The sequence below is a fragment of the Lepidochelys olivacea genome (genome assembly GCF_965140295.1).
Source record: "Lepidochelys olivacea isolate rLepOli2 genome assembly, chromosome: 1".
In the NCBI taxonomy this organism is placed as follows: domain Eukaryota; kingdom Metazoa; phylum Chordata; order Testudines; family Cheloniidae; genus Lepidochelys; species Lepidochelys olivacea.
This window is the reverse complement of record NC_140411.1, coordinates 153,925,108-154,213,465: the sequence shown is the minus strand read 5'-3', so window position 1 is coordinate 154,213,465 and position 288,358 is coordinate 153,925,108. Positions and strand designations below refer to the sequence as shown.

Genomic DNA, 288,358 nt, shown 5'->3' with positions numbered 1-288,358 from the left:
ATCCCATAATCTCCCTCACGTAGGAGAGGACATGATTTGTCTGTGTTAAAGTCAATGTGAAGATTACAATTGATCTCATTGGGAGCTGGATCAGACCCTTCAGAGAAGAGAGAGGTTGAAAGAGGGCATAAGAAGAGAGACATATGTGGGGAAAGGTTCATAACTGGGCATGGGGAGAATACAGAGAAAAGAGAAAGGTTAAAAGAAGACCACACTCCCTGAGAGATCACCTCTCTCTCTCTCTCTCTGCAATCATGTCCTCCCAGGAAAGCTACATTTCTCCAGAATAATGGACCAGCTACCAGAAGGTTGTGGGTAGAAACTGACCCAGGGAATAGGAAGAAGGAGGATTCACCATTTGTGATCTCATCTTCGTCCTCCCCCAGCTCTCATCTGCTGCTTCTCCCAAACACCTGCACTAGGCAGGAAAACAGGAGGTGCAAACCTGAGGATTCTGCCTCATCTAGCCCAAACCCTGGAAGATGCCTCCATTCACAGGCTCCAAAAGGAGCCATTAGTCCAGGGAGGGGCCTGGTGGATGAATCCTCCCCAAACCTTCCACAAAGACAGGAGAAGGGGATAGGAAGGAACATGTTCTGAGGGTCTCCCCTGATCTTTCCACAGGACCTAGAGGGAGGAGGCAATAGAAATCAGTGAGGTGAGGGCAGTTGGTGTAGTGCCATGGACTTCTCCCAACCCTTCCACAGAACTAGAAGATGAGGAGAGGAGCAGTCTTGTCCCTGGGGTTGAGGTCCTCTTCCAAACCTTTCCATAGGGCTGGGAGATGAGAAGTACTTGAAGTGGGGCCTGGGTGGGGGAAGCAGTAAGAACCTGGTGAGGGCAGGGTGGGAGGCAGCTGAGCTTTCCACAGGGTTAGGAGGCACTTCACTTCCTTTGGGGGAGGAAATAGTGCTCAGGAGTACTTGTTGCACCACCAAAGGCTATGTGCAAAACCCTTGTGTTAAGGCAAGACTTTGCAAATTAAATCTTTCAATCTTTTCATTTTGCCAAAATTCAAATCAGTAATGCCCCTTTAAATAAATAACATGGATCAGTAAGTTAAAACTCCCTGAGTCTTGTTGTATTTAGTCACCATGTTTTTTCAACCCATCAGCAGTAAATCTGTACTTGCCATGATGCTCCTGTAATCAGAATTAGAGTTCCTGTAGGTTTCATTTTCTCTTCCTTTCCCTCTGCTAGGAAAACATGGGGCGGGGGAAGTGGTAAAACTCTACTTTAATACCACCCACCATTTCCCCTCTCCTGAACATAACTCTCAACTCCTTCTTTGGCTGCTTAGTGACTCTCCCTTGGTGTTTAAGACTTTGCAGCACATACAGTGTGACAGCAATTCAATGGCCTAGTCTCAGACCCTTAGAATACCAATATCAGGGGAAATGTCCTGTTCAAGGGCCAGAGACGACCTGTACCTGCTGATAGCAGAGTGAGGGCTTCGGCAGTGTTACAAGTAGCAGGGGGGGGAAGATGATCCCCAATATTCCACCACACATTGCTTCTGTCAGGGGCCTGTACTGTTACTTCTCTGTCCACTGCCAGCAGCTCTATGGGGCTGATGTAACCTCCATATGTCATGTACTGGGGGTGAGGAGGAAAAGAAACCACAGAGGGTTTGGGGGGTGGATGTCTGGTGAGCTAAATTGTATTATGGGTAGTTCCTTGGCCCACTGAACATTTTGGTGGAGGAGTAGGCATAGAGCCCACTGCAACTCCCTCCATGATCTGACCATTCTCAGGCATTATGTGTGGTCCCCAGTGGTCTGATCATTCTCAGGACTGGTCAGACTTGTATAAACCCTCATAGGTATATTATCTCCTTATTCCCATAGAAGGGGGGCCTTAGGATATGGCCTTAAACCAATTCTTGTAACAACACTGCAAGGATAGAAAATACACGTGTGCATAGATGCCAAATTATGATTGCTGTGGAAACCACAGCGTTGAATTTTTTGACTTGTGTGTGATTTAAATGTCAGCCTGTAATATTAACATAGTGGGGTATTGCACTGAATATGTTATAATTTTAAAGAAACATCTGCAGGGAGGAAAAGACAATAACACTGTGTCCTTTCAAATTAAATATAACCCAATGATAATAGCTTGAAATGTGTGTAAAAATTGCGAGACTTCAAAAGCAGTGATTTACAGGTTGGATAGAAAGCTAATCATGTTAACATGCAGAAGAAGAGAAAGGACTGGAGTGTAAATGAAGCAAGAGGAGAAATACCATCATCTGGGAGAAGGAAGAACAGACATGCAAAATGAGCATATTATTGGTATAAAACAATAAAGATCATCATGCTATATTGAACTATAGTTTGAGTACTTAATTCCACTGTATATGTGAACATATAGTCTCATCTCCGAAACAGAATCAGTAGCCTAACGAACTAGAAGGTTGCAAAGCAGATCAAGTTCTTTGTGCCACTTATTAAATCAAATGTAACATTTTTGCAAAATTCTTGTATTTCAGAGTACCTAAGACGAGCATGTCTGATGGTGAGGTGGCAAGGTACTAGGCTGTCATATACATTTGAGGAAACCTCAAGACTCTCACTTCAGAGAATAGTAAAGAACTGCTGTAGCTCAGACATGATTAACTTTGGTCCAATGAGGGATGAGAGCCATCTTTCTCTAAGAACACCATCTATTTGATAATCCATTGAGTGACAAGGAGGGCAGCTAAAAAATAGTGCATGCCCCATGTGCTGAAGAACACTGTATGCTAATAGTGCAGTGAACTGAAGGGACCCCAAAATAAGTGATAAGCCCTGCACATAGTCTTGGAAGACACCCTCTCCCTTCCAAAAGAACATATAGATTCTGTTGATGGAAACACAAGGGGGTTTACAGACTCGTGTGTCCTAATCACTTACAAATAATGGGAAAGACTTCAAAAGTGCATCTTTATTTCTTTTGCAAGGAAAACTAAAAGTGGATTGAAGTCATGAAAAATGCAGAGTTGGGGCATTCCTCTCAGTGTATTACATCTGTATTAACTTTGCTCTGCCTTCTTTGGCATTGTTGCTCATGACCACCTATCTTTATTACCTTAAGGCCTGGGCAAAGGTAGTCAGTCCACTCTTGCTCCTTATAACACCACCCAAAAGAGGGTTGTAAAGGAAAGTGGAGATAAGGCCTTATGTGCATGAATAGAAGACAAGTAAAATGAAAAGCTCTGTGTAAGCTCAGAGGCTTGTCTCTCTCACCAGCAGAAATTGGTCCAATAAAAGATATTACCGCATCACTTACCTTAGGCATTTAAAAAACGTTTACTCTGAGTTCCTAACTCAGTTTTGAAACTGAGACGTAGGCACCTATGTCTCTTAAGGACTTCTGAAATTTTTAGCCCCTCTACTAAGGTGTGGTCCACATTATGGAAACATTTGAGAGAGCCTTTTATACGTTATTAAATATTGTACTAATGATGCTAGTGAGAGCTGAAAAGACTACACATTCTTCTTTGTTAAAACCTGATTTCTTACTGTTTTCAAATTCACATTTGTTTTCAGTATTCTGCACTCAAATGCAATTTACTACCTTTTTGTAAGTGCATGCAGACCATTCTAACAACCACCTTGTTCCTCCTCCTCCCCATACATGCTCACTGCTGGTATATTTTCGTGTGTGTGTGTGTGTGTGTGTGTGTGTGTGTGTGTGTGTGTGTGTGTGTGTGTGTGTGTGTGTGTGTGTGTGTGTGTGTGAAGGGAGATGTTTGAGAGAGAGAGAGAGAGAGCGAAACACTCCCCTTAATGCTAACGGCAATTAGATGGCACATCAAAAGAAGAATATAATGTACTTTAGCAACATACACTAGCTTCCTGCATTGATGGCTCTGCTTTCAGCAGGGCTAATTATACACGCTGACATTTTTCAAAGTATTGATTGGTGATCAGCTATCATCTTTAAATTAAAAATCAGCCTGCCCGTATAACAATAGTAAGTTAATAAAAGTAGTAGTATTCAAACAAGGAAGCACCATGGAATCACATCACATAACATTATTATCCATTCAATTCAAAACTCAAAGATGGCCAGATAATGAAATCAGGTCCGGAGCTGGTCTGGAGTTTTGGGGGAGGAGGGGTGGTGTGAATGGGTTTGAAGAGAAAGGGGAGTGAACTGGGAAGGAAACAGTCCAGGGGGAAAATGGCCTCATGGGGGTGCAGAGGGAGAACATTAATGAAAATCATGGTAGCCCAAGTGGGAAGGCAGCTGTTGAGGCAGGTGGTATAAGCCACCTTGTATGTGATCCTGTGATCATTACTCAGGCAAAACTCTCATTGAAGCCAATTGAAGTTTAATCTAAATAAAGACAGTGGTATTAGTCTCACCCTGTGTAGACTGTATATAGCTGTAGGACCTAGTGGTGAGTAAGTGCCTTTGTTGGCCTTTTTTAGCTAGAGCATTCTAAACATCCACTTTTGTTACTAACATGTGAAAAGCCCAGAATGATATTGTACCTGCCAACATCCTTCAACAAAAAAGCAGTAGATTGTCCATTTTCTTAATTGTTCATATATTTGCATAAATTCAGGCAGAACCCATTATAAGCATGTGCATTCCCATTTTAAAGTTATACAATAATAAGGTGCCAGTGTGGGGAGATAACTACATGCATTTGGGGGGTATCTAGATTGCTTATCCTAGGTGCCATACATGCGAGTTGAGGAAATAAATACATTTCCAATAATATTTCTATTCCCCTTTTCATGAAGACAAGTCTTCAGAGGCCGATTTCAAACTTGACTAGGATGAAATAGGAAATCTGAGAAACATGGATATTAAAAATAGAAAAAAGAAAATGTTTTCTTAGGATAAATGCCTTGTTAGAGTCTCTTGGGAATCTGGATTTGGATAATCTACATTATGAGAAAAGCAAGGGGAACAGAAGATTACTTTTAAATAATTTAGAGCCAGAGCTATAGTTCTGCACATGCAAAAACCACTCTCAGCTTTCAGATAATAGCCTTCTTCCCCACTGAGCCAAGAACCAACAAAAGCAGTAGACTGGTCAGGTTTCCCCGTAGATCAGAAAGAAGGGCTAAAAGGTAGTATTTTATCTAAGGTACCTAATCTTTGTTTTTACACAGTCCCCACCAGTGCAGTGCCCGGAAAAGCAGCAGATTTGGCAGGTCTTATCATTCTCCAGACACTTAGCTAAAACAGCAATCAGCGGCATGCCAACAACTCGGGCCAAGAGTGTTTCGTCCATATCTGAGTAATGTGGGGATCTTTCATGCATGGATCTCAACCCCTTCTGCGTGGGGGACGAAAGGGAGAGGAGGTCGTGCACTGTCATATCACCTTCTCTCTTCATTTCTTGGACCCCAGTTAAGATTCTTTTCAGGGCTGGGATTAGGGTGGGAGGAACTGGGCAGGCCTGGCCAGCAACGGGCAGTCTATGACTGGGTGGGGACAGGCCCTAACTTGTATTACCTTTTCTGCCGGACCCTTTCACTTTAAGGAGCATCCTTAAACAGCAGTGCCGGGGGAGGAGTTAGGGCCTCTGCATAGTCAGCCCCAGCCTCCTGTGAGTCCAGGGGCAGAACTCAGCATTCCAGGGCAAAGGCTGGGGGAAGGGTTAAATTCCTCCCTATCCACCCCTCCCCCCACAGAATGATGTGGAAGAAATTCAAGGAGGAAGTCTTCACACAGCATTCCTCCTCACAGACTCCCTCCCCTGCAGCAGCAGGTAGGTCCGCAAGAGGGGTGGACCTGATGACATGCAAAACTGTGGATTACTGTGAATTATTACATTAGATACATTGCCCGTTTTCTCAACCTAAATACAATGTATAAGTGGGAAACTTTTAATAAACAGGCTGGTCTGCTCAAATAGTCATAGGTACCAGTTCTAGGACCGTAGGGCATAAGCAATGTGCAATATACCCAGCTTTTAACATGAAGATGCTACTGCAAAATAGCCCTGAGCAATTACAGAGGGGGTGGGGGGCGGAAAGGAAGAATTATTTTAGAATTATTTGTATGTAGATAATCCTAATAAAAAGATCCAACACTGTTTAATTAATACTATGACAGATCCTACAGACTTCACTAGACAAGCTCATTTAATGGCTGGTGATTTTAATACAGAGGCACCACCTGCTTTTTCTCTAATCTCTCGAAGGTTTTTATATACCATCTATTCTGCGAGCAAGCACGACACAAAAGCCCAGAACTAAAAGGTGTTTTTCTCACTCCATTACACTCGGGCAGATAAGTATGAACTTGTGTGAGGGGGGACTTTCTTTTTAAAGAGCATGGATTCTCGCAGACAGGTAGTAACAACAAACTGAGTAATTGCAAAGCAAAGTCATTTTTGCAAATGCCTTTTCTAAAGGGGTTTGTAACTTGATTAATACAATTAATTTGGACCTAAACTTGGCATGCCAGGCCTCAGTCCGAAAATGAATTACTTTACAAATTTGACACTAGTATTTTTGGACATTTCTAATTTTTCAAAGTGACAAACAAATGACCAAAAACCTCCGCAAAAATCCATGTGACCAATTGTGATTAATTTTGCCGTATTGAACTCTTTACTTGCACTCTGCCCAGATTTATGGTCTGTTATATCTCACCTCCTATTTTTTGTCTATATGTTATCTTCTTAGATAAATAAGTCCTTTGCGACATGGGCTGTATGCTTTGGCTAAGTCGCTAAGCTTTAGAGCACCAACCATGCTGCTGGCCAAATATAAATGATGTAATGTTAAAATCTGTAGGAAAGGGCTCTATGGGAGGAAATCTCTGCAAGGATCTTCTCACAGGATCATTTCCCACTAGCCCAAATTATCTCATCAGTGGGGAGGAAGATAGGTTTTTACTGTCCCTCTTTGCCTATGGAATAGGGTGCAGAGCCCTTCCTCAAACCTACCAGATACCCACTTGAGTGGCCAGGCCCATTTCAATGGAAGCCTTGTGTCTTGGCACCAGCTGTGGCCCATGGTGGAGATCCAGTTTCCATTGAAGCCAAGCTACCAGGGATTCACCTGGCTGCAGCAGGAGTGGGGCCTATGTAGAAGAGGTAATACCACCTCAAGCTATATTTGCTTTCACAAGCTAGGTCTATTGGGAAGGAGATGAGCCAATGATAGTCCTGCCCAGCTCTACCTAATCTCCATCCTTTGACCCTGCATGGACCTCGTACAGCATGGAGCACCCTCTGCAGGGTGTGGAAGGCATGAGGGTGCCATTGAGATGAGCCCTTCATTCGACACAGCAATGGCGAGAGCCACATCTGGCCCAACAGATGTCAGATTTTCCTGTGGGATGCCTCAGTGTTTCTAATCAAGGTTAGTGTCAAGATATTGGTTTCAGGTCATTAATCTGTCTCTATGTCAGAACTGGACATAGAAAGTATAATGTTTAGGCCCTTCTTTCCTTGATCGGTATTAGGGAGGGAAGAAGAAAACCTTATTGTACCATGTTCTTCTTATAAAGACAGGCAGCTGTTGAAGGCTTCTCTGGAGTTGGGGATGTTAGAAGTAGTCCCAGTGGAAATGGAGTGGTGGGCAGAGTGCCGGCAAAGAGATCAAAGCTGTGAAATAAATACACAGTTTATTCAATGGTTACGGAAATACAATTGACCCGTAGCTGCCATGAACATAAGTGGTATTTAGATTTTGCCTGTATCTTTAAAAGCAGGGAGAAAAATCAGATGGAAATTAACTACAAAAAACCTGTGCTAATGTAAAATGAATGCTGCAAATGTAAACACATAAAAAGTTAAATCTCCCATAGCAACATCAACTCTTTCACATCGCACATATTATATAGGAAGGTAAACACCTGACATCCAAAGTAATAATCAGAAGTAATATGTATGCAGCAGCTGATACTGTAAGAACCTTAACTGGGCTACTTCTTGACTTCTGTGTTGTTGCATTTGCAACCTTAGGCCCAAATTATGGCTATGTTGTGCAGGTGCACCAGATCGGGGAGAGGGCCCAAGAAGCCCTTTTCCCCATGCACACCCAACAAAGAAGGTAGCCATTATATAACTGCAGGGAAATGAGAGGCAGGGACCAGCTAGCAATGCAGGCAGAGCTAATGGCTTTATCGAGGGATTCGTCTGCATGGGGCAGGACATAACAGCAGAGCAGTTTTTCAAAGGCACAGAAAAAAACAGTTCTCAAAATGTTTCCACCGCTGCTAGTAAAGGCATATAATGCCACCAGCCACCACCACTTGGGTAGTGTGCTGCCTCCTCCAGTGTACCTCTGCCTCCCAGGAAGCATAGTTTTGCTCTTCACATTGTATTAACCTAAGTACTTGCACTCAGCATTTTATGAGAGTCCTACACTCTTCCATTCCCAATTACTTTCCTGTGTGCAGACTGGCATGCACCTTTGCCATCCCAACAGTTTACCAGCCAGGGGCTCATTGTGCACACTTGACAGAACTATACAATATGCTTTGTGAAATGTACATTTAATCCAACACAAAATTTCATCCATCCAGGACTGCAGCCCATGGCCGTAATGCCCTTTGGCCACCATATCCCCAGTATCCTCCAAGGATGTTAAACCAGCCCCCTGCTAAGATGAAGCCATGACTTCTCCAGCTAACTTTTGCCCTTTTGTGGCTTTATATGCAGAAAGGTATGATTTAGCACTTAAACCACAGTGGTGTACATACAACTCTCTCATACAACTGACATATTCCATGAACAATGCCTTGTAGTAGTTGGTAGACAGCATATATAGAGAGTTGCAACCAGTTTGTAAAGTATGCAAAGCGCTTTAAGACTTAATTATTACTCTACCAATATCTGAAATAGTTTACTTGGTTTATTTTCTTATCATCAGAGGTGAGTTAAAAAATACTACTACTTCACAAATTGTACCTCTTCTGGTTAAATAACAATTTTGTAGTTTTTTTTTTAAGCCTTTTCTTGTAAGTCATATCCTTGGAGAACGCTCCATTCACTACGTTGTTAGACTGCAGCTTTGAGGGAGAAACTTCTTAAAGGCAGATCCTGTCTGTAAGCATGATTTAATCTGAAATCAGAATTGCTTTATTGGCCCAAACTAATGGTTTATCTAGTCCAGTATCTAATCTCCGGTTTCAGAGTGACAGCCGTGTTAGTCTGTATTCGCAAAAAGAAAAGGAGGACTTGTGGCACCTTAGAGACTAACCAATTTATTTGAGCATATGCTGTAGCTCACGAAAGCTCATGCTCAAATAAATTGGTTAGTCTCTAAGGTGCCACAAGTCCTCCTTTTCTTTTATCTAATCTCTAGCATTTACAAATGCTTAATGCTTCAAAGGGTGATACAATGCCCAGTAATACAGCTAATTGTGCAACACGGTACCATTAAGGGAGATTTCTTCCCAATCAATTTATGGCATGAAGACTCAGAGTGGTGGACTTTGTAATTGTATCCTTGCTACTGAAATTTCAGATGTTATGATTTATATGTCATTTTAAAACATATTTTTAAACTAAGTTGTTTTCTTCAATAACATGACAACAACGAATTCCATACTTTGGACTTTGCATTGGAAAAATATTCATTTTTATCTATTTTTAAATTCAAAGACTTTTTATTTCATCAAGGGTGCTCTTTTACTTAAATCATATGAATAAGTAAACAGAAGAACTTGAATGGCTTCTCTACAGTCCTTTATATTATATACTCGTATATCACCTTAAGCTTTAAGGTTTTCTCATATGGAAACTTTCTACTCCCAAATACCTCTAATAATTTTCATTGTTCTCCCTCTGAACCTTTTCTATTTCTGTTATATTTTTTAGATGTGTCCAAAATTGAATGTAATATTCAAGATGAGAATATACTATCAATTTACTAATGGGTATTTTCTATTATTGTATTTGTAGTTTTGATCAGCACTATAAATTGAGTATACACTAAATCTTTACTGTGAGAGATTACAACTAATTCGGAATTAGATAGTTAAACTTAAAATAACAGGGCCTGTCTTTTTAATAAGCAATTTTAAACACAGATAGTGTTGTAGCCTTAAGATGGTTTATCTGGCAAGACTCTGATACAAAACTAGATAATAAAGCAGAACAAGTTCTTCCTCCAAAACTTCCAGGAGTACAAAATTTAAAACAATCCCAAGGCAAGGCATCGTTTACCTCATGTTTATCGGGCTTTGTTCACTAATAGAGAGCCTTACCACCTGAGAAGTTAGGAATCCCTTATATACTTCTCATTACCCCTGATATTTTTCCATGCACAACCCTATTGAGAAGGAGATACACTAGACTAGTAAAACAGACTGATTAGCAATGTTACTACTAAAGAGAGAGTTAGGTTAAAAAGCCAGTTATGTTTTCCAAGGTCTCCTCAGTTATGTCATTAATAAATACTTTGATTTATTAGGAACATAGGACCGGAAGGGACCTTCTAGTGCCCTGCTATACCAGTCATATAAGCTTGTTCATAAACTTATCAAACTCCATCTTTCAAACAAATTGGGTTGTCTGCCCTGGTCCCCAACTGCTCCTATTGGAAGGCTGTTCCAGAATCTCACTCCTTTCATGGTTAGAAACCTTCTAATTTCCAGTTTAAATTAGCACTGGAAGCACTGATGAACTTTAAAATACATTTTAACATTTAAACTGTTTACTTTCTTCACTTTACTCAACTTGGACAATGAAAACTGACCCGCTGGTATCAGTGTCTGGTTCTCATGCACTAGTACAATGTCACAGTGAGACGTTGAAAAGAGTGTTGGGGAATTTTTAAATCTAAGCAAAGGCGGTTTTTGTTTGTTTGTGCACATGCTGCATGGCAGTGTCGTTTTAAGTACATTTAAGATATATACAAACTATTAGCCTTTCTGAGCAAGAAAAAATTGAAAGTGATATTGTGCCTGAAGATTAAGTGTATATTATCACTGAACATAAGTATTTCATGACGTGAAAAGCAAAGCTGTTAACCCTATCTGTTTGTCATATGCACACGTATATTGTAATCGTAAGTATACTGTAATGTTACTTAGGACTTATTCAAGGGCAAGCCTTTACCAAACAATAAAATGTACTATGTGCTACACCACCTAATATTACATATATATGTAGAGAGAAAGAGAGAACTAATTACAGGGCCTATTACTTCAGCAAATGGGAAAAAATGCACAGAGAATAAAATCTATACCATTCTGGTAACATAGAGCTGGTTGCTAGTAACCATTAATGTATATTGTCAAATACTTTAGTTTAAACAGGGATTGACCTTTATATTGGTATACATACATCTTGACAGACTATTCTCACTCTGTTTAACAGTTGAAGTAACTTAAAACATATTGCGTAAGGTATATTTACTAGACCCATTTTTAGCAGTTTTGCATATGTTGGCTAGTCCTCACTAACAAATTACCCCTTTATATCCAGCGCCTTGTAACATAGCACTGGAAATACAATTTTAAATTCATTTAGAGATGCAATTAACATATTTAGGTTGTGTATGTGAATAATTAGTATTTAATGCAAGTAGGGAACAGGGAGTATAACAAAAAAAGTTAAGCCAATCTTAGTCAATACATTTGCTTCTTTATTTAGAATATACTCTACATCTGGATTAAAAAAAAGTTTTAAATAAGCTTCAGTACATGTACACTAATGGAACCCATCATCCGTCCAGTGATACAGGGATGTAGTTTAGTAAACTGGCTCTGTCCTGGGTAATAAATGGAATTTTTACAACAGTTTTATTATTTTCATTGGCTTATTTTCAGCCTCATATCAGCCAGCTATACAGCCAGCACATACAGGTACAAGTCATCAGTCTCCTTACTTAGAGGGGAACAATAATTCCTCACCCTGGACAGAACAAAAATTCGAATAAACTAATATTGATTAATGTACACCTTTCTCTGTTTGTGCGTTGGTAAAAAATAAGAGGCCTGCAATTCTACGATCATGCAAAGAAATCTTACACATTATATACACGTCTTTTATTGTTATAAAAGTAGTGCAAAACAGGAAAGAAAGAAGTGATGCAGTCTCCACTAGGAGGACGGCCGCCTCCGCCACCACACGCTCTCAGCAACTACTGGCCTCGGTCACCCTCCGTCATTCATTCTAAGCTCCCAGACTAGGAAACTGGATACACCCACGCCGCTTCGCTGCCGCCGCTGCGCAGGCAAAGATCCCCGCCGCCGTGCAGCGCATAGCTGCTCGCACACCCGGGCAGGATGTGCCCGCCATGCGTCACGGTCCCCTCCCCCTCCCGCTTGAACGTCCACCCGCCCCATGCACACGCACACACACACACACACACACGTCTGCCCCCCTCTCCCTGCCCCCCTCCTCCACGCTCGCAGTCCTTCATTCCCCCTCTGGCACGCGCCCCCACCCGCTTCCACTGTCACACACTCGCTCCCCGTCCATGCCCGTCCCATGCTCATCCCCCTCCATCTGCACGCGCGCGCACACACACACACACGCTCCTCGTCCCCTGGGCGCGCTCCCCTGAGCCCCTCCCTCCCTCTCTTCCCCCCCGCCCCCCGGCAGATAGGGATCCCTTGCTCGGAAGCACCCCCACCCACCCACCCACCCAGCCCATGCCAAGCCCTGCCCTGGCTCAGTGCCCCCAGTTGCTGAAGCCGATCTCCTGCTTGTATCTGTTGGTGAGCACGTTGGCCTTGCGGGTGAGTTTGGAGAGCACCGTGTGGAGTCCGCTCAGGTGATAATGGAATTGCTTCTCCAGATCCTCCTCCTCCACCGCGGGCTCCGGCAGGCCCCGGACAATGTCCCCGCTCAGCTTGTCCTTCTTCCGGCTGGCCTCCTCGGCGCCCTGCTGCAGCACCCCCCACTCGATGTCGTTGCGGATGGACTTGAGCAGCAGGTAATGGCTGTACATGTCCCTGCGGGAGAAGAAGGCGCCGGCGTCCCCCGGTGAGAGCTGGGGATCCCCCTCCCCGCAGCCGCCCCCCGAGTCCAGCTCCTCCAGCAGCAGCGGCACGTCCCGCAGCAGGCTGGGCACCATCACCGTCTGGTCCATGTTGTTGACGGCCCCGATGAAGCGGTTCATGGCGTTAAAGAGGGAGTGTTTCTGGCTGTAGGAGTCGCAGATCTGCATCATGTTGGCAGATGGGTGGGGTGCAATGCCAGTGATCACCGGGTGCCTGGGGAGCACGGACACAGCAGCTGGTTCCTTCTTCTGCCCCACCAAATCTCCTTGCAAGGGCCACCAGGAGCCAGGCCTTGTATCTCCAAAGCCTTCCCCCCGCTTGCTCGCTGCAACGCTCAAGGGCGGTTTGCTGGAATAGAGAAGAATAGATGCTGTTTAGATGGAAGGCATTTTGCGCCATGCGCCAACCCCCAGTTATCAGTACTTCCTCTTCCTACCCATAACCCTCTCTCAGAGCTTCACCTTTTTCTCCCCCTATCCTTCTGCAAACTCCTTCTTCACCCCCGTCCCCTTCAGCTCCCCGTTTTAATCCTAACCCCGCTCTGGGCTTTGCCTCCGATCTTTCCTCCTAACTCCGTGTACCTTCCAAGGCCGAGCCCTCCGTTCCTCCGCCCCCAAGGCTCCCTACCTCTCTGTGCAAATCTCCTCTGGCCTCAACCCTCTCCCGGTGGCCCCCTGCCCAATATCTCGCGGCATCCTTTATCAGCGCATCATCACCAAAGCCAGCAGCTAAGGGAGGCAACCGAGCTGCGTTTCGATTTCTCATTCAGAAGATGCAAGAGCAACTTCTTCCAGTCCACGCCCCACGGTTCAAAGAATGAGACTGGGGGATGGGGACGGCAAAGGGAGCGCCTCTGATGGCAGAAACACAATTCCTTGCAGCGGGAATAAATTAAAAGAGCCCCCTGTGAGCGTGACACGGCCACAGATCCATGCAAGCCGCCTCGGGAGCTCCCACGGCCATTCACCCCATCACCCGCTCAGATCAGGGGGACGCCGCAGGCAGCCCACACCCACCAAATGTCCTGTAGAGTCGAGCCTCACTGCCGGTTCTCTGGGTCTGGCTGCTGGTGTCCGGGTGTCCGTGCGCCACTGTGTCCCGCTGCGGCCGGTAGCCCTGCTCCCATTCCAGGAGGTGTATTTATAGCGTGTATGGTAAAATAAGGTGTTCCCAAGTGCCACCCCCTTGCAGTGCAGCAAGATAAAGGCGGCTCTGAGTGACCGCGAGTAATACCGGCTCCTGCTACAAGGGACGGGAAGGCGGCTCCGCCTCTCGCCTGACACCCATAAGGGGAGGGCGCAGCGCGCACCCGGAGGCAGATCCTGCCAGAGCTAGTGGCTGCGGGAGGGAAGCCGGGTGGGCGAGGTACCAGCTCCTGCTACAGCGCATCCCACCCATCACTCTACACCCCGGCCGGTGACGGGAAAGGAGCCAGCTACACAGCGGCGCGCAAACCCCTGTTTGCCTCAGGGCCGAATTTGGTCCTGTTTCCTCCGGATTGGATTGGTTTGTTATCTATAGCCACATCCATCCATGCCTATGTATAGGGACCAGCCGCTCCTGACTCAGTCCCGTAGGAGTCAGTGGGCAGAGCAGGACACAGCGCGGAGTGGAATGTTGACTCTCGCGCTGAATCAGTTCCGTATCGGCCGGATAAGCCATGCAAACAGTGGCAATGTGAGCCCAGGAGACAGACACCTCGGGCAACTGTCAGAGAGGCAGTTCGAGTAAGTACCCCAAGCATCCCAGCAGGATAGGTCTGGGCATTCGAAAAAGAAAACTCCCTCTGGTTCCCAGAGGGAACCAATTTAATAGAACACAATCTTCCTCCTCCTCCTTGCTCACACGAGGGATAGAGTGCAACATACCTTACGCCAGCTGCACCCAACCCCCAGGAGGAAAACCCCTAACACACTCAGCCTGGAATTCCACGCCTAGTCAACGAGCACACAGCATTCCCCAAACCATCCTAATCCTCCTGCTCTAACACAAAGCAATCTTACTTCTCCTCCCCAGACCCCGAAAGGAAAATCCACCCACCCCAATCTTCAAATTCCCGCCCCCCAACTCCAGAGAGAGAGTAACCCACCCATCTTTTTTTACGTACACCACTTAGCTACTCTGCAGATAAGCACTTTATACATGCCGTGTGGCTGGATAGACAGCCCCTCTCTCGAGACAATACCGACTTCAGACAGACGTGCTACCGTGCTTCAGCGATACTTGTGTACCTTGGTCCAAGAAAGAACTGGATTGTGTAACACACGCAAATCCTCCCCATGCCCAGAGAGACAGACTGTTACACCCAGCTTTAAATCTGTTTCCTAAACCTCAGAGAAGGGAGACTGTAAAACACCCAGTTTAAACTGCCTTTCGCTCCGCGGACCGTAATCCAAAAACAGGGAGTCTGGAACACACCCAGTTTTAAACCTCTTTCCCCACTGCCCAATATGTATGTTTGCACCTCAGTATGTGTCTGTAGCAGCAGGTTGTAACATGCCTGGTGGGAATGTATTTGGCACGGGTGATGATGTGGCTCGGCTCTGCTGCATTGTGGGGGAAGGGGATCGCAACGGGTCGGTCTCATATAGCGTAGCGAGCAAATCGGTGGTTTCGCACGCCCTAGCTGCATAGCCAGGCACGCCCCCAAGTGACACGCCGGCCCCGCATGCTGCTGCCTTTGAAGGGACTTTACAGCGAATGCGATTCCTCATATCGCGCTCTAAAGGGAGGGAGATGGAATCAGTAGCCCCACGGCGTGCACACGCTAACTCCTCTCCGCTGCTGATGCGCAGCCGGCGCTCTGGCCCCCGCATACGGAGGGGGTAATTAGCCGGGGAGGACACGGTTTACTCATCCGACTGGGATCCAGGAATGTAGTCCTTGTTAAACCGGTCTCTCTCGACCTGCTGTCGGCCTTCGCCCAACGGAGGAGATGGGAAGCGCTCCGCTCTCCCCAGCTGTGCCCTGAGCGGACTGGCTGACATTGGCATGCCGGTCACTGCCCCCAGCAGCGAGGGCAGAGCATTACAAAGCGCCGCTGTGCACCCCGAGACGAGGCGTTCCCTCCCGCCTGCTACTGCACGTTGCCCGGCTCCTGTCTACCTGCCTCCCTTCCCCCATCAAGCCCCTTGCTCTAGCAGCAGCGCTGCGCATTTGCAGCCAATCTGTCCAGCAACAGCCCGGCTTCCCTGCGTTGTCTTCTCCCAGCTGGGCAGCCCAGCCGCGGCTGCAACCGGAGCAGGCTGCACCGCGACCACGTGCACCGCCCTTCCCCCAGCCGGGCTGCAGCAGGCGCCGCGAGAGGAAGGGCATCTTAGGCCAGGCGCGCGACACGCCGCTCATTCCCCCCCCTCCCCGCGGGAAGGAGGCAAAACCAGAACGCGCGAAGGGAGGGGGCGGGCAACAGGCGCGCGCTCGACCCCGCCCTATCTGGCTCGCTGCCCGCGCCCGGCGACTTAGCGGGCTGCGCCGGGGCCGGGATCACCCCACAGCCTCACCTCCAACCTCAGCCAATCGGCTCGCGTTCCAGTAGCCGGGCTCCGCCGACATACCCTCGTAAGCAAGATTCGGCGGCAGCCAATCAGAAACAACACTCACCTCCCCCCCTCTCTCTGGCGACCCTGGTAACAGAGGCGGCCGCTGCAGGGACACGTGGGACGGAGGGAGATGGCCGTGCCGCGTTACCTAGACAACCGATCAACCACAACACCGGGCGGGGGCCACGAATGGGCGTCGATCCCGGCCCGGCGCAGGCAGGTCGCGGCGCCCCCGCCGCTGTGTCGCAGTCGCCCCGCCGTGGGAGAGTTCAGTGCCCTGGGTCGCAGGGAGACTTTGGTCCCATCCTTGTACTGCAGGCACCCCCTACATTTCTGCAAAGTCAGGAGCACGCCTAAGGCCCGCACGCAGCCCATGCACGCCTGGCCACAGGCAGAAAAGACACACAGCTCAGCAGAGCACTTGCGGAGAATGCACACACCCAGAAAAACAGCGGCCAAATTAAACGAAGACGTTGTCCTCTCTGACTCCTAGCCAACGTACAAAAGCCACCCTGAACTTTCCGGTGCCATCTCAACCGCAGGGACAAACGATCTGTCCGCTGCCAGGAAGCACTAGCAAGTCAAAAACTAATTTTTCTGGATGTGAGCCCACGGCTTGCAATATTCAAATTCAAGTTATTGGGAAGAACAGATGAGAAACGACAAGCTGGCATACTGCCATACTGGCAGATTACCCGTAGGCCACTGTGAAATGCACAAAGGTAAGGCAGAGTTATCAAACACAGAATGAGTGACCATAGACTACAGTGGAAATAGAGAGACACAAAGCACAGTGCAAACTCAGGGCAGAATGACTGTGCAACCTGTGAGACAGAGGAGAGCCTGAAATTCAACCTACATATGCATATATACATTTGGGATTTGGGATTGAAGATCATGGGAGAGACAGAAAAACCAGTCAGTCAGAAAGAACATGATTTCAACAGTACAATAAAATATATCTGATCAGCATGAGTAGCAGCAAGGCTCCCACACCCATCGTTCCAGCTGACCCTGCTGCTATTCCCTGTGCTGCTGGTGGTTGCCTGCATCAGAACTTCCATACTGAGTCGGACTAATGGTCCATCTCGTCCAGTATCCTGTCTTCTGACAGTGTACAAAACAGGGCAGTTGGAGTGATCCACCTTTGTCTCCCCCTCCTACCTTTTGGCAGTCAGCGGTTTAGGGTCACCCCCAAGCATAGGGTTGTATCCCTGACCATCCTGGCTAATAGCCACTGCTACTCTGAAACCTATCCTCCATGAAGTTCTCTACTTCTTTTTTGAACCCAGTTATACTTATGGACATCACAATAGCCCATAGCAATGAGTTCCAGAGGTTAATTGTGCACTGGGTGAAAAAGTACATCCTCTTGTTTGTTTTAAATAAATGGTCAGTTTTCACAACGGAGAGAGGTAAATACTACTGTTCAATATATTCATTAATGATCTGGAAAAGGGAGTGAACAGTGAAGTGGCAAAGTTTGTAGATGATATACAATTCAAGATAGTTAAGTCCAAAGCTGACTGCGAAGAGTTACAGAGGGATCTCACAAAATTGGGTGACTGGGCAACAAAATGGAAGATGAAATGCAACATAATGAATTTATATATATCTTGTATAGTCTGCCTGAAACTTAAATATGGTCAGCTAATTTTATATTTCTTCAGAATGTGTAGGCATGTGTCCAAGCCCTTGACTTTGGATAAATCTATAAAGAGGCCAAACTTCATTGGATAAAACACACAGTGCTTCATTTTTTTCTACTTCCTTATATTCTGATCGTTTTAATAGACAGTATAAACAGTCTCTTGCAGATATGCTATCATTTGATTATTGCAGCACTCCTGCATCAGAATGAAATAAGGAAGCATATGTTTATGACTTTAATAACATGCAATTATGAAGTACCTATAGGTACAGATATTGTATGTGTGTGCAATTCCTTCTTTCCTGCTGTTGGCAGAAGGTGATCCCATGCATTTGTGGCACAAAGTTTAATCCTCAGTATCATTTGTTTTAAATATTTATTCTTTAGGGTGAGACCAGTGTGATAGCTATGCGCTGCATTGAAATCTGGGAAACCCAGCTTGTTCCTGTCTTTATCTGACTCCTCAGTCCAGCAAGGGCTGGGAGCAATGAGGAAGCTCATGCATCCAGTATCTGGTGGTGCAGGTGTGCCTAACATCGCTGTACAGCAAAGACTCTTGGGTAGATAAGGAACATACTGATAGGGAGGGTGCAAAGGAAATCCTGTCCAAACCTCCTCAACTAGAAGGAGAATTCCTGTCATATAAGGTCTTGGTGGTGGGCATTAAAATGAAGGTATCTCAAGATTCCATGAAGATGCAAAGGATGCCAGAAGACAGAATAAATTCAATGTCTTGGTCATATCACCTTGTACTCTGAGCTAAAAAAAATTCTGAAGTTAAGCTTAGTGCGGTTTGTTAGTACTACAAGTTGCACAGCATCACATGTAAGGTGCCAAGAAAGTCTCTTAATTCCCAATGAAGTCAATGGGAGGTGAGGGTGCTCAGCACCTTGCAGGATCAGGGTCTTTCATTGGAGACGTCTAAGAAACAGCAGGATCTACTGGAGGTGGTGATATGCATAGTGCTAAAGATAACTATATGAGGCATGCTTCTGATGTCCTCTGCTCTCGTGACATTAATAGTTACATAACATTTTTCAATAATAGGCTGATAAGCTTGGTGTCTTGCTTGAATTTCAGTATAGACCACACACTAAGGCCAGTCTTAATTCCCTCTTCAATGGTAATCAAAGAAACAATCTTCATTAACAGTTTTGCCATATGCATGCCGGCACAAAATAGCAGTTATTGGCCCATTCCAACCCATGGCTACACTTCATCAGTCTTGAAGTAGTTCTGCTGCACAATGTTTGTAAAATAACATGAGGTTTTGTGGGAGAAAAGTGATTAAATATGTGCATGTACTGTATTCAAGTGTTGTATTTTTAGCCCTGGGAGTACCGCTTGGATTGGTTCTTCAATAGCAATATCTCATATGGCTTAGGCAATTGACTTTTTCTTGTAATCGGTTGTATATATTATGGATTATAGTTCAGTATAGCCAGGACCAGATTTAGGGGAAGGTGACCCAGGCCACCACCTAGATGCTGAGAGTGGAGAGTGCCAGGGTTGGGGTGTTGTTTTCGTTGGTAGCGACAAAAGGGAAAATAGATTGTTTGAAGTAAAATGTTTCTCTAACTAATTTTTCACTAACTTCCTAGAATGTTCTGGACCTTTGTAGAATCTCATGGAACCTTCCAGACTTTCTGAAAACTACGTTTTCCTTGAACCTCCTACAATGTTGTCAGCCATGCCCTCATGGGTATATCAGGAGCAGGGCATCGTCGCTCAGTCAGTGAGATATAAGAACGAAGTGAGAGGCCAGCTGCGATATGTGAACCTTGTTTTATTTTATAATTGTAAAAGGGTACTTGTGTTTCAAGACTTGAAGAGTGTACGTAGTGACTAATAAAAGACATATTTAATGAGTCACCAGAGATACCGAACTCCTATCTATGCAACATATAAAAGCAATACTGTTACTTCTTTTGCCATGCTTAACATGTAATGTTTGATGACTTTCTAAGACTGTGGAACATAGACTTTTGCTCTCCCTTATACTGTCTGTTTTTCCCCCTGTAGAAAATAAAAGATGCCCCTGAAGAAGCCTTCAGGAGCTCAGTATGGGAAGCGAAAAGTTCAACTGCAATCTAGCAAGGGGCAAATTTGACGGGAAAATATCTGAAACAGAACAACATAGACTGGGCCTTGGGCAGTAGCGATTGTCCCAGTGCAGAAGAAATTGAGGAGCAGAGCATAAATGATATAAATCCTATTACTAAGGAATTAGCAGATTTACCTGAAGATAAGGAGTGGAAATGCGAGGAAAGTGATGGAGAATCATCCAGTTTTCCTGGCGGCGTAAAAGAGATCAGGGTTGGAAGGGACCTCAGGAAGTCATCTAGTTCAACCCCCTGCTCAAAGCAGGACCAATCCCCAATTTTTGCCCCAGATCCCTAAATGGCCCCCTCAAGGATTGAACTCACAACCCTGGGCTTAGCAGGCCAATGCTCAAACCACTGAGCTATCTGAGTGATGATAAAGAAAAATCTGGCTCACATGAAAAGGAGAGAAGCAGCAAAGAAGAATCAGCATCACACAATGACAGAAACAGCAGTGAGAAAAATTGCACACCACAAATCGATACATCAGATCCCACTTTATGGCCTGCAATCCTAAATTCTGCCGATATTCATTGTACAATTTTGAACGGGCTGGGCAAAATCAAGGAGATGATATTTCCAGTAAATAATCAGATCAGAAGTGACACTTTTCAAAGTCACACTGTGAAAGAGTGCTCGAGAATGGTGAGAAACTGAATCAGCATTGGCTAGTTTCCTCAAAATCAACTGACAAAGTGTTCTGGTTTTGTTTCAAAATATTTTATAAGAATGTCAAATCATTGCCTGAGCTTTCCAGGTACAATTACTGGCATAACTTAGCTGATACTCTGAAGCAACATGAAAAGTCACCCAGCCATTTTACGGCCCACTCCAAATGGATGGAGGTTGAATCCAGGCTCAAGCTGAATAAATGCCTAGATGCAGAAAACCAGCACATTATTAATGTAGAAACCCAGCACTTGAGGAACGTGCTCGAGCATCTGATCTCAACTACCCTCTTCCTTGCAAAGAATAATTTGGCTTTCTGGTGCTTGTTGGATAAGTTGTTCACTGAACATAACAATAATTTCCTTGGTTTGGTAGAACTTCTTGGGAAATACAGTGATATCATGTGTGAGCACTTATGTTGAGTAATTTGTAAAGAAGCTATGGATCATTACTGCAGCAAAACAATTCAAAATTAATTGATTGACCTTATGGCAAGGAAGGTATTCGATAAGATGTTAATGTGGCTTGGCAAAGAGAATTACTATGCCATAATAATGGACTGCACTTCCAACATTAGTCACAGTGAGAAGATATCATTTACAGTAAGATTCGTTGACTATTAGGATGGCTGTATCCAAATAAAGGAACGTTTTATCTGTTTCCAGTCTGTGGACAATTCTACTGGAAAAGACCTAACAGAACTGTTTAAGAACATTTTGAATGAGAATAAAATAAAGTTCAGGAGTGCCATGGTCCAGACTACAACAACGGTGCGAACATGAAGGGAAGAAACAGCGACATCCAGGCAAGGATCCTTGTGCTGAATCCAAGAGCTTCCTTCGTGCCTTGTGGTAAATCATGCATGCAGATCGTGCATCAAAGTCATGAAATGGGCTACAAATGCCATAAAAATAAGGTATTCAAAAGTTCAACAAATGGGGGGTGAGGGGGTGGGGAAAAACATTTCTCGCCTGGAGCGCCATTTGATCTAGGGCTGGCCCTGAATATAGTCAGCTGGTGCAGGTGAGGGGCTACTAAGTTTCATTCTGTTCCTATTTAATCTATATTTTTGGTCTCTGTGTACAGTTGTGGAATGATTACTTCACTTAGGGTGGCAGTGCAAATGTATACAGTTAACATGTCCATCTCATCCCGTCCCTTTGTAACCTGTTGTCAAGGTATACTAAACTCGGACCCAAGAAAGTTTGTTGCTTCAAATCCAAAATGACCATAAGGAAATTTAACATTATAAATGATGTCTCTTGGTGAGTTTCAGATCATCAGTACTGTAGTTTCAGGCACCGATGACCAAGGTCATGAGAAATCAGTTTAAAACGTGAAAGAAATTTGTGGACCAATTTGTCTGAGTCCTGCTGAAATCCAGGGGATAATTTGTATCTGTTCTACAGAGATTTAGCTACATCTCTTCTAGTTTTCACATAACTGTTTTTTATGCCTAATCCTTCAAGCTCTTTGTAAGGGGACTAGTTCGTATGCCAAGGCCTTATAGTATTATGCCCAAATTTGGAGAAAAAAAAGTGAGAATATTGCAATGCCTCTGTAACATAAAATAACTAATGCAGAGAAAACAAACAACAATAATTTAGCAACAAAGCACAATTAAATAACAATACTACAGTGTTTTCCTCAGGCAAAAATAATAAAAAATGTACTAGAATGTCCTTGGAGTTAGAAGCAGCATTAGGTACGCACACAACCCAAGGAGGTGGGGGCGTGGGAGTGGCCTCAAAAGTATGGGTCAGTGAGCAACATTTCACTTGTGTTGGTGGAGAGGAACAGAAGCTAAAGGTAACAGAGTGCAGAGTGTGGATGCACGGGGAGAAGTGACTCTGAAGAACGATCCTCCCAAGCTGATGGAAACCTCCATGTAAGATTCTGAGCAGGCTGGGGCTCCATAGCTCAGAAAAGAATTGGGAATAGGGAACAGCTGTTCTCTGTGGCATGTCCCCCTTCCAAATCTCAACTGGAATGCATGCTGCTAGGAGAAGAATTAACATCAGCTCCATGATGTCCCTTCTCCATTGAAAACAACTGTAATGAGCACCAATAAAAATAAAAATATTTAGTTACATTGCAAAAGGTTTGTATGAAGAGCATTCCCTTTTGGTCTAATAAAGCATAGGCTGAGAGTCACTTGATTTTTGCATTCCTTGAGGAATTCTCAAATTAAATCTTGCAAGGGCGTCTTAACATTAAGATAGTGACGTGCTATCGTCATTTTGGATGTGCAATCAGCAAGTGGGAGCATTTTTGTAGCATCTCCTCCTAAAGAGGAAGCCAACTTTGTGGAGTGAAGGCAAAATCTCCTTCTGTTTTTATCCCAAATAGCCTTTAGTTAGTCATCATTTATTTTCAGGTACTGGAATCAATCTTAAACAGTGCTCAACCAGCATTACAAGGACAAAAAAATAAAAATAATAATAAACATATTGCAGAACCAACATGCCATTTGCTGCCATCATATTGTTCACTGTTTGTGTGTTATAGCCCTTCTCCCACTTTGTGTCTTGTCTTGTCTATGTAGACTGCTCTTTAGGGCAGGGATTGGGGCTTAGTCTATATTTGTACAGTACCTGGCACTATGGGGCTTAGTTCTCAGATTGCCCTTAGGCACTGCCATAATAAGCATGATAATTAATAGTATGGATTGAGCCGGAGAGCGCAGAATTGCCCAGAGATTTTTCTCTTTTTCATACTAATATGAGTTTACAAACAAAAAATCCCTTGGGAAGAACAGACCCCAGTATTGAGCATGATCTACTCTTAGTTACACCAGCATAAATCAGGAGTAAATCCACAACATCAATGTTATTTCACTAGTATAAAATTAGTGCCGGGGAGAGGAGAACAAAGACCCTTGTTTTTAATTAGCAAAACCCTTATTTGCAGGGATTTGTTTCATTCTGGACCAAAACATGGCTTGCAAACTCGTAGCTCAAGGTTTAAGGCATTTTTTTGAAGAAGGAAAAAAAATCAATTTGGCTGTTTTCAAGTCTCCCAAAGCAGGGATTCAGGAATCTGAGTTAATCTGAACGGGGTTTGTGGAGATTTCATCCAGCCTTTCCTTCCGGCCATCATTTAAATCCCCTCCTACCATCCTCCATGCAAGCTGCAACGGCATCATCATAATAACCCTATGACCGAGAGGGATGAGAGTCTCCACCGAGACTGTAATCTCACTCTAAACAGCTCTCTAGCGGATGCTCATGAGTGGTGATACATCATGCAATTTTCTCCTTTAGAGACTCAGAGTGTCACCTCCACTGTGATCCCTGCCCTGCCTGGCAGATGCCAGTAAGTGAGAGCCCAAAGTTAGCCTCAGACCAGCATTTCTTATGTGACTGTGCACTGATGCTGCATGGCAAAGCAATGCTGAGTCTGCAGGCCAGTGATTAATATTTCCATATTGGCTATTATGCATTTGCTGGAAGCATTTTCCATAACATTATTTTAATATCTTTATTATTTCCAATATAGATAACAACATACATTTGAGTCAGAACTGCACATTGTAATCACGCAAACATATGAAACAGGTAGTGTCATGCAGAGCTCTGTATTACCACCTATGCAGACTTGTATTTGTAATAATGTACACATGCTAACAAAAAAGCTATACATTTGACTTGATAAGGAACGTTATTGGCATAATAAGGAACGTTATTGGCATAATAGAATAATCCCCAATAGACCTGTGTATTTCCATAATGCTATTTAATATGCACAGATGCAAACTAATGCCCTGATGATGGTTTTTAGTGGGCAGATCTATCAAGTTCTCACACATTCAAATGCAATACTGTGGCTCTAAGAGAGGAACTAGCATGCAGCCTTGAATAGTGTGTAACTCCACACTAAAATGGTAACCCAAACACAGTTTACCCCACAGAATTTTTCCTTCATATAAAAATAAATGCAAACTATTGTATTTATATATTATTAACAGTTTGATACAAACCCATAGGCATCCGGAACTTAGAGCTGAGCCTCCCAAACTCATATATCATTGTGTCTTCTCTCCCTCTGTCTAAAAGCATGATAAGAATGGAATGTCAACCTCAGCTTTTAAGTGCCTGAACCACATGCTGCCCTCAGTCCTGCTCCCACGTTCCCCCTCCTCTTCCATTCATTTGATTTCATTGACATTATGTGGATGCCACCAGGGACAGCATTTGCACCCTCCCTTTCGTCAGTTTGTGTAATAACCTGAGCATTGTCTACACACAGGGTTTTGTATTTAATAATCTTCCCAGCTTAACTGTTTTCATCTGACTCTCCCTCCTGAACTGATAAATCTAAATTGCACATTTTTTGAACAGCTTAGCTTATATCTTGCAGGTATCCTTAAATGACTGCCTAGTCTCTTTTGTACTTGTCTAGCACCATCTACTGTAACTATATTATACTGTCTTCCCTTTCTTTCGAGACTGCACGTTTATGATTCCTTCAGGAGTGTGCACTGGGGCTAAGGTGTTCACGGCAAATCATGAAGTCTGAATCCATTTCAAAGGCCACATGCTCTTATGGTAGAGAAGCAAATGCAACATGCACCCATCCTGTATATAAAATGACCTGTATTTGTCAATTTAAAATCAGTTTAGGTGAGAAGAGCTTCTTAGATCTGCCAGTTTTCTAATGGCAAGTTCTGCTCCCTCCTCAGCAGCTAGAGAGGATAGCAGAACAAGAGGAGGGGAGCATCCCAATCAAGAGGTCAGCACCCTTTGTGCACCACACAGCCCAGATTCACTGAAAGCCACTGAGGCAGCCTGCACAAAAAGCTTTAAGAGCGGGGCAGGCAAGGCAGGGCACCACACAACAACAGATCTTCTGGCCACTGCCATCTACAATGGGGATGCTAGTTCAGCTGGGATTTATGCAATCTGGGAGCCTCAAAAGGAGCTGTAGAATGGGCCTGGAGGTGGGAGGAGTTTCCCCGCAAAAAATCCTGTCCACTGCTGTTCTGTAGGGTGTGGGACGGGGAGGAACTCCCCATAGAATCCTCCTTCGTGCCCAGCCCTACAATGCAGCATTGACACAGGGGACAAAATGTAGCTTTACATATTCTTATTACATTGTATTTTTGTAGGTGGATTTTGCACAGCAAAGGACTAGTACAGGTAGAAAGAGAACCGAAACCTCCTAGCTACTATGACTTTTATGGATTTGTATTATTATTATTTAGTGGCATCACAGTAACACCCAAAGGTCCCATCGTCCTAGGAGCTGTATGTTATGCAGCTTTCTTTTTAAAAATCTGATTAGCTAAAGAGTATCATTTCTTTGGATGGCAGATTTAAACTCATAATACCATTCAGTCTATTCCAGATATGGGAACTCCTGCATTATTAGTGGGATTTGTATAACAGCCAGAGCATAATATATGTCATATATGCCTGGTGTGTGCACTTTTCATGGTGAATACCATAAACATGCCTTACAGAACTCCATTCCCAAATCACCAGGGTAAATTATTTGTTTTGATGGTGAGTGAAATATTTAGTTTTCTATGATTATGATAATTGTAAAGGGTAGAAACTGAGGAGATTTAGTGATTCATCTGGTAAAATATCATGACAATTTTGCAAGGCTGCCATAAAGGTAGCTTATTAACCTGATAGTGTTTCTTGATGGTGTTCTAAAAAGAGCTAAACTATGCATGCATTCCAGCCAAATGTATGCATTTGTTCTGCTGCAATGTTTTATCGCTGTTAGTGAATTTATCCTACCGTCCCAGCATTCTGTAAGGGAATGATGCAAGAGACTGAAGACTACTCTCTCCAGGATTACCTTGCATTTGCTAGTCAAAAATTATTACAACAGCATTTTTATTTGCATGTGTGAAGCATCTCTGGATTTTCAGTAAATTTGTCTTTCAAAGCTGATTTCTTTGTCCGTCATCACTGGCAGTTTACAAGTGTTTTTTTCAGTTGGGGATGCTGGAGCAAATGAAATAAACCCACAATAAAAATAATTTTGTCCAGGTGGTGCATAAATCAGATGAAGAACTCTCGTTCTACGTGGCAAATGTAAAACATATGCCATGTTATTTAAAGCTTAGCCTCTTTATTTGCCTGCATGACAAAAATCTACATATGTGGTAAAACTGATGTAGGCAAGCAATAAAAATATTAGGAATAAAATATGATGTAGGGAGTGACTCAAACAGAGCCACTTACAGGGTCATGGCCATTCTCCATTTCAAGTGGGCATGGAAATACAGTGAAGGTTATTCTTCTCTAGAGATGTGCAGATAATAAACACCTGCTACCCAGATCTATTCTTTCCTTTTAACTGTTGATGTATTGAATATTTCTGGAAATTGTGGACAAGCTAGTGTCAGGTGATGAGGACAAGGGTGGTCTAGCCTAGTGGGCAGAGCAGGTGTAGTGAACCAAGCGTCGGAACCAAGGACTAGGATCAGAGCCAGAGTCAGTAGTCAAAGGGTCATGATGGAGGGCAGGAACTGGATACCCGAGCCAACGGACAAGCCAGAGTTGGTAGTCAGATGCTGGAGCCAAGGGACAAACCGGAGGGCAGGAACTGGATACCAGAACTGAGTGTCAAGCTGGAGTCAGGAATCAGTCACAGGTCAAGCCGGAGGTCAGGAACTGGAGCAAGCAGCATAGCTGTCAAGGAAGGGTTCAAGGCAGGCGCAGGACAGAGGAAAGGCTGGGTGCAAAGCAGGAGCAGCAGGAACATGGTAACGCAGGAGAGCTGGCCTGCTGACCCCTCCAGCCAGTCAAGTTGCGTGGCCAGTCAGGCAACCTCCTGCAGGCCAGCTGTACTGATGAGACTGTCTGGAGACTAGATCTGCTGCAGGCCCTGATTCCTGACAGCCAGTGAGGAATACAAGGTGGTACCTAATGGTAAAAAGTGGGGCAGATAGAAAAATGTTGACAGATTACATGGGAGTCCTTCAGTAGGGTGTTCCAGTGTAGCTCTTCTTTCCCCCCTTCCTTTGTGTATGTGTAAGTTATTGTTCCAAAGCCAGGGCAGTCAGGGAAAATCTGAAAGTACATTCCCCACCACCACCACTGGCACTGAAGTAGATGCTTCTGAAGAAATGTTTTCAACAAGAAACATCTGAGTTCTCAAAGTATTGGGGAAACCAAAATCTGGGATTTTTTTTACATTGTATTTTTAAAATCATTTTCAGATTATATGTTATAAATCTACACTTTTAAATCCTTGTTTACATTCCACTGGTGACTGTCCAAACTGTGAATTTCTGGTCCTGATCCAAATTCTCCCAAGGCTCAGTGCGGTTTTGGACCATTCCCATTTCTAAGCAGAAGACAGAAATAGCTTCAGTTCTGAGGCTCTTTCTTGACTGAAAATAAATTAGTGTTGAACGTCATAGTCGTTGGAGAACTTTGAGTCTGTGTCATCGCAAAGAGACTGAATTGATGAGATTTTCCCATGTAATTTAATAAAAATAATTGTCCAGAGCACTTGTCCAGTGTAAATTATGCTCCTTTTCTAGTCTCTCATACTTTCCTCCCTAATGTATGGGTGGAGCTTCATAGTTATGGGCTCTTGAGACACGCAAGGCATGAAGGAAATGGGGTTAGCACGAATCAAACCACACTGGTTGGAATGAGACACGTATTTATTTAGAAAAAGAGGAAATAAATTTTTTTAAAAATTAAAAGGTGAATTCATAAGGTAGAGCTGCCTGGGAACTGTGCTCTTTACATGTATGGTTTTAAATAAAAAAATGAGTGCTCACCCTAGCAACTGGAGCAACACACGGTTCAGTACTTCCATGACGCTGAACAGCTTATTAACCTAGAACCATAAAATCACTCACAATGACATTTAGTAACATGAAATGTCTGACATAAATCCACCAGTGTATGGAAACTCACAGCCAGGGAGCCTGTCGCTTACCCTCTTGTGTCTACAAACAGCAGGACACACAACATGGAAAGTGAGCAAGAGGCAAGGGGGCATCTAAAGGCTCCAAGAGAAGGCTGGGAGTTTGGAACGCAGGAGTTCTAATCCCAGCTCTGCCACCGACTCCCACTGGGGCCTTGTACAAGTCACTTTGGACCAGATTTTCAGGAGTTCAGCAACCCCAACAGGGGCTAGGTTTTCAAAAGAGCGCCACTTGTTGGGTGCTGAGTGCTTTGGAAATCTGGCTCTCATTGAGGTGTCTAACAGGGAGCTGACTTCTTTTAGAAATCCTGCTCCAATTGTGGGTTCTGAGCACGTGACAATATGCCCCTGAGCGCTTTTGAAAACAGGTATCTTAAGGTCTGATCCTGCAGCTTCGAGGGGGAGTTGTGGGTGCTCCCAGGATCAGACCCATGGAGAAAATAATACGGTGGGTGTGGGAGAGGCCTGATTAGTTAAACCCTGATCCTGCAAGCAAGCAGCTCCCATATAGAACCCCACTGGCTTCAGTTGCCCACAGGGAGCTTCTTGCAGGGCCTAGGCTTGACCAGTGCTTTGAAAATGTTAAGGCAATACTGTCCATGTGAAGTCTAGTCACGTTTCAAAACTCAGTTACAAAGGAGTTTCAGGTACTACACCTGGCCCTGAGTCCTCCTGGGAATTCTTGCAGTTTTACAATCTAATTTTTCATGCTTGAAGGAATACTTCTCTCTTCCTTGTTGCTGTGTGAAAGCCCCACACAAAAATCAGAGAAAAGGACTCAGGCGCCAATCTCCTGTGACCACACGTACACTTAACTTTAAGCATAGGGTGACCATATTTCCCAAAGGAAAAATGGGATACCGTGTGGGGCTGGCCCGAGCCCTCCCCGCACTGTGGGGTTGGCCTGAGCCACTCATCGGAGCCCCCCCACATGGGGCTGGCCCAAGCAGCTCGCTGGAGCCCACCTCCCCGCACAGGGCGGGGCAGGCAAGGCTCGGGTGAGCAGTGATGCACATCTTAGACAGGGTAACCATATTTCCCAAAGGCTGGGACTGGTATTGCAGCTCACCCAAGCCCTGCCTGCCTCCCCGTGCAAGGCTGGGACTGGCATCACTCCTCGCGCAAGCAAGCCGTGCCTGCCCCCTGCCAGAACTTGCCTCTTGCCCTCCACTCCGCCACATGGGGCTGGCAATGCCGCTGCCCGCTGCCTCCTTCACCCCCGCACCCGCATGTTCCTCTGCATCCCACTTTTTTTTGCCAAAAAAAAGGTCAGGACGGCCAGGACAGGGCTTAAAAGGGACTGTCCTGGCCAAAACGGAACATATGGTCACCCTGTTTAAGCATGTGAGTAGTCCCATGGAAATCAGTGAGATTACTCATGTGGAGAGCTGGCTAGAGGCAGGTAATTCCACTGTACAGAGGATTTTGCTAGTTCAAAATTGGGTTTCGTTCCAAATAAGAACAAACCCCCAGATTTTTGAAATTCTCCCTGAAAGAGGATGAAGCCATGGTAGTCCACACGGTGAGGTGTCCCAGAGCCACAGACCCTAGAAGTGCTGGGGTCCCCGGCCCTGGAACAATCTGTGTGCAGGCAGTCCCAGAGCTGTGGATATTAGAAGCTCTGTCTCTCCAACACCCTGCCAGGCATGTTGCTGAGGAGCCACGCAGGCAGGCTGGCAGGAAACCAGACAGGTTTTGAGGCCCACCCAGCCAGCAAGATTCCCTCAGAATCCTCCTGGCTTCCAGAGGAACTTCTCTGAAATCAAACTGTCTTCACAAAGGTTTTTGATTTTGACAAATCTACTAATTCCAATGAAAAAACTCTTTTGTCTGAGTTTTTCCAACCAGTCCTATTCAATTGCTTAAAATTAAAAGCTTGAAACTGCAAGATTGGTGCATTAGCAACTGTATGGAAAGGGGGAAATAGCAAAACTGACCATGCAGAAAGCACTACCAAAATACACAAAGTAAACTAACTGAAAAAATAGGGGAAAGTAAATGTACTTTCTAATGTCTTTCAGTTCTAGTAATCTTAGTTGTTATTGGTATAAATAAAAGGAGTACTTGTGGCACCTTAGAGACTAACAAATTTATTTGAGCATAAGCTTTCGTGAGCTACAGCTCACTTCATCGGATGCGTTCAGTGAAGGTGCCACAAGTACTCCTTTTCTTTTTGCAAATACAGACTAACACAGCTGCTACTCTGAAACCATTGGTAAAAATGACACTTAATGCATTTTCCGACAGATGTCTTATCTTTTAGTTGATGGTCTCTCTCTTTAAGTGCTAAAGCATTGTTATGTGGCAGTTTTAATGTAGCCAAATGGGGACTTGATTGAAATCAGTAGCCCCAATTTGCTTGTCGCTTATTTAAGCTTGATTTGAACCCAGGTTTTTAAAGGCTCCTGCACTACATCATTAGCACATCTCCTATAGCCAGCACACCTTTCTGTATTTCACATGCCTGAATTTTAAAAAAAAAAGTGCAATGTAAGATTTTTTGTTTTAAAGTGTTTAGCTCTCCACTCCTTCCATTATTAGACTGAACTAAAATATGACAGCTAAAAGGAGATTAAACACATAGGCACATCTACCTTGAGCAGAGGAAGCCTTTCATAACTCATACAGAGTTATTGGGCTTACCCACAATATTAGTGATAAAAATTGATTAGCCATTCCCACTTGTTTCATGGTCCATAGCTATTTTTTCATTGGTGCTATAAGTTGGTTTATACAGAGGGAAATAGTATTATTAAATAGCAGAGTATACACATAATATATTGTACTTACTAAGGGCCCCAAAACAGCTGAAAGCAGCATCTGTGTGCCTCCTGGCCCACAAAAGCAATCTGAATGCTCTGGACTTTGCATCTGCTAAGGTTACGCCTTGCTCTGAAGAGGAAGTCTCTCTTTAGTGAATGTGCACTGCCCAGTGAGGCTTTCTGCTGCCTCTCTATTCCCAGGGGGGAAGGTTTGTGACTCTGCCAGCCTGATCATCATATATACCATCACACTGAGCTCCAGGAATGGCACGTGCGGACACGCTGAGCAATGTCATGGTTCAGAGTGGTGAGAGGAAAAGGATTGACTAGTATATAACTAGGAAAAAATTTAAAGGAGCCACAGTCTGAAGTGATTGGGAATCTCCCTGGCTGAAATCTGTGTTTTGAAGGTACAGATGGGGCCAGAAGCTCACCTGCTTTCAAGGAAGCAAACTTCTTATTAGTCATCAAAGGAAGCAACTTGATGGCCATTAGAGGCCAGAGCCCTCCAAGATGCTCTTGTAATTGGAGGCGTGGGAAGGGGAGCCCCTCTCCCCCACATCCTGACTCTGAGCCTAGACTATTTTAAAAAGATCATGCTGTCTTTCCAAGAACAGCTCATTTTAAAGACTGAACTGGAATTTTTCTGTCTCCCCATCTGAACCTGCACAGGGGACGTTCTCAAGCACCACAACTGCAGGTGAAGTAGGGACATAGACTGTCCCAAGAACTAGGCATACTGGAGTGCCAAGTAGTGATTAGAAGCTTATTGGTATGTACTCTTCTCACCTTGACCCAAACAGCCCGCCAACTCCCTTCTAAGGAACGGATAGGATAAGGTATTGGCTCTTCACAGGCCAGTGTTTTCCTTGGTTAGACTTGTTCTAATTTAGACTTTGGCTAGTTTATTCAGGATGAGGTCTCAAAGACTCAGTTTTCTACATGTGTAACTCCTATTAGTGGAAAGGGTCATTCTGTGCACATAGGAAAGAGGGGAACAGGCTCCTAAAAGAAATTCCTAACTACTTGGCTCCATAGCTGATATCTTTTCTCACACAATAAACAAACACATCGATAGATGTAAAAGAAAAAGAGAAGGAATTTCATAACTCCCAAACCAAAATCTCTTCTTTATGTGAGGGAAGAAGAAAAGGCATGTCTTTATATACAGGCATTGATGTAAACTCTTTAGGGCACGGACTGTCTTTTTGTTCCATGTTTGTACAGGACTCTAGCACCGTGGGGCACTAATCCATGACTGGGGCTGCTAGGTGCTACCACAGTACAAATACATAATGATACTATCTATGTATACCTACATATTCAGCTTCATTGTTTTCTCATCTGAGTTGTGTAATCACAAGAGAACTTTGGATCTGAACTCTGCAGCTTGGCCCAATCTCAAATTAACACATGTAATCATTTCCCTGCCATTACAGGAGCTTTCAGCATTGGTGGACCTCAGTTCCTCCTCTTTTCTGCCCGTAGCACCTAATGGCCTAGTCTCCTGTAGGTCTCATTTACTTGGTCTCATTTCGGTTGTTGGGTTTAGCGTGCTGGTGGTGCCCTGTGATTTACAGGAGGTCAGACTAGATGATCTGGTGGTCCCTTCTGGCCTTAAACTCTGTGACTAACACTCTATACCTAGGTGTTACTGGTTCAGCAGAATCCATCTGATATATGGGAAGTAAAAGGGATGGCAGTTGAAGAGGTGAGTGTTACAATACCTGGAGAAAACAGACAGCTGGAAAAGATCATTTTAGCAAAATTAAGACTTCATATATATATAAAACTATGTTTTATGGCCCCATGTATTTGTAAAGCGGGTATAAACTAGACTCCTGAAATAGATCAAGTTCAGACACAGATGTGAAAAATAACACTAGTTTGCCATCTAGTGTTGTAGGCTCATATTACAGTTAGTTAACCAATGTGTACCTCTATCAGACCAATCTGTTCTAAAACCAGTAATTCCCGACTACTACCTGCTACTCATTTTTAATGATTAAGGTTTAAAAGAAATCAAGGAGTTTTATAATATAGCAAGGATTATAGGGTCTTCATCTTTTTTACATTAATTTTCTTCAAATTTTATGTATCAGACATAGGTACCGGAACTAGGGGTGCTGGAGATGCGACCACACCCCCTGGCTTGAAGTGGTTTCTATCGTATACAGGGTTTCGAGTTTGGTTCAATGGCACTCAGCACCCCCACTATAAAAATTGTTCCAGCACCCCGGGTATTGTAATGGCTGGAAAACTCTACAAAAAGGAGCTGTATATTCTACTTGTCAATAGTGATGGGGAGGGAGTAAATCAGCAGTGGACACAAGCCATCTGTAGTTCATTTCAAAACCTTTCTCTAGCTGATTAGCTATCTCCGAAAAGTAGATATTTAGTGTCACTCAGCAATAGGGGGTGGTCTGATTTAGTGCTAAAATTTTGATGGAACAGTAGCCATTAGCTCAGCACCATTGCTTCCACGCAACATGGTTGGCAAATAAGTCTCCTATTTGTGAATGACAACATCACTTAAATATTGTCTTGGGAGTAAAGCTAGGTGACTAATTTTCAGTGACAGTGAGTAACATATTTGATCAGTTTTGACTTTTTTTTCTCCTTGACAATTGTCTCTGGGCAGATCATGGTTTTCTCATATTTATTCATTATTCTAAATTATTCACTGAATAATGTCACCGAATCACTCTTGGTCTCTAGATTGTGAATGAGCAATTTATTTATTGTATCTGATATTCCAGATTCAAAGTAGGTTGGCTAGTTTGGATTCAATGCGTAGATCACATGGCACTGATTCTCTTCTTCAAGTGAATGAGTATAACCCTGTAGTCAGTTTCTCTTTGTGAACAATCAAGTTTATGAATTCACAATTCACTTTCCACAAATATTCTCCAGTATTCACTTAGAATTTGCCGTTTCCACAGCCATTTGGGCTATAACATTTGTTTGCTAGAATATATCTGGATAGCAAATATACCCTGGAACCAGGGGTGTGGGCACAGCCAAAGCTAATTCGTTACAAAATAGGAATGAATATTTGATTATCACCCCACCCCAAATTCACCCTGCCCTACTTACCCAATCTCAGAAGCAGAAAGGGAGGAGACAAATGAATTTGACTACACCATGCAGAAATCCCTGTTTGCAGAGTTAAGAAGTCTTGTGATATGCAAACTGAAATTAACAGGAAAAAAAGGAGACAGATTTGGATTTGGAACCCCATTTACTGGGTTAGTGGAAATCTCTGACCTGGCATCCAGCCAGATGAGCTTTGCAAGTAATTTTTGGCTACATATGCAGGCCTTGACTCTTCAGTTAGATCCATGCACACCCTGCAGAATCTTACTGAAGTTGCTGGGGTTCAGCATGAGCAGTGCACAAGAATCTGCCTGCATGGGTATAGTTGTGGTATTGGGGTCGTTGTCATTCAGAATAAAATACAAAAGCGTAAGACAAGTGCAGAGAATGCTTAAGATAGAAGATAATTGGGCAAGTGTTATGTTTATGGCATACAAAGAGAGAATTTCAATTAACAAATATAAAATTCTCTTTCTGGAAGATCGCAATGTAACAGTACTTTATTTCTTAAAATCCAGAACCTTAACACAGAAGAACCAGAAAAGAGAGAGAGAGAGAAAGCAGGCTGCTCCCTAGAGCAGACAGGTACAACTCACCCCAACTTACTCTAGGCTGGCTCTTTGCAGAATGACTACTGAAAGACTCAAATTGCAGGCTTCCCTACAGAGCACTCTAGCCTGCAAGCAGGACCAGGAAAACTCCTGAAATTTATAGTGACTGATTACCATTTTAACTCGGTTTTAAATATGGCACAGTAAGCAAAAAGAAAATGTTTATGGCTTGAATAATGTGCTGAGGTATAGCCAAGGAAAAATGAAGAAGATGATTAAAAAAAATGGTGAAATGTATTCAAACCAGCTGCACCACCAAATCTCACCCAGTAGGGTAGCTAGAGGAGTAAATACCATGAATAGTAGGGTGGGTTAGCATAGGTTAAGTTACAATCCAGCATCATAACCTTTACTTAGTGGCTTAATGGTTCCGTGACTGAGGGGGAAAAAAACAGGGTTAGAGCAATGCGGTGCTCAGGGTTCTAAGCTCCATTATGCAGCAGCAGAAAGGGTAATGTCTTTGTGACGCTGTCTGCGTATTTTGACACCTGCATGACTATGGGGATAATACCAATAATAAAGTAATGATAATAACACGTTAACATTTTGCATAGCAGCTTTCATCTCAAAGGATCCCAAGGTTCTTTGCTAAAAGTATACACACTCTGTAGTTTTGCACACTTACAACACCTTTCATCCAAGGATCTCAGTGTGCATTGCCAGCTATATCCCTTCAGCGTAACGTAGTCCCCTGTAGGACAGGATAACAGCAACTGCATGGGTAAACAACAGTGGAGGACAGGGAATAGTGAGCTCCGGAATGTCCTTTGTCAGGTAAGCTCCTACTATTACAGAAAATGCCATGGTATCTTTAATATTCACACAGATAAGCAAGGACTTCATTTTTAAAGGTCTTATTCAAGAGGATTTGGTTAGACTAGAAAACCTAAGAACACTGTGTCGGCTAACGCACCCCAACTCTGGTCTCTTGTCATTGGCTATTTTAGTAATGCAGGGAGCTGAATTGGGATCACAGTTGTGCTGTACGTGCATAAATGCAGCAGTTGTTTTGATCAGCTGTGCAGTGAAGTGCAATCACATTGATTCTAGAAGATACAGCTCACACAAAACACTTGCGATCAAAACCAGACTCTGAACTGCCATTGAATCCTGACTGTGGCATTCAAAAGCAGAGAAAGTTGCCCTCAGAATGCTTTTAGAGGAATTACTGCTCTGCTGATTTTTAGGACAGGACCAGTTACCTTTTTAAATGTGTGTTTATACAAGTGTTTAGGTATGGGCCCGTGTGAAAGCATGCCTACAGAGAGAGTGAGAAAGATCCATGCCTTTTGCTTTATTTTTTATCATTACAGAGTCTAAATTTGTTGGGTCATTATCTGTTTTAAGGAGGTCGAGCCTCCGTTCATTACTCATCTGCCATCAGCATGTAGAGCTGCGCATTCCCTCTGCAGTGTGGTAAACATGCATAAGGAGCACCATAACACTTACTAATTAGTTTCCCTATACAGTATCTCATCAGGATTTTTTATTATTATTATTCTGACAGTGAGTATGTACAGAGAATGACTAACTACGCTGAGTTTGAGAAACATGATTAGGAAAGAAAAAATGCTTCCAAAAATTTCATTCTTCTTTATTTTTATTTTTATTTTTTTTTGGCAGAGATTAACTGCAAGAATAACCACCCACAATTTTCTTGCATAACCTTGTGCAGGGGATGGGCTGCAGGCAATTAACCATGTATTTCCCACACTCCAGTTTTGGCCTTGTCTAACTTGGAAATAGTTAGACCAGTTCAATAATCGGTGGAGCATCATGATGTGTCAGCCTCGTAGACAAGGCCAGCGTGTGGGTCAGCATCAGGGCAGCCAAACAGATCATTGACATGGCTCTACTTCCCAAGCAAAGGCAACACATGGAGGGGTGTATGTGTGTGTGACGTGGTGTCACGTGCCTTACCAGATTTCTGCCAGGGTTTATGTGCTTTGCCCTGAACCCCGCAGCATATCACCAGAATCTTTAAATTGTGCACCCCCTCGCCCTGACTATCAACAGTTACGCGTTGTCTCTGCTTCCAGGGATTTCCCTACTCCCCCCGCTTCCCCCCCCCCCGAGTTACATGCAGTGTTGCCAATTTAGTGATTGTTTGGAAATTTGAATTGAAATTGAAACATTAATACACACTTTAAAAGCATATAAAGTGTATGATAAAATACGTGTATCTGAAAAAGTATAATAGATTTGAAAAGTATGAACATAGACTAGCTTCCTTGTACAGCTGTTGTTTTTTAAGACGTCAGTGCATTCATTTACATGATGTTGGCCAACCTAATAATTTCAAATTATGATTTGTAAGCAGTGTCTAAATGAGCTGTCCTTGACAGCTAGTGATGAGCTAGGGGCTGGGGGGAAAGGCTTCAGGACCAGATTGTATTTACATTCACACCTAATCTACCTAGGTATCCAGCAAACAGAGCTGTGTTGCTCAAGTGATAGATTTTGGCTGGGGTTCAAATCACTTGAATGCGTGTGTGTGTTGGGGGGGGTAAAGAAATGTTGTTATTCTTATTGTAGGAGTAAAGGGCAGTAGAACTGTACTTAGCCTGTGCTGATTGAGGGCATGAAGAGAGAGGGTGGCGACAGGTGTTTTGCTTGATGGTCTGCCTGAGTCACAAGTACTGTCTGACCTGCCCCTTTCCACTGTTTAAAGACAGAGCTGATTAGGCTCCGTAGATAGTCTTTTGTTGCGTTAAGTGACCACTACAGTGAAATCACTGATAATGAGGTCTAAGTGCTTAGACCTGCTGTGGAACAGTGTTTCTGTGGAAGAGACGGCCCAGTCTGCTCTAGCAGCGAGGTTCCCCCACTGAGAGCTCAGCTGAAATCACTGGGTGGAACGTCAAGAGACCAACTCGCAGAGGTCATAGTGGCAGCTGGCAGCAGAAGGTGACGGCGCAGGGCCATTGGCAACAGAGCGATGGAGTGAACAGTGGCACACTGAACAACAGTGGCCAGAGCAAACAGTGAACAGCTGGAGGAACGAGCAAGGTGCCTTCTTGCCCCGCACCTGGGAGGTGAACTCATGTGAAAGCAGCTCTGAACTCTGAGTCTCCACTGACCAAGGACAACACTGATGAGTGTTAATGAGGCTGTTAAGAATGCTGGAGACACAACACAGTTCATGGGAACAAACATGGCCATGGCATCATACTTTCTATTTAAGCAAAAGATACCCCAACACTACAAACTGGAGGCCAATGTTAAGTGCATTGTCACTTGTTCATCCTGAAGTTGAACACTGGTTCCGAACAAGACCAGCAAATGCTCACTATCTTTCTGCAAGAAACTCAACTGACTGGTTAGACGCATGTGGTGCAACAGTGAAAGACTCATCAGTTGAAAAAGTGAAGAACTCTCTCACCACATTCAAAAAATTTGCATACATGGCTGATGAATGCACCAGTGCAAATGGGCATCAAGTATTAAGTCATTGTGTACGTTATCTTGATGTCAGTGGTAGGCCAGTAGATGCATTTCTAGATGTTCAAGTTATAGACGACATATCGGCTGCATCTGTGACAATCCACATCTTAGAAGAGTTAAATGCTTGTCAGTGGGACCCCAAACAGATGGCTGCTTGTGCATTTGATGGAGCTGCAAACTTCTCTGGAAGACATGGTGGAGCACAAGCTTTGCTCAGAGAAAAGTGTAACCCTAATCTCCTACACACACTGCAGAAGCCATCTACTCCAGCTAGTACGAGCAGCAGACTCTTCCAAAGACATTTAAAAAGCTATAAATTTAATGTCTTCATTATCTTCTTTTTTCAGCAAGAGTCCAAAAAGATGGAATATCTTGGAAAATATAGAAGATACACTGGGACTGAAGTTCAAATTAGTCCAACCTGGGAAAAGCCTCTGGCTTTCTCCTGAGCGATACTTGGCTGTTGTCTTAAAATTACTCCAGCTATTATTACTGGCTTTGGAAAGTCTCTACCAAGATGGGATGGATCTAAGTAGTGAGGCTGGTGGATTACTTTTGCTACTACATTCAGAGAAGACTATTCTCGCTCTTGTAAGTCTACTATTGAAACCACTTGGGTGATTAAACAATGCCATCCAGGCATCTGCTACAACAGTAGTAGATCTTTGTCCAGCAATAGAAGCTACATTTGGATCAATCAGAGAGCTATCCATTGAAAAAGTACTGGAAGAAGCAAAGACTTCAGTCCAGAATTTGACTAATGAAGGCATTTATATTGAATCCTTCAGTGAAGAGGACAAGAAGTGTTTGTTAAGACACCTGAAAAAGTACACAGACTTGATTCTTAAAAATCGACAACAGCGATTTCTAGATTGTAGCTTTTACAGATCCTTGTCTTATAAAACACCGACAGTTGAGTGGAGTGAGGCACTACCAGCAATGGGGCTGCCATGTGCTCAGGACAGAATAGAGAATTTGAACACAGAGTGGAATATCATATGACGAATGAATGAAGGTTTGACTTCAACTTCTTTTTTATCATCACTAGTGGCTCGACCCGATCTTTATGCTATGTTTCCTGGGCTGAAAGAACTAGGAATTCATCTCTTGCTACTCCCAGCCACAACAGCTACAGCTGAGCGTTCTTTTTCATCATTGAATAGAATTTTGTGTTTTGAAAGAAGGCACCTGCTGCTTGATCAAGTGAATGAACTAATGAGCATATCAATTGAAGGAATGGAAGTACTGGACACATGAGAAGCCACCAAAGATGAACGCGTTGCGTTCAAGAAGTTAATTAACAGAGTTGTGCAAAATTATATCAAGAAACCAAGAAGGATGTAGATGTAGTGCTTCATAGAAGGCTTGAGTAGCCAACTTTAATTTGTGTGATGATTTTAAAACATGAGTTAAATCTAATAAAATGGTCATGAAACATTTTTCAGTTTTTCCTATGGTGCCATACAGCCCACCTTCACCCTCACAGTCCCACCCCTCATCAGCCCTGACGCCCCCCACCCCCTTAAATTCGAACACCCCCCCCATTTCAATTCCTGGGAAAAACACTGTCTGCTTCCAAGTATAGTTAAGATCTTAAAGATAGATCTTATCATGTGAATAGCGAAGAGTAGGTGAGTTTGTATAGAGGCCAAAAATTGAAAGCAACCTATAAAAACATTAAAGGGAGAAAATAGTGGCACATCGTAGCAGGGTGGTCTGTCCCTTCAAGGGTCTGAGGAGCCAGGGAGCAGCAAGCTCTGGCATAAGGAGAAGCCCAGCAGGTATGTGTTGAGAACCAACTGATCTAGCTAAGCAGCAGCTAATGCCTGGCTCTGATTCCCAGCTGGAAGATGTAAGTAAGGACCCAGCTCTGTAAGAGAGGGAGGAGCAGGACAGAGAAACACCTTTCTGAGAAGCAGGAGGGAAGGCTGCAACAGGGCGGGTAGGGCCTGTAGTTCCCCTGAGGCTAAAGGAGGGCTGTGACCTTTGAGCTACTGTGGGGTGGAGGACCCTGCAGTCTAGGTAAAGATGGTTACTTTCCCGCATTTCTTGTGACTGTGCGGCAGAGGAATAACAGAGCCTGCACTGCAGGCTAAAACAGAGTTGGGTGTGGCTGCCTATTTCCTCCCCAAGCTGGTTGACAGGCCCACCAGACTACACACAGCTTTAGCCTTCACCGCATCTATAAAGAAACAATAAAAGTTACAACCCCCCCTCCCCACATACACTATATACCAACACCAGTCTCCCTAAACGACCCCCAAGTCTGTCTGAGTATTCTTGGGCCGGGCCCTTGCTACACCACTAAGGACTGCTCCAAGTTAAACCAGCTGCAGTGGCCTCAGAGGGGCTGGTGAGCCAGCCAAGTAGCTGGTAGAGCACTCCTGACTGTGTCAGCTCTCTGACACTCAAAGATTCCCCTCTGATGGGTGGGCGGGGAGAAAGCATAGGTACAGGAACTAGGGTTGCGGGGGGTGCTACTGCACCCCCAGTTTTTGTGGTGGGTCCTGCCCACCACCCCACTCCCAGGGTCCCAGTGCTGCCCGGGGCTCCACACCTGGACCCACACCCGGGGTCCCGATTCCCGGCTGCAGGATCTGCACCTGGGGCTCTGTTCCCAGTGCCGCACACAGGGTCCTGGCTGTCGCTGGACCCACGTCCAGGGCTCTGCTCCCAGCCCCAAACATGGGGTCCCAGCTGCCACCAGACCCGCACCCTGGGGCTCTGCACATAGGATCCTGGCTTCCACCAGCCCTGTGCCCAGGACTCTGTTCCTGGCCCCACACCTGGGGGCTTAGCTCCTGGCTGTCACTAGCCCCATGCCCAGAGCTGTGTTCATGGCCCCGCACCTGGAGTCCTCATGCGGGGTCCTGGCTACTGCTGGCCCCGCACTGGGGGCTCTGCTCCCAGCCCTGCACGCTGGGTCCCAGCCTTGGCCCCCTTACCCGTGTCCACATTCCCCCCCAGGAGCCACAGTCCCACTCCTGGCCCCAGCTTTGGAGGAATGGGGGGGCACAGACAGGAGTAGGGTGGGTGAGGTAAAAAGTTTGGGGTGGGGACCACCGGCATTCAGCACCACCACTGTAGAAATTGTTCCAGCACCACTGGGGGTAGGGGGGCTGCTTTGGCTGTTTCTCTTCTCAGCTCAGCCCATATTGCTGGTGATAAAGCACATGATGCTTTATCAAGTTCACATGTGCTGCTTCTGCTTGTTCCAAATCATCTGATTGTGTCTCATCAAGCCAAACATACAATTTTGACAGGGCATCTGCAATTACTGGGTGACAGCCTAGCTGGAACTCCAGAGTTATTTCATGCTACTGTACTTTCGAAAGCAATCACTGTATCCCCGGTGGTGCTACTCCATGTCTTTTCTTGTTTATTGCAATCAGTGATTTATGGTCAGTTTCAGCTTTGCAGCTATGACTTTAAGAGAAAATCAAGAAACTTTCTGCAGCCACATGCATGGCCTAGCATCTCTTTCTCAGTTAGCAAAAATACATTCTCTATCATTGTTGTCACCCTCACAGCATACATTACAGGCAGCCACTCAATACTTATCTTTATAGCAATATGGCTCCCAACCTTCCTTTTGTTCCATCTGTGGAAAACTTGGTCTCTTTCAATGCATTGAAGAATTGCTGCACTGGCACTGATGTCAATACATGCTTCAAATCCTTGTAGGCGCGCTCATGCTCAGGCTTCTGTGCCTGTTACATATCTGTGCCAAGGGACTTTCTTAGGTGAGTTGTTTGAGCTGCATAGTTGGGTGTGAACTTACTGACCTATTTCAACATGCCTTGCAATCTCTAGATTCCTTTGTTCACCTTTTTGGGTCTCTGCATGTTCAGTATTGCAGGAATCTTAGAGGCATCAGGCATCATTCCCTTTGTGGTCACTTTCTCTCCTCTCTGACTATTTAAGTTGTTTGGGATTGACATTTGACTCTGCTGGGTATAAGGTTATGGCCTCTTGCATGTGCCAATGCTCTCCATAGTTTGTGATGTTCAATAGCAGTGCTGTGCCTGTGTATTATGTCATCAGTGTGTACTTTCAAATCCTGTGAGACCTACTTGCACCTGGGACATTGTGCCATTAAATATTTTTAGGGCTGACATGTAAGCTGAAAGGGAATCTTAAGGAGCCATGTGGTGTATGGAAAGTGCACATCTGGGAGTTTTCCCTGACCAAAGGAACATGCCAAGTGCCTGTCATTGCACCTAATTTCCTGAAGAATATGACCTCTGCCTTTTTAGCAAACATTTCATTACTTACAGCCAAGTGGAAATGTTCCCTTTTAATGTTTTTGTGACACTCCTGGGGGTCAATGCAAGATATGATTCCATTCCTTTTTTCCCCTACAGTTCTAAGGCATGAACCCTGCCTTTTGGCTCTTAAAGTCTATGGACAAAGCCATCCGTTTTCACGTTTTGAACCTCTTCCTTTGGTCTATTTATTTAAGGCTTGTGGAACATTTCAGGTGGCACATAGAATGGGCGCTGTGTCCTCTTGTAACTGTATCTTGTATTTCACAAGGGGACACCTCTTTCCTGTAAACAAGTCTTCAAAAAGATGCAGTTAGTCCACTTGTGTCGGTTACTGACTTGTCACCACTTATTATTCTGACTGTTAATGGCCAAGCACCTCATAGAATCATAGAACCATAGAACTGGAAGGGGCCTCGAGAGGTCATCAAGTCTAGTCCCCTGCACCCATGGCAGGACTAAGTATTATCTAGACCATCCCTGACAGGTGTTTGTCCAACCTGCTCTTAAAAATCCCCAATGATGCAGAATCCACAACCTCCCTAGGCAATTTATTCCAGCGCTTAACCACTCTGACGGTTAGGAAGTTTTTCCTAATATCCAACCTAAACTGCCTTTGTGGCAATTTAAGCCCATTTCTTCTTGTCCTATCTTCAGAGGTTACGAAAAACAGTTTTTCCCCCTCCTCCTTCTAACAACCTTTGATGTATTTGAAAACTGTTATCATGTCCCCTCTCAGTCTTCTCTTCTCCACACTAAACAAACCCATTTTTTTTCAATCTTCCCTCATAGGTCACGTTTTCTAGACCTTTCATCATTTTTATTGCTCTTCTCTGGACTTTCTCCAATGTGTCCACATCTTTCCTGAAATATGGCTCCGAGAACGGGACACAATACTCCAGTTGAGGCCTAATCAGCATAGATTAGAGTGGAAGAATTACTTCTTGTGTCTTGCTTACAACACTCCTGCTAATATATCCCAGAATGGTGTTCACTTTTTTTGCAACAGTGTTACACTGTTGACTCATATTTAGCTTGTGGTCCACAATGACCCCCAGATCCCTTTCCTCAGTACTCCTTCCTAGGCAGTCATTTCCCATTTTATATGTGTGCAACTGATTGTTCCTTCCTAAGTGGAGTACTTTGCATTTGTCCTTATTGAATTTCATCATCATGTGTAAGCCCAAGACTGGTTGCTTTCCTGTGTGCACCACAACTCCTCCTCTTGTACTGGTTTGCCTTTATAGTTCAGTGACAGTTCAGACTTAGCCATGGCTGGAATTGTCCCCCACTGTTAACTCTTCACGTTTTATACTTTGAACCAAACCTCCTGTTTTGCACTATTACATTCTCTTGTGCGCCTGTGTCACTCTAGTCCTACATCACACAAAGACTATTTGTGCATTAGCCATATTGGAAAAGTTTGCAGTTTCTTTCTTCTTTGTGTTTATAACTGGTTCATCCCTTTCATTTGAGGAATCCCCACGTTCTGTCTTTAGTGTCTGCACATTGTTGCAAAGTAGCTGCGCTTACTATGACTAAATGGTGGACATTTTCTACATGCACGCCAGCTGCCATATTGCTGACATTATTCCTTGTTCCTTTTCTGTTTTGATTTTCAGTGTGCTTTTTCCTTACTTGCTTAACTCTGGTGCTTACAGTTATGTGCTCTCTGCAACTCACTGGGGCCTTAATGTGCATTTCTGGTTGTTCTGTTTCTTGGCATAGGTATATTCCTTTTTTTCAGGCCCTTGTCCCTGAGTAGACTTTCCTAGACCTCTTTATTTTTGCAGCTCCAACTTATTTAGTCTTGAATGATGGAGCCTGAATACTCCAAATTAACAAGACTAGCTTTTTAATTTTAAGTTTATAAAAATACCCTCAATTATTTCTCCATTTTTCCCAGGTCCTTATCCAGAAAATATCTTTCGTAGGTAATTTCTTTAGGGACACATTGATCCTCAGACCTTCTCATGACTTCTTTAAAGCTTTCTTCCCTTCCTCATCGTCATTCACACTCTGGAATGCAGTATTTCGACACCCAGCCCCCGTAAAAAAAAAGTCATTTATTTTGTTGTTTTTCATCTTACTAGCTCTCTTATACACTTCAGATTGCTGTCTTAGTCTTTCCCCAGTCTCTTCAGCATTTCCTGTGATTTTTAAGGCAGGTGGAGAATTTGTGTGTTGTGGTTCCAGGGGTTTTGCGGCAGCCATTTTTCATTCACCCTGTCACCTTGCTGTGGTCAGTATCCCTTTTATCAGACAGTTGCAGTCTGGTTGCCCTTTTCCCAGATTCACCAGCAATCTGTGCCTCGCATTCCTGGTACCAAGTTATATTTCGATGATGCTGAAGACAGGCTTTAGAATAAGTCGTTCACTTAACTAACAACAAATAACTTCTAATGTAAATGGAGCACTGTTGCTGCCAGGGCCGGCTCTAGGCACCAGCAAAACAAGCAGGTGCTTGGGGCGGCACAGTTCTAGGGGCAGCGTTCCGGCGCCGGCCATGCCGCCCCTAGAAATGTGCCCCCCCCCCGCAGCCCCAGCTGGCCTCTGCTCCACCTCCGCCTGCTCCCCTGAGAACGCCGCCGCCGCCGCTCCCCTTCTCCCCCCTCCCTCCCAGGCTTGCCGCGCACCAAACAGCTGTTTGGCGCAGCCAGCCTGGGAGGGAGGGAGGACAAGCCACTCAGCAGCGCACGACCAAACCAGTTTTTTCTATTTAAAGGGCTCTTTACTCCGATTTCTGTACTCCATCTCGGCAAGTGGAGTAGCGCTCAAATCGAAATCGCACTTCTGCGTTACAGGTACTGTGGACGCAATTCGACATTATTGGACTCCGGGAGCTATGCCAGAATGCTCCCTTGTGACCGCTGGACAACACTCTGAACTCTGATGCACTAGCCAGGTAGGCAGTAAAAGCCCCAGGAATTTTTGAATTTCCTGTTTGGTCACCATCACCACTGGTGACCATCAGCACAGTCCACCATCACAGACGACCATGCAGAGTCCACCATCACAGGCGACTACGCAGTCCCGGATTCGCAGATGAGCTCCAGCATGGTCCAAACAGGAGGTACTGGATCTCATTGCATGTTGCGGAGACGAATCTGTTATGGCAAAACTACATTCCAAAAAAAAGGAACGCAAATATGTACGCTAAAAGTCTCCAGGGCCATGACGGAAAGAGGCTACTCCAGGGACACAGAACAGTGTCGTACAAAAATCAAGGCGCTCAGGCAAGCGTACCAAAAAGCCAGGGAGGCGAACGGGCGCTCTGGGTCACAGCCCCATACATGCCGCTTCTACCGCATGCAATTATGGGGAGTGACTACAATATTACTTCCCCACTGTCCGTGGACACCTGCAAGGAGGGAGTAGCACAGAGCGAGGAGGAGGAGTTTTTGGAGGAGGAGGAGGAGGAGGACAGTGCACAGGCGGCAAGTGGGGAATCTGTTTTTCCCCCCTAGCCAGGAACTATTCTTAACGCTGGAGCCAATAGCCTCCCCCTACTCCCAAAGCATGCTCCTGGACCATGACCCTGGAGAGGGCACTTCTGGTGAGTGAGAGCTTGATCGGAGCCATGTGGTGGGGGGAAACCCAGCCGCGCTGGGCTGTTAGCGTTTAGTTTAAAGGGCACATCCCTTCTCAGAGCCTCATCGGAGCCCCGCGGTGGGTGGGAAGCGGGGGAGGGTGTTGTGTGAAGCGATCCTTCCAGATAGCTCGCAGGCTGCCTGCAAGCTGAATTCTGTTGCCTGGCCGCATGCGATGGCTTACTCACACCAAAGCGGCAGGCACTTCAGTATAAGAGGCAAAATGAGACCTTGTACAGAAAGAACATGTGCTGTGTACTGTGAATTGCCAGTTTCACTGAGAAACAGCATCCCCTTTGTTCTCTAAAATGTATCTTTTAAAATACTACCCTCCCTTTTTCTCCTCCTGCAGCAGGTGCAAATGTTTCAATGCAGCCCCTATCTACTCCGTCCCAGAGGCTGGTCCAGATTAGAAGGCAGAAAAAATGAACTCAGGATGACATGTTTGCCGAACTCATGCAGTCCTCCCGCACTGATAGGGCCCAGTTGAATGCGTGGAGACAAACAATTGCAGAATCGCGTAAAGCATTACATGAATGCGAAGAGAGGAGGGACGTGCGCGATGAGAGCAGGCAGGATGCTATGGTCAAGCTCATGGGGGAGCAAACTGACATGCTCCGCTGTATGGTGGATCTAATGCGGGAAAGGCAGCAAGACCACAGACTACCACTACAGCCCCTGAATAACCACCCTCCCTCCTCCCCAAATTCCATAGCCTCCTCACCCAGACGCCCAAGAACACGGGGGGGGAGGCTACGGGGACCCACGCAGTCAACCCCAGAGGATTGCACAAGCAGCAGAAAGCTGACATAGCCTAAATTTTGATTTGGTTTCTGGACTTGTCCTTCCCTCCTCCTCCACCCCCCTAACCCAATACCCCCCTCTGCCGTCTAGCTTCTGATTTCTCTCAATGTTTTGTGCAACAAATAATAAAGAACAGTTTTTAAACAATTGTGACTTTATTTCCTTTCATATATATATAGGGGGTGGATAACTTTAAGAGAAACAAACACAACTCTCACACCGTACCCTGGCCAGTCATGAAACTGGTTTTCAAAACTTCTCTGATGTGCAGCACGCCCTGCTGTGATCTTCTAATTGCCCTGCTGTCTGGCTGTGTGAAACTGGCAGCCAGGTGAGTTGCCTCAACCTCCCACCCTGCCATAAATGTCTCCCCTTACTCTTACAGATACTGTGGAGCACACAACAAGCAGCAATTACAATTGGAATATTGGTTGTGCTGAGATCTAACTGAGTCAGTAAACTGCGCCAGTGCGCTTTCAAACGTCCAAATGCATATTCTACCACCATTCTGCACTTCGCTCAGCCTATAGTTGAACGTTCTCTGTCCAGGGTGCCTGCGTACGGCTTCATGAGCCAGGGCATTAAGGGGTAGGCTGGGTCCCCGAGGATAACTATAGGCATTTCAACATCCCCAACAGTAATTTTCTGGTCTGGGAAGTAAGTTCCTTCCTCCAGCTGTTCAAACAGACCAGAGTTCCTGAAGATGCGAGCGTCATGCACCTTTCCCAGCCATCCCACGCTGATGTCGGTGAAATGTCCCTTGTGATCCACCAGTGCTTGCAGCACCATGGAAAAGTACCCTTTGCGGTTTATGTACTGGCCTCCCCGCTGTTCCGGAGCCAAGATAGGGATATGCGTTCCGTCTATCGCCCCGCCGCAGTTAGGGAACCCCAGCGCATTGAAGCCATCCACAATGGTCTGCACATTTCCCAAAGTCACTACCCTTGATAGCGGCTGCTCAATGATTCCGTTGGCTACTTGCAGCACAGCAGCCCGCACAGTAGATTTTCCCACTCCAAACTGATTCCCAACTGACCAGTAGCTGTCGGGCGCTGCAAGCCTCCACAGGGCTATGGCCACTTGCTTCTCAACTGTGAGGGCTCCTCTCATTTTGGTGTCTTTGCACTTCAGGGCAGGGGACAGCAAGTCACAAAGTTCCATGAAAGTTTCTCAGCCACTGGGAATCATCCCATACCTGCAACACTATGCTGTCCCACAAGTCTGTGCTTGTTTCCTGGGCCCAGAATCGGTGTTCCACTGCACGAACCTGGCCCAACAGCACCATAATCTCCCAATCGCCACATGCTGTACCGTCTGTGTCCATGTCCTCCTCAGTATAGTAATCGCGCTGTCGTCACTTCCTCGCCCGGTTTTGCAGGTACTGCACATACTGCTGGATAATGTGCGAGGTATTTACAATGGTCAAAACTGCAGCGGAGATCTGATCGGGCTCCATGGCTGTGGCGCCTGCACGGGTAATCCTGGAAAAAGGGCGCGAAACGTAGGAGAGCAGAGTGGCAGCGGAAGCTGTGCTGTTTGGTTCACAGTAGCCAAACAAAGGCTGAAAATGGTTGTCTTCTGTGGCTTTCACAGAGGTGGGAGCCCAGGACAGACAACATGGAGAAGCTCGGAAGCGTGGCAATAGCGGGAGAGCAGACTTGGCGGTGGAAGCTGTGCTGCTCGGTTCATGATGCTGAGCAGAGTTGAGTTGGAGAGGTGGATTCATAGTAGCAGGAGAGCAGCGGTGCACCGTCTGCTGAAAGCAGTATGGCGTCTGCACACCAAAAAGGCACAAAACAATTGTCTGCCTTAGCTTTCTGATGACACACACCCAGGAACACCCGCGAGAATGTTTTTGCCCCATCATGCACTGGGAGCTTAACCCAGAATTCCAACGGGCGGCGGGGACTGCGGGAACTGTGGGGTAGCTACCCACAGTGCACCGCTCCGACATTCAATGCTAGCCTTGGTACTGTGGATGCAATCCACCGAATTCACACACTTTAGTGGGGACACAGAAGACCGAATGTATAAAATAGCTTCCGAAAATTCAAATAGAATAATTTTGAAATAATTTCATACCGTAGACATACCCTTAGACAATTTTATCCCAGGTATCTGAGGTGCACACACAGGAGTTCAAGTCCGATAGCCAGTGCCCTTTTAATGAACTGGAGATGCAATACACTTTCAGACAGCATGGTCACTGGGTAGGACTTATGCTGCTGTGGACTTCAGACACTTGGGATGTGCTTGTCTAACAGCAAGAAGATCCAAGACCCTGGGCTAGCGCATGTGCTCATTCCTAGCTGCTGAGAATTCTTCTTTAGCTCAAGCTGTAGAAACCTTTGGTTTTGGTGCTGAAGTCTCAGGGTTGAATCCTCACTGATGATAACAGAATCTACATGTGCATTTAATCATGACTCATTTACACATAGGCTCATTAGTCAGAACAAGATTTATACAGATGCCAGGTACAGCAAGAGGGAATGCTCTGTTCCCCCCATGGACTTTACTCTCTACAGGTGCCATTTAGATGAGAGGAGTACACCCACAAATGTTTAGCATCTAGTACAACTTGTTTTCTGTCATGGATTTGGCAAACCAATCAACAGGAATCAAAGTGGGATCAATTTCAGGTGATTGCACTTGTTTCCCATGGATTTCAGGGCTGACTTCATGACAGAATAATGAGGTATGACTGATGCCAATCACCACCTGTGAATGCCATTGCACATCCTTCCATGTGATTGAGCAGGCCCCGCAGCCCAAGGGAGCGAGAACAACTTTGATAAACTCAGGAGGTGAAACTGCAAGTACAACTGAGAAGCTTGAAAGGGAAGTGCCAGAAAGCAGAGTACATGCCACTACTTGTCACTTAGCAGAGACAAAAGTGTGTGCAACAAAGGCAACAACATTATCAGATTAGCAACACCTGCAACAAACAGAAATATATCTGTGAAGACAGGGGATCTGTCAGCTGTCAGTATGACAGCATTGTGAGTACCACGATACATTAAGTGGGATAAAGAGGTGGAGTTCTAACAGACGTAATTATAATGGTGTTGAAAGGGACACTATCAAAGCTAACAGACCTGAAATTAGATCTAACAGTCTTGTGTGTGGGCGAGCACCTAATGCAACACCACACTGGGCCTCAGCTCTGCCTGATGGCTCCATCCTTAAATCCCAGAGTGCCATTGAAACTGACAGACACCCTGCTCTTGAGTGCAGAACTCTGATATAGCTCACTATTCCACTTGCTCACAAGCAGGGAGTTGGCAAGATAAGAAGATGGTCATTGTGACAGGGAATATATCGGGGAGTGCCTAGCACAATGGGGCCATGATCCACCACGGAGTCACTTGTGTGAGTGGGACCCCAAAACAAGTAAAAAATATGCTTGACGCATATCTCCTATTACTTCTGCTGCTTTCCTCTGTGGGTGAGTGCCTCTCAGAAACACTTTATCTAATGTTTCAGCTGTGACTTCGACCTTAAGCTCTGAAGGTTAGACTACATTCATCACACAAAGCAAAGCATTGAAGTAATATGAATTGAACCTCCATCAAACACAGAGCATAACATGTAAAGGTGTGTGTGGTGCCACCTAAGTGTTGTGATGACACATGGTACATTAACACACACACACACACACACTTTCCTAGCAATACAGAACATCCAATACATAAAATGTCACATACGCATAGTTTAATCAAAGCATAGCATTTTATTTCTCTTTTTGACGTACACGTGGTAAAAATAAAATATAATATACAGAGTATTGACTTGTTGGGAAATCAGGGTAGTTCCACCAATCCACTCAAAAGAGAAAAGATACAAGCCACATGAGGGGCTGTTGTGTCTTACGCATCTCCTGCTTTAAAGACTTTACAGGCCAGTTCGTTAAACTGTTACTAATATACTCAGGTTCGTCAAGCACCTGCAAGCTGTTGTGCTGGCTGGGGAGCGTGCATTAGAAGCAGAGATGTGTAACCCAAATAATACACTTCCCAGGTGGCCCAAAGTTTGGCCCTTATTGAGGAATCAAAATATTTTGAACGTTAATTGGAAAAAAATTGGGGCCTGAGCATTTGGAATTTCATTGTGCATATGAACATGGGGCTAAATGGGTCTTGCCCATAGCTCTGAAGAACATTCTGGTCAGTCAGTAGCTGCATTTAGGCTCTCAGGGTCCAAATCTCCTCTAACTGGTGTAAATCAGAGAAATTCTACTGAAGTCAATGGAATTACACAGTGTAAAGCCAGGGGGACAGAATAAGGCCCTCTGCCATCTGACCAACACCACAGGACTCAGTCATTTTGGAATCAGTGCTCCCGCTTTCACTGTTCTAGGTATTAGTTGAGAGGGAGAGCACTTTCCTGCTACCACGCACGAGGCCAGATTCCACCGTGGCACCAGAAGGCACAGCTTCTGTGATCTGCTTATGGAAGGGCTGAAACTGAAAGCCTTTCATTAATGATTGTTGTGCATGCTTCACATTGTCAACCACACAGCAAAACCCCTATATTAACAAAGTAACAACCCAGAAATCCACTTACAGAAGCCTACTTATTTACTTGGGGAGTGGTGGAGAATCGTGGCTAGACAGAGAGGGAGGGCACTGTACTAGTTTCTCCATAGCTGGCTGCAGGACCAGTGCATGGGGTCAGTAACACCAGACGGATTCCGGCTAGAACTCATATCAAACCTCAGAATATAGCTGGGCTCTTTGGCACGCTCAGACAGTCAGGGCTGGCCTAGACAACACAAGGAAACTCCAACAGGGATATGGGTTGTATGAAATCATAGGACTGGAGGGTACCTCAAGAGGTCATTTAGTCCAGTCCCCTGCACTCATGGCAGCACTAAGTATTATCTAGACCATCCCTGACAGGTGTTTGTCTAACCTACTCTTAAAAATCTCCAGTGATGGAGATTCCACAACCTCTCTAGGCAATTTATTCCAGTGCTTAACCACCCTGACAGTGAGGAAGTTTTTCCTAATGTCCAACATAAGCCTCCCTTGCTGCAATTTAAGCCCATTGCTTCTTGTCCTATCCTCAGAGGTTAAGAAGAACAATTTTTCTCCCTCCTCCTTCTAACAACCGTTTACGTAATTGAAAACTGTTCTCTTGTCCCCTCTCAGTCTTCTGTTTTCCAGAGCAAACAAACCCAATTTTTTCAGTCTTCTCATAGGTCATGTTTTCTAGACCTTTCATCATTTTTGTTGCTCTTCTCTGGACTTTCTCCAATGTGTCCACATCTTTCCTGAAATGTGGCGCCGAGAACGGGACACAATACTCCAGTTGAGGCCTAATCAGCATAGAGTAGAGTGGAAGAATCACTTCTCGTGTCTTGCTTACAACACTCCTGCTAATACATCCCAGAATGATGTTCACTTTTTTTACAACAGCGTTACACTGTTGACTCATATTTAGCTTGTGGTCCACTATGACTCTCATGGCCCTTTCCGCAGTACTCCTTCCTAGACAGTCATTTCCCATTTTGTATGTGTATCACTGATTGTTCCTTCCTAAGTGGAGTACTTTGCATTTGTCCTTATTGAATTTCATCCTGTTTACTTCAGACCATTTCTCCAGTTTGTCCACATCATTTTGAATTTTAATCCTGTCCTCCAAATCCCTTGCAACCTCGCCCAGCTTGGTATCAACCGCAGACTTTATAAGTGTCCTCTCTGTGCCAGTATCTAAATCACTGATGAAGATATTGAACAGAACCAGACCCAGAACTGATCCCTGTGGGACCCCACTCGTTATGCCCCTCCAGCATGACTGTGAACCACTGATAACTATTCTCTAGGAATGGTTTTCCAGTCAGTTCTGCACCCACCTTATAGTAGCTCCGCTAGGTTTCTTGCATTACTTGTCCTGAGAGTGGGTTAGATTAGAGTTTCCCCCCAGCCAATATTGGGTTTGCCTGACTCTTCTGAAATGTGCATGCACAACATGCCTTGCCCACCTAGTCGGAGGATTTTCAGGCACTTGAAGCACTTATCCCTGTGTCTAGCAATGATCTCAGGAATAGGGGCTCCTGGTTCTTCCCAAAGAGGAAGGGACTGCGTTAGGAGATGGAGCCAGGGGGAACAAAGTGACATCTGCAGTCATCACCTGTCCACACTGGGAATAGGCCAGTGCAAAATGTACAGTTTCATCTGAAGCTGAGCTAAAGACTCTTTTGCAGCTATTGCAGCTACCCATCATGCCCAACCTCTGGAAGGCTCCTGGGATGGCTGATGCGTGTAGATGGCATGATGCAAGCTTAAGGTGTTTCCAAGCACTTTGACAAGTCTAAGCTCAGTTACTTGCTGGACTAGCCTAGTTTGGGGTTTATTGCAGAGGAATGGCCACGCTGCTATCTTAGTTTAGTCCAAGAGAAAGAATTAATGTGGTTCCCGTCAGGCAGAGTTTTAAACTACCCTTCTGAGTACCACGTCAACAGGTTGCACACAGTGACAGCAGCAGCTGTTTGCTTTGGGGATGGTGACCAAAGCCCAGTGTCGGCAGCTCTGCTGCTACAGCCAACGCTGGTGCTTGCTGGGCCTGAAGTTGCAGTACACGTATAGCAACAACCCTTAGCCCAGAGAAGGACTGTTATTGAGCGTGGCATTGTTCCAGAGAGAGCTGCATGCTCCATTCTTTAAACAAACTTCAGTCAACCCAGCAGAGGACCAGCACAGTAAATAAATAAAATCTGAGCTACAGCTCAGGATCCTGGAGTTAGTCTGGCTTCTTTTGAGAGGCAGAGAGCAGCTCCTGTTGCTGCTGGGAGCTGGGCTTGAATTTCAGAGCAGTTCCTACCTTTTTATGCAGCCTTGTGCTACGTACGGTCCCTCCCCCTTGCCTTCTTCTGGCGGGCAAACTGAGGCACATGGAAATTACATGATTTGCCTAAAGATATGCTGGTAGCCATTAACAGCATCAGGCAAAAAGAACAAAGGCAGCCTCCTGCCTGCTCCTCTGGTCCTTGCTGTCAAGGCCTCCCTTGGAGATGCAGATGGAGCAATTCAAATTAAGCCAGGAGGAGCAGAGGAGGCATTAAGCGAATTGCTTATCAGCAGTCACACCCACGCTGGAAAGGCAGACAGCTGCTCCACTGGGCTATCGGCACAGCTAGGCATAACACCTGCATGTGCATAGAAGTTGTCTGAGTGCAGCTCTCAGCAGTGCAGTGACTGACATGCCTGCTGCGGGGATACATTTCTAACAGGCATTGTCTACCCTGGGATTGTGTTCAAGCATGATTTTTAATACTCCTGCTAGCTCACATGGTGCTGACCACAACTTTGTGGTCAGTGTAGACCAGGGGTGTCAGACAGGTATGGTTAAAACCTGCTCTAAGTAGGGTTAAACCGTCACTCGTTGACTCGAAGGTGAAACCCTGTTTAAACACAGCACCATTTCCTGATGTACATACGGCCTTCTAGAAGCTGGATGCGCTGTGATAAATATCCACCAGGCAGCACTGTTCTGGAGCAGGGGAGTCTCATCTTACCAGTTGCCTAAAGTCAGTCAGTGTCCTCTGCTATTGAAAACACATGACAATCTACTGCCATTCTCTCTCCCGTCAGCCTTCTGACCAGCTGGGCAATGATGTGCGAGGAACTGCACTGTTTATATGCATGGATCCTCTTTGTATCTGAAGTTATGGATATTGGCTATGTACTTTTATCTCAAACATGTGTTCTGATGCCTGGGTGATACCGCTTCAGACAGATTTACATCAGGACTGGCCAACTATGTGTGATGGCCCGTTAAGGATACACAATTCTCACAGTGGGCCATTGAAGAGACTAAAACACACCCAATGACCCTTTGCTGGAGACATTTCAGAAAGCACTGACGAAATGGCTGCCCAGTGACTCATCATGTCATGTGACCCAAGGCTCCATCTTTGCCAGTAATTTTCCATGCACCTGGGCTGAAGGTATAAATGGGAGCCTGAGACATCATTTCTTTGGGTTCATTTCCTGCTTCACATCTCTGGACTGGATTTCTAACAAGGAAGCTTTGAACAAAGGGACTGAATGGCCTCTAACCAGTTTAGGTGATCTAGAGAGAGACTTTTTTACAAGATAGCAGATTTACCATCCCTGCTATGGTCCTGACCTGCAATCTCTGAAAATCAATTGTAATGTATATGATTCTTCAACCATTTGTTTATTCTAATCTTTCCTTTCCTTTTTACATGAATAAACCTTTAGCTTTGCATTATTAAAGGGTTGGCTACCAGCATGATTTTTGGGTAAGAGCTAAGTTATATATTGACCTGGTTAAAGGTCTGATCCCTTGGGATTGGAAGAACCAAATAGCTGATTAATCTGGTTTTCAGTAATCTCTCATAATAAAGTCCAGTTGTCTGAGTGGTGAGCCAAGGGCTGGACTCGGGTTTTAGCTCTTTGTTAACCAGTATGGTGATACAGAAGCTCACTCTTGTTACCGGCTTGGTAAACTCTAATGATAGAATAACCACCGGTTTGGGATGTGTTCCCTGTTTAATACAGCCTGTCCTATTTGGAATTCTTATCTATATCCCACACCAGGAAACGGTCACACCATCTGTAGAACAAATTATGTTTTCAGCTGTTGTCATTTATTTCAAAATTTTCTGACTGTAATAGAATATAAGTATATCCCTCTCTGTTAGGTGGGTGATAGGCAGGTTGTGGAACCATCACTGTAAATATCCACACCTTCAAATGCTTGTCATTCATAAAGACTCAGGCTCTGCAGCACAGTGGATTAGTTTCTGAAAGGAATAGGAAAGGGACCATTCCCTCACGCTCGTGCTGCCTGGTCACATCCCTATGCGCTGGCGCATTCTTCTCCTCAGGCTCCAAACTAGGAGCGCTGCTAATTGTGTCTGTCACTCTCCTCCTCCGTGCCAGTTTCTGCCATACTGTGGAGCACTTCATAGTAAGCACTGGAGAAAGGACACCGTCATGAGTTCTGTTTTGTACCTGTATTTTAATTTCCAGTCTGGGGGATATCATTTTCCCGGGGCCTGTAGATGTTTTATATTGTCATGACTGGTGTTTGTTACATGAATTGCATGTCTTGCTACTACTTAGCGCTCTTCCTCTTTCTTTGTTGTGCCCACCTGTTGTCCCCCATCTTATATTTATACTGCACTGTCTTTGGGACAGAGAGCATCTTTTAATTACGTGTGTGTACAGTATCTATCAGGATGGTGCCCTGAGGCCTAGTTGTCCATCACCTCTAGGCACTATTGCAATCCAAGTGAAGTAATAACATTTATCACTTGTTTGGCTGATTTACTCTGCTGGATGTCGCTTTGGAAGGTGGTGGCAGTGACTATTCGGTGCTTTAGTCTAGCTCGCTGATTCCTAACGAAAAACAAAACAAATTTTTAAAAAATGGCACCAAGCCGCCATCAACAACAGCAAGGGTTTAACTTAACTTTCAGCAGCCCATGCAGAGGACTTGGAGCTTTGGCTGAGTCATGACTCCTGGAGCAGGTCTGTGTGTATGTAACAGAGGCTGACTCTGAATGTCACTGAGTGGGAGGGGATGCGCTCTGGGAGGGAAATGCTTTTGATCTGTTCTTTCTTTTCTAGAGCTTTACTCTGACAAGGAACACTTGTTTATCCTGCGTCTTACACTGCCAAGGAGAAAGACGACAATCATGCTAAACATGAATGGGTTGTCAGAGAATACAGAACGTTCACCATACATAACGACTCTCAGCACGTGTGGAGTATCTTCCTGAGGCTGTTTCCCATCCCCCTTCTCAGCCCCATGAAAATAGAACTTTGCTGGAGAGAAACCTTTACAGGAACTGTGCTGTAAATTAGGGGATGTGATTTTTGTATGTACTTACATATAATAAAAAATGTCAAGCACCGTGTGATGGGGAAAACCCCATTGTCTCCTGTTGCTTTCCTGTCATTTAAATGAGCTGCATGCTCTGAGGGGTTTTCAGGGATTCCCATGTGTTATATAGAACCCCTTTGACCATGGCAGTTGAATGCACCCAAGTCAGGGGCAATTGACATGCCTGGGAGTTAGTCGCCTCACAGGCGTGTTTTACCGTACACATTTCACAGGTGAGAACATGGGCAACTGCACTGACTTCAGGGCTATTACATCCACTGACATCAGGGATGAATTAGGCTTTGCGACTTTTTGTGTGTGTTTTACTCCACCCACTTTTGAATTCACACTTAATGAATGAACAGTTCCTTTTATTACACTTAACCCATCTGAAATTATTAATGGCCCTTCATTCTGGAAGCAATTTCAGCCCATGTTCATTGCTGCAAGATTGCCTGTTTGTGATCATTTTGGAGCCTGCATTTTCACAATGCAGTTTTAGAATCACATTAATCTCAAATGGATTATTAGTGGGTTGACAATCCCTTAGGGTGCAATGAAAAGTATTCATTCATTCTCAGGGCAAGAGGGCTAATTACTTTTTTTTAAAAAAAATCTGTGCTAATTGCCAATAACTTTTTTTTTTTAAACTGAATTGGTCCCGTAAAGCTATTTTTGATTTCCTTTTCATGCAGTAATGTCTGTAATTCTTAGTCAGAACAAGAAAAGGAATATCTAGGTGATTCAGTTTAGCAACAGGAACAAATCACAAATGGGGGAAAGCCAAGGAGGCTAAACTAATCTTCTTCTTAGGAAAGAGGGTTAGATATTGATCTGGTGCTAGACTTGACTTTCAAAATCACATCCCTTCAAGTTGCCTCAAATATAAATGGGCCAAATACTGCTCTCTCTATTCATGCCAGTTATTCGTAGACTTCAGTAGAACTCCATGCAACTAGGACTTAAGTGGTTTATAGGGCTTATATTGGCTCCCTGCACAGAGGTGACTTTGACCCCAGGTGAGTGATGGAAGACAGGTTTGGCCCTGTCGTTGCTGAAAGTTGTATCCAGGTAAATTGAGAAGGATGTGATGAAGTCAGGACTCACAGCTCAGATGACATACAGATGGATTCAATATATACTATTTGGAATAAGATGCGTATGGAGTATTTAAAGAGTAAGTTTGGCTACAATTAAAAAAAGATTCACAAAGAATTTTGGGCCTAGAAATACTAATAATCAATGAGAGCACGAATCAGTTTTCCTGATCAGATGATGATTTATTTACAAATTGGATTACAAAACGAATAATGGCGTACAATGGCCAGTCCAATCAAAGCATATGAACATCTGTGGTAGGACCTTGAAGAGTGGAAAACAGCAAGACTGTATGGGTTAGGTGACCATAAGTGGTGCAAAGGTCTTGTGCTGCCCCCCCTGCACAATGCTGATTTTCACTCTAGCTGAGCTGGGGTACTTTTGGGGATTAGCTTTTCACTGTGACAGCCAGTGACAGTCTATATCCTTATGTTCACCCCGTTACAGGATTATGATACATTTTGTACAAAGTATGCTAGCTGGGCCTTTGGTTTGACCTAGTATGGCCATTCTTCTCTTCTTATGTTCTCAACATATATGTCGACATATACACATCCAAGAGCTCCAAAATAGCAAGGAGTGTTCAGTGTCATTTAGGTGTATGAATAGCTGTGGCTGAAAGCAGAGCAACAGCTTTACTGCTGCTAATGCAGAGCAGAGCCCAAAGCTTAAAGCTTTTCCCCAGTTCCTACCTTTTCACGGCACGGATTGAATCAGTTTGCAGGAACCAAACATCTAAAACGACAATAGGACAATGAAAGCTGATCACCATAACACATTGGCTGTTTGTGGCAAAAATCAGCGCAATGTGATGTGCCAAAGGAGGAGCCAACATATTTGTCTTCCAAATTTAGTCCAGCAGGTAGGAAGAGCCTGCAGAGACTTCACCGGATACTGCACATCTGTAGGAGGGAGCACGTTCTCTCCGTAAAAGGCAGCGTTGTAATCTATACATCCACGCATCAAGATCTAATTTTTATGATATATTTCCATATTGCAATAACTCTAAATCAGTGATGGTATAATTACAGTGTCCAGGTGAATCCTGAACTTCAAATGTGAAGTCATTCATTTACCACAGTGCTGACTACGTATTACACAACTCTGTGTGCATGGTACCGTGATTTGCTGTCTTTCAATTATTTTTAACTTGGTAATAAGCCAGCACAATCAGTGTCAAAATCACAGCCAGTATAATTATGGATTTCTCATTTTAGGAGTAACTGGCTGAAATAGGGAAAATTATCCACCTTGCTGCGGAACACAAACACTCAGAAGTGGCAACTGCTGTTGTTGAGAATTGTTAATGCCAATAATTCAAACATTACTCAGAGTGGTAGCCGTGTCAGTTTGTATCAGCAAAGACAACGAGGAGTCAGTCCTTGGGGCACCTTAAAGACTAACAAATTTATTTGGTCATAAGCTTTCATGGGCTAAAACCCACTTCATCAGATGCAGTGGGTTTTAGCCCATGAAAACTTATGCCCAAATACAGTTGTTAGACTCTAAGGTGCCACAAGGACTCCTCGTTGTTTTTGTCAAATATTACTGACTCTCCAGCTTAGCGATCTTGGGACACTGACCCCCAAAGAGAGGCAGGTGGGCTTTGGCTCACTGGCAGATCTCACCATCCTTCCCCCGCAGCTGGCAGAGACTAGACGCAGAGGTTGGGAAGCCCTGCCACAGCTCATTAGCATACTGTTGTATCACCCCATTGTGCTAGGCACAGGACATATGCATAGTATGACCGTGTCTGCCCTGAAAAGCTACAGTGTAAACAGACACGGGGTCAGGGGAAACAGAGACACAGAAGTGAAGTGACTTGCCCAAGGTGTCACAGCTAGTTAGTGACCAAGCCAGAAGTAGAACCCCTGTTGCTGGTTCCCAGTCCAGTGTCTTGTCCCCTAGAGCAGTGATTCTCAACCCGTCCAGACTACTGTACCCCTTTCGGTTTCAATTCACCTCACTTAAAAATGACTTGCTTACAAAATCAGACATAAAAATACAGAAGTGCCACAGCGCACTATTACTGAAAAATTGCTTCCTTTCTCATTTTACCATATAATTATACAATAAATCAACTGGAATATAAATATTGTATTCACATTTCAGTGTATGGTATTTTGAGCAGCATAAGCAAGTCATTGTATGAAATTTTAGTTTGTACTGACGTCGCTAGAGCTTTTTATGTAGCCTGCTGTAAAACTAGGCAAATAGCTAGACGAGCTGATGCACCCCCTGGAAGATCTCTGCGTACTCCCAGGGGTACACGTACCTCTGCTTGAGAACCACAGTACTAATGGGCTGCAAACAGGTTCCATCCAGGCTTCCCCCCTGCCCTGATGATAGAGCTCCACTTTGACGCTGGTGTGAAGAAATGGTGGGCTAAACGGTGCGGAGAACCAATTCTTTCTGGCTAGACGTTGTGGGCCTGATCCTGCACTCCCGAGCCAGGCAGGACTGATTGCAATGGGAGCTTTGCCTGAATAAGGCCTGCAGGATTGGATCAAATGTTAAGCAATGCCGCTGGCAAAACCTATACATACAGGCTGTGTTCATCTGCACAGTCCAGCACTCACCCCAGGTCCCAGACAGTATCTCACTGCCTACAGTGAATGTAACTTGTTAAGATCAGCTGCTTTTCTGTAGCTGAAAATGTTTACACTAATATTAACCTCTGTAAAATACTCCAAGGCTTTCCCTTGAGGTGAAATTCACCCCTGTGCAGAGGGCCAGAGCAAGGTCCCTGCACTATTTAAGGCCCACGGGATCTCTCAAAGTAGGGTGCAAGTGGTGCATAGGGCTTGTGTTGGCCCTTTGCAGAGGCGTGTATTTCACACCCAAAGAGCAGCATGTAGGATCGGTGGACTCCTGCCTCGAGTCAGATTAGATTTGTTTTAGTCTGTTATTTTTGAAGGAACAGCTTCTCATTATCTCCTTGATCCATCTGAAAATGGCACAGCTATTTTTATCATAGTTGCTCCGCTTGCAAAATAATTAATGGCCCTTTCATTTCCCCAGACTTTGCAGCTACGTTAAACTACAGCGAGATTATTGTAGCCTGGGAGGGACCTGCATTTACAAAATCATTTGGTTTTACTTTTACATTAATCAGAAATTGATTATTTCTCTGTTTCCTGCACTTTGCTCATCTGTGAAAAGGTTAGAGGCTGGGGCAGCATGTAGAATAAGCCCAGTACCAGATTTTGGAAAGAGAAGATATGTGCTGAAAGAACTCCGCCCACCGCCAGTAACAGGTTCCCCCAAGGAGGCCATAGACAGCCCAGTATGACACCTCCTCACCCAGACAAGCAGGATCTCTGGAGAGGCTGATGGTAGCCCAGCAACGCCCTCTTCCTCTTCGGAAAAAAAGCTTTGACTTAGCAAAGAGCTTAAGTGCTTATTTGAAGTGCGCTGTTAGCGAGGGATGGGATTACGCACAGGGTTAAAGTTAAGCGAATGCTTTGCTGAATTGGGATCAGAATTCAGATCCAGTTCGGTGGCCTGGCACCCCATCAGTCAGCTTCAGCATCTTGGCCCAAACAGCCCTTGATTGGTAGGAAATTTGAGAGGAGGCTGGTGAGACCCACTTCCTCCCCTAAGCAGGTGAATCACAGGGAAGATGTTTGCAGTCCAACCTCCCTTCTCCTTTGGGCAGACGAATCCTATTGCGGAGGGAGTGGTGGGGAGAGACTGGGACTGCTGGTGGGCCAAATCCCCTCTGGGATTCCTTCACTGCAAGCTGCGATGCCAGGCAGAGATGACCCTTAATTCAGCATCACCCTTCAATCAGAGCAAGAGAGGAAGACACAACTTGGACTGAAATGAACTTAAAAGGCCACCTGATGTGATTCTTTGTTGGTTCAAATTTCCTGCTTGATTAAAATACCCAATTGAGTGGGGGAGGGGTGTTGTAGAGAGACAGCCCATATTATTAGAGCTGTCTGAAGAAGAGCTTGTACTACTTACTTTCTTACAGCTGCTGTCCTGACTTCCATGGGAGTTTGCCTAGGATAAAAACAGCAGGGTCTGGCCTGATTCTCTAATCCTCTGTCTACCCAAAGTCCCATTGAATTCTAAGGGATGAGGTATGGAGGAGCTGTCCCCATAAATCATATGGTTGACAGACAAGGTAAAAAGTGCACTTCCTACTACATACATGAAGCAAAGCCACTAATATAACACCAGGCTTACTGCAAATTGGAAACAAATCAAGCATACACTACTGGGGCAGAGAGAAGGGAGAGGGGGCACAGAGGAAACCGTGCTTGTAAACAGCATTTCCATAGCCTGAAAAAAAATTCTCCCTCGAGGAGTTACATGAAAGCTGCCCAGCATTTATGCAGAAATTGTATTGGCATTCTTCACATTAATTAAACTGTGAACATTGTTCTGCTGCATAGCAGAGCAGAGAAGCAGTGGGCTGCTTTGGCAGAAAAGGAGCAGACTTCAGCATGCCAAACTCAGAGCTGTCAAAAGCCAAGGGAAGGCTCCAGCAAGGAAACTACTGTTCCTGCCAGAGAGAGACAGCTCCCCACAGACTGAGCCGAAGAATGACCTGTTCTCTGAAGGCAGCTGTTCATTTGCCCTTTTAGCTGGAGGTTCGGCAATACAGAACGGCACGGGCAATATAAATAAAAGGTGTTTTTTTAAAAAAAGGCATACCAATCAAAGATGGGGCCAAGCTGCAACGTTTGGATCTTGCGCTGAACTGTTTCAGGTTTGAATTTGGAGCACATAGCATTTATAATAGAAAAATCAATACAGGGAAACAAACGAGACAGCAAATATACAGCAGTCTAGTGACAGGGCCCAAACAAAAACGAGGACACCGATTCATCTTCCATGTACTGTGGAGTGTACAAGGAAAAGCAGACATCAATAACAAAGGAAAGTTGGTCTGCTTGCTGTTCCGGTCTTTATGCAAAATCCAGCTTTTAATTGATTGCCCTCAATTTGACCAAATGCACAGTCAGTCATTTCCAGTGTTTGATTTCCTACAGCTATGGCCAGGCCTGCCTGATGGGTCGTGAAGCTGCAAAGCACAGAATCCACGTACTGTTCTGGAGGAGAACAATGCATAGGCCCTTTCTCCTGAACCAGCACAGACCACAGACATCCAGCAAAACTGAGCAGAAGGCAACTTCACTGCAGGACAAATGTTAATGGTTAACCTGTTTAAATATACAGGTTTCTTCTCTCTCAATATTATATACACACATTTTAAATACCACAGTACAGAACATCAAGAATACATCACATTTGTATTTAATTTTCTGTTTTTGGGGGTTGGAAGCCAGAAAACCCCCATTCTGGAAGCTCTTTCCTGGCTCTAGAGATGCAGTAATTTGCCAGCTAGGAAAGTGAACGGAACTACCTGTGTGAATGAGCCAAGCAGGATTTAGTCCTTAGCATAGTACTTAGTTTTATAGCCTCCAACATTAGCCAAGGTTACTAATGTCCATGCACATTGATGGATGTGAAAATGCTTATAACTCCTTCCCCCATGACTAATGCAAGTTTTCAGCTCTTCTGAGAAACGACTCGTCAATCTGACATTTCTCTGAAAGGTCTGAGCATATGAAAACAGAGGGCTACATTGAAAGTCTAAATGTAATCATAGCTATGGTGGACCCTTGTAATAACCAGTACCCCCATCTCAACACACACACACACACACACAGTTCCACCTACCTTAAAAAATAAAAATAAGACCAGAACCGAGCAGTAGCAGGGAAAGCAGCTGTTACTAGGGAAAGCGGCACATAACATCAGCTGGTGACAAATAAATCTTAACTTAGAAATTCTATTGTTTAGTGAGAGGTGTCAAATAAAGCAGGGCTGCAGCTGAGCACAACAGACTCTGCCGCCAGAAAGTGCAGACTGAGACTCAAGGCCAAGGCGTAGCTATTGGAGTTACACGCATCAGTCAAATACAGCAGGAGGGAGAGAGTGAAGATCAGCTTTATTCTCAGCAATGGATCGCATCAGTCAAAATAATGATCTGTGGCTGGAGACTGACACCAAGTTCTGCCCCGACCCTGCCACAAAGTGCAAGATCCCACCCCAATAAAGCTGAAGGTGCCAGTGGGCATTTAAGGTCTTTTCGGGTTTTGTTTCCTTTATGTATTCCTTCAGGCCTGTTCATTCGTCAGCACCACTGCTGTTGCCTTTAATTTTGGAGGAGAGAGCAGGGATCGCTGCAGCCAACATCAATACCCCTCAATGGATTTATTGGCAGCGGATGCTGAAAAGCAGCGCATGCTGCCAGAGACCATGTATGCATGCACACACCCGAGCCGTCCTCGGGCTCCTCTGTCACCACTGGCTTGGAACCTGGTATCAGGGTCTGATCCCCAGGGCAGGCACCAGGGAAGGCAGTGTAATGAGCAGGAGTCTACAGGATTCTCCTGGAGATCTCACTAAAAACCTGCTTCGAATGGTGTATTCCATACTAATTAGAGAGTCTAGTGTCCCTGATGCTAAGGGGAAAGAAAACACAAGCAAGAGGCAGAAGGAGGGTCTGTATTCTGCCAAGGAGTCCTGGTGGTTGTGTTTATAGCAGCACCAGCGCTTTCATGAACTGTCAGAGCATACGTTTTACACATATGTCTCTTTAATCTAAGATCTGACCAGATGTTTCCTTATTCTTTCAGCTGAGGGGACGTGAAAACCAAAAATAATCCTCTGCACATGGACTTCAGTTTGTGGCATTTTGCAACTTGTTTGAGTAAAGCCGAATGTGTGTTATCTAGGTTCAAACTCAGCCCTTAACCGGCCTGCATGGCAGCTTTGAGACAAAAACCAGCTATATTTTTGCACTACCTGCAAGTCACTCAGTGGTGTTTTGTCTTACTGGAATTTAGTCGGAGCAAAAATGTTTTCATACCTGGGTGCATATGCAAGGTGCAGACAGCAAAGGCACGTGCAATTATGGGGCGTTGTGTATGCACACACAATACTGAATGGCTCTGCAGTTATTAAGCTTTACAGAAAGACAGGCCTTTATAGTTTAGAGAGACTGCTGTTCATTGCCGGGTATACAATGTAGGGTTGAGGCACTGTACAATTACTTCTTGTCTTTGATCGTACTTTTCAGAAAGGCTTGAAAGTTTATGCCCACATATTCTACAGGAGGGGTGGGCAAACTATGGCCCGGGGGCTGCATCTGGCCCTTCAGATGTTTTAATCTGGCCCTTGAGCTCCCGCCAGGGAGCAGGGTCCGAGGCTTGCCCCACTCCAGAGCTCCAGCCGGAGAGCGGGGTTGGGGGCTTGCCCCGCCCCGCATGTGCTGTGGCTCCACACAGCTCCCAGAAGCAGCGGCATGTCCCCCCCAAGTGCCCCCCCACAGCTCCCATTGGCCAGGAACCATGGCCAATGGGAGCTGCAGAGTTGGTGCCTGGGGACAGGGCAGCACACAGAGCCACCTGGCCGTGCCTCCACATAGGAGATGGAGGGGGACATGCTGCTGCTTCTGGGAGCTGCTTGAGGGAAATGCTGCCCGGAGCCTGGACCCATGACCCCCTCCCGCGCCCCAACCCCCTGCCCCAGCCCTGATTCTTCTTCTACCCTCCGAACCCTTCGGTCCCAGCCTGGAGCACCCTCCTGCACCCCCACCGCTCATCCCCACTCCAGAGCCTGCACCCCCAGCCAGAGCCCACCCCCCCACACACACCCCAACCCCTTGCCCCAGCCTAGAGCCCCTTGCCACACCCTGATCTCCTCATTTCTGGCCCAACCCCAGAGCCCGCACTCCCAGTCAGAACCCTCACCCCCCTCCTGCACCCCAACCTCCAGTTTTGTGAGCATTCATGGCCCCCCCCATACAATTTCCATACCCAGATGTGTCCCTCAGGCCAAAAAATTTGCCCACCCCTGTTCTATAGCTTTCCTCCTTCATTTTTCTTTTTTATCCAAGTAACAAAGGGGGCTAAATTCTCTTCTCAACTTACAGGTAAATTACTGACTTAGGGCCTGAACAAAAGCCTAGTGAAGTGAATGGGAGTCTTCCTATTGATTTCAGTAGGTTTTAGATTAACAGGGTTTAGTGCCCAATCCAAAGCACATTGTAATCAATGGAAAACTACCATTGACATATTCACATGGAGAGAGACCCTTCCAAGGCCGAGAGACAAGTGCATGTCTTTCCACAAATGCCGCAGAGTCCGTGCTATGCAAAAACAAATGTAAGGGAATACTTAACATCATAATACCGTGCAATACAAAGGACCGGGATAATTGATCACTGTAGATTTTGTTACCAGCCACAAAAGGAGTAATTGTAAAGCAGAGGGTATGTATTCAGACCATAGAAAAACCTTCCACTTATTCCACAATTTGTTTCACCAAGAGTTTGAAACAATTCCAGCAACTACCTCTCTTCCAAGGCAATATCATTTTTGCCTCATAAGCAAATCACAAATTAAAATAAACATAATTCTAAATAATGATGCACTTTGTGTTTCACTTACACTTCTCCCTGAGAGTCGTGTTAGGACTGAAGAACAAAAGTGAAGCAGACAGAAATCTGTAATAGTTCCATTTATTAATACATATTTCACAAATACAATATCGACGCATTCTTGTTGGCATGCTAGACAGAGGCATTATTAAAAAAATCCCATTTTTTTAAAAAGGTTTTACACTTTTGCTCCCCCCCCCCCCAAAATATTCTGTATGCTTGTTTATGTTTTGTTTTGATAGATCTGATAATATATTTGGTGGCTGCAACGTCAATGGGAAAAAAAAGAAAGAATAAAAAAAAGGATGAAGGCCGCATTACAGCACAATTTGATTAGTTCATAGTTATCTAATAAAAAAATAAAAGAAGCAAAATTACTGCCTTCACAGTAAGCAACAACACAGCTTAATAACAGTATTACACAGGTTCAGAGGCAAACTGCACTAGACAAAGTCTACTGGCATACGCACTAGGCATACAACATTGAATAAGAATCAAAGATGTACTAGAACATCAGAAATAATAGTTCCCTTCAAGCACAACATTATAACATTATTTTTCAAGTATCTTTATGTTATGTTACTGATTTCTTGTGTTTTGGGGGAAGGGGGCATTTGTGGTGAGAAGATGGAAACCTTAGTAAAGCAGTAAACAAAACAAGAAACTAAGATTTAGTAAAGCAAAAGAATATATATTGAATATACTGGTTTAAATGAATGTGTGCAACACTTATTAACCATGGTGAAAGGCTAATTTTGCCCTCCAGTCACTACATGCACAGCCTGATCGATGCTGTTAATGGATTACCATTGTTCACTTACAATGCAACTACTGTATGACCAAGAACATACATATAGTGCCATCATATGCAGAGCCTTTAAGATGGAGTGTACAGTACTGGATGCTGAATGGTTCAAGCTACTCTTGGTGGTGCAATAGTACTTGACGGAATGGTACTTCACCTGGTACGGAGTTTAGAAGATGGGGTGTGTGTGTGTACGCGCGTGTGTGTGAGCGAGCGAGAGTGTGTGCTCTAACATTCTTTAAAGTCTTCCTAGATGTCTGCAGTTCCTGATTTTGAGACAGGCTCTGTATTTCACACCTCTGAAAGACTAGGGAAGGAGAGAGAAAAAGAGATGAATTGTTTTAGCTGCTAACAAACTTCTCAACAGAACTTTCTCTTTTTTTAAAAATATATTTAGAGGTAACAAAATATTCATACATTATATGTTCAAGTGATGCTGCAATTCCCCTCTTTCCACCTGGCAAAATACTGGGGCGGAGGAAGGCAGAACCCACAACTATAGGCCCCGTTCTTGATAAAAACATAAAATACCCAAAATCTACTATAATGAACAAATGTACAGTAGCGCATGGCTACTGAAATACCTTGTGGACAGCACACTGTATACAAAGAGATCAAGGCTCACCTTGTTACACCATCTCATACTGATTGGCAGTGATAAATCGGGACAGACAGCATGCCAGCAGCATTCCAATCAACTATTCAAGGGAAGAAAAAAAACAGACAAGGAGTTAAGAGTCATTGTGATACATAGTGACTTTGCCAAATGGAATCTTTGGTAACTTCTTTAGAAAACTGAAATGTGCTGTTACGTTATAGGAAAGCAAATGTTTACATTCCTAAGCTATTATGAGCCTCCAGAATTACTACCACATTTTAAGTGCAGCTCTAATCTGAAAAGTGGTGTAAAAATGGCACCTCCATGTTCATCAGATCTTCCTCCTGTTTGTAATCAGAGTCCTATCTGCTTACTTTGGCAACAAAGTATGTTTTCACTACCTTTTACTCCTATTTTCACTCCCCGGCCAGCAAAGCTGAGGGAGAGTGAGCTGAATCTTATTCTGGCATATGCATCAAGTTATTGACTGAATTCTAATGTCAGGGTCTCACTTGGTTATAGAATCATAGAACCATAGGTTAGAAAGGACCGCAAGGGTCATCTTGTCTAACCTCCTGCCAAGATGCAGGATTTGTTGTGTCTAATCATCCAAGACAGATGGCTATCAGCATCCTTTTGAAAACCACTAGTGACAGAGATTCCACAAGCTTCAAAAGCAGTCTGTTCCATTGTCTTACTGTTCTTACAGTTAGGAAGCTATTCCTGAGATTTAATCTAAATCTGCTATACTGTAGTTTGAACTCATTGTCTCTTGTCCTGCCCACTGTGGCAAGAGAGAACAACTTTTCTCCATCTATTTTATGGCAGCCTTTCAAGTATATGAAGCAATCATATCCCCCTCCCCTTAATCTCCTCTTTTCCAAATGAAACATACCCAGTTTCTTCAGCCTTTGCTCATATGGCTTGAGTTCCAACTCTTGGATCATCTTTGTCACTTGCTTCTGGATCCTTTCCAGTTTCTCTACATCCTTTCTATACATTGGTGACTGGAGTACTGGACACAAAATTCCAGCTGAGGCCTAACTAGCACCGAGTAGAGCAGTACTATCCGCTCCCGTGACTTGCATGATATGCTTTTTTGCAACAGCATCACATTGCTGATGTATGTTGAAGTTGTCAACCACCACAACTCCCAGATCCTTCTCAGCAGTGCTGCTGACAAGCCAGTTATCCCCCATTCTGTACTCGTGCATTTGGTTCTTCTTCCTTGGGTACAGCACCTTACCTTTGTCTTTGTCGATTTTCATTTTGTCGTCTATAGCCCAGTTCTTCAATTTCTCAAGATCCTTTTGAATTTAAGTTCTATCCCCTAAAGTGTTTGCAACCCCCTCCCCCCCACAGCTTTGTCATCTGCAGACTTGATCAGTTATGCTCCCTATACCTACGTCCAGGCCATTAATAAAGATGATAAATAACACTGGACCCAGAACAGATCCCTGTGCTTGTTACTGCTAATGAGCAACACCACTGAAAGATATGGGGGATTGGCATAGGGATAATGAAAGGCAGAATTTGGATGGCAGTATCTTTATTACTGATGATTCTGAGTAACCGGGACAGCAAGTAACTTGACTTCTAGATCCCACAGCGAGTACGTACAGCCGACACATTTTAATTAAACACACATTCTTAAACATGCATCTTTATTAAATAAGAGTCAGAGTTAAATGTGCGTTGAAGTGTGGTCCATCTAATGGCCCAAACCGACATTTCCCTTTCTTTACAAAAGTTATACAATTTGTGACTATACTCTGTCCTTGCCTCCGTGGGTCCCGCGTTTCCTGGCAGATTTTGCTAGCCTCAGAGGCTCACTGTAACCCTCCACGTAACCCTTCTCTCTCTAGAGACAAGGGTCATAGTCTACTGAGCCATTTTCATCATAAGCCAGTGAGGGAGGTGAGGAGAAGTTATCCTTCCTTGCACAGTCTCTGTTGTCTCCCAGTCTCAGTGATTAATCAGGGGGCAAAGGTGGGGGGGGGGGGGGAAGCCCAGGCTGATCCTCTACTCCGGGCTCAAGCCCAGGGACTCTACTGGTATCAGCTATGGTAGCTGACCTTTTAGAAACATGACATGTACAATTCCCTGGGCTACTTCCCCCACAGCAGCCCTCATTCCTCAAGCTCCACTTCACCCTTACCTCAGGGCCTCCTTCCTTGTGCCTGATATGGTGTGTACTACTCAGTCTCTCCAACAGCGCAACTTCCTCCCACAGCTCCTGACATCCACACCCACCTGACTAACTGGGAGGCTTTTAACTAGTTTCAGCCAGCCCCTGATTGGCTTCAGGTGTCCCAATCAACCTAGCCTTCTCCCTGCCTTCTGGAAAGTTCTTAATTGGCCCCAGGTGTCTTAATTGACCTGGAGCAGCTGCCATTTCACTTATCCTGGTACCAGGGATTTGTTTAGCCTGGAGATAATATATCTATCTCCCGCTACTTTTCTATAGTCATCTGGCCTTGCCCCGTCACAAATTTCAAAAATAAATGTTAAGACATTTGGAAATGAAGAGCTGAAGATCTAGGTGCTTCTCACTGCCATGTAGTTCTTCAGCCACTCAGACTTTACTCAACGCAACAGTAAGTAACAAATTAGTAGGAGATTATTGGAAATGGATCCCTTGAATAGGAGTATTTTCCTGCATACACCAATCACATTAATAACCACACTTTTCACAGCTGTGGTGGTGGTCAATCAACTCTGAGCATATAAAGATTGTTACAGTTCATAACCACCTACAGAGGCAAAGAGACATAACTGCCTCTGCCGAAACATCAACCTTTTTACTTTGTTTCCAATAATTACAGACACACTTTTGCCAAAGAGTAGTGTCTCAAAACTGATCAATCTCATTCATTTGTGCCTGTTGGGGTATCCTGTAAGTTAGGGGCTCCATGAAGTTCCCTGTGCACATTTCCACCTACTGCATGTGAAGGATATCAGTGTAATGGATTTCAGAATGTGAACAAAACTTATTAGCAATGAAAGCCTTCCCTTCTTCCTTGAACCACATGGAGTGCACCCAGCTATCCCCTGGCTGGTTACCCTTCCAAACTAGCTCATTATTCTGTTTAAAAACTTACACTCAGGATTCTTAATTAGTTTACTACATAATTAATGCTCCCTGTATAGTGATCATTGCAACAACATTAATCTGTCCCACCAAGCTGATTGTTTAGTCCCTACACTACCCCAAACCTGTGTTACTTCCCACAGTGAGTATTTATAACCCCGGAGAATGAATGTATACACATATGCTTAAGAGCACTACCCCTCCCTAAATGTTGAAAATCTTGGGACGTCACTGTAAAAAGGACAACTCAGCAACGCATCCCTTACTTCATAGTGATGTCTGCTAATTTGGAATGTAAAACGTAGCAATATCAGCTTTCAGTCCAGTCATACTGTTCTAGTTGTCACAACATTTCATACTATTGGCATAAGCACATTTGGGTCGGCGAAAAACAGAAGCACATCAATCTGTACGCATGGCTAGATGAAATTCCCACCATCACCACCTTTTCCTATTTAAATGCTGGAGATATCGGAATCATATCCTATCAGGGCTCTAAGGAAATGCTGATTAGGACAGGTTGTGTCACAAACATGTGCTCTCTTATTAAGCAGAAAGACGTTTGGGCAAGACCCAGCAATCAGCAGTGCTGCTCGAGGAGTGTCTCACATTGTCGGGATTCGTTTTATAAAATGGCCTTAACTCCCATGAACTCCAACTAGTATAATGCATTTTTAGCATTAAGTGACCGTATCAATCTTAGCTCAGGTATAAACTAGACTGAATGCAGGTCATGGATAACACACCCAACATGGTCCTGATACAACCTCCAGTACTTGGTCTTTTTGGGTGGGATTTTGAAAATTAATGGGACTTGGCCATCCAAATCCCCTACTCAGCTTTGGAAATCCCACCCTACATCAACAACTCACCTTACTGACGCCATAACTATTAACTAGTATTTTTAGGCCCGTGTTAAAAGAGGGAGTTTAGGCTGTAGCTTGACCACTCAGTCAGGAGCCTTCCTTCCTTTGGGCAAATAGCGAGGTTGGCGTTATCTGGCTGTGCATTGTAGCTCAATACTCCAGTCACTATAGGGGTGATATTATCAACACAGCAGTTTGTAAAATCCTATTGGGAGTCCATCACGTGCTGCAGCTTTACCACTCCAAGGGCTGCTGAAGGTGGCCATTACTATTTCCTGCTGTGATTTTTGTTTTAACTCAGTCTCACTTTTTGGGAGTTGTACATGTGTTTCCCACAGGGTTATAGAAACGTTGACATAAAGAAGAGAACAAGATGTTCCCAGTGGGCTCTGGGTCATGGCTGTCCCTCCCATTACTTTTTAATGCCTGTGGTATTTCTGGGTTTATTTCTTTTTCCTCAGTTGACACACTAGTTCCTTCTGTGCTTTATTATCTTTTTCATTGTAATAACAATAAGTAACTCTGATCGTGTGTTCAGACCTATTTATTTTCACTAAACTAATTCCTCCCCAGACCCTAATCAGCTGCTCACTGATCTTTTAATGGCTAATTTTGCATGCACATCCAATTTTGCTATATTTTCCTGGTACCATGAGATGGATGTCATTCCCCCCCCCCAGAGTTAGCTGTATCCAGAGTAAGCAAGAGTTGCTCTTTGAGAAATGGTTAAATTGCACATATTCATCAAATGCTTTTACAAGGTCTTAGACTACCACTGTGAGATCCTGCAATCGTCAGTGTGACTCTGGCACACCAGCTGCCAGCTTAGGCCAATGGGCTTACGTCTCAAATGAACGCTGACAAACGTATAGCTGGGATCAGCCTCCCTCACCTGTGTTGCTAAAATAGTTGTTAGAATTATAAGAATGTGTTTAGACTTTATGAAATGCTTGTAAGTGGCTGGATGCATTAATCTCATGTATATCATCTGCATCCCATGTTATCAGGTAATATTTAAGGGTTTGCTCTGTAACTGTAAATCACCAGACAGGGGAGGAGTATTAACCAGTGAGATGATGCAGATGATATAAGCATTAACCAGTGTGAAATACTAGTCTGCAACAGGAGGTGTTACCTTCTTCCCAACAGATAAGGCCCATCACCACTAGACGCACTATTGTGGATCATCAGAGGACAAAAGACTTTGTTGACTCTCCTCCCCCAATGCAGAGTTGTTCCTCCCATCAGCTGAACTGGCAGCTCAGAGAATTGGAATGGGATAAAAACCCTTAACAAGACGAAACTGCATCGCTATGCTGCTTGGACTCAAGGGCAAAGTTTTCTAGGCATAAGCAGGAGATCACCAGGGTTTAGCTTGGGTTAGCGCTAAGGGACAGCTTATTATAGAAGTCTATCTTACTTTTGAAACTTAAGACGGTAACTCATTGGGGTGTGTGTGGATGTGGATGTGTGTATCTGCGTTAACCTTGTGAATAACTTTTCCTTTTCCTAGTTAATAAATCTTTAGATAGTTTGTTATAGGATTGGTTACAAGCATTGTCTTTGGTGTGAGATCTAGGATGCAACTGATCTGGGGTAAGTGACTGGTCCTTTGGGACTGGGAGTAACCTGAATATTACTGTGATTCTTGGCATAAGGGACCATCTATCACAAAGGCTGTCCTGCAGTGGCTCAATAGTGAGAGTACCAACCTCAGGGCAGACTGTTAAGAAGCAGGGATGTCCTATACTTAGTTTTCACCAATTAATTATTAGGTGTAAAGTCCTCAGGCACCAGAATAGCCTTAACATGGAGTCACAGACAGTCCCCTTGAATACGCTGATCTATCTCACCACCCAAGTGAGCCTACCTTTGAGATAGATGGTCCTTTAGACCAAGAATCACAGCAATATTCAGGTTACTCCCAAACCCAAAGGACCAGTCAATTGCACCTCAGATCTCACAACAAACACAATGCTTGTAGCCAATCCTATTATAAGCTATATAGAGATTTATTAAAAAGGAAACAAGACTTATTTACAAAGTTAAAGCAGGTAAACATACATACACAAATGAGTTACGATCTTAGGTTTCAAAAGGTAATAGAAGGTTCTATAATAAGCAAGATCTACATGTCCTTTAGGGATACTCCAAGCAAAGCAGCTGGAAATCCCTGGCTTATGCTTAGAAAACCTTGCCCCCAGAGTCCAAGCAGCAGCCCAACCCTCCTTGCAAGGGTTTCCCCCCCCCCCTTCCCTTCTGTGTGCTCTGAGCTGTGAACTTAACTGGTGGGAGGAATTCACTTGCATGACTCCTTCATGGTGGGGAAGACCAGAACAAATTCCTTTGTTCGCTTTAATGTTCCACAATAGTCCATGTGGTGTCAATGGGCCACATTGACTAGGATGGCTAGGATGTAACACATTGTTGTTGGCTAGGATGTAACACATTCTGTTGGAGACCAACACTGTACACTAGTTGATCTCTCTCTGCTGCCTGGTGATTTGCACAGTCACAAAGGCGCACAATACAAATACTTAAATATTACCTTACAATATGGGATACAGGTGCTATAAGTGAATTTAATGCATGCAGCAACTCACAAGCATTCAGTAAAGTGTAAACACAAAACACATTCTTATATCATCTTAATGCCAATTTTAACAATACTAAACATTTAGGTGAGCCAGACTGATTGCAACTATGTGATTGTCAGTGTTCAGCTGAGACATGGGGACCTTGGCATGAGTGCTGGCACCTGGTCTTCCAGAGTCACAAACCCCATGTCAAGTTGCTGAGTAGGTTCGATATTTGCTATTGTCATTTGCTATTGCCTCGGGATCAATGAAGAACAGGCCTCCATTGTGTGTAGCACTGTACATGCAGGGTGGTACACAGTTTCTGCCTCAAAGAGCTGACGATAGTAGATTTTATACCAGACTTGTGCATATCATCAAAAACAGGAGAGCCCCTTTATTGAATGAGGGAAGATTGGTGAGGTGTAATATCTTTTATCGAACCAACTTCTGTTGGTGGAAAAGACAAGCTTTTGAGCTCCACAGAGCTATTCTTCAGATCTTCTTTGTTTTATTGAATGGCAGTGGAAATACACAGATGTCACAAAGTCACCAACAGACCATTTTTCCTGTAGGCGATGGTGGTATATTGGTACCTGCTCCAGAATGCTGCTGATTGGCCAGGAACCCCCAAGCCATAATAATGAGAGTTCTAGCTGAACGGGGAGAGTAGGTAGTATATAATCTCTATTTAAAAACCTGTCTGATACTGAATTTGGGCCACAGATCACTATTGTAATCATCCCCCACCACAACCTTCTTCCTGCATTAGATTTCTGGGACGAAAGGGAGGGCAGGAGGAGGAGATGTCATTTTAAAGCAGAACGCTGACAAATAATATGCCATTAAACGTAGTAGACATCTCCAGGTCATCGATGAAGTTTGTTGTGTTTCAGAGATGGCATATGGACTTCCAGTAATGACAACGTTCAGCTTTACAATACTTCCCAGGATATGGTAATGTGTTTATACGAGATGAACATTTAAAGAGACAAATTTACTCAAATCCATCCTCCATAAAGCAACAGGTTGGCTTTCCACTGAAATTCAGATTACAAGTGTGTGCACCTTCTGACCTTCAGGCTATTGATTTCTCTTTGGCACTGCCTAAATGCTGTTTCATACCTTTAAGGGGTAATGTTACCATCACATAAACTCATGTATTTCACAGAGCATAGCATAAAAGGGGCAAGCCATTATATAAATGGACTTTGTACAGTGTCTCTGGATATTACTAAGATTTGTCCATACAAATGTCTCCACCTTTTCCATGATAACAAGTGTTATATTAACAAGTGTTAATGAGGAGAGGGCAGGAAAAAACAGAGAGAGACTAGAAAAAAAGAATTAAGGATTTTGAGTAAACAGTACAAAGAACATATGTGCTGGTATGGGATGCTAGAAAGATTTAATTGTCACTTACTTGGTCAATCATGGTTGTGCCATTTGGGAGCAATTTGGTTATCATAAACCAGCTAGTCAAAAAATCTTTATAAACCTCCACATCTTTACAGTCTACTTACACACTCTTTACCCACAGTACAACAAATAATAAACTAACTCAAACAGCAAACAAAAAACCAACAACCACCACAAAAAAACTCTTCCCCTTCTCACTGCATCTCCACACAAACCCTTTCCTCCACAAGAAACAGTCACATTTATCCACCTTAGGGTTGGTCTTCACTACGGAGCTAAATCTGCACTGCTGCCATCGATGTAGCGGCATTGATTTAGCAGGCCTAGTGAAGACCTGGGGGGTGGGATAGCTCAGTGGTTTGAGCATTGGCCTGCTAAACCCAGGGTTGTGAGTTCAATCCTTGAGGGGGCCATTTAGGGATTGGGGGCAAAAATTGGGGATTGGTCCTGCTTTGGGCAGGGGGTTGGACTAGATGACCTCCTGAAGTTCCTTCCAACCCTGATATTCTATGATTCTATGATTCTAAGACACACGCAATTGATGTGAGAGTGCTCTATCCTATCGATTTCTGTACTCCACTTCAACGAGAGGCGGAAGCAATGTCGGCGGGAGAGCGTCTCCCATTGACATAACAGCGTGGTCCCCACAGTAAAGTAGATCTAAGCTAGGTTGACTTGAGTTACGCTACTAACATAACTCAAATTGTGTCGCTTAGATTGGGAGGAGTGGTAGATACACTGGAGTGGAGGGATAGGATACAGAAGGACCTAGACAAATTGGAGGATTGGGCCAAAAGAAATCTGATGAGGTTCAATAAGGATAAGTGCAGGGTCCTGCACTTAGGACGGAAGAACCCAATGCACAGCTACAGACTAGGGACCGAATGGCTAGGCAGCAGTTCTGCGGAAAAGGACCTAGGGGTGACAGTGGATGAGAAGCTGGATATGAGTCAGCAGTGTGCCCTTGTTGCCAAGAAGGCCAATGGCATTTTGGGATGTATAAGTAGGGGCATAGCGAGCAGATCGAGGGATGTGATCGTTCCCCTCTATTCGACGTTGGTGAGGCCTCATCTGGAGTACTGTGTCCAGTTTTGGGCCCCACACTTCAAGAAGGATGTGGATAAATTGGAGAGAGTCCAGCGAAGGGCAACAAAAATGATTAGGGGACTGGAACACATGACTTATGAGGAGAGGCTGAGGGAGCTGGGCTTGTTTAGCCTGCAGAAGAGAAGAATGAGGGGGGATTTGATAGCTGCTTTCAACTACCTGAAAGGGGGTTCCAAAGAGGATGGCTCTAGACTGTTCTCGATGGTAGCAGATGACAGAACGAGGAGTAATGGTCTCAAGTTGCAGTGGGGGAGGTTTAGATTGGATATTAGGAAAAACTTTTTCACTAAGAGGGTGGTGAAACACTGGAATGCGTTACCTAGGGAGGTGGTAGAATCTCCTTCCTTAGAGGTTTTTAAGGTCAGGCTTGACAAAGCCCTGGCTGGGATGATTTAACTGGGAATTGGTCCTGCTTTGAGCAGGGGGTTGGACTAGATGACCTTCTGGGGTCCCTTCCAACCCTGATATTCTATGATTCTATGACCGGCAGCTGTAGTGTAGACCAGGCCTTAGCTCCCACTGTTTCCCATCTTCTCCATAGTAATATGCTGTAGCTCTTAACTACTTCTTACTTACTTATTTATTACTTCTCTTTATACTCCCAGTTCTATGGTATTCAGCATTTTGAATAAGAATGTTCAAACAACACATAAATGTGCAAGTCCCAGGCTCCCATCTGAATTTGAATTTTACCCTATTCTTTATCTCCTTTTCTCCAGATTTTCTCCTGGCAGTGCCAAACATTTGCCCGGGATAAACCTCTGGTCTGGCCAAGGATAATCTGAAAAAGTTTGCAAATTGTTGGGAAACACTGAAAAATTTAAATCCTTCATGATGAAGAACGATCATTCTAGTGGTCAAAAAATCATCTGAACATGTGCAATTCAATGTGTGGTGTGTTCACATCTCTGCCATGTGGTTTCTAGTCTCATGTCCAAATCTATGTATAATCTGACCATTCAAGCCCAAGTGTAGCAACTTCCTAACAGTCTTGGTTACAAGGAATACACGATGACTTGTCTTATGTACTAGATCACAGGAGTGTTGTAAGGATTAATGGTCATAAAGTGATTTGAAGATGTAAAATGCTATAGCCTGTAAGTGTTTCCTGTTATTACAAAGTACAGAAACGGAACAATGATTTCACCTCTACTTGCAGGTTGGGTCTCTCTAGGTCATTTGTGCTGTTTCAGCCTCACAATGTGTCCCTATTTACGGCCATAAATACAAATTCAGTCCTGCGTTTGACTAGCCAGGGACTCAGCTGCTGGAGCTGATACTCCAGTTTTCTCCATGTGGAATGACACTTCACCTTTTAGCTCCTTGATTTCTCTTGCTGTGTTCTCAGTCCTCAGTGTTCTGGGCACACAGCTCTCCATGCTCTTCTGGAAAGGACTGAGTTTACCAATCATTGTGGCATTAGTTCTTCTGATTTCACTGGCTTCATCTAAGAATGTCTATGAAGTTTTCATGTCCTGGAGTGTTTCTGCCAAAAAACCTGTTCCTCTTCCTGACCAGCATCCATTCACAGCTGTTTCTACTCAGCCATTCTGTTCTTCTCAGACAGAGGAAGCTGTACACTCAAATCAGAATCAGGGTAATAGCTTTTACAGATTGTCCCTTTAAAAAGGGGTATTTTTATGAATGTACTTTTTAGAGCATTTAGGAATATTTTTTCAATATTTTCAAATCCAACAGAAACTCTGCTTTGAGTCTGACACATTGGCACTGAGCAAATTGACATTTCAAACATTTCTTATTCTCCTTAATGTATTTTCAGCCAGGCTGTGGCCCAGCTTTCTTGTCGGTGGGTGCAACTTCTGTCCCAAACATGAGCTATGGGCACAGATCTGAAGAGTTATGCCTCCACCTGAATTGTGCTCCCAGTCAGGTGCAACTACTCAACTTTCTGCTAGAAATTAAATTGCAAGTGCTAAAATATACGCACAAAGTGGATGCTGCACTGGATTAGAGGGAAACCAACCACAGACCCTTAAATGAATCGGTATTGTGCACTCTGAAGGATTGATTTTTAGTACGTGGACTGTACGCTGTCTCTGCATCCTGCAGAGAAGCTGGAACAATATGGCTCTAAAGCTGCACTACAATCCCCTCCTACTTAATGAGTAACTCAATGGTAATTCCAACCTGAAAAGGCTATCCCATGTCCTTTAAACCAACATCTGCACTGTAGTTTTCCACAGGCAAAAATCACTCCTCTTAAAGGCGACTTGGACAGTTTTTATTTTATGTTGTCCAGTGTATGGGGATCATTTTCATGAAGAGCACCTGCTAAACACAAGTTATTCCAGCTGAAAATCAACGTCAGACTTCGATTCCAAAAACAATTTGCTTTTTTAAAAATTATTATTTAAACCTCAACAAGCAAAGTCTGGGCTTCCCAATTGTGCAGACATCATCAGTCCCAAAGCAGCTTTTCAGACACTAATTGTGATTGAGAAATCATGCCAGAGTAATAAGACACATCATACCATTACATCAACTTTTTCCATTTCTGAGAACTGGTACATTCCTTATACTAGTCAACACCTAACAAATTATGCAAGGGAAAGGCCAGCACAACATGCTCTACTGCAGAAGAACAAAACAGTGCAACTTGCCTTTTACTTGATTAAAACTATTCTAAATAGAAACAGTGAAACCTCACCTAAAGCTGTATCTCTGCCTGCTACATTTCTGTTAGCCCTTCTTATCTGAAATCAGTCCAAGGATTCCCTTCTTATGTGGATCAAGCAAGACAGATTAATAAGTAAATGGTAACCAACTTTATTGTATTCTTCACATATTAGGCTACATTCAGCTGTCTGCTCCACCAGGCGTAGGGGCTAAGTGAGGTAGGGAGTCACTTCACACACACAAACAGGCCAGATAGACTCTACAGTGCACAAGTGTGGGCTGGGAAGTATGCCTGCCTGAATGTCATGCCCCCACCTCCTTAATGGTGTAGGGGTGACGGCATGCTGGAAGTGAAGAATGTCTAGCCCCCCCAGTTGGCTGGAGTGGAGACTGCCATCAGCAACAAATACTTGCCAGCAACACATCAGGGTGCACTTTACACTTGCTTGGAGCAGCAGCAAAGTGCATTTCACATTGTGTTGCCTGCAGCCTGTCATGATAAATCCAGCCAGTGCTAGCATGATTCTCATTGCAGAGGATGCATTGGTCTGCATCTCTGTTCTTCTTTGCTGCCCTGTCCGATTCCATCAAAGACAGAATTTAGCCCATAAATTATGGATTGCCTATAGTAAATATCCAGACAGGTCAAAATTCTGACAAACAATCCCAGTTTGGCTTCTTTCTATATTGTCCTCCTAGCTGCAAACAACTTCCAGCCAAGTTAAAATGCTACATGTAAAAATACAGCACGCACTACAGATTCATTAAAGATGTGACTAGGCTAAAGCAAATTTGGTGATTTATACTTGGTCCAGATCCTTATCTATAAAATATCCTGCAATTTGCCTCAATCCTGTAGGGCTGAATAATCCAACATGTTACCTCCCGAGTCCTCAAACTCTTTTGGATGGATTTTTTAAAGATATCAGCACTGAACACAATTCTGACTACCTAAAACCAGATTCAGATAGAGTACAGAGAGCACTTTATAATGGTGCCATCAAGGTTAGGAACAAGAACAAGTTGACTACTACTGGTTGTCAAGAAGTGAAATACAGTAGTAACAAGTTAGTGTTATCACATCTTCTGGCTTCTTAAAGTTCTAATATCTGAGGGTTTGCTGTATGTCTGTTTGAAGGATGAGTCAATGCTTTGAGATGGTTCAGGTACAACTGACCATCAGCACAGAATGCAGAACCAAAGCATGAGGTTTCCTCACAATCAAGACTCAGACAAGAAAATGTTAGTGTGGTTCTTTAGCAAAGACATCATGGTCTTCTGGTGACAAAGAACAGACAGTAACATCCAAGAGAGAGTAGTCAGTCAGAAGTCTTAATCCAACTAACCCAATTCAGGCTACCTGAGCCTGGGTTTCTGTGGATAATGGATCTGCTAAAAGCTTTCCTCAATACTTGGAAGCAATTATACTAAAGAATTTAGAGATAGGCTCGATTCAGCAAAGCAATGAAACTTGTTAATAGGGATTTGACTAAAATAAAATCATAGAAACATTGCCCAATACGACAATATTCTAAACTAAATAATGCTCAAAAATACTGAAGCTTACAACCATGGCACAGTACAGAGAATTCTTTTTCTTGAACCAAAACATGTAGCCATGCATAAGTCACTCCTAACTTCACTCCCCCAGTTTTAACAAAGTCTGTTCACACTGTTGAACCTCTATAACGGACAGTCATACTCCCTGTTACAATTTGCCACAGAATGACAGGATGTGCAAGTCAAGCAAAGAAAAGAGAAAGGGGCTACACTGTAGTAAACTACAGTCAAAAGAGGAGAGTGTTGCTGGTCTTTTAGCAGATGAGAGCACGGTCTTCACCTGCAGCACATTGACTGAATTCATGTGTTTTAAGGTGAAGCAGAATAAACTCATATGGCACTTCCCATTTTCAAAGCAGTGCACAAATATTTTAAAATGTGGTGCCTCATGCCATCAAAAAGGTTTACACTTCTAAAAAGCCTGATGCTGGATTTTTCACATTAAATGACCAAAGCAAATGCCAGGTGTAATGATAACTTTCAAGTGTAGTGTTTACAGTCAACCTGCTCCTGGTCTAGAAGAGAGAAGGCAAATACTCGCTCAGATGGAAGTAGTTTAATCCCATGAATGTGCATGCACCTCACTGTCCTGTTTTGGAAATGGTTTGGCACTGGGCTTCTAAATGTGGTTTTCTTTCTCCTATTTCTGCACATTTTGAGGGGATTCTCACGATTCGAGGCAAGTGATTACTACAAAGAAGGATCAAGATTTTGTGGAAGATGCAGGTAGTATTCCTGGTTTTCACTGGTGTAAGCACCATAAGCAGCTTTCATAATTTAGAGCGGTCCCTAGGCTTCTTTTAACTAGTCTTTGCTCCTTTTCGACCCAAATAGCTAGTCAGAGTTTGGGCTCTGGGGATGTTCCAGCTGAAAGTAGAAACTGATGGAGTCTGGTATTTTCTTTGATGGAATCTTGTTTATTTACAAGGAATGCATAAAATCCTGCTTCTCTGAGTGCAGAAGGAACTGAGAACAAAATGAGCAGTTTCTTAGGGCATGGCTACACCTGCAGATGTAGAGCACTTTGAGTTAAACCAGACTTCGTAGAGCGCAGTAGGGAAAGCACTGCAGTCTGTCCACACTGACAGCTTCAAGCGCACTGGCATGGCCACATTTGCAGTGCTTGCAGCGGCATTGGGAGCAGTGCATTATGGGCAGCTGTCCCAGCATGCAAGTGACTGCAACGTGCTTTTCAAATGGGGGTTGGGGGTGGGGTGGAGTGTGACAGGGAGTGTGTTGTGTGTATGTGGGGGGAGAGAGAGAGTGGGTTTGGGGGGGCTGAGAGCATGTCAGCATGCTGTCTTGTAAATTCGGACAGCAGCAGACTCCCCTTCCCCCTGCCTCTCTCTCTGTCTCACATACAGCATTCCACACTGATGGCTTGCTTTGTCTCAGAGTAGATAAGCAGCCGGCTGTCAGAAACGGAGCTTTGAAAGGGCATATCTGCATTCCTGCAGCGATTCCAAAACAATGACAAGAGCGGCCACTTGACTTAAGGGGATTATGGGATGTTTCTGGAGGCCGATCAGAGCGAAGTAATGCAACACCTCGTTCATACTGACGCCCGGGCGTTGCAGCCGAGGCACATCAAATGTTATTCCACTTGCCGAGGTGGAGTACCAGAGTGCTCTAGCCGCAGAGTCAGAGCCCTCTATGTGCCTTGCCAGTGTGGATGGGTAGTGAGCGAGGGCACCCGGGGCTACTTTAATGCGCTGTAACTCGCAAGTGTAGCCAACCCCTTAGCTTACAGCCCCCAACCCTCTCGTCAACATCAGACTCAAAAGCTCTCTAGCTTTTTCCAGGGTCACACTGTACTTAGAGGACACTGCTTGGCTTTCTTGCCTCCCCCTCCCTCCCTCTCTGTACTTTTGTCCTCTCTTTCTGTGTGATCTCGACATGCAAATACCCTACCCAAAACAATATTCAGTCAAAAACTCCTGGGCAGGTTCACACGTACCTTTTGTTTTACATTGGAGCTTATGCTTACAGTAATGTTAATTGAAGGGTAAATTCATACCTATCAATCTCACTGGGGTTTTAACTCAACCCAAAATTTCACCCAGCTCACAACAATAAGTTAGAACTGTCACTAGGCTTCTTTAACCAATGTCAGGGCCAGGGCAGTTTGAAAGTCAGGGAGCCGTAGCCAGCTTCCTAGTGTTCCCTGAATCCTCCGCATGCCAAAATGTATCATGAAAAGTGTGGCTTTTAGACTGTGGTTTTGGCATCTTTCTCCTTACAGCTGTGCTGTTGTTTTGTAGCTAGGGAAACTGAACTCCTACGTTGATTTAAGGGGTCTCTCCTCACAAAAATCAAAAGGTTTTGTTTTTGTTTTTTTTAGACAAGTTAGCAGAATGAACAGAGTTTTAACAAAAAGAAAAGGAGTACTTGTGGCACCTTAGAGACTAACACGTTTGACAGTTACTTCTCTTCCACCCTGAACTTTTTTCTTTTTACAGTGAAGCTGAAATAAGCAAATAGTTTGGGTCACCACATAAAAACCAAACCAAACCAAACGAATTTAGCCTGGCTCATTCAAAAACTATGTTCTTATTTTAAAGATCTTTGAATTTTATAACAAGATCTTTAAAAAAGAAAGCCTGAAGAGTGAAAAGCCTATCCAACATAAGGATCAGCTATTTAGCTTTTGAGTTTTTTATGCTCCATTTAAAACAATGCTTTATTGGGTTAACCTCTGTTTGACCCAACAGAGGGACAAGTGATTTTCCTTGAGCTAGTCATTAGTTGAATCATAACTGCATATTCCCAAGGAGAAACTGCATTTAAGTTGAAAAAAGAAAATCAATGAACAGATGACCAAAGGACTAATAAGCATTCTAAGCTCTGTCCCTTATTATAATCCTTCCCTGAAGTCAGGGGAAGAAGAAAAGAGAGAAAAAACCCACCTAGTTCATGTAGTATAATTGTATACCTGTGAGAATGCAATTCCAAAAGCCACTCCAGCTATGATTCCCATATTTGTCTCCATAAAACTGGTTACCAGATCATAACAGCCCTGTAAAACAAAGACAAACATAATCAGCCTTTAAGCGTGTGTGCCCCTTCCCCCATTTCATTTGGCTTCAGTCAGAAATTGGGTATTTTTATCATGACTTCCAACAACATTTTAACTTATTTAATAACTATTCCTGTTAAGTGATGAGTGTACCCAACAATCGTGAAGACAGAAGCAGTACGTTTTAGAAACAAATTTTCTCAAATGGGAAAGACATCTAATGTGATGCTGTAATAAATAAGACACTGCTGTATTAAGGAAAATCTTTTTGATACTAAAAAAAAAAAAAAGGCGGCCTCAATAGAGTTGATCTGAAAACAAAGCAGAACCTGACAAGTTACAGGCAGTAGAAATGAATCATGATTGCTGTGACAATTTGGGAATATATCTGTACAATTTATGAATTGTGTGAGAGATTACGAACCCTTATGAGTACGTCTATACTGCAATCAAAGACTCACGGCATGGCCATAGTTGGCCCGTGCCAGCTGACTTGGGCTCACAGGACTTGGTTTGCAGGGCTAAAAATGGCAGTGTAGACATTTGGGCTCCACCTGGAGTCTAGGCTCCAAAAAGCTGCAAGGGGGGTGGGGGGGGTCTCTGAGCCTGGGCTCAAGCCCGACCTGGAACATCTACATTGCTATTTTTAGCCTCACAGCCCAAGTTCCGCAAGCCTGAGTCAATTGACCCAGGTTCTGACATTTGGCACTGCAGGTTTTTAACAATATTGCACTGTAGACGTATCTTATGTGCCTGTGTCAAGCTGCAAACTCCATTCTGAATGCCCAGCCTTTTGCCTTCGCTATGGTCTATTTGTCTCCACATTGATTAAGATGCCAAAGGCTGGTGGCAAAAGAACAATAGAGGATAGTTTACTCTAAGACCCTAAACTGCTGGAAATCTATTCACTCTTCTAGACAACAGACGGTCCCTACGCAGCAGAACTGGTTTAGTAGGGGGAAGTCACCTTGGCAATGAAATCACCTGGTAGGGATTTGTGTCCACAGGGGGAAGCTGGCATGGGTGTCACCTGGGCCAAAGGTTTCAAAAGGGCAGGGGCTGGTCTTCTGGGTGGGGAAGGGGCATTTTCTTCAGTTCAGTAGGGAGAAGCAACCCAGCACATACCACCTCCTGAAGCAGTGGACTCCCTACCTGCCTGGACCTAGATGGCCCCCCAAGGACTCACAAGAGAAGGGTGAACTAGTGAGGGACATTGCAGTTTAAGATGCTTATTGTTTGATACGAGCTGTTCTCTCCTCTGCTTTTATATGATTAAGTAAAAGCATACATGTGTTAGACTCTGTGCAGAGAGTGCCTCTCTGTGCTAACTACTCCACAACCGTTACATGCCCCTGAGAGTTACACAGTAACCAGAAGCTTCACACCTTTGAGGGGAGTTCTGGGAGAAGGGTGTGTTTAAGTAACTGGGGCATCCTGGGGGTCAGCGCTGGTGCTGGGGGTCAAGGGCATGTGGGCCGAAGAGCCCCATATCTGGGAAAGGGATGACAGACTGAGTTAGGGCTAGGAAATGTGCCAGACAGGCCAAGGGAGAAACTGGTGCTGCAACCTGATGAGGCTCCAGAAGCTTGAAACACCCATGGGATCCAGAGCAAACGAGGCCTTGATTCTGCTCATTGCAGTTCTAGTGCCTGGCCAGGAGGGGGCGCTTTAGCACCTGTAACACTAGCCTATTTCGGAACATGCTGCTGTTTAAAATAAGCATGGCTTGGATGTGTAGGGAGGTGTCCTGCCTGGCAGTGTCCCTCTAAAGGTACCAGGCATGGTCTGGAATGGTTTATTACTTTTAATATATGACAGTACTGAAGGTTTGGGGTTTTTTGGGGGGGCGGGGGGCGGTTCGACTGTTTCCTTGAGTTTTTTGTTTTTTGTTTTTTTTTGAGAGGAAAAGAACAAACAAGCCCTCTCCCCCTTCAAATACACATTTCTGGTCTACAGTCCAGACCTCGATCCCATCAGAGCCACTCTCCCCCCACCTCAATACGTGGCCTTTAGAAGTTAGGGTAGGAGGCAGAGAATTTGCATGCATAGGATGTCCTTCTCCTGGACATGCTTTTGAGATCCGTCTCTCTTTCTCAATACATATATTTTCTTAAATTATTTTTTTCCAAAATGTGCTTGCAATTAGCTTTTCCAGTTTCAGGTATTTAAAGGAATCCAAGTCACTAACTGAAAACCACAGGAACAAAGAGTCCGTCTTTTCCCCCTGATACAAACCCCACCAAGCCACACACAAAACAATCCATCTTTTCTCCCCAAACCCAGCAAGAACTTACTCTCAAACTGAGGCCACTCGAAGCGGTATTTTAGGGTAGATGTTAGATCTGTGTCAGTTCTATAGGAAGCTGAGACAAGAGTGAAATTCTACTTGGCTCCCCTTTCTCAGTCTTGACTCCAGCACTGCCAGTGTGACATAGGCACAGACTCTGTGGGTGCTCCGCGGCTCAAGCACCCACAGGAAAAAAAAATAGGGGGTGCTTAGCACCCACCGGCCACAGTGGCTCCAGCCCGGGGTCTGGCTGCTGATCAGCTGTTGGGCAGTGGGGCCCCTGGGGCTGGCCGAGGATCAGAGGAGCTGGCAGGAGGTGCTCGGGAGGGGCCTTAAGAGCAGAAAGGACCTGGGTGGGTGGACCTCGGGGGAGGAGGTGGGGCGGAGCACCCACCAGGAAAAAATAAAAAGTCAGTGCCTATGCGGTGTGATGAGTCTATTCATCATACAGATGCAAGTGAATAAACAGGCTCCAACCCTGCAAACTCTTAAGCATGTTCTTAGAGGATATCAGGGCCTTATACTGCACACTAGTGGTCAGAAGAAGAAGAAAATGCCCTTTGTTAAATGTAGGCCATTCATGACCTAGATTACATGATTTCTTGAACCTCTTTTGTAATATGAAATACATTTTTTTTTAAATCCTCAGAGTAATGAAGTGGTAGATAAAGTTAAGAGTAACTCAAGAGCAGGGCAGCCATAAATCAGTTATGAGATGTTTCAACATACATATTAATCCCTAATTACATCTTGCAGCATTATACTATACATCATTTCAAGGTTACTCGTTTAACATATCAAGCAACTATGGTTGTATGTCCTAAATATTATGAAACGAGGCTAGATATTTCAAACAATTCTTTCATTCTGCCAAATGTGGCTTCATATTTTTCCAGGCTTTCCCAAAGGTTCACAAATCTATTCTGTTCAATAGCCAGCACAAGATGTAACAGCTAACAGTTATGGTAATTTGAGAGAGACTTTAAGTCTTACTTGTTAAAAAATTCATGCTAGTAAGATATCTTTACTCATTCTCCTTGTTTGTAGAATGGTTTTCCAGGACAGCATACTTTACTGTTTCTGGCAATTTATTGTATGATTATGATTTAAGTGCTCAGTCCTTGTTGTTCACACTCAGAACTGGTGCACCCTCAAGAGCGGTGCAGACATTACCAAACAAACCTGAAAAATTCGGTATATCATAATCATGCAGCTATTGTGCGTGTGTGTATGTGGGGGGGGGAGAGAGAGCGCCACAGGGGAATCCTATTTAGCAACTATCACTTCATTTGCATCCCTATTCTTGTTCCTTTATTTTAGAGAAAAATAATGCTCAGCATTTGTTTGTAATGCACTTTGGTTAGCGAATCCTAATGACATCTCAGAGTTAGCCTCATTTAATAGATGAGGAACCAGACACAGAGATTTAGGGCTAAATTCATTCAGCATCACCATACCTAACTTTTAGGTGCCTAGGAAAAAAACACTGGGATTCCAAAGCCTGGGTTAGGCATGCAGGTTCCCTATAAAATGAATGGGGAGAGATACGTGCTTCAGAATGGTATTACAAAAGCCAGCGTGCTAGGTGGGGAGCAGCCTAAATTAGCCAATGGAAGAGAGGTGTCCCAAGCCCCGCCCTTCTTAGGAAGTTTAGTGCTTAAATCAGATTGCAGGGAGGCGCCTCCCTCTGTTTCGGATTTACAGCTGCCTTTCTTGGCATCAGGTGCCCATGCCTTTTTTTTCTTTTTTTTAAATATACAAGACGCTGTGGGGTGGGGGTGGAGACCTCTCTCATAACTTTTAGCCCAGTGGTAAGGGTAGTCACCTGAGATGTGGGAAACCCTTGGTTCAAGTCCCCCCTTTATCTCAGGGGGAGCAGGGATCTGCCACCTGTCAGGTGAGTATCCTGGCCACTGGGCTACAGGGTATTCTAAGGTGGGGCTCCCTCAGCTGTTCCACTGTGAATAAATCCTGAAGAAGTCATTTGGGTCAGAGAGAGAGAGAGAGAGAGAGAGAGAGCACAAGAAAGCACACACATGAGGATGATGCTGTAGCCTGGCAGAGCACTCACCTGGGAGGTGGGAGACCCAGGGTCCTGTCACCCTGCTCCAATGAATTTTTTAATGATTTATTCACAATGGAACAGGAGACGGGGAGACTGAGGGGGACCAACATCTAGAGAGCCTCAAGTACTCCTTTTCTTATATCCCAATGGCGAGGGCACTCACCTGACAAATGGCAGATCCCTGTTCAAATGCCTTCTTCCCCTCTGAGGTGGAGGTAGCAATTGAACCAGGGGTCTTCCCCACCTCAGGTAGGTACTCTAAACCCCTGGGCTAACAGTTGTGAGGGAGGCTGTCCTCTCCCTTCCCCTGCTGTTCTGTGCATGTCAGCATACAGGGCCCAATCCAGCAAGCGAGCTCTGAGCACACTTAACAGATAGGGCCCCACAGGCCAATCAGGTGGAGGAAGACATATCTTCTTTTCACGAATCGCTCTGTGACTTAAACGTCCGGACACCTACAGTGAGGCTGCATCGATGTGTTCGGATGGAGTAAAATAAGTGTCTAAAGAACTTTTCCTGGAAAAAGTCAGGCATTGAGAGAGTTTAGGCACCTACACGCAGATTTCAAACAGCTGGATGGGGGCTTTGTGAATTCCAGCAGAGTCTGATTCTGGAATCTAGGCACCTAAAGCGACAGTTACATGCCTAGGTCCTTTTGTGACTCTAGCCCTCAATGACTTCCCAAAGTCACTTAGCTAATCAGTAGCAGAGGTGGTAAACACAGTCCAGGAGTTTCTGACCTCCAGCCGCGTGGTCAGACCACTAGAATAGGCCTCCATTGGTAATTCATTTGTACTCTTTGTGATCTTTTAGTAACTTATTTTACTTAACCTTTTTTGAAGCCTGTTCCTATTACTGTTTTTTGAAGATGAGGGAAAAGACTGCATTTCAAATGTATTTAATCTGTGTGTGTGAGAGTATGAGAGAGAGGGAGAGAGACCTCTACAACAAAGGGACCTGTATGTCCCCAGTCCTGCAAAAAAAAAAAAAAAAAAAAAAAATACACAGACGAGTATCATAAATAAGGTTAAGATTTTATCACAGTTATTTTTAGTAAATGTCAGGTCACAGGCAATAACCAAAAATTCACGAAGCCTGCGACCTGTCTGTTCAGAGACCATCAAAGCTGTTCCTTCCCTGTAAGCTACAGTACTCGACCAGTCACAACTCCTTTTGCTTTGCTTTTGTTCCTATTCCCCTACCATCTCTCAGAAATAGCCCACCTTGTTCAAGTTTCTTTGAGCAACTCAAAGATCTGGGACAGCTCCCAAGCAGAGAGAGTTCTTTAAGTCTTTGATTTAAATGGCAACTGAAACCGATTTCTCAAATGTGGACAAGACCTTCAAACTATCTGTGGACAATTCTGTCAAAATAATCAAGTCAGCTACTTCAGAAATAGAGACTCTATGGGTAAGGGCTGGTTGAAAATAATAAAATTAAAGATAAAACAAAGACTGGACCTCTGTGAAGTGAGAGTGAATGCTGGTCTACATAGGGGGGCAGGTTAGGTCGGTATAACTACGTCACTCAGGGGTGAGGAGTTTTCATACCCCTGAGCGATGTAGTTATACCCAAGTAAGTATGTAGTGTAGACCAGGTCTCAGTCAGAATTCCTCCTGGTGCAGCTCAGCCCCACTGCACTTTCCCCTCCTCCCTGTCTACAAAACACAGAATCTGGCACTAATTAATGAGTGTAAATTAATGTCTCTGCAAATCATTTAAACTCAGCCAACACAGCAACATTACATTGATGGCAATTATTTCAAGTTTCACAATAGACTGACATCATCCCTGTTCCAAATCCATTAGCACTGATTGGCTCACATTAGGCTATTATGACTGAAGGATAGGTTAGTGGAAGCTAATCCAGTATTATCCTTCTTCTTGGTATGGACTGGAAAAACACTCTATTTGACTGTTTTACAAAGGCAGAGTCGTAAATGTGACTTCAGTCCCCATCTCCAAGTCCCTGATGGACATGCAGTTGAGTTACAGTACCAGCTGAAAAAGATTAAAATAGAACACAACCAACCATTTCTGCATTTTTCTGTTACATACAAATAATTTCTTGTGTTAACAGTTACACTGGAAATACACGAGAAATGACAAGAGAAATAAATCATGAAACGTACTGGGGCGAATTCATCTCTGCTGTAACCACCGAAGTCAATGGGGTTATATCAAGATTTAATTTTGCATCAGGATTATTCCCTTTATGAACAATTTATTACCTCTCTTGAAAATCTTATGCAAAAAGTCAACAGGAAAGAAATTCTGTGCCAGCAATGAATGTCCCCTTGCACAACACAGTAGTAGGGGTGTATTTTCTATATGTTGCATTGTTTCCCTTTTTCCCTCTTTTCTTCACATTTTCTGCATTTTTATTCTATTATTAATTTATTTGTTTTGCTTTCTCACTCACTCTCTCTCGATACTACTCTCCCAATCGTCTTTTTGAAGGTGAGGAGGGGGGGTCAATGTTAGCTCTGTTCTGCCTGCAGCAGTATAAATCCAATGAGATTAGAAGGGGCACAGCAAACATATCTCACTACCCCACAACGCTTCATGTCAATCATCCCTATTTTCTCTGTTTGGGCTAACTGTTAGCATCCAATGCCTGAAATTTCTGACAGAACACAAGTTTGGGGGGGGGAGAGGGGGAAGTCAGTGAGAATGAGTACGGCTGATTGACATAAGTATCGAGGTCAGCTGCATCACTTCTGTGTATTTAAACAGTTTTGCCAGCTTTGCCTCTGTGCAAGATGCTGTACCTGACCAAATGTGATGGGAACGGGAAGTGAGTTCACATCCCACCGGTTGGGTTTCTGTGTCTGCTTGTTTCAGAAATGTCAATTTAAGCGTTTGGTGGCAAGCAGTGGGCAATCTTATTCACCTCTCCATTCCCAGTTTCAACACTCTTCATATCGCTAGGCAGAAACCGCACTTCAATGACACTATATGTAGTAATGTGCAAACTAATTCACCAGATGGTTGCATCTCAGTTGCCTTTGGCACACAGTGGCCTGTACCTTCTGGTTCACTTTAGTGGCAGCAACAGTCATATTGCGCAGATCCTGGGGATTGCAGTCACTGGCGTTCATGCAGCAGCTTGGGGGAATACCGTGTTCAAAGAAGTAAGGGCTCGTGCTCCAGTTGGTGTAGTTCTGAATGCCACAGCATCTTAGCTACAAAGAAAAAGTAGATAATAAAAGAAGCCAGTGTTAAAAGAAGCATAGGAATAATTTCAGATCTTACCTCTCACAGTGACGTCAGACCAAGGGTTCTCACTGAGACTTATTTTCCAAATAAGCCTGGGTCTGATTCTGCTCACACAGAAGTCAGTAGCTTAATTCCCACTTACTTCAGTGGGAACAGGATGGGGCTCTCTGCTTATACTGAAGAATGGAGTAGTTGAACTACTGACAAAAATAGGTAAGTTACCATCAGCAAACACTACTATACTGGAGGACGGGGAGAAGGCCAACAATGTACCTATCTTTTAAAAAAGGTGCTAAGCATGATCCTGAGAAATCTAAATTGAAAAGCCTTCCCTTGGTAATAGGAAAAACATCTGAGAAAAATGAGAGAGTTATAAAGCATGTAGGGGGACCACAAAGAGAGACAAAGCAGTACAGGTTTAAAAGGGTGAATCAAGCCTCTCTAACTCATAAGACTTCGTTAAAAGAGTTAACAAAATAGCAAATAAAAGCAGAACTGTTGCGTTTATATTTTCAAAATGCTTTTGGAAGGGTGGGAGGTGTGTCCTATTCTAGTTTAAAAACTGGTAAAGCCTGTCAAAGATGAGGAATAATTGACAAATTCTCAGCGTGGCAAGATATTATAAGTGGGTGCCCTGTAGGACCAGTGCTACAGATGGAATGAACATTTTTCCATGATGGAAGAACTGACTGATGACGCAAAAGTATCTAGGTTAGTCAATAATGGGTAGGACCGGAAGTAACATTTAAACAGTATAACTCTGCATTCTGGTCACTTGATTTGGCTGCATTTATGTGGTATCCAGTATTAGTTTCAATTGTTTATCTCGCCCTGTTGTGATGTTTCCTCATGCAGAGCACTCTGGCTGGAAGGCTGTGGCAGTCTCCCACTTAACTGCCATAGAACCTTCTGTGGACCATGTAGTACATCCTGCTGCATTGTGACAGAATGGATTTCATGATTCCTGGGTGTCTAGTCTAGCCCCAAATATCTCAAGTGAGAGAAAAAGCACTGTCCTTTTGGTAATCTTGTTCCACTGCCAAATTCTTCTTATAATTAAAGCCTCACTTCCATTTTTAAAACCTGCTGCATCTTTTCCTCCACTATTGTTTATTCCATCTTTGTTTTGGAAGGACAATAACCTGTTTGAAAACATCTCGTGGAGCAACTGTAGGCAGTCATATCTGTCCTTCACCGTCTTTTCTCCCAATGGAACATGCTCAGTTCTCTTAACCTTTCTTGATAGGTTTTATTTTCCAGGCCTTTCATTGTCTTTGTAAAGAGAACTGCTATAGGTTATCAGCTAAACAGGATGCTAGATTACCAAATCCTGATTAATCATGTTTGAATTTGTAAATCTTTATAATGCTACTGGCAGAGCCCCTTTAGAATAAGAACTGCTCACACTTTATGATCCCAACTAAACACCAAACAACTAAAGACTAGCACAAGGGCTTGTCTGCATTATAAAACTTGCATTGTGTTTAACTAAATAAATGTAAAATGAAGTTTCTACATTAAACTAGATCATCTTAAGTGTAATTTAGACTAGCTTAAATGAGTCCATATTAAGGGTTTGCCCCAGGATAACTAGATTGATTTTAAACTGATTATGTTACAAGGCTGTAAGTTTTCTAATACTGACCAAGCCCAAGATTCGGGGTGAACTAAACTGGTTTTACAAAGTAGCAGTTGTCAGCAGATGCCTGCTAGATGCCATGGCAATATAGTGTGTGAAATACTGTCTTCTGGTGGTGACTCTTTCTTCCAGGATACTGACAGTATGGTGTCCCAAACAAGAACAGAGCACCCTTGGATAGACTGGTTATTCTGTGGCTAGTAAATACCAAAGAGGCGATCCAGGCACCATTGAGGTCACCGGCAAAACTCCCACCCACTTGGAGCCAGCATTTCACCCCAGGTGTTCAGAATCCTGTCTCTCCATTCTAGGTATTGAATACTGGAACCAACACCCCGAAGGGCTAATCAGTAGCAGCTGTGGGTGTGGAAGGAATGCAGGCTGAAAATCGATGTAATCAGTTTAGCCCCTAAAACATAACTTACTACCACAGATGTTTGAGCCATTGGCAATTCATGTTTCGTGAGCAAACAAGAATAGATTTTGTTTACACCTTTTTACAAATAGCTATTTTAAACTTACACTCTGTTGTACGTCATCCACTGCGCGGCTTCGCTCATCATTGCCGTTGTAATTCTGGATAGCTTCAGTGTATGTCCTAAGGAAAGTGTCCTTGATCTAAGAGGAAGAAGCCAGAGAATGTGATATTTTATAATTGACCAGCATATGGAATGGGCATTTACATACACAAGCTTTCAGTCCGAGTCTTTCCAAAAAATTTACCCATTTCCAACCTTAGCAGGATAGCCAAATCAGAGCGAGTGTATGTTCCTTTTGCCACTCTTTCTGGAGTGTATATTCAGAGTCTAAAAAGCTCTCCTTTAACATTCACAAGTCCTTTTGATGGCATTTTAAGATTGCCACTTGCAACCATGGACTCTTTAAATAGATCACCAAATTGCTATATCTTTGAAAACAGCTGGGATGGATTGGGAGCTGTCCTGTGACAATTTATGAATACTATATGATAGTCTGGTTATTGGGGTGTTTACTGTATGAATATATTAGTTTAGCTCAGTCAGAAGGCTGACTTGAAAAACAAGCAGGATGGAAAAGCACAGCTCAAGACAGCCAACTCTCAGGAAAAACTTGAGTTGTTAAGGGACAATGTCAAAACTATTAGCTCTGATGATTTCATCTGTCTTGAGCCAACCTGCAAACAGGGGGCACCATTTAGGAGGGGCAGAGGGGAGCTTCATAAAGGAGCTCTGGCTCCTGGTTCATGTCCTAGCCCCAGGCAGAGCTCTTAACTGCCCTGCAGCCTGAGTGTGCAATGTGAGTTCATCAGGGGAGAGGGGCTGGTCTCAGCTCCTGCCCAGGGGCAGGGAGTCAGTATTTTGTTTACAAACAGAGGCAGGGTGATTTTAAGATAAGAAAGGGCTGGTAATTAAATTACGGATCTGGAAGTCCTTAGATGAGCTGGTAAAACAGGGATTCCTCTAGGGGAAGGGGGCCAGGGGAGAAGGAGGGTGTTGAAGAGAGAACGCAGGGGACTCAGACAGTGTTCCTTCTAATTTTTTATGTCCATGTGTGGAATGAATTTTATTATGTGCACCAATATGGAGGTGATGTGTGACACATGACCTTCATATTGGTGCACATAACAAAATTCATGTGGGGGGGCCGAGGGGTTTGGAGTGTGGGAGGGGGCTCAGGGCTGGAGCAGAGCGTAGAGGTGTGGGGGGGAAGGGTGAGGGCTCTGTGGTAGGGCCGGGGATGAGGGGTTTGGGGTGTGGGAGGGGGCTCTAGGCTGGGGCAGAGGGTTGGGATGTGGGGGGATGAGGGCTCTGGCTGGGGGTGCAGGCTCTGGGGTGGGGCTGGGGATGAGGGGTTCAGAGTGCAGGAGGGGGCGGAGGCTGGGGATGCGGGTGCGGGCTTTGGGGTGGGGCTGGGGACAAGGGATTTGGGGTGCAGGCTGCCCCGGGGCTGCGATGCCGTGAGAGGACTCCCCCCAGCCCACTCTCACTGCAGCAGCTCGGGCCGGGGAGGGGCTCATCTCTCCGGCAGCTCCGGTGGGCCTGGGCCAGGCCAAGCCAAGGGAGGGACTCCTCTCCCCTGGCTGCAGCAAGTCCGGGGCAGGTCCATGCTGGGCCCGGAGAGGAGGGGCACCTCTCCCTGACGCAGCAGGTCCATGCTGGGGGAGAGGCATCAGGGCTTAATAGTCAGCTGTGCAGCTTAGAGGGAACTTAGGACTCAGAAGAAATACAGCCAAGCCCTCTGAGCCAAAGTCACATCAGAAAAGAGGGAAATGTGAGGGGGAGGAGTGAAAAGAAGGGGCCAAAACCCAGGGAAGGGATAGCAGTGGTATAGAGAAGTTCCCCCTCTGCCTGTGGTACCTATGTGGCCCCATCACCGTAGTATCTGAGCACCCCACAATGTTGAATTTCTCCTCACAACCCCTCGGTGAGGTAGAGCAGTGCTGTTATCCCCATTGTACAGATGGGGCACTGAGGCACATAGACTAAAGGCCAGATTTTCAAAGGTATTTAGGCACCTAGTGGGATTTTCAAAAGCACCTAGAAGTTTAGGTTCTTTGTAAATCCCACTAGCTGCCTCGCTGCATCTTTGGGTGCCTAAAACCTTTGAAACTCTGTTCCTAAGGCAGGGGCCTGAAATCATACAGGAAGTACATGGGGGGCGTAGAATCCAGGTCTCTAAGGGCCGACACCCTATTCACTGGACCAGCCGCTCTCTTTGCTGCATGCTGAGGATGGAGGGTAGGGGGGAAAAGAGGACTGATAGCTGGGAGCAAAACCAAGGCAGCCAGTTCTCTGAGACTCCAGGAAATGGTCCCAGGCAACTGGGAAGGATGTCATGTTGACAGCATGAAAAGCAGCACAGAGGTCAAGAAGGATGAAGAGAGAGAATGAGACTCAGATGAGAGATCACTTAACTGCAAAGGAGTGGCAGGTTCTGCCCCATGCTGGGCCATAGAGCAACAACTGCTGCGCAATTTTATATTGTAACTGAAAACCATTTTGTTCTGTCTTTTTTTTTCTGAGTTCGAGAAAAAGAAGGAATGAGAAAGCATCGTATAAATATCAGATATGATACATCAAATTCTGAGGGTTTCAGCTGTATTCAGGTCAATTCCAGAACAAAGAACAGTAAGTGCGTCCATAAAGTCGACTATTATTGTCATGATTTGTATTGTCCATAATATTGTATTATCGAGTCCCGAGCCTCTGTTTGCCAGAAGCTGGAAATGGGCGACAGGGGATGGGTCACTCGATTATTACTTGTTCTGTTCATTCCCTCTGGGGCACCTGGCATTGGCTGCTGTTGGAAGACAGAATACTGGGCTAGATGGACCATTGGTCTGACCCAGTATGGCCGTTCTTATGTTCTTATTCACTGACACCATCTGTGTGCGCAGCGTTGTTCAGAATATGCCAGAAAGCAAAGTCCCTGAGCCAATGCATATAAAATGTGTAGCCCTGGATAAGATGGCTCAGATATTTATGTATGAAGTGTATAATTAATGAGCACGTGTTATTATATATGAGTGGATTAGAAGTATTACCTGATTAAGGACTGGAAGATTTGACCCTCCAATTTTTTTCAAGAGAAAGAGCTGCCCAGAGCCCTTGTGCCTGTTTACTTTCCTTTCCTGTTTGCAGTGTGCTGATATACCTCAGAAGACTCCATTTTTTTCTCAGCTTTAAAATATGGAATTTTCTTGGTGTTTGGTTTTAAACATTCTCCTGTGAGAACTGCAACTCAAATCACTGTAGTGTTGTTCTTAAGAGCTTTCTGGAAAGTAACTAGTTTTTAAAACAGAAGTGAAAGCAGTGTTGCCAACTCATGATTTTGTCATGAGTCTAATGATAATTATTGTTTTCCTTAAAGCCCCAGCTCCTGAAGTCAAGTGGAGATGTGATGATTTCAACCTTCATTCTTAAAGAAAAAGTAAGTTTCTAGCCCTCATGGCTGTGGAGAAAGCTTCAAAATGTGACCCCAGTGCACCCTAAAGGCTCAAAAAGCAGAAGGCAAATTAAAAAAAATAAATCTATTATTTTTACATAATCTTGTGATTTTTAAGACAGTCTCATGATTTTTGGTGAGCCTGACTCATAATATTTAAACATTTGGGGTTAGCAATAATGTGAAAGTGACTTAAAAGCGTCAGTTTCATTCCTGTTTAAAGTCAGTTTCTAGTTTATTATTTGTGGTATGATAACACCCCTAAAGTCCCACATAGGTGCAGTATAAACTCATGGGACTTATTCTAGTAGAATGTTTCCAAAAGTTAAATGATCTATTCCAAGCTTAGTGAATAGCAAAAAGTAAGTAGCCTAAATTATATAAAATAAGCTAGATTTTTCTACAATTGTTTCAATTGTTATAGTCAAGAGTAAGAATATACTTTAACATTTTAAACCTAACTAGTGTCCCTTAAGTGATTTGACACAAGATGTCAGAACATGTTAGTATTAGCACTAACTGGGTCTAATATTTATTTAATTTTCTTTTTTATATAGAAATTCGTGTTCCTGTCAGCTAATTTCTAAATTACTGTCTGCAAAAAACCCTACAGTTTTCAGGTGCCTATGTAGCCCCTGGGATCATGGTTAAAGTTGCCTTCCCCCCAATCTGAAATGACGCCCCACCCACAAAACCAGTTTGGACCAGGAAGGATCAAAGCTCGGAAGACAGAAGAACAAAAGAACTATAGCAGATTTTAAAAGGGACATTCTCTTTTAAGCAGCATGGACGGGGGGCGGTGGGGGAGGCTGTGTGAAGGGAGGGAGGAAAGTTATTCAAAGAGAAGAAGAGGGAAACTCAGGGAGCTGCTGGGAGAAGCTAGGCTTACTTAGGTTATCATCAGAGGATGGGGAGACTTTAGGTAAGATGTATATATGTGTACTCCTTGTTATTTTAAAACCCTGTCCTTCCAAAAGCCTTGTTTCTGCTGCTAAAATAAGCAATACTTTGCTTTCAGAAGGCTGTCTGATCACTGTACACCACTGGTCACCAACTCCCTAGAGGGAAGAACTGCAGTTGGATCATAGTTGGATCTGTTTAGTAAGCATGGTTGATACATACGTCCTGTAGCCCAGGGAGAGGTCTAAGAGTGGGAGAATTGCAGACTTCCATCTGGGACAGGTAAAGGCATGAGGTCTGACAGCGGCAGGGATGCATTCATAGAATCAGTGAGAGGACAGAGGTGCAGCTAGCTCTGCAACCAGGAGAAGATCACACTGTGCAAATGAGTTCATCTGCTAAACAGAGGAACGTGTCAAACAGCTGGAAGTGTGATGTGAGAAGCAAAAGCAAAAATGGAAGTGGAAATAGGGAGAGTACAGAGTATTAACTAGCTTTCAATTTTCTGCTTTATTTCCCCAAATTAATTACATGTTTAGGTTTGCAAGGGGATACTTTGAGGAGTAAGGGCCCATGGTATGAAAACCTAAAGGAGCGATTTGTGCCAATGTACAGGAGGGAAGGTGAAGTATAACCTGCCAGTTCTCTATTAGATAAAAATAGCTAGAGAGAAGAGGAATTCCACCTTCAATTTGCCTTTTGTGTGCCGGCAATATGAGGGAGGTGAGCTTTGTGCAGAAGTAGGGGGCATTAAAAGGCAATGCCAATCCCATTGCTTGGCAGCAGCACTGATTCATTGCAGCACTGGAGCCCTCTGGATAAGGAACTACTGCTCCCCAGGCTAGAGAAGTTCAGGAATGTCGCAGAGAACATGTGAACTGGGAGGCAAGCAGAGCCTGGTGGCAGATTCAGGAGGTTGCCTTTTTTTGATCTTGACAAAAGATTGCCCATCCTTCCCAGCAAAAAAGAACAGGCATTTCAAAATCAAATCGGGAACCATCTACAACTGGTGAAGGTAGACACAAGAAACATACGGGGGAAATATCACAGCCAAAAAGGACACTCTTTCAGCAGAACAGGGTACTAGAGGACTACATATGGCAAAGGGAAAAGAGACAGAAGGACAGAAATTACTCCTGGGGGAATTCTGCACCACTGCGCAAGCGCAGAATTAATGTCCCCCACATATTTCACCCCCCTCGCCCCCCAATAATTGATTCTGACAGGGTGGCAAAGGAAAATTGTAATTATACCTTTCACCCACCAGGTGCTGATGTGGCACCAGGAGAGAGGGCAGCTGGCTCATGGGCTGGAGCAGCCAGCCATGGAGAGGAAGGGGTCAGAGGCTGCCTTCCTCACAGCTTCCTGCCTATGGAGCCAGGTGAGGAGGCAAGGGATATGGGGACACACACACACACACAGACAGAATGGGGCACACTGCTTCTGGGGGGTCACAGGAGCTAGTAGAGTGATTACATTGAGTCTAGGGATTCAAATAATGTTTTAAAAAAGTAAACGTTTAAACTATTAAAATTGTACTGGTTAAACATTTAACCGTTAGGCTCCGCTGCAGCTCTGCGCGCCCGGGATCCTGCTGCTGGCCCCATGCCGGGGACTCCGTTCGCTGCCGACTCCGTGCCTGGGGCTCTGCTGCTGCCCTGCGCAGACCTGAGGGCATGGGGCCAGCAGCTGGGACCCTGGGCTGGCAGCCCGGACCCCAGGGGTGCGGGGGTGGGGTGGAGTGGTGCAGGACCCAACAACCCTCCAGGTTCACTCCCAGGCTCCTTCCCAGCAATTACTTCCCTCTCCCTCAGCTCCTCCATTATCCCTGGTTTCAGAGTAACAGCCGTGTTAGTCTGTATTTGCAAAAAGAAAAGGAGGACTTGTGGCACCTTAGAGACTAACCAATTTATTTGAGCATAAGGTTTTGTGAGCTACAGCTCACTTCATCGGATGCAAGACTAACACAGCTGTTACTCTGAAACCTGTCATTATGCAAGGCACTGCATTTAGCCGTATGGAGTGGAAATCTATCAACTGCATCCGATGAAGTGAGTTGTAGCTCACGAAACCTTATGCTCAAATAAATTGGTTAGTCTCTAAGGTGCCACAAGTACTCCTTTTCTTTTTCCATTATCCCTGACTCCCCCAAGCCTTTGAACTGCTTTTGAGGGGTGCGGGAAATATGTTTGTGTACTGTAGTTTAAATGAATTATTACTCAAAGTTCTGTGTTAATATGCCTAGTAAGGAATCTATTTTTCAACAAACATTTCCTGGATCTTTTTTGTTGTCTGCATTGTTACGGACATACTTGCTGACAGGTATTTTGAAATAAACTACCAAAATAAATGAAACTGGTGTGATTATAGTGTATCATTTTGACAAATAAAAGATGCAGAATTTTAAAATATTGTGCATAGAATATTAATTTTTTTTGGTGCAGAATTTTTAATTTTTTGGCTCAGAATTCTCCTACGAGTAAGACGTGAGGAAGAGATACTATAAAGTTACTGTCCTGGTTCAGTTTAAAAGATGCATGAGATCCTGGGCTTAAAACAAAGACAGTTCTAGGTAAAATGGACAAAGTAACAATGCCGCCACAAATTCAGACTGTATTGTTCTCACAAGGCATCTTTCTAACTAGTTTCCTATCTCTAGCTATTTCTAGCCTCACTCTACTCTCAGGACAGTGGCACACTGGAAAAGAAAAAAACGTTTTACACAACATCAAGGAAACTAGTTTGGTTTGGCTTTGCAGTCTCAGAAATCCTCTCTGCATTACACAACCAAATGCCTCCCTGGCTGAAGTAGCTGTATCTAAGCAAAGTATTTAACCTATTTTGCAAACCTCAGCATATGTAACAGGGTAAAGAAGATCTTACAAGATGGACATATAAAGAAAGATAGCTCCAGAGTAAATATCAGACAGCTAAGACTCAAAGCTTTGGCTAAATCCCTTCATTTGGAATCATATCAATTTTTAGAGGGCTGCACGTATTACTGCCGAAAAATAGCTACATCACTCATGATGCATATGGAATTGCTGAAGTCAACAACCAGTATATTGTACATGTTCTGAGAGGCTTCAGCAAATCCTGCTTAGAGAGGCAGCGCCATTTATAACCTAAATTCATTTCCACTCACCTCATGGCGAAATACAAATCCTGAAATGCCAGCCACTAGCTCTGCCAGAAACACCAGGGACAAGAACATGGCATACTGAAAGCAAAGAAACAAGATAAAACACAAGTCAGAGTGAGGGGCAGAGTTGTGTCTGAACCTTTTAGTTCTTATGCAAACAATTCCGAGTTTAAGCTTCTGCCTCCAGATTTCCTCTAAAGACAGGAAAAAACTAATGTTTTTAGAGGGCGAGATATAGGACACCTTGCATGTGGTGTAACTACCAATAACTGCAGGACATTCTCCCATTATTAGGTTGTTTGATGTGCATAAAATGACATTTCTTGACAGTTGCACATTATATATATATATATATATATATATATATATATATATATATATATAGTTTAGTTAGTTAGTTAGTTAGTTAAACATACATTCACACTGCAGAGAGGTGGTTCCCATGTTGTTAAGGCCCTGATACTGCAGTGAGATGAATGCAGGCAGACTCTCTGTATGTGTGTGGAACTCCAGTGAAGTCAACAGGACTCTGCAAAGGTACCAGGGTTCACTTGCATACATTTCACTGCAGGATTGGGGTATATGGCCTGATTCAGCAAGATACATAAGTGCATGAGTAGTCCCATTGATTTCACTGGCAATAATCATAGGTACCAAGTGAATCAGGGCTGAAGTCTGGATTTAGAACCAAACTTTACAAAAGCGAGGGAGCAAAAGAGAGGTTTCAGTTTAGGTCTGATTTTTTTCTACACATGAATAAATAACTGAGAAGACAAACAATGCAAAACAGGCTGTTCTAACAGGAAATTGCATCTTAATCTTCCGAACATCTCATCTCAACTGTCATGCAGAAAAGTTTGAAAAGTTGTTCAATGCTTGGGGTGGGGGAAGAAGAAGGGAGAACTGTTTTTAATGGAGGGCAAAGCAGCTAGGACTAGTAAGATAGGTCCTACAAACAATGCAGAACTCAAATATTTGCCTGTTTTCTTTTGAGGGGAGAAAGATGATTTAAAAATTTTTATACAGGTGTTCAAAATAAAGCTTCATGTTCAGAACAGTGACTGCCACAGTTAGCCCTGACAGTCAGAGGACGTATCTTTAGGGAAAAACACTAGCAGAAGATGCCGTCCTGTTATTCCCCCTGCCGCACTTCACTTTCACCACATATTAACCTGACCGTTACTATTTCCCGCCCCCCCGCCAATTACCACATATATTTTGTCCCTGAATGCTCTTATATAAGCGTAATGTCTAACTCACCTGTGCATTTTTTCCCTCCACCTACAGTTTCCTTACATTTTGAGATGCATTGGAAAGCTTATTGGAGTGAGGAAAACCCTGTGCTGCTTTTGAAATATGGACAGACATACTGCTGGGAGTTTACTTTTCTGGTGTCTACCTATTTTTATAGAGGTGAATACAGGATGCCAGAAATGAAAAGTTAGTGTGCATTAGACATCGAGGTATTCCCTACATTCCATGTTGTATTATTAAAAAGCACCCTGGGAAAAATCTGTTTCAAATTAGCTACAGAGCTGTGCCATTTTTGATGTTAATAAGTCTGTAATGATACATCTGGTTCCCTGGTAGCACTATTGCCATCACAGAGTCCTGTATACTGCAGAGAAGTCAGTGTGATTCATTGACTGGTTTCAGTGAAGCGATTTTTTTTTTTTTTTTAAAGCACGAGAGACACTTAGTGAACATTAAGGTCATTACAACCTTTCTGTTTGCCTCTGGTACAGTTAACATCTGTTTAAGCTTAATAAAAGCACATTGATTAAGCAATTTCCACGTATGCCACATGACAGTTCTTTTGATTTACTTACCAGTTTCAGCATCCATGGGCTGCCACGACAAGTGGCGAAACAGCCAAACAGGCCAAAGACAATAATTGTGGTACCAGTCCCAATAAGCACATAGGGGGCATTGGTAGAGTTTTCGGCAATGAGAGAGATATATGTGCCTAAAGTGAGCTTCCCCCAGACTCCAACGGCGAGAAGAATAACGCCTGTGATCTGCAAAACAAGAAGAGAAATATAGTCAGAGCCTATTAGAAAAAAACACCCAGGATCAGTGCAGGGCCATTTTGAACTGACTGACTTTCCACAGTGACAATTATTTTTTAGTATCTGGATATGTTCCATTAAGCCACCATTGCAGGTCAAAGGACTAAGCACCATCATGCTGACCATTGTCACAAGCAAAGAATACATCACGTCTACAAGGCCTTAGGTCGAAAGCTCAGCCATTTGAAATGTACAATATATTCCAAAACGTGCCCGAAGGAGAAGGTGAAACACCACTGCCACCAGAAATCAACATGAACCATTTCTACTGAACGTACTACATGCTTTGTGTACAAAGTTCTTTGAACAACTGAAATCAGCTATTTTTTGCCTCACTATGTGGATGTACACCTTTCAGTATTAGTCTTCCCAGCCTCAGAGACATGATGTCACTTTAGAGGAAGTGTGGAGGATTAGGGATAAGAAAATCAGGTAATCTTTCCTATTCAAGAAACTTTGCCACTGTGCTCTATGTTAGATGAAGTAAACAGTTTGACAGCAATTGGACACACAACTCTTCACCCACCACTTGCATTTGGAAACTCCCCACCCATCATGATCTTGACATAGTTTCAGAATCACCACATTATATAAAAAGAAAAGGAGTACTTGTGGCACCTTAGAGACTAACCAATTTATTTGAGCATAAGCTTTCATGAGCTACAGCTCACTGTATGCATCCAATGAAGTGAGCTGTAGCTCACGAAAGCTCATGCTCAAATAAATTGGTTAGTCTCTAAGGTGCCACAAGTCCTCCTTTTCTTTTTGCGAATACAGACTAACACGGCTGTTACTCTGAAACCACATTATATAATATTTCTAATACTGAAATGGATGCTAGAAGCAGGAGGCAGATATTGCATGTTCTCTGCTGACATCTAGTGGACAGTAAGGAAAATTGATGGCTTTCTACACCCTTCCCCCTCAACATCAACACAGTTTTTTTTTCTGAGTGGACTAAACTGAATCGCAAACACGTAAGGCAATGAGTTTGTTTTATAAATAAGGCAAACATCACTTTTTCAGAAAACTTGGGAAAAAAGGCATTAAACCAGACACATCTATTATCTGCATTTTACAGGAATCACTCAAATATTAGCTTAACGCGAACATATAATGTACATCAGAACTGATATCACAATGCTTGAAGTCTGCATGTGTGTCATCATCTTAACTGTGTGGCCCAAAGGCAGACTGTGAGAACCTGCTATGTGGGCTTTAGCTCTGCAAACCCTTTCTCCTAGATCTACCAGAGTTACTCTAGCATTCCCTAAACCACTGTGTGAGGATCCAACCCTTTCAGCTATCGCCACTCTAGACACCATCTCTAGGGACTAGGAAAGTTAGCACAGAGACTGGGGTGGATATTAAGAAGGTTCTGGAATCAGGTTCTCCCTCTTCCCCCTTCAGTGTTCTCTGTCTTAGAAGATTTGTTAGGTTACTCTGGCATTTGCTTAGAAGCTTTTAGGCCAGTACAGTCATGCCCTATTTCCCCAAAGAGACTTCCATTCATTTTTTTGCTGCACCAAAAAACAAGTCAGCCATTTTGAGAGAGATCCCTCCCCACTACCATGTGACGGGGCAATACTGAAGAGAAAAGTGAGGCAGCTTCTTGATGTGTCATTTAGGCTGACTGAAAGCAGACCGCCTAGGGCACATTATTCTCATTTCCTGTCCCAGTCGTTTTGCTAGTCCTACTACAGTCTAGCAGCAGGACAAAGAAGTGTTCTTTGGTTCTACCTGCAGCTGAGGAAGCAAAGATGTAGCAATGCAGAATCAGGAAGCTATCCAGATACAGCACTTCCTGTCCTGGAGGTTGAGCTATGCTGGGCGAAGCTGTTCAGTAATAAGAAGCACATCTGAGGAACATCAGTGGGAAGGACTGTGTACAAACTGGGTGGAGGGTAAGGGGAAAGGAAAAGAATAGAAGAGGGGGAAGAGACAATAAAGGGTGATGAGGAGGAAAGACCACAGGAAAAACAGAAGACAACAAAAATAAAACAGAGAAACAAAAATAAGAGGGAGGAAAGGTGGTGGCAGAGATAAACAAACAAAGCATCCTGAGCACCTCTGGTATGTCACAGAGCAATCCCATTTTAAACTTCCTCCTCTTGGCATCTCTCCTTCCACTCCCTTCCTGTTACCCAGTGTTTCACAACCATTTGACAGCTGAGCCTCTTTAGGAAAATGAAAACAATGGTGTTTCCCCACCCCCTGCTTTGCCGTATGCTATTAAAGACCTACCCATCTTAATGTAAACATCTCCCATGCCCCTTCCTCTCTCCAGCAGCTATGCCTTTGCACCCCCGCACACTCTGGGAAACAAACAACTCCTCTCCTGTCTTACACATTTTGAGTAAGTCAGTTGTTAACCATGTTGACATTGAAAGTATCCTCATGGACATCCAACTCAGCATCCACTGAAATTACCAGGGCAAGTTCACACTTCACAGTTTTTGTTTCAGGCTGCCTGCCATCTCAGGCAGGTGCCTTTGCATTTGCTGCATGTGCTTCACGGCTGGAGGGTTTGCTTTCTGACCACAACAGCGAGGGACCTCCTTTTTTTCCTTTTCCAGTGAAAGCAGAGATTCTGAAGAACAAGAAGGGCTTGTCTGTGCCCATCTGGTTAATTCTACATATCCCCCTTCCCTTAAGGAGGTGCGGTGGAGGGGCTGAGTGGGGAAGGGTGTGGGGATGCAGTGTGGGTAGGGCTGCAGGCAGAAGAGGCAGGACAGGGAGTTAGCCTCCCCCCAGAGGAAGCTTCCTCCGCTGCCCATGCCTCACACATTTGGAAACACTGTCTCTGCCCACCCAGAGAGATTCCCTGTGCTATGCCTTAGGTGGTTAAGCACACTCCACCTTGTGTTATAGCTTCCCTTGCTCCCCCTCAATCTACCTCACCAAATAACCCAGCCCTCTCCTGTACACGCCACAAACCTGACTCAAGCGTTCGATGGAAACTGGGCCTGGCAGAATCCACTGCTGCAAGCACACAGTGTGCAGGAACAACAGGTACTGGCTAAATCACACACATGCAACATTTGGAAGATGGTAAGCTGTGCGGGGAAAGCCTGTCTTTGTATGTGCTGGAACAGCACTCAGCACAAATGCACCCCGGCTTCTGACTGGGACCTCTAGTTGCTACTATAATATAAATATGAAATAACTATACAACTTTCAAACTTCTGCTGCAAAAAAATCCACAGGAATTATTCATTCAGAAGTATCTCTGTAGCTGCCTTTTGCCTACAATGGCCCCTGGTTGCCTTGGGCACATGGGTCTTTGCCATTATTACCTAGCTGGGGCTACAAAATTTGCTTCACAGAAACACCTCCAATCTGCTTCTGCACTGGAGCTCATCAGTGTCAAGGAAACACATCAATCTCCTCTTGTTTTTCATGACCCCCACCCAAATCTCTCTTCTGAGTCACCACCATGGGTTTTGAAATGTCTCTTATCCCTTTCAAAGACAGATACCAGCAGAGATGTACCCTCTCCTGCCCACTCTGAAGGTAAAAGCACACTTCTGTTCATCTTTCACATGGCTCGTTAAAAAAGTATTGATTATCTAATCTTGTACCAGATCAATCGACAATTTAACGTCAAACAATTACCATCTGGTGGTGTAAATTACTGCAGACAACTAATATCAATTTAAGTTTCTCCCCTCCCTCACCTATTTTTCCACCCATTTCTAGGGAAGAAAAAATCTCTCCCCCCACTTCTGTCCATAGGTTTTTTCCAGTCAGCTCAAATTAAGAAGTTAAATGCCAGAAAAGGGTTGGGGAGCATGGAAACTGAAAGAATGGACTCTGCCATCCAGCTAGGCAACAGGACTGTTCTTGCTCCCACTGATGTCAATGGGAGCGTTGCCATTGTCCTTAAGAGGAGCAGGATTGGGCCTCCCTGCCAAGGATGCTTTCTGTTTGAGAGAGACCACGAGACTTATGATACAGAGAAGTTTTAACTACATTTTTATTCAGCTATTTGAAGACAATTAACAACCCTTTAGTACTGCTCGTTTATAGTCTAAGTCTGTTTATACCTTAGAGAGGCATGCTACATTAGGGCTTACTACATTACAGTATATTCAGAGTTAGAAACAAAAGAGCCATGATGACTACTAATGCTTTGTTCTGCTTATTACTTATTAGTAAAATATTGCTTGACATGGGTTTCAAAAACACACCCCAGAACAGGCAGGGAGACATAGAATCCTATAAACCACCATTATCAATTTCACACTGAGAGGGAAAGAGTGAAGGATGTTTCACACCAATGTGCCCATGGTATACCTGGAGTTTCATCACTAGGAGCAAATTATAAACTATTAAGGGAAAAAGAAGGAAGCTCTCTCTGCAGATACTTCAATGATCAATATTCAATTGAACAGGAGTGAAAGTATGACTGACTCCTAATTCTACCCACAAACAATCTCAAGGTTTATTCTTATTTCTAGCCCTCTGTTCTAGCTTGTAACGTTCCATCCTGTAATTAGGTCCAAATGTCTTTTCTTTTTTTCCTTTTTTTTCTTTTTTGAGGAAAGGGGGATGCAGGGGGATCAGGACATTGCTAAGCTTCTGGCTTGAAATGCAACAATGCTGTGGGACCTTGCTATTGATTGTAATTGTGCATGCAAGATGTCTGTACTTTCAATCTTCATTCTGTTTACACACTGCACTTAGCCAGGCAGATATGTATTGTCCTACACCTTCCTCTCCATATTTCCTCCTCCCAGCAGGGTCAGAAACAGGCATGGCACCACAGACGTCGACCTGATTAATGAAGCAGTTCCCTCGTCTGATCTGAAACCGCCCCATCAGCCTAATTCTATATCCAGCTTGACCTATGTGTCAGGCTCAATAGACTAGAGCACGGTGATGTGTGTCCATCCGTAAAGGCTGAAAAATAAACATTTTGTTGAAAATACATAATCTGTTAGTTTGGCCCTTTGGTTTTTCCCAGGTCTGTGACCCCTGCCTTACTATGGGCATTCTGCTTAATCCAAGCCCTTCTCAGTAAACTTCAGGGTAACATCAGAGGCTAAATATACCTTAATCAAGACTTACTATGAAACAATTTTATATGAACCATGTAAGTTTACCTCCTACCAATTTCCTGAATCTTTTCCAGGGGGTGAGGTTGGTAGATGCTAAGTCTGGCAGAATATAGCTCACAACTCTGATTCTGTTGCTTTAGTTTTAGAAGCAGAGTTGCCCCGTAGTGAATTAATCTAGGTTAGCAAAGCTACTTAACAAGAGATTAGCTGATCTGAATGCAATACCACTTTGCAATAATTTTAAAGGACAGATGTCTCCTTTGTGTATTTCAATTTTAAACTGAGAGCAGTGCAGTTCAAGGTGGTCTGCTTTGTTCAGTTCATTCCATTTTTTCATGAGAAAACCTCAACTTTGCTATCCAGATTCTGCCAGCGTGATAGCGTTATGATGAAATTACCTTTTTATTACTAAGGGCTTTCTTAGACTACAAGTTCCTTCGAGGAGGGGCCATGTCTAACGGTGTACAACAATGATATGAGCCTGAATGCAGTCCCTGGGCTTTGCCATAAACATTAATACAAAAGGCTATGCAATAAGCGCCTTAAAGCAATGGTCTGTCTTTTCATCTATTTGTAAAATGCCATGCACACCTACCATATGGCACTGTATAAATAATTTAAAGGCACAGTCAGGATGTTTTCTGAGACCAGGGGTGCAAGTATAGCTTTCACAACAAGTGTCACTGACCTCGTTCTTTACTACTATAGTTATAGCATACAAGAGCCTTAGAAACATGAAGGCATTTAAAAGTGACCTCAGAGAGGAAACAGCACAAATATGTACATTAGGAAATAATCTAAATGGTTGAAATTCTTTTATTAATACCCGTAGATCGTGCAATTCATGTCCCCTCTTTCTTGCTTTTCTCTATTGAGCATTAGCTGATATTATGGGAGCTCCAAGCAAACCTTCACTGTCCGGGGGCTGTGAATCACAGATTAGAAAATGTGTTTGAAATTGATCTGTGCATTCCTCTGTAGCACACAGCCTTCCCTGGAACCTGGGTCTCCCTGGTTTGCAGATCAACAGAGACAGAGAAGGACAGACTGTGCAACCAGACAGGCTTTACAGAAGAATCTCAGAGCCAGCCCTGTGAATGGTACAGCTATAGAAAACGGATGTTGTGCTATAGGGGACAATGAGTTCCTGTAGATATTGTCTCTTACATTTGGGCAAATTGGTTAACCTCCCTGTGCCTGGTTCCTTGATAACACCATCTACCAGATGGGTTTTATTTGGCTTACATGTCTGTAAATGCTTTGAAATCCTCAGCTGAAAGGTCCTGTACAAGTAGAATTCTTCTCTCCTGTCATTCAAAAGCTACCACAGCATTAAGGATCTTCTGTGTATCCTCAGCAAATACAAGCAACTCTTACTGTGACCTAACATTCTTTAAATTTCAAACCCCTCTGCTATTTTATGCAGGAAAATTTAAAAATTATCTGATAATCATAAACACAAGTGCTTATTGACTCATCTCTTTACTCCTTGATGTGCTGAAGGGTTGAACTGTGTTCACAGCTACCTGTGAACTTTGCAGGGTTCTGCTCATTACGAAAGGAGGGGCTATGAGTAGCTATACTTTACATTTAAAGATAAACAAACATAGTTCATGAGGGGAACAAGTACATCTGGTCACTTGAGACACCCACCCTTCCTCTGTATATTCTTCTCCCAGAGTAGCTCAGGTCACGATCAAGTCAATCGTCATGATAAACCGTGGCAGAGGTACAGATCTGATCAATATGTCTTCCATTCAAGGCTGTCATGGGGCCAGTGACCTTTCAGGAAGGATCAAGGCCTAACTGGCCCCATGACGACCCTGTGGACTACACCTGGGAGCAATCAGGTGTTCCAGGTGGCACCCGTTAGCTCACAGTAATGGAGCAGCTGAGCTAGAAAGCAGTTGCTAGAACAGTACAAAGGAGGAAGTTGAGTAGAGGAAGGAAGAGAAAGGGAAGGCTCTCTGGAGATGGTCTGCAATTGTTGCAAGCTGGGAGGAACCCACCAGATGTACAGTAGGCCTCTGTGGGGGCAAACCCTGAACAAGTACTTGCAGTTGACAGTAAGAGCTCCAAAAAGCTGGCAGGGTCCTCGGGGAAGGGAGACAATGGGTAGCACCTGCGATTAGGCACGGGGAAGAGAGCTGACAGGGGTCTCCAGACCAGAAAGTCCTACAGTTTTGAAACTGGCTCCTGAGAAGGGAGTAGGAAGGTGAAGATCACTGAAGGAGAGATTCCACATGAGAGGAAGGAGAAGAGTTCTCTCCCTGGGGGAACCCAGGCAAAGCAGTGCAGACTCCTATGGGGGGAAGCCCTGAGTTAGGGCATAGTGATAACTGGGGGAGTTGTAAACTAGAGCCTACAGCAGACTGGGAAAAACTCATAGGGAGCAGATTAAGCTCCAGTGGGGGGGAGGTGGTATTGAGAAATGAGAGTAGGGAGACCCCAGAGGTAAGCCGCTAGCGTCCTAGGCGAAGGGAGGCAGTGTGGAGAATGCTGCTTGAGAAAAAGCTATTAGTTTGTCCCAAGAGGGGCAGAAGCAGATATCATTTGGATCTCTTTGGGTTGGACTTACAGCTGGACATTTCATTATCCCAGAAGGGGTTTGGGCTTTGTGACCTGGCCAGACGGCTGACCCACAGAAGAGCCAGCAAGAGGCAGACGGCCATCAGGAGGTGCTGGAGCAGAAGATAATGGCAAAACCATGCCCTGATGCAAGGGGCGCACTAAGGGCTAGTGTGCCCCCATCACAGAGACAAATGTTTTAGGACTGATGTGTCAGGACAGATACAGGGCAAGTAGTACTAACCTTTCAGGTTTTAGAATCCACCTCCTACTAACTTTCAAGATGAGCCAAGATCTGCTTCCCAGAATAGTTATATTTAAACATCTTTAAAAAGTCTATATACACAGAGCAACAAAGCTACACTCACTTTATCAGCTAACTACTAAAAGCATAACTTGGCTTCCTCACGGGCCTGCTAAGAGTTTCAAGATTTTCCCTGGAGATAGCATGATGACTACAGCCCCAGTATTAATAAGGTGACATAATTAGCAGTAGGATGATAAAAACCAGGTCTGTGCCTTTCATCCATGTAATAAAGAATTCAGGTGGCCGGAACCAAAAAAAGCTTCTGTCAATTTGTATTTACTGTGGCAGCTTTGCTTAAACAAATAAAGCATCATCCATCACCCCTGCCTTCAGAACACAAACAAATCGACTATTTTGAATGGCTGCAGAAGACACTAGCAGGAAAGGAAAGATCCGGTCTTGCTCTCTATCTGCCGAACCTGAAATTATTCAGAACCCAAGAGTTTGCTTGAGACTGCCTTTTAAAAGAGGACAACAGGGAAAGTGGTCCCTGGATCATTTGCGGGTAGTCTGCAGAGAGCTAGCTGGTTCAATAGGTCTGATCAACAGCCCACTGAAGTAAATGCAAAGATTCCCTCTGTCTTCATTGAGTTTTGGATTAGGCCAACGGTGCTAAACCTTGTTTCCAGTTGCTAAGTCACAGTATAAAGTTAAAAGTACATTTTAATATTTTCCTAAAATTACTTTTCCATGTAAGCAATTGCTGTTATTGCCAGAGACTGTAAGCTCTTTAGGGCACGCAGTGTTTTTTGTTAGCTGTTTGTACAGCGCCTAGCACAACGGGGGTCTTGGTCAATGACAAGGGCTCCTCGGTGCTACAGTAATACAAATAATAAATAATACAGTCAAAGGAAGAGGCGGTAGTTCATGTGATCATGAATGGGAGAGAAAAAATCCACAGGGCAATCTTTCTGTTAAAGTGTAGTCCACTCTAATAAAGAGTCTGAGAACCCCTAACTTGACCTACGTAAAGTGTTGCCTTCAGTTTTGGAAAGAAGCTCTGATCACTGTTTGACCAGTAAGATGAGGGATTTCCTTATGCTAATGACTAGAGCTCTGGGAACACTGCAACTACATGGGGAAAAAAATTACCCCAGCTTTTGCAGTTTCATTTCTTTTGATCTAAGAACCAAGTGATAAAATGTATAATTAATCTTCAGACTATAGAGTAAAGGAAATACAGGTTTAGCTTATCCAAGTCATGACTCAGATGAGAAGCATATTTTTAAAAGACTGTATATATGAGGGTGAGTGGGGGAGGATGTATACATAAAGTGTGGCTCTTGAAGGAATTTTTGCTCATTATTTATGACTATACTTTCATTTTCTTTTGGCAAAATTCTAACATGTCAGAACTAGAAAGAGGTATTCATAGTTAAAGTTTGCAGAGTTAAGAACAACTTGAGAAATTCAAACTATTGTCGTGGGCAATTTTAAGACTTAGAAATATTCAGCCAACTACTGAGATTAGCTGGATCTTATAAACCACAGTTGGAAGTTTTCAAGAGGAAAGCAGGGAGAATCCCTTTTGACCACATCAGATAACTTTAACTAGGCCAGCCACATACATATAGCAATTCCTAAAGCAATGTGGAAACCCGTATCTTTTATGGCAGCGATAGCTTGGATTTATGGCACTCTATGGATCACGACTGTTCATTAGAGTGCTACAGATGCCCTAGAATCCTTATTGCATCAATAACAGCTACTGATGTCAATACACATTTCCGGTTGACCAGTGAAAGCACAACCTTTCAGAGCGCAGTTCATCAAAGCGAAGAGAAAAGACAATGTCAATTAACATGAGAGGAAAGGGCTAGTTTAGAAGATACAAAACACTATTAACTGCATAAGTAGAACAAACTAGGTAGTCACCTATCCTCTTTCACATGTCTATGGTCACCCTCCACAGAAATGGTTTGGGAAGACAATTCTTCCCTGGAACATTGGAAGTTACAATTCCTCCAGTAGATCCTTTGATTCTCCCTCCTGGTCACTGCTCACACATCACAATGAATGAAAGCTTCTTGTTCTCTCAACGAATCCTGTATACTCCACAGTACCAAGAAAACCACATTAGTGTCAAGAAAAGGAGTACTTGTACTGAATGCATCCGATGAAGTGAGCTGTAGCTCACGAAAACTTATGCTCAAATAAATTTGTTAGTCTCCTAGGTGCCACAAGTCCTCCTTTTCTTTTTGCGGATACAGACTAACATGGCTGCTACTCTGAAACCTAGAAATTGACTGATAGCCAAGTTTCATTTGTAGTCCTGTGATTCCTCACAAGGCTCCTGGGCATTCACACAGATGTTCAATCAGCCTGTTAAGTCCAGGGGAAAACTACAGTTTGCTGTTGTGACAACCACAGCATTCCTATATTATTATTATTTACTATTTGTATTATCATAGCACGTAGGAGCCCTAGTCATGGACCAGGACCCTATTGTGCTAGGTGCTGTACAAACACAGAATAAAAAGACAGTGCTTGCACCAGACAGCTTACGTTCTAGGCAAGAGACAACAAACAGCTGGATAGACAGACCGACCGATGAGGGAGTACAACAATGAGACAATACGGGGCAGCATAATAACGTGCTGGTCCCAGCATACCAACAGCCTAACTGCTGTCAAGTTTTTTTTTAGGCTTCAGGGCCACAGAGAGTTTTAAGGAGAGATTTAAAGGAGGATAATGCTTTAACTTTTGTAGAGATCAGGACCAGCATAATCCAGCCCCTTTGACCCTTCTTCCATGCAACTAGCATCAACTTTCTGAAATGTGGACGTGTAATATTGATCCGGGCATCCATTTACTATGCAATAACTTATAATGCCTAATGAAGTCCATTCGCACCCTCCTCATGGGTGGCATGTATATAACTACTGGGGAAACCTGGCCAAATCTCAGTCACTCATGCCTTCTATTTCAGGGTACTCTGACATTAGCTACGAAGTCCATGCTCCCAAGCGAAGTGTGTTTTTTGGTTCACTCCCTACCACATATTTCCATCTAGACCACAATCAGTTTCCAGTTCTGTTTTGTCATCTCCTCACACACCACTCTAACAAATCTGTTGTGTGAACAGTAGCATACCTACTTCCTACTGACAAATATGAACCATTAACATTACCAACATCTTTCTAAAGACCTCTGAGGCTGATGCTAGGCAACAGGATAGCGCAACACATTAGCAGTGAATAGATGTCACTGCAAAGCAAAGAACTTGATTGCATGTTAATTTTACCAGAAGGTTGAATACACACATCCTGTAGGTTGATTGCTGTGAAGAACTACTCTGGGATGAACAACTGTTCTCCCCCTCAGAAGATGGTGGACCTGAAAAATGACCAGAGTTCCTGGGCAGCTGTGTATTTGATTCACTGGCAGCAGCAAGCTTGGCTGAGATAAATCAGCGGCACTGCTATGGGTACCTGCACGGCCCCACAGTATGCCAACATTTTTATGGCTGACTTAGAACAATGCTTCCTCAGCTCTCGTCCCCTAATGCCCCTACTCTAATTGCGCTACATTGATGATATCTTCATCATCTGGACCCATGGAAAAGAAGCCCTTGAGGAATTCCACCATGATTTCAACAATTTCCATCCCACCATCACCCTCAGCCTGGACCAGTCCACACAAGAGATCCACTTCCTGGACACTGTGGTGCTAATAAGCGATGATCAAATAAACACCACCCTATACCGGAAACTTACTGACCGCTATGCCTACCTACATGCCTCCAGCTTTCATCCAGACCACACCACAAGACCCATTGTCTACAGCCAAGCTCTATGATACAACCACATTTGCTCCAACCCCTCAGACAGAGACAAACACCTATAAAATCTCTACCAAGCATTCTTACAACTACAAGACCCACCTGCTGAAGTGAAGAAACAGACTGACAGAGCCAGAAGAGTACCCAGAAGTCACCTACTACAGGACAGGCCCAACAAAGAAAATAACAGAACGCCACTAGCCATCACCTTCAGCCCCCAACTAAAACCTCTCCAACGCATCATCAAGGATCTACAACCTATCCTGAAGGACGATCCCTCACACTCTCAGATCCTGGGAGACAGGCCAGTCCTTGCTTACAGACAGCCCCCCAACCTGAAGCAAATACTCACCAGCAACCACACACCACACAACAGAACCACTAACCCAGGAACCTATCCTTGCAACATAGCCCGTTGCCAACTGTGCCCACATATCTATTCAGGGGACACCATCACAGGGCCTAATAACATCAGCCACACTATCAGAGGCTCGTTCACCTGCACATCTACCAATGTGATATATGCCATCATGTGCCAGCAATGCCCCTCTGCCACGTACATTGGCCTAACTGGACAGTCTCTACATAAAAGAATAAATGGACACAAATCAGACGTCCAGAATTATAACATTCAAAAACCAGTCGGAGGACACTTCACTCTCTTTGGTCACTCAATTTGAGCAGGGGGTTGGACTAGATGACCTCCTGAGGTCCCTTCCAACCCTGATATTCTATGATTACAGACCTAAAAGTGGCAATTCTTCAACAAAAAAACTTCAAAAACAGACTCCAATGAGAGACTGCTGAATTGGAATTAATTTGCACCTTAAGTGATCACTCTTGTTACAGTCTGTATGGTAACACCCATTGTTTCATGTTCTCTGTGTATATAAAATCTCCCCACTGTATTTTCCACTACATGCATCCGATGAAGTGAGCTGTAGCTCACGAAAGCTTATGCTCGAATAAATTTGTTAGTCTCTAAGGTGCCACAAGTACTCCTTTTCTTTTTATGGATACAGACTAACACAGCTGCTACTCTGAAACCTGAGATAAATATTGAAATTCCACGTGGTCCTGAATTAGTACTGTGATTGTTTCAGAATAAAACTATTTGTACCTGCCACAACGATCTCCTATCTATAGTTAAAATAGAGGAATAAGAATTAGACAGAAACCATGTTTATACCCAATATATGCGAGAAAAATATAATCTGTGTCGTTACTGGTATAACTTTCACAACGTGTCAGGGGAAGTCTGATTCATCTGTGTTCAGAGCTAGGCTAGTTTATATAGCCAACCTTTCAGAATGATAGGATTTTTTTTTTAGTGCTAATTGTTTGTTTGTTACAAGCTCTTTCCAATGCTCGAAAATTGCCCTGCTCTCACCACACAGAGTTCCATGTAATCTATTTTGATGAATAGGCTTTCTGGATGTATTTCCAGGAAGAGGTGCTTTATTTGGCCTCTTAAATGTACAACACTCTATTTACCCCCCTGCCCTTAAATGTAGCTGCTGTGAAAGGTGCTTGTAAAACAAGCATTAAGAGCTTGAATAAAACCAGAGATAAAGTTTAACTCTTACCTAAAACAACCTACACTATCTTGTCTTGGGTGTGAAATCTGTGGCAGCTCAAAGTACAGCAACAGCCAATGAAACATTGGGACAGTAAAAGCATTTTTCATCTTCATGCTAGGTGAAGATTTTTTGAAGCAGTCGTAACAGTTTATTTTAAATAATTGCTCAATAGGGAAGATATCAAACCTATTGAGATATACACAGAGGGAAAGCCTGTGAGCTGCTACCTTTGTGATGCTGTGTTCCACACTAACAACTGTGAGGCCCAAATACTTTCTCCTCCTCAGAAAAGGTAACCATTGATGCTAATTAACAGAGGAGAAAGAAGAAAAGGAGTTAAAGATTTATTAAAAATAAGGGCAAAGACCACTAATTCCCACAAAAAGCATTGCAGCAAGAGAAGGTAGTTGTTAGTTTTTATACACTTTTTTTGGCAGCTGCCCAGCAACAATCATTCCTTCAATCTTGCTTTAACACAAGGGTAGCAGGGTAACAACCACCATTTTGGATACATGGGTCACACAGTGCTTACCGATTGAGACCCTGGGCTGCAGCTCTCCCAAGGCTGCTCCTTTTTGCCTGCCAACATAACATGTTGCTTCAAGCACTGACCCCTTTGCTGGCCTGCTCATTGAAGTTCTTATCTCACACTCCTTTGTGGGCTGATACACTCCATTATTCCTGCTGGGCCCTCGGCCTGTCTTTTTTTGCCCAGAGCTCCATATGTGAAAATTTAGACTTCAAGGACTGTGCCAGGCTTCATTACAAGTGTGGGAGGCCCCCCAGTCCCTTAATCAACAATCTGTCAAAACTGGCATCGCTTTCACCAACAATCCATTAAAGCACATAAACTGCATGAAAACAATCTAAAGCGAGAAAGTTTCTCCGTACCTAAAATTTCATCGTAAATAAAATAAGCTTGATGCCTTTTGAAGGAATCAGTTAGATGGTTTTAAATTGAAAAGCAATTGCTTCCCTCTCTAACCTGCTCACCACCAGAAAACCCCCCAATGCATCACAAAGTGCAGAGTTGATGAGATTTGTCCAACGTTCTGTGGTAGTCTATATTACAGACACAGCACCTGAATAAACTATTTATTAGAAAGGAACTTGTGTAACCAAATGCATCAGTGGTGCTTAACCAGCCTGTGACTCACCTCTCCCATGTAGCTGGGACCTATCTAGGACTCTTCCCATGTAGCTACATGGGAAGGGCACGATAGTTGCAATCCCCTGACACCCTTTCACAAGCCCCAGGTTGAGATCTATGGAACAGAGAGTCACACAAATATTAAAAGCCTTTGTTTCTGCAGCAGTATAGCATAGGAAGTCTCTACCTCTTAAACAGTCCAGTATCCAAAAGTACCACAGAAGCACTGAACAGTCTCTTTCAGGATCCAAAGGAACTCCATTAGCAAATTGTTTTCTTGAGTATTGTTTCACTGGGCTTATTATCATTATTAATGGATTTTTATTCTGGATTTCTAGTACAAGACAAGTCACAGGGCCATATTCAATGTAAATACTGGTGTCCCCTTTCCATACCATGGAAGTTTGTTAACATCTGTGGACACCCCAAGACTTCCTCAACATAGAAACCAGATATTAGATCTGGCCCTCATTTTGAGGTAGCCTTTTTCCTGGGGGAAAAACATTCATAATCTATGTTCGTCAAGAATTTAAAACAATATACACGAATGGGTATTTATTAATAACTACAAGGTCGCAATTTCATTGCTCCTGTTGCTGAGTTCACTGCACACACCAGGGGCTCCTGGTTGGCTGGCTGGCAGGAAATCAGACAGACAAGCCAGCCAGCTGGCCTGCCTGGCTTTCAATGAAAATTTTGTCTAAATTGACACGTTCATGCAGAACGCTTCATGACATGTCACGTGGTACATTGAGATTCTGACCAATCAGAGCTGTCCCATGGAAAACATTCCATTGGAAAATATCCAGCCATTCTACCCTTAACTATGTGTCTCTCACCACTCCAAAGGCTCTGCATGCCTCCCATTGCTCCCTCCTCAGCATACAGAAGCTTCTCAATGGGATTGTGACATAAGAGGAAAATCACCCAGTCTTGCCCTGCCTCCCTAATTCCCCGCCTCCCTAATGTGATTGTGACCTAAGAGGTAAATCAGCCAAATACCTGATTTTAGTGGAAATCAGGCTTTTCCAACTTTCTGATTGTCATCAAAATCAACAGAGTTCTTCCCATTGATACCTAGAACATTACCTGAAATTTTGAATTGATCAAATGCAGTCTTTGAAAGTTATCACATTACAGACAGACAAACAGAGAAATGCCAGAGAGCGTTGAGTAAAACTATTTAGATTTTTTAAAGACACACACAAAGAATAGCAATAACTAACAAAAAGGCATTGTGCTTTAGCTTTATAGGAGCCAGACAGAATTGTATTCCAGCACCTGTAAGGAGAAACTTTCAACTAGGCTTTGAATTCTAATCAATTGAAACCAATATGCACTGAAATATGCAAGATACTCAGTTTCCAAATGGATGAAAAGAGAAAGATGCCTGAGCAATATCTATTTATTTTAAAAGCACCACAAACCACCAGTTATTAATGATCAGAATCCCTCATTTCTGGGCTGATACAGAGGAACTCCATTAGTAAAAATAAATGTGAAAGAAGAAGGAAGGGGTAAATTTTGAAAGTGTGTGTGATTGTTAGCTATAAGACTCACTGGTGCTATCACTGGAAAGCAAAACAGTATACACTGCTTTAAAAATAAAATATAACCCTAAATAAGATCATTTTTTGTATCTAAAAAGTCGTGGGCAGAACATTTGTTGCTCAGGAGAAAAGGAATTACTGCCTTAAACTGGTCAAGAGAAATAAAAGCTTGATGCATCTCCTATCCACTGAGATTTAATTTGGGGCAAATGCAAAATAATGGATATAGGAGGTCTTATATATGGAAGACTTAAAGTTGATCATTTACAATGGCGAAGACAGAAGTACAACAGTAACTGCTAGTTTATTTCCCTACATAATTCATGTCCTCCTGTTTGTTAGAGATGAGAGTGACTTAATTCTGCTCCATTTCTCCCCAAGCCCTGGCAAAAAGCCTGTACCTGAGAGGTGCTGAGTGCATACGACACACTGACTTCAACAGCAGTTGCGAGTGCTCAGCATCGCTCAGGAACAGGCCCTTCATCTGCAGGACCTAGGAGTGAGAGAGGTCAAATTAATCAATCAGAATCTCATTCTACCATTAATTTTTCTGTTTGATTTCATATTGTCAAACTTTGTGCCTCTTTTACATTGTGGAATGGACACAAAACACATTAGTTTCAAAAGAGATCTACAGTTGTGGATAAGGGCTACAGCAAGAAAAAGGTGTCTGTTTCTGGCCCCTTTAGCTCACTGCTTACTGCACTTCTCCTCAATTCTGGTGTCTTGTAGGCTTTTAGGTTTGTGGTCTCAGCACAGTTCACTTGAATTTTTCCTCATCAAAACAGAACAGAGAAAGTCAGGAGAATGACGCTTGAACTAATACAATCCATCTTTGCTCAATTTCAACTGTATAGCGATGTCATCATACGGGTTTAGTAGCTGGGGGAAGTTGAAGAAAAGATGACACAGATAATTAGATGTACCATTCATTTCTCAGAGGGGGGAAACTTTATTTGAAAATGTCATTGTCAAGCATGACAGTCCCACAAATGTAAACCATCTTAAAAATATAGAGACACAATTAAAAATAACTGTCTTCCTGCTCCTGAAAAGTTTATCCTCCTCCCAAAATAACAATGATCAAATTCCAAATGTCTCTGCTGTGCAATCTGCCAAACAACTGAAGGTGCTGGCTCTATACACTCCACTGTTAGCCTGTCGGCTCCACTCTTGAGCGTGAGCAAAGTACTGAAATTAACAAAAATCCTCTCCCTCTGAACTTCAATGCCCATGCCTATTCGCATGTAGAAAGAAAGCAGATGGGTAGGAGAGGGATCTTGCAACCTGGAGACACATGCAAACCAAAACACAGCTGTTGGTTCTAATTTTAAGTCTAGTGGACTTCCCTAGATCTAAAGTATGACCCTGGTCACCCTTCCTTAAGCATTAACAGCTGCTGGAATTAATTAGCAGACTAGTGAGAAAACAAAAGTGGCATTCATTCTTCATTTGGAAGAGGGCACCATTTTCACGCCTTTCCTTTTCCTTACGACAAAGATTCCTCACCTGAAGACCATTCCCCTCCTCTGCCAAGTAGAAGTGGTAAGGTCACTATTACAGTAAGTGTGGAAGGGCCCAAAATTAAAATGAAGAGTAACAATGCAGAATTCTGAATAAAGCCATGCCAATAGCTGCAGCTCCATGTCAGAATGCCTATTATGCTTCTGGTTTTGAAGAGACTTTATTTAGAATGTTGGTTTTGAAGAAAATGACTGCAGAACATAAACTAAAGACAGACAATGCACATTGCAGAAACCTGTCTTTGCCTTCAGAAAGGGTTAAACACTGTTAATATGAAGTGAAAGTAAAGTTTTTCTTACATAAGCCAGCACCTTTTTTCTCACCATAATCATACCAAGAACTGGTCAGAAAATCTTGACAAAAGCAAACTTGCAATGAAAAACAAACAAATGCTTTTGCAAACATCCTTCCCATCCTTTTTCCACTCACTGTAATCATACTGTACCTAACTCAGATGCTAAGACAGAAGTTGAAAGTTGACCTTTATGAGTTATTACACATTTCCGGATGCTGTCAATATATCAGGCCTGTCTGGCCCTTACACTTTTGACACCAGAACAGCACTTAGTATATCTACTTAGCTGTAATTGGTCACAAGAAGGCTAAAGATGTGGGAAATGTATTGATGTACTGAGTATAATATGTTCAACACATAGAGTGCAGATGACCACCTTTTAGCTGTCAGCAGATTACGTCAACTTCCATTCAGTTGTAGATCTCACCAAAGTTATCCATGCCTTTCTCATATCCAGATAGATTACTCTATTTGAGACTACAGCTGAAACTTCAGCTACTGCAGAATGTGTCATCCCAATCCATTTCTAGATGGAAGTCAATGAGTCAGGAAAAACTCCTCCATAAGCACAGTATTACCTAGTTGTTCCATTCCCCTCCATCTCCTACCCACACAATCTCTTAACCTCAGCCTCACTCCACCTCCCCTACATGCTCCCTTCCTTGCTTCCCTCCTTTTTCTCCCTGCTCCCCTTACTCCCCGCCCTACAATAGCCCCTCTTCCTTTGTGTTTCTAACTAATCTCCTCCTACATAAACCCTACCCAAAAGGCTTAAATAACAAAAGCAAGTTTGTGACACTAACACGATGATTGCAAGACATCACATTGTTCACTCTGCGTGAATGTTATATCTTATTCCCCTACACTTTGTCTGTCGTGTCTTTTAGACTGTGATCTCTTATTTGATATTTGTACAGTGCCAAAGCACAATGGGGCACAGTTCTTGGTTTGTCCCTAGAGACTTCTGTAATAGGAAGTGTATTTGGCTTATCTTGCACATTCCTCGGCATCATCTGGTACTGGCCCCATCAGAGACTGGATTACGGGCTAAATGGACCACTGGTCTCATTCAACATGGCAGTTGTGCACCTCTATCCTTGGATTTTAGCCTTGCAACAAGGATGTCAACTAGTGCAAACTGTGATCGGGATTTTAGTTATGTGGTCATATGTCCACAAGGAAAGAGACTGAGACCATCAATTCATTTAATCTATGTCAGCAAACATCTATCAGATAGGATGGCTTTTGGACACTAGTGATCAAGTCTGGAATAGAAAGAGTGATTTAGAGGGGAAACAACATCTTCCATTTCTGCTCCTCTTAGCTGTCCGGTTCTCCATTAATTGTTTAAACATTATGTTTTGTAATATGCTATTCTCTCTTACTAGTATTCTATTCAGCAATTAACAAGATCTGTAATATGTCACTTAGAATAATATTAGTATTTTCTGGGGTTAAAATGTGGTTCTGGTTAAAAATATGAAAAGGAAACAAAACTAATACAGTCTTCTAATGAATATTAGAAAAACTGTCATTGATAAAACAAACTGCTAGACTACACAACTGTGACGCTCTGTACCTCGGGGGAACACCCAGCACCACCATGTTCATCCTTGTAAAATGATTGTGTGGTATCCAATGCAAAGTTTGTCATGTTGGGCGTCTTCATAAGGCTCATGATGCACTGAGCACTGTTGTTATAGTAATTGTTACAGGCTATAATTCCATGTATATAGTTATGAGGCTGAAAATGTACCCCAATGGCTTAAAATAAGCCCAGGCAAAAACTCTAAGAGCAGAGAGGCAGTTCACACCTCCACAGGGCATGGACGGAACAAACCCAGCTCAGCCTCACAGAACAAAGGACACTGGCCTAGGCAGCATCAAAAGAATCTGTTCGAATGAGTCACCGCCTTTCCTTTGGTCAGTATGGGACTGCGATGAGGTAATACTTACCTGACTCTGAAGGGGGGAAGGCAAAGCCAAGAGGGAAGAAAGGACATGATAAAAAGGAGAGACATTTGCCATGCTTTTCCTCTCTTTTCCACCTTCATCTACAGACACCACACCAAGCAACTGAAGTGCTGATCAAAGCGCAGAGCCTGGCTGAAGAGCAACCAGCCAGCCTGTGGTGAGAAGCATCTAAATTTGTAAGGGCACTGAAAGTGTTAAGAGCAGCTTAGAATGCATTTTGTTTTTATTTCATAAAACAGTGATTTAGAGGGAAAACAACATCTGACCAAATCTGACTTGTTATGCTTTGACTTATAATCACTTAAAATGTATCTCTGTAGATAATAAATCTGTTTGTTTATTCTACCTGAAGCAGTGCATTTGGTTTGAAGTGTGTCAGAGACTTCCCTTGGGATAACAAACCTGGTACATATCAATTTATTTATTAAATCGACAAACTTATATAAGCTTGCAGAGGATAACTGGACACTGCAAGACGGAGGTTCCTAGGGTTGTGTTTGGGACTGGAGATATTGGCTAGTGTCATTAGGTTGCACAATCCAAGGAGCAGCTTACATGCCAGAGGCGGTGCGTGAACAGCCCAGGAGTGGGGGCTCTCACAACAGAGCAGGGTAAGGCTGGCTCCCAGAGTCAAGGATCAGAGTGACCTAGCAGATCATTGGTCTGGATAACACCAGTAGGGAATGTCACAACACTACCTACTGTAGGTCTGATCTTTGCACTCAGGGTGAGTGCAGCACCAGTGAGAATATAGTAACTTGGACAGGACTTGGCAGAGCGGCTGCTCACAGCTGGGGTAGGCTAAACTGGGTGCTCAAATCCAGGTGCTGATCACCCAAGCTAATCGTGCAGTGAAGACATACTGTAATTGTAGATCTGGTGAAATAAGATTCTTCTACAGGGAATCAAAATACATTAATTAAATACATTACTCTTAAAGAGAGATTCATATAGAAGAGAGATTCAGCCTTTGATCTCACTTGGGCCTCTAGGCACCAACATAATACAAAGTATAACAGTAAATGGTAATTTTCATATGACAAAAATCAGTTTCAGGCTATTTCAACCAGCATTCTGAAGACAAATCACTGGAAATCTTTGTAAAATTAAGTTCTTCATATTGAGGTTTACACAAACTATTCCATTAAATTTGAGAAAGTGTATTGTTGTATGGTCTAGTCACCACTTTTAAAGTCAGCTGAAAACAAAAATAGGAGCACTTTAGTTACAAATGATATGCAAAAATATATTTCTTGTGGGGATTTTCATTACTAATTTCATGAAACTTTTTAGCTTTAATATGTATAAACAAATGTCTAAGGAAAAGAACTCTCAGATTGGAAATATCAAAGGGCATATTCCAGATCTGCAAACAAAAATGGGTAATTAGAGAGATAAGATGCCTTCAGCATCATTAGTTTGTGAAGCACAAATTAGAACCCTGAAGTCACTAGTGCTTTCTGAATACTGATCCACCACATAAAACACCAGTGTGCATGTAAATTACAGTCTAATAGCTATTTGTGAAGAAGTTGTACAGTAGCATGCAGCTACCTGAATTAAAACCAGAGCAGTCAACAGCCAGTCAGCTTCAGATTGTGTTTGTGGGGATGGATGCTTGCTTCCAACTGGCAGTTAAGCCATTTATGATTAAATCTGGTCAGCAGACACAGTGTCCCTACTATGCTTAAATCCATGACAACCAAGAACACATACTTCAAACCAGCTGTTAGCCACACGTCACCTGTTTGTCTAAACAACAATAAAATTGGAACCTGGCCCCACCTTCCCCCTGCCCATAACTCATTTGCCCAGCTATACTTAGAGGCAGCACATGATTGTATTGTTCCGTTGTAGGAATCAGATATCATATCCATGTAACTCCTGCATTCAAATAATACAGGGCTTGTGGAGTGGTTTATGGCACAAAAGCAACTTTGTCATCACAGGCTGTTTATGTATTTTTCAGACTTCAAGCTATTTTAAAAAAAGTTCATCTTTCTCCTGCCTTCATCTGATATTCTTCTTTGCTTGAAATATAATAAAACAACTCAGTGGAACAGATGTACACTGATAGCACAGAGTAATCTTCTGATGCTTGGAACTGCCTCTTTCTAGTGCCATCACTGAGGCCCCTCAAGGAAGAGTAAGACAGAAAACACCTGCTGCCTTTTCTTTTCACAGTCCTTGTCATTGTTGTTTCCATTCCTGCTCCACTATTTTAAAGTAGAGGCTGGATATTTTCATTCATGTTACAACATGAACATTTTAGATATTGGAAGGCACATACAAATATAAACATGATTAAAGAAAATAATTACATGCTTCTGAACATATCAAATGCAAATCCTAGCAAATCTTTATAGATTAAAGACTAATTCAGCGAAGTATTTAAGCACATGCTTAAATCCATCCTCAAATAGCAAAGCACTTAAGCATATGCTTAACGGCAAGCACATTAAGTCCCATTGACTTCAATAGGACATAAGCACATGCCTAATGCTTTGTTGAATACAGATGGTCTGCCGAATGAAAGCCTAAAGGAAGGAATCACGTCCTAAACACCTCTTCCCCCTCGCTCAGCCCATTCAACACAGACACTTATGTAGTCTCTGTGGAAAAACGATACACCGGACTGAATGCACACTCAGCACAGTACAAGATTAATGCTAATGGGGTCCTGATGAAGCAAACCATAAAAACAAAGCCAAAGAGCTTTGATAAGCTTATCAGAACCCCACATGAGAATTACGGTCCACAACAAACGAGTTCAGTAGTGACTTCCTTGGCAAACATCCAGCCCAACTCCTGATCACAGAGGGGTATCTGAAACATTGCCAGAGGTCCAGTTGCTGTCCAGTGCTTTTTTCAATAACTCTGCTGGAGCATCGTTGCTCTGTTGTGGCACTGAGACTTGTAAGTTGCTTAGCTATACAGTCAGATATCTTGGCATTCTTGTGGCTGCTGTTAAGGCAGGACTGGATCGACTCCTCTCCCCAGATCTCAAGGAAATCCATAAGCTCTGCCTGGATCGACATGGATGTACAAAGCATGGCTGCTGTAATGCTGAGAAGGGCATGCAACTCTACGAGTGTATCAACACAAATGGGGGTACTCCTGGTTGTGTGCCATCACTTAAATGGGGGAAGTGACATCTAATCAACATGACCCCAGAGCAGTTGAGGGCACACAGGTAAACAGGCAGGTCAATCCAGGTGCCAAGCAATGCAAAAGTAATGCTAGCAGCAGCAAAGTTAATCTGAAATACAAATGCATCCATACAAACCTTCTTCCATACAGATTCATCCTGAAATGAACATAATACATTTTGAAGGTGGGTTATCCAATTTGCAAGAAGTGGCCAGTTAATTTGGAGTAAGAATTTTGTCATGTGGACACAGGGTATTTTAATTCAAACCTCCCCTGCCAAAAGTTAGCATGAACCCTCTTCGTCTCCTCTGTAGACAAGCCCTCAAACTCCCTAAGAGGCGGTCTGGTTAAAAACAAACATTTTAAACAGATTTAATTGCATTTGCTATAAACTTCATTTTATATTATTAAAATAAACCATTGTAACAGTCTAGCTTACTTTTAATCTCTCATACCATTTATGTTTTGCATTTCTCTGCTGGGACAAAGAAAAGAAGAAGTCACTTTCAGTTTTGTTTATTGTCTATTTGTAATCAATTTCAAATTCTGGTTCTCACACTCTAACATTATCCTTCAATTTTTGGATTGCAGACATTCAGGGGGATGTTAGTTTGGGTAACAAAACCTGTTCACTGGAATTTTTTAAAATGAACTTGTATATGTTTTTTGTAAAAAAATATTTTTACCAAATCTGAATAGCAACTCAAATTTGATCGGACATTATCCCTTTAAGCGTCACTTATAGGGAAGGCCCTGCTGTTTTAAATCTCTTGGATTCAGAGATTAATTAGTGAGGAAAATGTGCTATAAAATGGCAGTGATATTAAGTGGTTCAATTTAGCCAAGTATATTAATGCACAGCATTAGTGAGGAGAATGTAAAAGATGTGGGTTAGGTGTAAGTCTTTAAGGCTGTTAAGAATTTACCATGCACAGCCCTCAATATCATCTTCCTGATAGTTACTTTTTTCCCCTCCCCTCTTCTTTTTTTGTATTCTTTATATTTCTAGCCACTGGCACTGTCAAGTTGCCCAAGAATACTCTGTGCTCCCATATCCCTCAAAGGGCCCATATTGCGGTGATCTTCTCTCCATTAGGAAGCTGCTCTCCAGCCAGGCAACATCCATTCGCCAGAGGTCACTGGAGTGACTGAGTTCTCCACCACCCCTCAAAGCAGAGTGCACTGTTCTCCAAACAGGGTGAAACTCTGGCCCCCATGTGTGGTTCTGCCATTAGCTCCCTGGGGCAGATCTAGAGATTTAACATTTTAACGTAGCAATAAGCAGCATCTTTGTACCACCATGCTTTCTGCTGCTAGTTGCTCCGGGATAGCTATTAACCAAAGGAGTTGTACTCCTTGTGGTCTGTCAGGTTGTGATCGGCTGTAATTACTGCGGCCGCTCAGTGCTGGAGTACATAACACCTAAGGGCCAAGTAGTGTACCAAGGGTACTGCTACTTGGAGGCAACCCCTGTCAGTGCTTCAGCAGCTAGGCTTCGTAGGTGCTGTCCTGGATGAGTTCCAGTAACCACTCAGATGCATGGCTCGGGGAAAGGGTATTTTACTAGGCCTAGCAGGAAAGGGAAAGGTTGCAGATACAGGAGGCACAGAGCCTTAAACAGTTACATTTCAAAGTGAGCAATAGTGGCAAATGTTTGTTGGGCCCCAGGGGCAGACCAATCAAGAGTCAGGGCTCTTCAGGCCTAGTGCGTGGGATGCCCTCTCCAGTCCAGTCTCTATTCTAGCATATAGGAGCTTGCAGGGTTCCAGGTCAGGCTATGTGTCTCTCCTTGGGACTCCTCTGCATTGGCTCCCTGACCAGTCATAGCTGGTCCCATGCAGACCTGCACCTGGCTGTAGAATCCAGCACCCTCAGAGGCCTGTTCTACAGGTGGCTTTGTGTACGGTTCCTGGGGATTCCTCTCTGCATCCACCTTCTCTGCAGTTCCTGGCTAGCCATGCTACTCCCCAACATAGCGTGGTAGACAGCCACGTCCAGGTGCAGGAGCTTTTCCCTTTCCTGGCCAAGAGGAAGGGGATATCCAGTGGGGGAGAAAGCTGATGAGAGTCTGCTTAGCAGATCCATCATACTACCTTGTGAATGATACTGGCTGCACTGTTCTATACAAATGAAACCTTAGGGGGTATATTGCCTGACGTATGTTAAAGTTGTCCTCTCCTCCACTACTCTCTTGAGTATTTTTCTCCCTCTTCACCACCATAGCCCCTCCAGTAGTAGCCACTAGTTTCACCTTCAGACCTCCATGAAACTTTACAAGCACTTGCCTAAATTGCAAATACTGAAAGAAGGCAGAAAGAAACCCCAGTTCTGCACTACATTGTGCAAAGGAGCCCATGTTGCTGTCAAAGCCAGGACAGACTTATTGTCCATAATCAGCATCAACACTATTAGTATTCAGCGAATGTTCATTAAAGCCAGCACAATATATTATCCCTCACACACTCAGCATAGCAACAGATTGGTGAGCATGAGAAGTGCAGAACCAGAACTTCCATAAGCAACAAAAGGAGGGGGAAACCCCCCCAACATTCTGGTGCTTAGCCTAAATGTAATTATAACAGACTTAACAGCTCATCTGCCATTTGGGGGACTAGCTAACCATGGAATGCCGGAAGTCACCTGTTATAAGTTTGAAAGACAAATTGCGATACAAATCAAAGCGCCATGTGTGTGCACAACATTACAAAGATTCCAGCTACCATATTTTAGAGAAAGATAGAACGAACACGCAAGTTATATAGGCACAGAAAAACAAAAGAACATCTAAGTCAGTAATTCACCACTGTGAGTCAGCCTCACTGCCTGTTTCACAGGATAAGATTGCAAGCTGCTTGCAGGAAAATAGATGAGACACAAACTACCATCTTAAACAATTCAGTGCTTCATTTTGTGCAAGCATGCCTAGAAAGAGAAACAGAGTTATTGCTCTTCTCAGACTCTTTCCTCCTGCTGTTTAATGCAGGGCTTCAGTCAGGAGATAGGCACGGGTGAAATGGTGCTCTCTCAGGCTCAGTACCTAATTTGTGGCAGGACACAGAATGTTTGGGGGCAGCGCAGAGCCCTAATACCTTGTATAGATTTGGTGTTTATACTTGTTACTGATCTTCATATACTCAAGAAAGAAGCTCCATAAGAAACTGTTCCTTAAATAAAAAACAGGCAGAGAATAAACTTTGCTTGCTGGTATGTCAATCATATGTCCATAGACTATATCTGGTTCATCAACAGCGGTGTGTATTTCCCATAGCACACGGATGTTGACCAGAGAGTTTTAAGAACCTACTGTGGCACCTGCAACTCCTCAGTGTATTGTACTGTATGCCACATTCAGTATTTGTAACTCATTCCACCCTATAAAAGCTGATGGCTCTGGAAGGATGACACTGCCTGGTCCATATTTCCTAAGGATGTCACGGACTGCAGCTTATCAAGTTGTCGACAGCCACAACTCAAAGACAAACAAATCTCTGTCTTTCGGACAGGTTTAATCTCTGGATTTATTGACGACAAAACACCAAAGACTTTCCTTGAGGAGGAAGATTAAATTTAATTTTACTTTTTTGGTTTTTTTAAACAAATATTTAGGCGAGCCTAGACATACCATGTCCAGCTGTTCAACTCACCTATATTCATCCTTCCCTCCTCTTCCTAACTTCCCTACAGTGTTTTTTTTAAAATTAAAAAATGGAATTTGTAGTTGCTTAATAAGGAACTGAAAGTTATACTAGACCTTACACTAGTGTAACTTTCCACATATGTGTATTCAGTTCAAGACCAGTATGAAAGCAGCGCTGCTACACCAAAGGAGCAGTGATCATTCTGAAGGTCTAATACTGTATCACATGAAACAACAGGAATAGAGACCAATTCTGTATACCGTTTGTAAACGGATATTGCCATGGCATGAAAAGCTTCTCTCTTCTCACCCTAGCAAGTTACAAGTCATCAGGCCTTAAATTAACATTCTTGCAGTCATGCTGCACCTCTTTCAAACACACCCTTTGAATTCCCACAATTATAGCAGTATGGTGTCATGGATCCACAGGATCGGTGGTAGAGACCCAGCTTTGGAACAGTCTCTAGAAGGAACCCCTTCACTGTCCCTGAGCAGCTCCGGGTCTCACTCTTCGTCGATGGTAAGCCCTGGGACTTAACTACCTCCTTAGACTGGACCTCTGGACCTTCAGCACTCCTGCTTCACACCATGAGCTCCGTCCAGCAAGTTCAACTGAGACAGACTCCTGATGGAGAATTATACACTCTTCAGGGGTTAATGCACTAACCAAGCATTTGCAATGACACTCGCACAGCACTGTCAAAACAGTTGGTTTGTTAGTTCACTGGAACACAGCATAGGAAGTCCTTAGGGTAGTACAGAGAATGGACCATACAAAGCATGGCCCATTTTGGTTAGCCCAGAGCCCAGCCATGCTGTAGCGAACCCCTTGGTTCAAGCTCTGTCTGTCTCTCCATCTGACTTCCTTTGTCAGACTCCAGGTGAGAGCCCTGACTTCTTCCAGCAGCCATCTCTTATCCCCCACCTCACACAGTCTAGTCCTTTCTTCTCCACTGGGGAATGCTGCTAAGTTTCCCTGCTGAGAGGTGGGGAAATCCAAATCCCTCTGGGTCATTGGTTGCTAGTTGGCAATGTCCTGGTAACTGGATTTGCTACTCTCTTTTCAAATACTCCATTGATATGGGGACCAAGCCCAAAACAGACAGGCGACACCTGCACACATTTCTCTTAGGGCATGGCTACACTTGCAGATGTAGAGCACTTTGAGTTAAACCAGCCTTCATAGAGCGCAGAAGGGAAAGCGCTGCAGTCTGTCCACACTGACAGCTTCAAGCGCACTGGCATGGCCACATTTGCGGCATTTGCAGTGACATTGGGAGCGGTGCATTATGGGCAGCTGTCCCAGCATGCAAGTGACTGCAATGTGCTTTTCAAATGGGGAAGGGGTGGGGTGGAGTGTGACAGGGAGTGTGTTGTGTATATGTGGGGGGAGAGAGAGTGGGTTTTGCGGGGCTGAGAGCATGTCAGCATGCTGTCTTGTAAGTTCAGACAGCAGCAGACCCCCTCATCCCCCTGCCTCTCTCTCTCTCACACACAGCATTCCACACTAATGGCTTGCTTTGTCTCAGAGCAGATAAGCAGCCGGCTGTCAGAAACGGAGCTCTCAAAGGGCCTTTCCACATTCCTACAGTGATTCAAAAACAATGAGAAGAGTGGCCACTTGACTTAAGGGGATTATGGGACATTTCCAGAGGCTGATCAGAGCGCAGTAAAGCAACACCTTGTTCACACTGGCGCTGTGGTGCTCCAGCGGGGGCGCAGCAAATGTTATTCCACTCGCCGAGGTGGAGTACCAATAGTGCTGTAGCTGCGGAGTCAGAGCCCTCTATGTGCCTAGCCAGTGTGGACAAGTAGTGAGCTAGTGGATCCGGGGCTCCTTTATTGCGCTGTAACTCGCAAGTGTAGCCAAGCCCTTAGCCTACCCTGAAAGCAGACAGTTCCTTTCCACCCACACAGGGTAATAATGCAGCACAGAGGCACAAACAGGACTCCAAAATATTCCCACTTTGTCACACATGGTTTATACCATAAAGAAACCTTTGAATCCAAACTTTCAAATAGTTTAAAGAAGTACACTTCTAATTCTAGTGAGATATCAGCCACTATAAAATCACATGGGAATTCAAATAGAAAAAAATGCAAGACAATCAGAATAATATGATTTGAAAAAAGGGGTGCCATATTCATTTTTGAAGTATTTTTGCTGATTCAGTATTTGCTTTGGTAAAGCATCTTGATACTTCCACACAAAAGCTAAATAAAATTTATTAACATTTGTACTTCCTTTATGGAGGAAGGAGTGAAAAACACCCAAGGGAAAAAAAAAGTATATATCCATCCAGCATCTGAGTAGGATCACAAGCCCTGGTGTCAGCAAATGCAACTCTATGGACTGCTGTGGTGTTATACTCACACTGGGGCTGAATTTGGAGGGGAGAGACAGTCTAGTCCAGTGCTGAGGCTTTTGATAGATTCAACACATTATTCAGGGTGGGGGGAAACCTGAAGTGTGTGTGTGGGGGGGTGGGGGGGTGGTGACAAAGTGGGTAACTATTCAGATGTAATTCTGTTTCTCTAAAGATAACATGTTTCCAGAGTTCCTATGCTGGGGTCTCAGCTCTCCAGCATGAGACAGGTGAGAACTCACCTGGCTTTCAAATATTATTGCCCCTTTAAAGGCACAAGCAGGTAAGTCTGTTTAGCAATCAATAGGTCTGTACCCTAGTACTGTCCTTCCATCTCCTCATTCCAGTTTATTTCTTTAATGAGCAGGAAGCTAAGCGCTCCCCAAATTCTAAGTATAACAAATGCCCAGAGAATATTCACATGATACGACAAGGCCATCAGGAAAAAAAGACATTAAAAATGTTGATTCCCCTCCCCACCCCCCAACTCCCATCCCTTTCAATGCTGAGAGGAGAATTAGTCGGGTCCCAATCAAATGATATCTACAGAGAAGCAAAACAATACACCAGCAATGATCCCTTCTGTAAAGATATCATATTGACAGGATTCTAGCTCTTGGAAATTAAAAAGCTTCACAAACACAAAGATTCTTCAATCATGGAAGAACAAACAACAGAACAGTAGGAGACAGTTTCTTACACCCAGGAGAACTGTACACATTTCTCGAACTGCCACCCACAATAACAGGTGATAGAAATCTTGAATACGTTTCTATTCAACCAGAAGCAGGGGCCCCTGTGGTATTTAAGGTGAGGGAAACATAAGGTTTGTATTTCCAGTCAAATATTCAGAAGGAAACGAATTTGTGCATTAGCACAAATTCAGACCTTGAAGCATTTGCTTGTCAAGTGGTCTGCAAGACTTGACAACAGCATACACTGTAAAAATCATCAGGGAAGAGCCAATTTAATAAAAAGTCTGCAAGAACAACTTCCCTGGGGAAAAAAGGTTCAGGAGAGGAAGATCCCCCAGGAGAACAATACCCTCTCCACCTAATATTTAGGCTAAGCCCCCACACAAATAAAAAAAAAGATGGCTTCCACTGTAAAAAAATATTCTCAATAACTCCCTGTAACAGGGTGGCACCCACCTCTCGCGAGCACCCTGTGACTGAGTGTGTATGCCTGCACTCTCTCAGTTTGCGGTGACCCCACCAGTGGTTTCTCAGGCAGGTTTCCAATGACTCAGCCCTCCGGCTGAGTCTCTCACACAGACTGTATGTGAAACAAACAGACCCCTTCTGGGGTATACAGTCCACCATGGGCCTAACCCAGTACCCCTCTGTTGGCATATCTGTAGCCCTCCCTAGGCTCAGTCTTTAAATAGTTCTGGCCCTGGTATGGGGCCATACTCCCAGGTCTTACTCCCTGGAGATACTGTCTTCCTGCAGCCCTCCCTGAGCTCAGTCCTAATTCAGTCCCGCAACCCCTTTTGAGCTAGGCTTCAAATAGTCCTTCAAACCTAGAATGGGGCCATGCCCCCAGGGCTTCCTCTCTGGAGACTCTTCACCCTTTCTGGCTTCAGCTTTTCTTTTCAGTGCCAGCAGCCAGCCAGGAGCTCCCTCTTGCTCTCCTGGTCCCTGACAGCAACTGATCTGTCCATGGTCCTGCTACTCCTTCAGCCAGCCAGGAACACAGTCCTCACTTCTCCAGCTACAGGCAACTGATTGTCTCTAGCTCTGCAGCTCCTTTTAAAGGGCCCTCCTGGGCCCTGATTGGCTTCTCCCTGCAGGCTCTCTCATTGGTTGCTTCCCCCCAACCAGTTAAAGGTCTGTTCTGGCTGTTAGCTGTGTGCCCACGGCTGAACAGGGGGCAGATTCTGCTCTAAAGAACACAGGGGTATATGCCTTAGAGGGGGTCCAGGAGAAAGACGTTAAGAAGGAATGTGGGGGAGTACAGGAGTGTCTCCCCACTTATTACAGGGAAGGGTTTGCACAGGAGAAATTTGCTGGATCTGCATCTGCACGCCCAGGCACCATACCTGTGGCTCAGGTTTTAAGAGGGAACTGTGTAACTGACCTCCCAGAGGGGAGCAACCACACAGATGACCTCTGGGAAACAAAGAGGGTGTGACCGAGAGTACCCCAATCCAGGTTCCACTACTGCAAAATGGTTTTCCTGTTGTACTTGTGAAAATTAACTCTGTCCCTTTAAGGGAGGGTGGGGGGTGTCTTCCAAGCATTCCAGTGTCAGTGAATATGCTAATGAACCATCTGACAAAAGGGCGGAGACAACCACCTCCCGGGCACGTAACCCCTCCCAACAGCTATGCATCAAACACCGGGTGATGGGGGTGGGTAACTCAAAGGAATCCCGGGGTGGGGGGTTCACCTGGGATTAACTCTGGAGAGAAAATGCAAATCCACAGGGGGTAGGCCAGTGACATACAAGGTCCCCACACACCCTTTCCTTGCCAGAACCCCAAAGACATTCCTGAAGTAAGAACCTTTACTGAGGGGATAAGAAATACAATAAATGCTGGACAAACTGATCTGTTTAGACTGAAGACGTGGTATGATAATTATACTTGGAAGCACCTCTCTGTCATGAATTTGCTCGTAATTTTACGTCTCTTACTATACTCTCTTTGGGTTAAGGCAAAAAATTTGATACTGGTGGTATATACTTTAAAAATATGTAACATGCATGGTTTTTGGAAAAATATTTGGTACAGACTAGGAGTGGTAACAAGAAAGTCCTATAAGAATACTGCTTCTCAGCTAGTATTTGTAAACAGGCTTAGATCTTGGCACAGCAGAAAATGCATGACCAATCTAGACTACTGGGTGGAAGGGGAAACTGAGGCACATCGCCTCATGGCATTGGTGGCTAAATGCCAAGACACTTCCACTTTAAAAGATAGTGATATCTCCATTGTGTTCACAATGCTACACACCAAAATGTTTTCAGATAACCTGGGAACAGAAACCCAGAACTTTGCAAAAGCACCTATGGATGAAATTACAGTGCTTGGTAACACTTGGAGATTGTGAACATTAAAAGGAAGGAAAAAATGGTAGCAGATGCCCTGTCTAGAAAAGAGGAAATTGGGCATACTGCCTCTGCATTGGTCAGTGACCAATCTTCTGTCAGTAATCTCAGAGAGGAGGTGTGACGTTACACTCCATATTCTTTATGGAAATATGCTTATGATATGGATATGACGTAAGTAAGATGTACTTTATGCAAGATGGTTCAGGTAAGATATCATTAGAAAGATTATGATTTACTGAATGTGATTATCCAGTTTGTATGCCTGGATCACGTCTGTTTCTGACTATGTATCTGTATTTCAAATGCGTTACTTTGGGTGTCACCCCCAACTAGCCCTTCAGGTTAAACAGTGAGAAAGCCGGACAGTGCTAATGGCCCATTAGCAAAGACAATGGACTATAAAAGAGTTTAGGCTTCCTATGGACACTGGAGACAGCCTAAGAACAATGGCGGCCACAGCCCTGCCGAGACATGGGTTCGAGTCACCTGGTACTGGACACCCCTCCTCCCCTTTTGGAATGCCAGTGTTTTTCCACTAGAAGACAAAGGGTTCCCGCCTTACACAAGAGCTATATAAGGCAGGGGAGTGACATCATTGTGGTTCTCCTCTTCCTCCCCACCCAAAGAGACACTGAGAAACACCTGGAAGCAAGAACTGAACTGGGGGCAGAAGGGTTGAGCCCAAGCTGGAAGGGCATCTAGCTTGTGAGTAATACTAACTGAGGTCTCAAGCTGCAGACCAGGTGAGCTGCCTTTCAAGACTTTCTGTAATCTACCTGTGATGATATTTAGGGTGAGAAATCACATTTTGTAACCTACTTCTTCAGGGAATCAAGCTTAGTTTGCGTGATTTGTTTTATTTGCTTAGTAAATTTGCTCAGTGCTTTGTTCTGTTTGCTATCCCTTTAACCACTTAAAATTCACCTTTTTAGTGAATAAACTTATTTCTTGTTTACAATATAACACTGTTTGTACATTTCATAATTGGGGGGAGGGATAAGAGGCTGTGCATACCTTCCTCCACACTGAGGGAGGAGGCTGATTTCATAATATACCTTTTGATCTGCACTCCAAGGGAGGTGAACACCTCAGTGCTGGGGCAAGTCCTTTAAGCGGAGTCTTCCCAGAGCGGATCTCAGTGTCTTGTGTCGTTCTGCAGTTGCGTGTGGCCCTGCTTGTGTGTGTGCTGGAGGAGGCTCGATCGCCTGGCTCAGCAAGACAGGTAAAAAGGGTGCCCAGGCTGGTAGAACAGGCAGGCTCAGTGGTATCCCAGCACATCAGGCGGCATCTTAACGGGGGGGCAACCCATCACAATAATAATGATAATGATGTCGGGAGGAGGGGTGGGCAGGGGTTCTAAGAAAACAGTCCCTTATTTTTGAAATACAATGTTGGCAACCCTACATTCTTGCTATCTTTCCTTCACATCGAAACAGTGTGCAGTTGTGCACTTAATACTATCTTCTGCCAGCTGACACTGCCAGCTGTCCTGTACTCCTCCTTTTTTCCTTACATTTTCTTCCCATGAGACCTTATCTATCAGTTCTCAGAGTTTGTTAAAATCTGCTTTTTTGAAGTCCATTGTCCTTATTCTGCTGCTCTCACTCCTTCCTTTCCTTTGAATCATGAAATCCATCTTTTCATGATCACTTTCACCCACATTGCCCTCCACCTTCAGTGTCACCAGAATCAAATTACAGCATGACGGCACTGTGTGCGCCGTTAACCGTAATACAGAATAAAAATGTATATTTCAACATTCCCTTATAGTCTTTTTTAGGGAAGTTTCATGGGACCCTTTTCACTCCAAAAGTTATATCAACATGGCAGCTTCATACTCGCCTCCCTCCCCCCGCAACATGTCTCTCTTTTAAGAGAGCAAAATGAAGGAACTACAGTGAGTACAAATACTAGCTCAAACCTCATGTGGCAGAAAAGGTACTTGACCACTCCAGCAGATTTATGTGATTCTGTAAGGTGCCTAAACTCCATGGTGATGGGTGCAATCCAAGTTCTTAAATGGTTACAGCTGATGCAGTTTCGTCTATGTTTTCTCCTTTCCTCTTAAGGATTTCATTTTATTCGTCCTGTCCTACTTTGATTTTTCTCTCCACCATTATGCCCATGGCTAGAGGTTGTTTTTCAAAACATGTAACACACTTTAAGAAAAGGAGGACTTGTGGCACCTTAGAGACTAACCCATTTATTTGAGCATGAGCTTTCGTGAGCTACAGCTCACTTCATCGGATGCATGCCGTGGAAACTGCAGCAGACTTTATATATACACAGAGAATATGAAACAATACCTCCTCCCACCCCATTGTCCAGCTGGTAATAGCTTATCTAAAGTGATCACCAGGTGGGCCATTTCCAGCACAAATCCAGGTTTTCTCACCCTCCGCCCCCCCACACAAATTCACTCTCCTGCTGGTGATAGCCCATCCAAAGTGACAACTCTTTACACAATGTGCATGATAATAAAGTTGGGCCATTTCCTGCACAAATCCAGGTTCTCTCACCCCCTCACCCCCCTCCCAAAAACCACACACACAAACTCACTATCCTGTTGGTAATAGCTCATCCAAAGTGACCATTCTCCCTACAATGTGCATAATTAAGGTGGGCCATTTCCAGCACAAATCCAGGTTTTCTCACATCCCCAACACCCCCATACACACACAAACTCACTCTCCTGCTGGTAAAACCCCTTCAAAACTGACCACTCTCCAAGTTTAAATCCAAGTTAAACCAGAACATCTGGGGGGGGGGGGGTAGGAAAAAACAAGAGGAAATAGGCTACCTTGCATAATGACTTAGCCACTCCCAGTCTCTATTTAAGCCTAAATTAATAGTATCCAATTTGCAAATGAATTCCAATTCAGCAGTTTCTCGCTGGAGTCTGGATTTGAAGTTTTTTTTGTTTTAAGATAGCGACCTTCATGTCTGTGATTGCGTGACCAGAGAGATTGAAGTGTTCTCCGACTGGTTTATGAATGTTATAATTCTTGACATCTGATTGTATGGGGGTGGGGGGTATGTGAGAAAACCTGGATTTGTGCTGGAAATGGCCCACCTTAATTATGCACATTGTAGGGAGAATGGTCACTTTGGATGAGCTATTACCAACAGGATAGTGAGTTTGTGTGTGTGGTTTTTGGGAGGGGGGTGAGGGGGTGAGAGAACCTGGATTTGTGCAGGAAATGGCCCAACTTTATTATCATGCACATTGTGTAAAGAGTTGTCACTTTGGATGGGCTATCACCAGCAGGAGAGTGAATCTGTGTGGGGGGGGTGGAGGGTGAGAAAACCTGGATTTGTGCTGGAAATGGCCCACCTGGTGATCACTTTAGATAAGCTATTGCCAGCTGGAAAGTGGGGTGGGAGGAGGTATTTTTTCATATTCTCTGTGTATATATAAAGTCTGCTACAGTTTCCACGGCATGCATCCGATGAAGTGAGCTGTAGCTCACGAAAGCTCATGCTCAAATAAATTGGTTAGTCTCTAAGGTGCCACAAGTCCTCCTTTTCTTTTTGCAAATACAGACTAACACTGCTGTTACTCTGAAACCTAACACACTTTAAAACACCTCTTAGCACCTACTGCAGACAAAGTGATGTTTCAAAATGCATGGTCTCACCTAGGGTTAGCAATGACCCGCTAACACATTTTTAAATGCCACTGTTTTGTTTCCATTAGCTGCTAAAGGAGTTTTTTAAATGTCTTAGTAAGCACATTAGCTAACATGTTTGCTAAACAAACCTCCTTTTCCTACGGCAATGTTTGCCCATAGAGCAACCACAGAATGAACCCACTTTTTACATCACATTTATTGCAAAAGGCCATCAGTCCCAGAGCAAAGACATTATTTTATGGTTTTCAGAATTATTTTAATTTAGGTTTTAAGAATGTTCAGTCTTTTAATCTGTCTGTTTTATTGCTTTGTGCGTCTCGGTGTTTTGTTGAAGTGGCTAAGGCCATTATCAGACAGGTGCTATAAAATGAAAATGTAGTTCTGTTTTATGACTTTAATAAAACAGTGACAGCATTACTACAGTACAATCTATCACTTTACACCAGGACCCCAGATAGGGTCCTTCCAAAAGGATGCAAGTCCATGAGCTCCTGTCCAGCTCGTTTTATTTTATTTTTTTTATTTTTGGTGTTTTATTTTTGGTGTGTGAATTCACAGCTCATGAAAGGTGACAGATTGCCCGCCCTGGAGACTACGAAGCCTTCCATTAATCCACAGAACAGGTACAGCCGCCTGGGCAGCAGCAGTAGTGCAAGGCAGTTAGGGCCTTGGGAACTAGCTCCATCCTGATTGGTTGAGATCATCTTTAGGAAAGAGAAGACAGCTCAGATTCTCCATCCATTCCATATTTGTCCTTTTCTGCTGAGACTGACAACAAAGCTGTGCCAATGGCAGTGGGCATTTCTGTGATCGCTACCGGGAAATGGAGTGAGACCACATGCTAATTTTATTACACTTGAGCCCCAATTTTATTAACTCCATTTTATCTGAAATGTCTGTGTGCCCCCTTGAGGATTGGTTGTGCACAATAGGTTCTATTATACTGGGCTTTTCTTTTGGAAAGGTCACATTTCTTTCCTGCCTAAACTCCTCGTTTTTTTTTTCCTCCCCATTTATTTTGCACACCGTGCTGTAGTGAGCTACATCTGCTTTGCATTATGGATTGGACTCTATACATTAAGTCCAGCATATCTGATTTCTTCTGATGAATCGTTTCAGTTGAACAATTTGTTCCCCTCACTGCAAACACATATACCACCTCCACAACTACAACTTCCAAACACTGGCAGCAAAGCGTTTGAGGAAGAAAACCGAATTCACAAATCAAATGCTGAGGAGGAGGTTTGGACTGACTCATTATTTGTTCCCACGTCACAAGAAACCATATCTGTCCCACAAAGATTCTGTCACTGTGGCTTTGCAGAAATAGCTGCCTGACATGTTGCTCTTTTTCCACAGACAATCCCTACTGCCCTTGAGATTACAGAGGTCAGCCAGACGCTGCTCTTTTTAATACCCACTTGTATATCGACAGAGCTAACACCTGCCCAGAATCTCAGAAAGGCAGGCACCGCCAGGAATTAAAGGGAGGGGGAAGAAAGCAGTCCAAACTCAGATTCTCTGGTTTTATGACCTCTTCCACCAGTTTGCTCCTGGAGGGCACCAGTGCATGCCCTGTATGTAGCCATTTAACATTTTAAGAATTTGATTACTCCTATTATACGTATACCTTTTTAATTGTTCTTTAAAAACTGCAACTAAACACAACTCAAACAGATGCAAACACCTACAAAGTAAGTATTCTAGGAATTGAGGGTTAACTCAAATAAGTAAGGAACTGGTTTTGGGGAGGCAGGGGTAGGACTAGAGAAAAGGTGAGGAGAGCAGTGAGACTAAGACTACGGCGACACTGGAGAGCTTACAGCAGCAGAGCTGCAGCTGTGCCTCTATAAGCTCTCTAATGTAGCTGCTTCTAAGCCAATGGGAGTTCTCTCATCGGCTTAACTCAGTACACCTCTACCCCGACATAACGCGGGTTCGCATACAACGCGGTAAAGCTCCGACACGCTGCTCTGAGCAGCGTGTTAAGGGTGTCGGGCCGGGGTGAGGGGTTGGATAAGGGGCAGAGGGTCTTGGGGGCGGTCAGGAGCTCCCCCTGCAGGGTCTGGGAGGCAGGAGCTGTGGGGGGGCACTTTTGGGGGCCCCACAGTCCCAGAGTGGCCTGGAGGATTAGCGGAGGGCCGGGAGCAGCCTGCTCCACTGCCCTCGCCCCAGCCGTGTTGCTTAGGGGAGGGGGTTTGGGGGAAGGGATCCCCCCTGCACTCACCAGCAGTGGCGGAAATGGAGCAGCCCAGCCCCAGCCCGCTCCACTCCACCAGCTCCCAGCCATGGCGCTTCGCTTCCCGCCGCCGGTGAGAGCGGGGGGTGTCCTTTTCCAAACCTCCCCGCACTCACCAGCGGCGGGAAGTGGAGCGCCGTGGCTGGGAGGTGGTGGAGCAGAGCGGGCTGGGGCTGTGTTGCTCTGCTTTCCGCCGCTGCCAGTGAGTGCCTGTCAGGGGGCAGGGGGTGTGGATAGGGGTCGGAGCAGTCAGGAGACAGGGAGCAGGGAAGTTGGGTAGGGGGTGGGGTCCTGGAGGCTGATTAGGGATGGGGGTCTCTGGAGGGGGCAGTCAGGGAACAAGGGGGGGGGCAAAGCAAGTTTGATATAACACGGTCTCACCTATAACATGGTGAGATTTTTTTGTCTCCCGAGAACTGCATTATATTGGGGTAGAGGCGTAGTTCTCAAACTTTTGTACTGCTGACCCCTTTTACATACAAAGCCTTTGAGTGAGACCTCCCTTATAAATTAAAAACACTTTTTATGTATTTAACACTATTATAAATGTTGGAGGCAAAGCAGGGTTTGGGGTGGAGATTGACAGCTCACGACCCCCCATGTAATACCCTTGAGACCCCTTGGGGGTCATGACCCCCAGTTTGAGATCCCCTAGCTTAACTACTCCAGCCCCAGTGTCAGGGTTCCTTGCCCACTCTGAACTCTAGGATACAGATGTGGGGACCTACATGAAAGACCCCCTAAGCTTATTCTTATCAGCTTAGGTTAAGAACTTCCCCAAGGTAAAAACTTTGCCTTGTCCTTGAACAGTATGCTGCCACCACCAAGCGTTTTAAACAAAGAAAAGGGAAAGAGCCCACTTGGAGACGTCTTCCCCCAAAATATCCCCCCAACCCTACACACACCCTTTCCTGGGGAGGCTTGAGAATAATATTCTAACCAATTGGTTCCAAAATCATCAAAGACCCAAACCCCTGGATCTTGGAACAATGGAAAAATCAGTCAGGTTCTTAAAAGGATTTTATAAAGGTAAAAATCATCTCTGTAAAATCAGGATGGAAAATACTTTACAGGGTATTCAGATTCAAAACATGGAGGATCCCCCTCTGAGCAAAACCTTAAAGTTACAGAAAACAGGAATAAACCTCCCTTTTAGGACAGGGAAAATTCACATAAAACAAAAGATAAACTAATCTGCCTTGCCTGGCTTACCTATCCTGGTTGCAGTATTGGAGACTTGGATTAGGATGGGTTGGAGAAGATGGATTTCTGTCTGGCCTCTCTCAGTCCCAAGAGAGAACAACCATGTAAACAAAGAGCACAAACAAAAGCCTTTCCCCCGCAAGATTTGAAAGTATCTTGTCCCCTTATTGGTCCTTTGGGTCAGGTGCCGGCCAGGTTAGCTGAGCTTCTTAACGCTTTACAGGTAACAGGATGTTGCCTCTGGCCAGGAGGGATTTTATAACACTGTATACAGAAAGGTGGTTACCCTTCCCTTTATATTTATGACACCCCGTGAGCAGCAGTAGCTATGTTAGCGGGAAAAGCTCTCTACTGGCGCTTAGCTTGGTGTAACTTAAGTCGCTTGGGGAGGCGTGGCGTTTTCATACCCCCGAGTGACAAATTATACCACAATAAGTGCTAGTGTAGACTGGGCCTAGGAGGACCTGCCAGCAGGGAAGTTCCTTTTCAGTAGTTTAGCTGAATTGCTATGTATTAAAGTCCCAGAAATGTTAATGGGATTTGCAAACATGTCAGTGAGAGAACAGACCCATACACGGTTAAGTATTTCAGACCCATACACGGTTAAGTATTTCACACTGTCAGCCATTCTATACAGAAGCACTGAAACGCTCCTTCCTCTTCTTGCGAGTCTAAGAGAAAAACATTGGCAACTGTCCACATCTGCAAACCAATAGCTGTATTTGGATATGAAGCAACCCTATCAGCAGGCAGTTACTCTCAGGGTGAAAAGGTGACTGCACTCCAAGTTAGAGGGGTAGAAAGGTAATGGTGGGGCAGCTACAAACAAGGGATCACATTAGGAGGAAAACTTCTCTCTCAACATGCTCCTAGCCCTGCAAAGTTTGGTATGGTATCACAGTGCTATTGTGATAATGGCCCAATAGCATCCCATTTTGTTTTAAAATCCCTCTCCAAAAGGACAAGCCATCTCAACATCTGACCTTCCCCATCTACAAATATTATTTCAGACAGTTTATAATCTGTATTTAAAAGAGCAATTTTCTGTTGCAGCCACAGAAAAAAATAAGTGTGTGCTCTCTCTCTCTCTCTAAATCCCTGGCACCTGATGGAAAATTTCAAGTCCCTGCTTCAAAGCATGGAGCTGCTAGAATTTCTTGAAGAAAAGGTTGCTGTGTGTGTGTGTGTGTGTGTGTGTGTGATAGTTAGCATGGAAAATGTCAGCCTAAATGGTTAAAGTTTGGCAAAGTTATTAGCAACTGTAAACGAGGTGTTATAATGGAAAGTGTTGGGCAACCATAACAGGCTGCCCTACAAGTTCCACTAATAATACACAAAATATACAACTCAAACTCCCTTTAAAGAAGAGTCAGGTACGCTTGGACAGCTGTAAACAGCCACCTATAAGCTTTATATCTATCTCAGGTTATCAGAGAGACCAATTCACACCTTATAGCTCATCAGAGGCGCCAACTCCATGGGTGCTCCAGGGCTGGAGCCCCCCTGAAAGAAAATAGTGGATGCTCAGCACCCACCAGCTTTTCGGCAGCAGGTGCTGGGGGGAGGGGTGGAGCAGGGGCAGAGCAGGGGTGGACCGAGGGTGGGGCCTTGGAGGAAGGGGTAGAGCATCCACCCAGAAAAATGAAAGTCAGAGCTGTGTAGCTCATTGTAACAAATTCATCTGGGATGCTAGTTACATAGGTTCCCAGGTTAGACCTCTAAGAATCAATACCAACTTTAAAACCCACACTTTCAAATTAACAGCTATGCAAAATATTCTGCTTTAATTTTAGACATAGTTCAATCAAGTAAGTGTTATGTGCAGGTATAGAAAAAGCTGTCCAGTTACATAGTATTTAAGATTTTTCTAATAATAGAATAGAAATTTCTTAGGACAAAGGAAAGATGGGGGACAGAAGTAATACTGACTCTGTAAAATTACACTAATTTATCAGAAATAATTATGACAACAGCCATTACTCTATGTCATTTGAAAAGCCCTTAGGAAAAGTCCATGAATAAAAACATTACATTACCAAGTAAAGGGGATTATTATGGAAATCCTTAATGGTGTTGGGAAAAAGGTAGGAAGGATCATTCGCTTAGCATTAAAAGACAAAACAGGAAACATGGTATGCATTACAAGGGCAAAGTTAAGGCTGTCTGTGTGTTGCATTTCTATCTGATCATGTCACTTATTAAAAGGTTTGAATAAACATTGTGTATTCCATATATTGTTGGCTGTCAGTTGTATATTCAGCAGGACTTAACTGTTGATTCCTGGATTTTTATGTTTGTGATCTTGGCTGCTTATCTTGAGCAGCTTTAACTGTTACACAGCCTACTCGTTTTGGCTTTACGAATTATGGGTAAAAATTTTTGAAGTTCACAAGCGACTTTTGTGCCTAAACTTTTATGGGACTTAGATGCCCAAATCACTTGGTTCTTTTGAAAGTTTCATCCTATACACACAGAATATGGCTGCATTAAAAAGTCAACATTTCACAACACTTGCCACATAATCGTCTCCAATATTCCACAAGGTATTTCCTATTCTAAGCAAAGGGAATGCTGCAATATCTCAGACAGGCTGTGCATCAACAGTCTGCTGATGTATACTTGGGTGTGTTGTCAGGTATTAGACTAAAAAGCAAGGGTTGAGATTTTGCAATCCTGCTCCAGGATTTAGTCATACAGCTCCCCTTGAAATTAATTAAATCACCTAGTCAGTTTTGAAAATCTCAGCCCAGCTGCTTTCCACGACCTGAAAAGTGCTCCACCAGTCTATGGATGCAGCAGTTTTCACTATCACCTGTGGACCACTAATATTCCCCAAAGAACCATCAAAAGGTCCAGGAAGCTGCTTCTGTCACAGCACTGAAGGATTTATCACCTTTCAAGCAATAATACTTCCTGCTAGTTGTAGCCCAGGCCAGGATCTGCCCTCTACAAACTCTCGTGTGCAGTCCTCCTGGCTGAATTGTCCTACTTTCATTCAAGGTATATTTGCTATAAGTTCTTTAACAGCTGACACATTAAAAATGGATTGTGGGTATGAGGATCATCTTCAAACAACCTTACCAAACTTATTTTCAATTTGCCTCCTTAGTATTGTCCTCTTCCATGGAACCAAGCACTGTACATTGCTGTAGGCAAGACGTGGGACTGAAAAGGGTGACTCAGAAAGAGTGATCAATCCAAAAGAGTAATTCACTCTTTGCACTGAAGGTTTGAGAATCATTGCACTTGTACTAGGCCTGGCATGTCATGATATCAGACGATGACTCATTTAATTTTTTTTATTACCTCATTAGAATCAACCAGTTCTTAAAATAAAATTGGCATACGAGTTAACCAAATACATTTTCAATCAAAACAAACAATGCTGTTTATTTTTATTTATTTATTTTAGGAGGAGGACAAAACAGTGTTTTATTTTAGTCAAATCACATCACTTTTCTTTTTTAAACTGTTGTCAAAGTGTACCTACAATTTTCAATTACAGATCCTCTTTTTTGAAGGTTTGCTGGGAACATTACAACCTGCCTCCTTCGAACAACTGAAATAATCCCGCACTAGTATTCCAATTTAAAAAAAAAAAAATCCATTCCAGCAAATAGTAAGAATACATGAAGTTACAGTCAACCAGACAGTTAAAAGGACAGCCATGGAGTCTTCAACAGTTTATTAGAAAGAATGTAGACATTTTTAAAAAAATCCCCTCTGCTCTTAACACAGATTGAGGTTTTTTCAGTCTTGTAATAAACTGGTCAACCAAATGCAATTTTGGGTTGCATTAACAGAGGCATAGCATGCAAGTCCCAGGAGGTGATCGTACAGCTCTACTCAGCGTCGGTTAGGCCTCAGCTGAAGTACTGTGTCCAATTTGGTCACCACTGTATAGAAAGAATGTAGAGAACATGGAAAGGAGGCGAGCGACAAAGATGATCAAAAGCATGGAATGAAAGCCATATGAGCAAAGGCTGAAGGAATTGGGTATGTTTCGTTTGGAAAAGAGGAGATTAAGTGGGGACGTATAGTGGTCTTCAAATACTTGAAAGGCTGCCATTAAAAAGATGGAGAAAAGTAGTTCTCTCTTGCCACAGAGGGCAGGACAAGAGGCAGTGGGTTCAAACTACAGCATAGCAGATTTAGATTGAATCACAGGAAAAATTTCCTAATTGTAAGAACAGTAGGACACTGGAACAGACTATCTAGGAAGGTTGTGGAATCTGCTTCACTGTTGGTTTTCAAGAGGAGGCTCGATCACCATCTGTCCTGGACGGGCGGCGGGTATCGTAGGCACAGGAAGGTGTTGCCTTCCCAAACAACCTGACGCTCCTTCTTCCCCCCACCCATGCTCCATCCCCAGGCCCCAGCCTGCCTGCTGTTCCCTGGGCAGGCAGGCTGGGGGCCATGATGCGCCCTGGAGCCACACCGCACCAGGCCACCCATCCTCCTGGCGCTGGGGCCGGGGCCGCGCCACCTGCCTAGTGCTGGGACATTGGGGTCAGGCCCAGTGGTGTGGCCCGGGGAGGCTGGGGCATGCCAGCCAGGGGTCAGGCCAGGCGGCGTGACCCGGGGCCACACTGCCCGGCTCCCTGGTGCTCCGGGGTCTGGGGGCGCTAGCCTGGGGCATTAGCCAGCGGCCACAATATGTGGGGGGGGCAGGGCTGGGGGCGCTGGGCAGGGACCAGCAGCCACAGTGGGGGCTGGGGGCTAGCGTCCCCAAGCCAGGGGTTCACCCACTGCCCATGGTCCTGGATGGTTTAGGCACAACGAATCCTGCATCTTGGCAGGGGGTTAGACTAGATGATCCTTGTGCTCCCTTCTAACCCTATGATTCTAACAAAAAAAGCAGACAAACCATCAGATGGATTTCCTTCTTTTTTAAACTAGAACTAAGAATGAACTATAGTTCTGCTAGGGTACACCACACTTTTTGTTCCAATTTAGATTTTTCTTCAAGTTTAAATTCACCAATATTTTTTCTTCTTACAATTCTTTAATACAAACTAATATAATACATCTCTAAAATAGATCACATTTTCCCAAAAGGTTTTCAGTTATTTAGCAAATATAGCACAGTATGTAAAAAAAAAATGTAAAAAAAAAATACTTTAAAAGGATGAACAAGTAGGCAAAAAAACCCCAGTGCTCCTACAAGGAAGACAATGTTTATAATATCACATCTTCTACAAAATAACCTGAAGACTTTAGTAATTGCTCCCACATGTGTACATGTATGCTAGAATGTATGCAGAATAGGTAGTCTGTACACTGCTGAAACCCGAAGGGTATTTACACAACTAAAAGCAAGCTGTCAAGTCATGCAGTTTATACCAATTAAGATGGACATATTTTGGAATTCATCTGCTGGAGAATGCCCTCTCAATGCTGAGTATCCTTACTTTTGCAACAACAGTGCTAAAATGAATTAAAAAAACAAAGATACACCCAAAAAATCAGCTATAGCTTTCACAGGACCCTCCTTAATGAACTGAGACAAATTCAGCCTTTATTTACACCTATTCTACACAACGAGATTGAAGACAAGTACAACTACACTAGTAGTCAACCTGATAGGATCTAAAACATTCTTCACAGTCCTCTCCGAGATCATCATTAGAAATGACAGTGCCCTGACGTGTGGGTGTGTGTCACACAATAAACGACTTTTCAAATAGGTACGAGAGGGCCATCCTGGTCTACTTCATACCTAAACCCCTGCTCTTCTGCAACTGGAAATCCGCAACTGGGTAGTCACCATGTTGGTGCTTGGCTACGTTGACCATCCTTACCCTACAGCTGTGAAATCTGTTAAAAACAGAGCAGTATGAGGCTGACGATTTCAAAGCCCCAATCCTGCAAAGACTTACATACACACTTGAAGTTAAACACCCAAGTAGATGCCACCCAACCAAAGGGAACTACCATGTGCTTAAAGATAAGTACTGTACGTGCATGGAGTCTTTGCAGGATCAAGGCCCAAATATCTGATGCAGCTCTCCTCAACTAGAAAAAAGGAGACCAGGGAACAGGCTGTACCTTGCAACACTTGGTAAATCCAATTAGGGATGGCCTACATGGCAGCTCTATAACTAACATGACTAAGGCAAAATCCCGGCACGCAGTGCTAGTACACAAAGGAAGTAAACTAAGCACTATGTTACAGTACTTTCAGCTTCACTGGAAACAGGAATAATAAAAAGCCCATATTTGCACTACTGCAGAAGAGAAATATGCCAAGGAAGCAATTTTGTTTTCAAGCTTCCACCGAAATGCTGCAATTAATGAAGAGCAAAAGATAAATATAACAAGTAGGCATTAAAAAGCCATGCAATGTATTTTAGAACAGCAATGAATACTAATGCTTTAAACCATGTCTCCTGTTTAAAGATCAAAGAAAAAAATCACCTCTCCCTCAAAAAACAAGATTCAATTTTGAAGGGGAGACTGCTCAGTGGATAATCCAATATTAGTCTATTTACTGGCATTCAAAGATTTACCTTACTACCCTTCACGTTCACTTTAAGGCAATGTAATATTGGAAGCATTATACAAATAAAGTTTTACTCAGTTTGATATATGTCGTGAAATTCAAGTTTCTAGTATTGTTGCCTGTTATTCTTGCTGAAAGCTCCATCTATGATCTTAAGAGAGACTAGTTTTGTGCACCATCTTTCTTGGTCAATGCAAGAAAATGTATGACTGCATCAAATGAATGTATTAAAAGTTGTGCATAAGCAACATTCATTCCTGGGGATTGTCACTTTCAGACCACACTTATAATACACTATGTTACCTCATCAGCTTTTATCACACGGCAGTGATGGGTTGCACAAAGAGCAAGAGCACTAAGTCTAGTTCAAGTTGGACTTAGGCCTGGCTCCCAAAGCTGCCATCACAGCTGGTACTAGCTGATACTCATTGTTAGTCTTGGAAGACACACCAGAGACTGAATAGCAGGAACAGAGAATGAACTATTCAAGACTGTGGTACAATGGCATGGAAGCCTGGGGAATGTACAGAATATTATTTGCAAACAAAACCTATGTTTAGTGGCAGTTAAAGCTGCAGCACAACACATCCCATCCACCTAAAACCTTTCAGCCATGGGAAAAAAATTAAGGAAACAGACTTGTGCATTTCTTTCCACCTTCATACTGCCTTCAACACAGTCATTAACACAGAGCCGTGCTCTGTATGACTTTCACTTCCATCTCCAAAAAGAAAAGGAGTACTTGAGGCACCTTAGCGACTAACAAATTTATTGAATGCATCCGATGAAGTGAGCTGTAGCTCACGAAAGCTCATGCTCAAATAAATTGGTTAGTCTCTAAGGTGCCATAAGTCCTCCTTTTCTTTTTGCGAATGCAGACTAACACGGCTGCTACTCTGAAACTTCCATCTCCAGTAGATACTCAGAAGCGATACATACCTCAATGAATCAAATTGCTAATACAAAACCTCAACAGTGACCTCATGCTTTTATATCAACTATATCAATAGATCCACAAATCTGACTCTCATCTTCCATGCATTTGGCATGTTATTCTGCATTAACGCTGGTGAGGTCAGTCAGGGAGAAGAGGCGTTGCACCTTCCTGCGGATTATGGGGAGAAACTGCACCTAATGAGCAAGAGAGGCCTGACATGCCTCAGTAAATTCTTGGGTCAGTAACATTTTATCTCCATTTAAAAGTTACTAAAGGAGATCAACCCTTTACATGTAGAAGAGATGACATAACCTGTCAGCTGGAGGGTGCTTCTGTGAAGGAGTCTGTCATCACGCCCTTCTTGAAACTGCTCTTTAGTCTCATGGACTTTCAGATACTGGATACAACCTGAAGAAGCTGCGGCAGTAGAGTGCACATAACGCATTACACCAGTGTGACATCCCCCGAGGTATAATCTGGACTGTTGAACTGCAGTGTCCCTTTAACTCTCCAGCCCAGGGTGCCTTTTACATAGCTTTGCTAATGACAAGGAGCCACTCCAGGCTCTGCTCACACACAGCCATTAGTACGTAAAGTGCTTCTGAGCAAAGTTAAATGAATGCTTGCCCAGTTGCTCATGAACTACATACAAGGTGATACCAGCAAATTCTTAGCCCAGCCTTGCACTGCAAGAAATGTACGTATTGTGCTGTCAATGCAAGCTCATTAATGGTTTGTCATTTCGTCAAAGGAAATGATTATGCACCAGTCTTTGTTAATCTGAGTAGAGAGTCTCCAAACACTTCAACCCAAAACAGTAAAACAAGTGTATTAACTAGAGAAAGACAGATTTTCAAGTGATTAAAAGTGATAAGTCATAAAGATCAGAATTGGTTACAAAACAAATAGAAGATAAACATGGAAGCTATTTCCTAAGTTTTACCAAGGCTAATAGTTCTAAAAGCAAAACAAGTTGTTGTAGAACTGATAAATGAAATTGTTTTTAATTGTTCACTTTGTATAAGTTCATAAGCAAAGTTTTATGAATGAAACAACATTCATTCATAAAACTGGTTACCCCAATAACTGGCTAATTGAGTTTCACTTTCAATTGCTGCTTAATTCACTGAAACTTACACTGTTTCAACATTGTAACTTCTGTTCACTGTTTGCCATTCCGTACACTTGTCCATATTGTAACTCAAACTCCATTTTAACTTGTCCCAAACTCCATTTTAAAATGCTCACTCCATTTTTTAAAAGCTTGCTGCAACCTTCATTTTTGCAAAACCCTGCTGTAATCTTATTAGTTTAGTTTAGATGCATGAATGAGGTATGAATGGATGATGGAATCAACCTCCACCCCACCTGTCCTGATGAAATAAAGTGTAAACACCAACAGCTGAAGATGCAGACAACAGCCCTGACAAAGCAAGAAGAGTCCACCCTAAAAAGAAAGAACAAAAGTACAATTGAAGAAACATCAAAGCCAGGTCCCAGGCTGAAAGTCATGTCTGCAATTAACAGGTGATCAATCACACCGAACCCAGAGGCAGCGTGACACAGGAAGACCTATCGACTCTGGATTCAAACTAAAGCCTACAAAAAGGATGGGTGAGACGGAAGACTTTGGAGGGTAACATTCTGCTGCCAACATGGAAGGGCATTGGTGTATGCCCAACAGAGACCTGGCTCTTCCCTGTGCCCAGCTTTCCTGGCCAGTTAGCCGCGACAAGCTACGAACCCAAGCCACAGACTCAAGCTACATTCAGGACTGGTAACTATGATAACAACCTTGCAGAACCTGTGTGTATGAATGAATGTGTGAATAAATATGAAATTGAATGGAATGTTATAGCTATAACTAACTACTTACAATGATTCTTTCTGTATTCACAATAAATGTGGCATTTTGCTTTATCCCCTTTAATAAGATCCTGCTGGTTTTTATTTTATTGGTATAACATTGTCTCACTCAAAAGTTTTCAACAGTCTGTACAGGCTGAAAAATCCTCCAGGTCAGGACCACTCCCCTCCCCCCCAGTTCCAAAAGCTTCCTTTTTAGTTTCAAGTGAACTTGCTGCCATGAGTAGAGATGGGGGAGAAAAGGGGTGACCAGGGGCCTTCCCCCCCAATTCTTTTATCCTGACCCTTTTCACTGGAAAAGTCCTTGCTGGGTCATGAAGTCAGGTAGTTCCATGGTGTGCATGAGCTGCCAACTATTCTTCAGGTGAATTGTAAATTTCTTGTTTGCAGCTCCCCTATTGGTGAATCTCCGATTAAACAGGAAATGACCTTTTAACACCTAGCTGGCATGCCAGTGTGTCTTTGTCTTTGAGAAAATGGTCTGAGCGCATTACCTAGTACTACAGTACATTTCAGTAACAAACAGCAATGAGGTTCAGTAGATTATATGTTTTCAAGTGATATCTCACAAGGCATACTTTGTACAAAATATATGCTCATCATATAAAAGTGGTGAACATGGGGTACAGGGTGTCACAGCCAGCAGATGTGCCTATTGCTCTCTCCCTTCACTGGCAATATGAAGCATACCTTTCAACCTACAAACATGCCACTTGGGAAACCTCCAACCATGACTGCTATCACCTTGGCCAACCCCAAGGACTGAACCAATGACTTAATGAGCTAAGAGCATGAGTTTTAACGGCTTGTGCTAAAGAGCCAGGCTCACAACCTTACAGCTGTCACAAACACACAGACTCAGATCCTTTGTGAATCAGGCACAGAGGGGGAAGCATAACTCACTGCTCAGTGGGTTACATAAGCACAATGTGACATGACTGAAAGTAAAGTACAAAATCTGTTTGAAGAAGTATTTCTAATTTATGAATCACATGTTACCACACCACTCCCCACACGCATGAGGAGGAGGGTTTGAGAACCCCTTGATCTTCAGCTTCCTAGCTGAGGTTTTTACTATTGGAGCTACGGGAACAATTACTAACTCCCTGCTATACCAGCCACTGAAGGAGGGATTGTATTACACAACTGGGGTGGAGCGGAGGTTGAGCACCCCCCCTGGGAACAGAGGAAGTCGGCACCTATGCTTCCCCCGCTTCCCCTAAGGAGTAAATGAAGACATTCTCACCACAGCTCATCAGCTCTCAACTTAAAATTCAGTGGCTTCACCTTGGTACGCAAAATTACCCTTATGTCTGAAAAGTTATAAAACACTTTCTAGATGAACACTCCTGGTGTATAACCGATATGGTAGGAATCAGCACACCGGGAGCAATAATGAGGCCAAAGAACAGGTCTCAGAATGTTTCCGATTTCTTGCAAAAGGGTTACAAAGAAGAGTCAGACAATCCAGTGAAAAACTACCGAAACGGGGTGATTTTTGAACTCTTGTTCCTCTCTCTGTATCAACACATTTTTCATCAAACCACCATAAAAATTCAAATAGTGCTCAGGGTTTATTTTCCAGTAGTGATGACCTGCAGCTTTGCCACTCAAGTTTATGATTGTATGCAAGGTCTGAGTGAGGGTGGGTGAGCATGTGTGTGTTGTGCAGATAGATTTTTGTCAGTTTGTGCACGTGGCAGATGAGAGTTGTGTGCTGCGGAGAGGGGCTGTGTGTGTTTGGGGTTATTGTGGATGCTGGTTGTGGTGTTGTGTGGATGACTGTGTTGTGCTGGGGGATTTTGTGTTGATTTGTGCAGGTGGTGAATGAGAGGCTGTGCTGCAGTGAGGGGCTGTATGTGTTTGGGGTTACTTTGGGTGCTGGTTGGGTTGTTATGTGGGTGGTTTGAAGAACTGTGGCAGTTGGGCCAAATAATCCACCATCTGTGCAGGCTCCTGCATACAACCAATGAAATTGTTGGATGCAAATTAGCTGCAGAGTAAGAGTGGTGATTGGTTGAGTTATCTCTGACAGCCCAATGATCCAGGACTCTTGGCATGACATAGATACATGCCTTAGTGTCACACGGGTGTAATCTGTAATATCAAAATGGCTGAGAGCTGAAACATTGGACAGTAACAGACTGTGAATCCCAGTGGTGACTGAACCTGGTGATATTCTGAACAAAGAGAGACCTCAACCATGTTTATAGTTGTTTCCATCGCTTCACTTGGACTCAGATATTCTAAGCGCTTCAGAGTGACACACAGAGTGACATTCCTGAAATCACATATATTTTGTTTCTTTCCATTTCAATGAGATTATTACAAAATGAAGGTTTAAAGCACCTGCTAAAACTGAACTCTGTAACATGACCTTAACAATGGTGCATTTATCGCAGTAGAATGATTTTACATTTTTATAGCATTTCATGTTTACAGCACTGTACAGACATTAACACATTAGTCAGTGCATCACCTCTGGGAGGTATCCCCATTTAATAAACAGATAAACTGATACAGAAAGGTGCAACGACTCACCTGAGGCCACAGAGCGAGCCAGCGACAGACCTGAGATCACAACTCAGGATCTCCTGATTCCCAGCTCAGTGCTCATTCCTCTAGGCTACCCTTCCACATTGCCAATGCTTGTGCTAAACCTGTTCTGTGTCAAAGGAGAAGACTTCAGTCTTCACATCTGTCAGCACAGTACCTTTCACAAGGATTAATTTCACGATATATAATTTTTAAAAAAGTTTCTCCCCTTCCCCCCCAAAAAAAGAAATTATTTTTGGAAGTGTGATTTCCTTCTACTCTCAGCCATATTACCCTCTATACATCTTCCCGCCTCCTCTCCCACACACGTGTCTGATTCAATCACATTAGTTCTAAAGTTTTGCACTCAATTCTTCTCATTGCATCCATGACAAATTTAAACTAGAGTAAAGAGACTGTTCAATGCCCTGCTCTTCCCACTAACAAAAAGAAAAACTATGGATGGGAGCTAGATCCAGATGAACAACCAAATGCCAGGGTAAGAAAATTTGTCCCACAGCTCCACCATTTTGGACAGATGGAGCCATTAAAAAACGTCATCTGTGAAAACTGGCGTCTAAGTGGCATAAACACACACACGAAAATCAACACTGTAAAATGCTACTAACACAGTAACTGAGTTTTTGGCCTGCTACACTCAGAAGCTTGGGCTCAAAACAGTCTCAGAGGAGGCACAAGCCTCAATTCTGAGGCGGCCAGCAAAAGTTGGATGAGTTTAATGTAGCAGGTTTGTTAACTTCTCCCACAGAAGATGTGTCGACTTTCATCACAGAATAGTTTCTCTGGGCTCAGTGAGAGCCAATCATAAAGGGTCACAAAAAACATTCAGGTTTGAAAACCTAGAAGAGGTCCAGGAAACCAAAATGATTTGTCATCACTAAAACCTTCTAGCACAGCCTAAATGTGACAAAATGGGAACTGGTCCTAGCTAGGACAGTCATTCCTTTTCTGTAAAAGGGACGAGTGCAGAAACTCAGCAGTATGCCTTCAGTAAAGCCAAGCTGAATGACCCATGTGGTTATATAATGTTATGTGTTTAGATTATACAACACATATAATAGGCAGTGGGATCCAAAAATACCATACGTTAATCGTAACATCCCATGAAGAATTTAAATGCACATAAACTGGGAAATGAGAAAGTTAAGAGTTCCCATAGTCAATTTAAACTGCACACATTGTACGAATACATTGGGCTACTAGCTACAGGTAAATGCAGACCAAAATTGAATGTGCACTATGGGCTTTTACAGAAACGTGGGCTTTTGCACATGCAAATACTGAAAGAATGGGCATGTGAAGGACAGAAAGGCTGAATGAAGGAGGGACATGGAAAAGAATTTTAAACGAGCAAAAAAAAGGGGTTGGAGAAAAAGGGGCAAGAAAAAATCAGAAAAAAATGTTTTACCGAAGACCAATGGCTAAAATGTATCATTTTCTGGGAGTAACTTTTTGGTGTTTTTTTTAACACTCAGAGAGATAAAGGGAAGCATTTTAGACAATCCCTGCCATCTTTCTGTCTCTCATCTCCGGGCTGGGCTGCTGCGCCTCTCCATTCCCGTATTCTCCTCTTTGCAGGTCATTAGGATGTAATCTTCAGGGCATGTCTGCTGGACATTTGGGACCTTTGGCTAAAAGTTCAGCTGCTAATGCTGGCCCATAATACAGGGGTAGTCTATGGATATTGATGGAGAGGCCCTCATGCCTTCCAAGGAGGAAAACTACCCCCTCTGTTAGCCCTACTTCCACTAAAAAGCTCCTAGGAATTGGGGGTCCCAGTACAGTCCCCCACAGTTCAACCCTGCCTGACAAGTTAATGCCAGAGTTCTCTGCTCGGTTTTTAAATGCTGTTACACTCTTCCGCCACCGATTATTACTCCGTGAAATAGGGAGAAGGTGTTCCAACAGCAGGAAGCCAATTCAATTAGCAGTTTAGATGACTGGAAAATGATTTGGCATCATTTGGAAAGCCATCTCACAGCACTGCATTGTTTTAGAATTTGCTTACAAAGTAATTGCTTCCTCAGGCCTCTGAGATTTGGATACCTTCCTCATTTCATAGAAAAGATTGCTCACATTTTTCCTTATTAAAACATATTTTCCTAAATATTCTTCGTGCCCTTCCTCCAGTCTTCCTCACCATCACCAAAAGGGTTCATATTTAAAACACATTGATTGAGAACCAACTAGGGACAGAGCTCTTCTTGATCTGCTGCTCACAAACAGGGAAGAATTCGTAGGGGAAGCAAAAGTAGATGGGAACCTGGGAGGCAGCGAGCATGAGATGGTCAAGTTCAGGATCCTGACACAAGGAAGAAAGGAGAGCAGCAGAATATGGACCCTGAACTTCAGAAAAACAGATTTTGACTCCCTTAGGGAACTGATGGGTAGGATCCCCTGGGAGAATAACATGAGAGGGAAAGGAGTCCAGGAGAGCTGGCTGTATTTTAAAGAATCCTTACTGAGGTTACAGGAACAAATCATCCAGATAAGTAAAAAGAATAGTAAATATGGCAGGTGACCAGCTTGGCTTAACAGTAAAGTCCTTGCTGATCTTAAACACAAAAGAGAAGCTTACAAGAAGTGGAAGATTGGACAAATGACCAGGGAGGAGTATAAAAATATTGCTCAGGCATGCAGGAGGGAAATCAGGAAGGCCAAATCACACTTGGAGTTGCAGCTAGCAAGAGATGTTAAGAGTTACAAGAAGGGTTTCTTCAGGTATGTTAGCAACAAGAAGAAAGTCAAGGAAAGTGTGGGCCCCTTACTGAATGAGGGAGGCAACCTAGTGACAGAGGATGTGGAAAAAGCTAATATACTCAATGCTTTTTTTGCCTCTGTCTTCATGAACAAGGTCAGCTCCCAGACTGGGCTGACTGGGCAGCACAGTATGGGGAGGAGGTGACCAGCCCTCTGTGGGGAAAGAAGTGGTTCAGGACTATCTAGAAAAGCTGGAAGAGCACAAGTCTATGGGGCCAGATGTGCTGCATCCGAGAGCGCTGAAGGAGTTGGCGGATGCGATTGCAGAGCTATTGGCCATTATCTTTGAAAACTCATGGCAATCAGGGGAGGTCCCGGACGACTGGAAAAAGGCTCATGTAGTGCCCATCTTTAAAAAAGGGATGGAGGATGATCCGGGGAACTACAGGCCAGTCAGCCTCACCTCAGTCCCTAGAAAAATCATGGAGCAGGTCCTCAAGGAATCAATTCTGAAGCACTTCGAGGAGAGGAAAGTGATCAGGAACAGTCAGCATGGATTCACCAAGAGCAAGTCATGCCTGACTAATCTAATTGCCTTCTATGATGAGATAACTGGCTCTGTGGATGAGGGGAAAGCGGTGGACATGTTGTTCCTTGACTTTAGCAAAGCTTTTGGTACGGTCTCCCACAGTATTCTTGCCAGCAAGTTAAAGAAGCATGGGCTGGATGAATGGACTAGAAGGTGGATAGAAAGCTGGCTAGATCATCGGGCTCAACAGATAGTGATCAATGGCTCCATGTCTAGTTGGCAGCTGGTAACAAGTGTCGGTCCTGGGGCCGGTTTTGTTCAATATCTTCATTAATGATCTGGAGGATGGCGTGGACTGCACTCTCAGCAAGTCTGCAGATGACACTAAACTGTGAGGAGTGGTAGATACACTGGAGGGCAGGGATAGGATACAGAGGGACCTAGACAAATTAGAGGATTGGGCCAAAAGAAATCTGATGAGGTTCAACAAAGACAAGTGCAGAGTCCTACACTTAGGAAGGAAGAATCCCATGTACTGCTACAGACTAGTGACCGAGTGGCTAGGCAGCATTCTGCAAAAAAAGAGGTTACAGTGGACAAGAAGCTGGATATGAGTGAACAGTGTGCCCTTGTTGCCAAGAAGGCCAATGGCATTTTGGACTGTATAAGTAGGGGCATTGCCAGCAGATCAAGGGACTGTGATCATTCCCCTCTATTTGACATTGGTGAGGCCTCATCTGGGGTACTGTGTCCAGTTTTGGGCCCCACATTACAAGAAGGATGTGGAAAAATTGGAAAGCATCCAGCATAGGACAACAAAAATGATTAGGGGTCTGGAACACATGACTTATGAGGAGAGGCTGAGGGAACTGGAACTGTTTAGTATGCAGAAGAGAAGAATGAGGGGGAATTTGATAGCTGCTTTCAACTACCTGAAAGGGGGTTCCAAAGAGGATGGCTCTAGACTGTTCTCAGTGGTAGCAGATGACAGAACAAGGAGTAATGGTCTCAAGTTGCAGTGGGGGAGGTTTAGGTTGGATATTAGGAAAAACTTTTTCACTAGGAGGGTGGTGAAGCACTGGAGTGAAACCTTCCCTTGAGGTTTTTAATGTCAGGCTTGACAAAGCCCTGGCTGGGATGATTTAGTTGGGGATTGGTCCTGCTTTGAGCAGGGGGTTGGACTAGATGACCTCCTGAGGTCCCATCCAACCCTCATATTCTATGATTCTATAAGACAGTTTAATTTTCTTTAAAATAAAAGAGCCATTACATGTGCTTTATTGAAGAATCACTGTATTTAGCATATTGATTTCATAGGGATGCACTGGTGTGGTATTAAAATACCACTTTAGAGGTATTAAAATGATCTGAAGCCATGCTCCAGCTTAGCCCTCCACTGAAATATTGTCCCTCTCACAGGAATATTGTTAAGGCTCTCTTTCTCATATGCTGTAGGGACTGCACATGTAGGGCCAAATTATACCCGGATACATTCTGTCCTGTGCAAATCCACTGCAGTCAATGGAACTATAGAGTGTGTTAAGTCAGAACAAAATGTGGCTGATGGTTTGAAAGAATACTGCCTGGTCAATTTTGCCCCAAAATTTAGGTTTTTAAGGGTTTTAAGAAACAAATTCTCACAGATGCCAAGATCAATTTTTTCTAATTCAAATAAATTTAAATAAAACACATTTCCCTGCAGTGTCAGCAACCCAAACATTACAGTTTTTGCATTATTAGCAGAACAAAGCTGAAAGTGTAACTGATTAGGAACTGACAAGCCTATTTTCATTGTCAATGCTGACAAAATGCAGACAAAGTGAATTAGATTCTTAAAGTTGGTTCAGTCTTAATCTAGAGTGCTACCAGCTATGTGAAAAGAATCGAGGAGTACTTGTGGCACCTTAGAGACTAACAAATTTATTTGGGCATAAGCTTTCGTGGGCTAAACCCACTTCATCAGATGCATGCAGTGGAAAATACAGTAGATAGATAGATAGACAGATAGATAAACATGAAAAAATGGGGGTTGCCATACCAACTCTATCGAGACTGATCAATTAAGGTGGGCTATCATCACCAGGAGAAAAAAAACTTTCGTAGTGATAATCAGGATGGCCCATTTCAAACAGCTGACAAGAAGGTGTGAGTAACAGTAGGGGAAAAATTAGCATGGGGAAATAGTTTTTACTTTGTGTAGTGACCCATCCACTCCCAGTCTTTACTCAAGCCTTATTTAATGGCATCCAGTTTGCAAATTAATTCCAGTTCTGCAGTTTCTTGTTGGAGTCAGTTTTTGAAGGTTTTTTGTTGAAAAATTGCAACTTTTAGGTCTCCAATTGAGTGTCCAGGGAGGTTGAAGTATTCTCTGACTGGTTTTTGAATGTTATAATTCTTGATGTCTGATTTGTGTCCATTTATTCTTTTGCATAGAGACTGTCCGGTTTGGCCAATGTAAATGGCAGAGGGGCATTGCTGGCACATATCACATTGGTAGATGTGCAGGTGAATGAGCCCCTGATGGTGTGGCTGATGTGATTAGGTCCTATGATGATGTCCCTTGAATAGATATGTGGACACAGCTGGCAACAAGCTTTGTTGCAAGGACAGGTTCCTGGGTTAGTGTTTTTGCTGTGTGGTGTGTGGTTGCTGGTGAGTATTTGCTTAGGTTGGGGGATGTCTGTAAGCGAGGACTGGCCTGTCTCCCAAGATGCTTTCATGTTCTCTCCACAGGTATCGTTGCGGAGAGTGGACCAGATGATATGTCTGGGGCGAGAAAGCAGAAGGAGACTCCGCTGGTTGGAAGGCATGAGATGCGCTGTCCTGAGGTTGGGGGTTCCACGACCACCACCCCCAAGAGGAGAAGGCGGGTGGTGGTGGTCGGGGACTCTCTCCTCCGGGGGACTGAGTCATCTATCTGCCGCCCTGACCGGGAAAACCGAGAAGTCTGCTGCTTGCCAGGGGCTAAGATTCGTGATGTGACGGAGAGACTGCCGAGACTCATCAAGCCCTTGGATCGCTACCCCTTCCTGCTTCTCCACGTGGGCACCAATGATACTGCCAAGAATGACCTTGAGCGGATCACTGCGGACTATGTGGCTCTAGGAAGAAGAATAAAGGAGTTGGAGGCGCAAGTGGTGTTCTCGTCCATCCTCCCCGTGGAAGGAAAAGGCCTAGGTAGGGAGCGTCGAATCGTGGAAGTCAACGAATGGCTACGCAGATGGTGTCGGAGAGAAGGCTTTGGTTTCTTTGACCATGGGATGGTGTTCCATGAAGGAGGAGTGCTGGGTAGAGACGGGCTCCATCTTACGAAGAGAGGGAAGAGCATCTTTGCCAGCAGGCTGGCTAACCTAGTGAGGAGGGCTTTAAACTAGGTTCACCGGGGGAAGGAGACCAAAGCCCTGAGGTAAGTGGGAAAGCGGGATACCGGGAGGAAGCACAGGCAGGAATGTCTGTGAGGGGAGGGCTCCTGCCTCATACTGGCAATGAGGGGCGATCAACAGGTTATCTCAAGTGCTTATATACAAATGCACAAAGCCTTGGAAACAAGCAGGGAGAACTGGAGGTCCTGGTGATGTCAAGGAACTATGACGTGATCGGAATAACAGAGACTTGGTGGGATAACTCATATGACTGGAGTACTGTCATGGATGGTTATAAACTGTTCAGGAAGGACAGGCAGGGCAGAAAAGGTGGGGGAGTAGCACTGTATGTAAGGGAGCAGTATGACTGCTCAGAGCTCCGGTACGAAACTGCAGAAAAACCTGAGTGTCTCTGGATTAAGTTTAGAAGTGTGTGCAACAAGAGTGATGTAGTGGTGGGAGTCTGCTATAGACCACCGGACCAGGGGGATGAGGTGGATGAGGCTTTCTTCCGGCAGCTCACGGAAGCTACTAGATCGCATGCCCTGATTCTCATGGGTGACTTTAATTTTCCTGATATCTGCTGGGAGAGCAATACAGCGGTGCATAGACAATCCAGGAAGTTTTTGGAAAGCGTAGGGGACAATTTCCTGGCGCAAGTGCTAGAGGAGCCAACTAGGGGGGGTGCTTTTCTTGACCTGCTGCTCACAAACCGGGTAGAATTAGTGGGGGAAGCAAAAGTGGATGGGAATCTGGGAGGCAGTGACCATGAGTTGGTTGAGTTCAGGATCCTGACGCAGGGAACAAAGGTAAGCAGCAGGATACGGACCCTGGACTTCAGGAAAGCAGACTTCGACTCCCTCAGGGAACGGATGGCCAGGATCCCCTGGGGGACTAACTTGAAGGGGAAAGGAGTCCAGGAGAGCTGGCTGTATTTCAAGGAATCCCTGTTGAGGTTACAGGGACAAACCATCCCGATGAGTCGAAAGAATAGTAAATATGGCAGGCGACCAACTTGGCTTAATGGTGAAATCCTAGCGGATCTTAAACATAAAAAAGAAGCTTACAAGAAGTGGAAGGTTGGACATATGACCAGGGAAGAGTATAAAAATATTGCTCGGGCATGTAGGAATGTTATCAGGAGGGCCAAATCGCACCTGGAGCTGCAGCTAGCCAGAGATGTCAAGAGTAACAAGAAGGGTTTCTTCAGGTATGTTGGCAACAAGAAGAAAGCCAAGGAATGTGTGGGCCCCTTACTGAACGAGGGAGGCAACCTAGTGACAGAGGATGTGGAAAAAGCTAATGTACTCAATGCTTTTTTTGCCTCTGTTTTCACTAACAAGGTCAGCTCCCAGACTGCTGCGCTGGGCATCACAAAATGCGGAAGAGATGGCCAGCCCTCTGTGGAGATAGAGGCGGTTAGGGACTATTTAGAAAAGCTGGACGTGCACAAGTCCATGGGGCCGGACGAGTTGCATCCGAGAGTGCTGAAGGAATTGGCGGCTGTGATTGCAGAGCCACTGGCCATTATCTTTGAAAACTCGTGGCGAACCGGGGAAGTCCCGGATGACTGGAAAAAGGCTAATGTAGCGCCAATCTTTAAAAAAGGGAAGAAGGAAGATCCTGGGAACTACAGGCCAGTCAGCCTCACCTCAGTCCCTGGAAAAATCATGGAGCAGGTCCTCAAAGAATCAATCCTGAAGCACTTGCATGAGAGGAAAGTGATCAGGAACAGCCAGCATGGATTCACCAAGGGAAGGTCATGCCTGACTAATCTAATCGCCTTTTATGATGAGATTACTGGTTCTGTGGATGAAGGGAAAGCAGTGGATGTATTGTTTCTTGACTTTAGCAAAGCTTTTGACACGGTCTCCCATAGTATTCTTGTCAGCAAGTTAAGGAAGTATGGGCTGGATGAATGCACTATAAGGTGGGTAGAAAGCTGGCTAAATTGTCGGGCTCAACGGGTAGTGATCAATGGCTCCATGTCTAGTTGGCAGCCGGTATCAAGTGGAGTGCCCCAGGGGTCGGTCCTGGGGCCGGTTTTATTCAATATCTTCATAAATGATCTGGAGGATGGTGTGGATTGCACTCTCAGCAAATTTGCGGATGATACTAAACTGGGAGGAGTGGTAGATACGCTGGAGGGGAGGGATAGGATACAGAAGGACCTAGACAAATTGGAGGATTGGGCCAAAAGGAATCTGATGAGGTTCAATAAGGATAAGTGCAGGGTCCTGCACTTAGGACGGAAGAACCCAATGCACAGCTACAGACTAGGGACCGAATGGCTAGGCAGCAGTTCTGCAGAAAAGGACCTAGGGGTGACAGTGGACGAGAAGCTGGATATGAGTCAGCAGTGTGCCCTTGTTGCCAAGAAGGCCAATGGCATTTTGGGATGTATAAGTAGGGGCACAGCGAGCAGATCGAGGGACGTGATCGTTCCCCTCTATTCGACATTGGTGAGGCCTCATCTGGAGTACTGTGTCCAGTTTTGGGCCCCACACTTCAAGAAGGATGTGGATAAATTGGAGAGAGTCCAGCGAAGGGCAACAAAAATGATTAGGGGACTGGAACACATGAGTTATGAGGAGAGGCTGAGGGAGCTGGGATTGTTTAGCCTGCAGAAGAGAAGAATGAGGGGGGATTTGATAGCTGCTTTCAACTACCTGAAAGGGGGTTCCAAAGAGGATGGCTCTAGACTGTTCTCAATGGTAGCAGATGACAGAACGAGGAGTAATGGTCTCAAGTTGCAGTGGGGGAGGTTTAGATTGGATATTAGGAAAAACTTTTTCACTAAGAGGGTGGTGAAACAGTGGAATGCGTTACCTAGGGAGGTGGTAGAATCTCCTTCCTTAGAGGTTTTTAAGGTCAGGCTTGACAAAGCCCTGGCTGGGATGATTTAACTGGGAATTGGTCCTGCTTTGAGCAGGGGGTTGGACTAGATGACCTTCTGGGGTCCCTTCCAACCCTGATATTCTATGATTCTATGATCTATGAGAGTGAGGGATCATCCTTTAGAACACGAATGGCAAAAATCAGACCCTTAGCAAGAAACTCTCTTTAATGTGTCATTTTTAATCTGATGATGTCCCATTAAAAATAATCAATAGTAAAATTTTTCCCGTCAAAATTACAAGCCAAATATTTTAAAACAAATACTCAAGATGATGAGCATTAACTTTCAGGGAATGGTCAACTGTGTGCATCTGTAGCTACATCACCTATTACCTTTCAATGGTGACAAAACAGTGTTTATTAGTTGAAACAGAAGTAGGTTTTTTTAAACAGAAACTATTTTTCAGTTTAGCTTAAATTACTATCAATTTTCATATGTGAGTTCAACAAAAGGAACATGCAATAAGGATTTGATATACACAGATTCAGGCATTACTAACTATTGGCCACCAAGTTTAGTACTCTTGTAAACTGTGCTCAGATTACACAGCTTTGAGTATCTATGACAACTTTTAGACATCAAAGTTGTAGAAGAAGGATTCCCATGCTATGGTGCAAGAGTTAGCTGTCACAAACAGGACATGGGCACGTTGACCTAGGAGGTAGGATCAGGAGTCAGGCCTGCAGGTAGGAGCAGGAATAGGACCTGGTGGTTGGAGGAGGAGTCAGAGTTGAGAGTCAGGCCAGGTGTCCGAGCCAGAGCCAGAGCTAGAAACCAAAAGTTGAGCCTAAAACTGGAACCACAATCAGGAATCAGAGATGGAGTCTGAAGGAGGGAACAAAAGCGGTGTCTGTTGTAGCACCAGGCCAAATTCTGCCAAGTTGCTCATACAGCTTCCTGGAACTCCCTCCATGCTCAAATAGCATGCCTAGACCAATCAGAAGCCACAGGAGTTGATGCCAATCAGGTTTTCACTTCCTGTGTTGCTTAGTCCCCCCATGGTTTATATTGCATTGATCACAGCTCTGCCAAGTGGCAGTGTGGACAAATTATTCACCTAGAGCCCTGCAAACTCATGTTCTAGTCCTCTGAATCCTTGCAGTCAAAAATGCTATTGAATATGGATTAAGACAGCAAGTTCTAACCTTTTCAGTTTTGTCCCTGGGAGACCTGTGTAGAGTTGCCAGGTGTCTGGTTTTCAACTGGAACGTCCAGTTGAAAAGGGACCCTGCTGACCGGGCTGTTAAAAGTCTAGTCGGCGGCACAGTGGGGCTAAGTCAGGCTCCCTGGCTCCACGTGCCTCCCAGAGGCAGCCGGTATGTCCCTGCGGCCCCTAGGCAGAGGGCGAGGCCAGGGAGGCTTCACACATTGCCCCCACCTTGAGTGCTGGCTCCGCAGCTCCCACTGGCTGAGAACCTTGGCCAGTGGGAGCTGTGGGGACGGTGCCTGTGGATGGGGGTGGCACATGGAACCTCCCTCTCCTGCACCACAACCCCCTCATCCTTGGCCCCACCTCAGAGCCTGCATCCCCAGCTGGAGCCCTCCCCCCCCACCACAGTACCTGCACCCCAACCCCCTGTCCCAGTCCTGAGCCCCGCTAGACACTCCAACCCCTCATCCTTGGCCCCACCTCAGAGCCTGCATCCCTAGCCCAGAGCCCCCTCCCTCATCCTGAACCCCTCATTTCTGGCCCCACCTCAGAGCCTCCACCTCCAGCTGGAGCCCTCACCCCGGCCTTGCAGCCCAACTCCCTGCCCCAGCCCGGAGCCCCCTCCCACATCCCAAAACCCTCATCCATGGCTTCACCCCAGAGCTCGCACCCAGCTTGAGCCTTCATCTCCTCTTGCACCCCAAATGAATGAGTGAGCGAGGGTGGGGGAGAGCAAATGATGGAGGGGTGTGTGTGGAGTGAGTGGGGGCAGGGCTCAGGGGCGGGGCAAGGTTGTTTGGTTTTCTGCAATCAGAAAGTTGGCAACCCTAGACTTGTGGCCCTCACCAGACAGTACCGCTCAGACTAGACCAAGGACCTCCTGAGGCCAAACGTGTCAGGAGCAACTCCACTCTATTTTGCTTGCAGCCATGGTCAAAGAGACACCGCACAAATCCTTTTGATGACCTCCTCAGTTGAAATCACAGACTTTTTTGTTTAGAGTCATGGTGGCCTACACTAGGCCTCCCCTAGCCTCAAAATGGTTCATACAAACACCGGAGCAAGGAAGGTCAAAGGTTATTTACCAGTCCTGCTCCAACTCCTCTTTCCTAATCTTGGGTTCTTATGTGGCTCTGAGGAATAACCAGGATGAAAATTAGAGCTAGCAGGAAAATGAAATTTTGCCATCAGGAAATAATTGTTTTCCTATAAGAAAATTTTAAAAATTAAGGAAGTGTAAAAAGTGGGGGTTTCCATCAGAAAAAGTCAAAGTGTTACTTTTACTCACCTAAACAGAGAGAGTGCTAAAAACTGAAAGTATTACATCCCCTTTCTCCCCACCCACATTTTTGGAGAAAAAAATTTAAATCAGAAAAGGAGGGCATTTTCCCACAATTTTGAAACTAAACATTTTGAAAATACAAAAATATCTCAAAAGTTTTTCTCTGAATTATTTGTTTTGAAATATTTTTGAAAAAACAAAACACAAAAACCCCCATTTTTTCATGCAACTACATTTTTCAACCAAAAAAATACCTCTATTATCAAAAAATGTTGTCCAGGTCTAGTTAAAATATATTTACTGGCAGAGTTCAAGAGGATCACATGCTATCATGAAACAATACTCTCAAAATATTGTTGCAACTTATTACACTGGTATCTAAGTTGCATGCTTACTTTGCTTAAGGCATCTGTAGAATAAGTGAAGCTGAATACTTTTTAAAAATACAGAATAACTATTTGATGTTAAAGGACAATACCAAGGTATTCCATTATAGGTTTTTTTCACTACAGTTTAGCAAACAAAAATTTATTTTCATATAACAGTACCATTCAAGTATATGGTGAGTGGAAAGCACTTTGTGGAAAGACATGAATTTCTGCCAAACTTAAACTTTTATACTTAAAAAAAAAAATTGAGTTTCTAGCCCTTTTGTCTGGAAGGAAAACCCACCAAATGTGGATTAAATATAAACCAACTTCCTGTTTATTATATACTTATTAGCAATAATCAAATACGGAAGATGGAGCCCCCAATCTTGATTCAAAGACGGCACCTTGGTAGAAATCCCAGCACCCTCCTTCATGCTCAGCACCTGGGGAATGCTAGGAAGCAGAGTTTTCTATCCAATTTTGCACTGGACCTCAACTAATGCCTTGCCTTCCCTCCCCACTTCATCATCTTTTCAGCCTACTTCTGGCTTATAAAAGTTTAGTATTCTACCTAGTAGATGTCTGGTAAATTTCCAACTTCTGGCTCAGGGATCCAAAAGCATACAGCCCACGGACTGAATCCAATGTGTATGACATGAACAGATTCTTCAGAATCTAATTTTTTTTTCTAAAGTAAGTTTCTAGCCCCTAGCTGCAGATATAATCTTCCAAATTTAATCAGTGTAACCCTATGTTATGATGTCTCTCTGAGCTTGCAGACAGACTGAAACAATGATTCAGAAATGTGAATTCCTATGTCCCCTATAAAGAAAAGGAGTACTTGTGGCACCTTAGAGACTAACCAATTTATTTGAGCATGAGCTTTCGTGAGCTACAGCTCACTTCATCGGCATGCATCCGATGAAGTGAGCTGTAGCTCAAGAAAGCTCATGCTCAAATAAATTGGTTAGTCTCTAAGGTGCCACAAGTACTCCTTTTCTTTTTGCGAATACAGACTAACACGGCTGTTACTCTGAAATATGTCCCCTATTAATCTCACTCGAGGAGGATGGGGAAGGAAGAGAAACAAAGAGCAGAAATAGTGGTGGGCCTCAGAGGGAAAATCCACTTCCTTTGAGTAGGCCATGCAACACTGAGGCACTGAACAAATAATAACTAGATGTTTAGTTACTGCATAAAGGTCATATTCTCCCTTTAAACTCCTACTGAGTTCAGCAGGCCTACCTCAAACAGACTTCTGCTTCTCACTTCAGAACTCCCAGAATGCCATGCATACTGCAAATATGCATTTACCAAATATTAGCCACCAGGTGACACTTTAATAATCTTATCACGGTGGTTATGTAAACGTGATTATATATCTAAGGGGATTTTCAAAAGTACCTAGGTGTCTAAATATCTTTAAAAATCTGGTCCCACAGCAACATTACACATTTCTGAAAATTCTCAAACTTATATTAGTTTGTATGTTTTCTTTCATTTGGAAAATATTAGCAATCCCTTTCCTCACATCCACCGGCCTGTATTCATATTTCATTTAATTAGTTTAGGATACTATGCCCAAATAGTCAATCTTTCAAGCCTCCATTCTTGTAACATATAGACAATTAACTTAAGATGAATTTTTAGCACAGATGTATTATGGGAAACACCAGAGTGGACTTTTACTGGACCAAATATACCCATTAAAAACACACTGCAAAGAACATAAGATCAGCGACATTTTGACCCCCAGGCCTTCAGGAATAATCTGTACTTCCTGCTCACAAAACACTGGGTGGGTGTTGAGCAGATTTTGACCAGATGGCTGGGGAGCATCCTTTTTGGCACTGAGCCATCATATTGTTTTCTAACAGTTGTTTTTAAAATTTTTACAGACTTATAATCCATGCTTGCTGGAAACTCAAATATATAAATAAAAATAAGATGACATTATAGTCATGAGAGGTTATTCTGTATCACAGTTTTGTCTTGTCATTGTTCCATTACCACCCATGAGCCAATGCAACATTCCCCTTTGTCCCCCCAGATTACTACTGTGAACGAGAGGCTTGACATATGGTTTTCCATGATGTAATATCAAAAAAATACATGTTGCGTGTTTCTATGAGAGCTAATATTAACATATCTTTTCTAGCTGTGGAGCTATAAAATTGCTGTGTAGATGTTTGGGTTCGGGCTGGAGCCCAGGCTCTGGGACCCTGCAAGCGGGGAGGGCTCCAGAGCTCAGGCTCCAGCCCTCACCCGAAATGTCTACACTGCAATTGTATAGCCCTGCAGCCCGAGGCCCACAAGCCCAAGGCAGTGGCGGGTGTTTTGTTGCAGTGTAGGCATACCCTAAGAGAGTCGATTATTGTAAGTTAACACATATATTTTTATAAATCTAATTCTATATATAAGGTCTATACAGACATTAGAGCAGCCAGACGTCCAGAAATGTATATTTAATCTCTAAATCTGGCTAAACCATTGCTACTGTATATAGTATTCTATTATCTAGTCCCCTTGCCTCATTTTTAAAGCCATTATTCACTCCATAGCTTTTCATTATCTTCCTCTTAACTCAGTGTGATCAGTTAAGTTCCAGTACATGAACACATTCTCCATAAGAATGGAAAATCCAAAATAGCCAAATCACTGGCTGGTATTTACATGTAAAGCAGTAAATCTTAGAAGAAGAAAATTAAAACTACATCAATTCATACTTTGCATTAACTGGATCAGACATCTCCCTTCCCCCAAAAGCTTAACTGATGGCAGTAACATTTAATCTCTTTTGCTGATGAATGCTTATTTCATTGGGCTCAGTGTACTGTTCCTCGAAGTTTCTCAATTATTAAATATCTTTTGCCTGGTTGGTTTTAGGCTTAAATTCAAGTCAATAATAATTGAATACAATGCAATTATTACATGCAAGTCTGAACCAAGTTTAACTATTTAACATACATACTACAGCAAATAAAGTTTATATTTGAGCAAAAGTAATTGGGATAGAATTTTCCTCCATTACTTCAGTGCAAAAGTAAAAGACAGACCATATAGCATTTCTAAAGTTCTATTGGCATCAGACACCCACAGCAGCCCCACAAAAACTCAGGAGTACAACATCCCACCTAATATATTTAAAAGCTGAGAAACAGTTTTACCCAAAATAAAAATAAAAAGCCCACTAAATCTAAACGTTTTGTCCAGTTGTTTTTACCAAATGATAATCAAGTCTAGCTCTTAATGTATTAAGAGGGCTTAAATTCCTGCCTGGTCTCTGCCTCCTGCTTTGAAAATGTGCACATTTTCATCCTTCACTCCTGCCTTAGCTTTCAAGTAGATTGATTTGTTCTACAAGCACCTTCGGGTTGCAATAGGAAACAGCCAAAAGGGTTTGCACAGCAACGTACAAGTTCTGAAAATAGATTACTAAGGAGCCACTGAGTCTGTTCTCTCCATTCTCTGCCTCCTCTTTCTTCTCTCCCACCACCTGTTAAAAACACGTCAATTCTAAAAACAAAACAAACAAACAAGTTTTATAACATCTAAGTCTAGCATCCTGCCCAGTCCTCTTGGAGTTCTTCACTTTGATAAATGGGCCAGAGGAGGAATGGGGTGGTGGGAGAGGGGTGTGGGCTGGTTCCACACAGGGCAATGGCTGCAGAAGAGGGGCCTGCCTACAGTTCCAGCAGATCTCTTGACCTCTGCTTCCAATCGCCAAAATTAGAGAACAACAGAGAGCCCCAAAGTGCAGGTGCCACATCAGTGACGTCCATGTTTTTGCTGTGGATGCTGGCTCCCAAAAATCTGAAGAAAAAAAATGGAAAACCCCAACTTTCCCCATCATTAAAGTGAAAAAATATTTCACAATAGCAGTAAATTCTGGCCTTATGAGTTGAGTTAGAACACAAGTAGGCCATCAGATGCCTTCAGTTTCCCCTCAAGGACATGGTACTATCCCTACTCATCCTTACTGGACTGACAAAGGTCAATGTTTTGGGCCTCGTCTCTTAAAAACTGAATAGGGTCCTGCGGAATGAGGTCCTATAGCAATATTCTGTGAGCTAGTTGGGCACTTGGTGGTGGCCCGCAGCTACTCAATCTCAGAGACGACCCATGCCTGCCGATAGTGCGGGGGCAGAGTGAGGGCAGCCAGCTTCAACAGTGTTACCTAGCATGCTCAGTCTGTGTCAGCATGCTCAGTAAAAGCCAAGCAGCAAATCGGGGGGTGGGGGGAGGCGTGACCCTGCCTGCACCCCCTACTCCCCCACATGTCTCCTCTGCCCAAGCTACACTGGAACATTATGGGGAGTAAATCCGCATCATCTGCATTTCCATCAGGTCTCAAAGTCAGTTTACATAAAGGAGAGAGGTGCCCGCATGCAGAATCTTCCCTCCCTGAGGAGGGGAAAGAGATTCCAACCCTTCTCTCCCCACCAACCCAGGTCAGGTCAGCAGAAAGGGTGGAAAAACTGGACAAAGAAAATTACCTCCTCCCGCCCCAACACGCACGCACAGTCCCGTAGCAGTGGTGATGCAATTCACAAGGTTGAAAGGAGCGAGAGTGCAGGAAGGAAAAGCTCCCTCCTTCTCCCAACAGCCAAAGGAAGAAGGAAAGACAAAACCCTCTCACCAGCTTGGGGGAGGGTGGGCGGGGAGGAGTGTCCATGGTTAGCAGGGAATGCTAGAACAGTGGCTCTGGAACAGGATCCTTTCTCAGGCACCATTCCATCCCCCTGCCTCACTCAAGCTGCTGGGACTTGCTGGATCCTTACAGAAGAGAGCAATATGATTTGTATACCACTGAATAAATTCCTCATTTCCCTTTCCAGACATCCTAAGTGACAGTCTTTCCTCTTATCACAGCAAAGCACATTAGCCGAATGAACATCACCCAAGGCAACTGTATCTTTTAAGAGGAGTCTGCATCAGAGTAACTAGCTTTGGGGGCACAGTCAAGCAGTTATAAAATAGCTCTGGGCTGACGGAAAGCAACCAGAATGCTCAGGCCCTGCCCCACTGCGGACTGCAGGCCTTACTGGGAAACAGCACCTGATGGCAGAGTAGAGCAAGAAAGTTTCCTCTCTAGCTGTACAGGTAAGAGAGCAGCTCAGTGCATGTTAAAATGACATGTAACCATACAATCATTTGCATCACTAATCAATCAGTCTCCTTGATCCTTTTATATCAGATGGCCTAGGGGCCATTTTACATTGTGGCAAAGTGTTTGGAGAAAACAATATACCAATTCATCTAGCACATAATGTTGTTATTCCAAACAACAGGTTCTGTCTGACTTTGTCAGATCTCAATTCTACCTTTCCACTAAGAGTTCAGTTCTAAGATCACAGTATTAGGGCCCTGAATTAAATCAAATCTGTAGTTTAACAAGCATGCTTAACACAGTACACCTCTTGTCAAGCTAAAACCTGATGCAGAAATCCAATGGCTTTGAGATCAGAATGTATCTTTGCAGGCAAAAGAGCTGCCGGGGTAGCAAGATCAGCTGCCAGGGTGGGATTCATGTCAGAAACATGTACAAGCAGGACACAGTGTCTAACCAATGAAAAAAAGAATTATGTTTTTGTTGTTGTTTAGGGTTGTGGGTTTTTTTTGTTTTTGTTTTTTTTTTTTTTAAGATCCAGTCCTATTTTTAAGCCCTTAACCTAGGTGAAGCAATTCAACCCTCCCCTATGGCTTGAGCTCTTCCTGCTGTCTGAACTGGTATTTTTAGAGGCTACATTTCTTCCATGACCAAAATCACTTCAGTTTCTGATCAAATACATTTTGTACTCTTACTCCCAGAGCCAGAGTCAGAGAGTTGGAAAATGATGAGTCAAGCCTGAAACTCCTGCTTCGAAGGGTTTACTTTTGGGAGCAAGGTCAGTCCAGCTCTTCCCTTACTTCTGAGCTCTTCCCATGGCAAGAAAACGTGCTGTGATTCTGCTCCTAGCAGGGTGCGGCTGCTGGACCCACCTCCCCATTGCGCATAGTCTCAGCTGTGACCCTAAATTCGTTCCTTGGCACTGGAGCACCGGCTTGAATACTCCTGCAGCACTTTCCTCTCTGTAGTTTCTTATACTGCCTTGAACACACCCTGTGACGAGACTGCGGTAAGTCAACCTAGGCTACGTCGACTCCAGTTATGTTATTCACATAGGTGGAGTAGCGTAACTGAGGTCGACTTACCCCTGGAGTGAAGGCAAGCCCTAAGATCTGGTCTACACTAGTGGGGGGGAATCGATCTAAGATACACAACTTCAGCTACGAGAATAGCGTAGCTGAAGTCGACGTATCTTAGATCGACTTAGAATCACTTATTTTGCATCCTCGCGGCACGGGATCGACAGCCGCCACTTCCCCGTCGACTCCGCTTCCACCTCGCACCGTGGTGGAGTTCCGGAGTCGACGGCAGAGTGATCGGGGATCGATTTATCACATCTACACTAGACGCGATAGATCGATCACTACCCGCTGATCCGGCAGGTAGTGTAGACGTCTCCTAAGTGTCCACACCAGGAGTTAATCAGGAAGAGTGATTTCTGAATACTCCCCATGGAGACAAGCCTTATATTTCTTCAGCCAGTTCTCCAATCCTCATCCACCACCGAGAGATGTTGTAGAGAGGCCTCTCTAAAGCCAAGTCTCCTGAAGCTACCCCACTGCCACCCAACCAAAAGAAGTGTTGACAGCAGCAAAGAGGAAGAAGCATAGTAAACTAGACAAGTTAGAATAACTACAGAATGAGAAAGTGCAACTGCTCAGTCCTCATCCATTCTGTCTGCAGCCAGTTCCACTTGGGAAGAACTTCTGCATTAGCAAGGGAAAAAGGCAGAGAGAGAAAAAAGAGGCACAAGAGCACAGAAAATGAAGAGTGATAAAGTAACAAAGATAGATAGGAAGACAGAAGGGATAGGAAACAACAGCTGAAAATCCTAACAAAATACCCTACAATTTTTCTAGCCAAATTTTCATAGCCTCTCGCTAAAGCTCTAAATTTAGTTATTTACTTCTACTTTTTTTTTTAATAGAGAGAGTTATAGAAAGAAAAATATTGGCACAGAGATTATATTTACCTCTACCCTTCCTTAAAATCTCAAAGCAGAGAGAAATGGTCTTGCGAATTTATAACAAATACAATCAAGAGTTACATACTATTAAATATTTTTTCTTTCAAGACCTATAGTTGTTTCTGCAGTTACTGTGTAAATGTCTAGACAATCTTTACTTTATGGCACTGGACTACAAAATTTCAACCATATCTGCACTCCCACCCCCTGTGCGCGTGCTCTCTCTCTCACACACACACTCTCACAAATAAGTTGATGTACCTATTATTAAGTAGTCCTCAATTACTACTGTCATAATACAAACTGAAGCCTAAGGGACGTTTACAACCTTTTAAATTATTGAACCGTACAAAATTCAAGGAGGCGAGAGCATGAATGGACAAGGTAACCTTTCCATTTCAAACAATAAACCAAAGATCAGACTTTTGTAAAAAACAAAAAACAACACCCTTCCCCCCGAAAAAACCCACCTATATTCATGCATAAAAAACCTGCTGCCTGTAAAGACAAGGGTCTGGTTTACAGGCCATGAAAGCCTGGAAGATTAGCGATAAGATCGATAATCTACCTTTAAACCACTATGTCACCATTTTGTCTTCTGAACTCTCTGTATGTATTGTAGGACACGAGCCACCCATTGGTCTGACATCCTCTGATTGAAAGCTAGCTCCACTGTGGTGTGTAAGCACAAAGGGTGATTTAACATAATAATAAGACCACTTGCATTTAGGTTTAGATTCTCCAGTCTGCTATATTGCACAAAATAGCCTTAAAGCAGCCAGAGATGGTGAATAGCAAATTTCTCCTCTTCAGGGGAGCTCTATATTAACATAGCCAGCTCCCTGCACCAGCCACCTTCCCCCAGAAAAAGGAGACCCACTGGAGGGAGCATAAGGTGTTCCAGTGGTGGGTCAAGGACCTCTAACAAACCCTTTACCAAACAGAATTTCAATAAATCAAAAAGGGAGAAGAGCCAGAGACTCCATGAGGTCCACTAAGAAGTCCACAATGCCAACCTGTTTTACATAGAAGGCACTCAGAGACTATGGTTAGGGGAGGCAGTACAAAACCCTAAATTAGGTGATAGTGTGTAGTGTTTACATATTGAAAGCTCTGTACAACATTGATTAATCCTCACAACGCCTTTGTGAGTGAAGTATTGTCAGCCCCATTCTCCAGATGGGGAAACTGGCAGAGAAACAAAGTTCACATAGCAAGTCAACAGCAAAGCTAAGACGACTAGAACTCAGGCTTTCCTACTGTGTGCTCAGTGAAATATCTGCCTTCAAAAGGATGGTGAAGACCTAGATCCCACACTTGACCTTCTTTAGCAATTAGAATTTGATAGGGTCCTAAATAAATGATTTAGGCACAACCTACTTCTCCCTTACAGACACAATAAAAAGCACAGCTTGCATAAGCCACAAAACACATCCTGGCTCTGCAGCAGCAGTCACCAAACTCACTTCCCCAGAGGCCAGAGCTTCGCAAAAAGCAATCAATGCTGGCTCACTTTGGACACTTTTGCTCTGTTAGTGAGTCTCAAATAGTGTTCTGTGCACCACTGATGGTTGTCAAAGAGCTGACTAGTCTCTAAATGGAAAGAGACATTATTAGCCTGGACAGGGGCTAAATTAAGGTGCGGGGGGGTGGGGGGGGGAGAGGGAAATCAGTGATGGGATCCTTCCCAAGCTCGGGCCACGACCCAAACTCCTCTCACTGACAATGCCCCTCATCACAGGCTGTGCAGAGCTTGACAATATGATTGCCTGTGCTGTGATGAGCAGTAAACTACAGGCATCTGTGTTGAGATTAAGTCATCTTGATTGGGCTTTAGAGTTAATACTCCACTGAGATTAAATGGAGCAGGTCACCTCTCACATAAGGGCCAGGAAAGGTAGAGGGCCGTGGCAGTTCAGCAAGCTCATACACCGCCTCTGCCTCCGGAGAGTTCCATTTTGTGCTTCGGAATCTAAGCTTCTGTTAAAGAAAAAAAACCAAAAACCAGATAGAGTTTCCTTTTACAAGGAAAAAACAAGTAAGAAAATGTATAGTTCAGGCAATCTGTCTTTACACAATAAGCTACAATGGACTCCTCATGTGCAATCCAGGCTGCCTGCCTCCACACCACAGACAGACTCCAAATTCTTTCAAATTTGGTTAAAAAAAGAAAACCTGTTGAAGAGTGAGAAAATGATGAGGATAAGATAGGAGAGAATTAGAGAGGAACATCTACAGAGTTGTCCAAAACAGTGGTTTGCAACCAGGAGTACGCATATCCCTGGGAGCACACAGAGATCTTCCAGGGGGGTCCATCAACTCAACTAGATATTTGCCAATTTTTACAACAGGCTACTTAAAAAGCACTAGCAAAGTTAGTACAAACTAAACTTTCATAGAGAGAATGACTTGTTTATACTGCTCCATATATCATACCCTGAAATGTAAGTACATTATTTATATTCCAATTGATTTATTTTAAAATGATATGGTAAAAATAAGAACGGAAGCAATTTTTCTTCTGCATTTTTATGTCCTATTGTGTAAGCGAGTAGTTTAAGTGAGGTGAAACTTGGGGGCACGCAAGACAAATCAGACTCCTGAAAGGGGTACAGTTGTCTGGAAAGATTGAAAAGGCAGTGGTCTAAAAAGAGTAAGCTCAGGGGAGGACAGAAATAAGAGTTTGTCAATATTTGCAAGATAACATTATAAGAAGGAAGGGAATTACTTCCCAGTCTTGTCATATGACAGGATGTGGTGGGATAGTCAAACTAAAGGAAGGCAAAGTTTTGCTTAAATCCAGAAAATGGTCTTAAAATAGTAAAACCAATGGGCACTGGAAAAGACTGCCAAGAGAGGAGGTTGTGGTGCCATCAGCACAGATGTTCACAAGGGACAGTAAGAGAGGATGTTAGTGGGTACAATGAAGTTAGCAGACTGGCAAAATGAATGGTTGCAAACTGGCTGACCCAGGTGTTTTGGTCCTGACTAAAAATTCACGTAACCTAAACTTTCTAAATCTGCCACTTCTAATAAGGGGAGATAAGCAGAGGTTGGGGGAGGCAAGGAGAAGGGACAGCTCTATTTCCTCAGGCTGTAATGTCCTCAGACCTAGTGGGCTCCCCTTGCATGAGTGGTCCTGGATGACTGATAGATCCATGTATGTCAGGCTTCCGAGGTGGCAATCCACATGCACCATCTTTCGGGTATGCAGGAAAGCACACTAAAGTGCATGCTGTTGGCTGGAGTGTTTGGGCAGCAAATGCCAGGGGGAGTTGTTATTTGTTAAATACACAAAGAGCGACAGTCTAGGTAAGCTCAAGATTTAAATTTTCCCTTCAAATATATTATTTTGTATAGATCTAGAGTCAAAGAATTTTTCCTTTAAGGGTGCCACGAGTGCTAGGACAGGAATATTGGTGGATTACGGCATGGGAAGGTTGTGCACGTCTCCAGCAAACAATTTCTTTTCTATACCTTTCCAAAGCAAGCACTTTCAAGGCAAACGGCATTCTAATGAGCTCAAGCAACCTTGCTGCTTCCTTCTCTGCCTGCCTCAACAGCCCCACTGGAAGAGTCTTGCCCTCATAGTTAGGGCATGGCTCCATCAGCCAGGGCAGCACAAAGAGGAAGGACTGTCCTCTGAGATAAAACAACTGGCACAGATATGTTACTGCTATTCCTGCAGTGCTGGAGAACAGTATCCTCATCTGTCCCTGAACAAGCAGGAGTTTTTTAAAAAAATACTTTGGCATCATGAACCTTGCCAGGTGCCAGCCCCTGTTCACATCTACTAAGGGCCGTACCAAAATTCACAGTCCATTTTGGACAATTTCAGAGTCCTAGGGTTTTAAAAATCATACGTTTCATGATTTCAGCTATTGAAATCTGAAATTCCAGGGTATTGTAATTGTAGGGTCCTGACCCCAAAAGGAGTTGTGGGGAGGTCGCAAGTTTATTGTAAGGGGGGGGGGGGTTGCTGTGCTGCTACCCTTACTGCTGCCCTGCTGCTGGCGGGGCGCTGCCTTCAGAGCTGGGCGGCCGGAGAGCGGCGGCTGGTGGTCGGGAGCCCGGCTCTGAAGGCAGCGCCCCACCAGCAGCGCAGAAGTAAGGGAGGCAGGGTATGGTATTGCCCCCCTTCCGACTGTGCTGCCGCTGGTGGGGCGCGGCTTTCAGAGCTGGGCTCCCGACCACCAGCCGCCGCTCTCCGGCCGCCCAGCTCTGAAGGCAGCGCAGAAGTGAGGGTGGCAATACCATGGCCCCCCTAAAATAACCTTGTGAGCCCCCTTGCAACTCCCTTTCGGGTCAGGACCTCCAACTTGAAAAACGCTGATCTCCCCTGTGAAATGTGGATAGTATAGGGTAAAAGCACACAAAAGACCAGATTTCACAGTGGGAGACCAGATTTTACGGTCTGTGACATGTTTTTCATGGCTGTGAATGTAGTAGGACCCTACTTATGGTGGTAGCACTTTCTGGCCTAATTAGAGGGAGCAAAGAATTGAGATGTCTCCTATTAATAGCCCCAGCACTCTTGGGGTACCTTAGTAGGATGCAGAGCTCTCCGTTATTTCAGGGACACAGGTGAGTTTGATCCCAGGGGTCTGCAGCAATTACTGGAGCGGCGCACAGCAGTGAAGCAGGGCATCCCCTGCTGTGATCTTCCCCACACCAGAGAGCTGTCAGGATGAGCAGTCTGTATTCATGGCCACTTTCCAGAGCGCTATGGCAATGCTCTCGTCCAAAGAGACAGCAGCTCTCCAAGGGCTTTTTTTCTGCTGTAAGGCAGCTGCCAGCTCCACACACCAAAAATAAAATGTAGGCTTGGGCCTCTGCAAGCACCTCAGCCAGACCCTGCCAGTCACAATAGCCACAATGCTGTTGCACCAGCTGAGCCTGGCGTGGCCCACACTCTGCTCTATTTGCAGGTCAGTTCTGCAGTGCAGATGGATAGAAACCTCTGCATTTGCCTCTGCTTCTTTTTCAGGACCTATCTGAGATTCCTCCGGGAACTGTTACCATTTCTGCCCTGCCCTGCTTCCAGGCTGTCAAGCTGCAAACTCCATAAGCTGGAGGATGCAGCAATCTGCCATGCCAGGAAAGTCATAGTGATGAATAAATGGCAACTGTGTCTGAGAACTATGGGATTTGTGTAAGAACTCCTACACTCCTAGGTAGAAAGAGAATGGGATTGGGGAAAAATAAAATAAAGATACCCATAGACCTTGGTGAAAACAGCTGCTGAGAACATCCCACAATGCACTCACAAAAACTGGTTAGGCAGTATGGCAGGTGCAAGAACACAGTTGCTATAGCAGAAATACTCCTGCAAGGCCACAAATCAAATTCTCTTTCTTGAAACCAGTCAGTTTAACTATGCCACGAACAAGCTGCAAAATCAGAGTCGTAGATGCCATATGGCAGGATCTTTATTCTACTGCAGGAGATTAGGGAGGGAAATAACACTGATGTAATCTACCAATAGTCCTTTTTTAAAAAAAAATTCAGTTACTTTAACACTTGACCACAGCAAACCACCTGAGAGGGTCTGGTTACTTCATTTTCACCAAATAGGATGTTGGGTTAGTATCTTTAGCTTTGGAAAGGTAAGTTTTTAGTTTCAAGTACATTGCTTAAAAACACCAACTGAAATAGGAATGTACATTCACACAAAAATAAGCACTGTCTAGTTTAACATTCCCACTGATGCCTCATTATTTTCATCAGTTGATACCTTCTCATCATAAATTCCAGGGGGAAGCAGACAATAGAAAACAAATTACTTAGAGGCAAACTCTCCTCTGCTGTGCATGCCTGTTAGCCAGCTTTTTGTATTACACAGGCAGTGCAGAGTTGTTCTTCACTGAAGAACAGCCTCATTTGTTAGAGATCCTGCACTGGGATGCCTTGAATATCAATGGGACTTTGTTTACATGTTCAGCAGCCACACAACGCTCCAGCCTCTGAGCTAGAATTGCAACATGCTCTTGTGCTGCTGCAGCTGTGACACGAACAGGTGCCTTTAATATCTATTTTATATGCATTGCTCCCAGTCTGGTTTTATTCAGTGAGGGGCAGCCAACAGGGCAGAGGATTGGAATGGAAAAGAGTCAGTTCTTCATAGCAAAAGCAAATAATTCCTTTTACAGGAGAACAGTGATAGTGTAATCTTGTTTCCAGACTTACTGCAACAGCCATTCTGTCAGAGCTGACTAGTAAACCTCTGGGACTTTAATTGGTTGGGGATAGGAAATCTCTGAGGTAAAATAACCTTGCCCTCACCCATTCTGAAACATATCAGACACATTTTCCTACAGGCCAAGAAAGTCCTAATGAAATTTCACTGACAGCATGTTTAACGTGAGATACACACAAACTGTGTAATCCAAGCCCAACATTTAATTCCTAGAGTTAAATTCATGAACACAGGGTGGTAGGAGAGCTGTGGCCTGTTTAGACCCCCTCTCTGTGTAATGGTGGCTTTGTTTCAGGAGCAAGGCCATTCCAAGATATTGTGCTATGAGCCAAGTTGGTTTTGATCCTACAAAGTCACGCAAGCTTCAAAATCTGATGCCTGTAAATTCCCTTGGTAAAATCCTTAATCACATGCAACGTGTTACCCTGTTCTGCCAGCAGATGTCAGATGGCAATTGAAAAAATTTTGTTGCCATTGTCTCAACTCCAAAGATGCTATTACTAGGGGTAGATAGCAGATGAATATTAATGAACACCATCTCTATGGAGGTGAAGCCTGAACTACCCTAACCCTATCTGCTGCATACTGCACAACTTATCACAGCACTAATATCTGACATGCTTTGTTGCATGCATCCTCAAAAAATGAGCAACAGATTTTATTCAAATGAAAATATGCAGAAAAAAAACAGCATGTTTTTCTGAAGCTGTATGCAGTGTAGCTATAGGTGTGCTCATCCCAGGATATTAGAAAGACAAGGTGGATGAGGTGATAACTTCTGTTGGTGAAAGAGACACGCTTAGGAGCCAAACAGTTACACAATCTGTTCCATCTTGCCCTTAGCTGTGAAGAAGAGCTCTGTGTGGCTGGAAAACTTGTCTCTCTCTCTCTCTCTCTCTCTCATCTACAGAAGTTGGTCCAATAAAAGATATGACCTCACCCACCTTGTTTTTCTGAAGCTGGATATTTAGAAGAAAAATCCCATGTTAATACAACATCTTAAAAGGCACACAGCTCAGAAAGATCTAAGTTCAACCTTGCCTTGTGCAGATCCCTCACTGACTATCACTACATGTGCCATTAACTTATACCCCTTAATTATAGCTTTTGCTGACAGCAAACACAACATCTTTCTCTCTCCAAATCCTATGCTAATGATGGACAAAGTGATGGGACAAACGACTGTTTACCCACCCAACTATTTCTCTCCTGTTGAGTTTAAGAGATAACAAAGTCCTACAGAATGGTTTGTGATTATATTATATAAACAGGAAATACATGACGGTGAAGCCCAGCACATATAAGAATATAAGACTGGCCATACTGGGTCAGACTGGTGGTCCATCTAGCCCCATACCCTGTTTTCTGACAGTGGCCAGTGCCACATGCTTCAGAGGGAATGAACAGATCAGGGCAAGGATTGAATGATCCATCCCCCATCATCCAGTCCCAGCTTCTGGCAGGCAAAAGTTTAGGGACACCCAAAGCATGGGGGTTGTGTTCCTGACAATTAAACCGGCTGCCTATTAAAGGTATGTTTTTCACAATTTGAAATGCAACATTACTCCCAAGTGGTGAGGCCACGATTCAGTTATGTAGGTCAATCTCAGACAAATGCCAATAAACTCTTTATGCAACAACACGCCACCATGTGTTTTATGCATGCCACATACATTGAAGAACAAATATTTTAGGAATGTTTTAGAGATCTTTTTAAAAAAGCGTTACTGGGAATTATTTTTATCCTTCCCCGTAATTTCTACTGTACAGAGTGCAGTGGATGCTAGAAAACTCTCTCAGAATGACCTAAATAGCTTTTCTTCATATGAAAATGTAATGACCTTAAAGTCAGATATCTTAGGTCCTGACCAAAGTTAGAGGTAAGTTCATCAAGTTGCACTGGGAAGCTGGGAATCTCCCCTTTCCAACAGTATAATGGTCACTTAGTATATTTCTAACATATAGGAAGCACCCTGATAACATACTTTCAAGGTGTTACATAACTGTATCTAGAAAACCTGTCATAGGCTGAGGACTGAATCTTGCCCATCATAGGCCTTGGGTATTGGTATTTGGAAGTCAAGGAGAAGAAACATTTATCTGCGAGGTTGATACAAAAAATGGCTGCTGTTTGAAGCTCTGCAGGGGGTTGAAATGAGTCCTGGAGAGGTATATTAGCAGGCAAAGAGCAGGTTATGTGGTCTGTGATGTGTGACTAATTATCACAGATATAAGTTCCACACATGGTGTGCAATTTTATGTGCACATACAAACACGCGCACACACTTTTTAGGGTTTATTAGAATTTACAAGTTGTACTAGAAACTGTCAGTATGCATGCTTCAGCACAGACAGTGCAAAATTCCTCATACCACTGTACCAGCATCTGATGGAAGAGAAATATGGGTTGGTGTAGTGGGGTGGCTTCCCCATCCTGGAGAACAAGGGATAAAAGCAGCCCCAGAGAGGGCTGTGGCTGGGAAATGGAGTGAGAACAGCTGGGGGAAGCTGATGGAGTAGCTGACCACAGGTGTGGCCAGCTTAATTAGAGCCCAGCTGGCCCTTATAAGAGGGCTGGGGGCCAGAAGCTGGAGGAGTCTCTCTCCAGCCCTGGAGGGAGAAGGGCTAGCTGCCTGAGAGGAAGGAGTAGTGCTGGGGAATAGAGCAAGGGATCTGGGGAGCTCCAGCCTGGTAAAACCCCTTGCCAATGATGAGTGATCATTACACTGCAGTCTGCCCCAGTGAGTGGGAGCTAGATGATGACTGGCAGTAGCCACTGAGGTAAGGTGGGTTTAGAGGGTTGGGGGTTCGTTCCCCTGGGATGGGAGACCTAGAGCAAGGGGGTACTGCTGGGGCAGAACCCTGAGGTAAATGGCACCGGGGTCCAGGAGGGACACGGGGCCAGTGGCAGACTAGACACCAGCCAGGAGGAGGCGCTCCATATGCTGGACTGCTAATTTCCAAGACGACCAGCAGGAAGTGCTGCACTAGTGAGTCTTCGCTTCACTACAGCTGAAAATATAGCTGATGTCCTGGAAAGCGCAAGTGTAAGTCAGAAGTTGGAACAATGGATATCAGTAATGCAACTGAATGGAAAAACTTTTCTACCCAGAGCATGTGTGTTGAATACAAGAGATTAACAGTTATGTGAGTAACAGACGTGGGTGCCGACTTCAGTTAAAGTAAAGCTACAGTTTTCTTCCTAACCCCTCTCTGAGGCAATGACAACAGGAGATGTGATGCTTTGGAGTGTTGCCTGCAATACAGACCACAAAAGCATTTACAGAAGAACCTTGATTTTACAAACAGCCATCTTGCGACTGACCAGTTAGTCAAACCATTTTTCCCCCAACGAGGACCCACAAAACGAAAGTGATGCTGAAGATCAAGTTGACATCCCTTCACATTTGGATGCCTTCAGTGCATTGGAAATTTCTTTGAATGGTTTGAAGGATTAGAAGAAAACCATGCAGTGCCCCATACTTCAATCTATGCATCACATCTGCTCCAATTTTGAGATGTTCAGTGTTATGAACCTTTTTATTTTGAACAACTCCTCACTCCCCAGTTAGTTAGTAGGGATCCTGTGTGGTAACCAATGCTGCAGAAGCGCTACTGGATGAGCAAGACACTATGTATGGAACGTTACATAAAGTACACAGCACAGTACAGTGAAGTCTTTTGGAAAACCTGAGAATTGAAGGCTTCCATAAATGAGACAGTCGCGTCCTTTTTTAATATTCCCCTAAAAAAAACAAACCAAAACCAACCACAGGTAATTCCTGCAAAATGAAATTCTCCATGAAGTGATGTACCTGGCTGTTATGTGTTATGAATGCTGCAACAAATTTGGAGTAGAGTAGTACAATAATATGCCAGGTACATTTTCACTACAATACAATATTGATCAACATTTGTCCTCAAATTTCACAGTTAGCCTTTGGCCCTTCTGGGATACTCTCTTCCAGATAGGTAGCAGAGGCTAGTATTGTGGTTTCATTACTTGATGCCCATTTCTTCCTATGGTCATCGTCTTGTGCCAGTCAGGTTGTCCCCTCTATGAATAACATTTGCAAAATCCTCTCTGAACTCTATCCAGTTCCTTGTTTGAGCACAAGACAGTGACTGCCTGAGGGCCAATAAAACCGAACCCCATTGTATTAATGCATAGCTGTACTTTCCAAAAACTTGCTTTGCATTCAGAGCTAATGTAGCAACATTATTTTACTGCGTCGTCTTTATAACCTTATCTTGTCATTGCATGCTTCCCAAGGGGTTTCAATGAACAGCTTTTTGTGGAAGAGTTTAAGATCTTGAAGGAGCAGCACAAATCTACTCTTCAGTGAACTCCCAGAGATTCGCTGTGTTCTTATCCAGACTATGTGCACAGTGACTGATTTGAAGGGGTATGTGGCTAAAGCAGAGACAGCTCTTGTCTTAAACACCGTGAGACCCATGAGGCCTGAAGCGTTCATTTGATTCCCTCTTTAAAGTTGGTCCTGATGATAGCACCTAAGTTACTCTGATTCTCTCAAAGGTGGAGTTTAAACAAAACTCTGGAAAGCAGAGGGAGTAGCTCCTTCCGTTCCAAATGTGAGGCAGTGAATCTCAATTCCTAAAGCTATTTGGAGAAAAAATGAAATAAAAACACCTGCTTTTACCACAAAGACTGAATTTTCAATTATCCCCCCCAACTGCTCAATATCCACTATGCTTGAAACAGCTGTCTGTCCAGCCCTGTATCCAATACACAGCAGGCTGATTGTGACATACAATTGCAAACACACAAGGAGCTCAGGTTTGGAACTTTTACCAGACAGTTGCTACTGATTATTATTAAATACTTTCATTACTGTACCCCTAGGAGCCCTTATCATGGATCAGTACCTCACTGTGTTAAGCGCTGTGCATATATAGAACAAAAATATGGTCCTTGCCCTCAAAAGACGTTACAATTTATGGAACATGGCCAAAATTAGTTGGGTTAGGAGCCCAGGCTTGCTGGCTGGCAAGTCCCAGACTCCTCTTTGTGATCCATAGCCCTGGAGTGCTGTTCAGCAAGGAAGAAGATGGGAGCCTTCATTCCTCCTTCGAGGAGTTATGCCATACATATTTAAAAAATAAGAAATCTCCAGCAAAATGCTTGTTTTTTGGAATCCTTTATGCCGCAAATCCTAAGGTGAAGTAAATGACTTTTCTGTTGGGAGGGTGAGAAAGGAATATTTAGCCAGCTCTTGGCCTCTCCATTCCATAAATTGGAAACAGTCTGTTACTGACTTTCCATATTTATTATCTGTATTATCATAGCATGTAGAAACCCAAGTTGCAGATCAGAGACTGATTGTGCTAGGCACTGTACACAGAACATAGAACAGAGACATTCCCTGCCCCAGAGAACTTATACAGGAGATAGACCTAACTGGGGAGGAGGGAAGAGTGACATGGAGAGGAGATGAGAGGGAGTGGCAGATGACTTGTAATACACCATTCCAAACAGGAACATTTGCCTTCTACTTCCAAAGAAAACCTAGTCACCTATTTTTAAGACAGGCAAACTACAAACATCTGAATCTTTGCCCAGGTCTACACTAGGACTTTAGGTCGAATTTAGCAGCGTTAAATCGATGTAAACCTGCACCCGTCCACACAATGAAGCCCTTTATTTCGACTTAAAGGGCTCTTAAAATCGATTTCCTTACTCCACCCGACAAGTGGATTAGCGCTTAAATCGACGTTGCCGGCTCGAATTTGGGGTACTGTGGACACAATTGGATGGTATTGGCCTCCGGGAGCTATCCCAGAGTGTTCCATTATGACCGCTCTGGACAGCACTCTCAACTCAGATGCACTGGCCAGGTAGACAGGAAAAGAACCGTGAACTTTTGAATCTCATTTCCTGTTTGGCCAGTGTGGAAAGCTGCAGGTGACCATGCAGAGCTCATCAGCACAGGTGACCATGATGGAGTCCCAGAATCGCAAAAGAGCTCCAGCATGGACCGAACAGGAGGTACGGGATCTGATCGCTGTTTGGGGAGAGGAATCCGTGCTATCAGAACTAGGTTCCAGTTTTTGAAATGCCAAAACCTTTGTCAAAATCTCCCAGGGCATGAAGGACAGAGGCCATAACAGGGACCTGAAGCAGTGCCACGTGAAACTGAAGGAGCTGAGGCAAGCCTACCAGAAAACCAGAGAGGCGAACAGCCGCTCTGGGTCAGAGCCCCAAACATGCCGCTTCTATGATGAGCTGCATGCCATTTTAGGGGGTTCAGCCATCACTACCCCAGCCGTGTTGTTTGACTCCTTCAATGGAGATGGAGGCAATACGGAAGCAGGTTTTGGGGACGAAGAAGATGATGAGGAGGAGGAGGTTGTAGATAGCTCACAGCAAGCAAGCGGAGAAACCGGTTTTCCCGACAGCCAGGAACTGTTTCTCACCCTAGACCTGGAGCCAGTACCCCCCGAACCCACCCAAGGCTGCCTCCTGGACCCAGCAGGCGGAGAAGGGACCTCTGGTGAGCGTACCTTTTAAAATACTATACATGGTTTAAAAGCAAGCATGTGAAAGGATTACTTTGCCCTGGCATTTGCGGTTCTCCTAGATGTAGTCCTAAAGCCTTTGCAAAAGGTTTCTGGGGAGGGCAGCCTTATTGCGTCCTTCATGGTAGGACACTTTACCACTCCAGGCCAGTAACACGTACTCGGGAATCATTGTACAACAAAGCATTGCAGTGTATGTTTGCTGGCATTCAAACAACATCCGTTCTTTATCTCTGTGTTATCCTCAGGAGAGTGAGATATCATTCATGGTCACCTGGTTGAAATAGAGTGCTTTTCTTCAGGGGACACTCAGAGGAGCCCATTCCTGCTGGGCTGTTTGCCTGTGGCTAAACAGAAATGTTCCCCGCTGTTAGCCACAGGGAGGGGGGAAGGTTGAGGGGGTAGTCACGCGGTGGGAGGAGGCAAAATGCGACCTTGTAACAAAAGCACATGTGCTATGTATGTAATGTTAACAGCAAGGTTTACCCTGAAAGAGTGTAGCCACTGTTTTATAAAATGTGTCTTTTTAAATACCGCTGTCCCTTTTTTTTTCTCCACCAGCTGCATGTGTTTCAATGATCACAGGATCTTCTCCTTCCCAGAGGCTAGTGAAGCTTAGAAAGAAAAAAAAACGCACTCGCGATGAAATGTTCTCCGAGCTCATGCTGTCCTCCCACACTGACAGAGCACAGACGAATGCGTGGAGGCAAATAATGTCAGAGTGCAGGAAAGCACAAAATGACCGGGAGGAGAGGTGGCGGGCTGAAGAGAGTAAGTGGCGGGCTGAAGACAGGGCTGAAGCTCAAATGTGGCGGCAGCGTGATGAGAGGAGGCAGGATTCAATGCTGAGGCTGCTGCAGGACCAAACCAGTATGCTCCAGTGTATGGTTGAGCTGCAGCAAAGGCAGCTGGAGCACAGACTGCCACTGCAGCCCCTCTGTAACCAACCGCCCTCCTCCCCAAGTTCCATAGCCTCCACACCCAGACGCCCAAGAACGCGGTGGGGGGGCCTCCGGCCAACCAGCCACTCCACCACAGAGGATGGCCCCCAACAAAGAAGGCTGTCATTCAATAAATTTTAAAGTTGTAAACTTTTAAAGTGCTGTGCGGCATTTTCCTTCCCTCCTCCACCACCCCTCCTGGGCTACCTTGGTAGTCATCCCCCTATTTGTGTGATGAATGAATAAAGAATGCATGAATGTGAAGCAACAATGACTTTATTGCCTCTGCAAGCGGTGATTGAAGGGAGGAGGGGCGGGTGGTTAGCTTACAGGGAAGTAGAGTGAACCAAGGGGCGGGGGGTTTCATCAAGGAGAAACAAACAGAACTTTCACACCGTAGCCTGGCCAGTCATGAAACTGGTTTTCAAAGCTTCTCTGATGCGTACCGCACCCTCCTGTGCTCTTCTAACCGCCCTGGTGTCTGGCTGCGCGTAACCAGCAGCCAGGCGATTTGCCTCAACCTCCCACCCCGCCATAAACGTCTCCCCCTTACTCTCACAGATATTGTGGAGCACACAGCAAGCAGTAATAACAGTGGGAATACTGGTTTTGCTGAGGTCTAAGCGAGTCAGTAAACTGCGCCAGCGCGCCTTTAAACGTCCAAATGCACATTCTACCACCATTCTGCACTTGCTCAGCCTGTAGTTGAACAGCTCCTGACTACTATCCAGGCTGCCTGTGTACGGCTTCATGAGCCAGGGCATTAAGGGGTAGGCTGGGTCCCCAAGGATACATATAGGCATTTCAACATCCCCAACAGTTATTTTCTGGTCTGGGAAGAAAGTCCCTTCCTGCAGCTTTTGAAACAGACCAGAGTTCCTGAAGATGCGAGCATCATGCACCTTTCCCGGCCATCCCACGTTGATGTTGGTGAAACGTCCCTTGTGATCCACCAGAGCTTGCAGCACTATCGAAAAGTACCCCTTGCGGTTTATGTACTCGCCGGCTTGGTGCTCCGGTGCCAAGATAGGGATATGGGTTCCGTCTATAGCCCCACCACAGTTAGGGAATCCCATTGCAGCAAAGCCATCCACTATGACCTGCACATTTCCCAGGGTCACTACCCTTGATATCAGCAGATCTTTGATTGCGTGGGCTACTTGCATCACAGCAGCCCCCACAGTAGATTTGCCCACTCCAAATTGATTCCCAAGTGACCGGTAGCTGTCTGGCGTTGCAAGCTTCCACAGGGCTATCGCCACTCGCTTCTCAACTGTGAGGGCTGCTCTCATCTTGGTATTCATGCACCTCAGGGCAGGGGAAAGCAAGTCACAAAGTTCCATGAAAGTGCCCTTACGCATGCGAAAGTTTCGCAGCCACTAGGAATCGTCCCAGACCTGCAACACTATGCGGTCCCACCAGTCTGTGCTTGTTTCCCGAGCCCAGAATTGGCGTTCCACAGCATGAACCTGCCCCATTAGCACCAAGATGCATGCATTGGCAGGGCCCATGCTTTCAGAGAAATCTGTGTCCATGTCCTGATCACTCACGTGACCGCGCTGACGTAGCCTCCTCGCCCGGTATCACTTTCCCAGGTTCTGGTGCTGCATATACTGCTGGATAATGCGTGTGGTGTTTAATGTGCTCCTAATTGCCAAAGTGAGCTGAGCAGCCTCCATGCTTGCCTTGGTATGGCGTCCGCACAGAAAAAAGGCGCGGAACGATTGTCTGCCGTTGCTCTGACGGAGGGAGGGGCGACTGACGACACGGCTTACAGGGTTGGCTTCAGGGAGCTAAAATCAACAAAGGGGGTGTCTTTACATCTAGGAGTATTTCAGGCAGGACTTCACGGAGGGTTCCAATAAGAAATGGTGCACCTAAGTTATCGTTCTTATTGGAACAAGAAGGTTAGCCTGGCCTCTGATTGATACATGGCTAGATTTACCTCGCTGCACCTTCTCTGTGAGTGACTGCAGTGTGACCTAGAAGAATGAGTCCCCTAGACAGGGGAGGGGGGGAAGCAAATGAGTACAAAACAAATCTGGTCTATTTCTTGTTTTGATCCACTCCATCTATCTTTTACATCTTTGGCTGGCAGCAGACGGTGCAGAAGGACTGCATGCCATCCACATCTCATGGCTGCTCGGCAGAAGATGGTACAGTACGACTGCTAGCAGTCCGTATCGCCTGCCCGCTCACCAAAAGACGGTTCAATAGGACTGACTGCAGGACTAAAGAGAATGACCTGGTCAAGTCACTCCAAATTTAGTCCCTGCGCCCATGTCTGCCCAGGCGCTCCCAGCTGACGTGGCCAGGAGCACCTCGGACATGACGATGATGGCTACCAGTCGTACTGTACCGTCTGCTGCCACAAGGCAAGGGGTTGTTGCTACTGTGTAGCAATGCCGTACCGCGTCTGCCAGCACCCAGGAGACATAGGGTGACGGTTACCTGAGCGGGCTCCATGCTTGCCGTGGTATGGCGTCTGCACAGGTAACTCAGGAAAAAAGGCGCGAAACGATTGTCTGCCCTTGCTTTCACGGAGGGAGGGAGGGAACGGGGGCCTGACGATATGTACCCAGAACCACCCGCGACAATGTTTTAGCCCCATCAGGCATTGGGATCTCAACCCAGAATTCCAATGGGTAGCGGAGACTGCGGGAACTGTGGGATAGCTACCCACAGTGCAACGCTCCGGAAGTCGACTCTAGCCTCGGTACTGTGGAAGCGCTCCGCCGAGTTAATGCACTTAATGCACTTAGAGCATTTTCTGTGGGGGGACACACACTCGAATATATAAAACCGATTTCTAAAAAACCAACTTCTATAAATTCGACCTTATTCCGTAGTGTAGACATACCCTTTGTTGGATATATAAATGCTTCTGGGCTCCGATACCATAAAATACAGAAACCACCACCATAATATGGAGGGCATCTGACTTGACCTTGACAGATAAATATTCACCAGTCCACATAACAAAGATGATAAAATAAACCCAATCTCCACCCGCAGCTGATCAGGCTTTGCAACATTCCAGGAAAGTTAATTGATCTGGCCTCTAATAGAACAAGGACAAAGAGAGTTTCAAAGTCAAGGAGCCTTAGCGGAACCAGCAACTCAATCCTGTTAAAGAGGGTATCTTTTCAGATCCATACTGCTGCAGTATGGAACAAGGTCAGAGTGATCTCTCAGGTAACCAGGTGCCTTACAGATTAATTTCAACCCTGTGTTTTCTTCCCAGAAGTCTACTGGAAGCCAGTGTAGAACCTTGACCACTGGCATCGCGGACATAGTGGCATAAAACATGCTTAATAAAGTCATTCTTCTATCACTTTTCCCAGCTAGCTGGGGTCAGGTCACTGGATCAGTCTTTTCCAGGCTTGCTGGTCCAAGGCTGGATCTCTATCCATTCCATCCTCCCATACACAGTCCATCCACCATTTTCTTGGCCATCCTTTTTTTCTCCACTTATGAACTCCAGTCTCAAATGCCTTCCTAACAGGATTCCCTTCATCCATCCTTCGTACCTGCCCATACCGTCTCAGCCTCCTCTCTTACAACTTCTGATTCTGCAGACCTTGGTCTCAACCCCAATGACATTAGTCCACATATGGTCCATTAATATCTCCCCTCTCATTCCCCTCAAACACCTAATTTCAATGGCTTTAAGTCTTCTCAAGTGCACCTTTTGGTGACTCATGTCTCTGATCCATATGGAATAGCTGGTCTTACCACAGTTTTGTATGGTTATCCCTTAAGTAGTCTGGGCATCCATTTTATCATAAATCCCCCCATCTACTTTGTTCCAGACTTCCCCCATGCTCAGCAACCTTGTGTGTTGTTCTCTGTTGATTTCTCCATTTGCTGCTAACCAGCACTCCAAGGTACTTAAACACAATAATCTGATTTAGGCACTGACTCTCAATGTTGATATTCATCTGTCTATAAAACAGGCATAGTAAAAATTAGTCTCTAAGGTGCCACAAGTACTCCTGTTCTTTTTGCGGATACAGACTAGCATGGCTGCTATTCTGAAACCTGTCATATTTGGCATCAGCATCAGTTTCTGTAGGTGTAGCACTAAGCAAAGTATTATAGCCATTTTAATTTTGAAGTGACAGGCACAGATAAGCATGGCAAGGTCCATGTTGGACAGAGAGGGTCACATTCTTCCAATCAGGCACAGGTTGGGGGGAGGGGGAAAGAAAAGTGCTCTTGGCCACAACTGTTATTTGGGTACCTAGGAGCAGCCCAGGATCTAACCGCATACCTCAAAGAATCGTCAAAATCATTTTCATTATGGACCTTCCAACCCCAACAGCAGCCCCTAGAAACATTCAGAATTAAGGTTTATTTGATAACATTTTAGCCCTTTGAGTTCTGGCATCCCCTAGAAGTGGCTAAAGGGACACAGTGATATAGTATATGGCTACAGTCTCCAAAGGATTTTGTATCAGTTTAAGTTTTATTATTAAATTCATGAATTATTATAAAATGAGCAGGAGCGCATATGAACTACAAAATAAGACAGCTTACTGTTTTATCACACTTACAGAACCCAGGGAGTTCTAAGATCAATTCACTATAAGATTACAAAATTAAAAATACAAAAATCAACCTAAATCCATTTTTTAAAGGATCTCTGAATTAAAATGCTACTGGATCATTTTTTCCAAATGCTTTTGTAAACAGTAACAGGAACGTCACAATTTCAGGATGACTGCACCTATATCCCGCCCCCCGTGGTCCCAGGAGGGCACCCACATAAGGTTTCCAGCTCTCATCCGTCACCTTCTTGGGTGGAACTGGAGTCCCATATCTCTCTCCCTCCTGACCAGGGTTTTATGACTGCACAGCTCCCTGCTTTATGCTGAAATATGCCCAGCTAGCCACTCTGCCTTGAGGCCAGCGCCTGTGCTGTGCTCTCTCCGGGAGAGCTATGAACAGTGTGCTGCCAGGAGCTACAAGTTACCACACAGCTCCTTCTGAGCAAACACATTTATTCTTAAGGTTAAACCATTACAGAGTAAACATAAAAACAATAAAAGTTCCTATACACAGGCAAAAAGCTTACCAGAGGTCATCCACCATCTTATTGGGCCTTGGTAGGCCAAATACTTGGCTTTCCAACCCTTCCACAAGGATTGGGGCCCACCTTTGGGCAAAAGGTCCGGTCAGTTTGCTGGATCAGAAGGTGGCACTGAGTCAGTTTAAAAACACAGCTTTTATAAACAAAAAGCCCTTTCTTTGTTTTGCAAGACTTTGGAGACCCAGTTTGAACCAGAATGTGCCTTGGAGACCCAGTTTGAACCCTAAACCTCCCCAGGGATGTAACCTCTCTGTAGGTGTTTAAAAGGTGAGTGATTCACCTTCAAAACCCCCCACTAGTTTTAGTTTCTGGAGGAACTGTGGTAACCCTCCCCGATGGAGTAGAACACATACCTGGTCCACAGTAATACATAAATAGGCTTGGAAGAATTCGATTTTTATTTGTAAATATCAATTTCATCATACACCGAAACCAATGAAGAAATATTCCCATTAATAATAATCTAAATTTACAGACGGGAAAAGAAAGAAAAATGCTGCCTGAGAACTTAACAGAGTTCGATTTAAAGATATTTGCTTTGTTTATTTTGACATCTGATGTTGACAGTTCATGTTTTAATGGTTATAAATCATTAAACTGACTAGATTTCATGGTGGCCTTGGGGCCCTTCATTCTGCTGATGAAGCTGCTGTCAGGTAGCTCAGCAAGGACTGCAAATGGTAAAAGAAGAAGAATGGTTATAAAGCTTTAATTTTTTGAATCTCAGTGTCTACTGTCATTAAATAATTGTCTGACACCCCCTCAGAATTTCCCACAACCAGGAAAATTTTAAATTGACAAAAAATGGAAAAAGGGATGCTTAAAAATAGATAGATACTACCAATGAAACTATAAAAGAAAAAATAAAATTCTGCCAAGCCTATACATAAACGTAATACAATACGTTTCCCACAGACACACAACATGCAGTTGCAATATCTGTCACAACGAAAATATTAAAGTAATTTTAAAAAAAAACCTCACACACTCCACCTCTACTTGCATGTGGCTACTTTTAAGTATTCAATCTCCCAGACAGAAGTAAACAGTTATGCACTGCCACCCAGCTAATTATAGAACTGGTTTCATTATCATGACCCTGCAGAGGGGCCTGTGTGAAGAGAGACAGTTCTACTACAAATTCACCAACAGGATTCTAAAAACGACAAGCTTTCATCTGCTTAAATTTCATAATCACTACTTAATTACTGAAGGCTGTGCAGGAAATAAATCAGACAGACAACCTCTCTCTTCCCAGGTATACATCACACATATCCAAAAACAGCAGCCGATTTCTACTTCTTCTAGTCCCAGGTCTTAGTAATAGTGCTTCTCTGTCAGTGGATATTGACAAACAAGACTGCGGGTTTTCCGTGAAGTACCGAGTTAGTACATCTTGCTGTAACAATACTTGTCTATCCTTGAAATGAACCTATTTGAAGTGTATTTGCCAGAGAAAGCACATCCACAGCTGTTGAAGTTGGCAGGGCACTTTTGTGAAGCCCTTGCTATAAACAGCAGCAGTTGTACATGATTTTACATAAGATAGCTGGCATCTAGTTTAGTGGTTGAATTTCAAGGTCCTAAACCCTTTACATGTCTTATTTTGGGGGTGAGGGGAAAGCAGGTTATAAATATATTACTCCTCTCTATTTGCCATTGCTGATACTCCACCAAAATGCAGGATTGATTAAAATCTCCATAAGAGACTACAGTGAAATTATTACCTACTCAAACTGTTATCTCTAATCTGAAGGAAGTAAGGACTTCCCACAGACAGAGTACTGGTCTACAGTGAGTCAAGATCATTGAAAGAAGCAGTAATACCGATTTCCACCTCTTAAAATATGTTTATTGGCATTTTATCCTTCCCAGAGACTTTCCTTCTCATGATTAGCAGTGATTTATGGAGATGTTCTGATAACGGTTCACGTTTTATTGGAAATATTCCAGCCCACTAGCCTGTACTACGGAATGATTTACTACAAAGTGCGGTGTGTAGCTAGCGAGTTCCTAACCATTAAGAGTTCCTTATGTTTCCCAGGTATAGTCTTAGCAAGGTTTTAGTCTTATTTGGTACACCGCACATGGTGTGTGGAAATGGAAGGGCAGTCTTCCAATCCAAGTATATCAGGACCATATCACAAAACTAATACTGGGGGCAGGATTGCTCCACCAATATTTCTAATGGTTATGTGATCAATACTACGTCAGGCTGATAGAGAGCTTAGATGGCTGGAGGTAAAGACTAAACTCAAACCAAATCTAGGGAGATGATTAAAAGCAGTGCTAAATCAATTTCAGAAGGCCATATGGGAGGGAAATGGGAGGAAAAAAGAGAAAAAAATACAGCTCTGCATAAAGTACCCAGGCATATCATGGATTTAGCTACTTTCCAATCGACTTCCCATTTAATGCAAGCCACATCTCTACCTACCATTAGGGATGGCAATGGCACCTAAAGCAAATGTGATCAAAGTTGCTATAACTGATTGTGTACTATAAGTACCTCAGTCATTAAGAGTAAAAACACATCCAGCCCATATGCCACACTCCTCATTCGAGTCCTCACCACAGGGGTCTAACCATTGTATCACTGCAGACATCTACTATGATTACAAGTGACACCTAAAATTACTATAAATGGGAGGTTAGTGGAAAAGATGATCTATTTTTCAGGGATTATTTTTACTTTGTGCATTGGATGGCACCGTGCATACACTCAGGTTCCCTCTTTCCCCTTCTGCCGCATCGAAGACCCATAGCACAGAGAGCAAAGGAAGATTTATTTTAAAATAATGGGAATGTTCTATTCTAAAAAACACAAAGATTGGCAAAGGACAGAGGCAGGTGAAGCACCCAAAACTACTCTGAACTCACTTTGGAAATGTACTAGCTTTCAAGTAGATAGCGCCCCCCTTAACACAGGTCCATTTCTAACAGGGCCTTTGGATATCCGACATTTCCAAATTCCATTGTCTTACCCTTTACAGTTCGGAGGGGAGGGGGTTAGCTGGCCCTCAATATCTAAAATACTTAAAATCTCAAACCAAGACAACGGGCCGTATTTAGATTTAGTTTCTACCAGTTATTGGCATATTTAGGTTTCTGAATTACTTACTTCCCTGGATGAGGGTTGCCTGGAATTAAGATTTCCAGACACATAGGCTGTCTACATGAGCACTTTGTGGGAAATCTCTCACTGCTGTATGTCCACCATAGTAATAACAGTAGAAGAGCCAGTATTAACATGGCACAGTGCCATAGATCAGATCCAAGCAGGGTGAGAGGACAGAGTGCTGGAAAAAAAAAAAAAGCCCTCTAGTACCCTGTGTACAAAAGTGCTCCTACCACGGCTACTACTAGTACAGCTGCACAGATGATAATGCAACCATGGGAGAATTACTGAAAAATACTAGTGTAGACAAGACTGTAGACACTGAGTAGGACTAGATTAGACCATTTGGAGGAAACAGGCCTCTCAAAAGGTAAACACTTAAAAAGATTAACTAATCTTATAGTTCTGTTACATGCATTAAGTTTGAGAGCACTCAACTGTAACAAATTAAATTTTAAAGATATAGGTTCAACATCAGGCAATAAGATTGCATACAACAATTAATACCTTTGTAACACCAACCACTGTTTGCCTGTAAATTAACTCAACAGATTCTGTTGCCATTTAGCCTTTTGGTCAGTCAATGTGCTGAGTGGGAAGCACCATTTTACTGGTAAGTCTAAGAGATGGAAGTATGCAGTGCAAAATTTCCGTTGTCATTACTGTGCTAATAATGCATCAGTTTAATTTTGTTTCAGTTAGGCCCAGGGAAGCAAATTCCATTATGGACAGCTGTAGAGTTAAATTCTGAGAAGCTGCACACAATTTTGGTCAGACCCCATTGCTTTTTGAAAGGTGCAGAATCCTTTACAGATTTCAAAGGCGCACATTAGATAGCCAGCTACTAAAATGTACAACCTTGGGATAAACTTTGATTCTTAAGTCTCTTTTCAATTGGATTGTTACTTTACAGAAACCTCGCTCACAGAACGAAGCAGAGCTGCAACCGAGGCAGTTGTAAGAATATGCCGTCTTTAATTTGTGCCTTTGTTACATATTGGCAGGAGTCATGCAATTTATTGGAACATTTAATTGCTTAAAATACAACCTATCCAGAAATGGGCAGTTACAGCACTAACTCACTCCACATCAATACTTCAGGTCACCAGGGGGAAATCTTTACATCAGTCACACATGAGATTTCAGATGGATTTAAAAATTCTCTTAAAATACGAGGTGGCGGATGTGTCCCTACCTGACCGAGAGGCATAACCTTCCAATATGCTCCAGGGTCCTTACTGAGCTTTACTCAAAGGGGATATCCTCACATTTTTTATGGTCAAACTGGAGCCCATACCTCTGGAACTGTTTCCCTAATACAATGAAGGAGACTGACACTGGGGAGTACGGCATGTTATGTTCTTACTGAAACATTAAATCTGCCTTGCTTATTATGAGTAGGAGTGGTGTATGTTTCTGGATCTATTTAATTTGAGCTCAGCACTTCACCTACGTGAAGTAAGTATGTACATAAAGAATGTGAAAGAAAGATAGATTCAAAATGCAGAGTTAAGGCTGAAACTCCCAGCATATGTCTACACTGCAATGACACACCCATGGCCCGTGTCAGCTGACTCAGGATCATGGGGCTCAGGCTATAAAACAGCAGTGTAGATGTCCGGGCTTGGGCTGGAACACGGGCTCTGGGATCTCACAATCGGGAGTGGGTCCCAGAGCCCAGGCTCCAGCTCAAACCTGAACATCTACACTGCAATTTTATTGCCCCGCGTCACAAGCCCCACGAGCTCAAGTCAGCTGACATGGGCCAGCTGCTGGTGTTTTATTGCGGTGTAGACAGCCCCAGAGTGTCACAGCCAAATACAAGGTGGAACAGATATTTAGCAAAAGCAGTTAAGTGGCCCATTAACATGCTGCAGGCATAGGACAAAAAAAAAGGGGGGGAGGTTAATTGTTTACAGATTGTTGCAATAAAACCTAAATCCAGTGTCTTTATTAAGACCATAATTTTTAGTGTCTAGCGAAGTTATGCATGTAAGCGATCAGGCTCATCTTTTGAAGGTGTTGTGCAGGTTTCCTTTGAGGATGAGGACTGTAAGGTCAGATATAGAATGATGGTTTTGTAAAAAGTGTTCACTCACAGGTGATATGGTGTTTTTATATTTGATCATCTTTCTCTGAGAGTTCATTTGAGAGTGTAATGTTGTTACTGAAGCATTTATTGCAACATTTTTCAAATTTCGGGTCGCGACCTAGTACTGGGTCGCGGCATGTCAGGCATTGGGTCGCTCTGGTCAGCACCGCCGACCAGGACATTAAAAGTCCCGTTAGCGGTGCTGCCTAGCTAAGGCAGGCTAGTGCCTTCCTGTTCCAACACCACGCTGCGCCCTGAAAGCGGCCAGCAGCAGGTCTGGCTTCTAGGCAGGGGGCCCATGGGGCTCCGCGCACTGCCCCCATCCCGAGCACCTGCTCCACACTCCCATTGGCCAGCAACCGGCCAATGGGAACGGGGCGGCGGGGGTGCCTGTGGGCGAGAGTCGGACCTACTGCTGGCTGCTTACGGGGCGCAGCGTGGTCTGCGGTGCCAGAACAGGCAGGAAGCCTGCCTCTGTACCCCGGCTGTGCTGCTGACTGGGAGCTGCTGGAGGTAAGTCCACGCCCCAACCCCCTGCCCTGATCCCCCCCAAACCTGGAACCCTTTCCTGCACCCCAAACCCCTCATTCCCAGCCCCACCCTAGAGCCTGCATCCCCAGCCCAGAGCCCTGACCCTCTCCTGCACTCCAATCCCCTGTCCCAGCCCTGAGCCCCCCTAGAGCCCCTCCTGCACCCCAAACCCCTCATCCCCAGCCCCACCCCAGACCCTGCACCTTCAGCCCAGAGCCCTGACTCCCTCCTGCACCTCAACCCCCTGCCCCAGCCCAGAGCCCCCTCCCACACCTTGAACCCCTCATTCCCAGCCCTACCCCACAGCCCTCACCCCCCATCCCAAACCCCTCTGTCCCAGCCCTGAGCCCCTCCCACACCCCAAACCCCTCTGCCCCAGCTCCATTGGGTTGCGGACATCAATAATGTTCTTCAATTGGGTCCCCAGAAAAGAAGTTGAAAGCCACTGATGTGGTGAACTTCATCCAGTGCACTAAATGTTGTGTTTGACAGGTGTAGAACCCAAGGATCCTGAAAGATGTTGTGTGGGGGGCACTGACCATTGCAGCAGTGGCAATATGTCTGCAGGTTTTGCATCTGTTGTTTTGGCAGGATCTGGTGCTACTTTGAGTTGATGGGTCCTGGTCTGTGGGGAGTTTGCTTCTGACGATGAGCTTGGCAAAATTGTGGGGGGTGGCGCTTGAAGGCTAGAAGAGGGGGTTTGGGAAAGATTTCTTTCAGAATGTGGTCCCCATTGAGTATAAGATGTAATTGTTTAACAATACCCCGTTCCAGTGTGGGGTGGTGGGTGATAACTAAGGGTGTGCGGTCGGAGCAGGTTTTTTCCTGTGTTGAAACAGGTTCTCTCCACGTATTTGGATGACCTGTTCCATGAGGCAATTTACTTCTCTGGTAGACTGTCCTTGTTTGGTGAAGGCAGTATTAAGTGTGTTAAGGTGTGTATCCCCAAATGTCTCCTCAGGGCATATTCTGTGCTGAGGACCTGGCTGTAGATAACAGATTTCTTGGTGGTTTGGGTTTATTAATATGGTCAATTAGCTTTCTGCATAGTTCAGAATTTATCAGATCAATTACTTCCTCGCAATCATACTTCTACTTAGCATTTACAGGGTCCTTTACATGCTGTGCTCAAAGAATCACACTAACTTATTTACCAGTGAAATGCCCTTGTGAATATGGTGGTGTTATCTCCAATTTAAACCAGGTGTCTGACTCATAATTGGCAGCAAAGATAATGGAAGCAGATGTTTGTGGAAGAAGCAACTAGAGAGATACTGTGCTAATACCAGTTTCAAATGTGAACTATATAAAAGGAAAATGTACCTGTGCTTACCTGAAACTTTCTTGTGAGTAACAACATCCATAGATCTATTGCAATCAGCTTGGGGGCAGAACCAGGTCCAAGAGCCACTAGGAGCAGGGGAATGCCCTGCCCCCTGAAGTTCTCTCTAATTAATGCAGCTCCCACAGCCAGGAAAATTCCATTCTACTTTCCTAAATTACATAGTACAGTAACTATACTTTGAAGAAAAAGCACAACAATTTCTCCTACTACAGGGCATGGGAATAATTTCGCCCTCAATTTCCATCTCTATTCTGGATGATCCACTTGTTTCCAGGATAGGCCAGACCTGTGGACCTTATTACTTGAGGAAAGAAAATTTTCAAGTAAGCACAGATGAATTTTCCTACTCCTTATTAAGTTAAGGTCCACAGAGCCAATAAAATGGGATTCTCAGAGCAGTGCTACTCCAGGCAATCCTTTCAACATGGACATACACAATTAGCTAAATTATACATCCTCTATCTTCCCCTGGGCACTGAGGTATGGAGAAAGCTTCTACCAAATATGGCACTAGCTAAAGTCTGGATGTCCTGTATGTAAAACTTGGTGAATGTATGTGTTGCTTTACTGAATTTATGTATGGACATGTGGCCACCCAGCAGATCTCATTGCAGGAGACAAGATTTCTCTGCCATGAGACTGTCAGTACTCCTAAGGACTGGATTTTTATACTAGTCAGAAGGAAGGATATTTCTTCAATTTACTTTGGGAATGAGAACTATGACAGAGATAAGGACCACTTGTCTGAATTAAAAAGTAAAATACTAGAAATCACCTGAGAAAGCTGTCAAATTCATAAAGTCATCTGATTGGCAGATATAGTGAGGTTTACTTTAACAGGTCAGAAGAATGACGACACCCACCACAGAGGTTCAATCTGGATAGTGCTGCAATGACCAGAATGATGTTCCAAGGTTGTGGTCTACGACCTTGTATAGCTCAAATCAGGACTGTTGCCCAAAGGAGATACTTAATGTTGGGCATTACACAAAACTTCCTTTACTTGAACACAATGAGAACATTAGAGACTTGACCTTTAGCTTGGACACCTCCATACGTTATCAAGCCATGTTTCACTTGTTTAATATGGTAGTTAATCTATGGACTTTGCCTCAGTTAGCAGAATAAGTACTATTTGTTGACTTCTTTCTAGGGTCCAGGAGAGCAGTAATCACTCCATTCAAGTATCCATTTTGAACCTGTCTGATTCTGGCTGGAGAATTGGCTTTGCAATAGCAGACCTCATCTGTAAGAGAGAGACATTAGAAGCTCTGACGCTGGATTAATCAGGCCTGAGAACCTTACCCTCTTCAGCCAGAAAGGCATAAATAGCATCACTGCCATACTATCCTTTAAATCATCTGTATGGTTCTGGGGACCAGCGGGAAGGCATACAAAGAGATTGCCCAGCTTTGAGAGAGATCCTCCATCAATTTGTATTCCAGGTTCTGACATACAGACAGGTCACCGGGCACTTTATTGCTATTTCCAGGTGCAAAGAGGTCAAATCACCAGGCTAACAAATTGTCTTACGATGAGTGAGGATATGTATGTGTCCATTCTGTCTAATCCAACTTCTGTCATGTAAGCCTTGATACTGTTCTTCCCCTTACTGGGCATTGTGCATGGAGATAGGAAACTCTGTTCTCCCCAGGACAGGAGAAGTTGATTGTCTCTCTCAGGAAGGACTGATCAAGTTTTTCCTAGTTTATTTATGAAAATCCCATCAGACACATTGACCATCATGACCAATACAAGCCTGTTATCCCTGGAAGGAGCAGTGTTCCAAGACTTCAAAAAGATCATTGGGTTCTAACCAATGGATGCTGTGATCTCTCGCCTTCTGGTACCTATTCCCTGGATTGAACTGGGACCCCTGTGAGCCATCTCCATTAACCGCAGCTGGCATCTGACATAAGGACCACTTTACTTAGCTCAATAATGGGTGGATCTCTTTGAAAAAATCTCTTTGCCACTAACTGAGGAGGCCAAGAACAGACAATGGGACTTTGGACCTCTGCCAACAGATGTGGGAGAGTGAAATAGGGAGAGGACTCCAGGAGTTACTGGATAGGACTCGTGTGTACTCTGGTTCATTGAAGCATGTCTGCGCCTGAGATCACTATTTCCAAAAAGCTTCAACAAGAACCTGATTTTTATTTCTGTGACATCACTTTTTTTTTTTTAATAGCTTCTTCATCTTCTGTTAACATTCTTCTGAGATGAGACCTTGTATCTGATAGTATTCATCCTCAGGTCAGATTGATGGTGGACTTCCTTCACACCATGTGTCTGTGTTTATCATGAACCTACCATACTCCTCAACCATATCACTAGGCGTGCTTGTTTCAACTTTCTCCGTACAGAGCCTTGATCAGAAAAACTGTCCAGGAAGACAGAAAAAGTGAATTTTTTTCTCCCTAAAAACCAATATTTAATATTACCACAGCCCTGGAAGAAATACTGGGAGGCCTAGCCATCTCAAATGGTGATGGCTGAAGATGTGAAAAATAAAAATAAAAATAAAGTTGCCGTCCATATGCATAATGGACGTATTGTCATCTGTAATACTGTAAAATGGGAAAGTGAAGATACGCCTCCTTTAGGAATTTATGCAGATGCTTCAAGTGGAGTCATACTCTGTTCGCTATTTTCTGAGGCTAGAAATAGGATGGGGAGCAGGTAGTATTTCTCCAGTCTGAAGTAAAAGATGGACAATTTCATTCCTGTCCTGTCAGCAGGAGCAGCATTAACAGTTTTGCCAGCCAGGGTGCAAAGCACTTTCAGTGTTCCAACCCCCAGCACCAGGCAGCTGGGCAACCAAGAAAGAAAGAAAGGAAAAAAAAAAATAGGCCGGCCAGTCAGAGCCTGGAGAGAGGAAAAAAGAAGTGCCACAGCAGCACGGTGTCCCCTGGAATTTGGAACCCCGGGCACCCATCCTGCTTGCCCACCCCTAAAACCCGCCCTGCCTGGCATTCCACGGGTTGCTTGAGATGGGGAATGGGACAAGGCCGTCCTGTGATGCCTGCACAGCTCATAAGGTACCCCTACTGGACAATGCCCAGTAATCTCATCTTGACCAAAGCTGTAGGTAGCTATTTGTTCCCAAACTGAAAGAACCTAGCACCGGTCACCAATGTAACTCCAGACAGGCTATTTGGGAGTCCTGCATATAGCTCTGAGGCCACAGAGAACAGCTGCTGACCTCATGCCTCAGCACCGTGCACTTGTTCGACCTACCATGTGCAAAGTTTTATTTTCTCCTATGGTACATCAGGGACAGTCCCAACTTGCCATATGACCTGTATTCCTTTCTATAATGTCAGGCAAGAGCCAGGATGGTAAACCTACTTTCCCAATGACTCCAAAGACTCCCAGCTTTCCACAAAGTTTCACATGGAATCATTAAGATAGCTGGGAAATGATCTGCCTGACTGATGTCAAGGACCAAAGCCCTATATACATGCATGAACCAGCTTAGTATCCCACTACCTTATTCTATTTGTTTGTTTGTTTGTAGGGAGAAGCCATTAGGCCATGGGATTTTAGGTTGAGAGGGACCACACTTGCAGTACTGGCCACCCATGTTAGCACTCCTTGTGACAGTGTGCAGAAGCACTTAGGGGGTCAGATGATGGGGGGGTATTTATTTTATTTTTGGTGGGTCAGATGCCACCTGAGTTTTCATGCCTAAAAGAGGGAGAGCTAAGGTGATGTCTGCCTGGACTGGGCTGGCTAAGAAGGGGAGGAGTAAAAATCTCTTTCCTTTCCCCCCACACACTGTTTGAATTGACTCCCTTACCATCAGGGAAGATGCACCTCACTGACCTTCAGTAGCGATACCAGTTTGAATTTTAACTGATGCACGTTGAGGAACCCTCTGGCCCTACAAAATGGATACCTGGGGAACTGGAAAGAAGTAAGTGGGGGGCCCAGAGGCCCCTTATCGTTTGACTGTCCTCTTACATCTTAGCTGCTGTCCCTCTCATCGCTCCGTGGCCAGCTGTGGGGGAAAGGAAGGAAGTGGTGATAGAGGCCAGCCATGGAAACCTACAACAAACTGGAAACAGCCTCTACGTTAGGGCCTGATGCCCCACAGCAGCAGCTGGAACAACAGCCCAATACTCTCCCAAACTTTTAGGTGTAGCAAGAAATCCTCGTCCTCCTATTGTATCTTCACAGGGATGTACAGATACATAGCTTGACCAGGGCAGCTGCAGGCCTCCTAAGGAGATGGAGGTATGGGAATTGCTTGCCCCTGAGGCTGGCTATTCCAATCCTGCCTGCCTCCTTTCCTGCTGGGGAGAGGGCAACATCACCGGTCCTCGCTTTGGGTGGGAGACCTCGTGCATGCTGCCCACAGAGCCGACCATGCTCCCCAACAAGACATTTGATTGCTGGGGAGAGGGGCAGCAGACACAGGCCTTTCCTTTTGCCTTCGTCTTTTCGCAGCCCAGCTCTCTAAATGCTTCAGAAGGGAAACGGAACGGAGGGGAGAAACTTCCCAAAAATCAAATGCAGCCTAGGGACACAGCAGGGAATTAGACATATTTTGAGCCAAACAGATGGATAGCACTTGAAATAAAATTTAAAACTTTCCCCAGAAAAGCTCTTCAACCAGGCAGGTCTGGCTAAACCACCGGCCACTGTAGAGGCATGTAAAACTGGAGGGAACTTCAAGGGAGAGGACATTCCCCTGCTTCCAGTGACTGACAGATCTGGTTCTGTCCCCAGGCTGCAAGCAGGCTGAAATACCTATTATAATGGATCTGCTATGATGAAGAATTAGTATTTTTCTATTGTATAAAAATCCCACATATTTTGTAAAACTAAAATGGTACTAGTATCACATAAAAAGTATTCTTTTATTTTTGCAGAAAAAGGCTTTAGTCTACATGCAGACTTTAGACTACTTTAACCCCTGTGCATAAAATTACAGAAGATGAAGCAGCTCAAGTCAAGTAGGGGATCAGGAGTACAGGAAACGCTCCACAGAGGATGTGGCTATAGTGCCAAGAAAACAGGACTCATAATTTACCGCCAGGACCCACTAGGGCAGCTCCACCGGTGGAAGATGTATTGTGGACAGGGCTCAGTCACTTTGTCCCCCATGTTATCTTAACACTAGACCATGCTGTCACAGGCCCAGTCAAGCACCCCCTCTTAGCCACTCACATGACTGCTGTGAGGGGGCCCAGCTCTGGATCTGCAGGTGTTTTAAGCCTCCTACTCTGCATGGAGTCCTGGCACTGTCCCTGGATGGGGGTCCTAGGCCCATTCTCAGAGTACACAGAGTCTGTCTAGCACCCCTTCCTGAGAGCTCAGACAACATGGTCCCTCTGCCCAGTCCCTGGGACCACTTCCGACTCCCTCTGTAGCTTAAACACCCCCTCTCCCAGAACTCTACCCATAGCCGTGAGCCTTCTGGTTTACCTATTCAAGGGGCCATGTGGTACAGCATATAATGCAGCAACACTTTGCATAATATTTTAAACACACCATTGCACTTCGCTTAAGCACTAGAAATGCAGAGAATACAGATCATACAGAAAACAGACACCCTGAATGCAATGGCTCTCTCTCTAGCTCACCCTTCCCTGAGGGGGGATTGTCTGGGTGCAGGTAGTCGGGGCAAGCTTCTGCAGCAGCTTCCCTCATCTTGAGACAGTGACAATGGTTAAAGACCCTGAACAGAACAGATCCTGCCCTTTTATAATCTTCCAGTCCCCTCCATCAGGTGACTTCTATATCCGCCTCCCCATTGTGATCTCAGGGACCTGTATCAAGTGACTTCATTGCCAGGCAACCCCTTCCCCTGACAAACCAGTTCGCCTGGGTGGGAGCCAGAAGGGTGTCTATGGTGTTTGTATTAGAAAAGGGGACCATTTTGAGCTAGTGACCCTCTATTATCAGCCCTCCTTAGAATTTCAGTCCAACGTGAAGATAAAAGCACAATGGAGAAGACAACATTCAAAAAGAAGTTGACATCTTGGTAAAGATACAAACACAGCTCATAATCTCACACGGAATTCATAAATTGTACAGACAGATTCCCCCAAATCACCACAAATGCTGTCTACACCATGCATCCATAAACCAACTATTTGAAACAAACAATCACAGAGCTTCAAATAAATTAAAACAGGATGTTTCAAACCCATTTTATAAGTAGCTTATCCCCACTTGTTCCATCTCTGTACCCTTAATCCCATCCTGTTGTTTAGGATTCTCCTTCTATACACACTGCTGTTCAGCACTTGTGCATTAGTTAACATATGTTGAGTCATTGTTTAAAAAAATATCTGGTGTTAAAGACCCACACACAAATTTAGGTACAATGGCATTTTTATTCAATTTCAAATAGAGTTTCATTTTATATCTTAGCGTCTTGACTTCTGTAATATACTGTTAGACACGAGAGAAATAGGAGGTGATTCAGTCACTATCAAGGGGTTGTATATGCAACATGACTACGTCTAAAGTAGCTCTTTCCGCCAAGGTGTGAAAACAGCATTGACCAACTCCGTCACTAGAGTATTTTTCTGCTCTTCTTACAGGATATTTGCAAAGGTGCCACAACACACACATGGGGTAAAAGGATGCATTTGGGAATGGATTTTGCAGAATTTCCAATGTGCAGTTGCATCTAATGCATTTATTTTGGTCTGATTTTGAACTCTTGGACCTCATCCAGTCTAGGAAAAACAAGGTTGTTTTTCATAAGTCATGATAACTAACTCCATCTGAACCATCACCATTTAGGTCTTAGTGTAGATGCAATTTAACAACTTTAAACCTGGGTTTACTGACAGACGGGGAGATATTGAGCACCGAAATCTATGCTTATCTCCATTTTCACATTCACTTTGTAGTTCACTTTTTACAGAAAAAGGGGTCGGTTCTGGGGCCGGTTTTGTTCAATATCTTCATAAATGATCTGGAGGATGGTGTGGATTGCACTCTCAGCAAATTTGAGGATGATACTAAACTGGGAGGAGTGGTAGATATGCTGGAGGGCAGGGATAGGATACAGAGGGACCTAGACAAATTGGAGGATTGGGCCAAAAGAAATCTGATGAGGTTCAATAAGGATAAGTGCAGGGTCCTGCACTTAGGACAGAAGAACCCAATGCACAGCTGCAGACTAGGGACCGAATGGCTAGGCAGCAGTTCGGCAGAAAAGGACCTAGGGGTGACAGTGGACGAGAAGCTGGATATGAGTCAGCAATGTGCCCTTGTTGCCAAGAAGGCCAATGACATTTTGGGATGTATAAGTAGGGGCATAGCGAGCCGATCGAGGGACGTGATCGTCCCCCTCTATTCGACATTGGTGAGGCCTCATCTGGAGTACTGTGTCCAGTTTTGGGCCCCACACTACAAGAAGGATGTGGATAAATTGCAAAGAGTCCAGCGAAGGGCAACAAAAATGATTAGGGGTCTGGAACACATGACTTATGAGGAGAGGCTGAGGGAACTGGTATTGTTTAGTCTGCGGAACAGAAGAATTATAGAATCATAGAATATCAGGGTTGGAAGGGACCCCAGAAGGTCATCTAGTCCAACCCCCTGCTCAAAGCAGGACCAATTCCCAGTTAAATCATCCCAGCCAGGGCTTTGTCAAGCCTGACCTTAAAAACCTCTAAGGAAGGAGATTCTACCACCTCCCTAGGTAACGCATTCCAGGGTTTCACCACCCTCCTAGTGAAAAAGTTTTTCCTAATATCCAATCTAAACCTCCCCCACTGCAACTTGAGACCATTACTCCTCGTTCTGTCATCTGCTACCATTGAGAACAGTCTAGAGCCATCCTCTTTGGAACCCCCTTTCAGGTAGTTGAAAGCAGCTATCAAATCCCCCCTCATTCTTCTCTTCTGCAGGCTAAACAATCCCAGCTCCCTCAGCCTCTCCTCATAAGTCATGTGTTCTAGACCCCTAATCATTTTTGTTGCCCTTCGCTGGACTCTCTCCAATTTATCCACATCCTTCTTGTAGTGTGGGGCCCAAAACTGGACACAGTACTCCAGATGAGGCCTCACCAATGTTGAATAGAGGGGAACGATCACGTCCCTCGATCTGCTCGCTATGCCCCTACTTATACATCCCAAAATGCCATTGGCCTTCTTGGCAACAAGGGCACATTGCTGACTCATATCCAGCTTCTCGTCCACTGTCACCCCTAGGTCCTTTTCCGCAGAACTGCTGCCTAGCCATTCGGTCCCTAGTCTGTAGCTGTGCATTGGATTCTTCCATCCTAAGTGCAGGACCCTGCACTTATCCTTATTGAACCTCATCAGATTTCTTTTGGCCCAATCCTCCAATTTGTCTAGGTCCTTCTGTATCCTATCCCTCCCCTCCAGCGTATCTACCACTCCTCCCAGTTTAGTATCATCCGCAAATTTGCTGACAGTGCAATCCACACCATCCTCCAGATCATTTATGAAGATATTGAACAAAACCGGCCCCGGGACCGACCCTTGGGGCACTCCATTTGATACCGGCTGCCAACTAGACATGGAGCCATTGATCACTACCCGTTGAGCCCGACAATCTAGCCAGCTTTCTACCCACCTTATAGTGCATTCATCCAGCCCATACTTCCTTAACTTGCTGACAAGAATACTGTGGGAGACCGTGTCAAAAGAATGAGGGGGGATTTGATAGCTGCTTTCAACTACCTGAGAGGTGGTTCCAGAGAGGATGGTTCTAGACTATTCTCAGTGGTGGAAGAGGACAGGACAAGGAGTAATGGTCTCAAGTTGGAGTGGAGGAGGTTTAGGTTGGATATTAGGAAAAACTTTTTCACTAGGAGGGTGGTGAAATACTGGAATGCGTTGCCTAGGGAGGTGGTGGAATCTCCTTCCTTAGAAGTTTTTACGGTCAGGCTTGACAAAGCCCTGGCTGGGATGATTTAATTGGGGATGGGTCCTGCTTTTGAGCAGGGGGTTGGACTAGATGACCTCCTGAGGTCCCTTCCAACCCTGATATTCTATGATTCTATGAACTCCCGCCCCCATCCCCCAATTCTTTGGAACTACCAGCAAACCAAAAATTCTGTTATTCGTACAGCTCTACTAGGGAGGGCCTTTGGATTTTCACAGGAGAGGAGATCCGTCAGCTGGAGGAATGAGGGACAACAGACAAATGTTATATATACATATCGATGTACAGAAAAATACATTTATCGTTGTGAATTGAAAGTGGAATTACCTTGTCCCTGATGGGGTTCAATCCCATCTATAAATACTTATAAGCTACCCCAGGCAGGTGAACATTTTTGTTCTTGGCTCACGAAGATACTTCAGAGAGGGGTTTTTTTTCACCTTTGGAACGTGCCAGTGGGCTGGTATTTGCACAGGATTTCTCTGGAGGAGAATAACTTTGCACATCTTCCCCTTCCTCCCGTACTTCAAAGAAAATATGCGCCTGACTTTCCATACACAGCACTTTATGTAGTCAATTAAACCAATGTAAAGTGGTGAGGGTAAAATGCTACTAAGTCAGATCGGTACCACTTTACAACCATTTTCCATTGATGTAAGTGACTGCATAAGGTGGAGGGGAACAGAATCAGGCCTGGATACTTTTCTCCTCCCCACCAGCAAATTGCTAAGTATTTTGGAGTTTGCTCAAAAGATATCATCTGGGCTTCCTGCACCTGCCAGTACTGCCTCAATACACAGGGCTTTCGGATATCATTCCAGGAAGTTCTGTATCAATTTCAAAAGAACATATGTTCCAGGAGTGATGTTACAGCAAAAGCAATGCTGTGTCAGCATTCAGGAAACTGGAACTATCAGCCACCACAAAACACACATGGGGGACAACTGCATTTAAAGCACATGTGGGGAATACCATTTTACAATTTCTGCAGCGTTTGATGATCAATACAAAATGCAAAAGAAGCAGGAGCCTAATAGGAAGGTGTTGAACAATTTGAAGGCAAACTTAATCAATATCCTGGAAATTTCTCTCTCTCTCTCTCTCTGGGAAGTTCACCACTGTCCCCTGTGTGCAGAGTGAGGTCATGAAGGTACAAATGATGTTGGCTGCCTTTACATTATCTACACCAGTGACCCCATAGTTGCCACCACCAGGCAAGATACAGTCTGGTAGGTAATGCTAAGGGAAAAAGTCTAGTGTAGACAAAGCTATTACAGGAAGACATTAAAGGACCAACACCACGAAGTCCCAAATGTAGAGTCTTCCAGATAAGATCTGGCTTAGGAATTGCTCTTTCAGCTTAATGCAACGGTATCTAGAAACAACACATCCAACAGCCCAAAAGGTCCATATTTTCCCAAACAACTGAAACAGCTGTTTCTTTAAGTACTACATTAGGCCCTATCCCCACAATACACTTCACACAGGAGGATCCCTGTGCCTGCATTAAAATCACTACACAGTAAGAGCCATCACAATAGTAAGCATTATCGTGTGGATCGTGTCAATTTTTAATATGCAGATTTCTCATTCCTAATGTTGTATTTCATATCCTATAAAGCTGTTAGTTTTTAAGTCACATCTGCAGTTGTTCACACCCAAACATACGTGCTACAGCAACAGCTGTATTACAAACAGAAGGGCCTGGGAGTTCACTGCAGCAAACCAGCCACACCACTGATAAAGGGGATAAAAGATCTTGTAAGGAGTGCAGTCTGGCTCTAGCTTTTCCACAGTAACTCAGCCACCTGATCAGAATACAAATGAAGATGATCATTCTCAAACCAGAACAATGTCTCACTCTGTTCAGTCCCCTTTGTAGTCATCTGGTCGGTTCACAGCATAGACACAGTGCATTCATTGTCATAGATATCAGAACACACTGATTACAAACCCAATGAGAGGGAGACCCACAGAAAAACAGCAGACCTTCGAGTCTGAAGTTTCTTGCCTAGAGCAGTAGATACAGATATTGCGCATGTCATAAAATAGAGTATCACTGACTTCCTGTTCAAAAAAGCATTTCTTCATGCTTTAATCACCATTCTCTGCTAAAATGTCATTCTAGAATTGTCTAAGATTGCCTCCCTTCTCTTCAGCTTCTCCACTGGTAAGAGAGTCACAACAGTCATCCATAGTCATGACGTATTCACAAATATTCAGTAGTTTTACAAAGCAATGACCCTAACAGAGCCGAGTTCATTTTTTCCTGCTTCAAAAAAAAAAAAAAAAATCTATCGCAAGTACTGATTGAGTAGGCCTGCTACTAGAAAATTACCCCTAATTTGACTCTATTTACAATGCCAGACATTCTGGAGAAATTGAGTTAAGCGGGGATGGATTTTGTTGTTTATTGTTTCATTTCCGGGGTGAGGAAATGTAATTGTTTTTGCGAAATGTTTGCATTTGTAATTTCTTTTTAAACACGTTATAAATTGAAAAAATAGGTAGATCTAGAACTACCATATGAGCACAAAACTGTTAATGCAAAAAACCAGCAGAACATCTTAAGAAATATAAAAGGCATCGTTCTCATATCAGCCATAGCTCTGATTCCTTGTACGTAGACTTCAATGGGAGCTGGCTCTGACATGACACAAGAACTCAAACTTTGAATTTTTTATTGTTTGTAAAAATGAATTCCCATCTATCTCATTCTGTGAACACAAATATTTACCAGTTTTGCTTTTGAGTTTAATAAAGCATTTCAGCTCATACAAAGTATCTGTTTGAACACTAAATATGTGATTCTTGTTTTGCATGCAGTAGGGCTGTGTGCCCAAGAGTGCACTGTGAAGCGTGACAAATCTGAGACTGGAGGCACCAGAGAAGAGCAGAAATGGAAGAACACTTTCTGACACCATTTCGGAAGCAGAAAATAAAAAGAGCTGTCCGTGGAGTATCTACAGGAGAAGAATGGCTTGTCAGGATTCAAGGAGAATCCAGAAGGCTCACATGCAGATGAATACCTTGGGATAACCAAACTGTGGGCAGGAGTTATTGTCTATGAAGAAAATAGACTGGACATGCACAATCCACTTGTCTTAAGTCTAATTTTCTTCAGACTCTGCAGTTATATAATCTTTAATGAGGAAGGTATTCCTTACTAAGTTTGATATTTAAATAAAAACAATACAGCATAAAAAAAGGCATGTGGAAAAAAATCTCTGGTAGAAGCACCACTTTTTTTCTGGGTTGAAATTACTTAAAACTAAAAGGTGGAGCAGTTTTGCTGGACTTTCCAAGCAAAATAAATAACCACTAACTCTGGCTTTAGAGCAATCCTTGGAAAAAAGTCTTCCCAGGACAGTTACTTTGAGAAAGTTATAAGCCACTGGAAAAAACCTTACAAAAATATTTTTGTACACTATCAAAATGTGGCTTACTGTTCTACATTTAAAACACTATTTTTAACACTGCTGCTGAAATAAAGTTGTAAACTTACCAATAAATATATGTAAGTAAATGTCAACAGGAAAAAATGCACCTTTTTTGGTTAGCTGTGCTGCCATTGCATTTATCAAATGCAGACAGTTCTTGGACAATTGCACAAAGAGTTATGATTGGAGCAGATGGCCCGAGGGCAAATATATTAGGAACATTGCTAACAACAGTTGGGGAAAGGAAAGTTATGTGCACCTGAGTGCCTAAAATCAGGCATCTCAGAGCATATCCTCAGCTTATGTAAATTATCATTGGGCCACTCACTATGTTAAAGTAATGACAATTTATACCAGTTAAGGATCTGCCCCTTAAATCCTTATTTAAGGATCTACCAGGAGGCCTGATTTATATTAGCACCAAGCTTGCACTGAAATCAACTGGAGATGCAGGATCTCAATACACCATTCTATTTAGGTATTGAAATATGTATTTAAGTGCCTAATTATAATTCCTAGAACAAGAAGCACTAATCAGCTTCAACATTAAAACAAACACAGAGCCCTACATCCTTCAGTCATCTTTCAAATCACGTGACTCAGACTGCAAACTCATTGGGGGCAGAGGCTGCCATCGTCTATATATCCGTACAGTGCACAATGGGGCCCAAACCTGACTGAGGCATCTTGGCACTATCACAATATAAAAGGTTAAATAATAATCATCTATTTGGATTGTGAGGAGGGAGATAGAAAAGAATTATTCTAACTTCTCTCTCATCACTTCTCCCTATTCAACTATAGTTCTCTATACTGCTTTACAAATACACACACACACACACGTTTTTACAAATTATATTTTGCTCCAGAGCTGCAGAGCGAATAAAAAAAAAGAGTTCAATTGCACCACAATATATCCTGAACAAGTGGCAAAGAGTCCTGTGGCACCTTAGAGACTAACAGATGTATTGGAGCATAAGCATAAGCATAATGTATTGAATTCAGCCCACGAAAGCTTATGCTCCAATACGTCTGTTAGTCTATAAGGTGCCACAGGACTCTTTGCCGCTTTTACAGATCCAGACTAACACGGCTGCCCCTCTGACACTTGATATCCTGAACAGTTTTTATTGGACTCGCATGGGGCAAAACATACACAAAGGGTCAACTGTGTATCTTAGCTTAGTCCAAGACTTTACATTAGAAATTATCTCTGTGAAAAGATGTGTGGCAGTTCTTTCCTGCTGCAAGCCAAGACGGAGAAAATGATTATATATAGCATATGAAATGTTTCCTTTGGCAGTAGTTAAGAAGACACTATTTATCCTGTTCATGGCTCCTGCATAATAAAGTGAGTAACTGAACAGTATTTTATGAAGTTTACTGGGTCACATTTCTCCTGGAGCAAGGCCAGAATTCCCATTATTTGCCCATACTGGATGCACATACTACCAGCCTCTCACTGGTCTCAGTCCTCTCTTTTCAACGACTGGTGGTGGTGGTGCCTGAAAATTAAAACATGAACTGTGAAATTTTTTAATATCTAGCATAAAATATGCATGACGAGACTTCTTAGGGCACACAATGAAACAGTGCTAGCCTCGATTCTTGAAGGGTTGAAAGGAGCAAGGAAGGAGAGCCTTCTCTCTAGCATCGACAAGCCAAAACAACACACATTTTTACCTAAAAGGCTGAGGAAGCAGGGGAAAAGTGGTAAAGCGCAGGAAAGGTGTGGCATACCGGGGTGCAATCCACACCAGTGACAGGCTGTGTCACCCCTGCCCTGAAACCTTGGGTGTCTTACAATACCTTGCTGGTAGTAGCTTTCACCTGGGCCACTCACAAAACAGCCTTCCAGCATGCAAGTCATACCCTGAGTGTCTGTGTGTAAATGCAGTGTGCCAGCAACACTTGGATTACACTGTGGCTCTCACCAGCCTTGGTTATACTGAAGGGCGACCCCAATACACTCCCAGTCCCAGACTTTCCCGCCCAGAAATGTAAGTCTTGTACTGCCCAGCCCTCTCCTGGACAGTCCAAATATATTAAGTCTATTATTCCTTTAAAGAAATAATATACACCAGTTTACCACCTTAAATGGAGTTACCCAGACACTAACTTAAACACATGGGATTAGATAAAATCATAAAAATAAGTTTATTAATTACAAAGAAATAGATTTTAAGTGAGTACAAGCACTGAGACACAAAAATCAGAAATGGTTACAAGTAGGGTTGTCAGCTTGGTAATATTTAAAAAACAGACACTCCAGCAAGAGTGCTGGAACCTCTCCTGCCCCGCCTCTTCCCCCAAGGCCTCCCCATCCACTCCTCTTGCCCCTCTCCCTGTCGCTCACTGCTTTTCCCTCTCCCACCTCCCTGCCCAGGTCGGGAGGGACTCACCTACTGAACCAGGGTTGGGAGATGCAGCCGCCCAATGCAGATAGGAGGCGGCGCCGGTGGAGTAGGGGCTGGCACAGGTGATGACCCAGCACCTGCCCACCTCCCCTACCCACAGTAACTGGAATTTGGGTGTCCAATCAGTAGATCTGATCAGACACTGACAGGTTCCTAGCCAATGAGAGCTGCGGAGCTGGTGCTTGCAGGAGGGGCATAGCGTGGAGCCCCCCTGACCGCTCCTGCACCTAGGAGCCGGAGGGACATGCTGGCCACTTCCCAGGATCCACCTGAGGTCAGTGCTCCCTGGACCCCGCACCCCCCCCCCCCGCACCCCTGCCCTAGCCCTGAGCCCTATCCTGCACCCAAATTCCCTCCTGGAGCCCACACCCTGCACCCCCTCCCCCAGCCCTGAGCCACCTCCTGCTCCAAAACTCTCCACCCCTCACCCCTCCGCTCCCAGAGCCCACAGTCCAACCCCCTGCCCCAGTCTGGTGAAAATAAAGGCGTGACAGAGGGAGGGGGGATGGAGTGAGTGGGGGCGGGGCCTCAGAGAAGGGGAGGGGCAGGGGTGTTCAGTTTTCTGCAATCAAAATTGGCAACCCTAATTACTGACCAAACTTTCAGGTCAGGACCCCTCCCCCAGAGTCCAACAGCTGTTTCTTTTGTCTTCTCAGGTTCAGAGAAATGAGATAGGCCAGGCAGGTGTGGGTATCTCAGGGTGTTTGCCCCTCCTTATTATAGTTTCAGTCCCTCTTGGGAAAGCATTTCCAGCTCAAAACCAAGAGACACAGGGTCTAGTAGAGGAAGGAGACTTCACCCTGTTTCTTTGCTAAGATGCAGACCTTTGTCCCAGCTCCCCTTTCTTGCCAACAAATGGCACTTGATAGGTGATGCCCCATCAGCTTTGTTGACACCTGGCTGGGGCCTCAGCTTGCCCTTTGTCTTTGAGAAACTGGTTTAGCCACTACCCAGACTTATCTGGAAAGTACACTTCAGTCGTGATTTCAGCTTATGTTCATAACTTTACATATAATGTTGCTACATGCATTTTACCATATTACTGATCAGCAAGTTATGAGTTTTCAAATGATACCTCAGCAAGGCATGCCGATTACAATGGTATGTAGGCTAGGAATACAGGGGTGCATTCGTCACAGAAAGGTATAAGAGCTTGATTATGCAAAACTTAAAAGTAGTGTCATTGAAGTCAAGGGGACTAATCACATGAGGAAGGACTACTCCAGTGAGTAAGGCTTTGCACCACAGTGCACTAAGTTAAGGATAGCTTATGTTCCCCAACTAAATGCGTGTGTTTCCAGGGCTGATAGCTTCTTTAATCGGGGCATCAAACATGCCAAAAAGCATGTGACATTGGATGCCATGGGCAAAAAAATTCTGCAGCAGCATCTGGCTAGCAGGAGTCCAATGCCTCGTAACAGTTTATAACATGGAGCTACAATATAACTGGCTCAACAGAGAATCATTCAAACGGTGCAACTCTAACAGCTACACCATCAGTGTCTCAGACCTTGTAAGTCAGCAACTGTATTTATGAAGCAATATACCCTTTTGGAAAGGAAAACAATTAGTAACAGATTAAAGCGACAGAAATTCTCCCCAGTCCCCCTGAGGTTGACATTGTACTTTTTAAAAACTGTACAGAACAGTATTCAGGCTGGAGTGGAGGGAAAAGACGTTCCATTCATTGAAGAATTGGCAACATTCCCCCATGGGAGAAGGGGAGGAAAAAACAGCCTCTCATTCAGCTATGAAACACCAGTCTTCCAGCCAGAACATCCCAATTTACACCATTCTCTGGATATCTTGGGTTGAAAGACATTACTGAGAGAAGGTACAATATGGCTCATTCAGGAGTGCTTTGCATTTCAACAGCCAAGTCGAGGAGTATTTTGTGTGGGGCCTCTGCTGGCCAAATTAGTTTTCCCTCCTACACTGTGAGTATGGTAGCATTCAGTGCAGAAGAATCAGTGAGCGGCCTCTTGGCAGACAAATTGTGCGTGCGAAAGGTAAACCCACTAATGCGTGCCGCATACAGACATGCGGGATTTGTGTTTTCAAAGTTCTGCCGACGGTTTTATCTCACAGTTCCCACAGAGTCTAATGGAAGTCATGAAGCGACACCACGGGCAATGCCTTGAAAATTTCTTTCATGTTGTCTAGACTAAAGTATTGGTGGATCATTCAGAAAGTCTGCCCAAGAGACTCATTTGCGGCAATTTTAAAAATCACTTCATACCTAAAAGCTGGAAGAGAGGGGAATGGGTAGAAGTGTGCGCATGGTGGGAGAGGAGCAAAAGGCCTAATAGCAGTGCTATGATCCCAGTTTCCTTAGTTTCTGCCCCACGCTGTAAATTACTGTTATTAATATGACCAATATATTCAATTAATTGGATCATTTCCTTTTAAACTGGTGAGATCCTCCTTTCATAGAGGCCAGAAAAATTCTAGCAGAAACCCCCCCCCCTTTTTTTTTATTTTTTTTTTTTTTTTAAGTAAAGAAAGCGTTAATAGTTGGTGACTGTACTGAGGGAGCTGCTTGCATGTTACTCAGAGAAAATTCTACACAAGTATATTTTGTTTATTCTGCCATATAGGGAGCAAGAATTGGGTGTGCAAACACTTGTCAAACACCTCACCCAACGTAAGAAAGGCGACTTTGCAAGGTTCCGTTTCGGAGTGTCTGAGAAAGTCTGAAAGCCACACACAGAGGCAGGCAGTGGAGCAAGATCCTGTCTACAGTGACCTTTGGAACCACTGCCCAGACCCTGCAGGATGCTGAGTGCTCCCTTTCCCCGCTGAGATCACTGGCAGGCAGAGACTCACCCATTAACATCTTTCTACAAAAGGCTTTACTCAGATGCAGTTATTCCTACCATAGTTCTATTAGGGTTTATCCAGTGGTGCCACAGGTACTTCCAGAACACAGTCCATTACCTTACTGCAGCACCTTCCTAATGGCCTATGAAAAGCTTCAGCAGATGCTTTTCTGCTGAGAAAGGAGTCCAAGTGGGGCCTTCAAGCTAGACTTCATTTTGAGAGAACACACTGGGAATGGCACCAGCATTAAGGGACAGGCAGTTCTCCAAGGGAATTACGGAAGCCTACCAGGTGGTTATTGGCATTTCTCCAACAATTCCCCTGGTCTTCCTGGTTGTTTTTCGAAATCTCCCAGGACTCACTACTGCTGGGACTTGTGTCAAGAACTGCAGGATACATGTTCAGAGAGCAGTGAGACTGGAACTACGTACAACAACTCTAGTGTGGACACAGTGCAAAACCCAAACCCTTAGGGCGAGTATAGACCCTGCACTATTGGTGGTTATAACACTATCCAACTTGTTCAAATAGCAACAGTTCAATTCTCGAGTGCAAACATGGCCTCTGTGAGCCAAGAGACCTGTGTCAATAAACTAAGACTGGGAAAGAGAAATTGATACAGTTCTAACATGGCTCTTGCCCACAAATATAACCTCCTCGACACTGGTCAGGGAAACCATGCCAAAATTCATCTACCGACTACATTTAAATTCAGTTTTAACATACACATTTGTGTACGGACTTAGACAATTAAAAAAATGAAGGCTGTGACACCTCACCAATTGGCAATGTTCAACTGATAAGTGATGACTCGGTCAAGCTGGCACTGAAGAACAAGCAGATGGGTCACAATTAACAACCACACTTTACAATCTCTCAAGTAGGCTTAACAGTTTCCCCAATAACTGAGGTCACAGCATGAGAGCCTTTTCCTCTCTTTTACTCTAGGTTTCCATCAGAAGTGAGCTCTATTGACTCCACTGCTCAGGTCTTTTTTTAGCAACTGGATCCTGTGACATACTTGTTGATAGCTGCTGAGTTTGTTCCCCTTTCAGTCACTTCTAGCAGTGCCTGTCTCTACTCAGCAGCTGTGATTTACAGAAGAGGCTGTTCACTTGCCTCTCCTTCAGCAGAATAAGTTCTTCTGATTGTACCTGGTAACAGATTTTGGGAGTTTGCAATTAGTCAAGTTCCCCTTGGGAGAGATATCAGTGGCCCTTGGTCTCAAGACCCTACTTACCTTGCACAGATGTGGCAACAACAGCACATAGCCAACTCCATTTGCAAAAACCTCAGCTAAAACATGGAGTTATGCGCTATAGCCAATAAAACATTCTCTTCTTTCTCACACCTGATCTCTGTCTCTCTGCTTTCAACTCCTCTGTTCCTCCTTCCTCCCTGCACTTTTTACCTTGGAAACCATTTAGCAAGTAGTCAGGAGCCCTTAGCCATATGCCAAACCCAGGCCCCGCTCCATGCAGACAAGAGTGTGTGTGTAAGCTACACAATCCACTCTACAAGTAGCTGGGTGCAGGTGCTGTAGCCAGTCCACATGGAGGTTCCTTGGGCCAGGAGCCCTCTGTTTAACTCTTTCAATGGGGAATTTCATACTGAGTAATTGTCATTAATTTAGAATATCCATGTTACTAGCACTTTTGCCCCCGGGGGTAAAAGCAAAAACATCAAAAGGGATGGCTTCCACTCTGCTCTGGGATAAGGGACAGAGAGCAGAATGTTGCAGGGATTTAGAGGACAAGATGAAGGACAGCTAAATCCTGTTTACTCAATCACCTTCCCATGCACAGTCATAACTGGAAAAGATTCCCAGAGTAGAAGAACCCACTGAGAGAGGAGGAGAAAGAATGAAGTTCCCATCCTCCTCCTTCAGGAACTCCATTTCCAAAGGTCCTTAAAGATACACAGAAAGGACAGCAACAAGAACCTCCACATCTTACCCTACTGCATCCTTCCTATGCTCAGAATCACATAGGCCTGGAGAAGAAAAATAATATTTTATCCCAAGGAACGACCACCCTCTCACAGTTAGCTTAAAGCAATACCACTATCAAGAAATTTCTGAGAACTATGTGCTGTTATTTGTGTTACTGTAGCACCTAGGAGTCCCAGTCATGGACCAAAACTTCCCGTGTGCTAGGCGATGTACAAACACAGAACCACAAGAGAGTCTTTGTCCCAAGGAGCTTAACATCATTGTCCTTCTCGCTGGCAACGATCGCACATTATGAAGATTAAGAATCAGCCAAGGAACATGTGACACACTGATACTGTAGATACCAAATGGACTCTACAGAAAAGCTGGTTTGAGAGACAGGGGTGCTTCACCATTTTTCAACCACTATTGAGAAGCGCTGAAACAAGGGGGCTTGCTAGGTCACGTCAAGCTGTGTTACCGAAACCCTAGAGAGTTTTGCAGTAAAATGCAAAATTCTGCCTGGCAGAGTATCCTCGTCATTAAATGCTGCTAGTATTGCAGTATGCATGTGCCATCAATGGACTTCAGGCCCGACTGGCCACCTAGGTCCCCTCTCACCAGACCACATTACAGACAAAAAATACTTCTATCAAGACATTTTAGCATTATTTCAGCACTCCCTCTTTCTTCACACCACCCTCCGATATGCTCTTCTCTCCCCTCTGAACAGCTTCTGAGCCAAGCTTTCCTTTAATATTAAACAAATTACACTGAGAAAGTCATGAATGATTCCAAAGAAGTGGGAAAAAATGTCTGTTTTCTGACAGCAACTTCAGTTATTTCCTCTTGTGGGGCGGGGGGAAGCCCTCAATACATTTGGGATGGTAAGATTATTTGGACCAAGATTTAATAAAACCATCAACACTGGGAGATTAAAGATGTCACTAAGTAATATTTAAATCAAATGGGAAAAGTAAATGTGAATACTTTAAAGCACAACAGCATCAAAAGGAAAAAAACATTTGTCTGTAATTTCATCTCATGATTCCTTTAAGAGACACAAACTATTACTTAAGCGTGTACAGAATTATTCTTCCCGTGAAGACTCAGAAATATAGGTTACTTATTCTCTTGAAACGCCAATCATTACGACACGCACCACCGCATTTTTTACTATTTTAGAATAAAAAGTGAAACCTTCATTTGCATTCAAAAAAAAAAAAAGACCAATGTATGGACTGAGTATACTGCAAGAATCGGATATTCTACCTGAATAGTGCTACACGGCACTACATTAGCACTTCAAATCTGCATGTTATCCCCTCCTGGAACACTTGCTCTGGTTATTCCTCAGCTGATGTATTATTCCATCCACCCCTTTTAGATCCATCTCCTCAGCATCTGTTTTATCACTGCTTCCATTCGCAAAGCAGAATCTAGACAATAGCTCTCAGTGACTCCAGGGGATTGTGACACTGTGCTTTTTAGCTACACTAACACCCTCTCTCTTGTTTCACTTGGAAGTAACAGCTTTGAACACCAGTCTACCCTTAAGATGCTAGCCACCTGATGTATTGAGAAATTACATGTTAAAATTATTACACAGCCCTATCATTTGACTCATCTCCCAATCCCAGAACATGTCATGCATGGTCACATCATGGTGCTCTTTATCTCACTATCTGATGGGAAATACTGGGCCCCTGTGGTTTAAGAAAACTAGTTTCTCTTTGTTACATAGTGCATATAAAATAATTGTAGTGTGTCTCTCTTGACCTCCCATTATAAAAACCAAAACAGATGTGGCCAGCCCTGCTTGGAATTTAATTTTCTACCTGAATTTCACTGAAGGTCGGGGGGAGGGGGAATCACTTAGTTAATTCTCAAAACCCCCAGCCGTATCACAGGCCTTGCTTTCGATATAAGAAATGAAACCTTCAACATTGAACCCAGCATGAAAACACAGCTAGTTTTTACAGTAAATAAATAAAAACAACCTATTTTGATTCCCCTTTTCAAGCTCCCGCCACGAGCCAGCAGAGACTCTATTCAAAACCAACTGAGAAGATCTACTTTTGTATTGGAACACCGTCAGTCAATCATTCGAGTTCAATACACATGAATTGAACAACCCTCCCGCCCCCCCCCCCTTTTTTTGCTTGCTTTTTAAAGAGCACAGTCAGAATCTAGAGATACCAGATATCTGCTTGGAACCAATCTCAAGGTCAGGGCTTCTTTTAAGAATAAATTTATTTGGAAAGTGATGAGTTTGTTCTATTACAGTCTAAGCATCTTTGCTACATACAGAAATATAGGAGTGTCAAGTGATGAAAGGAGTTCCCTTTGGTAAGAATCACAGTGACTGATGAAATATTAATTAAGCTCTTTATGTGTGACAGTCTAAAAAGGACTTTGAATAATACATTGCGAGCAACAGTACATCATCAGTGGCTTTTTTTTTTAATGATAGACATAGCTCCCATTTTAAAAATTCACAACTATAAACTGGAAGGGGAAGAAGTTTCTGGTGGGTTGGAATTATCCACCGATGCATCATCATTTGGGGGACAAGACAATTAATAAAACAATGGTACAGTGCTAAACAGTGCACACAGCTGAAAGTATATGAGTAGAAAGAGTCACATTCTGAAAGACAGTATTCTGCTTCTCAGACAGAGACCACACGATCAGTAAGTAAAGAAGCAGGACTTGTGGCACCTTAGAGACTCACAAATTTATTTGAGCATAAGCTTTCATGAGCCAGCTCATAAAAGCTTATGCTCAAATCAATTTGAGAGTCTCTAAGGTGCCACAAGTACTCCTTTTCTTTTTGCGAATACAGACTAACACGGCTGCTACTCTGAAACCTAAAGAAGCAGTGCTTCACACAATTCTGGGACATCCCAAAAATACTCTTCCCCTTTCAGTTTCCAGAAAAGCCTCTTCAAGCTACCCTGCAACAAGCATGCTCTGGCAACAATACAATTATTTACTACTGCAGACAAAAGGATCGATGTCCCCCCAGGCAACTTATGAAATTCTGAAAACTAGCACTTAATATCATTATAGTGGTCTTTGGCTTACAAATCAAAGGGAAACAACGGGAGGAAATGTGGTGATAACAGGGACAAGGTGAAAACCAAAACATCTGGAGCCTGGTGAGCCGCAGCATTAATTGGAAATTTTGGGTCCTTCAGCTTTCAGATTATATAAACCCTCCACCCCCTTAGCACGCACACGTTTAGAAGCAGCATATTAAACAGCAGCCTGCCTTACAGCTAGTAAACTGCTTGGTGTGTTTTGGTTTTAAGCGTTTATATAAATGGCAACATGACCTGCTTTTCCAATGACTGACAACCAAAGATGTTCTATAATTGGCTTTGTAACAAGTCATCCAGAAGGTGACATAAGTACTTCCAATCCAAGATGTTTTCTACGTCTCCCTGACACTCTCCCTTCTCCTCTGCAGTCAGAATATCATCATTTATTTATATTTGGAATATATTATGGTAGTGCCCAAAGGCCCTAATTAGAATCATGGTCTCCTTTGTGCCAGGCACAGTCTCACATGAACAAGTTTGGTCCCTGCCTAGAAAAGCTTACAATCCAAAAGACAACCACAAAAGGTGGAGAAAAGTGATATAACACAGAAGCCAAGTGATTGGGGAGGGGGGGAGGGGATAAGACCCTTATAATTTCCAGTTCTTTTATTTACCCCTTTATTTTCTATTATGGCACAGGGATGTGGTAAAGGTGTAATGGAAGGAAGAGATGAATAAATCAAAGCAAGAAAGTGGGGAGGGGGAGGAGGAAGGAAGGAGAAAAGGGATGATTGAGAGGAGGAGACAGAAGAGAGGATGAGGCAGAGGGAGTATGATGGGTTGAAATAAGCAATAGGGAAACAATAAAATAACATCCAGGTTTCAAACTGTAAAAGTCTTCTGCCATCAATGACATTGGGGCTGTGAAGGTGTCACACCCACCTGGTGCTGATGCTTCCAGAAGCTGCTCTACCTCTGGGAGGTCCTTTGCTTTCCTTAGCCCACACGGCTACATGAGTGGGATCACTGGGCCATTTCGCCTTGCCCTCCAGATAGGGATTTCCATCCCTGATGATAATCTGGGAGGGGGAGAAAGGAAGAGGGACATGGAGCCCAGAGGGGCCTCTCCCCACCCAGCCAATGCTGGTGAAGTACTTGCTGTTCCTGGAAAATGGCTCAATCACAAGTGCTCCTACTCTGCTGTTCCCAGCTCTAGTGACCCCAAAGGAGTTGTTGCCCCTTGTCTAGAACCTGGGGGACACAGAATGTAAGAACACATCATTCTCTGCCTCCAGAAAGGCAGGGTGCTGATTTGTGCACAGTTTCTATACTATTACGTTATATAGAGAGATGGTGCGAATATGGGTAATACACACAAAATCTACAAAGGAATGTTAAAGTTTTGACAGAAAAAACATGAAATTCAGATCCAAAAGGGATTGGAGGGTAATATCGCATGAGCATGACATAGTACCACTCCGTGGGTTGGTGTTTTGTTTTTCAAATGGCGTTTAGGCTTGTTGGTTATACCAGTAGCCACTCATTCAGTGTTACCACAAGCAGATTTCCCACTCACCAGCCCATGTCTATGTAATATATATATATATACACACACACAAGACTGCTGGACATTCCCATGCTAAGAGACAGCTCATCTACCCAGAAAGAGAGAATACTGTCTACAGGAGGTCATTTGATGATCAAAGGGCAAAGGAGCTTTTTTATACTTTGGATTACAGCCAAATTTCTACTCTAACAGCTATTCCTCTGTTTGTCCAATGTCATACTGATTTGATCTGCATCCATTGCACCACCATTTACATTCCTGCATAGTGCCAGCAGCACATTCCATGAAATGGCTACTTCCACTCCACTCTTTAATTTTCTTTTTAACGCTAAGTAATTCTTTTTCCAGCTAACTGCTGAATGTAATTAGGACAAATGCATTGCAAGGGCAACGGAAAACAGATTAGATCCAAAAAATGATCTGCAGGACTTTCCAGACTGCAGAGCCTTTGTGACTCTGCATGCCAAGTACGTCACACAGCTGCCATCCAATCATAGGTGTGCAGGAGGGATAGCCTGTCATACTTAAAAGGCAAAGTAAATAACCAGGGCCTCGTTATAAATGCACTACAAGTCTATGCTATGGCTGGCAAAGGATGGATTTAGCATGGCTGCCTTATTGAGCACTTTTATCAATCTCCACAGCACAGACCTCAACACAATTCCTACTGGCTTCTGTAGATGCAGATTGCTCTTCTGTCAAACATTCAGAGCTTCCCACTTCTTGTCAGTGCTGAAACAGACAAAGCCAACATATGAACACACAATGCTTTAGTAACTTCAGGAGTCTGATTCTCTCCTAAACATGTGCTAGTGACTCCCCTTAGGTGTTAAATGGAGTAACATCATGGGGAGAACCTGCATCCAAAGCACTGAAACAGAATAAGACAGCCCCGGAAGAGCAAACTATAGGACTTCATGCTTAACGTCCCTTCTACAGACGGGTTGCACTCATAGTTCATACAGGAGATCACTAACAGGATGAAAGGAGACTCATTAGCCAACAGAGTCATAAGGGCCATCCAAAGATGTGGCTGGGTATATGAATAGTAGCTCCTTCTCTCCTGCAGGGCTGAAATAGGAACATTCTGCTCCAACATGCCTCCATTCAATGCAATAGCAAAAGTGCTGAGCCAGGAGCCACGGCCGCCTTATTCTAATAACCAACGCTTGTTGCTTGTGTTCAAGCAAACACACAAATGCACAAGCACTTCAGATTCCCCCAGAATCAATCCAAAAATGTGCTCAAAAAGAGACAGACAGTGACTTATCAACTCCTCTTCTCTTGTGAGTGCTGCCTGGCTGCTCTCAGCTGTGCAGTGGAAATGCAGAGAGACTTTGCTATAGAAGCACTGCCAGTTACCACTAGAATACAAGGATGTCTCCGACATACGTAATATGCTATTTCATAGTTTAATGTGTCTCAGTAACAGCGTCTGAAGCAAGTAATGCTGCAGGTTTTTCCTCTATCAAAAAGACTTACTGCATCAGCAAACAAAGTTATATGGGGGGGAATTCTTTCCATTTTTCTAGATGAATAATCTTTCATGCATTGTTTACTAGAATGCAATGCTTAGTTGATTTTGCTGTTTTTATTTTGCTCTCTCTCTCCCCCAATGTTCTACTGTATTAAAAAAATAATATTAATAATGTTAAATAATATAAATAATAATGTTTAATAATGTTAAAATCTCTAGCTGTTCTGAAGAATTTAATGGAGTGTGTTCAAGTTCCATTGTCCATTAACAGTTTCAGTGAAATCCAAGTAATGAATATCTTAAATTATGAGTTGGTTAAGTATCCACTACATAAAACTATTTAAAAGTACAGATGTTTACAATGTTCTCCTAGAATAATCCCATGATTCCGTTGCCAGCTTCAAAATTAGTGAGAGGGTGTCAGGTGAGAAGTTCGTGGACCAGTGGTGATGAGCCTAGCCAAAAGATCAATCTTATGGTGTTGAAGTAACTGGAATATTAAAGCCCTACTTCCACCTGCAGTGAAATTCCTCAACAACTCCCCAGTATGCGTTTCTTCTTGGTAGACAGGCCCATCATCTATTCAGTGTTCAGATCCCACCTTTCTCAGATGTCTGGCTGGTGGGTTTGCTCAAATGCTCAGGGTCTAACTGGTCACCAAATTCAGGAAGGAATTTTACCCAAGTCAGATTCACACAGACCCTGAGGGAGTTTTCACCTTCCTTTTCAGCATGGGGCATGAGCCACTTGCTGATTTGAATTAGAGTAAGTGGTGGATTCTCTGTAACGTGAAGTCTTTAAATCAAGACTTGAGGACTTCAGTATCTCAGCCAAAGGGGACTACTGCAGGAGTGAGAGGGTGAGGTTCTGTGGCCTGAAATGAGAAGGCAGTCAGACTACATTATCAGGATGGTCCCTTCTGGCCTTAAAGTCTAGGACTCTAAGAGGAATCACCTCTGCAATTTCTATTTACCTGGAAGGCTAGCCTATGAATGGTTGAAAATTGTCATAGAGAGACTCCCTTCTGGTCTAACTCCAGCCACACTTTAACATATGATACACAGGCAGATCTTTGAAAGTGAATGTTAAAAAATATTATACTCAGAGTAGATTTTTAATCATATGTTTTAACGAAAAGCTAGAAAATAGTTTCATTTAGGAACTTATGTTTGGTTTACAGCCCTTCCCTCCATTCCTTGACTGATGTGTGAGGTAATATAGAATAGGCATCATACAGAGTGTCTCAGAAGAGTATAAACTAGTACACTGCTTTGACTGGGAGATCTCGTTGTATGCTGAAGAGCCATCTTGTAACAGGAGAAAGAGACCAGAATCCTGCAGCTGACTGGAGAGGGGATGTGGTGGAAAAGCAAGGACCCAACACACTGGCTCCTAGGAAAAAGGAGTTTCAAACTGAAGGAGAGGAGCAGAAGGCTCCTAACAAGTTAAGTGGCTACTTCTCAGGAACAGAGCTGAAAACAGGATTGCAGAATCAAAAAACAAAAAGCTGGAAGTAGCCTTCAATGCCTTGAGCAGCCAGGCCTGGAACACCAGCAGCAGATGGCTCCTTCCTCTGCCTACCTCCCAGAGGAGCCAGCAGCAGCATGCCCAGCAGGCCTCAGGTGTCTCAAGGGGAGTAAGAAAGCCGGCAGAGAACAGGCTCTTGCTGCTTGGCATAGAAGCAATTTATAACTTCATATACATTCAAGGGTAACTTGGATCACTCCCCACCCACACACCCCTGCCTCATTCCTCCACTCAAACCCCAACAATATGACTCTAGTCTCACCTCTAACTTCACAAGCTAGACTATTCCAGGAGATGGCAGAGAGTGGGGAAAAGGGATAGTTACGTAATTCAACTACTTATCTGAAAAAGGCATCCTAAAGGATTTCATTCCTGGTTCTCAGCTCCCGAGTGAGTGAGAGGGAGACAGATCCCCTTGAGCTATTAAAGTGATGTGGTACCTAAGGAAATATAGGAATTGCCATACCAGAACAAAGCAGAGCAGTGGCTCATGTACCCTGTCATTGACAGTGACCAATACCATGGGCTGCAGAGCAAGGTGCAATATATCCTCAAATAGGTAGTTATGGAATAAGTTGCTCAATAGGCCTGATTAACCTAGCATTGAACCTTCTTAACCTCTTCAGACATTTGTTTATGCCCTGAAGGGCGATGGTTTAGAAGGTAGTTCTCAGACTTTCCAAACTACTGTACCCCTTTCAGGAGTCCATTGTCTTGTGTACCCACAAGTTTCACCTCACTTAAAAACTACTTGCTTACAAAATCAGACATAAAAACACAAAAGTGTCACAGCACACTAGTACTGAAAAATTGCTCATGTTCTCATTTTTACCATATAATCATAAAATAAATTAATTGGAATATAAATATTGTATGTGTATGGTATATAGAGCAGCATAAACAAGTCATTGTCTGTATGAAATATTAGTTTGTACTGACTTCACTAGTGCTTTTTATGTAGCCTTTTGTAAAACTAGGCAAATATCTAGAGGAGTTGATGTGCCCCCTGGAAGACCTCTGTGTACCCACATGGGTACACATACTCCTTGGTGAGAACCACTCCCTTCCAAACTTGTGTGTGGGTTTTTCAGCTTGGAAAAGAGACAACTAAGGGGCAATATGATAGAGGTCTATAAAATTTTGACTGGCATGGAGAAAGTGAATAAGTAAATGTTACTCACTCGTTCACATAACGCAAGAACCAGGGGTCACCCTATGATATTAATAGGCAGCTGGCTTAAAACAAACAAAAGGAAGCACTTCTTCACACAATGCACAGTCAACCTGTGGAACTCATTGCCAGGGGATGTTGTGAAGGCCAAAACTATAAATGGGTTAAAAAAAATTAAATATGTTTATGGAGGATAGATCCATCAATGGCTATTCACCATGATGGACAGGGATGCAACACCATGTTCTTGCAGCTGTTGTAATTTACTTTTAAATTCTCATTTCTGTAACTCTGTGTTATTATCCAAATAAATGTCCACCCATTTCTGAATCCTGATGAGTTGTTCTGAATAATATCTTGTGGCAAGAAGGGAAGCGGAGGAATGCAAGCCACACCTAGCCTACTCTATTTGTGGCTATGTGCCCCTCCTGAGAGCCTTCTTCTTATTCTCTGATGAGAAGGAAGCAAGGGGCTCCCAAGGAAAAGATAGCCAATCACAAAATGAGTGAAAGAAATTAATGTCTCAAGAAGGCAGAGCAATAACTGTGACAGATATAACAATAACCTAGACAAACCTTATGGAATTAAGATATGCATTATTGAATTACGTTCAATGCCTTAGGGGTCCATTGTATTAAAAATGCAATTGTTTGTGTGTTAATGTGCAACTGTATGTAACTTCAGGGATGCTAATGAAATTCCTCTGGTTATCAGCTCTTGGAAGCGAACCCTGGAGCGGCTGTCTAGTTCAAACTGGGTTCTCCAGGGACCAACAAACAAAGAAAGGATTTTTGGAAAAATAGCCTGGTTTTTAACAGGCTCAGGGCCTTCTTCCTGATGCAGCAAACAGGCAGGACCCCTGGTTCACACATGGCCCCATCTCTTAGGGAAGGATCGGAAGGACTTGGCCTACTGAGGCCCCCTAAGACTGTGCTAGCTCTGGGCTGAAATTCTGACGAACTTGAAACCACAAGGAAACTCCTTGGGTGGAGTTTTGAAGGACTGCTCCTGACGGAGCCCACATTAAGGTTGGGGTGATCACTGGAAAGCTTAGCAGCACTCATGCAGGTTCTTTTATTGCTTTAAACATTTCATCTGTAGCTTTTACATTAAGAATAAAATAGGCTTGATTAGGCAGCTCTGTGTGGTACTTTCTATTGGTCTCTGAAGAGAAAGTAAGCTGGCCTGCTTAGGCAGAGTCTCTTGCTGGGATACCAAAATATAGTCAGGGAACTGTGCAATCTAGAAATACCCTGATCAGAAGGGAGTCAGATGTGTCTCCATTCAAGAGAGTGGATGGCCAGGAGAGCCTGAAGCCTAGCATAGTTGGGGAGTACAGATGCAACTGACTGTTACAAGAACATCGAACCATGAATTAAACACCACGTCAAAAAAGTTCCCCTCCAAACAGAGGAGATTAGTTAGATCCTGTGACATGATATTTTTAAATAAGCAGCTCCGTTCTCTAAAGGTACCTTCAGTGCAGGACACAGCAAGTCGATTGAGAGCAATCACGGAAGAAAGAATGCAACCACCACAGGTGCAACACACAGTAAGAGCAAGTGTAATATCAATAATTTAAACAATCAATATTAATAAATGAATAAGATACCTTCCAACATGTAAATATTTCACTTCAGTACAGTACAACACACTTCAATAGTCTGTAAGACGCAGCCACAAAAACAAGAAGCCCAAACATTTGCACATCTTAAATAACAGACATACAAAATTTGGCCTTCCTGTTTCAAAAATGGTGTCCTTAGAATTGAGAGACAGGAGTAGGATTCCTCCCTAAAGACTGAATCCAAAGCAATATTGCTTTGCAAATATATGGAACAAGAACCATATAATAACTACCTTGCAGATGCCTGAAGTGGCAAACTCCCTGAGGCAAGTAGAAGCAGCCACGGCACCTCAGATCAAAAGAGCCTTGAAGTAGCCTTCCAGCTTCAGCCAAGTTAGGTTAGAGCAGTAGTCTTCAACCCGAGAGACGCAGACTATGTCTAAGATTTCCAAAGGGCTCCGCAAATGATAAAAGGTTGAAAACCACTGAGTCACAGCAGCAAGAGGTGCAATCAACCATTTAGACATGGCCCTCTTAGTGACAACATTACCCAGGGAATTGATGTCATATGAACAAGGGCTTTAGTCCGCTCAAAGCAGAACCCCAAGGACCTTCTTATGTCAAACCTGTGGGAAAGAGCTTCACCAGAGTGCGACAGGTGAACATGGGAAGAATGTTGGCAGAACAACAGGCTCATTACAGTGCAATTCTGAAATCACCCTGGAAAGGAAATACTGGGAATTCTCAGCTCCACTTTGTCCTTGTAAAACTTTTTAGAAGGTCACTGGAGTCTGAAAGTCACTTATTCTACAAGCTGAAGTTATTGCCACAAGGAAAATGACCTTCCAGGTAAGAAAGTTGAACTCACAGGTGGCTCAAAGAGAGTTTTCATCAGCTTTAGGACAACATTAATCCTATGATGCAGGGTTTCTTTTTTAATGCAGATAGGATGGTTTCAAAAGCATCTAGCCCCAGTTAATTTGACAAGAGGTTGTAGAGGCAGTGATTTGCATTCAGCTAGTTCTTGATTGGCCAATATGGCTTCCACATGAACCACATGGAGTTTGGCTTTAAACTTAACTCAAACACATAGAAAAAGTAGTCAAGCAGTTTTTTGGTGGCTTTTCTTTAGCTCCCCTAAAGCCAGAGTCCACATCAGCCAGTTCACACAACACTGCAAACTTTTTTTGCTTACAGTTGTAAGTCCCTCTGTCTTTGAAGAGCCCACGACAGAATTAATCACATGCTTGGTAACATCGTAACTATGCCGCACTATGCTGTCAGGAGCCAAGCTTCCAGGGAGAGGAGGTCCTGGACTGGGATGGAGCAGGTTCCTTTATTCTGAGTGATCATCCAAGGCCAGGCTCTCAGCCTGGCTGGACCAGCTTTGGCCCTCTGAAATAGAGCCAGAAATTGTACTTCTCTTGGCCTCTACAGACTCATTTGGACCAATGAGCCTTGTCTCCCCTGAGCTTTGCCAAGACTTTTGAGAACCGAAAGACAAACAGAAGATCATACAGGTTTAAAACAAACATAAGGAACTACTTCTTTGCACAACACACAGTCAGGCTGCGGAACTCATTGCCAGGGAATGTTGTGAAGGCCACAGTATAACTGAATTAAAAAAAGAATTAGATACATTTGTGGAGAATATGTCCATTAATGGCTATTACCCAAGATGGTCAGGGACACAACCCCATGTTCTGGAACAGAAGCTGGGACTGGATGACAGGCGATGGATCACTCTATAAATTGCTTTGTTCTGTTCCTTCCCTCTGAAGCATTTGGCATTGGCCACTGTCAGAAGACAGGATACTGGGCTACATGGACCACTATCAGTGCCTGCCCATTAATATCTTACCTCCACTATGAAACAAATACATCTTGTATTTGTAAATGTGATATCATAGCATAAACAAAGTAAGTTGTAGTTTTAACACATTTTAGTTGCTTGAGATAAATTCTTGGGCTCCGCCTACCATTTACTCGACCGACTAACAAATTAAAAACTACAACTTGCCTTTTCTACACTAGAACATGAACACTTATTAGCTAACATGTTAAAGATACATTTTCCCTAATGTGGGCATTGGCCTAATGCTGCCATTTAGGAACATGAAACCTTACGGGTATGTCTATCTACACTGCAATTAAAAACCCACGGCTGGCTCTTGCCAGCTGACTCATGCTCACAGGGCTCAGACAGGTTGTTTAATTGCAGTATAGACATTCAGGCTCAGGCTGGAGCCAAGGGTCTAGGACCCTATGAGGGGGGAAAGGCCCAGAGCTCAAGCTCTAACCCGAGCGCAAATGTCTACACCGCAATTAAACAGTCCCTTAGTCTGAGTTCCATAAGCCCAAATCAGCTGACCCAGGCCAGCCACAGGATTTTAACTGCAGTGTAGACATACCCTAAGGGATTAGAGAGTCCTGTCTGCCTTCTGCTAAAAGAGGCAAGGCCCAGAAATAAGAATCCCACAGAGATTGGATTTTTAGAGAAGATCAATTACCTGATGCAGTAACCCTGTTTAGCGTGTGTTCTTCTCTAGCATATAAGTACCTTAGTATATGACCATGGTTAGTAGGGAGAAAAAAAAAATGATCTGAAAATTTCTATGACTAATACTTCCATTTTTCCTTCTTCAGCTTTGCATTAGCTGTAATATTTTAAGGTTATCGTGTGGTGTAGCATAAATGAAAGCAAGATTACATAATGGAACTGAATGTTCTATATAGTTAGTTTCTCAAAGCAGTACTTTGATTACAGGATAAAGCAAGGAGGGGAAAAAACAGCAAATACAGCAGTTTTGAACAAGAAGGGGTATAATTTTAATACTAGGGATACAGCTCAGCATAAACCACATATAAAACCAGCATAATTTTATTTTAAGGGTTATGCTGAAACTCAGAATGCAGAATGCTAAAAAGCATATTTCTAAATAATGTTCCAGGGCTTCAGTGCCAGCCATGTTTCCTGCTGTGAAACAAGCATCCATATTCTGTTTGATAACACTAAGACTCCAAACACTTCCTAGATAACACTGGTTCCCGCTTTCATGATCCTCACTGTCCTTGCTAAGTAGTAATAGATGGCTGAGAAGCCCTTCCTAAGATTAATATCACTTCTGGGAAGAGGGGAAGACTGCTGGCAAAAGGTACTAAAAGGTCTCATCTACACTAGGAAAACCAGGACCCAGAGTTCTCCCAATAGTAATGGCAAAGACTAATTTAAACCGGACTCACTGATAAAAAATATTCCTATATTGGTTACACTACAACACAATACCATTGAGCTGCATCTATGGGAAACAGGAACATTTATTTGTGCTTACCTGAAAGTTTCCTTTCTTCATGTAATAAGGTCCACAAGTGTGAAGTGGGGAATCGCCTCTCACAAAACTGGGCAACATCTCTGCCTTCCCACCTTTTCCATTGTTCCCCAGGACCATACAAAGACATGGAGGAGAGAATGCCAGTGATAAAGGTTTATGCCTTTGAGGATGAAAAAGCAATGGCACTGAGGCCTGATTAACCTAGCACTGGACCTTTTGAGATCTCTACCTCACAGAGGTGGCCTGCTATTACAAAAAAGACAATATTCCATCCAGGACCAGACAGGTCCAAAATACATATTTGGATAAAGCAATTATTGGTCTCACAGATCCTAGAAAGGAGTCAACAAGTAGAACATACCCTGCTGGCTGCTACAAACTTCATAGCTTAACTACTATGTGAAGTCAGCGAACCATAGTCTTGAGTTCTGCTCTCTTGCAGGTGTATAAGAGTGTACAAGCAAAAAGGTCAAAGCTCTGGAGTCTAACATTCTCAGAGTGTACACCAAAAGAAAGTTTTATACACATCTCAACATGTTTTGTACACATCTTCCTCTGGGCAATCACTTAATTTAATCTAAACTCTTATCCAATCATTTATTCTAGTGCCACAAGATCATATAACACAACCTTGGGATCTCCTTCTGCTCCTTACAGCTCTACCCAGATGGAACCCCTACAGGCAGGGTCATTATACTTCCTATCCATTAAAGTAGACTTCCTGCGAGCAACTCTCTCCAGTCAGAGGAGGTCCTGAAGTTGGTAGCTTTCTTGGATGAGACCTCATTGTATTTTTAATTTAGACAAATGGTCTTCACAACGGTCACAATACTCATTCCCCAAGTAAATTCAAGAAATATTCTTCCTTGTGACAAGCATGAGAGTCCAGTCCTTAGGAGCACTGATGGATTCAGGGGACAGATTTTGTAATGACGTCAACTAGGCAGCCGCATGGTCATCAGTATATTAATTCACCAGATTCTATAGACTGGTTACCCAGTCTTTAGCCAATGCCATTTTCTTTCTCTCTCTCTCTTTTTTTTTTTTTTGGCAGAAGTCTTCTCCACACCTTGGTGCCCAGAGGAAAATGGAGGATATATAAAACATACCTAATTTTGGTTGTCCATATTTAAAGATGATCTGCTTCCTGCCCAAGAAGCACACTGCTATGAAAATCCTTTTGTAATGAATCTCTGGACTTTAGCATGACGAAAAACAGAAAAAGTTTACCAATGCTTATTTGAAAGTTTCCTGTCTTTGAGTAATAAGGTCCATGGATGTGGCCTCCTACAGACAAACAGATCATCCAGAATAGAGATGGAAACGGACATCTAAAGAGCCAGGTTTATTTCACTGGGGGAAAATCCCTCATGCGCTGTGGTCGGAGAAATCATTGTGCTTTCCCCTCTTCCCCCCAGTCAAAGCATAGTTAGCACAATCCTCCATTTGGGAAAGCGGAATGGAATTTTCCTTGCTATGAGAGCTGTCTCAACTGTCTGAACTTCAAGAGGCAGGGCATTTCCCTGCTACCAGTGACTGTCAAGCCTGGGTCTGTCCCCAGGCTGCAAGCAGGCTGACGTAACCATTGTAGCAAATCTGTGGACCTTAGCACAAAGAAGAATTACGGACCCCAATTTGCACAGAGGAGATGCAACCAAACTCTGTGCCTGGAAGCCTCCTTCTAGAAGCAGCATTTATTACACCTCCCACATGCCTCACCCCAACCTACCTCCAAAGCTCGGATTACATTATACAACAGTTGAAATAGAAACTTTATTTCAACTAGTTCAGCAATTTACATAAGATCCCCATCAAACTCCATCAGGATGGATGGCATAAGCTAATAATCGTTAAAGCAGGGGACCTGAAAGCCAGACTTGACTCCTGTTCCAAGCTCTGCCATTGACTTGTTCTGTGGCATTGGGCACCTTATTTAACCCCTCTGCCATGTTTTCCTCCACTGTAAAATGAGGATACTATTTGATTATCTCATCAGGCTGATTTGGGGATTAATGTTGGCTGAGTAATATGAATTCAACACTACTTTATAGTGCAGAATACTGGGGAATGAGAAAGTATGACATGTCCAAACTGTCTTCATTCCATACAACCTGCCTCAGAAAAATCCTCCGTATCTTTTGGCCCAGAACAATCTCAAACCAAGATCTATTGACACAGGGCAGGGCGCTGGAGATGGATCGGTCATGTGCTTCAGATGAAAACTGATTCCATCACCGGAGTAGCAATAAGATGGACACCCGAAGGCAAGCGAAAACGAGGCTGCCCAAAAACAACATGGCGAAGAGCTGTGGAAGCTGAGCTGAAAAACCTGGGACACAGCTGGGGAGCCATTGAAAGACTTGCCAGAAATAGACAGGAGTGGAGGAGCTTCGTCATAGCCCTAAACTCCAGAGGCGTAATAGGAACATGATGATGAGTAGTATGAAGATTAAGTACTTTGCTCCTTCAATACACCATGCTACTTAAAGAACAAAATGATTAAACAGAAAAAGAGTTCTGTTTGATACTCAATGTCATTTGGTAAAGCTTAATGTCCTACCTCCGCCCTCCCCAGCTGAGTTAATCTCAGAATGTTCACTCTACCATGTGCTCACGTTAAAAATCTTGGCTGATTATAATATTCAGCGTTTATTCACTACCCTGTTGAGTCACACAGGTGTGATCACACTGCCTCATCAGAGAGCTATAGACTGTAAGCCTTTCCACACTGATGTTTCTGATTTTAAGTTTCATTTAGTCTGAATCAGACACTTTTCTAAAAGTAAAAAGAAAAGGAGGACTTGTGGCACCTTAGAGACTAACAAATTTATTTGAGAGTAAGCTTTCATGAGCGTAAGCCATACAGACTGTAACAAGAGTGATCAGGAAAGGTGAGCTATTACCAGCAGGAGAGTGGGGCCCACCTTGATTATCACTACAGAAGTCCCCCGTCCCCCCACCCCACTCTCCTGCTGGTAATAGCTCACCTTTCCTGATCACTCTTGTTACAGTCTGTATGGTAACACCCATTGTTTCATGTTCTCTATGTAAAATCTCCCCACTGTATTTTCCACTGTATGCATCCGATGAAGTGAGCTGTAGCTCATGAAAGCTTATGCTCAAATAAATTTGTTAGTCTCTAAAGTGCCACAAGGACTCCTTTTCTTTTTGCGGATACAGACTAACATGGCTGCTACTCTGAAACTTTTCTAAAAGTGTAACATTATCTTAAAAAGTGTTTATACTTTTTTCAGGGTCCATTTAAGATGAAGCGGAACTGCCACTCTAGAAAACTGCATATCTTCTTGCAGAACGACACCATGCTGTGAATCAGGAGACTTAGGTGCAGCCAAAAATAATATATAGGCAGGGGACAGACGTTAATATTTTTCTCAGCTTCCATAGGGGAAGAATAAACTATTTCAACCATGCTGAAACATTCAACATAAGTACTATAGCCTGATGACTAGAGCAGGGAACTGGGAATCAAGGCTCTCAATCCCATTTCTAACTGCCACTAATTATTGTGAGTCCATCTGCAAGTCACAACCTTCCTGATTCAATTTACCATGAGTTAAGCATATAAGTAACTAAACATTTAGCATGTGGAAGAAAATCTTGATATAACAAGACTCAGGGTACGTGGTGGGGCAATGTGCATTAAGGAGGCATGATTTCTAAAACTCACTAACTGCAGATTAATTGGTCCATGTCCTGCTACTGTGCATCAGAGGTTCCCTAGTGCAATTTAATGTAGTGCTGTCTGAAGGAGCACTACATTAAAGTACATTTGGGAATGTTTAGTGCAAACCTACAGGGTCAACACAGACCAACTAACGTGCAGGACTTTAGTGCACTTTAGAAATCACACGCAGATACACCACAGTAGCCCAAAGTGTAGACAAACCCTCCATAAATTAAGAAACACTAATAATGTTAAAAATAAAAAGAAGCTTACCCTTCAGTGTCACTGCTTTAACCAATACTAAATTCTTCTAATGCAATGAAACACCCACCCTTCCCATATTTTAAGAGCATGACCCTCTTCTCCCCACGTTTTCTACAAATATTCCCTAAGATGACTAAATGAAAATGCAATTTGTTGCCACTAAGTGTATGATTTAGACTTCTGAACATAGAGGACAATTCATTCTTACCAGACAATTATTTATAATTACAGATTTATTTATATTAAAAGTCATCAGAAGTACTGAAGTGCAAAAGTTAAAGTTTCAGCAATGTCAGCCTGTTTTATACTTGGTATGGTATTTTCTGTTTTTATTACATGTATAGTCAAATATATTTTATGAAATCTACACTGTAAAACATGCAGGTTGTGCATTGTGGTTTGGTTACAAGAACTCCAACAGATATGTTATTTTCTAACTTTGGAAGGCTTTTTTTAATCCTCTGCATCCTTTACATCCCATTAATAAAAGTTTCACATATAATATAGCTTCTTTTTATATTGTGTTCCTGAGCCAATTAAAACAAGTAGGGTATGCAACAAATGATTGTTGGAGATATCACCTGCATATTTTCTGGGACTAGCTCTCACCTTTAGCAACATTTTTCAATGACTTCAGATGCAGTAGTCACTAAGTGGCAGCAAGGGATTTCAATTGAGTTTATTTAATTGCATCTTTAAACACTGGAGGAGGAGAGTCAAATAGCATTTAAGATCCTTAAACAGAGTCCTCATCATCTGTTTCCCCCACCCTAGCTACTACTGCCCCCACATAGCAAGTTAGCTTTAAGTTATGGCAACCGCATTACGTGTCTATAAAATATTGGTCAACAATTGGGGCATATTAAGTAAAGCTCTGCTGTCCTTTAGTCATACACTAAAGATAAAGTTTCTTTACCTCTGCACTCAAAACTTAACTGCATTTTTAACTCAAACCAGCCAAAATTGATCATTTTAGCAAAGTAGGTGTGTCTATGCAAATAAGGTCTGCTCATGAAGTCTTTTCCTCCAATTCACCAACAGATGTCAGGAGAAAGTTCATTCAGAGCACTGGCATACATCTGTATACCCTGAAGACTATCATATCTTGAAATAAAGATCAGGGTTGTTTTATAGAATAATATATTCTAGAAACATCTAAAAATGTAGCTAACACAGTTACTCAGTCAATTTAATCATTTAACTTAAAAAAGGCCTCACAACTTTTATGCCAGGGTTTCAATCCACTGTGATTTTCTTTTCTTTTTTTACTGAGTATAACTTATACAATGGAATACCTCTAAATTTAAAGGGCATTTACCAGAAACCACTATAATTGGGAAGAATTTTAAAATTCAACATTAAAACTTTACTCTTATGCATACTTTCAAGCCATTAACAATATTAAAATACTGGCTATGTCAACAATGGAAATTAGGCATTGTTGACCAGTTTTTCTCACTGTTTTATCACCTTTTCAACATTTGATGAGTTGTGCACCCAAACTTGAGCCTCTGCAGCAATAACATTTGCTTTCTGAAAGCACATTGGCTCCGTATTACGTGTCTATAAAATATTGGTGAACAAAAAGAGTATAATATGAAATTACATTTTAAGAAGGATAAACCATCTGAGACTGATAATGAAGATATGCGGGTAGACCAATCCTTCTCCATCTGAAACTGCTGAACACCTGAAAACATTCATTCTGTTCTTCTTGTACTACTCCTGTTGGTTGTCACGCAGACATACCAAAATACAGTCTAATCTAGTTTCCCCGTGTTTTTCCTCGCACATTGTGAATTCAAATATCCAACTTCATACAATGTGGGTTTGTTTTTTTGCGATCTTCAGATTTGATTCAAACAAAGAGTACATTTGTCCTGCATGCCACAGAATACCCCTTTTTCCCCTTTGCATCACTTTCTTCTCACCACACAAAATAAAGTCTGTTGTGCTCGCCCATTGACTAACAAAAGCTGGACATATTTTATTTTTATTTTAAATCTACAGTGAAGATGATTCTAACTGAAGCTTCATTTCCTTGGCTAAATAGCTTCCAAGGGATCTAGGATTGTTTGTCACATTCAATATATAATTTTGCAGGTTCTTCAATGGCATTTAAATCCCTTATTTATTTTTAGAGGAAGAAAAAAGTTACTTGCACTTAATAATGTTAGCTTCTAAATGGCCCTAATTAGGCTTTGAATGTTAGGTGCCACTGAAGTGAATTGCATACAAGAAGGTTAAGTTCCACTTTGTTTCCAGCCAAACAATAGCAGAAAAAGTTCTCTATTCTTTTTCATCCTGACTGTTTATCTTTTTGTTGCACTGATAATACTTGACATTTTGGCTTTGTTTTCTGTTGTTGTTTTGGCTTTGTTTGATTTTTGTTGTTGTTTAGAAAACATTCAGACCTGACAGAATATTATGAAATACAGAAAGTGTGGAATATCCCTCTGAAATTGCAACATCTGAATTTTTTTCTCTGTATCTGAAATTTGTTTTTACCCTCAATGTTAAAGTAGTTTTTCAGATATTGGCTGTGTGTGTTTCAATAAGGTATTTATAATGTCCTTCACATAAACTCTCCCTTCCTGACATTGCAAACCCAAGGCCTTTTCTAGACTAAGATTTGCAAGGTGTTAGCTAATGCATATTATCCATCCATACATCTTAGTTTACATAAGGCCTGGGACAGGGCCATATAGGACAGGTCATATAGAACAGGGAGAATGTGCACTGGGATATTACAAAGCGGGCAGGGGCGTAAACAGGATTGCTAAAAAAAACAGGACCATCTACTCCAGAAATTTTCAATTGCTTATCAGTTTCATTTTTACTGTATTCCAACAAACCAAACAAAGGTTCTAGTCCCCAAAGAGGACTACGTCCATACCAAGTTTCTGACTTCATCAGTTTTTAATGTAGACCTATAATCAAAAGTTTATTTACAATTCCCTCCTGCCCTCTTTATTTATATATCTACACAGGGAAAAGTACTCTCTCACTCTCCTGTAGCCCAAAAAGGGCTTCTCTAAGCTTCAAGCTGTTTTCAGGCAGAGAACAAGTTTGGAAAACTCTGCCCCAAACCTGAACGTTCTTGAAAACTATCAGTGCGTGAAATTGAAGCATTAAATGGAAATTTCTGAAACCCTAACTCTAGTGAGTACTGACAGGTACTTGCTATAAGAAGGATTTCTAGTGTGCTAAAGGGATACACTAGCAACCTATCTCTCTCGGTGAGCAATTGTATGTATACCCTCCTTGAGGTGTTGTATACAATTTTCTACCCACATACGATTATTTGTACTGTGGTAGTGCCCAGAAGCCCCAGTCAGGAACAGGTGCCTGAACTTTTTTCCGCACACGGTCCCAAGACCTGGGCTTACGTAGGTCCTCCTTTTACACGCACAGAAGTGTTTAAGAACTATGCGCCTGTGAAGTCAGCACAGAACCAACCACTTTCTAGCTTTAGGCAGAGGTAATTTCCCTCTTTTTTATATTGACAGCATTCCACTCTCTCTCTCCTTCTCCCTCAGCTCCAGTACAAATGCATACATGCACCCTGTCATAAATATAAAGGGAAGGGTAACCACCTTTCTGTATACAGTGCTGTAAAATCCCTCCTGGCCAGAGGCAGAACCTTTCACCTGTAAAGGGTTAAGAAGCTCAGCTAACCTGGCCGGCACCTGACCCAAAGGACCAATAAGGGGACAAGATACTTTCAAATCTTGGGGGAGAAAGGCTTTCGTTTTGTGCTCTTTGTTTACGTGGTTGTTCTCTCTTGGGACTGAGAGAGGCCAGACAGAAATCCATCTTCTCCAACCCATCCTAATCCAAGTCTCCAATACTGCAACCAGGATAGGTAAGCCAGGCAAGGCGGATTAGTTTATCTTTTGTTTTATATGAATTTTCCCTGTCTTAAGGAGGTTTATTCCTGTTTTCTGTAACTTTAAGGTTTTGCCCAGAGGGGGATCCTCTGTGTTTTGAATCTGAATACCCTGTAAAATATTTTCCATCCTGATTTTACAGAGGTGATTTTTACCTTTCTTTTTTTTGAAAATAAAATCCTTCTTTTAAGAACCTGACTGATTTTTCCATTGTTCCAAGATCCAGGGGTTTGGGTCTTTAATGGTTTTGGAACCAACTGGTTAGGATATTATTCTCAAGCCTCCCCAGGAAAGGGTGTGTGTAGGGTTGGGGGGATATTTTGCGGGAAGACGTCTCCAAGTGGGCTCTTTCCCTTTTCTTTGTTTAAAACGCTTGGTGGTGGCAGCATACTGTTCAAGGACAAGGCAAAGTTTTTACCTTGGGGAAGTTTTTAACCTAAGCTGCTAAGAATAAGCTTAGGGTGTCTTTCATGCTGGTCCCCACATCTGTACCCTAGAGTTCAGAGTGGGAAGGAACGCTGACACACCCTATCCTTTCCATTAGCTCCACCATGGCTTCTTTGGACAGCTTCCCAAGATTCACAGCCATTTGCCGATTAAGCCCACCACCTCACTATTCAGATGCTCACTCTCCAGCAATGGGTGTGTTCCACTCTCTCATTGACAGAAGTTTAAAATTCCCTTTTTTGTTAGCCAGTGCTAACAAAAACTAAAACAGATGAATTAATTATTTCTTCAATTATTACAATTCAGTCCAGCAATTCAGGGTTTTTTTTAGGATTTAAAATTTGTTCCAAAAAACTACAGGACAGAGCATTTGAAAAACCTCCTGCAGAACACTAAAAGGAGAAAAGGAGGACTTGTGGCACCTTAGAGACTAACCAATTTATTAGAGCATAAGCTTTCGTGAGCTACAGCTCACTTCCTCAGATGCTCACGAAAGCTTATGCTCTAATAAATTGGTTAGTCTCTAAGGTGCCACAAGTCCTCCTTTTCTTTTTGCGAATACAGACTAACACGGCTGCTACTCTGAAACTAAAAGGAGATTACAGCAAAATTCACATTAATGGCATCATCTATTTTTTTTATTATAGCTTCTATTCCCAGAACTCAAAAAATAGCTCTGCTATGAAATAACTAATCTGATAAATCATGAACATGCTATGCTTCCTACTTTGCCTCTGAATTCCTTTGCTACAAGATAAAATGTAAGTGCTTTCTTCCCATAGCCCCAAAATTCTAATGAAAGCACGTACTAACTGGTGCAAGAATCAGCCATCCACCCATCACCATAAAATGCAAGGTTAAAAAGGAAAATCTATTCTGTAGAAGGATGTAAAGGTGATCTCTTTAATCTTGTGAGGTGCTCACATACTGTAGTAATGAGCACTTTGGCAATTCCTGTAATTAAATACAAATGTTCCTGCAGTATTGTCACTGATCCCTGACCACTTGTAGCCTCCTGTGTGGTCCTTCAACTTGAATGTTCTCTTAAGGTTCCAGCATTCAGGCCTGCCACCCGCTGAAGTCAATGGGAGTTTTGCCATTGACTTCAATTGATGCGGACCTGGGTTCTCAGGCCCCAATCCTGCAATGAGTTCCACATGGGCAAACCTCTATGCCAACAAAGAACCACAAAGAAATCAAATAGCATCCCTGCATGATTGAGGGCATGGTTTGTACAACTGTACCTGCATAACCAGCCCTTCTACTTACTCACTCACTCATTCATTTGAACACAAAAATCCAAAGACACTAGAAGTCATGGGCATTTTTCAAAGTTAAAGAGACACAGAACCTATGATGGCAGCAGACAGAGACATTCATCCTTACCTACAGCAGAAGAAAAGACTAGCTATGTAAACAATGTAAAGACTATGTAATCCCGTCACATAACTGCAGTCCTGCAAACGTTTAGTTGAGAGCAGTCTCACAGAGTTCAACAGGACTACTCATGTGCATAAGTGAAGGGTTAGGGCCACAGAGGCATTGCAAGAATTTATAATTAACAAGAGAGAAGATTTCTTGGCACACAATGTTGAAGATTTTTTTGTTGTTGAATATAGTTTAACACAAGATACTATGGAATAAAACCAAAAATTTTGTGCATCTGAAATGTAATTATATCTTATGAGTACATTTGTATAAGCTTCTGAAGTTAGCCTAGGGGATCAAGAGCGGATGGGTTTTTTCACCCTTCCCTCCATATTATTTATTCATGAAGTATTGTAACATTTTGCAGGATAAAGGGAAGAGTCACAAAATTTAACTATCTTCCTCAGAAAAATGCTTTAAAATACATAAAATTTCAATAGATTTATATACTAGTCTTAAGACAAATAATTAAAGGAGTTAGTCAACTGGGAAACACTTTATAGGCAACCAGTGGGAACCAGTTTCCAGTTTTAGTTGCTGAATAAAATATACAAAATAAAGGCTTCAACACATGCATCATTTTAAAGTTACTTCTCTCTCCATTCCCTGCTACTGAAGGTAAATGCAGTGCTGTACTCTTGCAATTATCTGTACCTTCTCCTTGTACCACTGAAGTATGAGGATACCTTCTCTTTGTACCACTTGGAGTATGAGGATACAAATAAAACTGTTTTTCCCTCATTCCAATTTTTTCCCCAAGAGATTTTAAAAAATTGGCTCTTTGGAGTGGGAATGGGAGCTGACTAGAAGTTAGTACCTGAAATTGTTCATTTGTCTGTCTTTAAGTTTTACTGATAACCTTTAAGCCCTATATAAAAAAAGAATACTCAGCATTAAGTCTGACAACCTGTTTTTAAATTTCACCCTGACTTGCCTCCTATTTGCTTGCGAAACAATGCCTATCATTTCCAAGTGGTCAGGAAAAATCTGGACTCAAGGAGTGGACTGTTTTCTTCTTGGAAGAGAACAAAGTAGATACAGACTGAGCATATTCTTTCCTAGACTTGTTTTTTGTATTATTTACAGTATAAACAGAGCTCATTATTGCTTTGACTGGAATGAATGTTAAACAGTAAAAGCACCAGCTAAACGTACAACTGTTCTCCAGAAAGCAGCTGTGTTCAATCCTTCAGCAAACCAGCAGTCTCTTTTTCAACTATCCCAACTCCTGTACAACCAAATGTCTCAAACTCTTCCCAAATACAAATCAACACCCTGTAAAAGCATGGGCTTGAGCGATCACTCATTCACCCCTCTGCTCCACCTAAAATCCATGCATCACTCAAGAAAAGTTATCACCATCAAACAGGTCCATGTAGGGTTGTCCAACTTCAGGAAGAGGGGAATTTGCCATTTAAAAAATAAGTGGGGAGGGGGGGTGAGTGGACAGGTTTTCATTCTGTCTCTCAGGCAAGAGGTGCAGTAAATACCCAATCAATTAGTAACCACAGTTAAATGATAAACAGAGACTAAGTATTAGACTATTAACTCAGCTAATCAGCACCTTGGAACATTTCAAATAAGATTTACTTCTGTTATTATATTTATATTTTATAACGCTTTTATAATCATTATCAGAATTTGAGTGAATGTCACTAGCGTGAAAGCTATTCAAAGGCAAATCTGTATCTACCCCATATTATGTAAGTTAACCAATCTTCTGAGACCAGTTCCCTGCCAAGGAAGAGACCCATATGAGGTAAGAAGGTACAACAGGGTAGAAAGAGAGAGTGAGCACCTGGCTTATGCCTGAAACATCTTCAGTAAGTTTAAGTCAGTCTCCATGTTTTAGTTCAACAGTTTTTTAGTAATTAACTAAGAATACATTTGTTTGAAATAACTATAGGGTTTGTTACACAACATAGCTAATCTTAACTAACACCTTTATTTTTTCTATTAACGGATGCCATTAAAGAGGTTATGCTGGGATACTTCCCTTTTGCTTGAACTATAATTAAGGTTTTGAGACCATACCTTTAATAACAGCAGTATCAAGCAAAGCTGGATGCATACCACATAGCAGTGAATTTAAAAAGCAAGCTCTGGGGTTGTTTTTAACCCACTAAACATTTAAAAAAATGTTTATTTAATCAGTAGAATTCCTCCTAGGCTGCACTCACAAGAAAACACCATTATCTTTAATCTTTCATATATGTTAGCAACTATATGGAGTGCATGTCTAAACAATGATACACTTTAAACCATCCGTGAAAGTGTTCAAAGACAAAAACAGAGTTTGACGGGGGTGGGGAGGTTTGTTTGAGTTTTGTTTTATTTTTAGCTGTAATTTCTTCAGAATTCAGATAACCAACTCAGGCCTTGTCTACACTGGCAAATTTCTGCACAGTAAAGCAGCTTTCTGCGGTGTAACTCCCGAGGTGTACACGCTGCCAAGCCTCTCAGTGCACAGAAACTGCACCGTTGCAGCGCTGTAAAAAACCACCCCGAAGAGAGGCGTACAGCTGTCTGCGCTGAGGCTACAGTGCCATGGTGCCAGTGTAGACACTCTGGTCGATTACTGGCCTCCGGGAGGTATCCCACAATGCCTGTTCTCGCCTCTCTGGTCATCGGTTTGAACTCTACTGCCCTGCCCTCAAGTGACCAACCGTGAGCCCCACCCCTTAAGTTCCTTGGGAATTTTGAAAGTCCCCTTCCTGTTTGCTCGGTGACACGTGCAGTGGTCTCAGCACATCTTTCCAGGTGGCCATGCCTGCTCCACGCACCAGGCGATCCTCCGCTTGGAGCAATGCCGAGCTGCTAGACATCACCAGCATTTGGGGAGAGGAGGCTGTCCTGTCCCAGCTGCGCTCCAGCCACAGGAATTTTGATACCTATGGACAGATTTCACAATGCATGACAGAAAGGGGCCATGACTGGGACACACTGCAGTGCAGGGTCAAAGTGAAGGAGCTGTGGAACATCTACCACAAGGCGTGGGAAGCAAACGGCCGCTCTGGTGCTGCGCCCACAAGCTGCCGGTTCTACAAAGAGCTGGACACGATACTCAGTGGCAACCCCACCTCCACTGCGAAGGCCACTGTTGATACTTCAGTGGCTCATGTGCCAGTTGAGAGTGGACCAACCCAGGAGGAAGAAATCTTGGATCAGAAGAGGAATAAAGACCCAGAGGCAGAGGATGACTCAGAGGTCAGAGATGCATGCAGCCAGTAGCTCTTCTCCACCCCGGAGGAGGCTAGCCAGTCACAATGTTGGAGCCTGGCAATACACAAACAGGAGAGGAGGCCCCTGGTAAGTGGCTTTGATTTTGGGAATTGCTGAAGCGAGTTGCTGGGGGCAGGAGGGTTGCAGAAAGCTGGCTTATGTCTGTATGATGCACGTACCACCACATGCCTAGTCTGAGCGGCTGAACAGGGTGTTGATTGACTCCCTCACTTCATGGGAATCTGCCTAAAAGATCTCCACGAAACTTTCATGGAGATACTGGGCAATCCGCTGCTGCAGGTTCCTTGGCAGAGCTGCTTTGTTTCTTGTCCCATTAACGGTAACTTTCTCGTGCCACTCTGCTGTAATGGGGGGGAGGGGGGCCGAGCCATTGCTGCATACAGGAAGCCACATAAGAGCCAGGGCAGAAGCCACAGTCTTGGAGAAGATCCTCCCTTGATTCCCTGCTCACCCTCAGTAGCGAGATATCTTCCATAATGAACACAGCCTGTGGAAAATGTGGGGACAGTGATGATTATAAGGCCCCCCTATAGTGCTGGCTCTCCCCAAGAGCCATGTGCCCAGTGTACAGTACAGTCCTGGAACACTGATTTTCCCCTGCCCTGCGGTTACTCACCATTCTGGGGGTCTTGTGGCTCATGTGTGCTTGCCTGGGGTCAGCCAGTTAGTGACAGGTATGTGAAGAGTGGCTGTGTGTTAAATCACTGAATCAGTGGTCTGTGTGTTGCAAACAATACTGCTTCTGTAAAATGTTGCATTTTGGCTTCACAGATGTGACCTTGGGAGCCCAGCCTCCCTCTTCGTTATCGCCGGCTGAACGGCTGCACAGAATTAGAAAGCGGCCACGAAGAACTACAGAGGACTTTCTGCATGTCATGATGCACGCCGCGGCCGAAAACAAGAATTGAAGGAGTGGCGGGACAGCGAGAAGAGAGACCGAAAGGAGAACGTAGCACGCCAGAATGAAGCGACTCTTTAAAGTTTATGGAGCGCCAAATGGACACACTCCAGGCACTACTAGCACTGCAAACCGAGCAGCTCTGCGCCCGCCCTCCCCTTCAGCCGCTGTCACAAACCTCTTTCCCATGCGCCCCCCAGACCCCGGCAACACACTCTTATCAACCTCCTGGCTCCAGTCTGTACCTGCTGCATTCCACTCCTCCCCCATCACAGGCCAGCCCTGCCGACTCCCAGTACCCACTGCACTCAACACCCGTCCCTCTGCAGTTTAGCCCTGCTGAAGTACAGTACCCGCTGCACTGTACTCCAAAGGAGAAGGTTGCATATGATACCTGGACATATACAAATCTTTAACTGTCCCAGGACTTCACCTCCTCCTGGGACCCTCCCTTCTCCAATCCCCCTCAGTCTTGATGTGTTTTTTTGTTTCTCTCTCCCCTCTGGTGGTTGTTTTTTAATAGAAGAATTTTTTTGGTTTGAAAGCACTCTTTATTCCATTAATTGAAAGCAAACAGAGCCCTGCAAAGCAACAGGCAATTTTCTTAAACCTTCGTCTGTACCAATCACAATCATCTCCTAGCATTACATGCACTGCACTCCTGAGCATAACAACAAATATTACTGGCTTTCAGCTTCAAATTGCTGCCTCAGGGCATCCCTGATCCTTATGACTCCGCACTGTACCCCTCTAATAGCCCTAGTCTCTGGCTGTTCAAATTCAGCCTCCAGGCACTGAACCTCAGCAGTCCAGCCCCGAGTGAAGCTTTCACTCTTCCCTTCACAAATAGCATGGAGCGCACAGCATGCAGCTACAAGCATAGGAATGTTGTCATCGGCCAAGTCCAGACTCCCATATATGCAGCGCCAGCAGGCCTTTAAATGGCCCAAAGCACACTCAACAGTCATTCTGCATTTGCTCAGCCTTTTGTTGAACCACTCCTTGCTGCTGTCAAGGTGCCCCCTGTATGGCTTCATAAGCCATGGCATTAAGGGACATTTCAACTTCCCTTACAGTGATCTTCTGGTCTGGGAAGAAAGTCCCTGTCTGCAGCTTCCTGAACAACAGGTCAATATTCCAAAAGATGTGTACGTCATGCACCTTTCCGGACCAGCCTATGTTAATGTCTGTGAAACGCCCACCGTGATCCACAAGCACCTTGAGAACCATTGAGAAATACCCCTTCCGATTAATGTACTCAGTGGCTAGGTGGTCTGGTGCCAGAATTGGAATACGCATGCCATCTATCACACCTCTATAGTTAGGGAAACCAATTTGTGCAAAGCGATCCACAATGTCACGCACGTTACCCAGGGTCACAGTCTTTTGGAGCAGGATATGATTAATAGCCCTGCACACTTCCGTCAATATGAGTCCACCGGTCGACTTTCCCACTCCGAACTGGTTAGCAACTGATAGGTAGCAGTCTGAAATAGCCAGCTTCCACAGTGCAATTGCCACACGCTTCTCCAATGGCAAGGTAGCTCTCATTCTCGTGTCCTTGCACTGCAGGGCTGGGTCGAGCTCATCACACAGTCCCATGAATGTGGTTTTCCTTATCCAAAAATTCTGCAGCCACTGCTCATCATCCCAGATGTGCATGACAATGTGATCCCACCACTCAGTGCTTGTTTCCCAAGCCCAAAAGCGGCGTTTCACTGTGGTCAGCACCTCCGTGAATGCCACAAGCAATGTCGTGTTGTAGCTACTACGTGTGGCGAGATTAATGTCGAAACGCTCTTGCCTTTGTAGTTTAAGGAATAACTCCACTGCTGCTCGAGCGAGCGGCATACTGGTCAACAGTGCGGGATCCATTCCTGCAGACCGAAGAGGGAGAGCGCGCAGTACACAAACCCTTGAAAGACAGTGCCAAATGTGGACGGAAGCACAGGGATTGCTGGGATGCAAAGCAATGCATTACAGGGCGTTGGGACAGGACACAGGATGCCCCACGACCACCTCCGGCTTCCTACTACTCTTAGCAGCGGAGGAGGAAGAGATGCTCTGTGGGATAGCTGCCCAGAGTGCACCACTCCGAATACCGCTGCAAGTGCTGCAAGTGTGAACAGGCAATTGCGCAGGCAGCTGACAGTGTGAACACACAACAGCAGTTTCCCTTCAGCGTTCTCTGAGCAGCAATGTGACTGCCAGCGATGTAACTCTGCCAGTGTAGACATAACCTGAATATCTGCAGGATGACTCCTTTCCAGAAAGGTGGCTAATGCAGCGAACACACCGCCACCATAAAGTACTAGAATCTTAATTATAGGGGACGTGAATGCATTTTCTAGATTATTTTCTTCTTTAAAACTACCTGAAGGATATTTTTAAAACTGCAGCAGTAAGCAATATAAGAAGCAGTCTACGAGGGAAAAAAACGGGTTTTGGGAGAAAACTGTTGATTCCAGTAACCCTATTAGACATTCACAAAAAAAAAAAAAAGACGTAATGGCACTAATAATTCAAAGGCGCACACTATTACAACAGCAACGTTAATTAACTATAATACAGTTTGTGCTGCTGTATTGGAGGATAGATCAGTAATTGCATTATAAATTCTATTCCCACTGTTTGTCTTAGGGGCTAGTCTACACTGGCAGCACTTCAACGTGGCTTGTGTGGTCGCGGCAGAGCGCTGGGAGAGCTGTCCCAGCGCTCTAAAAAAACCACCTCCACGAGGGGCGTAGCTACCAGCGCTGTCTACTCTGGCACTTTACAGCTCCAAAACTTGCTGTGCTCAGGGGGTGTTTTTTCACAACCCTGAGCGAGAAAGTTGCAGCACTGTAAGTTGCCAGTGTAGACAAGCCCTTAGACTTGTTTCAGTGAAAGTTTCATGCATTTACAATTTTAGTACCTCAGAGAGAGATTTGCTACTGCTCTGACATTAATATGACTACATTTTGAAGAGAAAATTATACAAGTTTGTAACAGAGTACAGGGCTTTAAATTGCCTGTATGATCATATGGTTTGCACCAAGATGGACTGATTAAATCAAAGTGATTTAAATCACAAATTTTAATCATGATTTAAATCAGCAAATTGGCAATCTTGATTTAAATCATCGGCGTTAATCTTATTTTGCATTTGTACTTTTAAACTATTTTCCTAAATAAAAGGTTGATTCCCATTGGTTGGTAACCATTAAAAGATGTTGATTTGCAACTAAATACAGCTTTTGAACTAAATTTGGTTCTTCTTTTTGCTAACCAGGAAGATACACTATATCTATACACATTTATTTAAGCAATTTTGTAGCTTAATTTACATTTATTCAGATTCTTCATTTTTCACTTTTTTAATTTATGTTAGAAAAGGGTAAATGACAACTTATTTACTAGATTTTTTTTCCAGCTTGTGATTTCTCTCAAGCTGTATTTTGATAGAAACTAAAATTCAATTAAAATACACCAAAACACCTTTTTTTAAAAAAAAAGTTAATAGAAACTACCTTAAATGTGCCAGACACAAGAAAAAAAAGTTTATCAAAACATATTTTGTATTTAAAACTAACTGATTTATTGAACAAAGGAAGTATTATCTGTAGTTAGTGAATTGAAATGATAGTTTTAGTACAGGGATGGGCAAACTTTTTGGCCTGAGGGCAACATCTGGGAATAGAAATTGTAGGGCCATGAATGCTCACAAAACTGGGGTGCGGTGTGGGAGGGGGTGAGGGCTCTGGTTGGGGGTGCGGGCTGCAAGGTGGGGCCAGAAATGAGGAGTTCAGGGTGCAGAAGGGGGCTCCGGGGCTGGGGCGGAGGGGTGGGGGTGAGGGCTCCAGCTGGGGGTGCGGGCTCAGGGGTGGGGCTGGGGATGAGGATTTTTGGGTGTAGGAGGGTGCTCCAGGCTGGGACCAAGGTGTTTGGAGGGTGAGAGGGGGGATCAGGGCGGGGCCGGGGGTTGAGGCATGGGGGGGTGAGGGCTCCAGCTGGGTGCAGGGTCTGGGGTAGGGCTGGGGATGAGGGGTTTGGGGTGCAGGAGGGTGCTCCAAACTGGGATCAAGGAGTTCAGAGGGCAGGAGGAGGGGAGGGGGTTGGTGTGCAGGGGGAGGCTCAGTGGTGCAAGCTCCAGGCGGCGCTTACCTCAAGCGGCTCCCAGAAGCAGCAGCATGCCCCTCCTCCGGCTCCTACGCAGCTCCATGTGCTGCCACAGTTCTCCAGCCAATGGGAGCTTCGGAGGTGGTGCTTGGGGCCGGGGCAGCATGCAGAGCAGACCTCCTGGCTGCCCCTTCACATAAGAGCCAGAGCAGAGCCATGCCGCTGCTTCCGGGAGCTCCCCAGCTGGAGCGCCGGAGTGGGGCAAGCCCTATACCCTGCTCCCCAGCGGGAGTTCGAGGGCTGGATTAAAATGGCTGGTGGGCCGTAGTTTGCCCACCCCTGTTTTAGTACCATGTCCTTCGATATTTTAGAACTAGTAGGTCTCACCTCTCACACCTAGTTTTTATTCATAGATTAGAAGACGAAAACAAGCTTTCCTGCTTTTTAACTCCAATCAGCTTTTTAACTTTGAATGAACTAGTCACTGAAGTGACCTTGTTAAATAAAATAAAATGAAAAAATACTCTCTTTGTAACTGCAGAAGAGTCTATTGCTGTCAAAATCTGGTTTAGCACTTCAGCAAATTCTGATTCCAGGTGCTTAGCCAGTGGCTACTACCAGGTTCAATGATCTGACTTTCTTTAAAACTTGGCAATAAGCAGCAAACATATACTGTTGTCATAATTTAAAATAGGTTCATTTTTAAAAAGTAAACCTGTATTTAATTTTAAATAAAATCCATTTTTAAATGATTTTTATCTAACCTGCTTCGCACAGCCTTAAAAGCTGTCCCTGCAATTTTAGCTCTCCCTATCATGGGTTCTCAAACTAGGGGTCAGGACCCTTCAAGAGGTCATGGGGGGTCACGAGCTGTCGGCCTCCACCACAAACTCCACTTTGCATCCAACATTTATAAAGGTGTTAAATATAAAGGTGTTCTTAATTTATAACGAGGGTGACACTCAAAGGCTTGCTATTTCATAGAATCATAGAACAATAGGGTTGGAAGGGACCTCAGGAGGTCATCTAGTCCAACCCCCTGCTCAAAACAGGACCAATCCCCAACTAAATCATCCCAGCCAGGGCTTTGTCAAGCCTGACATTAAAAACCTCAAAGGAAGGTTTCACTCCAGTGCTTCACCACCCTCCTAGTGAAAAAGTTTTTCCTAATATCCAACCTAAACCTCCCCCACTGCAACTTGAGACCATTACTCCTTGTTCTGTCATCTGCTACCACAGAGAACAGTAGTATATAAATCCATCCTCTTTAGAACCCCCTTTCAGGTAGTTGAAAGCAGCTATCAAATTCCCCCTCATTCTTCTCTTCTGCATACTAAACAATCCCAGTTCCCTCAACCTCTCCTCATAAGTCATGTGTTCCAGACCCCTAATCATTTTTGTTGCCCTCCACTGGACGCTCTCCAATTTTTCCACATCCTTCTTTTAGTGTGGGGCCCAAAACTGGACACAGTACTCCAGATGAGGCCTCACCAATGTCGAATAGAGGGGAATGATCACATCCCTCGATCTGCTGGCAATGCCCCTACTTATATAGCTCAAAATGCCGTTAGCCTTCTTGGCAACAAGGGCACTGTTGACTCATATCCAGCTTCTCATCCACTGTAATCCCTAGGTCCTTTTCTGTAGAACTGCTGCCAAGCCATTCGGTCCCTAGTCTATACCATTCAGTCCCTAGTCTGTAGCAGTGCATGGGATTCTGCACTTGTCCTTGTTGAACCTCATCAGATTTCTTTTGGCCCAATCCTTTAATTTGTCTAGGGCCCTCTGTATCCTATCCCTACCCTCCAGCATATCTACCACTCCTCCCAGCTTAGTGTCATCTGCAGACTTGCTGAGGGTGCAGTCCACGCTATCCTCCAGATCATTAAAGAAGATATTGAACAAAACCGGCCCCAGAACCGACCCTTGGGGCACTCTGCTTGATACCGGCTGCCAACTAGACATGGAGCCATTGATCACTACACGTTGAGCCCAACGATCTAGCCAGCTTTCTATCCACCTTATAGTCCATTCATCCAGCCCATACTTCTTTAACTTGCTGGCAAGAAAGGGGTCACCAGTACACAAGCTTGAGAACGATTGCCCTAGACCAGAGGTGGGCAAACTATGGCTCGTGGGCCACATCCGACGTGCGGGACCGTCCTGCCCAGCCCCTGAGCTCCCGGACGGGGAGGCTAGTCCCCAGCCCCTCCCCCACCGTTCCTCCTCCCCCGCAGCCTCATTGCGCTGCGCCACCGGCACTCTGGCCCACTGCTCCTGCCGGGCAGGGCGGTGGCGTGGCTGAGAGTTCTTGCCACTCTGAGTGCCGTGGTAAGAGGCAGGAGGTCCCAGGGGGAAGTCAGGGGACAGGGGGAGGTTGGATGATGCGGAGGGTCTGGGGAGGGAGCAGTCAGGGGATGGGAAGCAGGGGGCTTGGATAGGGGGTGGAGTCCCGGGGGACGGTCAGGGGTGGGGGTGTGGATAGGGGACGGTTAGGGGACAAGGAGCAGGGGGGGGTTGGAGCATTGGGGGTTCTGAGGGGAGCAGTTAGGGGGTGAGAAGTGGGAGGGGGCAGAGGCCAGGCTGTTTGGGGAGGAACAGCCTTCCCTACCCGGCCCGCCATAAAGTTTCGCAACCCGGATGTGGCCCTTGAGCCAAAAAGTTTGCACACCCCTGCCGTAGACGGAGGAATCCTTCTCAGCAGCTGAATTCAGAACAAGGAGGGGACTTTGACTCCACCCCTGCTCACTGCTTCTGCTAATTTCCATACTAGATGGAGCTAGAAAGCCGCTCCCTTTCTCCATCCACTGACCTATTTTGCTAAGAAGCTTAGGGGATGTGCTCCTGCTTCATCTTATAGAAGTCTGTCTCCTCCTTCCCCTTACACCAAAGAGGCTCAAACCTTTTCATAGCATGGCCCACATTAGAATACAGAGGACTGCTTGGTAAGCACCTACCCCTCCCATTCAAGATCATGTAACATTCCTGTGGCGACTAGAGCATTTTCCTACATCGAAAACTAACATGAGGAAAGTAATGTATTTTTAGCTGTTTTTTAATGCAATTTAGCAACTGGGAGTAAGGAGAAGCCAGCCAGCACCATGTGACCAGTTTGAGGACTTCTGCCCTAAACACAAGAGCAGCTATCTGCTCAATCATCAGGCCTTAGACATGCTGTTGTACTGGGATCCATTAATGCTGGGGGTGGGGAGAAGGTTGATTTTTCAAGTAACCAAAATTTAAAAAATCGGTCCACTCCAAGTGAAGTATCTTTGTCTCAATTTTAGGCCTGCTCTACAGTATGCGGTTATTTCAGAATTAGCCGAGTTACCTCGAAATAAAACTGGTTCCGTCCACAAAACCAAACCAGTTTTTTCAATTTAAAGGACTCTTTACTCTGATTTCTATACTCCACCTTGGCAAGTGGAGTAGCGCTCAAATCGAGATCGCACTTCTGGGTTATAGGTACTGTGGACACAATTCGATGTTATTGGCCTCCAGGAGCTATGCCAGAATGCTCCCTTGTGACAGCTCTGGACAACACTCTGAACTCTGATGCACTAGCCAGGTAGGCAGTAAAAGCCCCAGGAACTTTTGAATTTCCTGTTTGGTCACCATCAGCACAGTCCACCATCACAGGCGACCATGCAGAGTCCACCATCTCAAGAGACCATGCAGTCCCGGATTCGCAGACGAGCTCCAGCATAGTCCAAATGGAAGGTACTGGATCTCATTGCATGTTGGGGAGACAAATCTGTTATGGCAGAACTATGTTCCAAAAAAGGAACACAAATGCGTACACTAAAGTCTCCAGGGCCATGACGGAAAGAGGCTACTCCAGGGACACAGAACAGTGTCATACAAAAATCAAGGCGCTCAGGCAAGAGTACCAAAAAGCCAGGGAGGTGAACAGGCGTTCTAGGTCATAGCCCCGTACATGCCACTTCTACCGTGAGCTGCATGCAATTATGGGGAGTGATGACAATATTACTCCCCCACTGTCCGTGGACACCTGCAATGGGGGAGTAGCATGGAGTGAGGAGGAAGAGTTTTTGGAGGACAAAGAGGAGGAGAAGGACAGTGCACAGGTGGCAAGTGAGGAATCTGTTTTTCCCCCCTAGCCAGGAACTATTCTTAACGCTGGAGCCAATAGCCTCCCCCTACTCCCAAAGCATGTTTGTGGACCATGACCCTGGAGAAGGCACTTCTGGTGAGTGAGAGCTTGATCGGAGCCATGCGGTGGGGGGAAACCCAGCCACGCTGGGCTGTTCGCGTTTAGTTTAAAGGGCTCATCCCTTCTCAGAGCCTCATCGGAGCCCCGCAGTGGGTGGGGAGCGGGGAAGGGTGTTGTGTGAAGCGATCCCCCCAGATAGCCCGCAGGCTGCCTGCAAGCTGAATTCTGTTGCCTGGCCGCTGCCTGCAAGCTGAATTCTGTTGCCTGGCCGCATGTGATGGCTTACTCACACCAAAGCAGCAGGCCTTCAGTATAAGAGGCAAAATGAGACCTTGTACAGAAAGAACATGTGCTGTGTACTGTGAACTGCATGTTTCACTGAGAAACAGTGTCCCCTTTGTTCTCTGAAATGTATCTTTTAAAATACTACCCTCCCTTTTTCTCCTCCTGCAGCAGGTGCAAATGTTTCAACGCAGCCCCTGTCTACTCCGTCCCAGAGGCTGGTCCAGATTAGAAGGCAGAAAAAACAAACTCGGGACGACATGTTTGCCGAACTCATGCAGTCCTCCCGCACTGATAGGGCCCAATTGAATGCGTGGAGGCAAACAATTGTGGAGTCACGTAAAGCTTTACATGAATACGGAGAGAGGAGGAACGTGTGCGATGAGAGCAGGCAGGATGCCATGGTCAAGCTCATGGGGAAGCAAACTGACATGCTCTACTTTATGGTGGATCTAATGCGGGAAAGGCAGCAAGACCACAGACTGCCGCTGCAGCCCCTGAATAACCACCCTCCCTCCTCCCCAAGTTCCATAGCCTCCTCACCCAGATGCCCAAAAACACAGGGTGGGGAGTCTACGGGGACCCACACAGTCAAACCCAGAGGACTGCACAAGCAGCAGAAAGCTGGCATATCCTAAATTTTGATTTGGTTTCTGGACTTGTTCTTCCCTCCTCCTCCACCCCTCTAACCCAATACCCCCATCCCCCGTCTAGCTTCTGATTTCTCTCGTACCCTGGCCAGTCATGAAACTAGCTTTCAAAGCTTCTCTGATGTGCAGAGCGCCCTGCTGCAATCTTCTAATTGCCCTGTTGTCTCACTGTGTGAAACTGGCAGCCAGATGAGTTGCCTCAACCACCCACCCTGCCATAAATGTCTCCCCCTTACTCTCACAGATATTGTGGAGCACACAACAAGCAGAAATTACAATTGGAATATTGGTTGCACTGAGATCTAACCGAGTCAGTAAACTGCGCCAGCGTGCTTTCAAAACGTCCAAACACACATTCTACCACCATTCTGCACTTTGCTCAGCCTATAGCTGAACTGCTCCTTACTACTGTCCAGGGTGCCTGTGTACGGCTTCATGAGCCATGGCATTAAGGGGTAGGCTGTGTCCCCGAGGATAACTATAGGCATTTCAACATCCCCAACAGTAACTTTCTGGTCTGGGAAGTAAGTTCCTTCCTCCAGCTGTTCAAACAGACCAGAGTTCCTGAAGATGCGAGCGTCATGCACCTTTCCTGGCCATCCCACAAGGGACGTTTCACCGACATCATTGTGATCCACCAGTCTTTGCAGCACCACAGAAAAGTACCCTTTGCGGTTTATGTACTGGCCGCCCCGGTGTTCCGGAGCCAAGATAGGGATATGCATTTCATCTATCGCCCCGCCGCAGTTAGGGAACCCCAGCGCATTGAAGCCATCCACAATGGTCTGCACATTTCCCAAAGTCACTACCCTTGATAGCAGCTGGTCAATGATTGTGTTGGCTACTTGCAGCACAGCAGCCCCCACAGTAGATTTCCCCACTCCAAACTGATTCCCAACTGACCAGTAGCTGTCGGGCGCTGCAAGCCTCCACAGGGCTATGGCCACTTGCTTCTCAACTGTGAGGGTAACTCTCATTTTGGTGTCTTTGCGCTTCAGGGCAGGGGACTATAAGTCACAAAGTTCCATGAAAGTGGCCCTACACATATGAAAGTTTCTCAGCCACTGGGAATCATCCCATACCTGTAACACTATGCTGTCCCACAAGTCTGTGCTTGTTTCCTGGGCCCTGAATCAGCGTTCCACAGCACGAACCTGGCCCAACAGCACCATAATCTCCCAATCGCCACATGCCGTACCGTCTGTGTCCATGTCCTCCTCAGTATAGTAATCGCGCTGTCATCACTTCCTCGCCCGGTTTTGCAGGTACTGCACATACTGCTGGATAATGCGCAAGGTATTTACAATGGTCAAAACTGCAGTGGAGATCTGATCGGGCTCCATGGCTGTGGCGCCTGCACGGGTAATCCTGGAAAAAGGGCGCGAAACGTAGGAGAGCAGAGTGGCAGCGGAAGCTGTGCTGTTTGGTTCACAGTAGCCAAACAAAGGCTGAAAATGGTTGTCTTCTGTGGCTTTCACAGAGGTGGGAGCCCAGGACAGACAACATGGAGAAGCTCGGAAGCTTGGCAATAGCGGGAGAGCAGACTTGGCGGCGGAAGCTGTGCTGCTCGGTTCATGATGCCGAGCAGAGTTGAGTTGGAGAGGTGGATTCATAGTAGGAGAGCAGCGGTGCACCGTCTGCTGAAAGCAGTATGGCGTCTGCACACCAAAAAGGCACAAAACGATTGTCTGCCTTAGCTTTCTGATGACACACACCCAGAAACACCCGCAAGAATGCTTTTGCCCCATGATGCACTGGGAGCTTAACCCAGAATTCCAATGGGTGGTGGGGACTGCAGGAACTGTGGAATAGCTACCCACAGTGCACCGCTCCGACATTCGATGCTAGCCTTGGTACGGTGGACGCAATCCGCCGAATTCACACACTTTAGTGGGGACACAGAAAACCAAATGTATAAAATAGCTTCCGAAAATTCGAATAGAATAATTTCGAAATAATTTCGTATTGTAGACGTACCCTTAGAAAGTGTATTAAAACCTGGTTTAGTTCTATGAAAGGTAAATGTTAATCTATTTGAAATATCTCATCCATTGAAGTTGGTTGCTCTTCCATTCAATGGTCCATATTTTAAACATACTTTTATGAGCACCAGGTTTGCAAGGATTTATTTTCTGCTTCCGTATTTTTTTTTTTTTTTTTCAAAACAGGGCTTGCCTTCAAGCTTGGGATGCCAAGAGTTTCCACTTTTCTGTAGTGTTCTTTTCAGAATGGTATCAAATGAGTTTACTTGTTTCAAGTGTTAACTCAAGGGTCACAGATTTTGCACCTTTAAAATGTAATAAACTTTGAGCAATAGACAAAACCTTGTCTTTCACAGCAAAGTAACCTGAACACAACCAATCCCCATTTTCTTAAGACTCCCTCCCAAAAGACAAACTCATAGAAAGACTGGACCGGTAATTGTTTTATTTGGGTGATGCCCAAATGCACTGCAAAGGTTTTGGAATGCTATCATATTAGGAGCATACATTTAAACATACAACAATTTAAGACACAAGTTAATAAATGGATACCTAGAGAATTCTCTCCTCTACAGAAAATCCATTTTGAATTCTAATGCAAAACCTTTTAAACCAGAAAATATTGAATTTCTTTGCAATCTACTTGTACAGAAACTTGAAAGGAGAAAAATAAAGGTAGATAATAGAACAGTATGGCTTTTTGCTACTTTTTCTGAAACTGGTGCTTGCACTGTAGAATCCTGATTAGGAAAGATGTGGTTGTTGAATTTTTATTACAACTTCCCTTACAGACTAAAACCAGTAACCCTAGGCATTCAAATTACTATGAATAAGAATACATATAAGCACATAAGATTTTTAATCTCTGCTTTTGAAGTTTTCTGCCATGCTCACATATTTACAGAAAAGGGGGTTGGGGGAGGAAGCTATCAAAAAGTCAACATTATTAAGTAAAACTGATTTGGAAATGAGTGGGCTAGATACAGTATGAAATCAGAGTAAAGTAACTCTTCATTAACACCCTGCAGCTCTGCTATTGTTAAGGCAGCAGTCTCACTCAGTGTTTCTACTAGAAACCCTGATTTTCAGGCACCTATCCCATCAATAAAGCTTGCTCTAGAATTAAATTTAGAAAATAGTCACTCACAGAGGGAACATTTTGGATATTTGATGTCTTTAAAAAAGGAAATTCTATTAAGAGACCTTTTTGAACGTTGTACTTCATATGAGTATCAAAAAAGTGTATTGGTTTTAGCCAACTGGTTTCTGCCCCCCAATGGGTAATAACATCCCTGCCAGTCATCTGAAGGGGTCCCCACACATTTCCCCTTCTCTCCATTGCTCCCTTCCTCAAGGTTTTACACTACAACCCCCATGTTCATAGCTACAATAGACCAGGCAGCTCATCAAAAGCCAGACGGACTGACTGCAGTTGGGTGATACAGGACTTTCCTCCTCATGAGTTCAGCACCCTGCCTCACAGTCATCTGAGGGAGGCTTTTATTAAAATAAAAGTTTGCAAACCATTCATTCATAACATTGGCCTATTTGCTTGTGACAGTGAAATAAAAATCTCAGATATGCACTTTAGAAAAGTAGCTGGTTTTCGTATTTATTATGTCTTCAGACCCATGGATTGAAACTGGGGCCAGTTCTCTGATCTACTTGGGCCTCTATGCTACTCCACTGGCATAAAGGTATGAAAATGGCACCCCAGGAAATACCCCAACATAAGATGGTTCCCTGGATGCACAAAGTTGTCCCAATGGCTCTATACTGCAGCATCCAACATGCTGTTGAGAGGGAGGGGATGTGGCCATAACACACTATCTTCTTGATATTTTGACAATAGGCCAATTCTGCTCTAATTTATACCAGCAGCCAAACCAAGCTTAGTTTTTACCCTCCCTGAGTTCCTAGGCCAAGTGAAGAGCAGAGCAATGAATAATCAGGTTCTGTGATGGGTGCTCTGTCTCTTTAGTAGACTGTCTGGGGTTTGTTTTCCCCTTTGAGATTCAGTTCTGCTCAACCCAGGTTTTCTACTCTTGTGTGACGCGTGTGTGTGTGTAAGTGAATGTGATGCCAATGAAGTTGGAAGAGTAGTAGATTTTTGTTTATTGTTGCAGTATTCTCTCTTTCGTTATTCTTTCTATCCTCCCCAAGAAACAAGGAAGAAGGGAAACAGACAAATGCATACTCTTGTTTAAATGTTGGAGACTGTCCAGTTTCTAATGCCTGGAAGACTCATATTAGCCAAACCCTGTTGGGGGCAGAGATGCTACTGGTTAGCAAATGGGAATCGAAGGACTTGTTTAGATAAGAGAAAATTGGTATAACCTCCCCTCCTCCCCTGGTGTAGACACAAATGGGGCAAAAAGGATCTTACCAGCAGGACATACGCCAAAAAAATATTTACTGGGGATAAATCACATAGCTGCATGGCTGGTGTTACACCCTTGTAATGAGTCTACTCTGGAGGTTTGCACCAATATAGTTAGATCTGGGTTTAGTTTTGTTTCTTTTTATTCTGGGGACTAACACAATCTTTTTTGTTGTTGTTCAAATCTGACTCGCCTGGATCACTATTTTTCTTTACAAGCCAACCCAGTTGCCTAGTCTCTATCACAGGCCTGCAGATTTTTTTAAACGGGATTAGTGCTCATGAAATGTGCTGGCTCGACTGGCCTGCAGATTTAAGTCTTTTGTTTATCCAGAGCACACGGATAACAGAGACCTAGTGGTTACCATTATAAAGGCAACATTTGAAAAGGTATTCACCAGGGATTTTGCAGTTATTCCCTAATTGTATAGGGGGAAAGGTATTCTCTTAGATCCTACTGTGTGATAATTGCTGGGAAGAACAACTTTTTCATTTATGACAACAGTACAAACTTCATCTATTTGCCTGAGCCCTGAGCAGAAGGAACTACTTGTAGGCATGAGAGAATAATTCAGTGTTACTGCCCATTTAAATCACCAGGCCCTTCGGTTGTGGGTGCCACCAAAATTGCCAAACAATGTTAACAAAGGTGGTGGGTTTTAACATGGACGCTACCATAACAATGGGTTAGCAGATTAAATTCAGTGGGGAGGAGTCTTTTGAATGAAGCATATAAATTAACATAAGAAAAATGATGTGCACTTTGAAAATGCAGAGTATTAGTTATGTGCTCATGGTTATTACTGTGAATGGGCAATTTCTATTTAGAATATAGCAAGTGGAATGATGTAACATCTAGTTACTGTATTTCAAAGAGACTGCATATTACAGAGTTATTAAAATGGTAATATACACTAAGCTTGTATTAATATGAAGTGACAAGCATGTTTCAGCATATTGCGTCAATGAAGTTCAGATTAAAATCTCTACTAGTACTCAGTGGGGCCATTATACTGTATCATCACCATGTACCATTAAAGAGAGTCTTTAATCTGCAGATCACTGCCAGGATATGCTGCTCATGTCAGCGATCTGCTGAGTAAAAGATCAGGTTGCTATGAAAATATCAACCCCATGGGTATGTTTAAAAATCCAGGGCCCCCATTACTCAATCATTATACCTCATTAATGTATCTGGGTCAAAAAGAATTAGTTGCACGATTCTGAATTTGGTTATAAACACATGACAGACACCATGACACAGATAAAGTCAGAAAACATGCCACTGGCTTTTGTTAGGAATCTAGCCTGACCAAGTACCCACTATGTTTTTAATTTCAATAAATATTTTTAAATTACCAGTTTATTTTCACACAAGACATTTGCTTTTCTGAGTAGCTGCAAGCTAAACCAGAAACACAAACTTGAAGGGAACGGTCAGAGAAAACCCACAGAGTAAAATCACAGAGAAATGCTTTTCTTTCCCCCACCTTATACACACTCCACAATGGAGGCATGGTGGCCAGCAACACCCAACAGGTTTGCAGTTCCTCACCACCAATATCAGCATTGCAAGTTATGCAGTATCAGCATAAGAGATTTGCAAGGGTGACAAAAAAGAAAACATGGTTGTTGAAATGTCTTATACCTGTGCATAGCTGCCCTGCTTCAACAGCAGGAGATTGGCTTCAGATAAGGTACAAACCATGGGAAAGTGCAGTCGCTTCACCAGACATGCACTGCTAAAAAACTGAAATGTACAAATATGATTTATTCTCTACATGGCATAAGCTTTCTGTAACACAGAGATAACAACTCCTGTGAATGAGTGCAACAATAAAGTTGATCATGCTAAATGCACACGGCACTTACCAAAAATCTGATTTGAGGGGTGGGCAGTAGAGGGAAGATTGGTGAGCAGCCTCCAAAATACACTGGGTACCAGCCAAAAAGGGGCTGACAGCTTTTTTACAGGTTTCAGAGTAACAGCCCTGTTAGTCTGTATTCGCAAAAAGAAAAGGAGGACTTGTGGCACCTTAGAGACTAACCAATTTATTAGAGCATAAGCTTTCGTGTAGCTCACGAAAGCTTATGCTCTAATAAATTGGTTAGTCTCTAAGGTGCCACAAGTCCTCCTTTTCTTTTAGCTTTTTTACAGAAACCCATAACGTGCTACTGACTTTAAAATAGCAAACAAAGCCCAACCTTATAAAATTCCTACCTGCTCCTTCCCATGATATTTCATATTACATTCCCCTTCACAAATGGGCTGTGCATACTTCAGAAGGGAGATGGAGAACCAACAGGGCTGTACCGCTATGGTTAAAGCATCCCATTCCCCCTGTACCGGTGCAGCACGCACCAAGCATCTCATGTATAAACACCAGGTTAGTCTGCAACGAGGGCCCCGCTAGTCAATATCATGTTTTTGGCCCCAGGCTGCCATTCAGAAGCCCCTTTGGTAATAAGCAGGGATACCCAGCTCCCTTTGCACAGGGGCAGCAGCTGGGTCCCCACCTCCCTGTGTATGTTTGGCAGGCGACGGAGGGGGGCGGGGGAGTGAAGCTGTCATGAACGTGTGGCCAGCAGCCTAGGAGAGGCTACAGAAAGGCATAGGGCTACATTTCTCACAGCAGGGAAATCACAGTGGGAGCAAACTTCAGATCCGAGATGCAGCTTATTGCATGTAACTACCCCACCAGCGCAGCCTGCTGCCCTGAGACACAAGGATACCGAGAGAGGGAACCAGCAAGGCACAGAACGACAGACACACGCCGCCCCAGTAACTCGCTCGCTCGCTGCGTTTGCTCCTGTGGGGCGGCGGAGGGGGGGGGTTCAGCCCAAACAAAAACAAAAAATCTGGGACCAATCCGAATATGCCCCCAACGGGCAAGTCAATGACTCCCTAGGACGCGGAGCCGAGGGAGGCGCCGGGCACCTTGCAGGAGGAGAGCCCACCCGGGCGTTTGCGCAGCGAACCCGAGCGGCAGCTGCGGCTGCGGCTCCCCGCGCAACGCACCCAATATAACCCCCCTGGCCCCGCACGGCCCCGGTGCGGGGGGCTCACGCCGCGCCCCCAGCCCGCACTCACCCAGAAGACGAAGGAGTAGATGATGAGCAGGGTTTTCAGACACGTTATCACGGGTTTGGTCTCCATTCTCCTCGATGCCATACTACTGAGGGCCCGGCTGCTGGGGAAGGGGAGGGGGCGGGGAAGGGGGGGGCTCAGCGCTCGGCTCGCTCCAGCCTGCGGCTTATCCGCGCCGCCTGCCCCGCTCGCCGCTCAGTCACGGCGCCGCCGCCCGCCCCGCCTCCTGCCCGAGCCCAGCATTGTGGAGTCACAGCCGCCGCCGGGAGCGCGGCGCGCTGCCTGCCCAGCCCAGCCCGGCGCGGGAGGGAGGGAGCGAGCCGCACACGCGCCCCCTGCTGCTGGGCCCGGCCCCTGCCGCCAGGCTCGGGGAACGCGCCGCTGCGCGGTCCCCGCCCCAGCCCGTTAACCCTGCGCCTGGTCTCCCCGGCCGCGGGACGCTACCTGGGCAGGGGCGCCGGAATTCCGCCGCATGAAATCCCACCCGGACAAGTGCCGGGCACCGGGGTGAGCTCCAGCCAAGGCTCTTCACGGAACTGGTACATGAACTTGCAAGCCCAAGAGCAAGGATTTCTAAGGAATCCATATACTCAGGGTTCGTACCGTCGGGCGGCAGGGATTGCAAATATGTACATTGTGTTTGTATATTATAGTCTAGTAGCTATATTTAAGAAAGGGAAAAAAGTGATTCAGGAAATCACAGGTGCCGCCTTCCAACTTTCCCTGGGGGGGCTCAACCCCCCACTCAGCCCCCCGGCCCCACCCCCAAGGCCCCACCTACAGTTGACAGGTATCCCGTTTTGGACCAGAATGGCCCGTCGAAAAGGGACCCTAGCGGCTCCGGTCAGCACCACTGACCGGGCCCTTAAAAGTCCAGTCGGCTGCACAGCAGAGCTACGGCAGGCTCCCTGCCGGCCGTGGCTTGGTGCGGCTCCTGGAAGCAGCAGTATGTCCCCCCTCCAGCTCCTACACATAGGGGCAGCTTGGGGGCTCCACACGCTGTCCCCGAACCAAGTGCCAGCTCTGCAGCTCCCATTGGCCGGGAACCACAGACAATGGGAGCTGCAGGAGCAGCGCCTGCAGACTGGGCAGCGTGCAGAGCCACCTGGCCGCACCTCCATGTAGGAGCCAGAGGAGGGACATGCAGCTGCTACCAGGAGCTGCTTGAGGTAAGTACCACCTGGAGCCTACAACTGCTCCCATGCCCCAACCCCCTACCTCAGTCCTGATTCCCCTCCCGCCCTTCAAACCCCTTGGTCCCTTGGTCCCAGCCTCACACGAGCATCCTCCTGCACCCCAAATCCCTCATCCTCAGCCTCACACAAGAGTCTGAACCCCCAGCCCATACCCCCTTCCCCACCCCTGCCTCAGCCCAGTGCCCCCTCCCATATTCTGAACCCCTTGGCTCCACCTCCCAAGCCCGGAGCACTCTCCTACACCCCAAACCCCTCTTCCCCAGCCCCACCAGAGTGGCTGCAGAGTGGCTGCACCACCAGCCAGAGACCTCACACCCCCCACATTCCAACAGCCTGCCCCAGCCCGGAGCCCCCTCCCACACTCCAAACCCCTCAGCCCCAGCCCAGAGCCCCCTCCTGTACCCCAAATCCCTCATCCCTGTCCCCACCCCAGAGCCCGCACCCCCAACTGGAGCCCTCACCCCCCTCCCACAGCCCAACCTCCTGCCCCAGCCCAGAGTCCCCTCCCACACTCCAAACTCCTCAGCCCCAGCGTGAAGCCCCTTCCTGCACCCCAAATCCCTTATCCCTGACCCCACCCCAAAGCCCTCACCCCCTCCCACATCCCAACCCACTGCCTCAGCTCGGAGCCCCCTCCCGCACCCTGAACTCCTAATTTCTGGCCCCACCTCGGACCCCGCACCCTCAGCTGGAGCCCTCCTTCACCCCAGCAGTCTGAGCCAGCCCATGGAAAATGAGCAAGTGAGAGTGGGAAGGGCCTTGGAGGAGGGGCAAAGTTTATGACTTTTGTACATAATTCCACATTTCTAAGGGGCAAAATTTATGACTTTTGTACATAATTCCACATTTCTAAGTTCAACTTTCCTGATAAAGAGATTGCACTACAGTATTTATATTAGATGAATTGAAATACACTATTTCTTTTATTTTTACAGTGCAAATATTTGTAATAAAAATAAATATAATATGAGCACTGTACACTTTGAGTTCTGTGTTGTAACTGATATCAATATATTTGAAAAAGTAAAAAAATCCATATTTAAACAATAATAGAATACTATTTATATAACAGCATGATTAATTGCACGATTAATTAATTTTTTAATTAATTAATTAAGGAAGTTTTTGGAAAGCGTAGGGGACAATTTCCTGGCGCAAGTGCTAGAGGAGCCAACTAGGGGGGGTGCTTTTCTTGACCTGCTGCTCACAAACCGGGTAGAATTAGTGGGGGAAGCAAAAGTGGATGGGAATCTGGGAGGCAGTGATCATGAGTTGGTTGAGTTCAGGATCCTGACGCAGGGAACAAAGGTAAGCAGCAGGATACGGACCCTGGACTTCAGGAAAGCAGACTTCGACTCCCTCAGGGAACGGATGGCCAGGATCCCCTGGGGGACTAACTTGAAGGGGAAAGGAGTCCAGGAGAGCTGGCTGTATTTCAAGGAATCCCTGTTGAGGTTACAGGGACAAACCATCCCGATGAGTCGAAAGAATAGTAAATATGGCAGGCGACCAGCTTGGCTTAATGGTGAAATCCTAGCGGATCTTAAACATAAAAAAGAAGCTTACAAGAAGTGGAAGGTTGGACATATGACCAGGGAAGAGTATAAAAATATTGCTCGGGCATGTAGGAATGTTATCAGGAGGGCCAAATCGCACCTGGAGCTGCAGCTAGCCAGAGATGTCAAGAGTAACAAGAAGGGTTTCTTCAGGTATGTTGGCAACAAGAAGAAAGCCAAGGAATGTGTGGGCCCCTTACTGAACGAGGGAGGCAACCTAGTGACAGAGGATGTGGAAAAAGCTAATGTACTCAATGCTTTTTTTGCCTCTGTTTTCACTAACAAGGTCAGCTCCCAGACTGCTGCGCTGGGCATCACAAAATGCGGAAGAGATGGCCAGCCCTCTGTGGAGATAGAGGCGGTTAGGGACTATTTAGAAAAGCTGGACGTGCACAAGTCCATGGGGCCGGACGAGTTGCATCCGAGAGTGCTGAAGGAATTGGCGGCTGTGATTGCAGAGCCACTGGCCATTATCTTTGAAAACTCGTGGCGAACCGGGGAAGTCCCGGATGACTGGAAAAAGGCTAATGTAGTGCCAATCTTTAAAAAAGGGAAGAAGGAAGATCCTGGGAACTACAGACCAGTCAGCCTCACCTCAGTCCCTGGAAAAATCATGGAGCAGGTCCTCAAAGAATCAATCCTGAAGCACTTGCATGAGAGGAAAGTGATCAGGAACAGCCAGCATGGATTCACCAAGGGAAGGTCATGCCTGACTAATCTAATCGCCTTTTATGATGAGATTACTGGTTCTGTGGATGAAGGGAAAGCAGTGGATGTATTGTTTCTTGACTTTAGCAAAGCTTTTGACACGGTCTCCCATAGTATTCTTGTCAGCAAGTTAAGGAAGTATGGGCTGGATGAATGCACTATAAGGTGGGTAGAAAGCTGGCTAAATTGTCGGGCTCAACGGGTAGTGATCAATGGCTCCATGTCTAGTTGGCAGCCGGTATCAAGTGGAGTGCCCCAAGGGTCGGTCCTGGGGCCGGTTTTATTCAATATCTTCATAAATGATCTGGAGGATGGTGTGGATTGCACTCTCAGCAAATTTGCGGATGATACTAAACTGGGAGGAGTGGTAGATACGCTGGAGGGGAGGGATAGGATACAGAAGGACCTAGACCAATTGGAAGATTGGGCCAAAAGGAATCTGATGAGGTTCAATAAGGATAAGTGCAGGGTCCTGCACTTAGGACGGAAGAACCCAATGCACAGCTACAGACTAGGGACCGAATGGCTAGGCAGCAGTTCTGCGGAAAAGGACCTAGGGGTGACAGTGGACGAGAAGCTGGATATGAGTCAGCAGTGTGCCCTTGTTGCCAAGAAGGCCAATGGCATTTTGGGATGTATAAGTAGGGGCATAGCGAGCAGATCGAGGGACGTGATCGTTCCCCTCTATTCGACATTGGTGAGGCCTCATCTGGAGTACTGTGTCCAGTTTTGGGCCCCACACTTCAAGAAGGATGTGGATAAATTGGAGAGAGTCCAGCGAAGGGCAACAAAAATGATTAGGGGACTGGAACACATGAGTTATGAGGAGAGGCTGAGGGAGCTGGGATTGTTTAGCCTGCAGAAGAGAAGAATGAGGGGGGATTTGATAGCTGCTTTCAACTACCTGAAAGGGGGTTCCAAAGAGGATGGCTCTAGACTGTTCTCAATGGTAGCAGATGACAGAACGAGGAGTAATGGTCTCAAGTTGCAGTGGGGGAGGTTTAGATTGGATATTAGGAAAAACTTTTTCACTAAGAGGGTGGTGAAACAGTGGAATGCGTTACCTAGGGAGGTGGTAGAATCTCCTTCCTTAGAGGTTTTTAAGGTCAGGCTTGACAAAGCCCTGGCTGGGATGATTTAACTGGGAATTGGTCCTGCTTTGAGCAGGGGGTTGGACTAGATGACCTTCTGGGGTCCCTTCCAACCCTGATATTCTATGATTCTATGATGATTCTATGATTAACTGCAATTAAATTTTAATCGCTTGACAGCCCTACTTTAAATCAAGATTTAAGGACTTCAGTAACTCAACCAGAGATTATGGGCCTATTACAAGAGGAGCAGGGTGAGGTTCTTGTGGTCTGCAATGTTCAGGAGGTCAGACTAGATGATCACAATGGTCCCTTCTGGCCTTAAAGTCTATGAGTCTACTTCACTTAGGCAGGAAAAATCAAATGCACAACTACAAAATTGGGAATAACTGGCTAGGTAGTAGTGCTGCTGAAAAGGATCTGGGAGTTCTAGCAGATCACAAATTGAATATGAATCAATGAAGAGATGCAGTTGCAAAAGGCTAATGTTTTGGGGTGTGTTAACATGAGTTGTTGTATGTAAGACAAGGGAGGTATTTGTCCCACTCTCCTCAGCAGGAAAACTGTGTCCAATTCTGGGCACCACACTGTAGGGAAGATGGGGACAAATTGGGGAGAGTCCTGAGGATAGCAACAAAAATGATAAAGATTTAGAAAACCTGACCTTTGAGTAAAGGTTAGAAAAACTGGGCATTGTTAGTCTTGAGAAAAGAAGACTGAGGGGGGACCTTATCACAGTCTTCAAATGTGTGAAAGGCTCTCATAAAGAGGACTGTGATCAATTGTTCTCCATGTTTAATGAAGGTAGGACAAGAAGTAATGGGCTTAATCAGAAGCAAGGGAGATTTAGGTTAGATATTAGGAGAAACTTTCTAACTATAAGGACAGTTAAGCTCTGCAATGGGCTTCCAAGGGAGGTTATGGAATCCCCATCTGTCATAAAAATAAAGAGAAGGGTAACTACCTTTCTGTATACAGTGCTATAAAATCCGTCCTGGCCAGAGGCAGAACCTTTCACCTGTAAAGGGTTAAGAAGCTAAGATAACCTCGCTGGCACCTGACCAAAATGACCAATGAGGAGACAAGATACTTTAAAAGCTGGAGGGGGAGGGAGGAAGGAGACAAAGGGTCTGTCTGTCTGTGTGATGCTTTTGCCGGGAACAGATCAGGAATGCAGTCTCAGAAACTCTGTTAAGTTAGTAAGTAATCTAACTAGAAATGTGATAGATTTCCTTTTGTTTAATGGTTGGTAAAATAAGCTGTGCTGAATGGAATGTATATTCCTGTTTTTGTGTCTTTTTGTAACTTAAGGTTTTGCCTAGAGGGATTCTCTGTGTTTTGAACCTGATTATCCTGTAAGGTATTTACCATCCTGATTTTACAGAGGTGATTCTTTTACCTTTTCTTTAATTAAAATTCTTCTTTTAAGAACCTGATTGATTTTTTCATTGTTCTTAAGATCCAAAGGTTTGCATCTGTGTTCACTTGTACAAACTGGTGAGGATTTTTATCAAGCCTTCCCCAGGAAAGGGGGTGTAAGGCTTGGGGGGATATTTTGGGGAAAGACATCTCCAACTGGTCTCTTTCCCTGTTCTTTGTTTAACACGCTTGGTGGTGGCAGCATATGGTTCAAGAACAAGGCAAAGTTTGTAGTCTGGGAAAGTTTAACCTAAGCTGGTACGAATAAGCTTAGGGGGTCTTTCATGCAGGTCCCCACATCTGTACCCTAGAGTTCAGAGTGGGGAAGGAACCTTGACACCATCAATGAAGGTTTTTAAGAATTGGTTGGACAAACACCTGTCAGGGATGGTCTAGGTTTACGTGGTCCTGCCTCAGCCCAGAGGGCTGGACTTGATGACTTCTCCAGGTCCCTTCCAGTCCTGAATGTCACCGATTCTATAAGCAAAAATATCCTTCCTTTCTACCAAACATCCAAGTATATGGGCCTATATGGATATAGACCAAAACTAGAACCTGAAATTGAAACTTCTTTGCTTTAGTTTTGGGGGAGGAGGAAAATTTATTCAAATTCCTAGTCCCTAGTGTTTTCCATCCACTCGGCCCTAAAACCAGAAGGGGCCTATTTTCCGGTTCTGGTGTGTGGATGCAAGTAAAATCTCTCAATTTTGCCCTAAAATTGCAGATATTTTGCAAAAACAGATGATCTCACAAGATTCTGTAATTCAAGATGGCAGATATCTCATCAGTTCAGCTGATATAAGATTTTTCCCATTTTGGAATTAAATCTTAAAAAAACAGCTCATGAAGTTTGAGAATTGCTGCATCCAAATTCAAACTTTTGCCCTGATTCAGCGTCCTGGCACTCAACCCTGCAGTGGTGGGTGAACGGGCAGTGTGAGCACTGGCTCCAGCCATCCAGAGTCCCTGGCCGCAGGCCGGCAAGCCCCAGCCCAGGGACCCAGCCACAGGGGGGGAAGAGCCGCAGTCTGTGCCGGGAAAAGCAGGGGGGGGCCTGGGGGCAGAGCGTGGGCAGAGCCACACAAGGCTGTTTGTGGAGGCTTAGCCTCTCCTGGCCTTTTGATACCCACCACCCATGGGCTAACTTACAACAGAAATAAAATAGTTAGGTTTTTAAGCAGCATCCTGTTTCCAGGCCTTCCAGGTGTAGTTCAGCAATAGATGCAATGGGAAGGTGTTAATTCAGACCTCATGGTTCAGGGAACAATGTTAAAAAGAGAAAACAGCCACTATATGTGTGTGTTTGTAAAACAGAAAGATTTTGCAATGAAGGATGCAGCAAGAGTTTTACTGGGTTTAAGTTTATGACTTTAGAAGCTGGTCATTTTAATGGATAGCACACTGCTCCCGGAACACAATGAGGGCATTTAAACAAGGATTGGAGGGAGAGTTCTGCATGAGTTACTGATTTTTTTTGATGTTTTTATCACTTTTCTGGAAAACTGATATGACAGGTGCATAAATCTTTATTGAACTGGATCATTAAAATGTAAATAAGTGTGGTTTCTGCAAATAAAATATATACTGATGCTAACAATTGTTATAAATATTCACTGTACAAAAATTATAAAAAGAGGATCTTTGTCAGAGAATAAAGAAACAAGGAATTGAAAGACTTATCTTTATTTCCTGGTCCTAGACAGGGGTTCAGGGCTACAAAAGGTTTATATTCCTGTCACATGACAGGGGTAAGTATCTACTGAATCCAATGACTACTATTATACCTCTCACAAACAAACACAAACACACACTTTCTTTTTTCTAATCAAATGCAAAGTAAAGATAATATCAACCAAAACGAGACGAAAAAAACCAGCCAATTAATAAAACACACAGAGAGATGTTTCCGGCGGAGGCCAGGTTTACAAAAGGTTATGGCCAAAATTTTAAAAAGTAGCCATTGATTTGGGGTGTCTCTGTTTTGGGGGACCCAACTTGAGATTCCTTAGGTGCCTCAACCTGGGCACCTAAAATTGAGACACCTCAAATCAGTGGCCACATTTGAAAAGTTTAGCCCAAATCCCAGTCAAAGGGCAGGGCTCAGTAACCACACTATGTCAAGTGGTTACTGGTACAGAGAGAGTGCTACCCTCCCCTGCTCCCTGGGATTCTGTATAGGATTTCCCACTGCAGAATTTTGAGGGTTCCAGCTGCTCTTCACAGAAACATGAACATATTGGTTCAGACCAGGTTCAAGAGGGTGCAGCAGAGAAAGGAAGAGCTTGTGATACAAAGGGTCAGCCTCAAGTGACTGAGACCTCATTTGATCCTCAAACTGACATGAAATTGTAACTGCAAGGGCAAAACCCTGCTGGAAGGCTGTGACTTACCCATCCTCCACATGGAGGTTTTGGTAACACCTGGTAAGCTTTGGCATGCATGTAGACTGTTTATTGTTTTATTATGTTTTCTCTGTCATGCTTTTGTCTAAAATAAATGTACTGTGCTCTGTGAAAGCTGGCTGGTCACTGGTACTCACGCTGTCATAGTCCTTAGGAGAAAACAGAACAGCAAGCAGGGTCAGACCTGCTGGCATAGTCACGGTGACTTGCAGGGAAACAGCAAGCCTACATCCCCCATCTGGCGGGAGAACATCTCTGATGGCTGGAGGCCTGAGACCTAACAGGGCTCCCAAGATTAGATCACAGAGGGGGCAGAGAAGCACTTAACCCTGTGCCAAACTGTGACAAAGGCTGCAGACCTGAATCTGCCTATATCATGTATTAAAATATGGAAGGTGTACTAATACAGCAAACATTTTCAGGCTTAAAGGGAATTAAGAGTATGAGTCCTAACCTGGAGCCACGGCATGCATGCATTGAGGATTCATGCTAAATATCTGCAATTATTTGATCTTATTTTGGCAGGGTTAGGAATGCAAAACATTTGCTGAATGAAGTCACAGTAGGCATTTTGTTCAAGCAAAATAAATCTTTAGTGTTATAATCTATTCTCCCCACCCTGCCCCGTGGCGTAAGGCAAAGTAATTGCTCTTATTTATATACCTATTGTCAATAAAAGAGCATTTTTACAAAATGAATACATTTTTAGTTATATTTTCTGAAAAGCGCATCTTTAACATATCATGTCTATTTTCAGGGAGTTCTGCTGAGAACTCCACTACCCATGAGCTCACTTTTGTTCATATTGTGTAGAAAACAGTCACTTTTACAAAAAAAAGATTTTGTACTCCAAGTTTCAGTCCTGAGAAACTTTCATCCCTGAGTTAAAAACCCTGACCAGTGGTTTAAAGGAGGGATGCTTCCTTCTCTTTCTTCTGTGCTTGAGGCTACCACTATTTTTTGGGAGATTAAATAAAAGTTTGCTGGAAAAAAGGGGTAGAAGGATGTAAACATCAATTATAGCTGGCATAATAAAGCCTAGCACCTTTCAGGTCACTTGGCTCTCCTCATGCCCACGCAAGCCCTTTCTAGCTGCCCTGTGGCACTGTTTATGGTAAAAGATTGCAACCTCTGCTGTCCTTGACAGGGTACTCAAGTTTATAATCCACTCCTGACTCAGCCTCCCCTGAGATCAGGGTTCACTTTCTCTCCATGTTGCCTGCCAGTGATTGTCCCCAACTAACAGTATCTATGACCTAGTTCAGCCTCTCTCCAACAAAAGTCATTTTTATTGGCAAGACACAGAAAACAAAGAGCAAATCACAAATAAAAGTTGATAACAGTTTTGCTGCAGTAATTTGTCCCTGGACAAGCCTAGCCAGCCCCAAATCTTAGTTACATACACACCTATGAGCTACAATTTATTATTTATCAAAGCAGAGACCTTGCAGAACAGCCAATCCTTTATGTGACTCACAGCTGCCTTGATGCAGGTCACTCTCTCAGCTCCAAGCCCCAAAGTCTGTGTTACAAGGAAGTGTCAGGTTTCATATGTTCCTAAGGAAATCCAAGGTTACACAGCAAATCTCAAAGAATTATTTGGCTCAAGAGCGACCCCGTAAACAGCCAAACAGCCCTAGCGAAGCCAATGGAGTTGCACCCATATACAGCAAGAGTTGAATTTGACCTATGATCCTGTGTCCTGTAGCAGGGAGATGAGGAAGCAAATTTAGACTTTGTGCAAATTCGTTGACTTCAGTGGAGTTACACTAGGGCTGCCTTTGGCCTGCAAGATTTACACAGGTCACAGCACTATTGTGGGATGACATTGTTCTTGGATCAATAGACGATGACACAGTTCATTTCTTTCTGTTACGTTAGCTTTTGTTTCTAGAGCTGCCAATTAATTTTCCTTTCTTAAAACTCAGTTACAGTGCATTTCTGTTTCTTTTCCTTGGTGAGCACAACATTGCTCCTGAGTAAGAGGTGGGGCAACTCTACACCGCCTCACCGAGAAGTGCTCTGGAACGCATTGCACTGCTGGGAGAGCAATTCCTCCTACAGCTCCTGATGTATATAGCCGCTATGTAGGGTTGCCAACTTTCTAAGAGCAGAAAATCCTTGCCCCAGCCCTGCCCTGCTCCTTCCCCAAGCCCCCCCTCCCGCCCCCGCTCACTCCATCCACCCTTGTTCAGTCTCCCACACCATCGCTCACTAGCCTATTTTCACTAGGCTGGAGCAGGGGGTTGGGGTGCGGGACGGGCTGAGCGCTCTGGCTGGGGGTCCGAGCTCCTGAGTGGGGCCAGAAATGAGGGATTCAGGGTGCGGGAGGGAGCTCCAGCCGGGGGCCGGGGGATGGGGGTGCAGGAGAGGGTGCAGGCTCCAGGAGGGAGTTTGGGTGCAGGAGGGGACTCAAGGCTAGGGCAGGAGGTTGGGGTGCAGGAGAGGGTTTGGGATGCGGATTCCAGGTGACGCTGACCTCAGACAGCTCCCAGGAAGCTGCCTGATGTCTGGCTCCTAAGCGGAGGAGCCAGGGGGCTCTGCACACTGTCCCCGCCCGGAGGTCCTACCCCCACAGCTCCCATCGGCTGCAGTTCCCGGCCAATGGGACCTGCGGAGCTGGACATAAGGCAGCTTCTGGGAGCCGTGCAGAGCCAGGTAGGGAGCCTGCCTGCACTGCCAACCAGACTTTTAACAGCCTAGTCAGTGCTGAACAGAGCTGCCATGGTCCCTTTTTGACCAGGTGTTCCGGTCGAAAACTGGACACCTGGTCCACTGCTATGCCACTCATAGGACGGTCGAGTACAAGCTCCTCCCTCCCCACCCACCCCACCCACTGCTTGCCAGTTCAGAAGAGAGCTGGAGACAGGGCCCTGTCTTTTCCTCACCCTTCTCTGCTTCTTTTGCAGATGTTAGTGCCCTCATGGACACTAGCTCTAAGCAGCTCTTGTGCTCAAGGAAGTGCAGCAGCCATAGCTGCGGCCAGCTGCTACACAGGAGGCACAAGGGTGGGAAGATCTCTTTGAATTATTTCCCTTCAGAGCACCCACACAGCATTCAGCCTATCAGTTACACTGAAAATGATGTGCATTTAATAGTATGTTTTCCCCTCATTTCTTTTGGTTTAAGGGATACGTCCATAGTGTTTTCTTAAAAGATTGGCATAAAGTCTCATTAGCCCTTCTGACTGCCTGTGACACTTTTACAAAATGTTTCATTATCATGCTAATGGAAAGCATCCCCTTTGCAGGTAACCCAATAGAAATACGTCTGTGACGAAGCATAACTATCACAATGATAAGAATAAGAATTGATAAGAATTATTCAGTCAGCTCTGCAGATGGTCAAGCATAGCGTTCCCTCTAATTTTTTATGTCCATGTGCGGAATGAATTTTGTTATGTGCAACAATATGGAAGTGATGTGTGGTGGGAGTGGGGCTGAGGGGTTCGGATTGTGGGAGGGGGCTCAGGGCTGGGGCAGAGGGTTGGGGGGGGTGTGGGGGTGAGGGCTGTAGCTATGGGTGTGGGCTCTGGGGTGGGGCCAGGGATAAAGGATTTGGGGTGCAGGAGGGGGCTCGGGGCTAGGGCAGAGGGTTGGGGTATGGGAAGGTAAGGGCTCTGGCTGGGGGTGCGGGCTCTGGGGTGGTCTGGGGATGAGGGGTTTGGGACTCCACCTAGCCCTCCCTCGCCACAGCAGCCTGGGGCCAGGGGAGAGGTGCCTCTCCTCATCCGCAGCAGCTCCAAGGATGCGGCTGGGGGAGAGGCATCTCCCCCAGCCTACCTGACCCTTGATAGCCTGCTACGCAGCCAGGCAGCTTAGAGGGAACTTTGTCAAGCAATGTCCTGTGAATAAAACTGGTTGTGAATTTTTACATCAATTAATTATTCACAAATAATTGTTTTCGGTATTCAATCAGCTATGAACATAGCTCACATCAAAGACAGCTTGTCCAGCACTGTTGTCAGCTTATGTTTTTTTACTCTATGCTTTAACATCTCCCTCCAAATTTCTGAATTTTGTGGTTTTTGATTTAAATGGAGAATTTCCTTTCTGATTTGCTATATTGTTTGAAAAAACTAGTAATCTAGCTTGTGTGACATCCACCAGGCCCTCCTGTGTAGGCTGAGGCCCTGTATTTCTTTAACTGCTCTGGTTTATTTATGTCCGTTTTTAATAAATTTTCTCTTCCAGTTGTCTCTTGTACCTGTTTCTCTGGCTAACGGGATATAAATTACCTTAATACATCAAAACTGTTTTGCTCTGTTTCAGTTTTACTTACTTGGTTTCCAGATATTGTTTTGCCAGAAGCTGGGAATGGGTGACAGGGGATGGATCACTTGATGATTACCTGTTCTGTTCATTCCCTCTGGGGCACCTGGCATTGGCCACTGTCAAAAGACAGGATACTGGGCTAGATGGACCTTTGGTCTGACCCAGTATGGCTGTTCTTATGTTCACAGGGCCTGATTACCCACTCCATCAAACCAGCTTTACCCCAGTAACTACAATGATTTCCAGGTGGTTACATCAGTAACTGATTGGAAAATCAAATTTGTCTGAATTAATATAGTCTTTTGTAATGGGTATTGAAAGTCTGCTATAATGAATGTTAGATTTAATACCTGGAATGTGAGAGGTATCAAGACCCTGGTTAAATATTTAAAATGCTATGGGAGCTGACAGTATCAAGATACAGGTTGCAATTCTGCAAGATGACTCATAGAATTATAGAATCATAGAATATCAGGGTTGGAAGGGACCTCAGGAGGTCATCTAGTCCAACCCCCTGCTCAAAGCAGGACCAATCCTAGCCAGGGCTTTGTCAAGCCTGACCTTAAAAACTTCTAAGGAAGGAGATTCTACCACCTCCCTAGGTAACGCATTCCAGTGTTTCACCACCCTCCTGGTGAAAAAGCTTTTCCTAATATCCAACCTAAACCTCCCCCACTGCAACTTGAGACCATTACTCCTTGTCCTGTCATCTTCTACCACTGAGAATAGTCTAGAACCACCCTCTTTGGAACCACCTCTCAGGTACTTGAAAGCAGCTATCAAATCCCCCCTCATTCTTCTCTTCTGCAGACTAAACTATCCCAGTTCCCTCAGCCTCTCCTCATAAGTCATGTGTTCCAGACCCCTAATCATTTTTGTTGCCCTTCGCTGGACTCTCTCCAATTTATCCACATCCTTCTTGTAGTGTGGGGCCCAAAACTGGAAACAGTACTCCAGATGAGGCCTCACCAATGTCAAATAGAGGGGAATGATCACGTCCCTCGATCTGCTGGCTCTGCCCCTACTTATATATCCCAAAATGCCATTGGCCTTCTTGGCAACAAGGGCACACTGTTGACTCATATCCAGCTTCTCGTCCACTGTCACCCCTAGGTCCTTTTCCGCAGAACTGCTGCCTAGCCATTCGGTCCCTAGTCTGTAGCGGTGCATTGGATTCTTCCGTCCTAAGTGCAGGACTCTGCACTTATCCTTGTTGAACCTCATCAGATTTCTTTTGGCCCAATCCTCCAATTTGTCTAGGTCCCTCTGTATCCTATCCCTACCTACCACCGTATCTGCCACTCCTCCTAGTTTAGTATCATCCGCAAATTTGCTGAGAGTGCAATCCACACCATCCTCCAGATCATTTATGAAGATATTGAACAAAACCGACCCCAGGACTGACCCTTGGGGCACTCCACTTGATACCGGCTGCCATCTAGATATGGAGCCATTGATCACTACCCGTTGAGCCCGACAATCTAGCCAACTTTCTACCCACCTTATAGTGCATTCATCCAGCCCATACTTCTTTAACTTGCTGACAAGAATACTGTGGGAGACCATGTCAAAAGCTTTGGTAAAGTCAAGGAACAACACGTCCACTGCTTTCCCTTCATGCACAGAACCAGTAATCTCATCATAGAAGGCGATTAGATTAGTCAGGCATGACCTTCCCTTGGTGAATCCATGCTGACTGTTCCTGATCACTTTCCTCTTGTGTAAGTGCTTCAGGATTGATTCTTTGAGGACCTGCTCCATGATTTTTCAGGGGACTGAGGTGAGGCTGACTGGCCTGTAGTTCCCAGGATCCTCCTTCTTCCCTTTTTTAAAGATGGGCACTACATTAGCCTTTTTCCAGTCATCCGGGACTTCCCCCGATCGCCATGCGTTTTCAAAGATAATGGCCAATGGCTCTGCAATCACAGCCGCCAACTCCTTTAGCACTCTCGGATGCAACGCATCCGGCCCCATGGACTTGTGCACATCCAGCTTTTCTAAATAGTCCCTAACCACTTCTTTCTCCACAGAGGGCTGGCCACCTACTCCCCATGCTGTGTTGCCCAGCGCAGCAGTCTGGGAGCTGACCTTGTTCGTGAAGACAGAGGCAAAAAAAGCATTGAGTACATTAGCTTTTTCCACATCCTCTGTCACTAGGTTGCCTCCCTCATTCAGTAAGGGGCCCACACTTTCCTTGGCTTTCTTCTTGTTGCCAACATACCTGAAGAAACCCTTCTTGTTACTCTTAACATCTCTTGCTAGCTGCAGCTCCAGGTGGGATTTGGCCCTCCTGATTTCATTTCTACATGCCCGAGCAACATTTTTATACTCTTCCCTGGTCATTTGTCCAATCTTCCACTTCTTGTAAGCTTCTTTTTTATGTTTAAGATCCGCAAGGATTTCACTGTTGTAACCCTTCTGCCAGTCAGAGTTGGCAGCAACAAGGGCCGGGTTCAATATCTAGGGGTTCCATTCCAATAACACAATGCAAACCGGCTCGAGCCCCCACCCAGTGACCTGGGACAAATATATACCACCCCCGCTGGGCGCTTCCAAGAGGCAATACTTCCCCTCTCGCAAGCACATAGTCTGAGAGTAGCAAAAAACCTTTTAATAACAGAGAGAAACAATGTGGCATTATGTTGGGGAAACACCACCAACAGGATTCATAACACAACCCATGAGCAAAAAACCCACCCCAAGCAAATTGGGGCATGCCCCTTTCCCTTTGGTTCTTGAGTCCAGCAACCCCAAATCACCCAAAGTCCCAAAAGTCCAATGACCCAAAAGTCTCTGTCCCTGGTCAGGGCAGCCCCAGAGTTCGAAAGTTTATCTGCGGAGCTTTACCTCCCAACCTGGGTGGAAATGGGACGGGGGTAAGAGGCACCTTACGTGATCTGAAGCTGACCGCCCCACAGCTCCATAGGCCTCCGCTCCGCTCTGCCAGCTGCCCCACAAACTCCTTCGCTCAGCTCCGCAGTCCACAAGCAGCTCCCGCCGTCCTACAAACTGCTCCACCAGCCTGTCCACAAGGCACTCCAGCCGTCCCACAAACTGCTCCACAATATATCTTCAGGCTCCCCCACTACTTAACACAACACTCAGTGATTTCAGCTCTTAGTCAGTTCAGCTCTTTGGTGAATTCAGCTTATAGTAGGGGAGCCCCAGTGCTGGTGCACTATTAGCTCAAAGTGAGCTCAGCAGCCTGTAACTAGACTCCTAATGGAATCAAAATTAGCTCTGATAGTCCACAGTGGAGAGAGGAGGAAGTGCAGTTAGCATGTAAGGCCCTCACCAAGGGGCCCATGCCACCAAGTATTAATACTTGTCCCCAGACTCTCTCCCTTCACAGAGTTTTAAAACCCATGACCCTTGCCTAGCGAGTGCTACTTAGTTGATGGTGAGTCCCTCCATCATAACAAAAGGCCACGTACAGTTCCAAGCACAGTTCCCATAATCAGCGTAACAATAATTTATTCTTCCTGCCCCAATAAAAGAGACACTGGGGATCCCACAGCAGCCAAAGTGACCATTTGGGCAGCTATGGCCTCATTCTAGGCGGGGTGGGTGTGCCTATGCAAATGAGATCGGCTCCTGAAGTTCTTTTCCACAACTTGCCACACCTCACCACCAGATGTCAGGGTGGAGCTCATCCTGACACTGCTTACATGTAGATTTGTCCCATCTCCGGTCAGACAGCCCCTGTGCTGTTAATGAGGACAATAGGCCCAGAGAAGGAGAGCAGTCAACAGGAACAGAGGGAAACCTTCCCATAATTGGGACCCTCCTTCCAGATGATGTTGGGGTATCCTCTCGCACTGAGGTTACCTCTCCGGTGGAGAGAACTCCAGTCATTAGGAAAAGGCAGGTGTTAGTAATGGGAGATTCGATCATTAGAAACATAGATAGCTGGGTTTGTGATGACCGGGAGAACCATATGGTGACTTGCCTGCCTGGTGCAAAGGTTGCAGATCTCTCGAGGCATCTAGATAGACTTATGCAAAGTGCTGGGGAGGAGCCGGTGGTTGTGGTACATGTAGGTACCAATGACGTAGGAAAGGGTAGGAGAGACGTCCTGGAGGCCAAATTTAGGCTGCTAGGAAAGAGACTGAAATCCAGGACCTCTATGGTGGCATTCTCAGAAATGCTTCCAGTTCCACGCACAGGGCCAGGTAGGCAGGCAGAGCTTCAGAGTCTCCATGCGTGGATGAGATTATGGTGTAGAGAGGAGGGGTTTAGATTTATTAGGAACTGGGGAAACTTTTCGGATAGGGGGAGCCTGCTTATACAGGAAGGATGGGCTCCACCTAAACCAAAGTGGATCCAGACTGCTGGCGCTTCACATTAAAAAGATTGCAGAGCAGTTTTTAAACTAAGCGATGGGGAAAAGCCGATTGCTGCAGAGGCGCACGTGGATCGGACAGAGACTTCTCTTAGAGGAGAGTCTATTGATAGAGATTCTCTAGGTTTTAGTCAGGAGGAGGGGATGGAAGAGGATAAAGTATGGGCGGGATCAGACAAGAAACATTCACATAAAGAATCTGACACATCAGAAAAGAGCAGACAAATAAACAGTGACAAGTTTTTAAAGTGCTTGTACAAAAATGCTAGAAGTCTAAATAATAAGATGGGTGAACTACAGTGCCTCGTGTAAAAGGAGGATATTGACATAATAGACATCACAGAAACCTGGTGGAGTGAGGACAAACAATGGGACACAATCATTCTGGGGTACAAAATATATCGGAAGAACAGAACAGGTCGTGTGGGTGGGGGAGTGGCACTATATGTGAAAGAAAATGTAAACTCAAATGAAATAAAAATCTTAAATGAATCCACATGTTCCATAGAATCTCTATGGATCGTAATTCCATGCTCTAATAAGAATATAACAGTAGGGAATCTATTATCGACAGTGATAGTGATGATTAAATACTAAGGGAGAATAGAGAGGCATCAAAATAAAAAACTCAATAATAGTGGGGTATTTCAGTTATCCCCATATTGACTGGGTACATGTCACCTCAGGACGAAATGCAGAGACAAAATTTCTCAATACTTTAAATGACTGCTTCTTGGAGCAGCTGGTACAGGAACCCAAAATGGGAGAGGCAACTCTCGATCTAGTCCTGAGTGGAGTGTAGGATCTGGTCCAAGAGGTAACTATAACAGGTCCACTTGGAAATAGTGACCATAATATAATAACATTTAACATTCCTGTGGTGGGAAGAACACCTCAACAGCCCAACACTGGGGCATTTAATTTCAGAAAAGGGAACTATGCAAAAATGAGGAGGGTAGTTAAATAGAAATTAAAAGTTACAATGACGAGAGTGAAATCCCTGCAAGCTGCATGGACACTTTTCAAAGACACCATAAGAGAGGCTCAACTTAAATGTATACCCCAAATTAAAAAACACAGTAAAAGAACTACAAAAGAGCCATTGTGACTTAACAACCATGTAAAAGAAGCAGTGAGAGATAAAAAGGCATTTTTTAAAAAGTGGAAGTCAAAACCTAGTGAGATAAATAGAAAGGAGCATAAACACTGCCAAATTAAATGTAAAAATGTAATAAGAAAAGCCAAAAAGGAGTTTGAAGAACAGCTAGCCAAAAACTCAAAAGGTAATAAACTGTTTTTTTAAGTACATCAGAAGCAGAAAGCCTTCTAAACAACCAGTGGGGCCCCTGGACGATCGAGATACAAAAGGAGCACTTAAAGATGATAAAGTCATTGCAGAGAAACTAAATGAATTCTTTGCTTCAGTCTTCACAGCCGAGGATGTTAGGGAGATTCCCAAACCTGAGCCATCTTTTGTAGGTGACAAATCTGAGGAATTGTCACAGATTGAAGTGTCACTAGAGGAGGTTTTGGAATTAATTGAGAAACTTAACAGTAACAAGTCACCGGGACCAGATGGCATTCACCCAAAAGTTCTAAAAGAACTCAAATGTGAAATTGTGGAACTATTAACTATGGTTTGTAACCTGTCCTTTAAATCAGCTTCTGTACCCAGTGACCTGAAGAGAGCTAATATAACGCAAATATTTAAGAAGGGCTCTAGAGGTGATCCTGGCAATTACAGACTGGTAAGCCTAACGACAGTACCGGGCAAATTAGTTGAAACAATAGTAAAGAATAAAATTGTCAGACACATAGAAGAACATAAATTGTGCAAAAGTCAACATGGTTTCTGTAATGGGAGATCATGTCTTACTAATCTATTAGAGTTCTTTGAGGGGGTCAACAAACATGTGGACAAAGGGGATCCAGTGGACATAGTGTACTTAGATTTCCAGAAAGCCTTTGACAAGGTCCCTCACCAAAGGCTCTTACGTAAATTAAGTTGTCATGGGATAAGAGGGAAGATCCTTTCATGGATTGAGAACTGCTTAAAAGACAGGGAACAAAGGGTAGGAATAAATGGTAAATTTTCAGAATGGAGAGGGGTAACTAGTGGTGTTCCCCAAGGGTCAGTCCTAGGACCAATCCTATTCAACTTATTCATAAATGATCTGGAGAAAGGGGTAAACAGTGAGGTGGCAGAGTTTGCAGATGATACTAAACTGCTCAAGATAGTTAAGACCAAAGCACACTGTGAAGAACTTCAAAAAGATCTCACAAAACTAAGTGATTGGGCAACAAAATGGCAAATGAAATTTAAAGTGGATAAATGAAAAGTAATGCACACTGGAAAAAATAACCCCAACTATACATACAATATAATGGGGGCTAATTTAGCTACAACTAATCAGGAGAAAGATCTTGGAGTCATCGTGGATAGTTCTCTGAAGACGTCCATGTAGTGTGCAGCGGCAGTCAAAAAAGCAAACGGGATGTTAGGAATCATTTAAAAAGGGATAGAGAATAAGATGGAGAATATCTTATTGTCCTTATATAAATCCATAGTAAGCTCATATCTTGAATACTGCGTACAGATGTGATCCCCTCATCTCAAAAAAGATATACTGGCATTAGAAACGGTTCAGAAAAGGGCAACTAAAATGATTAGGGATTTGGAACGGGTCCCATATGAGGAGAGATTAAAGAGGCTAGGACTTTTCAGCTTGGAAAAGAGGAGACTAAGGGGGGATATGATAGAGGTATATGAAATCATGAGTTGTGTGGAGAAAGTGAATAAGGAAAAGTTATTTACTTGTTCCCATAATATAAGAACTAGGGGCCACCAAATGAAATTAATGGGGTAGCAGGTTTAAAACAAATAAAAGGAAGTTCTTCTTCGCTCAGCACACAGTCATCCTGTGGAACTCCTTGCCTGAGGAGCTTGTGAAGGCTAGGACTATAACAGGGTTTAAAAGAGAACTGGATAAATTCATGGAGGTTAAGTCCATTAATGGCTATTAGCCAGGACGGGTAAGGAATGGTGTCCCTAGCCTCTGTTTGTCAGAGGGTGGAGATGGATGGTAGGAGAGAGATCACTAGATCATTACCTGTTGTGACCCAGAGGGAGTGAATCTCTGGCATTGGCCACTGTCAGTAAACAGGATACTGGGCTGGATGGACCTTTGGTTTGACCCAGTATGGCCATTCTTATGTTCTTAAGGCTGTCCTCACTGGACCCCTGGGAACTTTCAGAGAACTACAACTGCAGAGGATCAATCTTTTGTCTTGCGCACCCTTTTTTCCCCTTCAAACTCATAAAAGAATCTAGAATGGCTTGTGTAATTCTACAGTGGTGTGCATATGTGTGAGCACAGCTGGAGAGTAGAGAAGATGTTTTAGTCTGTTTTTACAAGGCCAAGTGGTATATTAAATGGTTTGACTGTAATGCATTTGTTTCAGGGAGCAGGCAATGAATTTCTGTACTCACCCTTCCCAGAAGGCATGGCTTCTGATGAGAAGGGATAAAACTCTTTTTTTAAAATACAGCAGTATCAGAAGGGAAAATAGGAAAAAAGGTCCATCAATGGTTATATAGGTCCATCAATAGCTATTAGCCAGGATGGGCAGGGATGGTGTCCCTAACCTCTGTTTGCCAGAAGTTGGGAATGGGTGACAGGGGATGAATCACTTGATGATTACCTGTTCTGTTCATTCCCTCTGGGGCATCTGGCATTGGCCACTGTTGGAAGACAGGATACTGGGCTAGATGGACCTTTGGTCTGATCCAGTATGGCCATTCTTATGTTCTTATATCCAGAAATCTCATGTGAGAACTGATTATCTACTTGGCTCAGCTGAAAACAAACACAATAAGAAAATTGCAAATGTAAAATTAATTGGAAGGATGTAGGGCTGAGGGTATCTGTTCAAAGTATTTGCAGAGTGCCCTTTGCCATAGTATTAAGATAATGGCAAGTGAAACCTGTTGGATTTTAATCTAGTGCCTGTAAGGAGCATAATTGTTTCCATCCAGCTGCTTAGTTCACTAAATCAGTGTTATGGAATGAGTGAAATGGGGGAGGAAGTTACTTTAAAAACATTGTCAAAACTGTTTGAATCACAAATGAGATTCAACATGGATCAGTTTCAAGTTTTGGGTGACAGTTCATGTCAGTTCTTACGTTATATGAAGCAGTTTGCTTGTCTTTAAAAAAGAGATCTAATTTTTAAATAAAATAATCTGAAAAACAGGATCTAAATTGCTCTAGAGAGAGAGCAGGCACATGCAGGTACTCACCTGGGCACAGATAATGAGCTATAAAGTGGTATTTAAGAGTTTCTCAATTATATATTATTATACTACTAGGACAATTCAGTTGGGACTAATTCCTAGATCTTGGTATGATGTTGAACTCTTATTACATTTGGGAGGATAGATTTTAGACAGTCAGTAGTTACCCATTTCGTTCAGTCAGATTTTGGACAGCACACTGAGTAGTTATCAATTTCTCCCTCCACCCAAAAACAAACAAATGTTGTTCTTCTGCAATAGAATAGAGCTGTGAATGGAGGTGGTTCAATAGGGTGTCTGATCAGAAACTGAGGAGGGGCAGGAATTGGAGGACTGCCATGCCCAAGAACGGACACCTTATTCCATGTTCTAGGACTGGATGTGCAAATTTTCTCTAGGCAAGGGACTTTTCAACAGATCACATATCCCTTCTCCTCCCCACAGCTGCTCATGCTGTAATAACCACAGATAAGTCAGTTGTATTTGTGCTGAAATTGTTGGCCGTCTCAGTTGCCTGGTCTCCCCCTCCCTCCTAACAACTTCACTAAGCCAGTGTGCTAAGGGTTGCCTTCAGTCTTCTGTGCCCCCTTGTGGCAAAACCTGGAGACACAATAAGACTGCTTTGGTTTTCCTCCTCTGATGGATCTCTTGCTTCTAGCCTGCTGGTTGGTCTTTTGTCACAACCTCTGCCCTCCAACTGGGTTGCTGGTAGTCCTTTCCCCTTTTGGGGGTTGTAAAGAGTTCAGTACCTCAGCAGGTCAGTCATGCTAAGTGAAGGTGTATAGTCCCTGGCCTCTTTGATTGTGGCCTGCTTGTTCGTGGCCTTAATAAAGCCTCTTGTTGGGTTTGGTAGGGGAAACCATGCTCGCTCACTCATTCTCTTGGTTTCAGGCTAGAAACCCCGTATACGGTTGTTGGGGCCAATTTCTTCCAACCTCTTACTATTTCCTTGGCCTGCTTCCAACTGTGCTCCTCTTTTAGGCCATTTTTCAGGTTCACATCCTGTGATCCTCTCCTCCAGAGGGTCTGGTTGCCCGGGTGGCTTCTCATCACACTAGTCTGTTGCTGAAAGCTCCTGCTCTTGGTGGCTCCTGAGCCTCTCTAACTCTTACTAAGCCATATTTCAAACCACTCTTATGGTTTCCCTCCTTAAGGCCAGAGTTCCCATAGCCCTCTTCCTGGAGCTGGAGCTCTGCTCAAACCATCAGAATCTCCCTCCTTCAGGCAGGAGTCTCCCCTAGCCCTCTTTCCAGGGCTAGGGTTGTATTTTAGACAGTCCCTCTGTCTACCTCCTTCAGGGAGGAGTCACCCAAGTCTCTTTTTCGGAGCTAGACTAGTGACTTAGGCCAGTTGTAGAGCCTTGGTCTGTTTCTCCTTCAGCGGGAGCCTTTACTCCACAATTAGTTCCCAAGCCCGGAGGGTTCGGCAGTCTAGCCTTCTTCTGTTGATGCCTGCATTGCTAGGAGAGAGAGGCAGCATATGTGCTGGTCCCATTCCTAAAGCTCATCCCAAATGGCTGGAGGAGAGGGGAGCCTTGCCCTGCCAACTCTGCAAGGGTCCTGGTCCAGGCGCTTGAAGAGATAATAATGGGATTCCACCCACACAGTACTTATTCCTTGGACCGTTTCCTCTCTCCCAATAGATCCTTGGCCTTTGCATATTAGACCTGACAAAATCTTAAAGGGCCACAGTACATGATGGGGTGGGCTGCCCCACCAGGCACCACTACCTTTAAGGTGGCAGATCACCCCATCACACACGTGTACAGAGGGGTGGGCATCCCACCACTTCTAGCACTAATTCCTATAGTCCTGTAGCATATGCTTCATTGGGTACTGACTCTTGTATCTTCATAAATAAAAGCTTCCCTCCCCCAGTATTTTTATGCACAAATAGTGTAACCACAATGTTTGCAGAAAAACAAATTAAAAAGGATACAAACCTGACCAAAAAAAAATCACCAGTCAGATTTTGCACAAATATTTGTGAATACATTTTCCCACTATTTCCTCAGCTGTACTCCAGATATAATTGGCTAGCTGTCAGTCTGGGTGACCAAAGAATATTTACAGGCTCCAAGTGAAACATGTCTAGCCCTGCTGGGTGAGCAGGATGGTGGGAAAGATACAGAGACATGCGGATGGGCATTAAAAACAGGATGAGGAAGAGGAGAGATGGATATGCTTCTAGTACACTTAGATAACAGAGCGGTAACACTAGTAAATGCTCACCAAAAGTATTTCAAGTTTCATTTAAAAATAAATAAGTAAAATCTGACCCAAGGCTCAAAAAGTATTAATATTAATAAGCAGCAATTTAAATTGAGCAAGTGGCAATAAAAACGATATCTTACACAGCATAGCCTGTTTTGAAACTGTCTTCTGGCCAACTATCCCAGGAGACATTAACTTAGAATTGGAGTCTGATTCTTTCAGCATCTGAGATTGGAAATGAGCATCCCAGAAGCACTGAAAGCTGCTCAGCATTCAAGGAGCAGAAGTCAAATGGAAAGTCTGCACCACCTCCTTTTGATTCAACTATGCAGCAATGCTAACAGACAATAAAATTCAACAGCTTGCCTGCTTTTATGAATCCTTTCTTTATATGACTCTGTGTGTGCACTTGTATGTACAGATAGTTATATATGCAGACAATGATTGAGAATGAAAGAAAAAAAGTGCTCCCCACGGAAAAGTCTAGAGCATTCTGGTGCCAGTCAGGACTTCTTAAAAGAGACACAAATAAGACTCAGCTACTCAGCTGTTGACATGACTGCAAAAAAGGCAGCTAGGGCTACAACTGGTAAAAAGGAGTGTGATGGCTTTGGAGCTGCCCATAATAATTTATTAATACTGTATCTTGATTGGGCTATTGTGTTTTGCACTTCATACACATATTGTGTTAAGTCATTAGCAACATTGTCAGGAAAAGTTGCCTAGGAAAGGGAAGGGAAATCCAGATATGCCACTCTTCAAACACTTGAGGGACAATACAGAACCATTGGCCATAATGCACTGGCTGGATCGCCGATTGGGCTTGCTAAACAAGTTTCTCCAGGAATGTCTCAGCCCCTGTTGTGGGGGAAGAGATCAGAGTCTGAGAAGGGTTTAAAGACAGAAAGCTGGTCTACACTGAAAACAGACATTGGCATAGCTACGTCTCTCAGGGGTGTGAAAAATCCATACCCCTCAGAGACGTAACTATGCCGATCTAACCTCTGCTATAGACAAAGCAGCTGGGTCGATGGAAGAATTCATCTGTTGACCTAGCTACCACCTCTTGGGGAAGAGGATTAACTACAGTGATGGGAGAACCCCTTCCACTGCTGTAGTGCTTTGGTGTAGACACTCACTATAGTAGTGCAGCTGCAGCTATGACCTTGTAGCGCTGTAAGTGTAGACATAGTCTTAGACATTCTCCTGAAGATGTTAGATGATTAAAGAGGAGACTGAGCCAGAGACTTCTGGGAAATAGTCTGAGCCCTAGATTCCAGGGAGAAAGAGGTCTGGAGTTAGATATGCTACTAAATCCTTTAAGTAAGACAGAGGCATACACACTGTTT

The 288,358-nt window shown here is 44.1% G+C and overlaps 2 protein-coding genes and 1 long non-coding RNA gene across 6 annotated transcripts; 1 reads left to right on the top strand and 2 right to left on the bottom strand.

The window, feature by feature from the left end:
- Window positions 1–12,558: 12,558 nt before the first annotated feature.
- Window positions 12,559–14,141, bottom strand: MID1IP1 (MID1 interacting protein 1). Of its 4 annotated transcripts, none has more exons than XM_084628411.1 (2): window positions 13,932–14,141; window positions 12,559–13,263 (listed from the first exon to the last, which is right to left on the bottom strand). In XM_084628411.1, exon 2 carries the CDS (start codon window positions 13,083–13,085, stop codon window positions 12,585–12,587), a length of 501 nt encoding a protein of 166 aa, XP_084484537.1. In that variant the 5' UTR covers window positions 13,086–13,263; window positions 13,932–14,141; the 3' UTR covers window positions 12,559–12,584. The 4 variants fall into 4 exon arrangements, with proteins under 4 accessions (XP_084484537.1, XP_084484538.1, XP_084484536.1 ...); XM_084628412.1 differs by lacking the exon at window positions 13,932–14,141 and adding an exon at window positions 13,632–13,717; XM_084628410.1 differs by lacking the exon at window positions 13,932–14,141 and adding an exon at window positions 13,543–13,703.
- Window positions 14,142–14,982: 841 nt separating this feature from the next.
- Window positions 14,983–57,178, top strand: LOC311520733. The gene is made up of 3 exons (XR_014711688.1): window positions 14,983–17,176; window positions 20,128–21,792; window positions 56,947–57,178. It is a non-coding gene; the product is annotated as an uncharacterized lncRNA (long non-coding RNA).
- A 9,648-nt stretch (window positions 57,179–66,826) lies between these two features.
- On the bottom strand, window positions 66,827–263,790 carry TSPAN7 (tetraspanin 7). The gene is made up of 8 exons (XM_084628397.1): window positions 263,518–263,790; window positions 103,442–103,630; window positions 101,616–101,690; window positions 94,169–94,264; window positions 91,818–91,973; window positions 84,353–84,436; window positions 68,192–68,264; window positions 66,827–67,873 (listed from the first exon to the last, which is right to left on the bottom strand). Exons 1-7 carry the CDS (start codon window positions 263,596–263,598, stop codon window positions 68,196–68,198), a joined length of 750 nt encoding a protein of 249 aa, XP_084484523.1. The 5' UTR covers window positions 263,599–263,790; the 3' UTR covers window positions 66,827–67,873; window positions 68,192–68,195.
- Between the last annotated feature and the right edge of the window lie 24,568 nt (window positions 263,791–288,358).

Coding starts and splice junctions, on each gene's coding strand:
- MID1IP1 (XM_084628410.1), bottom strand. CDS start 13,610: ATGCCGCGAGATATTGGGCAGGGGGCCACCGGGAGAGGGTTGAGGCCA. Junction 13,264..13,542: donor GAGGAGATTTGCACAGAGAG/GTAGGGAGCCTT, acceptor TCTCTATTCCAG/CAAACCGCCCTTGAGCGTTG.
- TSPAN7 (XM_084628397.1), bottom strand. CDS start 263,598: ATGGCATCGAGGAGAATGGAGACCAAACCCGTGATAACGTGTCTGAAA. Junction 101,691..103,441: donor GCCCATGGATGCTGAAACTG/GTAAGTAAATCA, acceptor CTTTGCTTTCAG/TATGCCATGTTCTTGTCCCT. Junction 84,437..91,817: donor CCACTAAAGTGAACCAGAAG/GTACAGGCCACT, acceptor TTTGTTTTACAG/GGCTGTTATGATCTGGTAAC.